This window comes from Lepidochelys olivacea (genome assembly GCF_965140295.1).
Source record: "Lepidochelys olivacea isolate rLepOli2 genome assembly, chromosome: 1".
Classification (NCBI taxonomy): domain Eukaryota; kingdom Metazoa; phylum Chordata; order Testudines; family Cheloniidae; genus Lepidochelys; species Lepidochelys olivacea.
In genome coordinates, this window is record NC_140411.1 from 39903503 (window position 1) to 40191281 (window position 287779).

The 287779-nt window shown below is 44.2% G+C and overlaps 4 protein-coding genes across 5 annotated transcripts; 3 read left to right on the forward strand and 1 right to left on the reverse strand.

The window, feature by feature from the left end:
• Nucleotides 1-28258: 28258 nt before the first annotated feature.
• On the reverse strand, nt 28259-160518 carry RDX (radixin). Of its 2 annotated transcripts, none has more exons than XM_084630921.1 (14): nt 160402-160518; nt 102726-102801; nt 81650-81733; nt 74840-74935; nt 61959-62233; nt 55802-55885; nt 55201-55347; nt 53546-53642; nt 52217-52380; nt 40409-40539; nt 34371-34531; nt 32352-32444; nt 31689-31940; nt 28259-30636 (listed from the first exon to the last, which is right to left on the reverse strand). In XM_084630921.1, exons 2-14 carry the CDS (start codon nt 102735-102737, stop codon nt 30472-30474), a joined length of 1761 nt encoding a protein of 586 aa, XP_084487047.1. In that variant the 5' UTR covers nt 102738-102801; nt 160402-160518; the 3' UTR covers nt 28259-30471. The 2 variants fall into 2 exon arrangements, with proteins under 2 accessions (XP_084487047.1, XP_084487046.1); XM_084630920.1 differs by lacking the exon at nt 160402-160518 and adding an exon at nt 125906-126132.
• Nucleotides 135973-137286, forward strand: LOC311514797 (uncharacterized protein). The gene is made up of 2 exons (XM_084617484.1): nt 135973-136599; nt 136737-137286. The coding sequence occupies exons 1-2, from the start codon at nt 136303-136305 to the stop codon at nt 137028-137030; spliced, it is 591 nt and encodes a 196-aa protein (XP_084473610.1). The 5' UTR covers nt 135973-136302; the 3' UTR covers nt 137031-137286.
• On the forward strand, nt 138559-147524 carry LOC311516279 (uncharacterized protein; the record flags this gene model as incomplete). The annotated part of the gene is made up of 4 exons (XM_084620176.1): nt 138559-138614; nt 139189-139293; nt 140678-141248; nt 147507-147524. Exons 2-4 carry the CDS (start codon nt 139280-139282, stop codon nt 147522-147524), a joined length of 603 nt encoding a protein of 200 aa, XP_084476302.1. The 5' UTR covers nt 138559-138614; nt 139189-139279.
• Nucleotides 160519-160527: 9 nt separating the features above from the next.
• Nucleotides 160528-213812, forward strand: FDX1 (ferredoxin 1; the record flags this gene model as incomplete). Its single annotated transcript, XM_084630944.1, has 4 exons — nt 160528-160706; nt 189767-189891; nt 201725-201854; nt 213101-213812. The coding sequence occupies 4 exons, from the start codon at nt 160528-160530 to the stop codon at nt 213213-213215; spliced, it is 549 nt and encodes a 182-aa protein (XP_084487070.1). The 3' UTR covers nt 213216-213812.
• Between the last annotated feature and the right edge of the window lie 73967 nt (nt 213813-287779).

Below are 287779 nucleotides of genomic sequence, written 5' to 3' on the forward strand. Positions count from 1 at the left end.
TTAACTCCATTTAAACAGCAGTCTAAACCTGAATCCTAGTCCTGGCTATTTCAGGTAATACGTTTTTTGGGGGTCTGAGCGTTAGCTGTCTGGCACAGACTAAAGTGTTACAAAATAGTGATTTTAAAATCAATTTGCGGGCTTGTTGTAAAATGCTGTGATCTCTTAATACAGGCCAGGCAAATGATACTTGAGATTAGCCTGGGAAAGATTGTGCTAAAACTCTTTTCTCAAAGTTAGTTGAAAGTGCAGTGTGGGCTGGACCATCCATAATAACCAGAGCTGACACACGTTGAGTGAAGAAGGGTTTTAGCAGAACATGCAATCACAGCCAGTGCTCTTTCAGATTGCAAATGTCATTTCTTTTTAGGCTAGCATCTTTAAGTGCTATATACAGAAAAAGCCGTGGTTCTTCTTTGAGTGCTTGCTCATGTCCATTCCACATTAGGGGTGTGTGCTCCCATATGCACTGGTGCCGGACATTTTTCCCTCAGCAGTATCCGTAGGGGACCGGCTCTCTGGAGTGGCACCCGCGTGGCACGGTATAAGGGGCCGCCAACTCCCCCCACCCTCAGTTCCTCCTTGCTACCAGTGATGGTGCTGGAACGTCTGCTGTTTCGGCTGGCGTTGATTCCTTCTCTGTTCTTACAAACTTTGAAAACCTGTAATATAGTTGTATTTAGTTAGTAGTTTCTCAGTTACCCTTAGTCGTAGTTCTCAAACTCTTCATTAGTCCTGAATGGGACTCAGGCTTTAAGCCCTGCGACTGCTGTAAACAGCCTATGCCCTTCAGTGATCCACATACCAGCTGCCTAAGGCTTTAGGCGAAGGGCACATAAAGTGACAAGTGCCGTATCTGCAAGTCCTTCAAACCTAGGAGCACGATAGCCATGTAGGAGCGCTCCTAATGGAGTCGGCGCTCACTCCAACACTGGAGCAGCGGTCCGACAGCACACTGAGCACCGCGGCCTCTGTGCGCAGTGCTCCCCCAGCACCGTGCACGACCCGGCACCAGTCTCCCTCCATGGCTCCTGTCAAGAAGCCGAAAGAGACTGAGGGGAAGATCTCCTACCTCCCATACAGGAAAGGAGAGGGCTGGAGGAGAGCCATGACCTGCGTCGGGCAGCTCAACATGACCCTCAGGAAGTTGGGCCCCAGCTCAAGTCGAGTGGTGCAGCCCAGCCCATACTTCACCTGTGACTCTGGATAGCAGTGCAGGCCCCAGCCAGCTTCAGGTGCTGTTGATGCCCGAAGCCCTTCAAGCAGCTCAGGAAATCCTGATGTTCCCAGTGCCACCCACACCAGCTCCAGCGGTACCCTGATCTCGGGAAAAACCTGCGTTGGGACTTAGACGCGTGTCCCCACCTCAGCAGCACCGTTCCCCATCAAGAGGGACGTCCCACCATCGCTCGCCCGCCTGAAGCCATCATGCCTCGGGGACTGGAGAGGCAGGCTCAGCGGAGCCTATTCGCACAGGTGATACTGCTCGAGGGACTCGAGGAGTACCTCGCTGGTAGATTGGCACAGACCCTAAACCCCAGTACCTGTGGTGCTGCCTACATCATCAGCACCAAAACCTGTCCCATGGCCCCAGGTGCAGTGGCCGGTGCCATGGTATCTGTGGAACCCTTGGGGGTTCACTCAGCCTTCCCAGGCTGCCCAGTGGGCATTGGGAGCCTTGAAAAAGGAATCACTGATCAGATTGATTTTCATTAAAATGATGCCCCTCCCATTCAATGAATGTAGATCTAGTTCTTTTTTATATTATTTACAATAATTTAAAATTCTCAAATTGTAGGCTTGTTTTATTTACTTGCTCAGTTAAAGTGTGTAAGGTATATAAACGTCTCACATCAAATTTCACTCTCAGGTCACGTCAGCACTGACTTGCCATGCCAGCAAATTGCCTATCAAAACTTCCAGAACTAGAGCGGAGAAAAAAAAATGTTCCCAGTTTTTACTTAACATGATTGTAACCCTTCTGCCCGTCAGAGTTGGCAGCAACAAGGGCCGGGTTCAATATCTAGGGGTTCCATTCCAATAACACAATGCAAACCGGCTCGAGCCCCCACCCAGTGACCTGGGAAAAATATATACCACCCCCGCTGGGCGCCTCCAAGAGGCAATACTTCCCCTCTCGCAAGCACATAGTCTGAGTGTAGCAAAAGTCTTTTAATAACAGAGAGAAACAATGTGGCATTATGTTGGGGAAACACCACCAACAGGATTCATAACACAACCCATGAGCAAAAACAACCCCACCCCAGGCAAATTGGGGCATGCCCTTTTCCCTTTGGTTCTTGAGTCCAGCAACCCCAAATCACCCAAAGTCCCAAAAGTCCAATGCCCCAAAAGTCTCTGTCCCTGGTCAGGGCAGCCCCAGAGTTCGAAAGTTTATCGGCGGAGCTTTACCTCCCAACCTGGGTGGAAATGGGACGGGGGTAAGAGGCACCTTACGTGATCTGAAGCTGACCGCCCCATAGCTCCATAGCGGCGCTCCGCCAGCCGCCCCACGAACTCCTTCGCTCAGCTGCGCTCCGCTCCGCCAGCCGCCCCACGAACTCCTTCGCTCAGCTGCGCTCCGCTCCGCCAGCCGCCCCACAAACTCCTTCGCTCAGCTGCGCTCCGCTCCGCCAGCCGCCCCACAAACTCCTTCGCTCAGCTGCGCTCCGCTCCGCCAGCCGCCCCACAAACTCCTTCGCTCAGCTGCGCTCCGCTCCGCCAGCTGCCCCACGAACTCCTTCGCTCAGCTGCCCCACGAACTCAGCTCCACGGCCCACAAGCAGCTCCTGCCATCCACACACTGCTCCGCGTCAAACTGCTTCACCAGCCGTCCCGCAAACTGCTCCACAATATATCTTCAGGCTCCCCCACTACTTAACACAACACTCAGTGATTTCAGCTCTTAGGTGAATTCAGCTTATAGTAGGGGAGCCCCAGTGCTGGTGCATTGTCAGCCCAAAGTGAGCTCAGCAGCCTATAACTAGACTTCTAATGAAATCAAAATTAGCTCTGATATTCCACAGTGGAGAGAGGAGGAAGTGCAATCAGCATGTAAGGCCCTCACCAAGGGGCCCATGCCACCAAGTACTACTACTTGTCCCCAGCCTCTCTCCATTGACACAGTTTTGGAACCCATGACCCTTGCCTAGCGAGTGCTACTTAGTTGATGGTGAATCCCTCCATCATAACAAAAGGCCACGTACAGTTCCAAGCACAGTTCCCATAATCAGGGTAATAACAATTTATTCTTCCTGCCCCAATAACAGAGACACTGGGGATCCCACAGCAGCCAAAGTGACCATTTGGGCAGCTATGGTCTCATTCTAGGCGTGGTGGATGTGCCTATGCAAATGAGATCGGCCCCTGAAGTTCTTTTCCACAACTTGCCACACCTCACCACCAGATGTCAGGGTGGAGCTCATCCTGACACTGCTTACATCCTCCCCCCAGCCGAGACTTTGTCGTCCCGACAAATCACACTCCCTTTATACCAACTCATTGGTTTCCTCCAAAGGGCCTCAGGAAGCCCACTTTAGCTTCCACAAGCCTGTGTGCTAAATGTATTGGCTCCTCACTAGTCACCCCAGGTGCATCATAAGTTAACCGTTTCACTGGTCTTATCACCCTGTCTCGTCTATTGAGAATCTCTGTTGCCGAGGTAGGGGGAACATCCTCTTGAGTGACGGATGGAGAGGCTTCCCTGGAGGGTCCCTCGGCTACTGGCGTAGGCCCCTGCACTCCTAGTTCTAACGCTGGAGGGTCCAAGGTGCCCAGGACATCCTCTACCTGTCTGTCCCCATTGTCCAATAACCTGTGTGTGTCATCACAGGGGGGTCTCATCAGCAGCACCGGGGTATCAGAAATGGGCCTAAATAGTTCCGCCATTGGGTTTAGGGCGGAAGAGGGAAAACTCTCGTTTGGTTCAGCTGATCGAGACTGAAATCTTGTCTCCATCCCAGGATACACCAGGGTTGTGTCTTCCTCCTCAGACTCACTCTCAGATGTGCAGAATAGGGGTAAGTTAGCTGCAGGGGGCCCACTGTCTGTGTTGGATGGCGGCTTTGGTCTAGCACCTCTGTTCTGCCCGGCGGCCCTGCCGTGGCCCATCTCACAAGGGGTGCTTACCAATTCCCCCACAGGGAGCAAAAGGTTTCTATGCACCGTCTTTATTTGCCCTGGACCGTCTTCAGGTTTGATCTTGTAGACTGGCAGATCTCCCAGCTTTTCCATCACCAGGTAAGGTATTGCCTTCCATCTGTCAGCTATCTTGTGTTTGCCAGCAATACCCAAATTTCGCAGCAGGACTCTGTCCCCCGGCTGGAGCTCCTGCGAACGCACTCTAGCATCATATCGATGTTTGTTGCGGTCTGCGTTCTTCCGAGCCGCAGCGGTAGCTAAGCGATAAGCATCCCGCAGCTTTTCTCTTAGTCGGGATACATACTGCTGATGAGTTTCATAGCTATCTCCATCCTCTGATACACCAAAGCACAAGTCTATGGGTAATCTTGGTTCTCGCCCAAACATCAAGAGATATGGGGTGACTCCCGTAGCATCGTTCTTTGTGGCATTGTAGGCATGCACCAGAAATGCGACATGCTGGCTCCAGGTTGCCTTCTGCTCTGGTCGCAAAGTTCCCAACATATCTAATAGGGTTCGATTGAACCTCTCGGGCTGAGGATCACCTTGGGGGTGATAAGGCGTTGTCCTAGACTTTTTAATTCCTGCTATCTTCAGCACCTCCTTCAGAAGGTGACTCTCAAAATCCCGCCCCTGATCAGAGTGTATCCGAGCCGGGAATCCATAGACTGAGAAATATTTGTCCCACAATACTCGAGCAATGGTGGTGGCCCTCTGATCACGTGTGGGATATGCTTGTGCATACCGTGTAAAATGGTCAGTCACTACTAGAATGTTTCCAACATTCCTCTTGTCTACCTCCACAGACAAGAAATCAATGCATACCAACTCCAAAGGTTTGTTGCTGGTGATGTTCTTGAGATATGCAGCCCTCGTGGGCAGAGTTTTCCTTTGAACACATCGAGCGCAAGTCTCACATTTCCTGCGAACATCTTCAGCCATTCGGGGCCAATAGAACCTACTACGAATAAGTTCCAGGGTCCTCTCCATCCCTAAATGCCCAAAGTCATCATGCAGGGCCCTCATGGCCAGGGCTCTGTACTTTTTTGGCAGTACTAGTTGTGCTCGTTGTTTTTGTAAAGGGTCAGTGGTCATTCGGTGTAGCACTCCCTGAATCAGTTTTAGTTTGGTCCATTCTCTCAATAGTAGTTTACCCTCCGGGTTAGGTGGGACAACCGCAGCTGGGCTTCGCCCCTCCCTTTTGGCAAGTAGTGTATCACGAATGTCAATATCTTGCCGCTGGGCTTCTTGCCAGTCAGCCGCATTGAGCATGGGCAAAGGAGATTGGTCTAATGCAATATAGTTCACCGAAGCAGAAGGCATGCATTCAGGGGGCAGGCCCAAAGCTTCTGCAACACATCCCTGAAAGTCTTCACGGGCCTCTGGCTCTCGGCGACTCACACTGCAAATAGCTCTCACTCCATCTGTGGGTATCACAGCAACTTCTGGAGCCTGCGGACGCCTGGACAATGCATCTGCATCTACATTGCTTCTCCCTGATCGGTACTGAATGCTGAACTCATAGCTAGCCAAGGCGGCCACCCATCTCTGCCCTGTAGCATCCAGCTTAGCACTTGTTAACACATAAGTCAGTGGATTGTTGTCTGTCCACACCTGGAACTGAGCACCATACAAGTAGTCTCGAAATTTCTCAGTGATGGCCCATTTCAAGGCCAAAAACTCCAGCTTGTGGGTGGGATAGCGAGTTTCACTATCAGACAATCCTCGGCTGGCAAAGGCTACCGGTTTACATTTGCCTTCCACTTCCTGGTACAGGACTGCTCCCAGACCCTCCAAACTGGCATCAGTATGCAGGATAAATGGTTTGCTTGGGTCAGCAAAAACTAGGACTGGAGCATGAGTTAGGCAAGTAATGATTTCTCGAAAAGCCCTTTCACATCTCTCATCCCACCGTGGCCCAAATGGTGCAAAGGGGCCATTGTGTCTCTGCACAGGAGGCTTTGGGGACCTCCCCTTATTCTTGGACTTAGATTTGTTCTTGCTGGACTGATGTCCCCTGGTAAGATCATTCAGAGGCTTTACAATCGTAGCATAGTTTTTCACAAATCTGCGGTAGTAGCCACTAAATCCAAGGAAGGTCTTGAGTTCTCTGTAGTTACTTGGACGTGGCCATGTAGTGAGTGCTTCTATTTTATCAGGATCGGTACTCACACCTTCTTGGGACACAATGTGACCCACATACTTCACTGAGGTTCTGCAGAACTGGCATTTGTCAATTGAAAGCTTCAGACCATAATCCTCCAACCTATCAAGCACTTTAAGAAGTCTTTCTTCATGCTCCTCTAAGGTTCTTCCAAACACAATCAGGTCATCCAAATAAACTAACACTTGCAGTAAATTCATGTCTCCCACAACTTTCTCCATGAGACGTTGAAAGGTGGCAGGTGCTCCAGAAATCCCTTGGGGCATGCGTTCGAACTGATAAAACCCTAATGGGCAGATGAAGGCTGTCTTCTCCTTATCTTCTTCTCCCAGAGGGATCTGGTAGTATCCACTTCGAAGATCCAACACAGAGAACCACTGGCTTCCCAGCAAACAGTCTAAGGCGTCTTGCACTCGAGGCATAGTGTACTGGTCGACCACAGTACGGCTGTTTAGGGTGCGGTAGTCAATACACATCCGGATTTTCCCATTCTTTTTGCGGACTACCACAATGGGTGAGGCGTATGGGCTGCGGGACTCTGTAATGATGCCATTCGCAGCCAGCTCCTGAAGATGATGTCGCACATCTTCCATCTCAGAGAGAGCAATCTTCCTAGATCTCTCCCTGAAAGGTCGAGAGTCATGTAGTCTGATATTGTGCTCTACTCCTTTTGCACATCCCACATCCCACTCATGCAGTGAGAACACCTTGGATCTTTCACAAAGTTTCTTCCTCAGGCGATCTTTCCAGTCCTCGGACACTGGTGAATCTCCAAAGTCAAACTTTGCTGGGTCTATTGCCGAAACTGGAGTTTCATACTGGGGTTTTACAATCGACTCAGGCTCAAAGAGGTCTGCTATCTTTTGTCCTTGCTTCACAAAAATATCACGACTCGTTTCATTAGCAATCAGTATAGTCACCCTTTCCTGGGCTTCAGCAGGTAGGGTTATGACTCCACTGGGGACCAGCACTCCTTCAGGGAGCTCTCCTCCCATCGGCTGCTCTATCATTGCTAACGTCCCTTTACTGCCTTTCAGACAGGTACTCATGACAAGCACTTCTTGCTCCGTCCTTGCAGGCACTACTAAGGGGGTTGTGCCCGCGTACTTCAGTGCCCCAAGCGGTAGCTCAGATGTGTCCCTTTTAGCGCTCTCAATTTTCCTATAGGCTTCAGCACAAAGCGTATGGATCATCAGGGTATTCAGGTACTGGTCCCCAGCCCGCCTTCTGCAGTAATCCGCGAGTACCTTGAAGAGACTGGAGTTGGTCCCTATCAGCACAGACACATCGGAAGTCCCTTTAGGGTCAGGGCATATTAAGGCAGCTGTGTCTACCTCTTCTCTTACCCCAGCAACCTCCTCTGGGAATTCCAGGTGCACTATGACATACCCTTGATAGGGGTATTCATCCATGCTGAGGCCACATAGGCCAAGGCCAGTCAGTGACTGTATAGGCAGGTGCCTAAGCATCTGTTGGTAGAATGACTGAAATATAATAGTCACTTGAGATCCAGTGTCAAGCACTGCTTTACACTCCACCCCTTCGATCCTCACCATGACCTCTGCTCGAGGCCCTATCAGTCCTGCAGGGATCCCAGCTGGACAGTCTTTTCTGGGGGAATCTTCAAATCCTGCAGACCTGGGGGGTCCCCGTCCCCAGACCCTCTGGCAGCTACCGGATCTCTCCCAACTGATCCTCAGCTTTCCATACACTAAGGAGGGGTTTTCTTCATTACGGCACTTGGCAGCACTGTGTCCATCCTGACCACATCGGTAGCAGAAGAATTGACCTTTCCCCCTTCGCCTGGGGGGGATGGTGGCTCTAAGTGCGGGCTTCTCAATCGCCACAGTTTGAGGCTTCTTATTCCTAGAAGTCTTAACTCGGTCAACGGTACTTTGCAGCTCAGCTATCCGTTCCGTCAGGACCTGCATTTGTTGGGCAAGTTCCTCTCTGGTGCTCACCATCAGTACACTGGCCATTTGCAGTGGTGTTGTGCTGGCTGGCTCCGATGTTTGGGCTTCCCAAAACTCACTGGCAGCCTGCCTTTCTTCCTCCTCTCGGACCTCTTTTATCAGCTGGGAGTAACTTGGGGGATGTTCCCGTCGTTCTCTTAGCCGGAGATGAAGTAGAATCGGGTTCTGATACTGAGTTCCTCTTACAATTTGAGCCAGTCTGGTCTGATCCATCTGCTCAGCAGTCACTGCTCCCCTCATGACAGCTCTCTGAAGCAGTCTCTCCAGTCTCTGTATGTAGGCTGAAGCCTTCTCGCCCTTTTGTTGTCGGGAATTAAGGAACTTACAGTAGCTGTCTTCAGGGCCCTCTACGCTCCCAAAGTTGTGTTCAAGGGCCTCTAGGCAGTCCTTCACACTGACCCCAGGGTCAATGAGCTTCAGGGTGCGAATCACATCTAATGCTGGGCCGCCAAGGCTCTCTATAAGGCATCTTCGCTTTTCTGCATCTGGTACGGCCCACTCTTGCAGCATTTCAGTGGTATGCTCTAACCAGGGTTCAAACTCCTCCTCCCCAGCAAATAATCTTAACTTACGACAAGAGTCTGACTCAGCATGGGGCAGCACAACCTTTTCCAATATTTGCCCCAGAGCTTTTGTCCAATCATCAGCCGAGGCTGCAGCCTCCGAGCTAGAAGCTGCTGAGCCAGGGCCCAACAAACCTGACATATTAGCCATTATACAAACAGTAATTTCCTCAAAATATAAGCACAAACAAAAAAATATAAATTGTTTCCCAATGTAGTGGATCACTCAACAGGTGCTTGCGAGGGGTACTGACCCAGGCGATCCCGGACGAGCCCCCAAAAATGTAACCCTTCTGCCCGTCAGAGTTGGCAGCAACAAGGGCCGGGTTCAATATCTAGGGGTTCCATTCCAATAACACAATGCAAACCGGCTCGAGCCCCCACCCAGTGACCTGGGAAAAATATATACCACCCCCGCTGGGCGCCTCCAAGAGGCAATACTTCCCCTCTCGCAAGCACATAGTCTGAGTGTAGCAAAAGTCTTTTAATAACAGAGAGAAACAATGTGGCATTATGTTGGGGAAACACCACCAACAGGATTCATAACACAACCCATGAGCAAAAACAACCCCACCCCAGGCAAATTGGGGCATGCCCTTTTCCCTTTGGTTCTTGAGTCCAGCAACCCCAAATCACCCAAAGTCCCAAAAGTCCAATGCCCCAAAAGTCTCTGTCCCTGGTCAGGGCAGCCCCAGAGTTCGAAAGTTTATCGGCGGAGCTTTACCTCCCAACCTGGGTGGAAATGGGACGGGGGTAAGAGGCACCTTACGTGATCTGAAGCTGACCGCCCCATAGCTCCATAGCGGCGCTCCGCCAGCCGCCCCACGAACTCCTTCGCTCAGCTGCGCTCCGCTCCGCCAGCCGCCCCACAAACTCCTTCGCTCAGCTGCGCTCCGCTCCGCCAGCCGCCCCACAAACTCCTTCGCTCAGCTGCGCTCCGCTCCGCCAGCCGCCCCACAAACTCCTTCGCTCAGCTGCGCTCCGCTCCGCCAGCTGCCCCACGAACTCCTTCGCTCAGCTGCCCCACGAACTCAGCTCCACGGCCCACAAGCAGCTCCTGCCATCCACACACTGCTCCGCGTCAAACTGCTTCACCAGCCGTCCCGCAAACTGCTCCACAATATATCTTCAGGCTCCCCCACTACTTAACACAACACTCAGTGATTTCAGCTCTTAGGTGAATTCAGCTTATAGTAGGGGAGCCCCAGTGCTGGTGCATTGTCAGCCCAAAGTGAGCTCAGCAGCCTATAACTAGACTTCTAATGAAATCAAAATTAGCTCTGATATTCCACAGTGGAGAGAGGAGGAAGTGCAATCAGCATGTAAGGCCCTCACCAAGGGGCCCATGCCACCAAGTACTACTACTTGTCCCCAGCCTCTCTCCATTGACACAGTTTTGGAACCCATGACCCTTGCCTAGCGAGTGCTACTTAGTTGATGGTGAATCCCTCCATCATAACAAAAGGCCACGTACAGTTCCAAGCACAGTTCCCATAATCAGGGTAATAACAATTTATTCTTCCTGCCCCAATAACAGAGACACTGGGGATCCCACAGCAGCCAAAGTGACCATTTGGGCAGCTATGGTCTCATTCTAGGCGTGGTGGATGTGCCTATGCAAATGAGATCGGCCCCTGAAGTTCTTTTCCACAACTTGCCACACCTCACCACCAGATGTCAGGGTGGAGCTCATCCTGACACTGCTTACATGATATTATAGGTCCCAGCCTTGTTTAATTTAATACCAAATGAAGGATGTAACACAGAGAGAGAGCAGGTTTGGTAAAGAATGAAAGATCATCAAAAAACGGAAAAGTTTCATGAAAATGTTTGAAGATTTTTCTCTCTTTCTCTTGCCAACTCTGTAAACAGAAATCGGAAGTAGATGGAAGTTTTTATATGATCAGGACCTGGAAGCATTAAAAATATTGGACTGATTTAAAAATAAGACAATTTCTAAAGTAAAACTTGTTCAGCACCACTGACATTGACCCTTTGGATTTAAGTAAATGAAATTCTAAAAGATTATGGCTCCAATCCTCCACTGCATTTAGTTAGCTCCCCACTGTAGCCAATGAAACACTGTTTGGACATAGGGGTCTGCGCTACCATGGTGTTTGTAGGAGGATCATGTCAAGAAATCCTGGCAAAGAGAGGGCTTTGCTTTCAGGGACTGTTAACCGCACTCTCTTTATATGCATTACAGGTTTTTTTAAAGCCACAGCAAAAAATTATTCCTAATTTAAATTCCTAAACAGCCTAGTTTCTAATTTGTGTGACAATGAAAGTTTTTCAAGGCCAAAAGTTATATGAAACGTGTATCGATATATTTTACTGTTTCATTTCATACATCTATTCTGGGATCTAGCTGTCATTTATCATATTAGAAACCTTCTGTTTAAACCATGCTCCTATTTAAAAATGTCTATGATCAGGCTCAATTTAAATGCAAAGAAAATTACAGTACATTCCCTAGCAAATAACTTTTCTTCTACCCATTAATCTCCAGAATGCAAGCTGATTTTCAGTAGCAAAATATAATTTTACAAAACAATTGGGAAGGGGGTGGGTGGATGGGGAAGAGAGCTCCAATTTAACCTGCTAACTGATTGCCTAAAACCATAAACAGGACTGATGGGGGGAAGTGGAAATTGCTAAAAGGGAAAATTGTGCTACCCTTTCTCTCCAAACCTTTATATAAAATCCGACAAATCAAAGAAATGAATTTTAACAAACACTTCGCTACCCACAGGTTTTTGAGAAAATAATTTATCTCCCACATATATTTACTTCATTTAATGTTACCAGTCACTATTTTATGTTAAATATATGTAGTGACTATGAAATATTTCTTTAGATTGATCTTAATGATTAAACCTTTTTGCATATTTCCTTTAAAATTAGCTGCTTATAATTTCACAAACCCTTCCCGCCATTTTAATTTGTCTTTTCCCATACTGAAATATAGATTGTTTAATTGCATTAGAGCTAGTGATGATCTTAATTTAAGTCTGTACTTCAGCTGTTAGAAATTAAATGATGTAACTGGCAAAAAAAAAACCAAACAGACAGTGGCATTTGGCTGAGGAATTGGGACCTCGTTAGAGACTGGGATAAACAAATGTGAAAAGGCTTCTACATTTATTAAGTCTATAAAAGACAAGGTTACATACCTGTAACTCGAGGTTCTTCGAGATGTGGGGTCCCTGTTTGTATTCCAAATGCAGGTGTGCATGCGGACCATGTGCCAGCACCGGAAGATTTCTGTAGCAGTGTCCATTGACCCACATGTGCGTCATACATATGAGACTGTGAGGAATGACATCCACTCAGTCACCCTCTTACTGCTGAGCAGTGCAGTCTGCAGCAGAGGGGACGGAGGATGGATATTGGAATACAAATAGGGACCACACATCTCAAAGAACTGCCATTTACAGGTAAATAACCTCCTCTTCTCCTTCGAGTGCTGGTTCCTAGATGTATCCAAACGCTAGTAAGTAGCAAGCAGCAAGCAGCACTGAGAGGGGTGCAAGGATGCAAGAAGTATCAAAGTCTGCAGGACCGCTCTTCTGCTGCCCCCCGGGTTATGGCATAATGGATGCTGAAGGTATGCCCGGAATATGCCATTATGCCACCCAGCAGATGTTGTGCAAGGATACAACCACCAGGGAGGCAGAGGTGGCTGGCTGCGCCTGCATTGAGTGTGCCGTAATCTGACCAGGCGGTGTGTTGTTGGGACAACTCGTACCATGCACAGATGCAGGCAGAGACCCACTTCGAGATACAATGGGAGGAGAGGGCCTGACCTCAAGATCCATCTGTAATGGACATGAATAGGGATGGAGAGGCATGAAAGACACAGGTTCCATCAAGGTAAAACACAAACGTGTGTGGTGGATGTCGAGAGAGTGCAGGGCCCTGTCTGCAGGAGTGGCGTGCAGCTTAGGATGAGAGATCGGGAGGTGAATTGACTGGTTGAAGTAGAACTCTGAGACTACTTTCAGGAGGAATTTGGCATGAAAGTATGTTTGGGGTGGAGGTGGGGGATCATCATGACTGTCAGTTTGTTGATCTGCCAAGCAGAAGTGATAGCTACGAGCAAGATGACCTTCATGGAGGGGTGGGGGAGACAGAGCAATTGGTCAGAGGCTTGAAGGGGAGTCTGATGAGGGTGGAGAGGAGATTGAGATTCTGAGGAGGGTGGGGGTTGACCAACGTTGGGAAGTTGTTCGGCAGCCCCTTCGGGAAGCGGACAGTGGTGGGGTGAGTAAATACCAAGCAGCTGTCCACAGTGGGGAGGAAGGAACTGAGCACTGACAGGTGGCCCAAGACAGAGCTGAGGGTAAGGCCTGAAGTCTTAAGCTCCAGGAAGTAGTCCAGGAGGGTAGGGATGGAGATGGTGTTAAGGAGGGGGTGATGGTGCTGAGACCAGGAGGTGAAATGTTTCCATTTCTCCACTCAGCATGTTCTTGTGGAGGCCTATCTACTGTGCATAAGGATGTGGTGCATTGGTGTCGAACAGGCGTTGTTTACATGTGATCCCCGTCCAAAAACCAGGATGTGAGGCAAAGAGGGCCAGGAATGGTGGACTCTGTTCTGGTTGAGGAGGTCCAGGAGCACTCAGAGGCAGAGTGGGCAGAGAGTCTGAGGAGATCTGCAACCCAAACTGATGGGGCCAGAACAGAGCTACCAGGATGACCATGGCCCAGTCCCAGCAGATCTTCCAGAGGACCTGGAGAATTGGGGGGAAGGTGTAATGGAGTTTGCCCCACCAAGTCATGCCCCTTGATCCTCCGGGAACAGTAGAGTGGGAACTTGCCGTTGTTGTGTGTGACAAAAAGGTCCCAGTGCGGGGTGCCCCAGGTACTGCAGATGGAGCGGAGAGCGGGATTATGGAACTCTCACTTATGATTAAGGTACCAGGTCAGGCTAAGCACAGTGGCCAGGGAGTTTTGTGTGCCCAGGAAGTATGCTGTGTTGAGTGTGACATGGTGGTGGATACACCCGTTCCAGAGGCAGAGGGACTGTGCATAGAGTAATAGGGATTTGGTGCCCCCTGCCTGTTGATGTAGGCCACGACTGTCATATGGTCGGAGAGGAGCTGAACACGACGGGCGTGGAAGAGCAGTAGGAATGTGGGGCGGGCCAAGCGAACCACCTACAGCTCCAAGACATTGACGTGCATGTGGGCCTGGAGCTGAGTCCAAACCCCCTAGGTGTGTGCTTGTTCAGGTGATCACCCCAACTGGCAAGGGAGAGGTCCGTGGGCCAAGTGGCGTCAGGACAGAAATGGCAAAGGGGGTGCCAATCAGCACCTTGGAAGGGTTGATCCACCAGACAAGGGAGGCCAGAACCAAGTGGAGAACAAGCAACGTGGAGTCCAGGTGAGCATTATGGGGTCTGAATACCAACAGGAGCCATACCTGGAGGCAGCGCAGGTGCAAGCAGGCATGCAGCATCACATAGGTGAAGGCCACCATGTGCTCGAGGAGGCAGAAACAACAACGCACCATGGGACTTATGAGTGGGTTGCAGCGTAAGTCCATCACCATAGCTGTCAGGGCAGCGAAAAGGTCTGCCAGGAGAAAGGCAAGAGCTGCCATGTAATCCAGGGACACGCTGATGAAGTTGATTGTCTGCGCTGGGACAAGTATTATTTCTCCTCAGTGATACAGAAATCAAGAGTGGTGAGGAGAGAGTGGAGTGCTCAAATGGCAGACATAATCTCAGCATGGGAGGGCTCAACCTTAAGCCAGTATCCAAACAAGGGAACACTGAGTACCCCAGATGCCTCAACTGTGCTGCCTCGACCATGAATACTTCTATGAAAGCCCATGGGGCCGTTGTGATGCCGAAGGGGAGAACTCTGAACTGGTAGTGGTTGTCGCTCATGTGAAAATGAAGAAACTTTTGGTGGTCTGGGTGGAAAGTTTTCATATCAAGAGCTGCACACCAGGCTCCCTGGGGAAGGGAGGGAATTATCGATGCAAGTGTCACCATAAGGAACGTGGCCTTTCTGATGAAGGTGTTGAGGAGGTGGAGATCAAGTATAGGGTTCCTCTTCCCTTTTTCGAGATGAGAAGTACGGACAGTAGAGCCCCCTGCCAACTAAGAAGTCGAGCAGCGGTTCTACTGTGCCCTCTGCAAGGAGGGCATTCACCTCATGTTGTAGGAGTTTGCGATGGGAGAGTCCCCCAATAAGCAGAGGGTGGGGTCCCTCGTGTGGAGGGAAGGTGAGAAATTGACAGAGTAACCATGCTGTATGATCTCAAGGACCCAACGGTCCATGGTGATCTTGCCCTAGTTGTGGGCAAATGGGGCAAGATGGTCCTCAAAGGTGACAGGGTGGCCAGGGATGATGACGTCTTCGGAGGCTTGCAGCTTTTGACTTGCGCATCAGAACTGGGCCTTGGGTTACTGCCAGGCCAAGGAGGAAGAGGTGGCTGTGGCAGGTGCCAAAGGGGGCCCACTGAGACTAATAACGCTTCTGCAGGGGTTCCTGGTATTGGTGATAGGCGACCTGACATGGTGCATATGACCAGGGATGGAAGGATTGCTGCTGTTTCCAATGGGGCGTCGGGGTGTATGTCCCGAGAGACTGAAGCATCACCCTCAAGTCCTTCAGGGAGTGAAGGGACTCAATTAGTCTTCACTGAGAAGAGCTTGTCCTCGACAAAGGGGAGGTCCTGGATAGGGTGTGGACCTCCCGCGGTAAGCCGAAGGACTGCAGCCACTAACACCTGGCACATGACGACACCTTGTGGCAAGGGAGCCGGAAGTCGTGTCAGCGACATCAACAGCAGCTTGGAGGCTCAACTTGGCCGTCAGTTGGCCTTCCTCCACAAGGGCTTGGAAACATAGCCGTTTGTCCTGCGGCAGGTTGCCCAGTAACTCTGCTAGCTTGGCATAGTTGTTGAAGTCATATTTTGCCAGCAGAACCTTGTAGTTGGCAATCTGAAACTGCAGCGCTGCGGAGGAGTAGACCTTATGGCCCAGGAGGTCTAGGCGTTTGGGCGCCCGATCCAGAGGGGTAGAGCTGTGCAAGTGGTGTCGTGCCTGCCGGGTAGCCAAGAAAGTGAGGGGAGGAGGGAGCAGGTGGGAGAAGAGAAAATCTACCCTCTTTGAGGGGACACAATACCGGCATTCCGCCCTTTTGGGCATGGGGGCACAGGAGGCCAGCGTGTGGCAGACTGCTTGCACAGGCTGCAGAATAGCATTGTTAATGGGTAGCGTAAGGTGAGATGGCCCAAGGGGTTAGAGGATATTCAACAACTGGTGGTGTTGGTCCTGTACCACCTCCAGGGTTACGCCTAAGTCAATACCAACCCTCTGTAGCAGCTCCTGGTATTGCTTCTGATTATCCGGAGGCAAGAGGGCAGGCAGGACTCAGGTGTCACCCAGAGAAGAGGCGGCGGCCATAGGCACTGGTAGAATCATCAGTACCAGCTCTGCTTCAGGGTCGGAGCTTGACAATTCTGGTGCAGGGGCCAGGACAGAAGGGTGCAAGGCCTAAGAAGCCAGGTATGACTGGAGGTAAAGGTCCCAGGTCAGTCAGTGCAGCCAGGGGCTCAGGGCTCTGGGGTCTGCTGGGCCTGAAGGGTACTGGTTTACCCTCAGAATAGGGAATACCCTCAGAATAGGGAAGTTTAGGCAGCAGCGCAGCAGGGTCGGCACGTGATGTCTCGCCTGACCTGGTGCGGCTCAGGAATGGAACGCTGCACTTGGCGGCAGTTGCGGCTATGCTCATGAAAATGTTTGTGGCTCCCATGTTTGGGCTTGTCCTGCACTGGGGGTACCACCGGATCTGGGGCATGGGATGTGCTAAGCGGGGTACTCACCGCCTGTGGAGGGTGATGGTCCTGGGTTGGACTGTACATGCAGCCAGAAAGCCCACTCCATGAGGAATTTACGGAGATGGAGTGGACAAACCTTGCGGGTCTGCGGTGGGAAGGATCTACAAATCTCGCAGCGAGATATACTTCCCTGAGGGAGTAAAAGGAACATTGGTGCTCGTTGCTCACTGATAATGAGCGAGGGCACAACACACAGTTTTTGAAGCCCAGAAAGTGTGGCATAGTCCCCTGGGAACTGGGGGGGGGGGGGGGGGCGGGCCCCGAGCAGGGTGAGCAGAGACTAACTACAAGAAAACAAGAACAATGAACTATGTAGAATAGACAAGAATGCTCTCGCAGCCAAGCTACAAGCATGGAGGAATGAGGGTTCTGACACCCACCACGTGATGGCAAGAGGGAACTGTGTAGTCCTGCACAGCCTCATATAACCTCACCTGGAAAACAAGGCAACGAACGATGCACGTGCAGGTCAACAGACACGGCTACAGAAATCTTCTGGCTCTAGTGCATGGCGTGCTGTTAAGAGAAGATTCCTCACAGTTGTAGGTTCACTGTACAGGTTTCAAAATGAACTGGAATAAGATAGCTAGAAGGACTCTTTTCCCCACACCAGACACCACGTTTTAAAATAGAGAATGGCCTGGTGGGGCTACTTGATGATCCCTCAAAGTTATCTGCACTGATTCAAGATTGGACCTCCTTTCTCTGTCTGGGTGTGTATTGACACTTCATAGTCCTACCCAAGTGAGGGGAATTGTGACTCTCAAAAGGTGCAATTCTCTCTCTGATCCCACGTTGCTCCATGGGTGAAAGTGAGCTACTCCAGCTCTCAGGGCCATCTCTAGACATTGTGGTACCCTATGCAGCCCTCCCGTGGCAGGGGGGCGGGGGAGGCGGCTGGCCCCAGGCCTCCGCAGGGGCAGGGGGGCTGCGCCCAAGGTCTGGGGAAGGGGCGCTCCTCCCCTGGGCCAGGCCTCCTCCCCCAGGCGTGCCGCATTCCCCCCCCCCCGATTGCTTCCTGCGGCTCCCCCGTAACCCTCCCCCGCCCTAGCTCATCTCCGCTCCATCTGCTCCCCTGAACACGCCGCTGCTCTGCTTCGCCCCCCTCCCTCTCAGGCGAGGGAGAGGCAGTGCATTCAGGGGAGCAGGCAGAGTGTAGGGGAGCGAGGGAGGGGAGCACAGGAAGTAACGGCGGTGACGGGTAGAGGAACGGCTCCTCGCCTCCGCTCAACCACCGCCACCTCCCCGGAGCGCGCCGCCGCTCAGCTTCTCCTCCCTCCCTGGCTTGCCGCGCCAAACAGCTGTTTGGCCCACATGGCAAGCCTGGGAGGAGAGAGGGGGGAGAAGGGGGGCAGGTGGAGGGGAAGCGAGCTGGGGTGGTAGGGGCACATTTCTAGGGGTGGCCTGGCCAGCGGAATGCTGTCCCTAGAAATGTGCCGCCCCAAGTACCTGCTTGTTTTGTTGGTGCCTAGAGCCGGCCCTGGTCAGTTTGCCCATCCCTGTAGTAGGGGAAAGTCAGCTTCAACCCAGACTCATCTAAAACTTTTTCTGGAATCACTGTCATCATGTTGTTGGAGATCAATTATTAATTACAAATGTCATTTAAATGCATCTTTTTAAAAACTAAGTTTAGCACCTAGGGTGCAGTTTAAACAGATCATTTTTCCCTGGATGTTTTGCACTAAGCATCACAACTTGCATTGCTAGACAGAATCTTTTCACTAGCTTTGCCTCTGATGGATCCATAAGTCCCTTGGAATATTTCCCTCAATACTACTGACATGTTGTCACCATGCCTCGGTGGGTCACAGCTGAGGATTACATATCCTGAATATGCTGAGACCGCTGAAAAATAGGGCAGACTCACCCCATACTGGTGGTTATTCTACCAAAGATTATACCAAGCCAGTAACAAAACTGAACTTCTCTCTCACCACACTGGTTAACAAGAAGTCAAAATGCAGTCTCCTTAGGCATTCCAGCCCTTGGCTCACCACGCAGACACTAGACTTCATGATGAATGGTTACTGAAAAACAATTTCATCAAATATAGGGTCCTTCTAATCCCAAGGGATAAGACAGCTAGGTTCCGTAACTGGTGTTCTTTGAGATGTGTTGCTCATGTCAATTCCATTGTAGGTGTGTGTGCTCACCATACGCACCGATGCCGGAAGTTTTTCCCTAAGTGCTATCTGTAGGGGACTGGGTCTGGCACCCTCCAAAGTGGCGCACGTATGCACCAGTATAAGGGGCGCTGCTGGCTCCTCCCTCCCTCAGTTTCTTCTTGCCACAAACTCTGACAGTGGGGAAGGAGGGCGGGTCATATTACATAACAGTTACGTAAGGTAATTGTCTTTTCTTCTTTGAGTGCTTGTTTATGTCCATTCCATTGTAGGTGACTTCCAAGCGGTACTGGAGGCAGGTAGGAGTTCATGGACGTATTGATTGCAACACAGCTCTTCCAAACCCAGCGTCATCTCTGGCCTGCTGAGTCATGGCAGAATGAGACATGAACGTGTGCACCGAGGACCACGTTGCAGCCCTGCATATGTCCTGGACAGGGACTTGTGCCAGGAAAGCAGCTGAAGACGCCTGCGCCCTTGTCAAATAAGCCTTCACTATCGGAGGAGGCAGAGTCTGCACTATCTTGTAACAAGTACGGATGCAGGCAGTGATCCAGGTTGAAATCCTCTGTGAGGACCACCGGCAAGGCCCTTCCTCCTGTCAGCTATCACAACAAAGAGCTGAGTCAACCTGCAGAAGGGCTTGGTGTGCTCTAAGTAGAAAGCCAGTGCATGTCTGACATCTAGCATATGCAAACACCTCTCCTTGCTGATTGCATGAGGCTTTGGACAGAACACCGGAAGGAAAATTCCTGGCTGATATGGAAGTGCAGTACCACCTTTGGCAGAAAGGTTAGGTGGGGCTGCAGCTGCCCTTTGTCCTTACAGAACATGGTGTATGGGGGCTCCAAAGTAAGAGCTCTAATCTCGGAGACTCATCTCGCTGAGGTAATAGCTACAAGGAATGCAACCTTCCATGACAGGTTGGGGTTGGAATAGATGACCTCCTGGCTAATACTAACACTAATACCAACACTAATCTTCTATGATTCTGTGATAGATAGGAAAGGGAACAAGAAGCCAAAGGCTCAAAGGGCAGACCTGTGAGCCTGGAGAGCACTAGGTTGAGGTCCCACTGGGGGACCGGGTCCCAGGCTGGTGGAAAGAGTCTTTCAAGGCCTTTCAGGAACTTAATCGTCATGTCATGTGAGAATACTGATCTACCCCGATGCGAGGATGGAAGGCTGATATAACCGCCCGGTGAATCTTGATCAAAGAGAAGGTGAGACCCTGGTGCTTTAAGTGAAGCAGTAACCCAGAACGGATTGCAGAGATGACTGGGTCGGGGAGATATTCCGCTCCACTGCCCAGCAGGAGAAATGCTTCCACTTTGCCAGTTAAGTTGCTCAGGTGGAGGACTTCCTGCTCTCCAAGAGAGCCTGCTGCACCTGACTACAGCAGGCTTGTTCCTCTGGATTAAACCATGCAGCATCCAAGATGTGAGATGGAGTGAGGTGAAGTTCAGGTGCAGCAGCCAACTGTGATCCTGCAAGAGCAGGTCTGGGCAGCTGGGAAGTGCCCATGGGTCTACTATAGCCAGGTCCATGAGCATGCTGAACCAATGCTGGCGAGGCCATGTTGGGGCAATCATAATGATCTGTGCCTTGTTCCTCTTGATTTTTAAGAAGACTTTGCTGATGAGTGGGATGCCGTATGTCAGGTCTCCTGACCAAGGCAGGAGAAAGGCATCAGAAAATGAGCCTCTGTTGAGCCTTGCAGGGAGCAGAACTGATGACACTATCTGTTCTGTCTGGTGGTGAACAGGTCCACTTGGGAAGTTCCCCACTTCTGGAACAGCATCCTGACAACCTCTGAGTGAAGGGACCACTTGTGGTGAGTGAATAAGGACCTGCTGAGGCAATCTTCTAGTGTGTTCTGGATGCCAGGAAGGTGTGAGGCTTCCAGGTGGATCGCTTGTCGGATGCAGAAGTCCCACAAGCGAAGGGCTTCCTGGCACAGAGCTGACGAACGAGCTCCCCCAACCTGTTGACACAGAATATGGAGGCCATGTTGTCTGTCAACACCTGCACTACCCTACCGGATAGGTGGGGAAAGAATACCGCGCAAGGTAGATGGATGGCTCTGAGCTCCCTGACATTTATATGAAGTGTGAGCTCCTCTCTCGACCATAGCCCTTGTGTTCGCAGTGTACCGAGAAGTGCTCCCCATCCAAGGTTGGACGTATCCAATATCAGGGAGACTACGGGTCGCAGGCTCACAAATGGCACTCCTTCCAACACCAACCTTGGGTCGGTCCACCATTGTAGGGAAGTAAGTACCCATGGCGGGATCATGAGGAGCTTGTCCAGGTGATGTCTGGCCATGGAGTAGACCGATGCCAGCCACATCTGGAGGGGATGTAGTTTTAGTCTCGTGTGCCGAACAACGTATGTGCTTGCGGCCACGTGCCCCAACAGGCTGAGGCATACCCAGGCAGTGGGGAGCAGGTGGCAGTGACGCTGACAATCAGATCTGACATTGCCCTGAACCTGAGCTCTGGCAGGAAGGCTCTGGCCCGGGTAGAGTTGAGGACCGCCCTGATAAACTTAATCCTTTGAACAGGAACCAATGTTGATTTTTGTTTGTTTAGCAACAGGCCCAGAGCTTGACTGTTTGCACTGTCGCGATGCTGCGCTGGACCTGTACTCTGGAGCAGCCCTTTATGAGCCAGTCGTTGAGGTATGGGTTGATCTGGATTTGCCAACATCTAAGGTAGGCTGCCACTATTGACATGCACTTTGTAAACACCCTTGGTGCCATCGCTGTTTAGCTGGTACTGGGGATGGGGATCAGCGCCAGTTGGAGGTTGGTGCCAGAGGCACACTCCACATGGAGGTTGCGGCGCTTGGAACAGAGTCTGATCTCGTCGGCTCCAAGGCCGGTGTGAGGGCCAACTCCACAAGGAACGCTCAAAGACAAATGTCCTGTTCCTTTTTGGTCTGCAGCCTGAAGTTCTTGCAAATGTGACACTTGTCACTCACGTGGGTTTCCCCTAAACACTTCAGGCAGCTTTTATGGGGTTCACTGACTAACAGGTTTTTTGCAGCAGTCACAAGGCTTGAAGCCCCAGGACCGGGGCATACCCCACCCCTAGGCTGTATGGGACTAACTAACTACTTCTAGCAACACTAAGGGAACTATTAACTATACAACTTTGAACAACTATATACAATGAATTTGCTATTAGGCACAGTTGAGATAGGAAAGCTTGCCGAGTCAAGGAGATGTTCCAGCACCGTCGCTGGTGGTAAAAAGGAACCGAGGGTGGAGCCGGCAGTGCCCTTATACTGGTGCATACATGCACCAGAGGGCACCAAAGCTCATCCCCTCGGACACCACTGAGGGAAAAACTTCCAGCACTGGTGCATGTGGCGATTGCACACACCTACAATGGAATGGACATGAGCAAGCATTTGAACAACCACCATCACTTAGCCAGGTCCATATATAACTCTCATCTTACCCAACAATCACACTGATGCCAATCCTTTAGTAACTAAAAACTAAAGGTTTAATAATAAAAGGAGAGAGGAAGAGAGTTATAAATGGTTAATAGATCATACACATACAAGTGACTGCAAAGTCCTTATATCACGTTTGAAGCAGTGATGGAATAAACTGCTAGCTTGCAAAAGCTTCTCTGGAATTACACAAACAGGTTGGGTGGGGGTCATCAGTTCTTGTTTAGAGCTTCCTTGTAAGAAATCCAGTCTAGAGAAATGAAGCAGGAAATGAAGACAAAATGGAGATATCTCACGTGCCTTTTTATATCCTCCTCCACGTGCATAGAATTTTACTGTTCCAAACAAAGCTCACAGCCTCAGTGCCTGGAAAACTCCTGGCCCAAGATGGAGTCCAGGGTCACATGACCATATCACATGTCCTTACATAGTTTACTGAACCACAGGGGGTGGCCACTGACCCCTTGGAGCCTGAGGCATCTGTAGGAAGAGCTATCTGGGTGGAATGAATTTCTTCTATAGCCCATTGTGAGAGCTAAGTGTCCTTGATGGGCCATCGATACATAGCTGTCTGTCCTTAATGTAAATACCAACTGGTGGGTATTACCCAGGAATACAGCATATGTGTAGGATGCCAGCACATAGCCAATATTCATAACTTCAGATACACAAAGATATACATACATATAAACAGGATAATCACACTTAGCAAATCGGAACTTTTCCATTCTCTTCCCATGCCACTATGATATAACCCGTGCCTCACCATCAAGGCCAACTCCATGCTTAAAATAATTTGGATAGAAAAAGGATTAACAAAAATTAAAGCTATAATACAAGATGATAGAATTGCCTCCTTCAGTTACACGTGTAACAAATATCCACTGTTTCACAGTTTCCTTTCTTTTAGCGGCTACGCTCAAGGATTCATGCAAGGATAAGGATAAGGGACAATTGGTCTGTTTCAACTCCTTCATCTCAATATGGAAAGAAAGGCACTTTAAAAATGATTTATAAGTGGCTTAATGCTGTGCATTATCCTCTCAATCTCAGTGAAAAATGAGGGGGAAAACCCCCCTCAGCCTTACTATCACAACAGAAACCTGGGAGGCTATCTGGCTTAATGTGAATGATACTTTAAGTTCTTTATCCTTGCAATTCTTCCAGAACAAGATATTAAAAAGGTACTACTGGATTCCAGAACGTTTAAGGGTAGACTGACAACAGAGTTAATGGCGGAAATGCAAACAGCCACATGCCAACTTTTCACATATCCTCTATGTCTGTCCAAAAAAACCAAACCCAAAAACCAAACCGAACCCAACCCCCCCGCCCAACCATGCGTTCTGGAACACCGTATTCTGTGCTCTCTCAAACACTTTAAGTGTTGCTATCTTTCCTTCTGAAGCTTGTGTATTTTAAGAGTGCTGGATTAGTTGGTATTACCAGTTAACATTAAGAAATAGATTGCAGTAACTATTTCAGTGGCTATAAGATTTAATTTTGAGAAAATGGATATCTGCATTTCCTCCCTCATACACAAAGAGCTCTCTGCTACTGAATATTGCATTTTGTCCAGATTTCGCAAATTAATGTTGAATTTTGTAAAATCATGACTAGTATGGAAAAAGTGAAGAAGTGTTGTTTACCCTTTCACACAATACAAAAACCAGGGGTCACCCGATGAAATTAATGGTCAGCAGGTTTAATACAAACAAGAGGAAGTACTTTTTCACACAATGCACAGCTAACCTATTGAACTTATTGCCATGGGATGTTGTGATGGCCATAAGTATAACTGGGTTCAAAAAAGAACTGCATAAGTTCGTAGAGGATAGGTCCATCAATGGCTATTATTCAAGTAAGCAAGGGACACAAGCCCATGCTCAGGGCAACTCTAAACCTCTGACTACCAGAAGCTGGGAGTGGAAAAGAGGGATGAATCACTCCATAATTGACCTGTTGCACTGCCCCTGAAGCGCTGTTATGGGCAAAATGGATGATGGTCTGATCCAATACGGACGCTCTTCTGTTCTTAACAAGAAGGAAGAAATGAAGCAATGGAAGGAAGCATAAAGGTCAAGAACACAGGAGGTAGCAGACTTGGTCTCAGATCTTGCAAAGAGTTCTGCATGCATGCATCGCTGTACCTGCTTGAGTCACATCTATGTCAGTGGTGCTGCATGTAGGTGCAAGGCTCTGCCTGGCTAGAGCTCATGAAGGATTAGGACCCTGGGTAGCTCAGAGCACAATCTGAAATAGAACAGGCTGGAACAGTTTGAAAAGCACCCTAAGCTTCAGCATATCAGGAGCTCAATATTTCAGAAGAGAGGACCATGTATTTGGATGCACTTTATGGAGGGAATACTAAAGTGTTAGTTGAATTTTAACGTCATTTCACCTTTGCAACAGAGAAGGAAATCTTTCATAAATGAAAACAAATGTGTTCATTATATCCAAAATGTATTATGAAGGATCCTAGTATCTGTTGAAAAGTGGGCTGTAGGCTTTCATAGAGCCTAGCGTCTGAAAGCTCAGATCCCAGTGAGAGCTGAGGTATAACTGGAAAAGCATGTTTAAAAGAAAAGGCAAAATGGTTATCCTACCTGTAAATTTCAAGTCTGCACATCTGAGCCACCCATTCAGAAAACAGGGATTGTTCCAAACTCTTTGCTGGCTCTCACACACAACGACCAGTCTGTGCTAGGCGCTTTTGCACTAACCAGGTCTCCTCTGTTGATGTACATTTCCATCTCCACTTGTTTCTTCTCTAGTATCTAAACACTATTCCTATGCACAAAAACACTCAGTGACATGTTATTTAATAAAGCTAATATAAACTCCACAAGGGATTCTCTGGATTAGTGGATAAAATTCCCTGTTAACTATTCCCGTTTTTCCTAATTTCTGTCTGTCGGTCTTTAGAATGTGAGCAACTTGAGTATAAACTATATCTTCCTGTCTGGAAAGTGCCTAGCACATTGTAGGTGCTACATAAACAAATAAGACTAATTATTGGATCGGACTCTCAATACCAATAAACTACACATTTCTTTCTTCACTACTACCTACATAACACCTGGGTTTGGGCTTTAATACTAAAAAAGAAAGGGGAGTGAAGAAGCTGAAAAGAAGTCCTAAACATAGCTCTTTTGAATTACTCCACCTATAGGGTGACCAGATGTTCCGATTTTATAGGGACAGTCCCGATTTTTGGGTCATCTTCTTATATAGGCTCCTATTATCTCCCACCCCCGTCCCGATTTTTCACATTTGCCATCTGGTCACCCTATCCACCTATGATGTATTCCTTAAACATAGCCAGATCAAGAGGCAAATCAGTCAATAGAGATCACCAATTATCTGACAAATTTCTTCAGCTGAAACAAAGTCAGCTGAGCCACAATTCCTCTCACAAAGAAGTCCAGCCTAAATATATCATTGGAAAAATTAAACTGGGCAAATTGTTTTGTTGGTTCCTCTGGAAAGTCAAATTAACAGTGGAAATTAAACTATGAACTGTAAATCAGTGTTTTATTATTCAGTATTAATCATGATTCATGTTATAAGCTGATCCACAACTGGTGTCAGGAAGAAATATTTCTCTCCCCTTCCCTATAGATTATATGCATTATGGGGGTTTTACTTCCCTGAGGCATCAGTCATTGATTACTGTTGAATATAAGATACTCGCCTTAGATACCATGATTAGAGATGCCACAAAAGCACTTAGACTATAGGTCTCATTCATCATGAAAAGTCCCATGTTTCTAAAAGATGTTTGTCAAGATATTCAACTATATGGATTGGGCTATTTCGATTTACTTCAAGGAGCCTTTGATCAGGCCTCTTGTAAGGAAGTTTTAATTTTTCTATCACATTTTAAAGAGATACTATCCCAAGGATAGATTACTTCTTTCTGAAGGCTAGAAACAGCTTTAGGGGCTAAGGCTCAGTTATGTCTTTTGGTGAAGTCCTCCATAAATGAAATATGAACAAAACTGCTTTAGCATTCAGAAGAGACCAGGAATTTAGCTTCTCCAAATTTGAATAGATGTGGAAAAATGTTCCTCATGTTTTTCCTTTAGCAAACAGGTTTTGCTGATGATCTTGTTGATTTTAAGTCCAATACTTTAAATATGATTTTTAGAAAATAGAGTTTCTCCTCCTTAGAAGCTTTCAATTACTTTGAAACAAGACATTCAGAATCAGGAAACAGTTTTCTTTCTTTCATGGATGGGTTTGAGCAAATTATTTTAAATGACTCTGGAGACCATACTTTGAGAATGAGGAGAAACCAGCTTTTAAGCTGCTGTTTCAGGGTACTATCCCTATTCAGGAAAGCACCTAAGCACTTTCCTGAAACGGGAACTTACTTCAGCACAATGCTTAAGTACTTTTCCGAACTGGGGTCTAAATATGCAGACACATGAGTTATAGAATGATATGGTCTTGGATTTCCACCGTAATTCCATTTTGGATAAAATGAACAAAAATGCATGAATGTGTATCCGGAGAACCTGTCAACAAAAGAAAATTTATGTTTTGGAAATATAACTATGAAGGGGAGAATACTTCTGAATAAGCTGAATTTCCCTCTCCACCCAACTGGGAATCTATTAAGTCCCTATTAAGTAAATTAACTCGGTGCACTGCACAGGTGCCAACACAGGGGCTGGAGCACCACAGGGGAAAAAAAAAAAAAGAAGATTGGTAGACAGCACCCACCAGCAGCCCTCCTCTCAGCACCTCCCCCTCCCCACAGTGCCTTCTGCCAGCCCTGCTGATCAGCGCCTCCCACCCACCGTGGATCAGCTGTTCCGTGGCATTCAGGAGGCACTGGGGGGGAGAGGGGAGGAGCGAGGGCAAGGCACTCAGGGGGAGGGAGCAGAGCAGCAGTGGGAAGAGGCAGGGCAGAGGAGGGGAGGGGCCTTGGGGGGACTGGGGCGGACCTGGAGGAGAGCATACCCCGGCACATTATAAAGTCGGCGCATATAGTGAACAGGGAGTATGGGAATGTTTCTAGCCTCCTTTTCTCTCTTCCCCATGAAAGAAAAATACCTTCAAAGCATTTGCCTCCCAATGCAACCAAAATATTCTCTGAGGTTGGCATACCTATGCGGGAGCACTCTAACAATGGGGCATTTGGAATCCAACATTTCATCAGAAAGGGCTCTAGTTAGGGGAAAGGACAAAATCAATCTACATGTATGGTAGAAAAACAAAAGCATATATTGTGTATTATATGGCCTTTCATTTATTTTAACAACTCTGACATATCTAACAGAATGGAGGGCTCTGTGTTCGAACCCATGCAAGGCCAAAGAGAAATGTGAGTCTGAACAATATGTCAACTGAGAGGAAGCCCGATTCATGTGCAAATTCTTTAGCAGATTACTTTGTCTAGCCGTTTTTGTGGAAGAAGCCAGAAGCAGTGCATGTGCTCCACATTAGTGAAGAGGATGGTAGAAAAGGCAAGCTTGCTTATAAATAAAAAGCATCTTTAAGCATCTCTGTATTTGAAAGAACTATCCAGATAATATATGCCATGTTAATAAATAACATTAAAAATAATAAAAATGTTAAAGACAAGCCAGTGACCAATTAAACTAAACTTTACTTTGCCTGAGGCTAAGTATAGTTCAGGCAGTGATTGAAAGTTCTTACATTACCCTGCAGCTCTTATGTGGCCAAATTTGATCTTCTTGTCTCAAAAGAGCCAATTTACTCTGATGATTCATATCCTCTTGAATCAGCAATCACCAGTTTTTCCTCCCAGTTGTAGGCGGTAATTTCTGAAGCAGACTATTATTCTTTGGGGATTTAATTTAAAACCATTTTTATTTTACTTTGACCACAATGTGAAATTTTAAGACTGATGATCTAGAAGTTATTCACTGCTATGAAAAAAGCTATTGCAATGAGTTTAACAGATTTGCCTGGGTAAAGTACATCAAATAACAACAGTGGACCTCAAAGAAATTAACTGTATCTTTTTATTGTTAACCAATTCATGTTATCCAAAATAGTAGATGTAATTGTAGCTTAATTGTACAACACAAAACATGATGCTAAGGGGAAAACATGTTGAAATTTACTTCACCAAGTACTCATTAAATGCATTCATAATAGCTCTGTATCAATAAGTGTTCCCAACTATTGGTAATAACCACTCTGGATCATTGTGAAAATCTACATTTCAAATAGTTGTTCCTGGTTATTTAGAAAAATTCACACAGCTTTATAAACGGATTAGATCCATTTTAATTCTAATCTATATATTGTAGATTTATGAACAACAAATTTAACTGGTATTTTTCAACATTGATAAACTGATGTACTAATGTTAGTGCGCACACTTCAGAAAAAACCATAAAAACCCACTGATAGCACAGTATTTCACCTGCTATGGCAAATGGTTCTAACACTTTGGAAATTCAAATGCTCATGCAGGAAGCCTGAGATACACAAACTGTTCTTTCAATGCACTGCAAGTAGAAACACTAGACTTCCACCAACCCGTGTTTTGAAGTATGGGCACAACATTTGCACACCAGTCTTTTCAAGGTTAACCAGCTATTTTTAGCCCCACAACTCAAAATATATTAAATCAACTTTATACCCTTTTCCATGATATCATCCCATAGCGTGTCTTTAACTCAGCAAAATCAAAAAAAGCTCAGTTGAACTGTTCATAAATAACTTGAACCTATTGTGTCTGAAAAAATGTTTAATAAAATGGCATATTTTAATAGATAAGTGTAAAATTTATGAGTGCATAATACCAAATGGAAGATTGCTGAACCATCCTCAGAGAAAGCAGGGCTTTTTCCAGCTAGACACTAACCAGGGTACTATAAAGTGAAGAATAATTGCAGTCCATGTTAGTTGTAAAATAATTTCTTAATTTATAAATTTCTTAAAGGAAAGACTCACTTTCTATGAACTATTTGACCCTCTAAAATTAAGAAAATTCTCTTGTTTAAATCTCCTTTTCCAGAGTTTGAGACAACTGAGCAACAATGATCAGACATCAGATACATTAACAATTACACACTGGCATCATTGAGAAATAAAGCTACAAGCCTCTTTTTTTCCCCCAGTTATGGGTATTTTCATTTGGTACAGAGAAACCCATAAACACAAGCACATTCCACACCCCTCCTGTAAGATAGTATACCAGTGACAGGTTACAGTTTTAATGTATATCATATCATTTTATAATTTAAGTCAACAAAAAGGCAGTTAAGCAGTATTTAGCACTATAAATCCTTCTTGAAGTAAAACAAAATCTTTCTATAGTATCATAAGATGAAAGTCAATTTGCACACTCAAGTTTACATAGTGTTTGAAGGACCAGTCATCATATATATAGTAGTGAGGTAGGATACTGTCCCCTCCTTGGGACTGATGTTTTCATATGCTCCCTTGCCAGAAAGGTCCAGGTTTTTCTGATTGCAATTAAAATAATAATAAAAAACCAGGATACAAGATTCTTGTATCTTGTTTTTCTTTTCTTTGCTTTATTAGAACATTTCTACACATCTAAAGTGAAAAAGTAATACTTATTTAGGCCAATCGCAGACAACTGCTGCCTACAGGTAGTGTTCCATTTTAAAATCTCTGCTGGAACCTACTACCTGCCATCTAGACCTTTGTGAACAGGTAGGCAAAGAAAACCATCAATGATGACAGGACATGAAACACCTGGAGAATTCAGCTCTGTGAAAAAATGATAAAGTCAGCAATATCAAACTCCTAAGGAGATGTGGCTACATGGGAAAATGTAATTTCAAACTGCATCACACTGAAATAGTATCCATCAGTTTTAGGTTCAGATCTAATCTCCTTTCTGACTTTGTGGTTTGGTAATACATACACACTTGACAGTCATGATAATAGTAAGTGCCAGTCTTCAAGAGAACAAGCGGCACAAACTATGAAAATGGAAAATAAAATGTAAGACAATGGAAACCTTCTGCCCCCATTCCTTTCTCCCTCCCCAAAAAAGCCAAAGATGACAGACTGCCTTATTGTTGAATGGGTTCCCCTAAATTTGTCTTTTTACCACCACAGTCAAACTGGTATAAGTGCTTTGGCAAAGTGGGGTACAATCTTCAAATCTGCAAAGGCCTGCTTTTTTCTCTGTTGGTGGTTCAGCTTTACGAAGAACATATATGCAAAATAACAGCTCTCACATTGCCTCAAACTCATCAATACGCTGCTTTGTATTCCCTTGTCGGATTTGTCGAAGAGTCTTGTACTTGTCACGACCTGCTTTAACATTCTCAGCATGGAGGACATCATTTTGTGTTTTCTTGGTTTCATCTCTGGCTTGGGCCAACTCAGAACTTAGTGTCTGTGGGAATAAAATATTTGAGTTTCAGCATTTTCGCTCCTCAGCACCAAGACTTAGGATTTCCTGACAACATATGATCGACAGTCTTGGACAGGGATTTGCTAAATGCCAACTATAGGAATGCTTCCTGCTATGCTCAAGAAAGAAGTGAAAATACCTGACTGTGCTGAAGCTGTTAGATACATCATGCAGACTGAGAGGTTAACAAACCTGGAGGCAAAGGGTCTTCACATTCTAATATCCAGGAAGAAAATTCTAGTAAGAGCAAGGGAACATAGTCTGGTAGGAGAAGCTAGGGCTTTACTCTAGTTTCTACTTAACTGAAAGGTAGCAGCTATTTACTTCTCTGCTTGAGTACCATGACCATCACTGCAGGAGGATATTTACACAATTCAGAAAATATTGTTTGTTGGTAAAATACTGATACTGAGAAAAAGTAGGAGCTCACGTTCGTTTTAGTATCTTCATAGAAAAATGGTACCTTTATGTTGTATTAATAAATTGTCCAATGACAGATTACTTTTTTAAAAAAGGACAGAAAAAAATGAAACATTATCTTCTAGAGTCTAACTGTTTGAATGGAGATAAAATTCTCTCCTAACAGGTTTATGTTTTTACTTTGCTTTTTATATTTCTAGATACTGTGAGTTGCTGCTGAGAAACACAAATAATACTCACTGAACAAAACACCAGTTAGTATGGTAAAACAATTTTTGGTTCAGAAATTAAAGGATTAAGTTTTAAAGATTATAGTGTACTACAGGGAATTTACATTTTTAATATTTGATTGTAAATATCTGTGGTAGTGCAGCATCACATTTATATGTACACTTTTTAAACTATACACAGAGTATGTTATTCTACTCCAAGTCTTATTTACTCAGTTTTGTGCAGTTTAGTTACAAATCTAGTAAGTGATAAAATATGCGAAGGAAACTACACATTACAGTTTCACTTAAATGTGCTGCTTAAATACACAAGATTTTCAGCAATTAAGGAATAAAAAACTGAAGGCTTAATTATACCATTAATGCAACCACAACCTTCATTACCTGGAGCTGTTTCTTAACACGTTCATTTTTCTGTGTCTCTGTTACCCGTTCTTCCTCACTTCTGTGGTTCATGACACCATCAGAAGACAGTTCTGCACTAGCTTCAGCATTGTTCTCATCATGTTCATCATGCTCATTCTCTGTTGGAGGAATAACTGGTGGTGGAGGAGGTGGTGGTGGTGGTGGAGGAGCAGACATTACAGTCTTCAGTTCTTCTTTGGTCTTTTCCAAATCCTCTTGGGCTGCAAAAGCCTAAATAATAATACTAGTACTTAGCATTTATATAGTTTCACCTTCAAAGTGATCTAAAAATAATCCAAGAATTAAAAAGAAAATAGTTTAAATGTCTACATATATGGTAACCACTCCTTCTGTACACTAGCAGAGTCATTTATAGATTGAAACCTGTGAGGATATAAGCCAGAGTGGAAAGGAGTTCTGATGACAGTATTTTTCTCCACATTGATTTATCGCTCAGTATTCTGAAATTAAATAGATATTTTGTATGGTTTGAAGAAGTTGGAGGACTAGGTCTTTTGGGGTGGGATTTTCAAAGGAGCCAAAGGCAGACATGTACCCAACCTCACTAAATTTCAATGGGAATTGTGCACCTAACTCCCTCCTTTGAAAATCCCAACTTAATACACAATGAGAGTTTGTTACTTTGTGCTGCCATTCTGAGGCTTCCTCTTCCTTCTTCTTCTTGGCCTCCTCTAGAAGTGCGATCTTGGCAGTGAATTCAGCAAGTTCTGCTGCCTAAAAACAAGAAAATTAAACAAGCAGAAAGATTAATTTGCTACTCATTTTTGGCTATGCGTAGAAGGGGCAAAGCTTTTGCTATGCTTTAGGCTAGAAGAATTAACTAACTAGGAGCTCAATCACTAAAAGTACTATTTTAAAAGGTACAAAAAATATGAATGAGCTGGGAGAAATTCTATGCTGCACCTCACAGGAAGCATTGCCTAGTGAGGAGGGCTTTAAGTCACCTTTGTACATCCCAGATTCTGAGCTGGCTGAGGGCTGATACAGCCCCAGGTGTGAATTAGAACAGCCCCAGGAGCTCCTAACATTTACAGAAGCCTTACTTGGGCCACCTACAAGCTGGCACCACAGCCCAAAATCTCGGGCTTGTCTTCACTACTGAGGTAAGATGACCTAAATTACGCTACTCCAGCTACATGAATAACGTAGCTGAAGTTGACGTAGCTTAGATCGACTTACCGCAGTGTCTTCACTGTGTTGCATTGACGGGAGACACTCTCCCGTTGATTTACCTTAATCCTCTCAGGGAGTTGGAGTACCGGGGTTGACCGGAGAGCGCTCTGCCATTGATTTAGCAGGTCTTCACTAGACCAACTAAATTGACCCCTGCTGCATCAATTGCAGCAGCGCTGATCTCATAGAATCATAGAAGATTAGAGCTGAAGGGACCTCAGGAGGTCATCTAGTCCAATCCCCTGCTCAAAGCAGGACCAACCCCAACTAAATCAAATCAAAATCTCCCAACAGTGAAGACCAGCCCTCAGTGCTATGGTAACTCTCCTTCTCACTCTCAGGCCTATCTGTTACAGATGGGGAATGCAGGGGGTCAGGGTAGGGCTGCTCCTACACTGGAGGAAATTTTCCCTGGATAACTATGGTGCCTTTATAATATAGTGTGTACAGGCCAGGGCCTGGAATCAACCTACTATATTTTCTTACTTTCTACCCTCAGTGATGGAAAAGGGAAAAAACTTACATAGTTGTAGTCAAACATAATATTTTCTTAAGCTTAATTTTTTCCCATTTAACAGAAAGATCAGCCTCTCAATGGGATGAAAATGACTGGCTATCTTACAGTGAAAGAAACTAAGGGAAGCCATTCTGGTTCTCAACCAGATGAACCTGAAATATTAGGCGGGGGTTTGTTTCAGAGTGGCTATATAGGACGTATCTGTGAGGGAAGCATACTATGGCTTCCCTGTGTCCGCTCCCAAATCTTATTTTCTGCTGTGGGTAGCAATACAGTGGGAGATAGCCATATTCTGGCAACTTCTCAACAGTGATCTCTATGATAGCAGAGGATGCTGATGTATGCCACCTATACAGGTAATTTTAGTTATTATGAAAAAATACTTCTACATTCTGGGTGGGATTTTCAAAAGCGCTCAGCACTGGCCAACTCTCCTCCCAAAAGAAGTCAGCAGGAATTTTATGATTGATTTCACTGGAAGCAGAATTAGGCAACACTGAATTTTCCTGAAAACTCACCCTGAAATTTTAATGTACAATTTCTTTAAATAATACAAGTATATTAGTGTAATATGGTCCCATAATGAGCAATCGAGCACAGCATGTTACCAGACACTAAAGGACTGCAATGGCTCCTGGAGGTGACTGTGGGAAAACCTACAAAGGATGTCACTACATGCTATGAGTAAGATATTTCAGTATAAATTCCATTTGGCATTTTAAATTTATTATAATAATGAACAGGTCAAACTATTGTGATTGCCACTTATGTAAAAGGTATCAATCTGCTTATCAAAGCTGGAATCTAATGGTCAAGATAACTTACAGGTACCTATGTTCCATCAAGGAAGAGTATCTGTTTCTTTCAACAAAAAGGTAATTAATGTCAAACCACAAAATGCTGTATTTTCAACTTATTGAAATAACTGTAACTTGATTTCAACTACTTACTAGCTGCTCCTGATTCTTCATCTGATCAGCAGCCTGTTTGGCTAGAGCAGCTTTAGCCTCTTCTGCTGCTCGACGGTCTTTTTCCAGGCGCTCTGCTTCCTCTTTTGCTCGCTTTCGTTCTTGATCCAGTTCTAGAGCTTTTCTTGTCTGTTCTTCCAGCTCTGTCCAAAGGAAGGTTCACAAAATACACTGTTGGTTGATTTTTGTACTGATAAATATAAATGTATCAAATTTTATATTCTCTATTAAGTCAATAAATTACCAAACTGTAAGTTATTTAAAAAGTTAGCCAAGATTTTAGGGTGACTAAGGTTAGGCTCCTAAAGTCCATATTTAAGCACCTAAATAAGTGGTCTGATTAAAGCCAACGGGAGTTGCTGAGCATTCAGCACTTTTGACATTCAGGACACATTTTTAAGATGCCTAAAGCTAGGCTCCTTTTGTTTTTAAATCTTGGCCATTATCTTTAACTGTTCATCACATAGGACTTGATTTTCAGAAGCCCTGGCAGTTTACAACACAATTTGCAGAGAATAAGAGGTGGGGTGGCTCAGCACCTCTGAAAATTCTTTATCTCCTTATTAATAAAATAAGGCTTAAAGATACTTTCATCTCTTTGGAAAGGAAAGGTGTATATGTTAAATATTTTGCCATGGCATTTCACATAACCATTTTAATACAAAAGATAAGCGAAAAGCCATTATATCCCACTAAAATGGGTAGCAACCATTCCTTATCCACAACAGAGGAATCTGCTGGCCATTTTAAGTAAGCATCTCTACTACTAGAAGATAAGAGCAGTAAGGTTCAGAGAGCTAGTCCCTGGAAAACAGTGTTTTAACAGAATTTATGCCACAAAGTGCGTATTTAGGTAATTATACTCTTTCATTACCATGGTATAAGTGTCTGGGTTTAATTTGGGCATCTGCAATTAGTTTTGCCTTTTCCTTTAGGTTACATTTGTGAATTTCTTTTTTCTATTACATTGAACTTTCAAGAAAAGTTATACAATCTTACATTTTCAGTATGACTAAATGAAGTCAAATTGTATAGTCTGTCTAAATGTGACTAGTGTCAGTTTTCCTAACAATGTAAAAAGATATTTTATGAACCTTAGATCCAAAAAACTTTGATATTGCTTCTCTGCAAGAAATTAATTTACTATCCAGAGAAGCCAAATAACTTCAATTTCAAAAGGGAGTGGATAGGAGAATTTTAATAAAAAAAACGATATTGTTTTAAAAGTCATTTAACAGCCAGTTTATCAAAATATTGTGAGCGGGAGGGCAGAATTGTGATAGATGTGAAATACAAAGGAATTGATAACTGAATCTGCCAATCCCATTAATTCAGCAGAATATTTTAAACAGTCATCTACGAAAGAACATCATGTCATGCCATGTCTTGTAGTAAAAGTTTAAAATATTTTATACTTTATCCATTTTTGGGTAAGTCAGTCCCCATTTGCCTTCAGCTCTCTCAGGATAGACAGGCAGTTATGAAACCAACAAACCACTATTTTGTGTGGAGGGCAGTGAACATACTGAGAGAAATCTCAAGAAATCCTGGATCTCCAATATTGAAAAGGGCAGGAATTTATACAAACAGAAAGCGTGCCTAATCTTTTTACTTAAAGGGAACTGAAAATGCATGTGTAAATACTAGCTCATTGTACTGAGGGAATAATTCCAAATGTGGCAATGCTCTCTCAGGAGGGTGTGTGTCCACTTTTCTAAATTTATTATTAAATTGATAGAGATCTCAATGTCCACTTTAATATTAGACAATAGAACAGATTTAGATTTTGAGAAAAATGACAAGAAGCAAAACTTAAAGTTACACATTTTAAAATTCCATAACATTTATTGGACACCTTCTTGTCTTAGTTGGCAAAGTGCAAAACTGACAATTATTTGAAGTGCGGTGGAGCTAGCGGTAATGTCTTTTGTGATTTGGCAGACAAGCAATAAGAGGACTAGGGATTTACATAACTTAAGAATACGGAGCAGCAAGTTACTAAGAAACTCCAAAATAGTTACGTATTTTCACCAATTTCAAAAATAAGACATTTAAAAATGTATTCTATCAAACACAAAGAGGCTTCCTTTGTGAAAATGGACAAAAATTACAGTTCCAGCTATAAAAGATTGATATATAGCATATATACATATATGGCAGAAATCGCTGTATATATGTGATTACTTAAAACAAAATGAAAGAAACATGCAGAACTTAGTAATATGTGAACATTTTATTTCATATTAAAAATTTCAAAAATAAAAACTGAATGTATTGTTTCAGAAGGTTGTTGGAACTTGTAATGACTTGCTGGCAGTAGGGAAGTTTGAAGTGAGGACATACTTCTATTTGTATAGTTTCTCTTTCACTTTTCTTTTGCTAATTTCTTAATCAGTTTCTCCTTTCTATTTTCTTTCCTTTATGGTAGATTTCTATAGATAAATATTTATTACTATTTTTATTATTTGGCCTACCTGAATGAAATTTTTAGTTCCAAATAATTTAAGGATTATGAAGAATCAATGCTTTAAAAGAAAACTGGCAATAACAGCCACTGGGAATAATATTAGAATAGAAGCAAGACACAGTTTGGCGCAATGGTTCCAGGGTAAAAACTTATTTCTAGCAGATTATATAATTTTTAAAAATCTACTACAGTACAAAGCTAAGTGCTTTTATACTATTTAATTCCAATTAAAATTATATTTTAATTTTACAGTGTTTCAACAGTTCTTTTCAGTCACATAACTCACCTCTAAAACTTAATGTTCTTATGCCCTAATACACACTCTTGTGTACACTCCTTGTAGTAAGATCATTCAGTAAATGATCACAAAATTAGAAGGTGGGGATACCAGCACTGCCTATTATTAAGGTGCCTGATGCTTCCCATTATAAGATCCTGTTGTCAAAGTTATATGCAACTGACAAATTTTAACTGTTCTAGCAAAAATTTTCCACGCCTAGTATCTGCCTTAAGGCTGAAGTCTTTGGAGAGTTAGAGCCAAAATGGTTCAGCCATTTCTGAGAACGATGTTAGCGGCCATATTAAAAAATTGCAGTGAACTTCTATAAGAGACATTCTACAGTTCCCATGATTTGGAGAGGGGATTTGAAGTTTGCCAGGGGGCTAGCTGTTTTGTCAGGGATGTGTTTTTTGCCATCCTGGTGAAGTTTCACCCAAATTTGGCCAACGTTTCAGTCTTTGAAAAACTGCAGTTTGCACATGCTCAGTAGACAATTATTACAGCTTCACAACTAAATTCTCCAAATATTCCAACCACACTGTTCATGTTCCAGTCTAGGGATGCAAGGGCAAAGCGGGACTCTCCCTGAAACTGCTGCTTGTGGCTGCTTGGGGCCAGTTTGGGACTGAAAGCAGGGAGATTGTATTCCCTGAACTCTCAGTGCTCCCTTAGCTGGGCTCAGGCACCATGATGAAGGAGGCTGTGCAAACTGAATCCAGAAAGGACAAGAATCAGACCTAGTATAGGGAAAGAAGAGAGAAAATGAGACTGGGACTTTGGAGATTGGGTGGGGAGAGACTTGGACTGGCTAGGCTAAAAGACTGGCAGCCAGAGTCGGGGAGCTGGGACTAGTTGGGCAAAAGGGTTGGAACTGGGGGCAAGGAGGAAGGGGGCACAGAGGACACTAGGGGCCAGATCTGCCAAGGAGACAGAATACGGGGGAGAACTGGGACGAGGTGGGCAAAGGGACACGGAGCTGAGGACGAGGAGGCTGAGATTGTTGAGAAAACTCAGACAGCGAGACTGGGGTCTAGCACAGGGAGAAATAAACCAAGGAGGGATGACTGGATGCAGGAAAGAGGGGAAGATTACACATAGATCAGATTAAGAGAGATTGGGAGTGGCGAGCCCAGTGGGGTAGACTAGAACTGACTGGGCAAAGAGATTGGGATAAGGAAGAGGGGTGGGGAATAAACAGTACTGGGACAAGGACAAGTTGTAAGGGACAAGGTGGAAGAGGCAGGCTTTGAGGGAACTGGGGCAGAAGAATCTGTGACACTGGAGCACTGTCTCCCGAAACGCAAGATTTCTGAATCTCACCATTCCTCTGCTGTCAGCAATACCTATGAAACCCACTGGCAGTGTCTCATCCATCTTGAACACTGGTTATGTAGAGGATGATAGCCTACTACTATCAATTACCGCTTTAGCTCAAGTGGCTGAGCTCTGTGTGGTGGTTCTAAAGATCAACCAGCTGGGTGTAGATGATGCATTTGTTTTTTCAATTTGCTTTTTTAAAAACCTAGGTATAATCACACACAAAATCCTACATTAAAGGAACATTAAGGTTTAAATTTGAGCACTCAAAAATGAAGACATGCCAGAATTAAGGTCGTCTGTGTAACTGTAATTCAGATCCCTGGTATGCAATGCACTATGATACAGTCTTTAATTATATGATCACAGGACCTTGTCTCATTCAGTGCAGAGGATGGATGAGTAAATCAGGGTAGTGTAATGAAGGAGACTTGTCTAGGCCTCAGATGGTGCAGAATTTGAAGGGTATGTAGTGAATCAGGCAGGGGATTGCAGGAAGAGAAAAGATGGTGTCACAGTTAAGGTAGTTGAATGCTATCCTGGAAAACTGGATTCTATCTTTGCTTCTGCCACAGAGTCCCAGTGTGGTACTGGACAAGTCACTTAAACTAAATATGTCACACGTGGTGGTAATTGTGTTCCTCATTATCTGGGTGCCCCAACTGAGATGCGAGGGGTATGATTTGCAAAAGTACTGAGTACTCTCAGCTGAAACAGAAATCAATAGGTGCTGTGCTTTCATCATATAAAGGTAATGGTAAGTACTCTGAAAAATCAGGTCCTAGGCACCTGAAATTGGACACCCCAATTTAGTACATACGTTTGACCTTAACTTTCTCTCTGCCTCAGTTCCCCACCTGTAAAATTGAGATAATACCACCCCTTAACAGGTCTTGTGGAGATTAATGTTTGTGAAGCGCACACATACAATAGTAGTGAGCATCACAGAAAAGCCTATGAAAAAATTAATAAATCTGTCTTCAGAACAGAGTTTGAATCATGTGCAGAAAATACGGCTAAGGGCCACACTCTTTTATCCATGAGAACAAAACAAAATATTGAAAAATGGCTCATTCAGCGAGATAAGGCTTCATCCAGGCTGGTAGGGTTTATTCTTCTCAGACTTGAGACTAGGTCAGGATAAAACCTTAAAGATGCTGGCCTAGGAAAGACTGTGGCTGAGCAACTTGTCAGCTGCAGCCCAGAGAAGACAGTGACAGAGACACTAAGAGAGAGAGACAAACTGCAGCAAGCAGGCTGCCTCTCCCAGCTTAGAGATGGAGTAGTTGGGCAGAATAGAGCTTATTAAAGTTTTCAAGGAAAGGTTAGTATTTAGGTAAGGCGAAACTTGTGTACAGAACTTTGTTCTATCCCTTTGCTCTGCATGTTAGGTACCTTTGGGTGCATAAATAATGCTTTGTTTCATTAGGCTGTTTTTGAGTCATTTTAATCAGCTGCTGTCATAGGCTCTCAGAGAAAAAGAGCTTACGTGGTTAGTAAACAGGGGACTGCAGCCCAGAGAACCAGACTAAAAGTGGTAGGACTGCATGGTTGCACCTAGATGGGGTGAAGGTAGCGAAACCTATCTGCAAAGGGGTGTCCTTGAGAGGAACTAAAAGGGTTCTGAAGTGCATGACACAAAGCTTCTACAAATTTGCAGCTAAGAACACAGAGAATTATACGTCTTTTTAAACGAAATTATACATTGTTTTAAACAATTCAGTGGTACACAATTAAAGTAGCATATAATTCAACTTCTAAAAAATGCTGCAGTGTTTGAACTACAAGTGTCAGTGAATGTTAAAATCAAAATTGTATACAAAAGTGTCCATTAGTAAAAAAGTCATATTAAGTTTTGTAATTTTTTATTAACAATCCTAAATTGTGGAACTAAAACTATTCAACACTTCTGCAAGGATTGAAATAAAAGGGATTACATGATGAATGAGAGTTTACCTTTTTGGGCCTTCATTGTCTGTTCTTCAATTTGTCTTAAGCGCTCCATTAATTCTTCTTTTTCACGTTCTATTCTTTCCTTTTCCTTTTCCGCTATTTCCCTTTTTTTCTTCTCATTTTCTAATTGTGCTCTAAAACCAAAAAAGAAATATATTACACAGCTGTGCATGAGTGCAAAAGGACTAAATTCTGCTTTCATTTACACCAGTTAAACTCAATTGAAGTCAAGGAACTTATTCTCAGTTCACGAAGATGTGTAAGCAAGAGCAGAATTCAGTACTAAGTGTTTCAGATTCAGTTTATCCTACAGATAAGTGTCAATAACTCAGTTATAACATTATTGCAATCTGGAATGTAGAAAGACTCTTAACACAATAGAGCTACAGAACCTGGGTCAAGGCTTGGCCAAGTTACATCCAAGGGTTTAGTGCTATTATGGCCAAGGTTCTGGTTTAATCTTTGCTGAAAATCACAACTGTGATTTTTAAAAGGTCAGAGAAAAGCCACGTTGTAACTGGGTTGAACTTGTATTGTCAAGGGCCCTTAGAGAGTCAAGTTTTAAAGAATTAAGCAAAGGAGAACAAAGATATTTAGCAACAGGAATAGCTTTGAGAAATTATTGAGCTTTCCACAAAGACAACGTTTGCATGTTGAAAAGAGAAGCTTACTCACCCTGTGCAGTAACTGTGGTTCTTCGAGATGTGTGCCCCTCTGGGAGTGCCACCCTAGATGTGCTTGTGCCCATGCACCTCAGATTGGCGATTTTAGGGTAGCAGTGTCTGCTTGGCCCACACACGCATCCCCCACAGCCTCGTGCCCTGCACCCTCATGCCATGCACCGATGCTATATAGAGCTGTACACGCAAACCACCCTCAGTTCCTTCTCTACCACAGAACTCGCTGAAAAGAACTCTGAAGCAGATGGGAGCAGGGTGGGTAATGGTGCACCCACAGGGACATACATCTCGAAGAACCACAGTTACAGCATAGGGTGAGTAGCCTTCTCTTCTTCTTCAGGTAGTGTCCCTATGGGTGCTCAACTCTAGAGGGCTATCAAGCAGTACCCTCTACGAAGGGGTGGGGTTCACAGTTGAGTCTAGGATTGAAGACGGAACAGAAGGGCCAAATACGGCATCAGAAACTGAGGCATGAGTGATTACATAGTGTTCAACAAATGTATGAATAGCTCTCCATGTCATGGCTCTACATATTTCTGCAATGGGAATGTTCTTGTTAAATGAGTTCATACCCTAGAGGGAGATTGAAAATCATGAGATTGATAGCAGTAGGTAATGCAGACAGATATCCAATCTACAAAGCCTTTGCTTGGAAATTGGAAATCCCCTACTTCTGCCTGCAATGGAGAGAAATAATCTGGGAGATTTCCTAAAGGCTTAGCTCTGTCCAAGTAAAAGGTTAATGTCCTCCTGACATTGAGCGTACGTACTGTCACATCTCCTTTATCCTGGTGTGGCTTAGAGAAGAAAACTGGAAGGTGGATAGGGTTGATTTATATGGAAGTCTGAAGATAACATTGGCAGAAACTTGGGATGAGGTTGCAGCGTGACCTTATTTTTAAAGAAGGCTGTGTAAATAGCATCAGAGCCCCTATCTCACCCACTCTTTGATTAGAAGAAACGGCTACTAGAAATTCAGTTTTCAGAGACAGGTATAGAAGGGAGCAGGTGGCCATAGGTTCAAAGGGAGGCCTTATAAGACATTTGAGTATCAAATTGAGGTCCCATGCTGATGTAGGGCACCTGATTTGAGGGAAGAGGTTGTCTAGTCCCTTGAAAAACCTCCTTGTTAGAGGATGAGCGAAGACAAAAAAAAACCCTGGAAAGCTGTTACAGCTTACTGCTCAGGGAATTCTGCACCATTGTGTGTGTGCAGAATTTATGTTCCCCACAGATTTCTTTGCTTCCCCACAGAAAAAAAGACTTTCTGACAGGGAAGCAAAGGGAAGCTGCAAGAGCAGTCATGCACTATTCCCTAGCAGTGCAGGTACATCATTTTAGGCACCTGGAGCAGCCAGTGGAGAGGTAAATCACTGCGGGGCTGGGGACATCCCAGCCAGTGGCTCCTACCCTGAGCCAGGATCAGCTGATAGTCCTGGCTGGGCTGGAAGCAGGAGAGGACGGTACTTCCTCTTCCCCTGCAAGGAGTGGCTGGGGTTGTGTCAGACCCACTCCCAGAGACTCCCCCCAGCTGCAGGAAGCTCAGCATCCTCCCCTGCTTCCTGCCCTCATTGCTCCTCAACTGTGGGGGGAGGGGTCGCTGTACAGTGAGCTGCTCCCCCAGCCAGTCAACCCCCGTGCATCGGGACCTCCCATACCTAAACACCCCTGCCAAGCTTCACCCGGTACATCCAGAAGCCCCCTAGCCCTCCATACCCAAACCCCACCCCACTGAACTTCAAACCTTGCATCTGGAGCCCCCCTGCTTCCGGACCCCTATCCCTGCACCCCCACTGAGATCCCTGCACTCAACCCCCGACTCTGATGCCCTAACCTCTGCAATAGCCTGAGCCCGGACATCCAGACCCCCATACCACTGACCCCCAAATAGCTTTATCGAGGCCGCCACCCCACTAAGCCCCACTTCCCCAGCACCCTGCCCCCACCACTGAGACACCCACATCCCTCCCCTGAGCCCCAACCAGATTTCACCTGGAAGCCCCTGCAGACTCCCATTGCCCCTGCACCTGGAACTGCCCCCCGCATGAGCCTCTGTGCATCTAGATCCACCCATACCTAGACCCCCGCACTGAGCTGCCTGCACCCAGATTGTCCCACACAGAATCCTCTCACCTCACACCTGGATCCCCCCACACTGAGCCCCTCCACACTTGTATCCTACCTGGTTGAACCAGCCTGCCCCACACCTGGTGCGCCTGGCACAGAGGAGAAGGGTCCCAGGGTGTTTCTGTGGCAGGCCCAGGCCTTGTGCTGTGTCAGGGTTGGGTGCAGCCTCACCGCTGAGTCCGTGTTCCAGGCATGGGGGATTGGGGGGCTGCAAGACGATCTCCCACCTTCGTGCAGCCAATGGCCTGTGCTCCCCACTGCCATGCTAGAGCCTCTGCATTTATTTATTGACAAATAAAACTTGCAGAATTTTAAAATAGTGTGTGCAGAATTTTAAATTTTTTGGTACAGAATGCCCTCATGAGTAACAGCTGCCAAATGTACTTTTACAGAGCTTAAAGATAAACCTGTAATTTTTAGCTTTAAAACGTAATCTAGTTCAAATGATAAAGGAGAGTATGTAGATGAAAGATGTTTTAGGTCACACCAGTGTTTGAATCTCATCCACTTTTTGGTGTATGTGTAATAAGTAGATTGTTTCCTGCTATGAAACAACACTTTCTTCATGGCTCAGAACGAGTTGTTTCTAACCACACAAACCATCTAATTAGCTATACCTTCAGCTGGAGAACTCCGAGGTTGGGGTGAATGATTTGACCATCCAAGAGAGGAGATAGGGGATGGTCTGGAAACAGCAAGCTGAGTGAGGTAAGGAAACCATGTTTGTCACAGCCATGTTGAAACTATGAGAATAACCTTGGCTTTCTTGATCTTGAACAGCACTTTGGATATCAGTGGAACTGGAGGAAATGCATACAGAATGCCTGGACTTCAACGACGTGACCCAGATCACTTCTTGAGCAGAACTGGGACCACTTCTTGGCAAAAAGGGGTATCTGTGGGATGCCACAACATTGAAATATGTGGAGTATAGTGGGATCTATCTCCCATTCGTGATCTTGTGAGAAATGTCTGCTGAGGGCATCCACTGTGGTGTTTTGAATGCCCAAAAGGTAAGCTGCTAAGATGCTGATCTGGTTTTGTATGCACCAATTCCGAAGTCCCACTGCTTTGGGGCAGAGGGAAGGTTATCTCACTCCTTCTTGGCGGTTTATATAAAACATGCATAACATGTTCTCCATCGGGATATTTATGTATTTGCCCCTAATCAGTGGGAGAAAATGGATACAGGCATTTCTGACTGCTCTGAATTCCAACAAGTTGATGTAAGGTGTGGAGGGTGGACTCGGGAGACCGCCATCTGTCTTGAACAGTGTTAGTGTCTAGATGAGTTCCCCATCCCAGTAAGGATGCCTCTCATTACTGGTGTTGGAGATGGCTGAGCGAAGAGGACCCTTGTGAAAACATTGTGAGGGTTCTTCCACCAGTCAAGGCGTTTTTTGACTACCAAAAGGCATGGAGAGTAGTTTGCTTGGTGAGTAAAAACAGTTCTGAGCTACCCCTGGATGCAGCACATGTGAAGTCTCCCATGATTTATTAAAAAGGTGTCAGCTGCCATATGTCCCAATAGCCAAAGACAATTCTGGCCAACGTTTGAGGGTTGACTTGAACTGTAGTGACTAAAGTGGCTAGGGCTATGAACCTGTAAGAAGGGAGAAATGCTTTGGCTGTTACTGCATCGAGGTAAGCTCCTACGAACTCCAGTTGTTGTACTAGGGTTAAGGTGTACTTTTGTATGTTTAATTGTAGTCCCAGTCTGAGAAATAGGTCTACAGCCCTCTGAGTGGCCATCGAAGCTTCGTTGAAGGACTGCCCTTTGAGCAAGCAATCACTGAAATATGGGAAAATCAGAGTTCCTTGTTTGCGAAGATGAGCCATTACCAGAGAAAGAACTTTTGAGAACACTCTGGTCACAGACTAGAGACCAAACGGGAGCACCATGTATTGAAAATGTTCTTGACCCAGAGTGACGCATAGCAACCTTCTGTGGGAGTGCTGGATTGCTATATGAAAGTAAAATCTTGAAGACTGAGGACCAGTCCCCTTAGTCCAATGATTGAATTATTGCTACAAGAGTTACCATTTTGAACCTCTGAATCTTTACAAATCTGTTGAGTAATTTTAGCTCTAGAATAGGTCTCCAACTGCCATTCTTTTTTGGAATCAGGAACTACCTGGAGTACAATCTCCTCCCTCTGTGTTGTGTGGGAAAATAGAGTTACCTTTTCATAACTGTTGTTCTTTGAAACGTGTTGCTCATGTCCATTCCATTGTAGGTGTGTGTACTTGCCACATTCACTGGTGCTGGAAGTTTGTCCTTGAGTGCTATCCGTAGGGGAGTAGCACGTATATGCACCAGTATAAAAGGTGCTACCAGCTCACCCCACTCTCAGTTCCTTCTTGCCAGAAACTACAACAGCGGGGAAGGAGGGAGGGTCATGGAATGGACATGAGCAACACATCTCGAAGAACAGTTATGAAAAGGTAATTATCTTTTCTTCAAGTGCTTGCTCATGTCAATTCCATTGTAGGTGACTCCCAAGCAGTACCACCGGAGGGAGGGAGGAGTTAATGGACATGTCGATTGCAACACAGCTCTGTCAAAGCCATCATCATCTCTGGCCTGCTGAGCGATGGCATGATGCGTCGTGAATGTGTGTACTGAAGACCATGTCACGGCCCTGCATATATCCTGTATAGGGACATGTGCCAGGAAGGCACCCGAAGACGCCTGTGCCCTTGTCAAATGGGCCTTCGCTACCGGTGGAGGCACAGCCTGCGCAAACTTGTAACAAGTACTAATGCAGGTGGTGATCGAACTTGAAATTCTCTGAGAGGACACTGAAAGGCCCTTCATCCTGTCAGCTATTGGGATAAAGAGCTGGGCTGATCTGCGGAAGAGCTTGGTGCACTCCAGGTAGAACACCAGGGTGCGCCTGACATCTAGAGTGTGCAGCCGCCTCTCTGCACTGGTCATGTGAGGCTTTGGACAGAACACCGAGAGCAAGATATCTTGGGTTGACATGGAAGTGCGACAACACCTTAGGCAGGAAGGCCGGGTGAGGCTACAGCTGGACCTTGTCTTTGTAGAATACCATGTATGGGGGCTCTGAAGTGAGGGCTTTAATCTTGGAGACTCATCTCATCAAGGTAATCACTACCAGGAATGCAACCTTCGATGACAGGTGGGAAAGGGAACAAGAAGCCATGGGCTTGAAGGGCGGACCCGTGAGCATGGAGAGGACTAGGTTGAGATCCCATTGGGGAACCAGATCCCGGATCAGAGGAAAGAGCCTTTCAAGGGGGGATAGGAGGTTGGAAAATAATAGGGGAGCAGGAGCCAGGACACAGGCTAGAAGGTCGCCCTCAAGCACACCCTCAAAATGCCTGCTTACCACCCGGCTGACTACAGGTGGAGCTTGAGTGAGCAGAGGATGCCGGCTGATGACTTTGCCGGCGCTTATAGCCCTTGTCATTCTTACAGAAGGGCTCCAGCTGAGGTTGGTTCCCAAACCTTTGGATCTGTTGTGGCTTAAACCGATTCTTTGCCAGCCCCGGCGTGTACAGCCCTAGGATATGCAAGGTATCCCTCGATTCTTTTAGGCCATACAATTTACTGTCTGTTTGTTCGGAAAACAGTGGCAGGCCACTGAACGGGAGGTCCTGGATGGATTGTTGAACCTCCGTCAAAAGGCCTGATGACTGCACCCAGGACACCTGCCTCATGAAATGGCCGAGGCCATGGTCCAGGCCACGGTCCAGGCCACAGAGACTGCTGCTTTTGATGCCACTTGGAGGACTGCCCTGGCCACTGCCCTATCCTCATTGAGGATAGTCAGGAATTTCTTCCTAGGCTCCTCTGGCAGTGAGTCCATGAACTTGGCCATAGACTGCCAAATATTAAAATTGTAATTGCCAAGCAAGGCCTGATGGTTGGTTACTTTCAGCTGGATGTAGAATAAATGTTTCTACCAAAGAGATCAAGCATCTTTGCCTCCTTGTTCTTAGGCATCAATCTCGGTTGGCCCTGCCTATTGTGCTCATTGGCTGCCAACACAACCAGTGAGCTTGGGGCAGGGTGGGTATAAAGATACTCATACCCCTTAGCGGGGACAAAGTATTTTCGTTCTGCCTTCTTGGAGATGGGGGGCAGTGAGGAGAGTGGCTGCCACAGGGCCTTAGTAATTTTTACCACTCCCTCGTGCACTGGCAATGCCACCCTGGAGGGGGCTACTGCACTCCATACATTAAACAGGGAATCCGAGGGCTCCGCCAGCTCCTCAGCTTCCAGACCCAGGTTTGAGGCAACCCTCTTCAAGAGCGCCTGGTGAGCCTTGGCATCGTCCTGGAGAACCAGGTGAGAGGGCCCCACTATCACCTCATGAGGTGAAGAGGACAAGGACGCAGGTACAGATGGGTCTGCCAACTCCACCACTTCTGCCAGGGGAGCCTCAGCCAAGGCTGGCTCGCCCTGGGAAGCCCATTCTCATTCCACGTCTAAGTCAGGGGGCGGGCGGGAGACTGTCGCTGATCATCTGTCGGATGCCCGTGAGGCCGACCTATGCCCCTGTGACAGTTGGGGAAATCTCCAGGGGTTCCAGAGTTGCCAGGGGGCAGGCCACAGACTATGGGGCCATGCTGCCACTGGTGGTCCAGCAGGGAATGTCACTGCCCCCGACAGATGACCCTGGCCTGCAGGCAGGATCTCCTCCTTGCTATTGGAGCCCAAGGAGGGCGATACTTATCTGGGAGACCAGGATGATGACGAGGCAGCCTGTCTACCCTGATCCCGTTGGCTCTGGCCCTGGACCTCACTGATGGCTTTCTGTGCCACGATCCCATTAACCAGCAGCAGCGTTCGGTGGATCATGGATGGTACCCTTGCAATAGATGCCTTACACTTAGCGAGTGACGCGCTCCATTGAGTGGTAGCGAGTAGACCGACGTGTCTGAGACCGTAGATGCGCCCGTGGTGAACCATGCTGGCATTCTGGCGATGGTGACTGGCGTGTCAACCTTCCGGAGTGGTGCATGAGATGGGAGAGCAGCTTGGGCGTTTCTAGCACCAGGGCTCTGTGGACCAGTGCCACGCCTCTGCGGGTCTGCACCAACCCACTGGCAATCGATGCCTCAAGCCCGAGGAATGCTGCCTCGGAGTCCGGGGACCAACGCTGGGAACTCTGGCAGACAAGCCAACCCCTCAGCTGGGGACTGGTGGCAATGTTCAGGCGTGTGCTGAGGGGGCACCCCCTGTGGCGGGAAGCAGTGCCGCATTGATGGGGACCGCTGAAAGGGTCCCAACGCAGGTTTACCCCATGAACAGGGCACCTCACTGGCTGCTGTGGGTGGCACTGGGAGGGACAGAATGTCCTTAGTGGCCTGAAAGGCCTCAGGTATGGATGGCACCGCCAAGTGCCAAATGCCTCTGCTGCTCCCCGAGATGGCAGGCGGGTCTTGGAGTGTGCTCAACCACTCAGCGGGAGTCGGGGCCCGACCTCCATCTGGAGGGGAAGAGCTGCCCCGCAGCGGTCTTTGCTCTCCTCCGGCTCTCTCCTTCCCTTTACAGGACATAGGAGAATGCCCCCTCCCGGCCTTTCTTTGCTTTTTAGCTGGTAACGGGAATCGCGATCGGCACCAGTCTGAGACTGGTGTCGGCAGCATGCTCTGCACCAAGGCCACGGTGCTAGGAGCAGAGTCCAATCTGGTTGGCTCTGAGGCTGGTGCAAGAGTCGACTCCATAAGGAGTGCTCGGAGACAAATGTCCTGCTCCTTTTTGGTCCATGGTCTGAAGTTCTTGCAAATAAGACACTTGTTGCTAATGTGGGTTTCCCCTAAGCACTTCAGACAGCTTCTGTGGGGGGGGATCACTGACTGGCATGGGTTTCTTGCAACAGTCACAAGATTTGAAATCCGGGGCATGCCCCATCCCTAGGCTAAGTCCCGTTCGCGACTAACACACTATCACTAAGTCCACACTAAGGGAACTATAAAACTAACAAATCTTTAACTAAATACAAAAATTTCACAACTAGACACAGTTGAGAGGAGTAAGCTTGCTGAAGTAAGGAGACATTCCAGCACCGTCACTGGTGGTAAGTGGTGCCCCTTATACCGGTGCAAACGTGCACCACTCCAGAGGGCACCAGAGCTGATCCCCTACGGATACCACTGAGGGAAAAACTTCCAGCGCCAGTGCATGTGACGAGCTCACACTCCTACAACAGAATGGTCATGAGCAAGAAAAATAACTGGTTCTAGAGCACCCAGATTCAGAAGAGAGTCGATTTCCTGTCACAAAAGGTGCTCATGAGAGGGGTCCTGAACAGGGACAGCAAGGGGGATGGGTTGCGGAGAGGGAAGTAAGGTGGATGGAGTATTTTGTTGAAATAATCTCCAACACTCACTAGTCCGTAGCAATATGTTCCCAATTCTGACAGAAATGAGAAAGGCAGTCACCGAAGTGAGGGAGACTTGCAGATTCTTGCAGCAGATAAGAATGGGGATGGCAACTCAGCACCTTGACCAATCCATGCAAAACCATGCTCTGAAGTGTTCCTAACCTCTGTTTGCCAGAAGCAGGGAATGGGTGCTGGGGGATGGATCACTTGATGATTACCTGTTCTGTTCATTCCCTCTGAAGCACCTGGCATCGGCCACTGTCAGAAGACAGGACACTGGGCTATATGGACCATTGGTCTGGCCCAGTATGGCCGTACTTATGTTTTAATCAGTCAAATCTGAAGTTTCAAAATTGTGGGTTGTGAGGTCAATGCCTGAAAAGTAGTTGGTCTCCTTCTGAACCGCTGTCCCTTACATTGAGGTTCGTAACGATTCTGGGAGGAATCAGATCTCTGTGCCATTTGGGACCTACTGAACTTTCTTTTTTGTGCAGGGGTGTAAATTCCCAGAGTGCGCAAGGTGGCTCTAGAGCGTAGTCAGCCTGCTGTGATGATCACCTGGAATTGCTCCTTCTGGTCTGTTGGAAGATGCTCAAAAAAGGCATTTAACTTTGAATGGTTAGTATGGCTGTATTTCACCATGATGGCTTGATAACAGGCAATCCTAAATCGTAAGGTAGCCAGTGTGTATGACTTACAGCCAAATAAATCAAGATGTGTTAAATCTGTATCATATCAATTTAGCATGGTGCTGTCAACCATGTTCATTCACAGCACCAACTACAAGAGAGTTGGGGGATGGGTGCGAAAAATAAAAATTCAGAGTCCTTGGAGGGAACGTAATTGTTTGTCTGCCCTCTTATGGGTGGATGGTACTGTGGTTGGAGTATGCCAAATTATTTTTGCAGGGTCTAAGAAGGCCTCACTAACAGGTAGTGCAATGCCAGCAGATGATGAAGTGTGCAGAGTATCAAGTAATTTATGTGCAATTCCTTAACCTCCACCAGTGGAATTTGCAAGGGGTCCACTATCCTTTTAATGAGGACATGGAACAGTATAAAATCAGCCAAGGACAATGGAGAAGGCATTTCAGCTTCATCTGAGGAGGAGAAAGGGCAATCTGTCCAATCTGGCTTCCTGCCCCTCAAAGATCTCCACTTGTGGATCAGGAACCTTAGAAAGAGAGGCTGGTGGAAACTGTCTGCTCTTCTCCTGGTAAGAAAAAACTAGGGCCCTGGAGAATTGCTGTAAGGGTTCAACGGTCCCAGTATGGCTACTGAGGTGGTACATAAGGTATGGGTGCAGGCACCCAAGTGTGTCCATACCAGCATGGTGGAGCACATCTCTCACAAGGATAGTCCGACACCTTAGAGGTCTTGGGATAGAAAGTTCCTTGATAATGGAAGGGAAAGCCTCAGACAGAAATGTGAGAAAATGATGAAAAGTCCCCATCCTCCTCCTCCTCACTTGGTAGAGATAGGCATAGACTCCGTCGGTACTGGGCAATCTCTGTGAACGAGAAGTGGTTGGTACCAAGAATGGGTCGGTGCCAAATAGGGGAGATTCAGGTGTTTGTTACTGCCAAGTCCCAAGAAAATCAACACTCTTGCAGTACTGAACAGTGTACGGTATCAAAGAGGCAAGTTGGGCAGGGGTAACTGTGGCAGAAGGCACAGACAGTACCAAAGGTCTCATGCTCTCCGATGAATGACCAGCAGGTGTCGGTCTGGTCTTTTGTGGAGCTGACGTGCTGGATACTGAGGACCTAGTAGACTCTGTCAGTACCAATTTAGAAGAGCAGGTCATCTACTCTCTGCCACTCCTATCACCTGATGGTACTGATCTTCCCGAGCTGCAATCCTTAGAGTCCTTAGGCTTGCTGGTGGTCACAGTACCTGAGGAACCTGCCGCCTCGTCAGAAATCATAGAATATCAGGGTTGGAAGGGACCTCAGGAGGTCATCTAGTCCAAGCACCTGCTCAATCAGTAGGTGCCAAAGTGAGTGTCTGAATCTGATACCATCTCTTTGAGGTGGATTCTCTATCCAGAAGACCACTTTCTAGAGTCTTTTTGAGAGGATCTCATAGATTTCCTCTTCAGTACTCTAGAGGCGTGCTGTGCCGAGGTTTAAGTGATAGACCTGTTCGAAGACCGTTGTACAGTGGGGTGGCCCCTGGCTGGAGCAAACCCTCCATCATAAGGAGACATAGTTTAAGTTCCTGGTTCTTTCTGGCCCTCAACTTCAATTTCAGACAGAAACTACACTTTTGGGGAACATGCGACTCCCCAAGGCAACGGACACACCGGGAGCGTCTGTCACTGACTGGGACAGCCTCTCGGCACAAAAGGGAACTTTTAAACCCAGGAGAATCAGGCATACCCTCAACACACCGTAAAAGCTCCTATCTGAGGCGCAAGCACACGTAGAACAGAGCACCCATAAGAAACACTACTTGACAAAGACAAGGTTTTTTAGTAAAGCCAGATGACCCTTATCAATCCATGATCTAATTTACATATTCAGAAGTGGACAGGTAGAGTTTTACCTTCTGGGACCCCAGGTACTTTGTGATTCCATGGCCTGTTCTCACAAAATGCTTTAGATGTATTTTATTCTGGTTCACAAAAGATTTTTAATGTCATACCTTTCCAACTGTTTCTGATGTTTCTCCTCTCTAGCTTGGGCCTTCATCTGTTGCACTTCAATTGTATCAGGCTTTCTCCTCCTCATGTACAGTTCATGATTTCCCATACACAATGCCAAAATCCGCTTATTAATTCTCAGACGAGGTGCATAAAAAACAAAATCCTAGCAACAAAATATTTTAAGTTTAATTTAAGTGCAGCTCTTACAGTCTAAAAATCTAGAATTTAAGCTAAAATCAATGCATTATATGTTTGGATTTGTAAGATTAAATATAATTTTACAGCAATCTTGACATTTTATCTCTTGCCAGTCCAATGGCAGAAATCTATAGCAGTGTTCCCCAAATGATGGGTCCTGATCTCCACAATGAGTTCAAGAAAGATTGTAAAATAGGCCATGAGCCTGGCATGGAAAGGAGGCCCAGGGAATGAGGGGGAAGTGAGCCAACACTGCACTCACCCTATAGTGGAAGCTCTTGTCCTACATGGCTGGGCCAAGCTCCCCACTCCGGGCATTGCAACCTGGTCTACAGGGTCACAGAGCCACTCAGTTTGGTCCAGTCACCCCTCCACTGTGAAGTGAATGCAGGTTGGGCCTACTTTCCAACTCAAACCCCATGGGCCTCCCCTCTGCACTGAGCTGGGATTAGGGTTGTGGTGCCCCTTCAGAGGGACAAGGAGAAGGATGCTGGCCTATGATTTTGGAACCCCAACCCCCAAATTTGAACGGTAGGTGAATCTCTCACACACAAAAAAGATTAAAAAAGCAGTTCATGGGTCACCTTAGTAAAAAGTTTGGGAACCACTGATCTACAGGACTACCAGCTGAAAGAACTATCAATGTTCTGAAAACAGTGGGAGAATATTCACTGTTTACTTTAATATTTTGGCTAATTCATGAAGTTTAATTTTGTGCCCCAACCTATACTTCAGAAGGAAGATGCTGCAGTGGTGGACAGCAGCAAAAAGTTGTAAGAAAACTGGGAAAAAGCAGAAGTGTAACTTTAAGGGATACTGTACAGCAGCTGTCCAACCTGCACTAATAATGTATTAGTGGAAAAATATCCAAAAATCATCCAAACAATATCCAAAATGTGGATAAGACAAGAACAAGATAAAAATAGCATATTCTCTCTATACTTTAAAATGAACATTTCCTTTTGATTATGCGTTATTCCACAACTGAGAAGTCTAAGTAATTGAGAGGGGCTCTTGGTGCCATTTACACAGCAGAGAAGAGCTAGTGCGTATGCAAAAGTGTCAGAGCATGTTAGATCATAGTTAAAATCCTCATACATAAAGAAAAATATCCCACAGACTTTACTTACAGGGGCCTTTTTGTCAATCGGCTTTATGACAAACTTTTTGTCATTAAATGAGATGTTTCTGATTTCACTCCAAGGGAAACCAATCTTGGGTGTCAACCTTCAAAAAACAAAACAAAACCAAAAAACTATTTTTAAATCAAAGGCACAAAAATATGCATTCCCACCAAATATTTAAATCCATCTTTATTAACTTTGTATTGTTTTTTCAGTCACACTTTATATGCTATGGTTACATTACCAAACAGTTAATGAAGCAATGATAAATAGTTGACAGATATTTAATTAATGTTTAATTGTTACAGATAGTTATACAGTGTACGGAATCAAAAGTTTCCTTATAACTAACTATAGCACCTTCTACTGATGTGCTCATATCCTTTAATCTTTAACACATACTATTCATGTTATAAGACTGGTACAAAAATCAATAATTTATTGCCCCTTTATAAACAATTAGAAGTATACCTGTTATAAAATGAGTGACTGTTTTCACAAAAGAAACACTCAAAAGTCTGTAACTATAACAAAGACAGAAGTTAAATCATCTTCCTTAAGTAATTTTGCATTTTGATTGAAGTTAGTTGTGCAATTTGAGTTGCTACACTGATTCCCATAATTCAACTTAAACTTCATCCCCTGCATTGTTTTCAGTTAAACATTCGGATATAATTTTTATCAGAAATAGTTGGAACATGTTGTGCATTGCATTATATTACATCAATGATGAATATTTTTCTCAATTGGACTAGAAGTCTTTTCCATTTACATTACAGTATCACAATTACAAACACGAGCAGCAGTTAGCAACTGAAGATGTATTTCAGATCAGAAAAAGGTATTTCTTTCTATTTCATCGCCCTAAATGAATATTTCCTCCAACTCTTAGAAGCTACAGTGCCATCTAATGGCAATTTAGGTTTGCCAGGAATACTCTCAGGGACCTCATTTATTAGTTTGAAGGCAGATATTTTGAATGTAGATGGTATTGGCTATGTGATGTTGAGCTCACAATGTTTAATTCAGAAAATTCATGATGACTTTGTTTGCTAGTATCGTGATTCTAAAGAGTTGCTTTATTATATATTCTTTCTATATCTGAAATGATGGGGAAAGAGAACAAAGGAGGAATGGGTGGACAGAAAGCTTCTCTGACCTCCTAAACAGAACAAGATGTTTCAATCTATTAAGAGTTTTCTTTGAATAAAAAAATTACACTTTATACGAGTGCAGCTTTGTTCTACAAGCTCTCCTTTTAATTGTAGCTATTACAAATAAAATGCTTCCTATTTTAAAAGAGTACTTCCACTTCCGCCATACTAACAAGATATCGTCCTTGTTGTTACTCTCACTGAAGAGAGTGGGAAGCACAGAGAGCATCCATACAAAAAAACACTTTGTAAGCCACTCAATCTTCAAAATGTGGAAGTCCAAATTGAAACCCACAAAGTGGGAGTAAATTCCCCTTTAATTTGAGAGGAATTCAAAAACCTCCACTAGTGAACTTTTCTTCCACTTTCTCTCTCTTGTTATTTAGTCTGTAACATATTTGGGACAAAATTGTCTCTTATTACATGTATGTATAGTGCCTAACACAATGGGGTCCTAATTTCTGTTGGGACACTTTTATAATAATACACATAATACAAACAACTTACTTGTCATCATGCTCATAAATATTCAGGCCCAAAGCATCAACACCTAGCCACAATTCAGTACCCTTTTTATTCTTTATTTCGAAGTAGTTGACTCCATACATTTCCAGATCTTGTGCAATCTTGAGGTATTCCATCATAGAATCTTCCCTGATGAGAGAAGATAGGGTAACTAAGACAAACGAAAATAAATGATGTATATGAGTGGAGAAACTAAAGAATGCCTAAATTTGACACTTCAAGTTAATAATTTTATTTAATTCCTCTTGAGGAATTCACCTGGAATTCTATCTGGGTACTTATACAGCTGTCATCACCATAGTATTGAGTTCCTCACAATCATTAAATTTTATCCTCAAACACCACTGTGAGCTAGGGAAGTATTACATCCATTTTACAGATGGGGAATGGAGGCACATGATAGATAACTAACTTGCTCAACATCACAACCCAAGTCTAGTGCCCTATCAACTAGGTCATCCTTCCTGTCTGACCTGGATTGGGGGGGGGAGAAAGGAGGGAGTGTTAAACAAAACCAAAGTAATTTGAAATACCTCCCCACCCCCAAAACTTAAGCTACATGGGACAATTTCTGCATAATTACCTTAACATCCCTCTGTGTTCTTCATGCCAGTTCTGTATTCTTTCTTCCCACTGTTCTTTTGTCAGTTTGTGCTGTTCTAGAACACTGTCAATAAAAGAGGCTGCTATGAAATGAAAAGGACAAATGATCTGATCCATAAAATACACAGATAGTTATAAGCTCTATACCTGAACTTAATACATAATATTTATGCCAAATAAAAAAGGTTAACAGATTCAGGGTAAAATATTTAACTGGCATTTTCATTAATACACACTTTATAAAATTTGATTTTCAAAGTACTCCAAGATGTCTAAAAGAGTGAAATAAATCTGAGGGGAAAAAAAACACCCCAGTTTCAGTTTTAACAATTGTTTAAACTTTCACTGTGACACAAGCATATCCATGCATAATTTTAATTCATAGCTTCAGCAATTTAAATCTGTGGGATACAGATACTGGGTCTGAATATGAACTAGACAAAATACAGAACAGAAAACTTTCCAACTCTTATAGCATGAATTAAAGAACTCCTATACACCCACAAATACACCCAAACTTTTCAGTTTATTCCTAGAACTAAACCACCAGTTCTGCTGTTAGCTGGAAGAGAACATGGGAGTACTTGCAAAAGAAACAAGACTAGGTTTCAGGACTTAAGTTTAAAAACTGCTTGTGACGTTATTAGTTTAAGGATTGTTCATGTTAGCTACAGTCATGGACATGTGTTTCAACCTCTTAGAACATATAAGCATAATACAGCAACATGGCCTGGCACAGCAACAGCAGAAACCAAGTGCACAATATAAGGAACTGTTGTTTATTTATGTTAGTTAGTTACTAAGATTAAAAGTCTTTGTATGTCTTCTTAAAAGTTAAACCACAGAAAGTTCTCTCTCACTTTTAGTATACATAGCTAACTTTTTTAACATTCCTGTAGAAACTGTTTTAAAGGGTGACTGGTCAGAAGAGAGAGTGCAGAAGTAATCTTACTGAAGAGATCAGCTCAATTGAGTTCCACCTCTTCCTTGTTATTGACAAAAGTAACATTTACTACTTTTTTTCTCAAAAAGAAAAGGAGTACTTGTGGCACCTTAGAGACTAATCTAACTAAGACTAACTCTAAGGTGCAACAAGTACTCCTTTTCTTTTTGCGAATACAGACTAACATGGCTGTTACTCTGAAACCTACTTTTTTTCCTCTTTCTAGCACCATTCAACGATGGGTCAGTGAACTGGATTCTGTTTTGCCTCATACACCAATAATTCAATTCATACAATACAATTCAAATACTGACCGTTACTGGTGACAAATACAGATGTTAGAATAAAACAGAACTTGACCATCATACCCAGGGCAGAGTTTCCAGTGCTGGCTGTTAAAAAGTACATCTGAACTGAAGACAAACAGGATGTCTGAATTTTAAATTAAGCATATTTCAGCTGGAGCTCACCTACAGAGAAAACTGACCGAACAATCCAATTATCACAGTTACTTTTCAAAAAAAGACCACACTTTGGAGTCTGAGCAGTAAGCTTGTCCAAGCTTTAATCTTGTACAAAATAAACTTCAACGTACTTAAACTTGCTTTTCTTTTTGAGAAAGGCTTTCAATATTAGAATATTTAAAACTGTTAAATAAGTATGTGGCTGGGACTCAGATAGTACTGCAATACATACACTCCAGGCCTCTACTGTGCAAGGCACCACACACACACACGCACGCAAAAAAGATTATCTCTGCCCCAAAGAGCTTTCAATTTAAGTAACAGATCTTACTATAGTGAGCACCAGTCATGGCCATTCTTATTAAGCCTGCAAGACACTTTCTGTTAAGTTTCTGGTTTTCACGTGCTGACATCAACACTAGAATTTCATGTTTAGTTCACAAGTTTTCCATCACAGTGATCTCTTCCCCAAAATAAATTTGTTCATAAAAATTAAAGCAAAATCCAGCCACCTGATTTTGAATTATGGGAAACTGAAAGCAACTTTAGTTACTTAAAAACTATCCTTTTACTTGTCTGAGTTGGGGCGTGGGGGGGACTTGATTTGGAAAATAGTTCGGAGCATTTGAAAACTGAATTCTGAGCAGGTACAATATATTTTTATTAGGTCAAGAGATGAACAATTGGATGCATTGTACACAACTATTTAAAATGTACACTTTTCAAATCTACTTAAGATGGCAGCAGTCTGATATTTCTACTTACTATCTCTCAACCTACAGCTCTCCAACAACCTTCGTATCCCTACAGTTTCAAAATGTAAGTGAGGCCCACAGAGGTGGTGGGTTTGTTTTTTGTTTTTTTGTCCTTTAAAATGATCTGAAGCCATAAATGGTTTATATATCTTAAGAGTCTAAAAAGTACAGGGAGATGAGCAGTCCCTTGTCATTGTCCTTAAGTCTGGCCCTGAACTTAACACAAAAACTAGAGAAACACATTATAGTACATACATACAGAGAAGCAGCATGAAATGCCTTGACTGTGCCAATCTGGCCAAAAATATCCTGGGTAATCATTGAAATCTTATACGTGAGCAGTCCTAGTAGCTCCATATTTTCTAGGTTGAAACTACAATTTATTAAGAGTAGAAAGCCTAAAATTAGACAGACATGCTTGGTTTTGTTTCACAGGCCCATTTTGCACTGCCCTCTCATACCATACTTCTGTTGCTTGCTCTACCAGAGTTTAAAGTTTCCACAAATTTTAATCATAGAATTCATGTAAATACCATTTGAAACTGGCTGCTCAAGAGAACAAAGCGGGCAGAGTAGAGGGATACTGAGAAATACATGTATCAGTGATAACGTCACACAAACATGTAACTGAAAATAAACCCTGGGTTGTTTGTTGATTAGCCAACTGAACTCAGATTTTTATTCACCTTACAGCTTGTAGCACTCTCCTGTCCTCCAATTTGGTGGCATGAACAGGAACATTACCTCCAAGTATACACTTGTTTACTGCATTGTTTTAAGTAGCAGTAGTAAGAATCTTCCTGTGCTACCCACACAAAGAGCACTAGCATAACTATATATTATGGTTATGGGCATTAGTGTTCTAATACTTTTTGATTGCTAATATGTACAGGAAAACACAATGCTATAGACATGCTCAGAAACCATATTATAATCTCAATCTCAACAGGCTGTAAGTTTTTAGGTAGGATGCCAGGAGAAGCTCTCTCTTTTTTTAGATTGTTAAACTTTGTTTAGCCTTGTGTTTTTATTAGAAAGCATTTAGATTTCTTTGGAAAAATATGTTTTTATAAAAATGTTAAGTAACTTAACGTAAATTACAAAAAAGGGGAAGAAGTACCAGAAAAAATCCAAAATTTCAAGAGATGAAAAATAAATGTGAAATAAGGAAAAGAATCAGGCAAATAACTGATTTTTCAGTTCACTGGTAGTTCTGAAAAATGAGAACAAGTATTCTGTTCAGCTCAAACAATCAAACACACACTGGAAAATTTTGATGAATCAAAAACATCTGTTCTGGGGAGAATGAAACATTGTCATTCTGAATAACTATGAGTTGCCACTATGAATTACTCCTGAGGGCATTCGGCGCCAAAAAATTAAAAATTTTGCACAGAATTATTTTAAAATTCTGCAAATCTTATTTGTCAAATAAATGTGGAGGCTCCACCATGGCACTGGGGAGCACAGGCCACGCAGAGGTAGGAGATCACTATGCAGCTCGCCTCCAGGACACAGACTCAGTGGAGAGGCTGCCTGCCCACACCAGATGCACCAGGTGTAGACAGGCAGGCTCAGCAATGTAGGATCCAAGTGTGGAGGGGCTTAGCGTGAGGGGGGATCCAAGTGTGGGTTAAAAGGGTTCTGTGCGGGGAAATCTGGGTGCAGGTGGCTTAGTGGGGGATCCAGGTGTGGGAGGGGGGGATCTGGATGCACAGGTACTAGTTGGGAGGTTCTGGGTGCAACAGTAATGGGACTCTGCAGGGGAGTACAGGTGAAGGTGGTTGGGGCTCAGTGGGAGGCGGGGTCCAGATACTGGGGAAGTGGGCTGGGGATCCGGGTGGCTTGTTAGGGTGCTCCAGGTGCAGGGAGAGCAGGGCTTATCGGAAGGAGGTTCTGAATGCGGGGGGTGAGGCTCGGCAGGACGGTCTGGGTATGAAGGGGGAGCAGCTCCCTGTATAGGGATCCCTCTCCCTGCAGCTGAGGAGCGATGGGTGCAGGAAGCAGGGAAGAGTTTGCAGAGCATCCTGTAGCTGGGGGAGAAATCTGGGGGTGGGTCTGACCTGGCCCTGGATGCTGTGCAGAGAAAGGAAGTTCCGTCCTCACCAGCCCAGCCCAGTGCAAGGGTAGGAGCCACCAGTCCCTGCCCCACAGTGATTGCCTCTGCCAGCTGCCCTGGGCACCTGAAACATATTGCTGGGGAGGGTCACATGACTGCTCTTGTGGCTTCCCTTTGCTTTCCTGTGAGAAAGTCATTTTTCTGTGGGGAAGCAAAGAAATCTGTGGGAGACACAAATTCTGCGCATGCGCAGAGGCGCAAAATTCCTCCAGGAGTATATGAACAACAATACAGTCACTGGGCTAGGGAAAGGGTCAGAATATCTGTAAGCTGATGGTTAAGGCACTCACCAAGGATGTGAGAGAGAAGTTCACATCGCTGCTTCAAGAACTACTTAATTATTTTTAGAAAGTGAAGAAACTTGATCAGGAGAGGCAAAGAGACCAACGCTAGCATATTCCATAGCTCAGTGGCTAGAGCATACTCCTACAATGTAGATACCCAAGTTCATATCCCTTCTCCACATCAGGCAAAGGGGGTGTTACCCAGGGTTCTTTCAACCCAAAGTTCTTGGTAACTTTTACTCTGTGTGAGGTGGTGTCAGGAAACAAATCAGGGAAGCCACAGCCATCCGACCAATAGATGGCCGGCACAAACAGGACAACACGACTGCTTTCTCTTAAAGCTAAACTTTACTTAGTCTCAAGCACTTACACACATCCACAACAGGTTAGTAAAACACCCCCAAACCGAGATAATTACCGAAGCTGAGTGTGGCTCTCAAGTGGCACAGTGGCAGGTGGGGAAAACAAGATGCATCCAGAGGGAAAGTCCAGTCCTGAAGAGTCACACTACCTCAAACTTTTCCCCCTTATTTATACATTAGTGATAGAATGACATATCCCTTAAAGAAAACTTGTTAAGCAAGCAGTTCCAATGGGCGAGCAAGAGGCTCCTTCTGATTACTGATTAACCAGGTGTGGGTTTTTCCAGAGTTTGCAACCTTGAGGCCCCAACAGACATTCCTGGGGCACATCCTGCTCTTCTAAAATGCATGTATCAGCAACTTCAACACAATTCTTATCAGGAAGGACATGGGGTCAAGCTGCCCTTTCTGTGGCACTCGAAACCCCCTCCCCTCTTGCCTTGGTCAAGCTGAGTTTTCTACATGGCCACTTTATGGCCTGCTGACTTGGCTGCTTTTAGCAATAAACGATAGTGGTTTCAGGCACTTACTGGTTTGCTGACATCCCCCCGTACAGTTGGAGCTGAACACAGGTCTCCTACATCCCAGGTTAGTGCCTTAACAATTGGGCTAATAGTTATAAGGAGGGCATCACCACCACTAGTGCCCCATCAACATTTTTTGGCACATTCATGTCAAATTCACTAGTAGTTTCAGGTCTACCAAAACTGAATATTTTGGCAAATAAACTATTCAAAATATTTTGCCCAGCTCTATTAAAAAATCCCTATTGATTTGCAAACTGGATGTTTCCAATATTTATTCACATAAGGCATTGATTCCAGAGAAAAGGTAGGAAAGCGAATTATATATCACTTTAATATAAACTCATTGGAACACAGAGGAAGTTGCTCGACTAAATACGTGCAGTTACCTCAAGACATAGCTGAAGAGTTACAAAAAATTCAGTTCTCACAAGAACTGTACGGTTCTGATGCCTACTCTTCACTACTCAAAGCCAAAACGATCTCCTCCTTTACTCCTAAATTTTACCAATAAAACAAACAACTCACTTCAGAGAACTACCACCACCATATGGCCTAACGTTAAAGAGAAGATGAATTATATTATTGAAGAAACTGATACTCAGATTTTAAAAGCTAAAAAAATGTTTCATTAGCAAGTTTACAATTCTGCAGCATCCATAAAGCAGCTGCAGTTTCCCACTTACCGCTGAGGGAGAAGTCTGTCATTGGCCAAGTAGCCTAGTTTATGAATCTCCTTATTGTAATCTCCATACTTAGCTTGGACAGCATAGGAAGCCAGTAGAACTGCAGTTTCTGGTGGACAATAGATTTCATCATTTAAAATGGCTTCTTTGACTTGCAGGAAGAACAGTCTCTGAGTTATTTCCTGAATTAACTCCTCAGATACATCCTCAGGAAAAAACTTAGCCCTGAACTTAAACTGCAGAGGATTTTCTTTCCTTACATCTTGCTGTGTTACCTGAAAATATAAATTAAAGACTTTAAAGAAACTCTATATTATGTTTAGTGTATTTACTTTAGTAACAATCAATTAACTGGCAATAACACAGATTAATCCAACTCTTCCTGGCAAGCCAGTTATTAGCAATGACTAAGGCTCCGTGTTTGTCCAGGAGGTCACAGATTCTGTGACCTTCCATGACCTCCATGAATTCTGCAGCAACCCATGTGGCTGACCCGGGAACCACCTGAGCAGCTAGGGCTCTCCCGCCGCCCAGCAACAGGAGTTTGGGGGTGGGAGGGCTCAGGCCTGTGGGTGCAGGGCGGTGCTTACTTGGGGGGGCTCCCCGGAAGGGCAACAGGAACTCCCCTCCCTCAGCTCCTAGCTCCACATGCTGCCTCCGCCCACAGGCACCACCCCCGCAGCTCCCATTGGCCGTGGCTCCCAGCCAATGGGAGCTGCAGAACCAGGGCTTGGGATGAGCACAGGCAGCACATGGACCTAGGAGCTGGAGCTCGCCACTTCCAAGGAGCTGGTTAGGGAACCAGCACCAGTCCCAGCAACCCATCCTCCAAGCACCCGCATTCCTCACCTGAATACCCACGGCACCCCCCGGGCCAACTCACCCCTCTCCCCCAGTTTGAGTCAGGGATATATAGTAAAAGTCATGGACAGGTCACGGGCCGTGAATTTTTGTTTACTGCCCATGACCTGTCCATGACTTTTACTAAAAATACCTGTGACTAAACATAGCCGTAGCAATGACTTGAGAGTCACACAGCACTATGAATAATTTCAATTTAATTAGGCACATGACAACTTTCAAAGACTACTTAAGGCCTCATTAAATTTACTGAAGGCTTATGGTAATTTTAGTTTCTCACTGTGATAATCTGAAAAAAATCATGTTAGCTCTAGTAGTGCATTCAATCTTGAGCTCTGGGTGATTGCATAGTGTTTAGAGCGTTTGGTAGTGGAGACAAACATCCTTGGGGATTTTCTGAAAGGCTCAATTCTATTGAGGTAGAACGCTAGTGCAAGTCTAATGCCCTGGGTATGTAGTCCTATGTGTTCTCATGAGGCCTGGGAAAGAATACAGGAAGGTGGATTGGTTGATTTATGTGGAAGGATGAAGATATTTTAGGTATAAATAAGATGTGGTCTTAGGGTGACCTTGTCCTTGGGGAAAAAAACGGTAGAAGGTAGGTAAGCCATGAGAGCCCCTAAGTCACCCACATGGCAGGCTGATGTAATGGCTACTAAAAATGCTACCTTCATTGACAGATGTATCAGATAGCATGCCTCAAGGGTTCGAATGGGTCTCCAGTGAGGCAGCATTATACCAGGTTCAAGGCCCATGGCACTGTGGGTGCGCGTACTTCAGAGTAAATGTTCTGTATGCCCATAAGAAAGTGTTTGGTAATCAGGTGCTCAAACAATGACATCCCATCAATCTTGTGATGGAAGGCGTTAATAGCCTTCCATCACAAGATGGACTTTGATCAAACTAGTGGATAGTCCCAAGTTTTTTAACTCCAAGATGTAGTCCAATATCACGGGCAGAGTTATGGAAACTGTCTTGCTTGGCTTGGCACCATATAGCAAACCTCTTCCATTTCTGAAGGTAAGTCTGGTGTGTGGTTGACCTCCTTCTGTTTGGAACAGGTTAAAAAAGTATTGCTAAACAGGTTAGTTTGTCATGATGGAACCATGTAGGAGCCATGCCTTCAGGTGAAGTATTTCCGGGTTCAGATGGTGGACCTGCCAATCATTCTTTGATAGAAGGTCCGGCTGGAGCGGGAGAGTGCGTGGTGCATGTAGTGCCATCCGCAACAGGTGGGAGCACCAAGTCTGTCTGCACCATGTTGGGGCTATCAGTATGACTTTGGCTTTGTCCACTCATATCTTGTTTATTACCCTCAATAATATGGTATTGGTGGGAACGCGTATAGAAGTGGCACCTCCCATTTGAGGAGGAAGACATCCCCCAGTGACTGGGATCCCAAACTGTTCTCGAGCAGAACCGTGGGCACTTGTAGATCTGCAATGTTGCAAAGAAGTCGATAGATGGGGGTCCCCTCTGTTGAAATAGGTTCAGCAGGACCACATCGTTTAGTTCCCATTTGTGATTGTGAGAAAATTTCCTGCTTAATGTATCCACTCTAATGTTCTGATAGCCTGGCAGGTAGGAAGCTGAGAAATTGATATTGTGTCAGATACACCAATTCCACAGTGACATGCCTTCAATGCATAGGGAGTGGGATCAGGCTGCTCCCTGTCGATTTATATAAAAAACATGCAAGCAATGTTGTCGGTCTTTACCTGTATAGTCTCGTTATCAATGGCAGGAAGGGGAGGCACGCATTGCAAACTGCACAGTGTTTTAACAGATTTATGTGTAAGTATGTTTTGGAGGGAGACCACCTGTCTTGAATTGTATGGTGTTGCAGATGAACTCCCCCAGCCTATCAAGGAGTGAGTATCATAGAGAGTGGATCCCGAGAAAAAGGAATCCCCATGCACAAGTTGTTGGGTTACGTCCACCAGTGTAAAGAATCTTTGACTTTGGTTGGCATCGTAAGATGTCTGTTTAGGCCATGTTTGTGTGCCATGTAGATGGTTCTGAGCCAGCCTTGAAGATCGCGCATGTGGAGATGCACGTCGTACCACAAATGTGGTTGCAGCCATGTGGTTTAAGAGTTGAAGGCAGGTGTGTGCTGATATGTGTGGACTGTTCATTACTGAAGAGATGAGGTTGGTCATAATAATAAACCTGTTGGTTGGTAATGACGCTTTGGCTTTCAGGGTGTCGAGATGGGCCCTGACGAAGTCTAGCTGGTGAACGGGTTTTCAAGTCAATTTTTTGTGTGTTTATCTGTAACGCCAGATTCTGGAAAAGGGCAATCGCCCTGTAAGTAATGTTGACAGCATCTGCTGGGTTGGGTACTTTTAGTAAACAGTCGTCCAGGTAGGGGGAATATTAATACTCCTTGCTTGCGCAAGTGTGCCACTACTACTGTAAGAATTTTAAAGAAAACTTGAGGCACTGTGGAAAGGCCGAAAGGTAGGACCTCGTATTAATAATGGTCTGTTCACAGGATAAACCTGACGAACCTCCTGTGAACGGAGTTCCGGTGTTGGTATAATCCTCGTCCAGGGAAGAGGAGGAATTGTTAGTAGGTGGCATGGTGTCTTGCTCTATGCTCTCCTCCCACTGACAACTGCCTCGTTGAACTCTGCCCCCCACCACCCTAGATGCCTGCAACGTCAATCTAATCCCCTTCCTATAGAAAATGGGGAGCCTGCTGTACTGCCTTCCATAGGTGGCCTAGGGGTCCCAGTAAGGCCATTATGTGAGCAATGGCATGGGTGAGGCCATCCAAAAGTGCCCGTACCATGGCTGTATGTCATGCCTATAATGAGGCCTCAATCACAGAGGTCAAGGGGTTGGGTCCGGTTCTATAGGTGAGGAGTGGTGTGAGGAAAAAAAATCCTCTTCCTCCATGCTGGAAAATGGAGGGACTATTGGACAGATGGGTTGTTTCAGTACTGTGTGCACCACAGAGCCGTTGGTGCCGAAAAACGGTGAGTCCAGCATCACCAATACTAATAGGTCTTTCTGATGAAGGAAGTGGGGTGGTGCCATGGCTTCAGCACTGAAGATCTTGGTGCCGACAATTTTGGTATCACAGTCGACTGTGCTGATGGTTTTGGTGGTAGAGTTGCTGGTACCAATGGCATCACTGTCGATGCACTCATCAGTCCTGAGGAAGCTGGTGGAGCAGGCATAGCCTGTGTTGGAGGTCTTGGTGCCATCTTCAGCGGTGTCGATGGTGGAGGAGGTAGGCTTGCTCTTGCCTCTTGACTCTGCACAGGATCGCTGGGGATTGGCAAAGGCCACTGTGCAGGCACTGCTGGAGGATCCCAGTGCTTCATAGGTACTCAGCCGTGGTGCAGTCGGTATCAAGGAGAGAGACCGAGCTGGAGATCACTTCTTTTTGGTCCGGTCTCTCTGAGGAGAAGTTGCTGCTTGTTTGCTCATTGATTTTTTAGAAGAATGAGCCTTCCTCTGAGAAGAGGGTGAAGTCTCTGGAAATATTTTTCCAGAGGTAGACTGCTGGCTGACGTCTGAAGCTGGGTGCAGAGACTTCTCCATTAAGATGAGCTTGAGGCACAGATCCCTGTCCCTCCAAGCTTGAGCCTTTAGGATGCTGCAGTGAGCGCATTTCTGAGGGATGTGCAACTCACCCAAGCAGCGGACACACCGCGAGTGTCCGTCTGGTACCGGCATGGCGTCTTGACATGACAGGCAGCACTTAAAGCCTGGTGAACCAGGCATAACTGAAAAGATGGTGGTTCACCCCATGGATGAACTTAGCCAGTCTAGGAAAAACTTTTTTTTTTAAACTAGGAAGAAAAATGGGGAAAAAAGTAAGTAACTGAACTGCTAAGCTTAAAAACTATGCTAAGTAAACTATTTTAACGTGAAACGAGCTAACTTTGTGACACTACTGGGAGCTCTATTTCAGGCAGAGCACAGCTGAAAAAGAACTGAGGGGGTTGGGTTGTGCATGCGCTAGGTGAGGTGCCAACAGTGCCACGAGACAGGGACTGCACATGCATGACCTGGACGGGCACTGCTGCTGAAATTCTCCAATCAAAGGCACAGGAATGCACCAACACCTGAAGTGGAGCACTACAGGGCCATCACTCAAAGAAGAATTGTGGCACACTCACTCCTGAATCTACTTTTTTTTATGGCATAGAGAATCAGGTTCTTTTTAAAACCTTTAGTCTACTGCTATACATGTGCCAAAAATGCTTGTTCCTGATGTCCGAGGGTATAATCCGATTCCAACAATCACTTCATTTTGCTACAAGTCATTAACATACTATATATAATACCACCTTTCATTTCTACACAGATTTACTTTATAAACTCAATTAATAGATGCCTACTTAGCATTTTGGCAAAAGCTGTATTTCTGTGCAGAGATTTCTGCTCCACTTGGCTCTACTTGGTGCAAACATCAGGAATCCCCAAAGGATTCAATACATCACCATCATAATCAAAATCTGTACACTTAATGGCTGGAACCTCCTTCCCAGTATAATCTATCATGCCTTCTGGCCTGGGAGGTCTCACTACCCAGCTCCATACATAGATCAATGTTTTGTCTTTGTTCTATCATCATAGTTCTTGTGGGAGAAAGTAGGTTTCCCTCCAGTTTATGGCTGCTTTGGTTAAATCTATAGATTTAACTCTTCCACTTTCTGATGATGTTTCCTCCAGTGCTGCTCCCACTACCCACCTCCAGTGCTCATCCATCCGAAGCCATTGGACTTCCTAAGGTTTGCCAAGTTACCTGAATGTCACTTAACACCTGTCACCAGCCAATCAAAGGTGGCACTGTCTACTGTCATGGTGGCAAGCATCAATGCAGCCTGACCTTCGTGGTCAAGCACTGTACTTCCTTTGGGATGTATAGTGCCTGATATTTACACTAAGGAAAAGAATGACCTGAACCTTCATAGATAAATCATCAGAATGATGGAATGGAACATGGAATGTGAGGAGTATGCATGAAGGCAATCTCACCACTTTGGCCAAATCACTGGAAAAATGTAAGATAGATATATGTGGAATCTCAGAGCTCTCATGGAATGGTAGGGGTAATTTCATGACTATGGATAGATACACAGTGTACTACAGTCAGGATCTGAGAAAAAGAGAGAATATGGAGAGGCACTTAACTTATCTAAGGAGACAAAGTTTGTGCTTGGATACAACCCAATCAGCGACAGAATCATCACTATTCACCTTCAAGCAAAGGCAGTCAGTATGTTGATTGTACAGGTTTAAGTTCCTATCACAGCTGCTGCTGCAGATTGCTGAATTCTACGAACGGCTGGAAGAGACACTTATTAATAGACCAAGCAAAGATATCACCCTTGTAATCGGGGACCTGAATGTGAAAGTTGGAAGTGTAGGGTCTCAAAGAAGTAATAGGAAACAATGTTTTGGTGGTCTATAAAATGAGAGGAGGACATCTAGTTGAATTGTGCTGCTCTAATTGCCTGGTCATTACAAACTCTATTTTCACCCAACATCCTAGAAGTTGATATACATGGAAGTCATCAGAAGGCACGACAAAGAACCAAACTGACTATATAATGATACAGCAATGCTGGAGAGTGAGTAATGGACAAAGACTTTCCCAAGTGCAGACTGAGGGTCAGATCATCAACATTAGCCTCAAACATTACATTAACATTTAAGACATTCAGCCGCTCTGATACATCTGGACTTGTCTAAAATCAACTAAAATACATGACTTCTGTCCAGAATGGGTTTGAGGCATGTCACAGGTGAAAGAACAACCCAAATGAACTTTGGAATAAAATGAAAATTATCATGCTCAAAGCATCCACAGCACACATTCTGAAAAATCTATGTCAGACTACACCATAGTTAACCGAGAAGGCATTTGAGCTGATGAAAAAATGATGCCGAGTGAAAGAGAATGGCTTGGAGACAGAAGAACATCAGAGAGGGCATAAGGAACTAAGCAGACAGATCCAAAAGCAGACTAGATGAGACAAGAGCAAATACATAAGGGCAAAATGCATGGAACATGAAAGTTACAAAGAGTAACAATATAAAAGGTATATTTACATTGGTCAGACTTATTAACAAAAAGTTTCCCCTACAATTGAACACAACAAATGAGCATGAAGGCAGAGTCCTCAGTGAAGATGATGTCAAATGCTAATGGAGATTACTGTGTCCATCTGTATGCCTCTTACAATACAGAGCAACAGAAAGGAGAGTACAGAGCTAGTGCCATCAATCCTACAAGAGGAAATGCTGTACACTATTATGAAAATGAAGGTTGGGAAAGAACCAGGGTTAGATAACATACCAGCAGAGCTGTTAAATCTGCAGTGATGTATGGATGACTAGAAATTGGTTGGATGTCTGAATGAAGGGAATCCTTTGGCCCTACCAAAAAAGGTGACGTAACAGTGTAGTAACAATCATATTATCTCCCTGATATTGCATGTAAGCTAAGCTCTGCTCTACGTAATCCAGAATCGCATGAAATGAAGGATAGGAGCAGAACTACAACCACGACAAGTTGGTTTCAGAGAAGGATGAGGCATGCATGATCAAATCGCAAACATCTGTCACGTCACTGAAAAATACAGGGAGTACAGTCACTCACTGATCATGTGTTTCACTGACTACTCAAAAGCAATTGATTCCATCCAACATGACCATCTTTGGAGGATACTGGCAGACATGGGGATTCCAAAGCACCTTACTGAACTCCTGGCAAGTCTGTACCATCAACAATAGACCATGGTGAAAGCAGCAGCAGGGAACAACTAGTTGTTTTCCACTGGGCCGTGTCAGGAATCAGAGGCTGCAGCAGAGCCAGTATCCAGGCAACCTAATGAGACCAACTAGCCTGCAGTAAGCTGCCTAAGTGGCTACACCACCCGATTGGTTTGAGGCGGCAGCAGACCAGCTCTTAAGCCCAGCAGCTGCAGTAGTTAGGTGGCTCCTGAAAGATTCATTGGTGGTTATGACAGCCCCTTTGCCCACTTGTTCCCAGCCTAGCTCCCACCTTGGGCTCAACCCCAGCCTTCCCCCTGCCTTGCCTCACTCCAAGTAACTGAATTCTGATCCTCAGCTCAAATTCCTCATGTCTGACATCTGGAATCCCACTCCCAGTTCTGACCCCTTGGCTCCAGCTCCTGCTCTAACCATGGGCTCCAATTCCTGGCTGCCGACTCCTGATCTAACCACCAGATGTGACTCCTGTTCTGATCATTAGGCCTGACTCCTGCTCCAACCACTAGGCATTACTGTCCACATCCTGGTCATGTGACAGGGAGGGTATGAGCCAAGAGTGTATTCCATCCCTAAGCCTCTTCAACATGTATGCAGAATTTATTCTGAGACAAGCCCTGGAAGATTTTGACAAAGTGGATGGAGCTGGGATTTCCATTGATCAACACCTCTTAACTAACCTCAGATACACTGATGACAGGACGCTCTTCGCCACAACTATCAATGCAATGCAACAAAAGTTGGGAGTCTGTAAAAATAGTGAGAATCATGGACTATCCCTGAATGAGGTGAAATGTAAATCCATCCACTTTGACATTATTAACAAAAAAGGATGCCAGTGGATATCACAATTAACAATCAAGTGACAGAGGCAACAGATTAATTCAGTTATCTGGGATCATACATATCCCACCAAAGAGGCTGTCCAAAGAAATTTGAAAATGACTAAGAATGGTTTGCTCAGCCATCACCTCCCTTACAAAAGTTTGGAAATAATGTGGCACCTCAAAATGTATGAAAGTTGATTGGTGAAAAGCTTAACTTTTTCCACAGTGTCTTATGGATGGGAATCATTGAAAATTAAGGCAACCGACAAAAAAAAAACCCTGAAGCTTTTGAGATATGGTGCTGGCAAAGACTCTTGTGTATCTCCTGGATGGAAAAGATGATGAATGCTTATGTTAAAAGTATTGTTGGAGAGAAGCAGAATTTGCTCTCAGAAATCAACAGGCGCAAGCTTACGTACTTTGGTCACATAGAATCATAGAGTCATAGAATATCAGGGTTGGAAGGGACCCCAGAAGGTCATCTAGTCCAACCCCCTGCTCGAAGCAGGACCAATTCCCAGTTAAATCAGGCATAGAGATGAAAATAACCCAAGAAAGTTATCATGGAAGAATGGTGGTAGGTCAGCATAGCAGGGGATGACCAGAGAGAAGATGGATAGATAGTATGCAGCAGATCACTGAGAGGTCAGCGGCTGAGTGCTTGAAGCTAGCAATGGATTGAGAAGGCATAAGAAAATTTTGCTTTTATCACCAATATGACATGAATAAACTGATTTTTACTTATTTTCCTTGGTCCTATTTACATTTCAATACTAACCATTGCTGAGACAAACAGGTTAAAATTAATGTAAAGTAAAATTTGCAGATGTAGCAAATGGTAATAGAAATGTTCAGAAAAAACACTGTCAAAGGCCCCAATCCTTCACGTGTAAGCACATGCTTAACTTTATGCATTGTGAGTAGTCCTACTGAGCTCTATGGAACTACTCTTACTGCATAAAAGTTAAATGTGCTTAACTGCTTGCAGGACATGAGACAAATCTGTAGATTTTCCCCTTCTCATCTCAATAAAATTCATCCCAAATTTTAAAAATATTTGGGTTTATGTTTTACAGTCCTTTTCTGAGGAATGTAAATAAGGAAATACCTAAATTGAGAACTATGGATCCAAAAGATGACTGCATTATGTATGCCTAAGACCAGATGCTTGTTATGTCTGCGATTTCTGTGACAAGAACCATGCTTGAGACATTTTTTGTCCACAGAAGTTATGGATTGTAATCTGTAGAACTTTTGCTATTGACTGAAATAGAGCCAGGATTTCACTCATGGTCTTTTTCATCCTGGCCTGCCTGCTCTCGAGCAAGACTTCCATTACTATCTATATTTGGCTCTGATTTGGTGTTTTACTAGATGTTAACATTTTTAATTAAAAAATGCACATAATTAAAATAGTAGGTCATGGTGAAAACTTATTTTAAGCTAAAATTATGATTTTTGCATTTTTATTTTATTATTGTTCTTATTAATTATTATTATTTACACCTACATCCAATCAACCCCATCCACATTTAACTCAAATATATATGTAGTAATTTAAAAATATTTACAATAAAATACCCTAGATTTCATTTGTAAAGACCAATTGTCACCCTACAAGTTCTTAGCTAAAGTTCAGTAAACTGGAGGTTGCCCAAAAGTGTGTGCAAACTGGCTTAAAAGTAAAGAGTACCTAATGGTTAAGGAAATACGTAGTCCCACCTCTTTTTTCCCCCCCTGAAGAATCTGTATGGACACTTTTATAAAAGAAAAAAAGTTCTAGTTCTACTACTTTGCAGTAGAATCTGCCTAATTAATATATGACAAACAAATTTAAATTTCCAACATAATAATATTATGTCCATTCAAAGATATAGACAATTTTCAAATATTTTTATATTTTACTGATGAACCAGAGCCAGCTGGGGCTGGGGAACACAATGATCAAGGAGAGTCACAACATTATTTATTATTTGTAGTATGATAGTGCCTAAATGGCTCAATAGGTCTTGCTTTCTAAAGTGCTCTCAGAATCAAGGGAGATAGCAGGACCGTATAAAGGCAATTATTTCATCACTGTATCAGAAATGCATCCTTCAGCTGCAGTTCTCTTCTTCAACTTTTAAGACAAAGCAAAAGACACTGAATACGTGCTTCTAATGAAGACAGACCTGAAAAGTACTCCATTCTTAAAATGTTATGTCCACTACAAACTGAAAGTTCAGAAAGAACTACCATGACATGGGTTATCTAGAGTATTTACTTCTCATCAAGTGAGCTGACAAGAGAAAATTCTAGTAAATTGCCTATTCCAAAAGGTAAGTTGCCTCCCAAGACTATATTTTGCTTAATTCCTACCTAGAGACAAAAATAGAACGTTGCTGCCAAGTTATCCATTAAGTCCTAGATTCCTCAAGCATTGGAAGAAAGCTACCAGAACGAACCAAAAAGAACTGTAGGCTTTAAAACAATTATTTATATGAAACTGAGCTTCTGGGAGTTTGAAATCTCCTAGATAACCTTCCAGGTGAACAGATTCAGTTCATCATGCCTACCAGAATGTGGGACAAAGGCTGAATAAATGGCAACCTCCGAGTACAGCTAGTTGGAAAAATTTTTCAACTTAATTCTGTGTTGGAAAATGCACACTTGTCAAACCCATGACTTTTCACAGGAACATGCCAGATTTGACTAAAGGTTTCTCAAGGTTTCTCACGGAACATCTACATGAAATAAAAGATCATGGCTGCCCTGGGTCAGCTAACTCAGGGTTGTAGGGCTCAGGCTGCAGGGCTAAAAATTGCAGTGTATACATTCAGTCTCAGGCTGGATCCCCGACTCAAACTCCACAAGGAGAATGAGTCTCAGAACCCAAGTCCCTAGCACGTGCACTATGAGCTTGAGTCAATTGACCCAGGCTCTGAGACATGGAGCCATGGGTGTTTCATTGCAGTATAGATATGCCCTCAAGGTTCAGGAGGGAATTACTGGACAAAACCACAAAGAGAAAGCCATTCCAGAATAGCCAGAGCAGGGACTTGAACTTGAGTCTCCCACATAGCAGGTGAGTGCCCCAATGGAATCAATTTTGGCTCAATGAATATTTATTTATATGACAGGAGATATGAAGAGAAAGTCACGCAGAATAGCCAATAGGCTAGTGGTTAGGACACTCACTGTAAGGATGTGAGCACTAGAACCCAGGTCAGTAGAGCCTAGCACAGCTGACATTCCCACAATGCCATGCAGAAACACAGCCAGGGAGCACCATGGAGAGTAAGTGCCACAAGTCGTACTGCCCAAGGGAGCCAGAGTGACATTACCCTGCGTCCTCTGATTGGCCAACCACCCTATTTAACCTTGAAGGGTGCCTCAGGAAGCTGTCTAGGCAACACCACAGACTTCAGGCCTGCTGTGACTACAGAGCTTACCTCTGATCCCAGCCTGATTCTGACCCTGACTCTTTCCTCCTGACACTAGCCTGATCCTACCTCTGATCTCCAGTCTCCAACCCAGGCCTGACTTTGACCCTAACTCTTGTTTATTCAGCCTGATTCTAGCGACTCCTCCAACCCCTGCTCACCTACCACCACACATTAGGGATTATCCAGCCCAGCCAGACCTCCTGCACTCCAGTCCCTTACAGCTGAATCTCCCACATCCCAAGTGAGTGTAAGTCTTTGGCCGGCAACTAATCACCAGGTTACTGGTTATTCTGGGGTGGATATCTGTCTTTCCCACTCCACCCCCAGAAAAGAAACTGGAAAGGTCTTTTTAATTCTGATGTGAACTAGGAAAATTTTTGAAATCTCAAAAAAGTTTTCATGAGATGAGCAAATCATTTCCCACCCAGCTCTACATCTGAGGATTGCTCCTAAAAAAACCAGAATCACTGCGCCGTGCAGGGCTGGCAGTTTCTCTAAAACATGAAATGAAAGGCATTCTAGGCTAAAATTAATACCAAAAGGCATTTGCCTCCGTTTGAAATAGCACCTCTGATGGCACCCATTTTTGAAAATCCTGGCCTAACATAGGTAGCAATATAAATGGGAAATTCCATAGCCATATTCATACTACATTGCTTTTTAAAACTTATTCCTAACTTTTCTTCCCCAAAAATAAATTCTGCTGTATGAAAGGGACAGAGGAAGAAAGCTCGTTTGTGATCAAGGATAATGAAATATGAGAGTTTTTTTTAATGTACAAATCACCACAGTAACTGAAGTACAGGAAAACACATCTTCATCTGAGTCAAATAAAATGCTGATACAATTGTACAGTAAGATTCCACTGGTTTATAAAAAGTTGAGCTGAACTAATCTTTAAAGAAATCTGACCATTAATTATATTACAATTTGTAATATAATATATACAAATAGCAAGCCTGCATATAAACTATTTCAAATTGAAAGTTCATCCGAACAATCAAGAATATTTTACCTTTTTATTCAGCTTCAACCAAGTTGAATAGCCTTTGCTGTCCACATACTGCAGCCCAAAAAACCAGACTTCACGCAGACCAACTGTTTTCACCACCTGAAAGTAAAAGAATCATTAAATCAATAACCTGAAGGGCACCTGGATTTGGGTGTAATGGTTCAAACACAAGTTCAGATTCGGATACAATATACAGCAAGATTTTGTGAGCAACCAGCTTAGGCAAATAAACCCATAAAAGATTTGTATACAAGACAGGGCAAGAAGGAATAGCTTACTCTTAATTATAATAATATCTTCCTCCATACACAACCAGTCAGCATGAAGTGATATGTCTCTCACTCAAGTTAAGAACATGTAGGCCAAATAACTGCTTTCTTTTAGTGAAAGACAATCCAAACAACAAGAGAAGAAGACAATGGGATTAGGATGGGGAGGAAAGATGACAACAGACATGATTATTGGTAAGTAATTCATTGTTTAATGTCTCCTCTTCCTGCATCCTATAACCAATGGATATGGCTAGCAGTACTAGTGTTGGAGGAGAGCGCTCCAAGTGATGTCAGTGGCATTGTCTTACTGGCCACTTCCCAGATCTCTGCTGATGCCCTAGCCAAAAATGCAAGAAGTAGAATGTCTTAATTTTAACTAAACCAGAAGACTAATACCAGCCTTTTAGAAGCTACACAATGGAATCATCCATTTATCTAGAGACAAATACAACTGATTGCTTTCTGAAAAATTTTAGATGTCAGAAGCTTTGCTTGGAGGGTAGGGATAGGGTCCAGAGTGACCTAGACAAACTGAAGGATTGGGCCAAAAGACATCTGATGAGGTTCAACAAGGACAAGTGCAGAGTCCTGCACTTAGGACAGAAGAATTCCATGCATTGCTACAGGCTGGGGACCGACTGGCTAAGCAGCAGTTCTGCAGAAAAGGACCTGGCGATTACAGTGGATGAGAAGCTGGATATGAGTCAGCAGTGTGCCCTTGTTGCCAAGAAGGCTAATGGCATATTGGGCTGCATTCATAGGAGCACTGTCAGCAGACTGACGGAAGTGATTATTCCCCTCTATTTGGCACTGGTGAGGCCACATCCAGTTTTGGGCCCCCCACTACAGAAAGGATGTGAACAAATTGGAGAGAGTCCACCAGAGGGCAACGAAAATGATTAGGGGGCTGGGGCACATGACTTACAAAGAGAGGCTGAGGGAACTGGGCTTGTTTAGTCTGCAGAAGAGGAGAGTGAGGGAGGATTTGATAGCAGCCATCGACTACCTGAAGGGGGGTTCCCAAAGAGGATGGAGCTCAGCTATTCTCAGTGGTGGCAGATGACAGAACAAGGAACAATGGTCTCAAGTTGCAGTGGGGGAGGTCTAGGTTGGATATTAGGAAACACTATTTCACTAGGAGGGTGGTGAAGCACTGGAATGGGTTACCTAGGGAGGTGGTGGAAAGTCCTTTTAAGGCCCGGCTTGTCAAAGGGGAGGGGTTGGTCCTGTTTTGAGCAGGAGGTTGGATTAGATGGCCTCCTGAGGTCTCTTCCAACCCTAATTGTTTATGATTCTATGATTGGCCTAAAGCAGTAAGTTACCTTGATCCAAGTTCATCCTCTGAGTGTAAGGATAACCCCATAGGTTCATTAACCTCAATTGGGAAATAGTTTAGAACAAACTTACTATGGGACAGCTTTTCAAATCAGTGCAACAGGGGAACCACAATCAACTTCCTATAAGCTAATTTAAAGGCTGGCCCACATAGATGTAAGGACTTGTAAGGACAACAGTAATCTCCAGCATTCTTGATTAGGTGGTTTACTGAAATGCAGAGACAGTAAAGATTCAAGTTTTGGCAGTGGTAAAGTGAAACCTATTTCACCAAGATATGAGATATTATTCATTTTGCATTCATGTCACAACTCCCCGATCATATCTCATTACTGAAGATTCACAAATTCGAGATACATGCTAGTTGCAGATCCTTGCACACACTATTGGGCTGTCATATACTGATGCTGCTAGAAGTCTGAACTTTTCCCTCTCTAGGCAAAGAAAAGATCCAGTCTCACTTGTAGCTGTGAGATATCTAAGCCAGAGCTCTGAAGCTTGAAAAATCAACTAGTGATTTTGGACATTCTCCCCATAAAGTCTTCTGCTCTGTTCTATTTGGTTCCTCATGTACTAGGGAGAGGAGTAAAATGTTTAACACAACTCTCCTTCCTCAACATCTGGAGATATTTTTGACTCTATTGCCAAAGGATCAAATCAGTAAGCTCAAATAAAAAATACCCAAATGGGACTCTGGTAGCAGCCAATCTACTGCAGGAGCTTATGTTTTAAGGAAGTGTTCAGATCCGTCTGAGGTAAATAGAATTACATACATATACACAAAAAGCCCACATTCAAAGAATGTTGTTTACTTTGCAAAATAAAACACTTGACAGTGAGATAATTCCATAATTAAGGATGCCCGTACAACCTTACTTCTGCTCCCCTCTGCACATGCACTCTGATAAGTCTAATTATCACCATATCATTTTTTTCTATCTGACCCTGGTCAGCACACAGGATGGCCACTGCTCAGGGAACAGAATCAGAGTTCTGTAGTGATCAAAGCTGGTGTCTGTTGGACCCTTGTCTCATTTGCTTTAGAAACTGGGAGGTGTGTAAAGAATGAAGCAGGGTATGCAAGAAAAAAGAAGCATGGTCTTGTAAGGGTTGAATGCCACAAGTGATAACTCAGTTCTATCCCTTCCTCTGCTATAGACTTCCAATATGCTGCTGAGCAAGTAACTTAAATTAAAGTTTTGGTAGATGGCCCCTATTTGTGTGTTCTTCACTTTCTGGGTGCCAAACCTGAACCCTTTTGTCCTGATTTTAAGAAGTGCTGATAAGCACTCACAACTGCAGCTGAAGTCAATGGAAATTATACTCAGCACCTGTGCTAGTAAAGCACTGTGGTCTGGACGAATGAATAGAGTTGGGATGCAGGAGGTTGAGTTCTAATCCTGGCTCTGCTACTGATTCAAAGGTTTGGCCTCAGGCAAGTCGCTCAGTTTCCCCATCTGTAAAATGGGGTTAATAATACTTCTCTCAGTAGATTACCTATGCATAAGTATCCCTATATTCCAGACCACACAGCCAAGAATAAAGGTTTGGCAGGCTTTTTCTGAAAGGAACTGTGGCTAAGTGGATGAGCTACAGGTCTGCAATGTTAGAGATCTGCACTTTAGTCCCAGCTAGTGTAATCTCTCAGTTGATTATCAGACATGGTTAATAATAAGCATTATGCATAATACAGACTTATTAACATCAGTCAGCAGAAGATTTAAGTCTAGAACTCAGGCTGTCCTGATTTCCAGGAATTTGTACTCACCTCTACCCCAGGAGTTGCTGACCTGCTCCAGAATGTCAGGGGCTCCTGCTATATGTGATGCCCCCAAAGGGACTGATGGATTGTTGGGGCTGTGCTGGGCCATGGACGCTGCCAGGGTAGCCCAGCCTGGCACTCTACACCTTGAGAGATCGGCTCCTACCCCAGATGATGGCTTCACAAGAGTGATGGGTAACTGGGTCCATGCACTGAGTCGGGGGAAACCTGGCCCAATTCTCACCTATGCCCCACCACCAGGACAGCTGCTCTGGCAGCAGTCAGACTAAGTCTCTGTTCCCAGGGGTTCCAATTGCAGTGCATGCTGTCACTGTTGTGGGGGCCTAGTCTGAGAATGTTCAGGGTTTTAGCCCTCTGAATCCTTCCTGCTCCATCGGATGTCTCTAAGGGCACAAACAAGGCTCTGCCATCCCCCTCTATTCTGGGACACCCTTTACGTGTCCTCTATTTTGTTAAGTACCATAAGTTTTCCCTCACTGAGTAGTATTCAACGAGAGATTATTTCAGACAGCCCAGTGCATGTGTTCTTCCAGCTGCCCAAAGCTTTATACATTCTGTTAAAATTAAGCAGTAACAACACATGCCATAGCAAAGAAATGGTGATTTTCATCAGCTAGTAACTCAGATAAATCTCAGTGGAATTTCATGGGATGAAGCTGGATGCACCTCCCTGGCCCCATGGCTTTCCCTTGCAGAAGAACAAAGCCCTGCTGCAAAAATTGGATGCTAGACCTTCTCAAAAAGTAGAAAATATCATAAGAATCTTTTAATAATGGGAAGCATTTAGGAATCTAAGGCCTGGTCTACACTGCGGGGTGCATGGGTGGAATCTAAGTTATGCAAATTCAGCTACATGAATAAAGTGGCTGAAGTTGACGTACTTAGATGTACTTACCGCAGTGAAGTCACCACGGTAAGTCGACAGCTGATGCTCTCCCGTCAATTCTGCCTGTGCCTCTCGCCTGGTGGAGTATTGGAGTCGACGGAAGAGCGCTTGGCGGTTGATTTATTGCATCTACACTAGATGCGATAAATCGACCATTGCTGATCCAGCGGGTAATGTAGACAAGCCCTAAATACAGAGATCGATGCCAGATCCCCCTATAACATAGGGCTTTTACAATTATTACTGTGGTTTCAGCTAATTTTTATTTCAGGCTGTAGGGACACTATTACATATTTTGACTTTTATAATGCATATTTAACAAGTGTTTAAAAAAAGCTGCTCAGAGCTATGGATTCGTACTTCAACAAATCAATACACAAAGTTTCAGAACAAGAATTCTCTATTAGGCAACCAAATAAATAGATTTCACTGGGTCTTCCCTGGGAAACTTAGTAGAGGACTTTTGAGATATCTGGCAAGGAGGATGAGGCTATAACTTGAGGAGATGGGGGTGAGTAAAACCCCAAATTTTTCCTGAATTGGGAATACACTATTTTGTCCAGGAGCTTCAGCGGTAAATTCTGAGAACTTGACAAAAATCAGTTTGTGGCTAACAAACATACTTCATGCTGTTCGGTGTCGCCTATGAAGTAAGAAGTGGGGGAAAAGCAGGTTAGTTAAGGCCCACAAAATTAGCCTTTCACCTCCAGTCTGGCCTCCAAATGGATGAGACAAAAAATTTGTGGTGATGGAGAGATGCCTGTTAAAACAGAATCATGTAGGTGGGATAAGGGAGGACTTCACTGAGCTTCGTGACAGCAGGGAGAAAGCCATAGATGCTGAGTTCTTGGACTTCCCATTTACCAGCAGATAGGGAGAGTGAAGGGAAATGCCCTAGTCTGGAAACAAAGAGCAGCTTGGAGAAAGTATCATACTGAAGTGGGAAACAAAGCCTTCCACATTAAATCTTCCCAACATTGACTAAGAAAGGGGTTTGCTGACATTCAAACACCCTCAGGATCATCGGACAAGAGATAATGCTGTGACAAGGTAACTTGCTTTGAGCAATAACTATAAAGGACAAAATTTACTGCAGTGTACACCACATGGAGATAACCATGATGACTAATCAAGCTACTGTTAGTTTAGAATGTGTCACTTCGCTTTGTTGGCAGTAATATTCACAGAGAAATATTACACCTTTTCTCTGAAAACTTCATATTTGTTTCACAGCACAATTCAGCGATTGATTTGGGTCTATGAAGCCATGTGTGGGTTTTGGATCTGTCCAAATGATTTCTCCCCTCATGTACAGGCATGGCAAATGAACCAAGGGACTCAAGCTAACAATTTCTCAATTTAAACATCTACAGGCTAATTGTAAGAACTGCCGAGGCCACCTGAAAGCCATGCAAGGAACTGAGGCAACTCGAAGGAGAGAATCTAGTAGGTATTGAGAGAATTTGTATCTATATATTTTATCCCTTGTTCAGAGAAGCTTCAGAATGGGTGAAACTGATTATCTGGGCACGAGACTTTATGCAGCAGCAGATCACCTCCACCCAATACCACATGTCAAGAGGTAGCAGAGATTGGCAGAAGAGAAGTCGCAGCTGCCTTCGCATACCAGAAGATGGCACAATTTTTACTTGTTGAGTTCTTGTTGGCAACTCACCCATACATCTTGGGGAGGAGGCCAGATGACTGCCCTGTCCCCAAAACTTTTCTGCCCCGAAACACTTGTGAACTATTGAAGAGACCGTTTTAAATCACTTTTTAATTCCATTTTTTCTTTTTTCTAGAAGTCTTGTTTCCCTGATTCTCTATTCGTGAACTGGAAGAAAAAGAGAGCATGAAGGTTGAAGTATGACTCCACAAATTCCAGTACAAGTAGGCAAAAACATAAGTAAAAAAACCCAATAGATTAGGAGGGAAAGGAAGGTGCTTGCTTATACACCTACCATAAATGACAGTCTTTAACCTACTTGCTGCTTTGTGAATAAAGACATACCACTTTTTGAGCTGTCTTGGTTGTCGGAGGAGGGAAAAGAAAAGAAAGCATGCAATCATTTTTATTTAAAAGTGGCTAATTAGATTCCATTCCTCAAAAGAATTGTGTCATACTCCTGCTTCCTTACTTCGATAGAAAGGAAGGCAGTCTAGTTATTTTTCAATGTTACATTTTCTATCTTAGATTTATTATTAAAGGATATTTAAAGTTATATAAACATACAATGAATACACTTAGTAATTCCTGTATTCTTTGAGTATATGATTGAGAATATCTATAAAACATAGTATTAATTTCAAGATGGTTTGATATACGTAATTCAACTGAAGCCTGGCTGCTTATCCACTCTTGGAAAGTTGTCCTTGTATTTAATGCTTTCCTTCTAAATTGAGGAGAGGTGGCTCAAGCGGATTATTAGTATGGCTTAGATCAATATAAGATATTAATTGGAAAGCATGAACAGAAATCTATAACACTATAATGTTATCCATTTTAGCCATGATTATTACATATCATAAAGGGTTACCTGGTCAAAGAGCTGTTTGCCAGTTGTGTTGGGTTGGATGGCAAACTCCAACTCTGCATCCATTGTGGTAACTCTTACATTGATCTATGGAGAAGAAAACAAAATTCTTAGACAGTATGTGTTGTACAATGCTTTCATACAACTAATGACAAGTTTATAAGAAAAAATGTTACTATATTGGAGTCATTTACCATATTGCAAATATCACTTTCATCTTACTTGTACATAAGACATAGCAGATATACAAATGGCCAAAAGTGAACCTACAGTATAAAAAAAGATTTACATTCATTCAGTGTTAAACTATGTATGGTGTAATATTTAAGTCAGGATTTGAAAATCAAAGGGTATAACAAAGTTTAAAAATTATGCAACTGCACAGCTAAAGTAACTAGAAAGAGAATATGGAGCCAGTCAGCTACTGGTCACCATTTCAGTTTGTTCGGGATGTTAGCAGTCAAATAGCACCATTTGATGGATGTTTGGTGGCCTACATTAGGTGAGTTGGCAGCCTGTATTAAATATATCTTGTACTGATACACCCGCAGTTGGGATGAGAGAGGCCAAGGACTGAATGGGTACAGAGACAGTACTGCCGTCTCACTCCAAGAACTGGTCCTGTTCCTAGAATTAGCACAGCAGTGTGCAGAACCTGGCACCACCACTATTCATATTATACTTGCCTAGAGACTAACACCACTCATTTATTTATCTGACATCTTCTAGAAGCACTTACACGCACTATGAAAAAACCCTATATTTCTTCTAGTATTAAAAACTATATCTAAAAGAAGTAGCAGTTCTGAATTACAGGTGTTAAATGATGTAACTTGTAAGAAATAAAACCAAGTATGGGTTTGGAAAAATAGTGGATATTAAAAGAAAAAGAAATAAAATTAAAACCTGAAAAAGCTTAAACAGTTTGAGAGATCAACTATATTTTGCTATAAATAGCAGACGAAGCAGAATTATTTCTGATTGTGTGTTTTACCATACTTAAGGCATAAAAGTTTCCCTGTCCTTCACAAAATTTACAATTTTTTCGATGAGCTCCTGGAATAGAAATCCTACCACTCCACTAATTCCTATATAAACCCACTTCCATGACACATTACTCTAGTTTTGCCACTAGATGGAGTACTCTGAGAAGGAAATAAGTCATGTCCTGGTAACCTAATATATCATTGTTTAACATCTGTACTGCAGTAGTGCCCATAGGCCGCAACCAGGATAGGGGTTCCATTGTGCTAGGTGCTGTACAAAATCATACAAAGACAAGGATCCTACCCTGAGTAAAATTTAAGACAATATATGAATGGTGAGGAAAGAGGAGCAGGTAAAACAATGCGCTAGCTGTCCCTCTTGGCCCTCTATCTCACCAGACACCATCATTAATTGGCTAAATTTCCTAAACACATACTAAAGTATAGTTGGGTCTACAGGAAGAATCTGAAGGAGACAGTAGTCTTATGGAGCTCAGGAATATAGTTCTATGCATGAAGTATAGTATGGAAGAACACACCTACACATTTGTTTTATAAACACTGACAGATGGGCAGCAGTCAAGGCATTGTTGGTAGACTGGAAGAGTCAGGGGGGGTGGGTGAAATGCAGTAAGAGAAAGCTGGACAAGTAGTAAGGGGTAGGAGTCGTGAAGAGACATGAAGCTGAAGACAAGTCGTTTGAGCTTGACTAAGGGAAAGTGCTGGAACCAATAAAAGGATTCCAAGGGGGGCTGACATGATTACAGTGATGAACAAGGGAAAGTTATCTTAGCAGCTGCGTTTTGATTTATTTGGAAGAGAGATGTGGGTGCCATGAAGGAGGTTACCATAATCAGGAGAGCAAATAATGGACAAAAAACTCTCATCCAGGCCATTTCTTTCTTTTCTGTACAGACAAATCTTAAATGACATGCAGGAAGAAAATCTGGACACAGCCTGGATGTGTGAGGCAAGAGAGAAAGGGAGGAAGCACAGATGACCTCTAGGTTATAGGCTTGGGTGAAAAGGTGGGGAGGGAGCGCATATCTCAGTGGTTTGAGCACTGGCCTGCTAAACCCAGGGTTGTGTGCTCAATCCTTGAGGGGGCCATTTAGGGATCTGGGGCAAAAATTGGGGATTGGTCCTGCTTTGAGCAGGGGGTTGGACTAAATGACCTCCTGAGGTCCCGTCCAACCCTGATATTCTATGATTCTATGGTGTTTTTTTGTCAACAGTGATAGATTAGAGGGAGTGAAGAGGATTTTGGAGAAAAGAGTTTTTATTGTAAATTCAGAACCAGTGGAGTGGATTTTTGATTGGCTTAAAAAAATTTCCTTCTTCTGGATGGAGGTTAAAAGTAAAAGTGAACAAATCCGTTAAAAAAAAAAAAAAAAAGGCTGCTGAACTCTCAGCAGGACACATTCATCAATTTTAAGTTAAAATTTAAATCTTTCCTAAACTGCTTTATTTTTCAAATTAAATACTAAGAAGTCTACCTAACAATTTAAGTTAATAGACCTTTTATCAGTTGGACTCAGAAGGAATAAAGCTGGATCAGATTTTAGCACATAACAAATACACTGACATTTAATATGAAACACCACCATTATTACCAAACAAAAAGTGTCACAAAAACATCATAAAATGCAGTACGTTATACTGTTAAGTGATCAGTTTTCTAAAATGATTCTAGAAGCTCTCTGGAGTAACAGTACTGATCTGTATACAGAAATCCTCTGTTGTGACAACCACCTGACACAAATCAAGAAGTCATTAGTCAACAGCGTGCATCATCTACAAGATATAAACAATCAAAGGGACATTAAAAAAAGGGGAAAATGTACAAACTGAACATCTAACTTGCATCTTCTATTTGTACAAGAGCAAGTTTTCCAATTCAGATAAAGTTTCTGATTGATAGAGGTCCAGATACGGGAGGTGTGTTGAAACAGTATCTGACACGTACAACTGGGAGAGATACAAACACACATATTAGCAGTACTAGGTCAATTAGGGTATATCTACACTGCAATTAGACACCTGTAGCTGGCCTGTGGTAGCTGAGTTGGGCTCATGGGGCTTGGGCTAAGGAGCTGTTTAACTGTGGTGTAGATGTTTGGGCTTGGGCAGGTGCCCAGGCACTAGAATCCTGCGAGATGGGAGGGTCACAGAACTCAGACTGCAGCCTGAGCCCGAACATCTACACCACAATTCAACATCATCTTAGCCTGAGCCCTGTCAATCCAAGTCAGCTAACATGGGCCAGTCACAGGTGTCTAACTGCAGTGTAGACATACCCTTAGACACATTACACTAACCAACATAGTCTTCAGCTATTTTGTTATAGCAACAGTCAAAGAAAAAGAATCAGCCAGCTACATTTAACATTTATGTGCTTGCCTCTGTTAACAGGAGATTCATGTCTTCCCACTCAACATGTTCCCTTTCTTAAAATAATTTTTTTTTTTTTTTTTTTTTAGTAAAAGAAGAGGACTAAGAAAAGGAGTTCATTGTTAAAATGTTTTCTATTTTAAACCTGCTGGCAGCTGGGTTGCTTTGAATGCCTTCCAAATAATTCTATTGCTAAAAAAAAAAAAAACATAACAGCTTTTACAGGTGTATACCTACAAAATGCAATTCTTTAGGTTTGTAGAATCATAGAATCGTAGGACTGGAAGGGACCTCGAGAGATCATCTAGGCCAGTCCCCTGCACTCATGGAAGGACTAAGTATTATCTAGACTATCCCTGACAGGTGTTTGTCTAACCTGCTCTTAAAAATACCCAATAATGGAGATTCCACAACCTTCCTAGGCAACTTATTCCAGTACTTAATTACCCTGATAGTTAGGAAGTTTTTCTTAATGTCCAACCTAAACCACGCTTGCTACAATTTAAGCCCATTGCTTCTTATCCTATTCTCCAAGGTTAAGAACAACAAGTTTTCTCCCTCTTCCCTGTAACAACTTTTTACGTTCTTGAAAACTTATGTTCCCCCTCAGTCTTCTGTTCTCCAGAATAAACGAACCAAAAATTTTCAATCTTCCCCCATAGGTCTTGTTTTCTAGACCTTTAATCATTTTTGATGCTCTTCTCTGGACTTTCTCCAATTTCTCCACATCTTCCCCGAAATGTGGCACCCAGAACTGGACACTGTACTCCAGTTGAGGCCTAATCAGCACATAGTAGAATGTCTTGCTTACAATACCCCTGCTAATACATCCCAGGATGATGTTTGCTTTTTTTTTTTTTTTTGCGCAACAGTGTTACAATGTTGACTCACATTTCACTTGTGATCCACTATGGCCCCCAGATCCCTTTCCGCAGTACTCCTTCCTAGGCAGTCATTTCCTATTTTGTATGTGTGCAGAGCTGGATTACCCAATAGGCAGACTAAGCACGTGCTTAGGGCACCAGCAAAGCAGGGGGCACCCAAAAAACCAAGATTTTTTTTGGAAAAAATTTGATAATTTAAAAAAAAAAAAAAGCATCAAAGTAGTCATCATGTGAAAAATCAGAACTTTGTTAGACTTCCTTACACTCCACTACACACTTTCCCCATTTTTCTGTTCTCTTTTTATTACTTATCCCCACCTAAACCAGGGGGGCATCCTACTAATGTAGATCAAAATAATGCAAGGACATCAGATCCTGTCATGTATTGCAATAAACTTATGTTTTATTATTGATATATTCTTCTGAGTTATACGTACTTGATTCGTTTTTTTTTCTTCTTTCTTATGACAACGCTGCCAACATGTCAGGGCGTTATCAAGGAATGCAGAAGAAGCTTTTAGAACAGAACAAATATGCCATATTCATACCATGTGCTGCACACTCTCTCAATCTGTATTTTCCACTGAATGCATCCAATGAAGTGAGCTGTAGCTCACGAAAGCTTATGCTCAAATAAACTTGTTAGTCTCTAAGGTGCCACAAGTACTCCTTTTCTTTTTGCGAATACAGACTAACACAGCTGCTACTCTGAAATCTCTCGATCTTGTTGGCTGCAGTGCTGTTGATTGTTGTCTGGTGGCAGTAAGTTTTTTCTCAACAGTCCAGTTACTTTATACATTTTTCTCTGCCTCAACACACCGATGGGCAGTTCTTAAAACATATTTGGGCAACGATCGTGTGTTGAAATCTCTTTCTAATACTCGCTTGCAGGCACGTGCAGTGGCAACAAGTGCAATTCTGGAGTCCTACTCAAAGATTGTGGATGCATTAGAAAGTATAGCTGAAGACCAATCACAAAAGGAAAAAACTATACGAGAGGCAGAAAACATTGCAAACAAGATGCAAGAACTAGAGTTTGTATTCATGTTGACCATATGGAATGAAATTTTACAACACTTTTACCACACAAGTCAAGCTCTCCAAGAAAAAGAATTGGATTTGAAAACATGTGCAGACCACTTACACACTTTGAGGAATGATTTGAAGACATATCAAAAGATATCTTGCTTGATACTAACCACAAAGAAGCCCAATCCTGCAAGCGAATCAGGAAAAAAACAAGCAAATGACAGCAGTGCAACAGAAACAGCACTGAATCCTAGAGACAAATTTCACGTATGTACTTACTATGCTATAATTGATACACTTGAAGCTCATATGAAGAGAGGTGAAGTGTACAAAGAAGTATCGAGTAGATTTTCTTTTCTAAACGATATGGACTTATCTGACTAACAATATTCACAAGGTTCCCAAAAGCTAGTTGACTCATACCCTGTTGACTTGAACATGAATCTCTGTGGAGAAGTACAGCAGTTCCACTGTTATATGCGCGCAAAGTTTAATGAAACAGGAAAAATGAAATTCAGTCACATTGATCTTCATGACACAATACTGAAAGACGAAATACAATGTGTATTTCCAAATGTAGAGATCTCACTACGTATTTTTTTAACATTGATAATTACTAACTCCTCCGCAGAATGCTCTTTCTCTCAGCTGAAAAGAATAAAAAAACCCTCAGAGAACATCAGTGTGTCAGGACAGACTTGATTCACTTTCCCTATTGTGTATGAAAGCGGGCATGCTTCGTTGAGTTAGCTTCAATGAACTTATCCAGAATTTTGCAATCAGAAAATCTAGAAAGAAGCTATTTTAATTTCAGCATACATGCAAGTTGTGTCCTTTCGAAAAATAAAATTTTATTTTACAGTGTAGTATTGTTTTTATTTTGAATTACATATGTGGGGGCACCATAACCTTTTCAGTGCTTAGGGCCTATAAAAGTCTTAATCCAGCCCTGTATGTGTGCAACTGATTGTCCTTCCTAAATGGAGTACTTTGCATTTGTCCTTATTGAATTTCATCCTATTTACTTCAGACCATTTCTCCAATTTGTCCAGATCATTTTGAATTTTCATCCTATCCTCCAAAGCACTTGCAATCCCTCCCAGCTTGGTATTGTCCACAAACTTTGTAAGTGTACTCTCTATGCCATTATCTAAATCACTGACGAAGATATTGAACAGAACTGACCCCTATGGGACCGCACTTGATATGCTCTTTCAGCTTGATTGTGAATCACTTATACTACTCTCTGGGAACTGTTTTCCAACCAGTTATGCACCCTCCTTATAGTAGCTTCATCTAGGCTGTATTCCTCCATTCTGTTTATGAGAAGATCATGTGAGACAATATCAAAAGCCTTACTGAAGTCAAGATATACCACATCTTCTGCTTCCCTCCTATCAACAAGACTTATTACCCTGTCAAAGAAAGCTATTAGGTTGGTTTGACACAATTTGTTCTTGACAAATCCATGCTGACTGTTACTTATCACCTTATTACCTTCTAGGTGTTTGCAAATTCATTGCTTCATTATTTGGTAATGAAGTTAAGCTGACTGGGTATTGAAGTTAAGATGACTGGTCTGTAACTCCCTGGATTTTTCACACCCCCTGAGAGATATTGTACTGATATAAATTCTTAGTGTAAACCAGTCCTGAGAGAGAAAAGGGGGTATTTACCAATTCCGGGACTTGATAGACGCTAAGGTGGAGAGGCAGCCAGGGAAGGAAATTAAGTTTAAAAAAATAAATCAGGGCTCTGACAAGGAGAGGTCCCTCAGCACTGTATCTTCTCTCTTACCCAGCACCTATCAGTTTTCTTTTTTATTTCTAAAAAATGCTTTTTGTCAATGTATTGCAACAATGAATGGACAAATAAATTTAGAACACCTGATAAACGTTAGACAATAATTACCCATCAACGACAGGTTTCAGAGTAACAGCCGTGTTAGTCTGTATTCGCAAAAAGAAAAGGAGTACTTGTGGCACCTTAGAGACTAACCAATTTATTTGAGCATGAGCTTTCGTGAGCCACAGCTCACTTCATCGGAGTATACCGGTATGCATCCGATGAAGTGAGCTGTGGCTCACGAAAGCTCATGCTCAAATAAATTGGTTAGTCTCTAAGGTGCCACACGTACTCCTTTTCTTTTTTCCATCAACAATGAAACTTCTATGCACACCGAAGTTTCCCATAGCATAAAATCTTGTGTATATCTTAAAATAGCAAAAAATAATTGCAATACAATTATTTTCAAGTTAAGTCATGGTTCTTTTGTCACTTATCACTTAGCCTTTAAAATAATAGCCTAACAGGCTTGGCTTACCTGTCTGCCCTAAATTGCAGTATCTCACTGCTCTGCTCATATAAACTAAGCACAAAATAACGTTTTTTCCCCTAAATGCTAACACAGTAATCTAGCATAATCAGGATTTACTTATAAGTACAGCTAGTTTGCAAAAGCCATAAAACACAGGAAGTGTGGGGAATAGATAATGGACCTGCTGATATACAGTAAATACCACTGGGCTCATCTCACCTGTTAATTTTAATATAACTAGAGAAAGCAGTAAACTTAGGGCTTTCTACACCTACAGCATGGCAGCGACACAGCTGTGCCACTTCAGCACTTAGTGAAGACACTACTTAGGCCAAATAGGAGAACTTCTCCCATTGGTGCAGATACTCCATCTTGCCAAGAGATGTCAACAGGAGACATAGTGCTGCTTCCACTGGGGGTTAGGTCAGTATAACTACATCACTCAGTGGTGTGGATTTTCCCTTGAGTGATGTCAAAATAGCAATATAGGTTCCGTGTGTAGACCAAATCCCACTGTGTGCCACACCTAATTTTGAAACATGTTTTGGACCATTTTCTATTTGCCTTCTTTGAAAAAAAACATGAAAAAATGAAATCTTTTGAACAGCTTTACTTTGCATTTATTAGTATCTTCATTTAATAATGTCTTTCTTCATGCACTTGTTTGTTTTGGAAGTCAGGTACATTAGTCCGAAAACAGGACTGATTACATTCAACTGAAAAAGAAGATGGAGAGGGAGGAGAGACAAGAAATGAGGGCACACAGGTGGGACAGTATATTCTCATCTCTATTAACATTTGAAATTCCGAACATGCATTCTTTAAAATTTATTTTACTGAAGTCTCCAAGGACTCAAAGTTTGGCATATAATACTACAAAGCAAAATTAAATATTGAAAATGCAATCATAACTGTATAAACCAGATAACAAATCATGATTAAGCTAGACATATTAAAAGTTATAGTTTCTTCCAGTCATTCCATCATTCTAGGTCAAATGCCAACTGCCTATAAACTGTATTGTGCATTTTAAATTATCTGAATTACAGTAGTACCCGGGGCAGTCTCTGTACCAATATAACTAAAGACAACACATAAGTGGATGTAACAAAAGCTGACAGAATAAGGTAAGGAAAGCATGACACAGTAAACAACAATAGCAACACTATGGTTATACAAAGTCACTGCATGCACATTTTAAAAAATAAATCAGTCCTCTCTGGGTATGTCTACTCTGCATGTAAACCCATGCTCAGATTCAAGCCCCAAACCCCTTTCCATCTACACACAATTCTAACTCAGGCCCAGCCCCTGACCTCACACACATGGAGTGTTTGAGGGCTCAAGTCTCACGGAGCTCCAACCCAAACTCCCATCATTTTGTAGTATGGATGCAACTTGAGCCTGTGACACCGAGACTTAACATAAGAGCAGCCATACTGAGTTGGACAAAAGGTCCATCTTGTCCAGTATCTTGTCTTCTGACAGTGGCCAATGCAGGTGTCCCAGAGGGAATGAACAGAACAGGTAATCATCAAGTGATTCATTCCCAGCTTCTGGCAAGCAGAGGCTAGGGACACCATCTCTGCCCATCCTGGCTAACAGCCATTGATGGACCTATCCTCCATGAATTTATCTAGTTCTTTTTAGAAACTGGTTATAGTCTTGACCTTCACAACATCCTCTGGTAAAGAGTTCCACAGGTTGACTGTGCGTTGTGTGAAGAAATACTTCCTTTGTTTGTTTTAAACCTACTGCTTATTAATTTAATTTGGTGACCTCTAGTTCTTCTGTTACAAGAAGGAGTAAATAACACTTCCTTATTTACTTTCTCCACACCAGTCATGATTTTATAGACCTCTATCATATCCCCCCTCAGTCATTTCTTTTCCAAGATGAAAAGTCCCAGTCTTATTAATCTCTCCTCATATGGAAGCTGTTCCAGACCCCTCATGATTTTTGTTGACCTTTTCTGTACCTTTTCCAATTCTAATATATCTTTTTTGTGATGGGGCACCACATCTGCACACAGTATTCAAGATGTGAGTGTACCCTGGATTTATAGAGGCAATAGGATATTTTCTGTCTTATTACTTAGCTCTTTCTTAATTATTCCTAACATTGTTAGCTGTTTTGATTGCCACTACACATTGAGTGGATGTTTTCAGAGAACTATCCACAATGACTTCAAGATCTCTTTCTTGAGTGGTTAACAGCTAATTTAGACCCCATAATTTTATATGGATAGTTGGGATTATGTTTTCCAATGTGCATTTCTTTGTATTTATCAACATTGAATTTGATCTACCATTTTGTTGCGCAGTCACCCAGTGTTGTGAGATCCGTTTGTAACTCTTCAAAGTCTACTTTGGACTTAACTATCTTGAATAGTTTTGTATCATCTGCAAATTTTGCCACCTCACTGTTTACCCCTTTTTCCAGATCATTTATGAATATGTTGAACAGCACTGGTCCCCGTACAGACCCCTGGGGAATACCACTGTCTCTCCATTCTGAAAACTGACCATTTATTCCTACCCTCTTTCCTATTTTTAACCAGTTACCAATTCATGAGAGGACCTTCCTCTTATCCCATGATAGTTTACTTTGCTTAAGAGCCTTTGGTGAGGGACTTTGTCAAAGGCTTTCTGAAAATCTAAGTACACTATATTTACTGAACCCTCCTTGTCCACATGCTTGTTGACCCCCTCAAAGAATTCTAAAAGATTGGTGAGACATGATTTCCCTTTACAAAAACCATGTTCACTCTTTCCCAACAAATTATGTTCACCTATGTGTCTAACAATTCTGTTCTTGTGAACACTAACACAGCATTCTGTTGATTCCCCCATGAATTTTGACCCAATCCCGGGCATCGACAGCTGCAAACATAATAGTTTGAAATAAGCAGCTTGAAATAAAATTTCCCTTTGCCATTCTGGAACCTCTGGGATTGTAATGTCCTCAAGAAAGTACAATGTCTGAAAGTACAGAGAAGGTTTCTGTAGTAAGCTCCCCCCATGCCTCTCAAGGAGCTCAGCAATTAAAAAAAACTGTAAGCTAACTTGCCATTGACTGTGCAGTATTTTCACTGTGATTAACTGAGCTGAGGCATTCCTCTCAGAATATACTGAAGCTCAATTTTACAAAGTATCATGTTTTGGCCTTGAGATTCCACAAGGCACATTTGCCTGTGGATGGCACTGAACCTATTGTGAAGCACTGAAACAATAATGTACTGTTTGATTTCTGCTTTTAGTCCCTTTGAGCTCTGCTGGTCCTTCAACCTTGGTAGAGTGGGCCCACTCCAGCAGGACCCTGGAATGCAGAACAGTCATGGACAGGTCCAAGCAGAAGTGTTTCCATGATGGTGGAAATTCTGGACAGGGCCAACAAGCAGGTATAGTACCAGAGGAAGAAAAACTCAGCGCAAGTGGAAGGCAAGACACTGGCTGCAGAGCAAGAGGACAGAGTTTCAGCATTTGAGGAGAGGCTTCTAGCACAGTTTCTGGAGCAGGAACATCAGCTCAGGGAGGAACCCAGGAGAAAGACCTGTTCAAGATGCTGATAATGCCTATAGCCCCCAGAGTACTACAGGCTCCTGCTGAACCTGTCCTGAGTCCCCTCCATGGTTCGATATCCTGCAGATCAATTATATGATTGGGCTGCCTGTGCAATTGGGACTTAGCAGCAGCTGGACATGGCAAATCTGTCCCATGCAGTCCTCCCTTCCCCTGCAAGCTTCCACTCCTGTGCAGACAAAGCTCCACCTCGTGAACAACTCCAAACCCTGGAAGCGGCACCAAATAGGAAGGAACACAAACAGGTGGCCAGGAGACACACAACAGTAAGGGAGTTTATTGTATGAAACTGTTTGGCCTCTTCATGCACTTTGTTAAGGGTTTTGGTGTTGGTTTATTACTATTGTTTTCATGTGCTAATGGCACCTGACCTACCTGGCAATGACTTAATATTGTACTTTTCTAAAATATGTTCAAAAAGAAGGTTTTTATTTTGCTAAGAAATTTTATTGCCATCAATGCATCACATTACGTAATGTATGCTTCAAATAATTAAGGTAAACACATGATGAGAGACAACTGGGAAGTTATATGCAAACACTATTTCTCAATATATTTCTCTACATCCTCCCGTAAATCCAGTCCCTGCCAGTTTAGAAGCACTCATGTCATTCATAATTACAACGCATAGCAATCTACCCCTCCCCCAACATTTCATTGCATGATGTGATAGCACCTCATTTACTGTAAGGACTGTACAATCACACTCAAATGTACTATTCTCCCTATTTCACTGGCCCATGAAAATCCATAATATAGGAGTAAAGAGCATTCCTGACTTATATTGCCCCGATGCATCCTGCCCTAGCTGTGGCAGGTGCACTTTCTGTCTGAGTGTACAAGTTCAGCAATCCATTACTGTCATAGCTCTCTATTCAGGAGCAAATGGTTCACCTTTGGCTTCACAGATTATGAAGAGCACAGCAAACCACAATAATGGCATTGATGACACAGGCATCCAAACGGGTCTGTAAACAGCACCACAGACTCAGACTTTAAGGTCAGAAAGAAGGGACCATTGTGATAACTGAGTCTGACTTTCTGTGCACATCACAGGCCACAGAATCTCATTGACTCACTCCTGTGATAGACCCATAACCTCTGGCTGAGTTCAGAAGTCCTCAAATCATGATTTACAGACTTCAAGGCCATCCACCATTTACTCTAGTTTAAACCAGCTTAGTGACCTGTGCCCCATGCTGCAGAAGGAGGGAAAAAACCCAGGGTCTCTGCCTCTCTGACCTGGGGGAAAACTCCTTTCTGATCCCAAATATGATGCTCGGTTAGATCCTGAGCGTGTCGGCAAAACCCACCAGTCAGACACCTGCAAAAGAATTAACTGTAGTAGCTCAGAGACTTTCCCATCTCTGGCTATTGTGGATATTTGCTACTACCAGCTGCAGATGGGCCATATGTCATTGTAGGCAATCTCAACCCATCCCCTCCAGCAGGACATTCAATCACCATTATGCACCTGCTGAAAGCCTAATTGAACCTTCTTTTGCCAGGCCTTCTGAGATCAGTATGTGTGTCAGTAGCCAAGGCAAAAGGGAGCATGCAGGGTCCCCCATGTTAACAGTGTGAACAGTATCTCCATTTATAACAATATCATTTAGTGGAAATAGTGTCCCAGCCTGTCCATGAATGTAGACTCCCAATCATCAGAAAACCTTGGCATCATGGACTTTTCCAGTGCAGCCCATGTTGGTGTCCATAAATCTGCCTGTGTGGTCCACAAGGGTCTACACAGTAAAGGAGTAGTACCCTTTGCAGTTTATGTACTCTTGGGCAAGAAGTGGGCAAACTATGAGCATGAATCCTATCAATGGCCCCAGTATCATTTGGAAACCCCATTCCTCAAAACCAGCAGTTACTTCAGGAATATTGTTTATGCCCACCACTTTTGTGGAAATCACATGCCTGACTGCCTTAGAAACCTCCACAACCATTTTACCCTTGATTGACTTTCCAGCGCCAAACGAGTTTGCAACGGACCTGTAGATGTTTGAGGTAGCCAGTTTACACACGGTTACAGCAACTTGCTTCTGGCCATTTGGGATGCCCTCATGAATGTCATAATGCCGGAGGGTTGGGGCATGCTGCTCACAAAGCTCCAGAAATGTAGCTTTCTTCATGGGAAAGTCTGGGATTCACTGCTGGCCATCCCAGGTCCACTATGTGTTTGTGGCCCTGCACCAGAAGTGCTGGTCTATGTAGGTGGCATCAGAGGCTACACAAAAAGAGTCATGAGCAGCATCAGTCAGCTCCATTTTTCTGTATCCTGTATCTCCCTCCTCCTCCAACAGGTGCATTCAGTAGGTCAGAAACTGCCGCAAGAATGTCCGCTTCATCTCATGGCTGCTCTGCTCATTTGCTGGAGTAAAAGTGCAAGCAAAAGAAGCTCTTCAAATGGTGACTCCTCCCTGCTGCTTGCTCCAATTGCTGGGAGTGTGCAGACCCAAAATACAGCTCGGCAGGATCTGCTGAGAACCTACCAGGCTCTGATAACCTCCTGTAACATGCAGGGTGGACAGTCAAATTTTCCCCACACTGCACCACGAACCAGGGACTAGAGCAACCACAGCTGTGGAAGGCACTAGGAAGCCTGACATAAATTGCTTTGATTCAGTCTGTGTACTGCAATGTGGATGCCGAAGCCTTGGGCTAAAGGCCCTGGGCCAGAAATTCCAAACCTATGGTCAATATGCAGTGTGGAAGCTTAAAGCACTGGGCTTGCAAACCCAGGGTTTGTGGACTCAAATCTCACTAACCCCTGGCTTACACTGCAGTGTACACCATACCCTCTGTTGGCCACCTATATATCCATTTATACTGTGAAAATAAATGCCAAATAAATCTATTTGAATTGTAATTTAGCTACGCATAACAGGGTAGCTGGCCAGTTAAATGGAACTGGTCTCAATTCTCCTTTTCCAGTCCAGGTGCTCCCAGCTGAACCAATTAGTCAGACAGGGCAGCACCTGGGGGCTAGTAACGGTCAGTCAGGAGTCAGAGCAAACGGAGTCAGTCAGAAGAAGGGCCCTAGGAGATAAGAACTACCAGAGACAAAGTGGTTCCTGCGAGAAGGCTGAAGGCAGGAGAGCAGAAAAAGGGATTTTACTGGCTGATGTCCCCCAAGCCAGAGAGCAGAGGGAGATGCCTGCTGGCTCTATGCTGGAGCACCAGAGCCCAGGGACAGAGAAGGCAAAAGGAAGGAGCAGCAGTGGAGGGGCTTATCCACTGACATCTCCTTGCTTGAGAATTGGACCCCAAGGAACAGTGAGAAGGGCCAAGGGGTGTATGAGGAATGCTTTCCTCGTAAGAATCGTCCTGGCAGAGAGGCAGTGGGAGTTCCCACCGGGAACAGCTGGGTTGCAACCCCAGGCGGAAGGACTGTGGATGGCTGTCCTGGAAGATGGATGGAAGAGGACAGATAAGGAACCTTGCTGTGATGGAAGACACTGGGGTATGGTGACAGCAAGGAGTGTATGTTCGGAGGGGATATGGATGATGTGTTGGGACTTGTTAGAGATTATTGCACAATATTTTGTAATAAATTGGACCCCGGGAGGGGTGATATTTAAGTAAGAGCCTAAAGTGGAGTCCTTTAGGTTACTCACAAAGGAAACCTGAGGTGAGGGGCCACTTGCAGGGCGGTCCTGAGGTCACAAGGCCTACCACATAACAGGAAAGTAAATGTGAAAGGTTTTCCTATGAAAGTGATATAACTAAACCTTATATAGCCAAAAAAAGTAAACTTACAGTATATTCAATTCAAGCGTCAAATTTAAATACTAATTATTAAAATTCACTATAATCTTTCAAAATTTAAGATAATTAAGAAAATGTTAGGATGTCAACATTGTTCTACAATCTGAAGTCTACTGCTTTTCAGGTATTCTATACCTGAAAAGATCTAAAAAAGATATGCTAAATTACACTCCCTTCCAGCGTAGATTTTTATTTTGTTGCATCTACACTATTTACCATCATTAGGTGTCCTATGTAGTGTCATCCTCTCTCTTCTAGGGCTTTGCACATACTCCAAAGTCTGACCAAAAATAGCTGGTGGGGAAAAAAATTGTAGAAGCCCTCTTACTCTCTGTAAATGCTACGGTCAATTAAACCTAATCTTCTTAGGTTATGAAATGATTAACAGTTATGTAACTATATCTAATTTTAGTCTCAATGCTTCTAGTTTAGGTGAAGATCTGGGAAAATGGCATACAGTTAAAAATGATGTTGATTCAGTTTTTTGGGAAGAACATGCTGGAAAAAACATTAAACAAATATTCTACTCTTTCAGGCTGTTGGGGTAACTAAACCTTTCAATGGTCATACATCCATTGATAATAATTATCTTTTGTGATCAGAGTTAAGGGCCTGATGCAACTCCCATTGAAATCACTAGAAGATTACAATGGAAACTGGATCTGGAGCTAAATTCCATGATGCCCAATAGAGTTGAGAGTGTAGAAGAGTACAGGCAATGCTAAATAAATAGCCTATGAGAAATAGCCTAAATGGATCCCAAATATAGCCTCAGTGGAAAAAGTATGCTACATTAATTATCAATCCTAGATATTTCTAGAGTACTCATCATCTTAATATCTTTAAAAGTCCTAACTCCAATTTTTCATTCCAACTATTTGGCCTAATAATGTATAAGTGATCAAACACTCCCACCTTTTAAATAATGGCTTTCTATTACCACTCAAAAGATCTCATTCACAGTCGCATGAACATGATCCCAGAAGGAGACTTAGTATTGAGAAAGTCTTAAGAATTATGAAGCTAGGTTTTGTTATTAAATTCATCTGTGATACAAAACTGCCAGCTGGATTCTGTGTTCAACATTTCAGCCAACTTGATCTATTTTCCATCTAAACACAAATAGTGAAACTGAGATCCTCTCTCGATTTCACTGTGATCTGCAGCTGTGTTAGAGGTAGCAGTGAAATATAAAATACTTCTTTATAGCAGGCTAATACACTGAAGCCAAACACAGTTTGGCAGAGGTCTTTGCTACTAAGTCTTTCAAAGTTGAAACAATGTATATGAGCTTCATGATGATTCCAAGATCAAAAGGTAAAATTTATTCTACACTGGTATGAAGGTTCACCTAAAAAAAGGAAATCAATGAATGTGTTATATTGCCCAGGCTCACACTTTACAAGAATTTGTTAGATCATCTGAATTCTACATATTAGACCACTAACATTCCAACCAAGACATTATAAAAAAGACAACAGCTAGAACAGTCATAGTAATACAGGTAAAAAGAGAGCTATAGCATTGTATTATCAAAGTGCTCTCTCATTATAACATTAAGTGCCAACCCATGAGATGCGCTACAGCAGGGGTCTCAAACATGCTGCCCGCATGCTATTTCCTGTGGCCCGCCACAGGCACTGACTTCCCCCCCGCCCCTCACCCCCCGCCTGACCACACCACATCCCCGCTTCTCCGCCTACCTCCCAGCACTTCCCACCACCAAACAGCTGTTTGGCAGTGCTTAGGACTTTCCAGGAGGGAGGGGGGAGGAGCGGGGCCTTGGCATGCTCAGGGGAGGAGGCGGAGCCAGGACAGGGATTTGGGGAAGGGGTTGGAATAGGGGCAGGGAGGGGGCAGAGACTTTCAGGAAGGGGTTGGAATGGGGGTGGGGAAGAGGTGGGGCCTCATGGAAGGGGTGGAGTGGGAGTGGGGCCGGGGGCAGAGGGGGACTTTTGTAACTTTGTATTAAAAGGGGTCAGTGATGCAGCCCTAGGGCCAATGTACTAGTCCTCATGTGGCCCTCATGGTGATTTGATTTTGAGATCCCTGCTCTACAGTAATTAAGGCACCAGTCACAGCTTAGAGTTAAGTCTAAAATACATTACAACTAAAAATCAACAAATACAGAACAGATAAAAAGTTAGAGTAGCCATTACATGAAAAAAAGAGGTCCATACAAGGATTTAATTCACAATGAACTTGGGGAAAAAAAGAGTTATTTGGCTGTTAGTTGGCTGTTTTTAAATTGAGAGATGAGATGAGGCAGATGCCCAGAGAGAGAGAGAGAGAGTCCTTCCACTGCTTAGGACTGGCCACAGGGAAACACACAAATCACATTCTAACCCCAGGCACAACAGTAGGACTCCTAGAAGGAAGCAGATGTCACAGTATATATTTTCATAAAGACAAGTCTTGAACATAACCACTGTTTAGGACAATCAGGCCGTTTAAAAAAAAAAAAAAAAGGACCAACTAAAAAGAAGTCCATCCACCACTTCAAAAGCAGCCAGTGAAAAGCCTGAGGGAAGATAGTATAAGTCTCATAATGCTGCTCAATGCTGTGTGAAAGTGTGGTCCTGCATTCTGCATTACTTATTAACAGTAGGTGCAGTTGATGGCATTTATAGAAGGTAATGCCAGTGGATTTCTCCAAAATACAGTCATGTACAGTAACTCCTCACTTAAAGTCATCCCAGTTAATGTTGTTTCATTGTTACGTTGCTGATCAATTGGAGAACATGCTCGTTTAAAGTTGTGCAATGCTCCCTTATAATGTTGTTTGGCAGCCGCCTGTTATGTCCACTGCTTACAGGAAGAGCAACCCATTGGAGCGAGCTGGTGGGGGCTTGGAACCAGGGTGGACCTGCAGCCCCCCTAAGTTCCCTGTTCAGCAGCCACCCAGCAGGCCATCAACTGCCGGGCAGTTCAGTTGTCCTTCCCCTCACGGCCATATACTGCTCCTGCCCTCTGCCTTGGAGCTGATCCTGGGAGCCTCCTGCTTGCCGTGCAAGGGGGTGGGGGAAGAGGGGTGCTAATATCAGGGCGTTCCCCTCTCCCCATTCCTTTACCCCATCTCTACAGAGTGGGGGGGAGGGGGGGAACACGACAGGGCTCACAAAGGAGGGAGCTTGCTGGCAGCAGCTGCTGTCTCAACTTGCTGGTCTACTTAAAAAGGCAGTGTACTTAGAGTGGGGTCAGCGTACTTTAAGGGGCAATGCGCGTCTCTCTCCCACATACTCGGTGTGTCTGTCTCTCTCTGCCATGCTGTCTCCCCTCCCCCCATCCGTGCTGCCTTGTAGAGCATGAGGCTACATTAACAACGTGTTAATCCTTGAGGGCTCAGCCGAGGGCTAGTTCATCATCTAGCAGTAAGCCATTCCCTGGAAGATATCCCACCCTCTTCCACCCTGACTTGACCATCTTAACCAAGCTTCCCAATCATCATTGCTTATATATATAGTCTTTTGTCTTGCAAAAAAAATTTCCATGGAGCCTAACCCTCCCCAATTTACATTAATTCTTATGGGGAAACTGGATTCACTTAACATCATTTCACCTAAAGTAGCATTTTTCAGGAACATAACTACAACGTTAAGCGAGGAGTTACTGTAACTCCCTTCCCTAATGTGTTTATTTCACTTGGTATTCCTCCATGGATTTCACATTCTCCCCAGAGGTCAGCTGGCAAAGGCCAAGACAATAAATTGAGAAGTTTTGTATAAAAGTTCCCATAAAACAATTGCACCCCTCCCTAACAGGAGTCCAGATTCTTCTCTGAGATCTGGTATTCAAATTTTCCTGGTCTCCGAGAGAGAGTGCCAGCACTTCTAACTCCCTCCAGTCTCAGCTATGAGGGAAGAAAGCAGTTTCTAGCCTACTTCCTCCCTTCTTCCCAGCAGCCCTGGGACTATACTGCCCAGGATTCTCTCTGGCTAGCCAAGGTAAAAGGGAGCCTTGCCCACCCAAACTTCAAGGTTCTGGTCTCAGGCCCCAGACAGAGGTAGCAGCCTGTGTTCTCCTCAAGCCACTTTCCTCCCAGTTGCTTTAGTTGTTCCATGGATCTGGGTTTAAATAAAAATCCCTGTAATGCAGTAGGATGGCCCCAGAGACTTCCCTCCTCAGTCTTAAAGGACCAGTAAAACCCCCACCACCCAGTTGGGAAGCTCTACTGAAAGCCCTATTAAGAGAATCAAGCCTCACTGGGTCACAAGTCCGTGTGTTGTGGCATTTTCCTACATTTAACACACAGCTTCCAATGGAAAGGGTGTAGCCATAAAAGAAAACAATCTCCTTATACTGACAAGTCTGAACCAACAGCAAAATTTCTTATAGAGCTACTGAACAACAGAGATACATAAGGGCTAGGTATTACCAAAATTATTTATTCCAGTGGCTGAGTACAAGGCAGAAATAGCATTCAAGCTCCCATTAAATACAGAGAATAAGCAAACAGGCCATTCCATGTCAATGAAACTTGGAGGATGAAGGGACAACTAGAAGCCATTTTATGGATGGTAGAGGAGAGTCTTACGGTCCTACTAAAGCTCTGGCAGAGTGATTCAGTGGCTTAGTAATATTCTCCCAATAATATTCTCTTCAAATAATATTGGAACCTTTCTGGAAGCAGAAGTTTAAGGGTTAACCAGTTTGTGTCCCTCATCTCAGCAGGAACATGGATGAGACCTGGCCTCAATGCAAATGAGGCGCTAATCAGACTATGAAAAGTGTGTGCTTTGTCTTCCTCTCGCATTTACAGTCCCAAACCACAAATAAGATCCAAGTTATTTCCACCAAGGAATCAAGCCAAAAGACATCCAGGCCAGTCTCATGGTGCAGTGGAGGCCATGGCATTCTAAATTGACACATAAGTTTCATTACATTGTTACTCATCACTCCCCCCACCCCCGACCATAGGGACTGTTATCACTGCTCAGCTAAGCAAGTCTTTCCCTGCAAGCCCCCACACAGGGTCAATCCAATACACATTAAGACAGTGGAAGTACTTCCACTGACTTAAACAGGCAATGAATCAGATGCATGAAGTGCATCTCTGCAGCCACTTTTCACCATTATGTTTCACCTGAAATATAGAAACTCCAGAAGCACAATTCCCCCTAACACAGTGCTGCAATGTTAGTTCAGTATTGTCAGAGAGTAGGGCCTCCCAAAATTAAATGCTAATCACCACTTTTTGAAGTACCTAGATTTTCTATCTTGGACGCTTGCCCATATACAAGTATTAAATAGACCCAACCTTGATTATTAGCTTATGAGATCTGACAAGATCACAGTCCAGGGAGCAGGTTTTAGAGTGGTAGCTGTGTTAGTCTGTATCAGCAAAAAGAACAAGGAGGACTTGTGGCACCTTAGAGACTAACCAATTTATTTGGGCTAACAAATTTCATAGGCTAAAACCCACTTCATTGAATGCATGCGGTGGAAAATACAGTAGAAAGATATATATATACACACACACACACACAGAGAACATGAAAAAAATGGGTGTTGCCATACACACTATAATGAGAGTGATCAATTAAGGTGAGCTATTAGCAGCAGGAGAAAAATAACTTTTATATGGATAATCAGGATGGCCCATTTCGAACAGTTGACAAGAAGGTGTGAGTAACAGTAGGGGAAAAAATTAGCATGGGGAAATAGTTTTTACTTTGTGTAATGACCCATCCACTCCCAGTCTCTAATCAAGCCTAAGTTAATTGTATCCAGTTTGCAAATTAATTCCAATTCAGCAGTCTCTGGTTGGAGTCTGTTTTTGAAGTTTTTTTGTTGAAGAATTGCAACTTTTAGGTCTGTAATTGAGTGACCAGGGAGGTTGAAGTGTTCTCAGACTGGTTTTTGAATGTTATAATTCTTGACATATGATTTGTGTCCATTTATTCTTTTGCGTAGAGACCGTCCGGTTTGGCCAAGGTTCTCTGTGTATGTATCTTCCTACTGTATTTTCCACCACAAGCATCCAATGAAGTGGGTTTTAGCCCACGAAATCTTATGCCCAGATAAATTTGTTAGTCTCTAAGGTGCCACAAGTACTCCTAGTCCAGGAAGCGTTATGGCTATTATGTCAAATTTTAGAAGAGCAAGGAGGCATCCACTTACTGGTTTTGGCATTTTTCTCTCCTTCCTTGAATATCTTGTTCAGTCAAAAATCTTCTGCAAATTATATTGTCCCCTTCTGTTAAAGACAAAGACAAATATAGTACAGTTGTTTTGCAATTAATCATAGTAGAGTTCATGTACATCATAGCAAATAGTACAAATTCCAAACGAGGTAAACAAATAAGTAGCCTACCTGCCCAAAACACACTTCACTCCATGGTTGCATAAAAGCAATTGGGACATCTGGTAAAAGCAGCAATGTCCCTTTACCAGAACTAAAAGAGCAGAGTGCAAGCAAATTAGATTCATTTTATTAGTTTTCTGCAGCTGCACTTTAAATGAATAAAGAGACAACTGTGATCTAAAATGCTTTAGCACTCCTTTAACAACTTTGATATCACAGACTTTTTAATACTAAGGATTTTAAAGATTAGCCACTATTTAAAAATTTCTTTAAAGTTGAAGAGTGCTGCATAAGAGTTAAGTATACCTGGGCCACCAAAATTTGCACACTGAATTCCTACGCTATAATTTAATTTGTTCATCCTAATCAAGCTTTAGCAGTACGCAAACATGAAGAGAGCCAAACAGGATCTTTAAAATTAAGATATCCTTTTAAAATTTATTTAAGGAGGAGTACCCTGTTAATTTTTTAACCAATCAGGTGCACTAATTCAGGGACTCCCTTTTTCCAAACAAAACGAAATGTACATAAGTTGAGGTAAAGAGTGAAATAATGCAGAGCAAGCAAAATCTGCTCTCTGAATTTTACTTCAAAGCATCAAAGTAATGAATAGTGCCACTTGCTTAAAAAAAACAAAACAAAAAAGCTTTTCACTCTCATATAGACATAACTGCAAAAACATTTACTTTTACTGTGTTCTAGAATTTAAATGTAATTCTTCTGTACCACAAGAAACTTGCCTGCATTATAGCATTAGATCAGATAGCATTATTATCTAGTCACCTTCTCCCCTTTGGATATAGCATCATTTGTTAAAGTTAGTCGTTGCTATGACCGTTTTGTACAGGTTGCCAGGGAGTAAGGCATCATCCACAAAAACAACATTCATTTTCAGTGCAGTCGTACTCTGAAAAGTGACTAAGAATGTGCTCACCAGAACTGAATACAGTGACTTGCCTGGGCAGCAGGAGGAAAAAAAAAAAAAAAAAAAAAAAAAAAAGAGGACAAGGTTCCTTTAAAGGTCCCTACTACTTCTGGGGTACAAGGGAGACAGAAATGCGATGGACTTACCAGAGTGGAGTGGAACAGGACATGGCTGGACCAGGGAGGGACACTGACCCACCATGTGCACCAAAAGGAACTCTCTCTCAAACACTGATCAGCAGCTCTCCCTCCCACACATGGGAGCAGAGTAGAACCAGGTTTTATGATCTGCTGTGGGTTTGCGCTAGTCACCTTGGGGGGGGGGGGAGGCTGGGAAAGAATATTTCCCTCACTCCCAAACTGGTTGAGGAGGGTTGCGGTTTTTGCCTTCTCTACAGCAGGTCATGGACCCAGTGAAGTAGGTAAGGAGGTTAGATTAAGATGTTGCAATTCAGAAGGTAGCAGGCTTGTCACATGTCCAATGCAGATACTCATTACAGAAAAGATAGAGCTCCCTGATAAACAGGAATTGTAAGTGAATTTAGGTGGAGGCATGCCCTCAGGAATCCAGAAGGTGACTTGGGGGTCCTAACATCTGCTACATAGGGAGACAACCCCCTTTATTTCCAGTCCCCCTTAACTCTAGTATAGGGAGGTGCAGGGTTCCAGCAACAGGATGGTTGGGAAGGAGGAGGGACAAACTCAAAATGAAAGTTTTTCCAGATTTCATAAAACCCCAAGAAAATTAATAAAAACAATTTTTTCATACAAGTTTTCGTTTTCAAAGGAAAAAGACCCATTTTTCATTTGAATAATTTTAGATAGTTCTGGTAATGATAAAACAAAGTTATTTCATTTTAAGCTAAGGAACGCTTCTAACGTGGTACTGCTGGAATATCAACCGCACATTACTGAAAATCACAGAGAAGAGTTCATAGACTTTAAGGCTACCAGGGACCATCATGATCATCTAGTCCAGCGGTTCTCAACCTATTTACCACTGTGGGCCACATATGCAGTTGTGTGTGTCCTGTGGGCCACATCCACACAGTATATATACTATTTGTATGGCCCTGAGGATGTCATATGGGCCGCACGTGTGTTGACCAGGCTGCTGGTTGAGAACCATTGACTAGTCTGACCTCCTGAACATTGCAGACCACAGAACCTGACCTACACACTCCTGTATCACAGAACATCAGGGTTGGAAGGGACCTCAGGAGGTCATCTAGTCCAACACCCTGCTCAAAACAAGACCAATCCCCAACTGTAGCATGCCCATAACCTCTGGTTGAGCTACTGAAGTCCTCAAATCTTGATTTAAAGACTTCACGTTAAAAAGAATCCTCCATTTATTCTACTTCAAACCAGAAAGTGACCTGTGCCCCATGCTCCAGAGGAAGACAAAAAACCCAGGATCTCCGCCAGTCTGACCTGAAGGAAAATTACTTCCTCACCCCACGCTGACCGAGTGGAGTTGCAAACACCATGAAGAAATAATTTATGGAGGTCCTAGACAGATCAGAAACGGGAGCAAGAAAACAAAGGGCAGAAGACGGGGGCAAAAAATAATTGCTTGTGGATTGTATTCATTTCTCAGATTCACATGATCGAAGGTCATGGCTACACCTGTGAGTTAGAGCAATTAAAGCAGCCCCGTGCGCCCAAACTCACAATGCGTCTACACTGGCAAGGCACGTAGAGCACCCTGACTCCACGGCTGGAGCGCTCCTGGTAATCCACCTCCGTGAGAGGCATAAAGCTTGGTGCGCACTGGCGGGAGTGCCGCAGCACCACTGTGGATGCCCTGGTCTGCTAATGCGCTCTGATCAGCCTCCAGAAGTGTCCCACAATGCCTGTTCTAGCCACTCTGGTCATCACTTTGAACTCTACTGCCCTCCCCTCAGGTGACCAACTGTCAGACCCACCCTTTAAATTCTCTGGGAATTTTGAAAATCCCCTTCCTGTTTGCTCATCAAGGGGTGGAGTGCTCTCAGCGGATCTTTCCAGGTGACAATGCCTCCACGCGCCAGGCAATCCCCAGCATCGAGCAATGGCAAGGTGCTGGACCTCATCAGTGTTTGGGGGAAGGAAGCTAGTCCCAGCTGTGCTCCAGCCGTAGGAATTATGATACCTTTGGGCAGATATGAAGGGACATGATGGAAAGGGGCCACGACCGGGACACACTGCAGTGCAGGGTTAAAGTGAAGGAGCTGTGGAATGCCTACCGCAAAGCCCTAGAGGCAAACTGCCACTCCGGTGCTGTCCCTGCAACCTGCCGTTTCCCCAAAGAGCTGGACGCAATACTGGGGGGCGACCCCACCTCCACTCCAAGGACCACCATGGACACTTCAGAGTCCAGTTCAACAAGGCAGGAGAAGGAGGAGGAGGAGGAGGAGGAAAGTGGGAGCGAGGGTGCTGACAAGGAAGAGGACGCCCTGGCATCCCTAGATGCATGCAGCCAGGAGCTGTTCTCAAGCCAGGAGGAAGGTAGCCGGTAGCCAGTCGCAGTGGCCGGTGCTTGGGGAAGGACAAACACCAGAGGAGGTGCCCGGTAAGTGGCTTTTATTTTGGGAAGGAAGTTATTCAGTTCGGGTTCTTGGGGCAACGAGGGTTAGGGCTCCATGCATGCCTAGATGTGGAATAGGACGTTGATGTGCTCTCTCACATCGCAGTAATTGGCCTCAGTGATCTCTTCAAAGGTCTCATGCAGAAGCTGTGCAGTGCGCATGTGCAGGTTCCTTGGGAGCGCTACTGTACTCCTTGTCCCAGTCAGGCTAACATGTCCGCGCCACTGTGCGGTGAGGGGTGGGGGAACCATTGCTGCACACAGGCAAGCTGCATATGGGCCAGGGCGGAAGCCACATTATAGTAAAATCATAGAATATCAGGGTTGGAAGGGACTTCAGGAGGTCATCTAGTCCAACCCCCTGCTCAAAGCAGGACCAATCCCCAATTTTTGCCCCAGATCTCCAAATGGCCCCCTCAAGGACTGAACTCACAACCCTGGGTTTAGCAGGCCAGTGATCAAACCACTGAGCTATCCCTCCCCCCAGAAGACCTTCCCTTGCTTCCCAGGTCACCCTCAGTAGTGAGATATCTTCCGGACGAACTCCTGTAGAAAATGTGGAGACAGCGTTCAATATCGGGGCCCCTGCAGCTCTTGGCTCTCCCCAAGGCACAGAACCCCAAAAGACAGTACGACAGTGAAACAATCAGTCCCCCTCGACCCTGTGCTTATTCACCATTTTGGGGCTCCTCTGGGTTGTGTGTGCTCGCTTTGGGAGAGGCAAATTCTGCTATTGTTTAGACTGTGCTTGTTTTAAGTATGGGCGAATCATTGCTCTGTCTGGTGTGAACAATGCTGCCTCTGTTAAGTGCTGCATTTTGCCTTTACAGCTGCAACCTTGAATCTCAGCGGTCTGTGTTATCACCGGCCGAAAGACTCCAAAGAATTAGGAAGAGGCCATGTAGAAGCAAAGAAGACATGCTGCACAAAGTAATGCAGCAGTCCCTTGACGAAAATCAAGAAGTGCAGGAGTGGAGGGGGAGTGAAAGGAGGTCTGGCCAGCAGAATGCAGAGCGCCGGCACCAAAGCGCGGAGCGGCTGATAAGCATTATGGAGCGTCAAGCGGACTCAATCCAGGCGCTCGTAGCCATGCAGGCGGAGCACTACCACGCCTTCCCTCCCCAGCCCTTGTCCCAAAACTCTTTCCCTTGTGCCCCCATGTCACCTCCAACCCACTTTCCCCAACATCCGGGTTCCTATTGCCACCAGCTGCCTCCAACATCTATAGATTAACCACAACCCTTATCCACTGCACTCAACCCCCATCACCATGCATTTTAGCCAGCCTGAAGTGCAGCACTCATTGCATAGCACTCCACACAGGAAGGCTGAGTATGAGAACAGGACATACACAAATCTTGAACCGTTCCCCATCCCACCCCATTTATTTATTTTCAATAAATTAATTTTCTTTTAATAAATCACTTTTTTGGCTTTGCAAACAATCTTTATTATTGCATTAAGTAAAAGATACCTTAGCCCAGGAAAGTCACAGGCACTGCAAGCCAGTGTAGCAAGCACCGACCGATTCCTAATAACATCGGAACCACTGTACTTCACTCCTATGTAGGGCACCAAACATTACTGGTGGCTTTCAGCCTCATATTGTTCCCTCAAGGCATCCCTAATCCTTGCAGCCTCGCACTGGGCCCCTCTAATAGCCCTGCTCTCTGGATGTTCAAATTCAGCCTCCAGGTGTTGAACCTCCGAGTTCCATGCCTGAGTGAATCATTCACCCTTCCCTTCACAAATGTTATAGAGGGTACAGCACGCGGATATAACCATGGGGATGCTGTCATAGGCCAGGTCCAGCTTCCCATACGAACAGCACCAGTGGCTCTTTAAACGGCCAAAAGCACACCCCATAGTCATTCTGCACCGACTCAGCCTGTTGTTGAACCACTCCTTGCTGCTGTCAAGGCTCCCTGTGTAGGGTTTCATGAGCCACGGCATTAAAGGGTAAGCAGGATCTCCAAAGATCACAGTGGGCATGTCAACTTGCCCTACGGTGATCTTCTGGTCTGGGAAAAAAAAGTCCTGGCTTTCAGTTTCCTGAACAGGCCAGTGTTCTGAAAGACGTGTGAGTTATGCAGCTTTCCAGGCCAGCCTGCATTAATGTCAATCAAATGCCCACTGTGATCCACAAGCACCTAGAGAACCACAGAGAAATACCCCTTCCAATTAACGTACTCAGAGGCTAGGTGGGCTGGTGCCAGATTTGGAATATGCGCCCCATCTATCACCCCTCAGCAGTTAGGGAAACCCATTTGTGCAAAGCCAGCCACGATGTCATGCACGTTACCCAGAGTCACGGTTCTTCTGAGGAGGATGTGATTAATGGCTTGGCAAACTTGCATCAACACGATTCCAACGGTCGACTTTCCCACTCCAAACTGGTTAGCGACCAATCGGTAGCTGTCTGGAGTTGCAAGCTTCCAGATTGCAATAACCACCCACTTCTCCCCTGGCAGGGCAGCTCTCAATCTTGTGTCTTTGCACTGGAGGGTGGGGGCGAGCTCATCACACCTTCCCATGAAAGTGGATTTTCTCATCCGAAAGTTCTGCAGCCACTGCTCATCATCCCAGACTTGCATGACGATGTGATCCCACCACTCAGTGCTTGTTTCCCGAGCCCAAAAGCGGCGTTCCCTGGTGTTGAGCATGTCTGTGAATGCCACAAGCAATCTCGTATCATATGCGTTACGCAAGGCGATATCATCAGACTCCTCACTGTCACTTTGTAGCTTAAGGAGTAACTCTACTGCCAAACGTGACATGCTGGCGAGACCCATCAGCATATTCCTCAGCACTTCAGGATCCATTCCCGCAGAACGAAAGGAAAGACAGAGCGTGCAGTACAAAAAACGTTGAAAGATGGCACCAAATGTGGACCGAATCACAGGGATTGCTGGGATGCGAAGCAACGCATCACAGGGCGTTGGGACAGGACCCAGAATGCCTTGTACCCTTCCCACAAGGCACAGCACCAGAATGGGAAGAGGTGCTCTGTGGGATAGCTGCCCATAATGCACTGCTCCCAATGCCACTGCACGTGCTGCAAATGTGGCCACACCTGTGCACTTGCAGCTGACAATGTGGACAGACTGCAGTGCTTTCCCTACTGAGCTCTCTGAGGGCTGGTTTAACTCACAGTGCTCTACATCCGCAAGTGCTCTGCCCTAAGAGGTTGACAAAATTGAGGGAGTTCAGATAAGAGCAACAAAAGAATTAAGAGGCTGAAAGGACTGATTTACCAGTAAATAACCTTACTCTTTACATTTAGCTAAAACAACAGCTAAGTCCTTGATACAGAAAAGCAGTTACGCGCACTTGCGTTAACTCCCATTGATTTCAATGAGACTTTAAAATGTGCTTAAATGGTTTGCTGAATTGGGATCTAAAAGGAGAAGACACAGTAACACCAAGTAGGGAGATGAATTCAGTATGATACATGGTGAAAAAAGAGAAAAAGAAAACTAAAAGTTAAGATTACTGATATTAGTTTAACCTGGTCTCCAAGGAAGACATGCATGATAATGCCTGCCAATGAAGGTTTGTTCCTTACACCATGTTTCCTAGTCATCTAATCCAATTTTTAAAGTCCCAAATTATGAGATTTCCACTACCTCCCTAAAAATACTATGCCACAGCAGAAACATTTCACTATTGGCAAGTTTTTTCTCATAAACAGCCTAAATTTTTGCTCTTGTTTTTTGTCTGTACATCTTTTTAGGCTCCTTTGTATCATACTAATAATCTAAAAGATTATTGAAAGTTTTGAACAGGAGATCTGCCAATAGAATCTCTTGCACTGGAATTGGTCATCTCATCCAATCACAATTAAGGCTGCAAGTCTGTCATGGAAGTCACGGATTCCGTGACTTTCCAGGACCTCCGTGACATCTGTAGCGGCTGGCCTAGGAGCCACCTGAGCAGCTCAGGCAGCCCTTGGGCGAGCCGCATCAGCCGCTGCTGGGGCAGTCTCAGGCCACCTCACCCCCCGACCTAGAAGCAGCAGGAATTTGGATGTGGGAGAGGGCTCTGGGCTGGGGCATGAGAGTAGGTGAGGGCTCCGGGCGGCACTTACCTCAGGGGGCTCCCCAGAAGCGGCGACACGTCCCTCGGCTCCTAGGCAGAGGCATGGCCAGGCACCTTTGCGCACTGCCCGCCCATAGATGTTGCGAAGCCAGCACTCGGGGCAGGGGTAGCACATGGAGAAACCCTGGCTGTACCTCCACCTAGGAGCCAAGGAACATGTTGCTGCTTCCGGGGAGCCACGTGGAGTGAGGTAGGGAGCCTGCCAGCCCCCAAACCATCCTCCCCCAACAGCAGCGGGGGTCCCAGGCCACATGCTGCTGCCTGGCGCTCTCCTGCCCCCACCCCCATCAGCAGCTGTGGTGCCACCGGGCCACACACACACACTCCCCCATCCAGAGCACCCATGGTGCCGCTGAGCCGCTCCCTGTCCCAGAGCACCCAAGATTTAGTCAGGAGTATATAGTACAAAGCCATGGACAGATCATGGGTCATGAATTTTTATTTACTGCCCATGACCTGTACCAAAAATACCCATAACTAAAAGGTAGCCTTAATCATAACTAAGCAGTACATAATTTAACAAAGGGATTATTTATCAATCGTTTCTATTGCAGTAGGACACAGAGGCTTCAGTCAGGTCAGGGTCCCACTGTGCTAGCTGGAAACTGTAGGTTAATGACAGTCCCTGCCCCACAGAGCTTTTGAACCTGGTTAACTGTGCAGAGTACACAAGTGACAAAGGCAAACAGTGTTAAACTCTTTTACGCATTTCTTCTTTAAATAGTATACTGCAAACATCTAAAGTCACAAAACTAGTCATTGCAGTTTTTCTTTAAATTTGATACCTTCAACAGAGATTGAAATCAACTTTGTCAACAATATGCTTAAGAGAACTTTGATTAAATATTTCTAAAATCTTTTTTATCTGCTTCAATATCTTCATAAAACTGTGGAGGGCTGCAATGACTCTTTGTATTACATTGTAAATTTCTCTTTCAAATTTCATTAGAGACTGAGACCAGGTCTACAATACAAACTTTTGATAGCATAACTATGTTAATCAGGGGTGTGAAGAAATGTGATCTCTAACCACCATTAAGCCCCTAGTGTAGATGCAATTATACCAGAAAACTGTGCTTTTGTCCATACAGCTTATTTCATTTGGAGGAGAGGGGCAGGCTGCAACAAGCTATACTGAAAAAGTATAGTTTTGCCAGTACAAATTAATCCACAACACTATCAGCAGATTGCCAGTATTGCTGTAATCGCATAGCTCTACCAGTAAAAATGCTTCTAGCGTAGATCTTGCCTCAAGGTAACATTTTCAAAAATGCCTAAATGACTTAGGAGTTCATTTTCCAAAGTGAGTTAAGCACTTCCCTAATGGTTCCTGTACTTTGTAAGTCATAGTAATATTTTCCTGGAAATGTTTGGCTGACCGCACCACATGTAAGTAATCTTTGTATTAATTCCTTCTCTTAAAACAAAGAAGACAGATCTGGATTAATGTTTACACATTTAATGACGGTCATACCTTTGTAAAGATTTTGAATCCAACACAAGCCACGAGAAAACCCACTGATTTATTACCACATTTTAATAGAATGCTATAATAAATTAGATGTGGTTCTGTAACTGTGTAATATAACCACGATATTATAATGCTATGTAAAACTCAGATACTATGGCAAGGGCCATGTACCTAGACATTCATTTTTATAAGATCTGATATCAGACCATTTCTTCCTTTAACATGTTCATAAAATGTTTCAATTAACCTTTGCTAATTACCATCATAATAATGGAAGAAAGAAGGCACATACACACACTACATGATGATGTAGTTAGCTGGTATTTTATTTTACATTTAAAAACAAAACAACTTGGGATCAGATCATCACTTCTCATGGAAGTTATTCAGGGGTGAAAGTAACATTTAAAACTTACCAGTTCCGGGGGCCAGCTCCCTTCCCTGCTCTCCCACCCCCAGGAAGGGGCGGGGCTGGGGGGTTAGCGTCCCCCAGCCAACCCTTCCACGCTGCTTGGCCCATGCCGCCCAGGGCTCCTGTGGTGATTTAAAGGGCTTGGGGCTCTGGCTGCTGCTGTGGCAGCAGTGGCCGCAGCCCTAGGCCCTTTTAAATCACCGGCCCCAGGGCAGCTGCTCCTTTTTCTCCCCTCCCCACTTACGTGGGAAGGGGAGGAGCAAAAGGGGCAGCGACAAAGTGCTGCCCCTTTTGCGTTCCCCTGTCGGCGGCCCTGCCACTAGGGACCCAGCAGGGCCGCCGACAGGGCATGCAAAAGTGACAGCGACATTGAAGCGCTGCTGCAGCAGCACTTTTAAGTAAGGCGGTAGGGGCTGGTACTGGTGGCTACCTTTTACCAGTATGCCCTATCGGCCTGTACCTCCTTACTTTCACCCCGACGTTATTACAGGAATGGGCCAGAAGGAAAAGACTATAACGTTACATTTGCAGAGTTGCTGACATGTTATTCCTTCAGAAACCGGGTAGGGGACTTAATCTTTGAAATGCAATGAGCTCCCCAGGAACATCTCAAAGGATCCACTGAGAACAAGAGCAGCAGGGGACTTCAGCGCTTGCTCAGAGACATGCAGCCTTTTTGCCCATGTGTGTCTGCTCAAGCTCCAGGAAGCACCAGGCTCCTTCTCCTGGAGCCTGGCAACACAGCCCTAAGAGAATCATCCCCTTTCCCCCAATCACCCAAAGTGGAGGGGTTTTCCACACTCAGGCTAAGTGTTTCCACACCAGATTCCCCAAGGAATTGGCCAAGGGCTCTAAACACTGCTCTATCTCCAAGTCTCCCCATCCCACATGTAGACACCCAAACTCCATGATCTCATAACTGATTAGAATATTAAGAAATATGTATGCTTTAAAATTGTGTTAGAGTGATCAAATAAGCAGTCGTTCAATAAAGTGCATCCTGTCCAATTACTGACATTAATTATTGTTACAATAAAGCAAATACCATGCAAATATTTGGACAAAGAAAATTTAGCATCAGTGCCATACAGCAGATTAGATGGCAAAAGGGGATTTCTACTCCAACTGTTTCCAAAAATATCACATTTAGTGTAAATAAACATTTCAGTTTTATCAAATAAAATACTTAGGCTTTGGAACAATTCATTAATTCCATGTACTTGCTTATAAGTTCTCTAAACATCCATGTCACACTGAATTGCAAAATCCTTGAGAAGGGTCAGAAGAGGCCAAATTATTATCTATTTGGATTTCCTGCACTTCGCAAACTATTCATTACCTTAATCCAAAAAAGGCTCATCATCTACGTTTCTCAATCTTGACTTGAAAGAGGCACCTTTAAGATGAAGGGATAGTTCATGCTCCGTGACTAATCCTTCAGTCCTTCAAAACCATACTCTACACCAGTCATTTGGACCTTCTGCAAAACTGTCAAAATTGTCAGCTGTGTCTACATCACAAAATCAACCATCTGAGAATTCTCCAAGAATGCAGGCTCTTGATTAAGAAAGGACGTCTAATTACAACTCAGTCAGATTTTAAGTTATTAGCATGTATCAAAGTTCCTACTGTAGCCAACAAAAAATGTATTTATCAAAAGCTGACGAATAAAGGTTTCTTTGTAAAATGGCAGCATATAAAATGCTTGATGCCAAATTCTGTCACCACATACTTTATGCAGCAGCTAGTTTCCAAAGGAAACTTTTATATACACAGCTAAAAGCCTGGGGAAAGAAGAAGTGGGAGACTTGAATAGGATGCCTGCTTGGAAGATTAGATAACATCCCTTATTGTGAGGGACTCATTGAGCTTTACCTATTTAGTTTAACAAAGAGAAGGTTACGGGGAGACTTGATTACCATCTCTAGGTATCTACATGGGGAACAAATATTTAATAATGGGCTCTTCAATGTATCAGAGAAAGGTATAACAGGATTAAATAGTTGAAACTTGAAGCTAGACAAATTTAGACTGGAAATAAAGTGTAAATTTTTAACAATAAGGGTAATTAACCATTGGAATGGTTTACCAAGGGTCATGGTAAATTCTCTATCACTGGAAATTTTGAAATCAAGATTGGATGTTATTCTAAAAGACATGCTCTAGAATTATTTTGGGGAAGTTCTATGGCTTGTGTTATACAGAAGGTCAGACTAGATCACAATGGTCTCTTCTGGCCTTGGAATTTATGGGTATGTCTACACTGCAATTAAACACCCATGGCTGGCATGTGCCAGTTGACTCGGGCTAAAGAGCTCATGCTAAGGGGCTATTTAATTGTGGTGTAGAAGTTTGGGCTCAGGTGGCAGCCTGAGCTCTGGGACCCTGCAAGGGGGGGGATGGTCCCAGGACTGAGGCTCCAGCCTGAACCCAAATGTCTACACCGCAATTAAACAACCCCTTAGCCTGAGCAAGTCAGCGTGGGCCAGCCACAGATTTTTAATTACAGTATAGACATACCCTAGAAAGGCTGAAGAACAGTTGGATGCCTGCCTAAGTGGCCTTAACTTTCTGCAGGAGAAGATTCACTGCTCCAATGAAGCTTATTAGTCCAGCAGGGCAATCATCTTCCCCAGTAATGCACCTTCTAAAATGCAAAGGCCAAGGGCTCCCTAATGGCACGCTTCCTGAATCCCAGCAGAGGAGTTCCTCTATTGCAGATTTTAGGTGGTCTGTAGATATTCACAATTCATGTCTGTTCCAGAGATGTGGAGAAAAGTGGGCCATGCAACAGCTCATGGTATCAGAGAACCAAAGAGGAGACTTATGTAAGGGAACTCACAAGAAGTGCCTGGATGTCCAAGCTGCAGCCAGGTAATAATTAACACATACACCTAGTTGGTGACAAGGGACTGTATGCAACTGAACCAAAAACTTTTGATTTCATTTAAAACAATTAAGAGTAGCTTTCCTGGCTTTAACACGTGGATGAAGACAGATTAAGCTTTATGTAGTGACCCATTTGTCACTCTTAAGTTTCTAATTTTTTTTTTTTAAATAGAAATTCCCAAACAAAAACTCTTTTTGGAGTAAGGTTGCTGACTTTTATGCAAGATACATAATTACAACAGTACCATTAAGATTCTTATGCGTTAAAAGATTAAGTGTTGTATGTAGTTAAGTATATACATTGAAAGAATTTGAAAATGTGTGTCTTCTGACCTACAGCTAATGTTACTGGAAGGTATAACATAAATTTCCACTTACCAATAAAGTAGTCCATACTAATTAACTATAATGGTAGCTGAACATTAATGCAATTTAGCTTTATGTGTAATTTTCTGGGGGTTTTTTGTTTGGTTGTTTTTTTTTTTTAAACAGCCGTGTTATGTATTTTGCATAAAGTTTATTTTAGTAAGGTTAACCAGTTACCCCGGTGTTAATTTGGGGTTTTTTTGTTTAGAGTAGCTACAACTTTTGAAAATTTCACAGCAGAACAAAAAGCAACATAACCTCACAATATATTTGTCTTATATAAGAGCCAATATTTAAAATAAATGTAGAAATTGATAAAGATGACTGATCTAAATGTTCACATTTCAATATGAAGTGATATAATGTTCATTGCCAACACTGTTTTTAAAGGGATAACAACAAAAGTTGTAAAATTGGATACATTTCATTTCAGACCTGATTATTTTCCTTTCCAAATAGCAGTTTAGTCTTTTAGAAATACTTTATTTTATGCTTGGATTGAAGTCATGGTAAGTATCTGAATATTAATCTGCATTATAACAATTCTATCCATCTCTATATATTATGGGTTAGGTTTCTTAAATCATAATATGTTAGTATAGAACACTCATTACCCTTTAGTCCTAGCACTTTAGACTAAGGCCAATGCATGGTTTGTTTTCCCCCTGTACTATAGGATATCGTGACAGAAATGAAAAAACAAACAACTTGGACTCACTTCATTAAATGATCAATTAGTTTCTAAGGCTACGTCTTCACTACCCACCGGATCGGCGGGTAGTGATCGATCTATCAGGGATCGATTTATCGCATCTTGTCCAGACACGATAAATCGATCCCCGAATTGGCACCCGTATGCCACCTTGACAAGCGGAGTAAACGGAGTCGACGGGGGAGCTCCCGCAGTCAACTCGCCACCATGACGACAGCCAGGTAAGTCGAACTAAGATACTTCGACTTCAGCTACGCGAATAGCGTAGCTGAAGTTGTGTATCTTAGTTCGAACCCCTCCCCCCCAGTGTAGCCCAGGCCTCTGTAAAGGAGAACAGTAGTTTTGGATCATGAAACAAAATTCATACTCCTGAGCTTACTGACGATAAAATTAACCAGCAGTACAATACTGATAAGGAATAAGATGCTTGGAGAGAAACTTATATATAAAGTCAGGTTTCAGAGTAGCAGCTGTGTTAGTCTGTATTCGCAAAAAGAAAAAAAGAGTACTAGTGGCACCTTAGAGACTAACCAATTTATTTGAGCATAAGCTTTCGTGAGCTACAGCTCACTTCATCGGATGCATTCAGTGTAGCTCACGAAAGCTTATGCTCAAATAAATTGGTTAGTCTCTAAGGTGCCACTAGTACTCCTTTTCTTTTTGTATATAAAGTATACTCATTCAGCCTGCAAGAGAGACTATATTAAGATACATATGCATCCTTCCAATAATCAGAAGTTTTTCCAAAAATCTTGTGGCAATCAGACAATATTTTAGTTTATACAAACAGTCTTGAAACACCTCCCCTTCATGCACCCACACACTTTCAACCCAAGATGATAGCAAGACAATTTTTCTGTGCTTAAAATGTACAATACAAAAAAGTAATGCCTTGAACAACTTCCACCATGATATGTCAGCAATCGGGGCCTACAGCAGAGCTAATATCCAGACATCCTCATCAGTACAGGGCCAGCAGACCAGCTCTTAAGCCAGTAGCTCTTAAGCATTGCTGGCTGCTCAATGCTTATGCCCACCACTGCGCCTGCTCTTGCACTATCTAGTTCTTGCTTCCCCTGTCTTGAACTCAGGCTTGCCTCTGTCCTGCCGCTGCTTTGAAACCCACCATTCCTGCAACGACCCTCCAGTTCGACCTTTAGTTTCTGACTCTGGCTTAACCCTCGGCTCTGGTTTGACTCTCAGCTCCTGCTTCCAACTACCAACTCCAGTTCTGACCCTAGTCCTTGGTTCCTGATACCTGCTCCAATCACTAGTCTAGATTGCTCTTGTACCAGTTATCTGACAGATTGAGCAACCCCTAAAATTATAGCCAGGTGTCCTTAAGCATGGACCCTGCTAAGGTCCCAATGGAACTGGCAGATACCGTCCAGAAACCTGCAGGTGCAAGTACCCATCCTTCAATCACAGAATGTGGTCCTGCAGGTACAGGTTTCTCTGTTGGCTCCTCCTACCCAGCTCTTCCTGGAGCCAAAGATTCCTTCGCCTAACAAATTTGACAGAAATCATAACAAGTGTTGGGGGGTTCTGAACCAGTATCAGTTCCTGTTCCTACTACACCCTCGCTCATTCCCCACAGGCCATAGTGAGCACACCAGGACCCCCAAGTCAGTTTGCAATGCAACTCTAAACACCTGTATTGATTTGACTACTGGTAAGCGCCAAGATCCATCTAGGAGCTTTAGTCAACCCGGGGGCCTCAAGTAACTTTATGGACTTGAACTTTCCTAAGATCCATGTGTTTCCAATGACATGCAAGGACTCACCAGATCTGGTCAAGACTATTTATGGGCCTCTTCTTTCCTTAGGACCAGTAACCCACCAGACCTGCGGAAACAGTTATCCTCCAGGGGCACCAGAAAAACCTTCAGTTTGGATTAATCCAGGCCCTCAGGCTCCCATCATCCTAGGTATGCCCTGGCTTACAAACCATGACCCCCACATTCGCTGGTATTGTCAACTATCCAGTGTCTCAGGCATCAAGAATTGCTCTGCAATTCACGTCAGCCACTGGAAGACCCCCGACCCTCAGTGTCCTCACAGCTTCTCCTGCTGTGGCCAAGATCACTCACAAATACCGAGACTTTGCAGATGTTTTTGACATGGAGAGGTGCCCTCTCCGAACCCACATTTCAGGTTCTCCACCTGTACATGCAGGAGGATCTTCAGAAGAGTTTCATTTACCCATCCACATCCCCAACATTTGCACCAATCTTTTTTGTCAAGAAGCAGGATGGCTCTCTGCAGCCGTGTATTGTCTATCTGACCTTGAACAAGGTGACCGTATGAAACCGCTACCTGCTCCCTATTATCAACGAGCTTAGACTGGCTAGGCACAGTCTGTATTTTCACAAAGTTAAATCTGTGTGGGGCTTATAACCTGGTGCGCATATATGAAGGAGATGAGTGGATGACCACTTTTCATACTTGACACAGCCACCATGAATATCTAGTCATGCTGATTGGCCTATGCAACGCTTCATAAAGTGTTGAAAGAGTGCTGAACGATATATTTTGAGATATGCTGGACCACTTTGTCATTATCAACCTTGTTGATATTCTGATTTTCCGCAAAGACCCAGCTTTTCATGACCAGCAGGTGTGTAGCGTTATTGAAAGACTACTTCTGAATCATCTATATGCCAAGCTGGAGAAATGCAAGTTTGACCTTAAATTTCTTGGGTGAGATGATATATCCAAGGGACTGGCAGTGGACCCCTGCAAAGTGATGACCATCACAGATCAGGTGGCACCGAAGGATGTCTGCGGAATCCAATGCTTCTTGGGTTTTGCTGATTTTTATAGATGATTTATCCCAGGATTTTCTGTGCTCACCAGTCCTCTCACAGCAAAGCTGTGAAAGGGATTTGGTTCTCATGGTCCTCAGAGGCACAAGTTGCCTTTGATAATTTGAAACAGAAATTTGCAGACACTCCAAACTTTGCACTAGGGACAGTTCTTGCCCAACCTACTGCTCCCGATGATTGAATTCATCAATGTGCTTTTTACTTATGAAAACTCACTCCTGCTGAGATGAATTATGACAACCTGGACAAAGAATTGTTGGATATCAAAGCAGCCTACGCAGAATGGCACGATCTTCTGGAAGGTCCTAGGCTCCACTTCAAGTTCTGACATCATAAAAACTTGTAATACCTAAAACCGGCCAGGAACCTGAATCAGCAGAAGACATGCTGATCCCTCTTCTTGTGCAATTCAAGTTTGGGGTCACCTACCAGCCAGGAACAAGGAAAGCAGAAGCATAGTCCCAAAAGAATGAGTACTACAAACCTGGTGAGGAGACTATGTCCATGATTCTCAAGCCCTCAAACCTCATTTCTGGCATCACAGCCCACGACCCGTTATCCTCCATCCACTCTCAGTTATCTAGAGATCTCTTTGCCATCCAAACTCATCACGCCTGAGATCCCAAAAAGGACCAGACGGCTGCAGGCTTCATGTTGCAGGACAGAAGTCTATACCATGAGGAATGCACGTGTGCCCCCAAAGGGGCCACCTGGCTTCACGTCCGACAACCCTGCCACAATGCTCCCCTAGCAAGCCACATCCGCCATTCTAAGACCCAAGACCTAGTTTCCAGGGACTTTTGGTGGCCTGCCATACACACCTCTGTTGCGTCCTGCACATATCCTTCCTAAACTATCATCAGGATGATTGGCTTTCCTTGATCTGTCATGCTGAGTTTTCTTAAAACAAATGCCACACATGCATCCACCAAGAAAACACCTTTCTTTACTATCTATGGTTTCCATCTTCATGCTCATTGATTGTTTGGAGGCAATCTCTGGATGCCTGTTGTTACCAAACTCACAGCCCACATATAGCAGGTACACCAAGAACTCTAGAGGCAGTTAGAAGGCACCAAAGCAACCTACATACAAGTATGCCCAGTGGTCCCACCAGCAAAATCTGGCTTCACGACAGGGAATAAGGTGTGGCAGTTCACCCAGAATCTGTGATCAACTTGCCCCCCCATGAATCTGGAAAATAAGTATCTAGTACCTTTCCAGATTACAAAACAGATTAACCAGGTTACATTCAAGTTACAGCTAACAGATTCCCTCAAGATTCACCCAGCCTTCCATGTCTCTCTTCTAAAGCCATTAATCAAGAATCCCTTCCCACTCCATACTACTCCCCCTCCTCCACAGATAAATATTCAGGGCCAAGAAGAATATGTGGTTCGGCAGATTCTAGTCAGGTCTGAGAGAAACTACAATATCTAAATGACTGGGATGGGTACAGCCTGAATCTCCTGTGAATCTTTCACCATACTTACCCTGAGAAACCAGGCCCCAAGGTCTCTAGATGGCACTCTCAAGGGACAGTACTGTCAGGAACTAAACCCTGTAGCAGAACTAATCTCCAGGCAGCGTCATCAGTACAGCTGGTCTGCAGCAGACTGCCTGATTGGCCACACCACCTGATGGGCTGTACGAGGCAGCAAGCCAGCTCTTAAGCCACCAGCAGTAGCAGTAATTCATTGTCTGCTGTATGCTCATGCACACCACTGTGCCTGTACTTGTGTTACCCTGTTCCTGCTGCCCTTGCCTTGCACCCAGTCTTGCTTCTGTCCTAACACTGCCTTGAATCCCTCCTTGTCTGCTCTCCTGCTCGCTCAAGTTTGAACACTGGCTTTGGCTTCTGATTACTGACTCTGGGCTTGACCCTTGACTCTAGCATCCAGTTCCTGCCCTTGGCTTTGATCTCTGACTATTGACCCTACTGCTTGGTTGCCAATGCCTGATCAGACCACTCGGCCTGACACCCACTCTGATCACTAGGCTAGACTCTCCTCATCCCAATCAGCAGATGCCATCCCCGCACACAAACAAAAAAATCTTGGGGAACAGTAAAAGATCATGTCATTAAAAATGTCTAGGTGTCAGACTGTATATCTAAAGAAACCTCATTTACTTCATTCCCAAAGAAATACTGCTTACTGTCACAGTTACCGGGTGGACTGCACCTCTGGCCCCCTCCTGGTCTCTCTGAGTGTAACCTCTCGAGGTCTGTCTCATGCCTCTAGCTGTCACCTCTGTCTCAGGGTGGAATCAAACAGTTCTCCCACTCTCAAACAGAGCACTGCAGCCAAGGCCCAGTCTATCAGCCATGATTATCTCAGCAGGTCTAACTTATGTCCAGACCCGGCAATTCTCAATTCTCAGCTCCACACTGATCATGCTTACACTGCATATTTTCTATTTCATATTTCTATAGCACCAATTGTACGATTTAAGGACTGATGGTTACATTTGGCATTTAGGGCTAAATCCCCGAAAGGGATTTAGGTGTCCAAGTCCAAAATTTAGATCCCCAAAGCCCCTGCTCAGCTGCTGCTTTATCCTGTAAATACTTAAGTATCAACCGATAAAATCCTATAGACCCCTAAAAATCTGCCACTGGGCATACACACCACCACCGCAGTCCAGGCAACCAGGCATCTAACTCACACCTAAACTCCAGCAGAATCCTCAAACTATGCAATGCCCTGCCTATCTCACCTGTGTGGCCTGATCTGATAGACATGCTCAGTGGCTTCCTAACAGACCATGCCCTGTACAAAATGCCAGAAGTGGAGGTGGTGCCCCCTTTGTATGTTTTAGCCTATTGGTTAGAGCACTCACTCAGGATGTGGGAATCCCAGATTCAATTCCTCCCTCTATCAGATGTGGAGCAGGAATTTAAACCCTTGTCTCCACCTTTCAGGAGATTTAGCTCAGAAGTTAGGGCTAAAGATATTCTGGGGCTGTTCCCTCTCAACCTCTTCTGTTTAAATTGTTCCACTTCTTATAAACAAACACTCTCTGGAAAGAGTGAGAAGAACAACTATAAACCAGTGGTTTTGGGACTCACCTAAAACATGGGAGTTCCAAGTTCAAGCCCATGCCAATCACTACCGAAGGTGAGTGCTCTATCAGTCAGGCTAAAAATTTAAGGGGGGGGGAGCACCTCCACCTTGTTTTTTGTAAGAAAGGTCTTAGGGCTTGTCTACACTTAAAATGCTATGCTACCTATGCTGTCGGCGTAGGTAACCCACCTCCCCAAGAGATGGCAGCTAGGTAAGTTGACAGAAGACGACACAGCTACAGACTAGGGACCGAATGGCTAGGCAGCAGTTCTGCGGAAAAGGACCTAGGGGTGACAGTGGACGAGAAGCTGGATATGAGCCAGCAGTGTGCCCTTGTTGCCAAGAAGGCCAATGGCATTTTGGGATGTATAAGTAGGGGCATAGCGAGCAGATCGAGGGACGTGATCGTCCCCCTCTATTCGACATTGGTGAGGCCTCATCTGGAGTACTGTGTCCAGTTTTGGGCCCCACACTACAAGAAGGATGTGGATAAACTGGAGAGAGTCCAGCGAAGGGCAACAAAAATGATTAGGGGTCTGGAACACATGACTTATGAGGAGAGGCTGAGGGAACTGGGATTGTTTAGTCTGCAGAAGAGAAGAATGAGGGAGGATTTGATAGCTGCTTTTAACTACCTGAGAGGTAGTTCCAGAGAGGATGGTTCTAGACTGTTCTCAGTGGTGGAAGAGGACAGGACAAGGAGTAATGGTCTCAAGTTGCAGTGGGGGAGGTTCAGGTTGGATATTAGGAAAAACTTTTTCACTAGGAGGGTGGTGAAACACTGGAATGCGTTGCCTAGGGAGGTGGTGGAATCCCCTTCCTTAGAAGTTTTTAAGGCCAGGCTTGACAAAGCCCTGGCTGGGATGATTTAATTGGGTATGGGTCCTGCTTTTGAGCAGGGGGTTGGACTAGATGACCTCCTGAGGTCCCTTCCAATCCTGATATTCTATGACTTCCCTCGACCTAGCACTGTCTACTGGCTAGCTTAGGTGGCTCGCTGCTCAGCTTGCACCTTTTTTTGGATCCCATTCTTAGACACCTCTCCCCAGGCATTGTATAGGGGAGTCTGTATACCTAATGTAGGGCTATGAATTCCATTAGGCAATAGGGCACCTGAATGTTGGACATTACAAGACTGAGTCTAAGCCCCTTTGTGGATCTGCCTTTATGTAGCACTTTGAATACATATACTGCATTCCTGTGACACAGGTAGGGAGGCAAATACCTGCAACTGATCAATACAGAAAATGAGGCATAGCAAGGTGAACTGGACTTGCCTAAAGCTACACAGCATTACACCTCAGGACTTTGTCTCCCATCCCTGCACTTGTTGATTCACACTAATAAACGGCTGTCAACAAACATGTACTGTAAGTAGTAATATCAAATCCTCCATCAGTACGATATAGTCTGACAAATGCAACTTCACACTTTGTTAAATAAAATTAGTGTAATCAGTTACATCAGCACTAAGACAAAGTGGTATTTTAAACATCCAGGCTGATAAAACCAACAAGGGCAAGGGAATTATCTAGCTAAGAAATATATTTTCATGCTTTAAATTTCCTTGACTTAGCTAGTTTTTAATGGAAAGTTTGAAAACAAAGATTTGCATTATCTGTATCAGACATTTATCCAACTTAACATAATGTACAATGGCTCAGGCTGTTGCAACCATTATGTAGATCAGTATTTAGAGATTATAAAATGTACATTTGTTGTAAACAATAGCAACAGATGCTTCATTGCACTTGCTTATGAAGTAATTCCTTATTATTCTTCCATATCTGTACATTCATTGATCCAAGCTGATGTTTTACAAGAACATCAAGAGTTAAAAAGCCTTAGGATATTGTTAGTGAAGAGCGGGCTCCCCCCGACTGCTTTACGGACTAAGAAAAGGAGTACTTGTGGCACCTTAGAGACTAACCAATTTATTTGAGCATGAGCTTTCGTGAGCTACAGCTCACTTCATCGGATGCATTGTGGAAACTGCAGCAGACTTTATATACACACAGAGAACATGAAACAATACCTCCTCCCACCCCACTGTCCTGCTGGTAATAGCTTATCTAAAGTGATCATCAAGTTGGGCCATTTCCAGCACAAATCCAGGTTCTCTCACCCTCCACCCCCCCACACACACAAACTCACTCTTCATAGTGAGTTTGTGTGTGTGTTTTTTGGAGGGGGGTGAGGGAACCTGGATTTGTGCAGGAAATGGCCCAACTTGATTATCATGCACATTGTATAGAGAGTTGTCACTTTGGATGGGCTATTACCAGCAGGAGAGTGAATTTGTGTGTGGGGGGGTGGAGGGTGAGAAAACCTGGATTTGTGCTGGAAATGGCCCAACTTGATGATCACTTTAGATAAGCTATTACCAGCAGGACAGTGGGGTGGGAGCAGGTATTGTTTCATGTTCTCTGTGTGTATATAAAGTCTGCTGCAGTTTCCAGGGTATGCATCCGATGAAGTGAGCTGTAGCTCAGGAAAGCTCATGCTCAAATAAATTGGTTAGTCTCTAAGGTGCCACAAGTACTCCTTTTCTTTTTGCGAATACAGACTAACACGGCTGTTACTCTGAAACCTGTCTTTACGGACTAAGTCACTTTCAACTTTTATTTTCAAACTGAGGAGTGAGCTCTACTTTCAAGCTGGAGCGATTTACAAATTCAAAGCTCCCCCCAACTCTCAAAAAGCCCTGGAGGCGGCGCGGGAATGTAGCTGAACCTGACGCCCCGCAAACCTCTCAGCAATCCTCGTCGGGCTGGTACCGCGGCCGCCTCCTGCTCCTGGGCTGCAGAGGGCAGAGGGGTGGGTGGGTGTTTTGTTTCTGACCTGAGGAATGTGTTACAAAGTATCGTCCTCGTTGCAACAAGTAGCCGAGGGGCCTTACCGAGTTGCACTTTCGCTCAACCCCCTCCCCGCAAAGTAGGGCTTTGAGCAAGTCGGGTTTATGCGTCGGCTCCGGGAACCGAGAACCAAGATTAGACGGCAGCGGACGAGACGGAGTTAGTAGAAGAAAAGCATCAACTCCCATCCCGCCTCGCAGCGGCTTGAGCCCCGTCGCAGACCCGCAAGCCCCTTCTCCCCATAACCGGCCGGCCCCTTCCCGCAGTCTCCGAAGGGAGCGGGCAGAGAGGAGGCTGGGGGCGGACCGCCCAGTGTAGAAGGGGGCCGAGAGGAGCACAGGGTGAAGCGACAGCAGCGGCGGGAGAGGGGGGCGAGCAGCGTGGCGGTGGCGGGGAGGGACACAGCCCGGGGGGAGAGAGACACAGCGCTGGAGGGACACAGGGCTCTAGAGGAATTGCGCGGGGGAGGACACAGCCCTGGGGGCGGGGCCGCGGGGGGACACACGCGGCCCTGAGGGGCCACGGGGGGGGAGACACAGAGCAGCCGGGGGGGGAGGGGGCACAGACACATAGGCCCGAGGGGAACACGAGCCAGACAACCCCGGGGAAGGGGGGAGGAAGGACCAGGCAGGCAGGCAGCCCCCGGTCATCTGATAACGGGCTCTGACAGCGACTCGCTCCCGCGACCCCGGCCCCAGGCTGGCTGGAAGCAGCGGAGATGGGGCGGGCCGAATGCGGCCTGGTAAGCGGCGGGTCCGGCACGGCGCAGACACCAACCCCCTCCCCAGTTCTTCCCCACGTCCCCCTCACCTGCGGCTCCGCTCCCCGGCGCGGGGCTCTGCCGGGGGACTCGCTCCCACCGGGCCTCCGATGCGCGCTCGGTGGTCCGCTGTGGCCGGGCCCCCGCGCAAGCCCCTCCGCGGCCGGGCAACAGTCGCTGGGGGCCGCCCTGGGCTGTTCACTGGTGGGTCAAAGCAGGAGACGCGCAGAGCGCCGCTGACAGCTACGCAATATGGCGGCGGCTGCCGCCGTTTAGATTTTCCTCCTTGTTGTTAGGGAGCATGCGCGACAGGTGGGAGCATGCGCACTAGCCACGGCGAAGCCGCTGCCCTGAGCTCCCCGCCGCGGGGGGCTAAGAGCGCGCGACTGTGAGGAGCCTCGGTGTGAAAGAGGGTCCGCGGGAGGGTTGTCGGCAAGAGGGACTGGGGGCTGCGTAAGGGGAGAGATGAGGAGCACGGAGGGACCGGCGTGCAAATACACAGCGGCGGAGGGGGTCTCGCTCCTGAGAAGTAGTGTTGGGGGGAGGGCAGGAGGTGGCATGTTATGCCCTTGCTGGGACCAGACCCAGTGTGACCCCTCATTCCTCTCCTCCTGTCTATCCAGATGGCTCTTGGCACGTGTGGACGCTGCTCACATAGGTGATGTAAGGCTAATTTTTCACGTCTAATACACGTGTCCAGAGGTGCTGGGGCACTTGCCAGTGCCACACCCCCTGGTTTGAAGTGGTTTCCGTCATATACAGGGTTTATGGTTTGGTTGAATGGCCCTGAGCACCCCCACTGTACAAATTTTTCCTGCACTCCTGCAACTGTCATACATACACTGGCTGCATGGGTGGTTCCTGAGAGCTGTGTTTGGCCCTGGATATTAGAGAGACAATGTGGGGGAGGTAATTTATCTGATTGGACCAACTTCTGTTGGTTCGAGAGACAAAAGCTTACAACCCATTGGGCCCTGAAGAAGAACTTGGTGTAGTTTGAAAGCTTGTGTCTTTCACCAACAGATTAGTCCGGTAAAAGATCTTATCTTGCCCACCTTTCCTCTCTAATAGGTGCACCTTGACAAACCTGCTTCATTAGTGAAATCTTTTTTGAGTGCTCCATTTGGCAGCACTCTGTCACACTAAAGCTTATTACAAGTGTCCCTTTATTTTTTGTTGGTTTCAGAGTAGCAGCCGTGTTAGTCTGTATTCGCAAAAAGAAAAGGAGTACTTGTGGCACCTTAGAGACTAACCAATTTATTTGAGCATAAGCTTTCGTGAGCTACAGCTTTGTATTACTCCTTAGGAGCCCATGCCTGTCCTGCACTGTGCAAACAGACACCCCTCCCCACACACACAGTTTGAAAGGAATGGGGCTCTGCAGAGTTTCAGCTGGAGTTACTTGGGGAAGCTGATTCAGTCACATAAGCTGTTGCCTCTAAGGCTGGGACTTCAAGAAGAGGGTGGCATAGGTGCCAACTCCATGGGTGCTCTGGGACTGGAACACCCAGGGAAAAAAATAGTGGGTGTTCAGCACCCACTGGCGGGCCCTGCCAATCAGCTCCTCCTCCTCCCCTCCTCCCCCCAGCACCTCCTGCTTGCCAGCAGGCCCTGCCAATCAGTTCCTTCCTCTCCCTCCCAGCGCCTCCCACCTATCATGGATCAGCTGTTCAGCGGTGGGCAGGAGGTGCTGGGGGAGGGGGTGGAGCAAGGGCAGGGCACACTTGAGGGTGGGGGCAGAATGGAGTGGGAAGAAGCAGAGTGGGGGCAGGAAGGGGTGGAGTGGGGGTCAAGCAACCCTGGGGAAATGAGAAATACAGCACCTGTGGAGGGTGGTATGAAGCCAAAGATCCCTATGGGTTGTACAGGAGGGGCATTGCTAACACTCTTAGACCCTGCTCTTAAAAGACTCAGGTCTTTAAGCACGGTGGGTGGAATCCACAAAGAGTCTTAGGTGTTGCAAAGCTGAGTGTTATAGGGCCTAACTTTTAGGTACCTAGAAAATCACAGGAACAACACTGCAACCCACAAAACCCTAGGCTCCTATACAATGAACGGGAGAGATAGGTGACTAAGAAAGCGATCCACAAAATCTAGCTCACTATTAGGGAACCACCTATGCTAAGTATGCTCACCCATGGGAGATACCAAACAGGGGTTTGGTCTGAGCATCCCCTCTCTGAGATAGGGGCAAAAGTCCAGGCTCTTGGGAGACACATACTTTGGCTTAGTGATCCATGAACAGGCACTTACCACCCGGAGACAGACATCTTAGGTGCCTACAGCATTTCTTGTCCACTAGTTCCCTAGACACCTTTAAGGAGTAGTGGGTGCTCTCCAAGGTTCTCTGCTCAGTGTCCCCTTCCAGATCCCTGATTTTGTTCCTGTGACCCTCATTCCTGACCCTGTTATTTTTTCATTATCCCCTGTAATTATTTGAATCCCAGGTTCAGTAGTTCCTCCCCTTAGGCTGGGGGAGGGTCATTCAGACACCTGCCTGCCTCCCAGACTTCAATAGGTATAACATTTCTTGTGGGAATGGGTTAGGTACCTGCCTTACTCCACACAAAACAGCCGGAGGTGATGCCCATTTTATAACTTTAGTCCAGTGGTTAGAGCAGTCTCCTGGCATATGAGAGACTCACATTCAATTCCCCCTCTCTTATCAACAGTTATGATTGTGAAAATGATTGATTAAGGTATAGCTAAGCAGGAGTCAAGTTTAACTATATAAACTGGGGTCCAAAAGGAAGCTTTGGAACCTAACTCCAGGACACAACCCAATATCAGAGCTGCCAGACCTCAATGCTCTGCCAACTATGTCATGCAGAAGCTGGAGCCCCAGATGACCTGATCCTGACTGGCCACAAGTAAAAATTCGTCTGCTTTATTGGGAGTGGTGAGCATTGTATGCTTAGTGTGTGTATTCTGTTTTGGTAACTGTTAATAGATAACGGTTAAGGATATTACTGTGTAAGGCTTTTTCACTGATAAAAGGACCTGTGGTGCAAAGCCGCAAAAGATTACACTCTGAGCCCTAGGAAATGGGTACATGTGGGTACTTAATTTAACCAGGTTACAGTCTGAGCCCTAGGAACTGAGAATGGCTGGCCCTGAGCCCTAAGAACTGGGTATAGGTAGGTGCCTTCACCCAGAGCCCTAGGAACTGGGAAAGGGTGGGAGTGAGTAAATTAACTGGGTTATGCCTTGAACTCATGGAAGGGTAAAGGTGGAGTGCCCTAGAGTGTGCAGGTAACAGAAGAAGTTCCACATTAAACTAGCCCATAACTCTGTGGTTAGAACATCCTCGTGAGAGGTGGAAGACCCTTATTCAAATCTTTTCTTCCCCCTCTGGCAGAGAGGGGATTTGAACATGAGTCTCCCACATGCCAGGAGATGAGACTAAACATTATAAGGTGAGCACTACTTCCTCTCCTCCAGCTGGAGATTTTGAATGGCAGTCGATCCTGTAGGTGCACTCTGAGCACACCTATCAGATTGGGCTCTGCACACAAGTTAGGCAGCGGAATGCTTGTCTTCCCCTGGTTTGTGGATCGCTCTGGACAGGGCCGGCTCTACCGTTTTTGCCGCCCCAAGCAGGACGTCTGAAGACAGAAGCTGCCGCCGAATTGCCGCCGTGGCGCAGCCTGCAGACTAAAGCTGCCACCGAATTGCCACTGCAGCAGCCTGAGGAAAGAAGCTGCCGCCGAATTGCTGCTGCCGCGTAAAGACGAGACACCGCTCTGACGGCACACAGACTGCCGCCCCTTTCACAGTGCCACCCCAAGCACCTGCTTGGAATGCTGGTGCCTGGAGCTGGTCCTGGCTCTGGGGCTTAGGCAGGAGATAGGCAGTAGTGTGCATGCTCAGAGGCAGAAATGCAGGCTTAGAGGGAACTTTTTCTCTGAAAAATTAGGCCATTAGTGAGTTTAGGGGCTTACAGGGTTCATCAGGAGTTTTGAGGATCAAAACTGACATTAGCAGATACTAAATCTGGCATCTAGGTGTTCAAGTACCTTTGTGGTTCACACTTCGTGAGTAAAAACAATGAGGAGTCCTTGTGGCACCTTAGAGACTAACAAATTTATTTGGGCATAAGCTTTCGTGGGTTAAAACCCACTTCATCAGATGCATGGAGTGGAAAATACAGTAGCAGGTATATATATACCCATTGATTTCAGTATGAAGTTAGGCCTGAGAGTCTTCGTAGGGCACAGCTATTCTGTTGATCACATGCAAACACATGAATGCAAATTCTTTTGGCGTCTAGAAAAAATGTAAAATTGTGGTCTCAACAGAATACATTTCATATCCTTGTTTTAGTATTTTTCTCTTTCCACCATATTTTATGCATTGTTAACAATCATGCCTGATTAGTTTCTCATAGGAAGCTCTAGCTTCACTTCACACCATCATCTATTTGAAGTCACTGCCTTAAAAAAGGCATAGGCCCAATGGTACTTTATTCACCTGGGTAGTATCATCAAAGTCATGCACGTGCATAAGTATTTGCTGAATTAGGGCCATGATATGTGCCTCTGTAAATCATGTGACTCTGTTCAACATGAAATATGTTTTGAAACAGAAAATAATTTCTTCCTAGTCACTAAACTGAAACTCATGCTAGTAACCATACCTGAAAAGAGTAATTACAATGAAAATACTATATAAATAAGGCAAGGTTACTATCCTGAGTAAGCATTGTGCAAGACAATGGAAGATTAGAAAGGAAAGTGAGATTTAAGGGCACAGGGGAAGAATAGAATGTTAAACACCTCCTAAACCAGGGGACAATTGGCAGGCCAATAATTTCTGTTAGAAAACATATTACACAGACAGCATAGACAGATGAGAGAAGAATTATAAATAAGGCTATGATTTACTCAGTTATTTTTCGTAAAAGTCATGGACAGGTTACAGGCAATAAACAAAAATTCATTGCCCGTGACCTGTCCATGACTTATACTAAAAATAACAGAGAAAATCTTGGGGGGGAAGGAGGGGTACCTAGGGCCAGCAGCACCAGCTGCAGGGGTCTGCCCAAGCAGTGGCTCGTGTGGCTGTCCCTGTGCCCACCTGAGCAGCTGACCCCGGGGTCAGCTACACTGGCCGCTGCAGAAATCATGGAGATTGCATGATAGACACAGAGCCCTAATTATAAATAACTTACTTCGGGTGCGGGGAGGGAAGGCAGTCATTTGACACAGATTTCTCCTGTTAAAAATTGCTTCACTGGACCAAGGCAGAGGAAGTTACATATTTTGATGACTAAATGACGAGTGTGAGGATTCTGACACTATACTCCAGCCATCTCCTTACCTCCAAAGTGCACTAGCCTCAGCCAGCACCCACAGGCCCAATAAGGACTTTAACCCCATGGTCTGGTTAGTGTTGCCCACCGTAAAAGGAGGTGGTTGCTCTAGGACATCATCCCTCTTGGAGAAAGGGAAGGTTCAGAAAGCAAGCACGGAGGTTAAGAACACTACAGTTCCAAGGTCACACTGGCTCTGTCCTCCTATCCCCTCCCTTGCCACATGTGAACACACACATGCAAAAGGGGCTAAGATGCTGCTTCACACATTCTGGGATTTTTGTGGTGTGGGGGAAGAAAAGGAATGCTCGGGCTCTGACTACTTTTCTGTCACTCATGAGGTATGGAGGAGAGACTCAGACTGTCCTCAAGTAGGGATGTGTATTGTTGAATATTATTCTTCATATAAAATTCCTCCTTCCATGGTGGGTGGAGGGAGTAGCAACAAAAAGAGAATTCTGGAGGAAAAATGGGAATAAAAATACTGAGGGAGACCCAGCTGCTTCTCTGTTTTGCTGTTTTATTTTGGTTGTTTGATAGGAAAGGTGCTCTCTCCTAGACCGACAGTATAGCCAGGGACACCAACCAGCAGATCTCACTATGAAGGGATCCACTTGAGTTAACAACTCTGAGGCATGCAGCAGCTATTAATATACCTTGACCTCTGGCTGTCTGATAAAGAGAGAAAGGTTGGAGGAAGAACAGAGAGGAATTTCTAATTAAAGCTGCTGCTTCAAAGAGTAGTAAGAAAAAAAATAAGCTTTCAAAAAAACCCAAACAAACAAAAAAGGAGCAGCACCAAGCTGCTTCCTGACAGTGAGATCATGTGGAATAATCTCCCTGAGGGAAATTATGGAAGCCGCATCATTTAAGTCATTTAAAGTTAGTCTGGACAAAACAGCTATTATGTAAAGAATATTCCTGTATGCTGAGAGGGATATGCATTAGATCAGTGGCTCTCAACCATTCCAGACTACTTTTCCCCTTTCAGGAGTTTGATTTGTCTTGTGTACCCCCAAGTTACAACTCACTTTAAAACTACTTGCTTACAAAATCAGACATAAAAATACAAGAATGTCACAGCACTCTATCACTGGAAAATTGCTTACTCTCTCATTTTTACCATATAATTGTAAAACAAATCAGTTGGAATATAAATATTGTACTTACATTTCAGTGTATAGTTTATAGAGCAATATAAACAAGTCATTGTGTACATGAAATTTTAGTTTGTACTGACTTCGCTAGAGCTTTTTACATAGCCTGTTGTAAAACTAGCCAAATATCTAGATGAATTGATGTACCTCCTAGAAGACCTCTGTGTATCCCCAGGTGTACATGGACCTCTGATTGAGAACCACTGTATTAGATCAGTGGTTCTCAACCTTTTCCTTTCTGAGGTCCCCCAAACATGCTATGAAAACTTCATGGCCCACCTGTGCCACAATACCTCGTTTTCTGCATACAAAAGCCAGGGCTGGCATTAAGGGGTGGGTAGAAAGCAGGGCAATTGCCCAAGGCCCCATGCCACAGGGAGCACCGTGAAGCTAAGTTGCTCAGGCTTCTGCTTCAGCCCTAAGTGGCAGGGCTCAGGGCCCCACACTTCATCCCTATGCAGTGGGACTTCAGCTTTCTACCCTGCACCCCAGCAAGTCCAATGCTGGTCCTGCTTGGTGGAGCCCCTGAAACCTGTTCGCAGCCCCCAAGGGACCATGGTTGAGAACCACAGTATTAGATGATTCAGTAGGTCTCTTCCATCCAGTTTCTGTGAGAGAATAATGTTGTAGAGTCCAGGTGGTAAAAGGGTTGAGCCCACACAGTTTTTAATAGGCATTTTAGATTACATATTTTGTATAGATATTTCTCTGGCACTCAATGCCATAGAATGTGAGCCCCTCACACTATAAAAAGTACATTAAATTACCTCTAGAAGGCTGAAGTCTCTTTCCTGTCGCCCCCCCCAACGCCCCTTTTTTTTTTGGAGCCAATTCATTACAGTGAAAGAATAAGGGTGGTCAGTTTCTCCAGTATCTGATGTCATTACTGCACTAATATTTAGAGTAATGCTGGGCTTCTGCAGAACCATGGTCCAAAATCATCGGCCTTTCACGAATCTTCCTTATCTTTAGTCACCACAATACAAGATCTGCTCCCCATTCCCCCATCCACTGAAGTGTCCTTGCTGAGTACAGCAGGTATGATGGGGAGCATAAAGAGATGGAATCTTACCTATCCAGACCCTAGCGTATTCAGGGTTTTGGGGGCAAGAAGCTTGAACTGGACCAAAATTTGACTGTCACCCAATACAGACAACAGCACACAGGTGTAGTGTGTTCATTCGGGTTGGCTGTTGTAGAGACAGGACACTGCATCAAATGCTGCTTCGAGGTAGCCCATTGAGCCAGCCCCAAGTATTGAATTAGTTGCAGTTGGTCATTACAAGCATTAATAGAGAGTGGTGGTGGTAGGTTCCTCTAAAAACAGATACATTCGTTTATAATTTTTTTATTTTACATTATACTTTACATCCTGTCTGATTACATAATGTATGTTTATAGCTGTATTACCCCTCAATAAAAGATAAACAAGGTATATGAAGTAGTTTTATCTACCTTGTAAACATGATAGTGACTTCCCCCACCCTCCAGGGCTGTAAAATTGCATTTGTATCTCTATCAAAACAGTTTACAGTCAATAATGCATTAGAAGTGTAGTCAGATTGCATTCATCCTAGAGGTAGAAGTGAAACTACTAGAAGGGCTGTGGTTACTGCATGTTATTTTTTTTTTACAGAAAGCTTTCAGAGATATATGTCTAATTACACAATTCTTAAGAGGTAGGTTATAAAGATAACGTTACAACTACTAACAGAAGCTACTGTACTATAATTGAACAATAAAGATAATAGGAAACACACTTGGTTTTTAACTGTGGAAAGACTGTATAAAATGGATTTGGAGGATTCTTGCCCAATCAGAGCTGCTAGTATAGACCCCCTGTATCCATGCAGAGACCCAGTGATTTCAAGGAGGTTCTGCTCAAGCATAACAGTTGGTCCATGCAGATTATTGCAGAATTGGGACCTAATATGGCTAAAACTAAATATATTCATCTGACATTTTACTGTATGATCTGAGGCTCAATGAGGGAAATTGGATAAAGCATTTTGGAGATGACTGCTTTTGTGAAGGGTTAAACTTTTTGTAGAGTTTCCTAGATTTGTCATATTCAAAAATGGTTGTGTACAATTTCAAGTTTATTTTATCCTGTTATCCAAGATTTATGCCTTTGGCTAGTATGGGAATGTTTACTGTGTTACTAGTTTAGGCCTTGACCCTGCCACTCTGTGAATAAAGTCTCAGATATGCTTGAATATTTGCAAGATGGCGTCCTAGCTGTTCATCCTGGGAATATTTATCCACATGACTAAATTTGTATACAGAGATCTATTAATGTGCTTAATATTTGCAGGAATCGACCCACAGTCGTGTAAAACTATTGCAATACCAGTGTTAGAATACCATTAGCAATGCCATGCTTTAAAACTAAAGTGTTTTATTCAAATGTTAAAAGAATCATAAAATGTTTAAATTAATAGGCCCTTGGCCTGGTTTATATTTTCTACAAGGAAAAAAAGATTACTTTTAAAAAAATTCCAGAAGACAACAGAAATACAGGGATGGTGATTGTCAGATGGCTGTTAAGAAGGTTCTCCTGTTCTAATAGTATCCACCATCACCAGATAAAGAAACAGATCTTTAAAGAAAACTTTGTTTCATAGCATTCTGTCTGGCAAGGAATCACTTACCAACAATTGTGATTGTGAAATCTATACCGCTATTGTTTTGTCTTTATTGTCCCCACTTCTCTATTATTTATCTGAATAGTCTCTATTTCTTTAATTGTTATGCAACAGGCAAAAACTAATTTTGCAAGATTTAAATCAACTAAGGTGGTGGGGTTGATGAAAAATACTGGTTTTTAGTACTTTAATTTAAAATGATCAGTTAAGGTATACATCAGCAGGATTAAAGTTTTACTATATAAACTGGGGTCCAAAAGGAAGTTCTTTGGAACCTAACTCCAGGACACAGCCCAAGATCAGAGCTGCCAGACCTCAACGTCCTGCCAGCTATATCTTGCAGAAGCTTGAATCCCCAGACGATCTAATCTTGACTGACCACCAGTCAAAATTCATCTGCCTTATTTGGAGTTTCTGTGCTTAGTGTGTGTATTCTGTTTTACTAACTGTTAATAGATAAAAGTAGTATAAGGACCCTACCGTCAATCAAACCCTACCCCCGCCCCTTAACCCCTTGACCACACCCCTTGACGCTTTAGCCCCGCCCCAGCTCAAGGGGGCCCTACCATCAATCAAACCCTAACACCACCCTTTGACCCCTTGACCCTGCCCCTTGACCCCCACCCCCTTGCCCGGAAGTCCCGCCCCCATCTGGGGTTTTACTTCCGGGGTCAAGGCTGCCACATGACCGGAAGCAAGGTGTGTTATGTGACCCCCCCCAACCCCGCCCCTTAGCCCCACCCTTGACCCCTGCCCCCCTTCACCGGAAGTCCCATCCCATGGGGGTATTACTTCCGGGGTCAAGGCTGCCACATGCCCGGAAGCAAGGTGTGTCATGTGACCCCTCTAACAACTCCTCCCACTGCCCTCTACCAATCAGATGGGTTTCGCCCCTGTAGGACCACCCAGAGAGGAGATTTGACCAATGAGGGAGAGTTCCGGGGCGGGGGTGACCCGTCCGGAAGTGGGTCTTGTGACCCCTCTAACGACTCCACCCCCAACCCTCTACCAATCAGGAGGGGTTTTGTCCCTATAGGACCGGCCCCAAGAGGAGATTTGACCAATCAGGATGAGTTCTGGGGCGGGGTGACCCGTCCGGAAATGATTTGTGTGACCCCTCTAACAACTCCTCCCACCAACCTCTACCAATCAGGCCGCCCCGAGAGCAGATTTGACCAAAATAGGGCAGGTTCTGGGATGGGGTGAACCGCCCAGAAGAGGGGCATGTGGCCCCTCTGCCAATCAGAGCTCAGCACCATCACCCCATAAGTCCCAGCATCGGGCAGAAGAGGCTGTCTTTTACCAAGAGCGCGTGTTTTACAAATCGTGGAAACATGGACTCCTTCACCACCCCCATGAGAACTTCAGACTTTGTTTTAGCCCCGAGGGCCTTCAACAAACCGCAGAGAAAGCGCTACATCAGCAACAGTTCCGAGGTGGAGGAGGGGGCGATTGAGGGGAGCCCTTTGGCCCAGCCATTGATGGATACCCCGGACCCTGAAACGCAGCCACTTGTGGCGCCCCGCGATGAGCGTGATGGCTTCTTGTTGTCCACCCCCCTGGAGGAGGAAGGCGATCACACCTCGGGGAAGTCACTAGTGGACAAGATGAATGGAAGAGACAACGCTCAGGTAAATGAATGCTTAAGAGGTGACGGTCGAGGTTGGGGGTGTAACGGGGCTAGGAACCAGGGATTGGGTAAATCAAAAACCAAGTAGTGGGGTGCTTACGCTCTTTCTTTTCTTAAAAAAAAAAAATCTCTCGACAGTTCGACGATGCCTTTCTAGAGGACCCGGAGACCCTGGACAGCATTGCACCAAGCAGCGAAGATGAACTGGGCCCACCTTGGTTTTGCTCAACGCTGATACAAAATGTTGAAGAGGACTCCGAGGATGACAGCTATGAGGAGTTTAGGAGAAGGCTTGGCATGGAACTGACTGAGCCAGTGCCACGTCGTGAGCGTAAAAAAGTCATGCGGACTATTATACGCGTTGCTGTTTATTCTGTTCTTAATCACTTCTTAGGGAAAAGCTTTTTGAAGATTGCGAGGGCTGTGTCATAGATGCACCAGGCCAGCGGCACCATGACTGTGCGACTTGGACTTCAGTGGATATAAACTGCAAGCTCCGGGGCCTGTGTGCTGAGCTGTGTTTGGAAAGCTTATTAAACACTGTTATTCCCATAGGTTATGCTATGCAATGTCTGTGCCTAACCCAAGAACATTTAGCACAAGGGGTGACCTTGATAAATGCTGTGCAATTCAGTGGAGACCCTGACCATGTTTTAAAGAAAAAGACCAAACCGGAAGATGCCTGCTTAGAGCGTTACATTGACCGTCTGGTCCGCACAAAAAGTTACAGAACCCTGCTTAAGAAAAAGGCTATTTGTAAGAAATCTAAAAGGATTAAGTTAGAAAATAGTGAGGGGCCAAACATGCGATATAAAACTTGGTAGCTGTAAATTTAAAAAAAAAAATCTATTGAAAAGGGCTTTGTGACTATCTGTATTTCTGTTAAAAGGTCTCTGGCCCTTAAGGGAGCTTAGTTTTTTTTTTTTTTCCTTTCTTTTTTTAATGGAGCATCTTGGTTTGTTTTCAAGGAGCTGTATATCTTTTAAATAAAAAAAAATTGTTTGTGAGAACCTAGCTCTTGTGTCTTTTGTGTAAGAGAGACCCATTTACAGCAAAAAAAACAAAACAAAAAAAAACTGAAATGTATGTTGTGGGAGGGGGAAAAATATCCTAAAAATGTGTTTACAATAAAACAAACAGGGATGGTTCAGACATGTGGTTGAGTACAATAGAGCTGACTTATTCTGTTCAACTGAATGGGTTTAACCACCCCCCTCACTAAATAGCCAGGGTGCCTGTGATTACTCACCCTTGCTGCCATAGGGTTAATTTTGATGGGGGTGCACCCATAGTAAGGGAGGTAGGTGGGTGAGGATGGTGAGTTCTGATTAATATGAAATGAAATAAAACCTCAGGAGTTCGCAGATGCTATTGGACAGTTTGAATATAACCCCTGGAGTTGGTGGAACGCTATAGGCCAGTTTAAATATGGCCCAGGAGTTGGTTGAAGGCCACGGGGCACTTTTTCTAGAAAGCACCCCCGCCCCACCAAACTTTAAGCATGAAAGAAACATGTTTTTAAAAACAAAAACAAGCCCCATGACATTCATTGATATCTGCAAAGGGCCCCTCACTTGAAATGGTTACTATAAGAAGGCCCTACAGGGGGGAAAAAAAACAAAAAGTATTTGAACTTAAAAAAGAAAAAAAAGAAAAGCAGCCCAATTGTGCAGAAAACTTATTCCCCACACCCGATCACAAAAGGGAATGCTAGGGAGGGGTGATCCAATCAACCTGCTAACTATTTTGAAACAAAAGAGTTAGGATGGTATAAAAAAAAAAACCTCAGGTAGCTTGGAGACTGTCTCTTTCAACAGAAACTCTCTTGAATTGCTGCTGGACTGCAAGTGGAGGTATGTTCCCTGTTTTTTTAACTCTGAATATATATATATATATTATATAATGCCATTGTTTGGCCATGCTGTCTTAGTAAATAATGGTGCATATCTTTATTGCAGTGTGATCTGTTTAGCATAGAGCCAGTAACTTTAAGTTGCAGTTCATCACCAGGCCAAGGTAAAAACCATTTTTAACTGGAGTTGTGCTTAATAACTTCAGGTATTACATAGGTTGAATAGGGATTTGGGAGCTAATACTAACTAACATTTTGGCTTGTTTTTTACCCCAAAGACCCCAAGCACACATGGCTGGGGCGGGGGACAGAACAACCAGGGGTCTTTTTAAAAGCATGTGGATTTATTGAAAAGTATTTTGTTGCAAACAGTGTTTTAAACTCTGTGTGTGTGTGTGTGTGTGTGTGTGTGTGTGTGTAAAACATAGGTGGTTTTTAAAAAGTATATGTCTACAAACTGATGGTGATGGTGTGGTGATGGTGTGTTTCCAATTAACAGGGTTTTTACTTTGCAAAATGAGATGTATTTTTTAAAAAAAAATATTTGTGGGGGTTGTTTTCAAAGTGGTAGAAATAAACTCAAAACCTGTGTTTGTTGTACAGCCTGAAATGGATTATTTTGTTTTAAAGCTATGACTTTTTTAAATAGAAAAAACACCCTAATGGATATTTATTATTTTATTTTAAAGTTTACTAGACAGTTTCATGTGTTTTATTAGAATGTTGTTTGCTTTACAGCACGGTCAAAACATGAGCGGGTAAAAATGCTCAAAAGAAAAAGGAAAGAGACAACTGAAAAGAAAAATTCACAAGTATCAGTGACAGATGGATGGATGAAGCCAGGTAAATATATTTTGCTTATTAGTCTGGTTAATTTTGCAATGTTGACATACCCTAGATGTCAGAAGCCAGTGTCTCATCAGGGAGGGGGTTCCTCCTCAGCTGATGGAATTCTGGGGAAACTGAATGAGCTATAAGGCCCTGAAAAGAGCTATCAACAAGGATCATTGGGCTAGTGCATCACCCTCCCCTTGGCATCAGCTTGTGATGGATCTGAAGGGCAAAAATCACCACATCCCAGTAACCCCTTGGGAGGCTGATGGCTGGGGTTCTGTATTCAACACTCTCTCCTTCCCCACACCCAACCTGCAACTGGGGCTGGTGGAGGAAGATGAGTCATAGGACTTGAGTAACCTCCCCAACCCCAGCAGAGGCGAGTGAGTAAGGCCCCACATATGTCCTTTGTGCTCTTTAAGATAAGCTCCTTGCTTCCTTGTGAAGATGTATGGCTGCTGACCAAGGAGAAGAAGCAAATCTGATCACTTCCCTCATTCTCTTTTGCACCAGGCTTGGTGGGGATACCAGCAGGATGAAATCTCAGCAACTCATGCTTGAATAAAGTCACCTTTTTAGTATTACCAGTAAAGGGAAGAAAAAACTGACTTACATAAATTATCAATAGCCAGATCATATCCTCCATGGGTCAAACCTCCACAAGAGACACTTGCACAATTTGATATAATAAGCATCACAGAAACCTGGTGGAGTGAGGATAATCAATGGGACACAATCATTCCAGGGTACAAAATATATCAGAAGGACAGAACAGGTCATGAGGGGGCCGGAGGAGGGGGGGGAAGTAGCACTATCTGTGAAAGAAAATGTAGAATCAAATGAAATAAAAATCTTAATTGAATCCATATGTTCCATAGAATCTCTATGGATAGTAATTCCATGCTCTAATAAGAATATAACCATAGGAATCTATTATTGACCACCAGACCAGGACAGTGATAGTGATGATGAAATGCTAAGGGAGATTAGAGAGGCTAAGAAAATCACATAATTCAATATTCGTGGGGAATTTCAATTATCCCCATATTGACTGGGTACATGTCACCTCAGGATGAAATGCAGAGACAGAATTTCTCTATACTTTAAATGACTGTTTCTTGGAGCAGCTGGTACAGGAACCCACAAGGGGAGAGGCAACTCTCGATCTAGTCCTGAGTGGAGTGCAGGATCTGGTCCAAGAGGTAACTATAACAGGACCGCTTGGAAATAGTGACCATAATATAATAACATTTAACATTCCTGTGGTGGGAAGAACACCTCAACAGCCCAACACTGTGGCATTTAATTTCAGAAAGGGGAACTATGGAAAAATGAGGAGGTTAGTTAAACAGAAATTAAAAGGTACAGTGACGAGAGTGTCCCCATGTTTCAGAAAAGCCGACTCAGCAGGATTGTCTGGCTATGTGGGCTCCCTCCTTAGGCCCTACGCTCCCAGCGCTCCCAGCTACCTTCGAGACACCACTGACTTCCTGAGGAAACTACAGTCCATCGGTGATCTTCCTGATAACACCATCCTGGCCACTATGGATGTAGAAGCCCTCTACACCAACATTCCACACGAAGATGGACTACAAGCCGTCAAGAGCACTATCCCCGATAACGTCACGGCTAACCTGGTGGCTGAACTTTGTGACTTTATCCTTACCCATAACTATTTTACATTTGGGGACAATGTGTACCTTCAAATCAGCGGCACTGCTATGGGTACCCGCATGGCCCCACAGTATGCCAACATTTTTATGGCTGACTTAGAACAACGCTCCCTCAGCTCTCGTCCCCTAACGCCCCTACTCTACTTGCGCTATATTGATGACATCTTCATCATCTGGACCCATGGAAAAGAAGCCCTTGAGGAATTCCACCATGATTTCAACAATTTCCATCCCACCATCAACCTCAGCCTGGTCAAGTCCACACAAGAGATCCACTTCCTGGATACTACAGTGCTAATAAACGATGATCACATAAACACCACCCTATACCGGAAACCTACTGACCGCTATTCCTACCTACATGCCTCCAGCTTTCACCCTGACTACACCACACGATCCATCGTCTACAGCCAAGCTCTGCGATTCAACCGCATTTGCTCCAACCCCTCAGACAGAGACAAACACCTATAAGATCTCTATCAAGCATTCTTACAACTACAATACCCACCTGCGGAAGTGAAGAAACAGATTGATAGAGCCAGAAGAGTTCCCAGAAGTCACCTACTACAGGACAGGACTAACAAAGAAAATAACAGAACTCCACTAGCCATCACCTTCAGCCCCCAACTAAAACCCCTCCAATGCATTATTAAGGATCTACAACCTATCCTGAAGGATGACCCAACACTCTCACAAATCTTGGGAGACAGGCCAGCCCTTGCCTACAGACAGCCCCCCAACCTGAAGCGAATACTCACCAGCAACCACATACCACACAACAGAACCACTAACCCAGGAACTTATCCTTGCAACAAAGCCCGTTGCCAACTGTGCCCACATAGCTATTCAGGGGACACCATCACAGGGCCTAATAACATCAGCCACACTATCAGAGGCTCGTTCACCTGCACATCCACCAATGTGATATATGCCATCATGTGCCAGCGATGCCCCTCTGCCATGTACATTGGTCAAACTGGACAGTCTCTACGTAAAAGAATAAATGGACACAAATCAGATGTCAAGAATTATAACATTCATAAACCAGTCGGAGAACACTTCAATCTCTCTGGTCATGCGATTACAGACATGAAAGTTGCGATATTACAACAAAAAAACTTCAAAACCAGACTCCAGCGAGAGATGTTGAATTGGAATTCATTTGCAAATTGGATACAATTAACTTAGGTTTGAATAGAGACTGGGAGTGGCTAAGTCATTATGCAAGGTAACCTATTTCCCCTTGTTTTTTCCTAACCCCCGCCCCTCCCCCGACGTTCTTGCTAAACCCTGGATTTGTGCTGGAAATGGCCCAACTTGATTATCATACACATTGTAAGGAGAGTGATCACTTTAGATAAGCTATTACCAGCAGGAGAGTGGGGTGGGGGGAGAGAAAACCTTTTGTAGTGGTAAACACCCATTTTTTCATGCTTTGTGTGTATAAAAAGATCTTATATACTTTCCACAGTATGCATCCAATGAAGTGAGCTGTAGCTCACAAAAGCTTATGCTCAAATATGTTGGTTAGTCTCTAAGGTGCCACAAGTACTCCTTTTCTTTTTAATTCAGGAAGTATACTCTTTGGAGGAGGCTACTTTCTTAGATGAGGAAAGGAATAATCATGTGAATGAGTTGCTAGTGTATCCTTTTCAAGCTCCAATACAAAATCCTTGTAGGAAATGCACAGTTTGCCTGTCCAGGCACACATGATAGCATTATAAATGGGACAAAAGCTTTGTGAGTAAGGAAAGGCATCTTTAAAAAAGAAAACATCACTTCACTCCTTTACAGTGAGTCAGTCAAGATATGAGCATAGGACTGAAGTGATTAAAGATCTTGACTCCTGTAAATATTCTGGGAGGCAGAATCACATATATAGAGTCCAAAAAACAAAGGGAAAGTGCAAGAAAGCCCACCTATAAATAATTTCTGGTTTTCAGCCAGGGCATATTGCGCAAGGCTTTGTCTGGATCTCTTTATTTCTCTGAGAAAATATGTGTCAGAACCCACCAGGATTCCCAAAATGAGAGAATCAGCCACCTTTGCCTTCCCCACTCTTCCTGAGTCGAGTAGTCAAAAAATCCATGTGCATGCACTCACACCTCTACACCTTGTTTATTTGAAAAGCCATTTTTAGTTCATAAAAATCCCCCCAGAAGTATTTGACAATTTCCCTTCACTAGTTTTAGTCCTGAGCTGCACCAAGCGCAGCACAGGATCTGCCCCATGAACACACAGAGCTGCTCTGAAGAATACAGCTGCAGTCTGCAGAACAAAAAAGATCCTAGCATGAACACTTGCTTTATATTAAGAAACAAATAAGTAAACTTAGGGTACCCAACTGTTCCGATGTAGTATGGCTTTTTACACCTGTGTAACTCCATTGATCTCAGTGGAGTTACTTCTGATTACTGCTGGGGAAATTGTGTGCCACTGCACGTGTGCAGAATTTATGTCCCCTGGAGATTTCTTTCTGCAGGTGACTTTCTGACAGGGAAGCAAAGGGAAGCTGCAAGAGCAGTCACGCACCACTCCCTAGCAGCACAGGTACATCATTTCAGGCACCCAGAGCAGCCGGCAGAGAGATGAATCACAGTGGGGCTAGGAACACCTGAGCCAGGATCAGCTGCTAGTCCTGCCTAGGCTTGAGCCAGGAGAGGACGGGACTTCCTCTTCCTCTGCAAGGAGTGACTGCGGCTGTGTTAGACCCACCTCCAGAAACCTTCCCCAGCTGCAGGAAGCTCAATATCCTCCCCTGCTTCCTGCCCCCATCACTCCTCAGCTGTGTAGGTAGGGGTCACTGTATGGGGAGCTGCTCCCCCCATCCACCCAACCCCCGTACATCTGAACATCCCATACCCAGACAGCCCTGCCAAGCCTCACCCCATACACCCAGAATCCCCCTAGCCCTCTGTGACGTTATGAGTGTAATATCATACCTCATTGAAAGATGATGGGGCCAGAAAGAGTTAATTAACTCACAGACTGACCTAACCCATGGCTGAACTTTAAAGACTGGTTAGGAAGATATGTAATTGAATAGAGCTTTGAAACGCAAGTCTGCATTGTCAGAGGTAGAAGGGTAGATGTTTGCTCAGGTCTTGTGATGTAAGCAAATAAGTCTTGTCTATTGCTAAAGCTTTGATTCAAAGATCAAAAAAGGAATATTAACATTTAGGAAGACACTTGAGAGAAATAGTATTATTGTCTATGTCTCTTTGAAGGTTGTGATAACCTGTATCTGAACTGTTTAATGGATAAATTATCCTGTGCTAATTGCCATGATGTTTGGAAGAAGGAAAGTTAAGCCTATCATCTTCTCAGGAAACCATAAGCCATAAGGATTGAAATCCTCAGTCACTGACTGGAGTCACCCAGAATATGGACCTTGGACTATAACCTATGGACTATTTCTAAAAGGACTTTTGGCAACTACAAGCTGAGCTCTGCTATGTATCTGAACCTCAAGAATTGAATTCATCTGTATGTGTATTGATCTTTTAACCAACACTCTCTCTTTTTTCTTTTTTAATAAATTTTAGTTTAGTTAATAAGAATTGACTTTCAGTGTATATTTTGGGTAAGATCTGAGTTATCAATTGACCTGGGTCTGGGGCTTGGTCCTTTGGGATCAGGAGAACCTTTTCTTTTATATGATGAAATAAGATTCTCAAAATTTATCATCATATGTTTGACATGTGTGTCTGGATGGAGGCCTGAGGCTGGGTACTTTAAGGGAACTGCATTATTTGGACTTTTCAGTAACCAGTGAGGTACTATAGAAGCTGTTTTGTGCTGGTTTGGTAAATCTAAGTATCGGAATATCCAACAGCATTTGGGGTTTGTCTGCCCTGTCCTGTTTGCAGTTCACCCTGATTGAGTGACCTTAGCTGGCTCCCACAGGCAGCCCCGTCACACCCTCCATACCCAAACCCCACCCCACTGAAACTCAACCCCTGCATCTGGAGCTCCCCTGCACCCAGACCCCCTGCCTCCAGACCCCGACCCCTACACCCAGACTACTCCCTTCTGAGCTCCCTGCACTCAAACCCCCAACCTGATGCCCCACCCCCTGCACCACCCTGAGCCCCCACATCTAGACCCCAATCCCACCAAGCCCCACTCCCCCAGCACCCAGACCCCCCACACTGAGGCCTCCCACACCCAGACCCCTCCGCTGAGCCCCAATCACCTTCACCTGGAAGCCCCTACAGAATCCCATTGCCCCTGCACCTGGAACCCACCCCCACAATGAGCCTCTGTGCATCCAGATCCCCCCACACCTAGAACTCCCACTGAGTTGCCTGCACCCAGATCGTCCCGCACAGAATCCTCTCACCCCACACCTGGATCCCCCCACACTGAGCCCCTCCACACTTGGATTCTGCCTGGTTGAGGCTGTCTGCCCCATACCTGGTGCACCTGTCCCAGAGGGGCATGGCCCCAGGGTGTGTCTGGGGCATGCCCAGGCTTTGTGCTGTGTCAGGGTCAGGTGCAGCCTCACTGCTGAGTCCATGTCCAAGGGGTCGGGGGGCTGCAGGGTGATCTCCCACCTTCTTGCAGCCAATGGCCTGTACTCCCCACCGCAATGCTGGAGCCTCTGCATTTATTTATTGACACTTGCAGAATTTTAAAATATTGTGTGTAGAAATTTTAATTTTTTGGCGTAGAATACCCTCAGGAGTATCTGTTGTATACTAGTGAAGATTAAAAACCTTAAAAGATTAAGTCATTAAGCCTGGGTGGTATTCCTCCAAGAGTTCTGAAGGAATTTATCAATGAAGTGGCTGAGTTGCTACCAAAGTATGTGTTCTCACATTAAAATCAGCTATTATGCTATTACTGAAGTGAATGCCCACATCCTTTTTGCTTTCATGAGCACAGTAGGAGAGAGGTGTACCCAGAGATTTCTTTTAGAGGGGCTTGATTAATCCTACAAATTTGTCTTATGCTGTGTGATCTTTTACATATCTGTATGCATCCAGTTTCAGGACTGGAGCTTGAGAAAATAATTTAGCTTTACATAAGGCATGTGTTCACGTGTCAGTTGTCAATGTGTTGCAATTTTACATTATCAGAGTGGATCATCCTTGATCAAAGTTCAGTGGAAGAGAGAAAACGGCAGTGGGAGAAATGGTAATACAGTTTGCTGTAAGAGAGTCAAAAAAAAAAAAAAAAGCAGCCTTTCCCCCCTTCATGTTGTATAAAGAAGGCCTGAAAGCTCATCTTTCTACTTTTTTTAAAAAATCAGATTTTTTTTAAAAGTTAAAAGTTCAGATCTTTCCTATCCTGCAAGAGTGTAGATGGCTGAAGAAAAGGAGGATTAGGATATAAAATTACCAAAGTAGTGAAACCAGACTAACTTGATAGGGAAGTTTTTATTTAGACTGTTTAAAACTCTGGGATGTTAACAAAAAACCCTCCCCGTTAAGGTTCGATTATATATATCAGAGGCCCTCAAAGATTTCTGCAGCAAGGGCATGGAAGGCCAGACTTGCCATTCCTGATAGTTCTGAGATGTAACTTTTTGTTGTGTTTTTAAGAGTCTGAAAAAAATTTTAAAGTAGTCCCTTTTTAAATCATAAAGCAGCAATAGAAGTATATCGAAGATACAGCCTTTCCTATCCATCCACACAGCTAGAACACTCATCATATTGTGTCTCAGTGACTGCAACATCTTTCTCTCCGGCCTTGACAAATGCAATCTTTCCCTGCTTATACCCATTCAGAATGCTGCTGCAAAGATCATCCTCCCAACATGTTCCTTTGACCACATCACACCTCTCTTTGCATCTCTCCAATGGCTCCCCTTCTCTATCCTATCAAACATAAAATGCTTGTCTTCATTTTCAAGGCCCTTCATGACCTATCCCCATCCCACCTGTGATCTCTCATTCACTATCAAGATATCTACTCCCACCTCCAGCCAGTGATTTCAGCCTTCATGCCACATTTCAGGAAATCTTGTTATTACAGAAAGCCACACCTTCTAATCCATTTATGCTTCAGCAGTTAGTTTATATAATAAACAATTTCAAGTGTTATTATACAACTGACAGAGCTTGGACCCATGTTTCAGAAAACCTTGTTAGATATGCCAAAATACTGCAAACTTGGAAAAATTTATTTGAATCCAAACTTGCAACTTTACTTCATAATTAATTGTGTCACAAAGTTCGAAGCTTTACCAGCTCTTAACAAGCTCCTCAAAGAGCTCTTGCCATTCTTTATGGAAGGGCCCTATCAGAACTCTAGCTAGGGTTGTTTAAAGTTAACCATATTTGAGAGGATAGTTTTCATTCTCCCAGCCAGAGATATCAGAAGAGTTAAAAGCCTACATTCAGCCTCAAGAAGCAGTTATAAATACATCAGAGACTGAAAGAAAGTCACAGATAGATACTGATTTACAAAATAACCCATATAACTGGTAGTTGAGGTCCATGTTGTGCCTTCTTACATCCTGTTTAGGGTGTTTTGCTGGAAAAATATAAATGGCACAATAGGCCATGAATAATATTTTTGTAATTTGTCTGTTTGTTTCTGTAGCAGTACAGAAAGCAGTAAGGAATATTAAATATAAATTAACTTACTATACACATCAAATGATCAAATTCCTTAGACACACATGCTAGGCCTTTAGATTGTAAGCTCTTTGGTCCAGATACTATCATTTCTCTATATGCAGCATCTAATGGAGTCTTTACCTGGTTGACTCTAGCAACTACTGCAATATGTGTTAATACTACACCTTTGCACAATAACCATCAGCTTTCACTCATTTTTGTTCTGACATCAAATAGGAAAACAACTTTCACAAAAATATTGCGTGCGCACACACACACGATAGGCTCTTTTAGGAATGCCTCAGCCAGTGAATTTTTGTAAGGCATGCAACAACTCACTTGCATGCCTTAGGCAGTCCAAAATGGTATCCTCCATGCAGCATGACCATGCACATTCTACAAAATGGCATCCTCCATGGGGGACAGAAAGAATTATCTCATGGGCCAGATCTGGCCCACGGGGCCACCAGTTGGACAACACACAACTGGTCAAGAACGCAATGCATGCCTTGTATATACACAGACGGCATGCGACTGACTAAGGCCCAATACTCGTATCATATATGTTGGCATAACTATTGGCTCAGATGCCATTATTCCAGATATATATCTGTGCAAATAAGAGGAGAATAAAGCATTTTAAGGTAGTAGGTTGTTTTTTCAGCAGTCGTGTAGTTATATTAGTGCTATTAACGGTGAAAAACTAGACACTGGCATTTTTCCACAATGTCTTATTAGTATTGTGATAACCCCAGTTATGGATCAGGGCCATACTGTGCTAGACATGATACAAACACATAACAAAACAAAACAAAAAACAGAGGCTGTCCCAAACTTGGATTGTAGCTTCTTCCCAAAGCGGCTATAATCCAAGTCATTTCACGTGCTCTATTCAGAGCAGGTTTAAAAGTAATAAAAATCCTCACTTTCAGTCTGGATTAGAGCTCCCATTATTGATTGTGTGATACAGCTGTACTGTTGAGAAGAACTGCCAGTAAGAAAATTCCTCATCTAGACAAGACCCCAGGAAGTCACCCTAAACAAAGAGGACCAGCCTCTGTTCCAGGTGTTATGATGTCCCAGGCAATTTGTCAGAGCCCCTAAATAAGACTTTAATTTTGATAACATTTTACTCTATATTTCTGTTAACAAGATCGTCCGGGACCTGCAAACTTGGATCTAAACTTATCCAGCACAGTCACAAAACTACTAGCTAGCCAGAAGCCATTTGTACAGCACCTAGCACAAGCTAATCTTGATGGGCTTCTAGGCACTAACGCAATACAAATACAATACTGTGAGAGTTCAATCCTGCATACCCTTAAACCACACAAGTAGTCCCATTAGTTTCAATCAGATTTACTCATTGACTAAATATTGCTGAAGTGAATTATGATTGTAGGACTGGCAGCCTAGTTCTTAGAGGTTTAGTTTGAATTCAAGATATTTAACCGGTATTCAAGCTATTTTTTAAATTCCTGTATGTAGTTACACACTGAAACTTTGTATATACTGTATAGATGACGCAGAGAACCTGCTGGGCAAAGCAATTATAACAAATCTTAGTTTATTTTTCTTATCCCTATCTAAAGAAAAGGTTCTCTTTGTGCAAATAAAATTAACATAATACAATATTAAGAGTACACTTAATCTATGGTAAACAATATGTCATTAAAATAACATCTCTAATAAAATTTAAGCACTCAGAGTTCCACTGAGCCAATGGAAGATCGGGAACAGAACCCAGGATTCCCAACCATTAGACCTACAAAGCTCTGCTTCCTACAAAGCAGAAAGTCTGATTTTAGGCCCTGAGCCCACGAACAATGATGCATGTGAGTAACTTTACTAATGAGTAGTCCCATCTTCTGTTGCACCGTCTAATTAAAACATAAAATCCTGAAAATTAAAGCAAGCCTTGTTTTAATATTTGCATCAACCACTGTATGATAATATCTCACAATCAAAGTGATTGTCCTGGTCATCTGGCTTTTCACACAATGGAACTGGTCATGTGAGTAAAGTTGTTCACATGCTTAAGCGTTTGCAGCATCAAAGACTTTGGCCTTTTCTACACACAAGGGTTTGTACCAATTTAACTACATTGGACCAATTTATGAAAGGATGTGATGAAAGGATGATGTTGACCTTGTCACAAGCATAGTTTTATTGGCTTCAGAAGAAAGAGAAGATAATCTGGGTAGTGACATGCCTACTATTTTATCCCTCACCAAGATCTGTCCTTTATGACACGGGGCAGAAGATTATCCTCTACTTTAGTTCCCAAGAAGAGGAGTTCTTAATGCTTGATCCTCAGCTGATGTAAGTCAGCACAGCTCCATTGATTTCATGAGGATTGTGCTGAATCTTGTGCCCGCTCAGGAACTAGCGCACACTGAAGTATTATGTCCTGAGAACCTGAGGGCAATTTCTAGTAAGCAGACATTTTGGGGGGACAAGCAATGGCTAGGATTCCTGTAGAAAACACACAGCAAGATAATCCAGCGTGCAGTCTCTAATTATGCATCACTTGCTATCACACCCTGAAGTTAGTTTTACTGTTGCCTTTAGACACGTAGGAAGAGAGACTGACAATATGTTCTTATGTTGGTTTGAAGTAGTGTTCGCTGTCCACATTTACTGCCCATAGCATTCCAATCTATCAAATACTGGTATTGTTTATCTGGAACATATGGACATTATGTTTCTTCATCTGTCTTTATGATTTAGCAATTGGAGACAAGGGAAGAGATCTAGCAGCAGGTGAACTAGCCAGCTCTCTACAGACCACAGGCAAGTGCTCTACAGCAGCGGTTCTCAACCAGGGATCTGCGACGCCCTGGGGTTCTGCGAGCCCTTTCAGGGAGGCCACGGAGCCCCGCGGCTGAAACCCGGTGCCCCAAGCCCCAGCACCCCCCACGCTGAAGCTGGAAGCCGCACTGGGAGCTGCCCCTGCCCATACACAGCCCCTAGCTACCCCCTGCCTGCACCCTGAGTGACTCCCCTGCCTGCACACAGCCCCTAGCTACCCCCTCCCTGCACCCTGAGCGACTCCCCTCACTTCACACAGCCCCTAGCTACCCCCTCCCTGCACCCTAAGCAGTTTTCAAACTTTTTGAACTGAGTCCCCCACTTTGAGTTATATTTTTTGGTTGCATCCCTCCACAGCCCAGACAGATTGGGTGGCCTCCTGAGTGAGTCAGGGGGTGAAAGTGGCGCTCCCTCCTTGGACTCTGCTGTGCGGAGCTGGCTCGAGCCCCGTCAGGCCTTGCCCCCCAAATAGAAGTAAAACTATGCCTATGCCCAAGGATCCCTCCCACCCAGAGCTCCCCACCTCTGCTGGGCCCTGGCATTTTTATAGCATGTTGAGGGGGCCTTAGAAAGAAAAAGGTTGAGAACCCCTGCTCTACAGGCTACAACAGATCGCTGGTGCCTCCCCGTACTTGGAGAGGGGATGGGAGCACAAACTATAGGGGAGGACATGTGACCACCCCACATATCTCCCCTGCCCAGCAACCCCTCCCGCCCTGCACCCAGGGCCGCAGCGCTCTCCCCACCCCATGTTACCTGCAGGGAGGGAGAGGGGCTCTGTCCGTCTCTCCCTGCACCTCCCCCCGAGCATGTTTGGCTGCTCTCCCTGGCAGCCGGATGGGGAGCGGGATGAAGCCACTTCTGCCTGAGAGAGCCTGGCTGGGAGGGAGAGCTCTCTGAGACAGAAGTGGCGCCATCCCGCTTTCCCTCCCATCCCCGTCCTGGCTGCCAGCTGAGCAGCACAGCATGCCAGGGGAGAGGCGCAGGGAGAGAAGGACAGAGCCCCTCTCTCTTCCCACCCCCAGCAGGCCAATCTGGGGGGGGTCACTTGACCCCCCCCCCCGATGCCCTCCTCTACGCATCACCTCTGTTTGAAAATCCACTGCTTTAATCTAGTTATGATCAAGCCTTTGGCCTGGTGCAAATACTCCTGTTGATTTCTACAGAGACAAGTCAGACAGCCATCTGTGGAAGATCTTCACAGACATGTTGCAAATGTCCTGGAGAGTAACTGAACAAAATGAAGATTTTGCCAGCCCAGTAACCCAGCACAAAGATATGGAAGGAAACTAATCCACTATTAATGCCATACTTAACTTTTCGCAATATTAGGTTTCCACTGCAATTTTGACAGTGGGAGCCCCGGATGCCCTGGGGCTGAGAGCAGGAGCCCCTACTGTCAGCTCCATGCAGCCGCTGTCAGCCTGGGTGGCCAACAGTGGGAGCTGTTGCGTTCCCACTGTCAGCCCTGGGCCCCTGCTCTCAGCCCTGAGCGGCTGATAGCAGGGGCTCCCACTCTCAGCCCCAGTTGGACAGTGTCAGCCTCGGGCGGCCGACAGCATGAGCCCTGCTCTCAGCCCTGTGTTCCCGCTGTCAGCCCCAAGTCCCTGCTCTGAGCCCTGGGCAGCTGACAGCAGAAAAGTAATAATAGACTTTATTACTGCAAATAATAAGGTTCAATATTACTTTTCTGCAATTTTCCATAGTTTGTTTGCAACTCGGCTGCAATTTTTTGATAATCATCCTGCAATTCAAGTAGGACCTTATCCACTATTCAAAATCCACACAGCCAAACAGATACGTTTAGCGGTCTACACCCTAATAAATCATAAAGAGGTACTCAAGGTGAAATGAGATGAGAAACATATAGAAATGCTAGCTGACAACAAAAATAGCTGTGATCTGATTTCTGGAAATACCTTTAACTTCTTCATTGCATAACTGAAAAGTTAAGGATTCTTTCCACCCTAATAAGATACCGCTCTACTCATAAGAGCTCTTAAGTACCATAGTTTCTCACAAAACTGGGTGATTGGGCAACAAAGTGGCAGATGAAATTCAATGTTGATAAATGCAAAGTAATGCAGATTAGTTGGGATTATGTTTCCATATACATAAAACGATGGGGTCTAAATTAGCTGTTACCACTAAAGAAAAAGATCTTGCAGTCACTGTGGATAGTTCTCTGAAAATATCCACTCAATGTGCAGCGGCCGTCAAAAAAGTGAACAGAATGTTGAGGATCATTAAGAAAGGGACAGATAATAAGACAGAAAATATAGTATTGTCTCTATATAAATCCATGTTTCACCCATATCTTGAATACTGCGTGCAGATGTGATCGCCCCATCTCAGAAAAGAGATATTGGAATTGAAAAAGGTTCAGAAAAGGGCAACAAAAATGATTAGGAGTATGGAACAGCTTCCATATGAGGAGAGATTAATAAGACTCGGATTTTTCAGGTTGGAAAAGAGATGACTAAGGGGGGATATGATAGAGGTCTATAAAATCATGACTGGTGTGGAGAAAGTAAGGAAGTGTTATTTAATCCTTCTCATAACATAATAACTAGGGGTCACCAAATTAAATTAATAGGCAGCAGGTTTAAAACAAACAAAAGGAAGTATTTCTTCACACAACGCACAGTCAACCTGTGGAACTCCTTGCCAGAGGATGTTGTGAAGGCCAAGACTACAACAGGGTTCAAAAAAGAACTAGATAAATTCATGGAAGATAGGTCCATAAATGGCTATTAGCCAGGATAGGAAGGGATGGTTTCCCTAGTCTCTGTTTGCCAGAAGCTGAGACTAGGCAACAGGGGATGGATCACTTGGAGATTACCTGTTCTGTTCATTCCCTTTGGGGTACCTGGTATTGGCCACTGTTGGAAGACAGAATGCTGGGTTCGATGGACCTTTGGTCTGACTCAGTATGACTGTTCTTACATTCACAGACACCCTATGTAAAATCCTGGCCCCAGGAAGTCAATGGGAGTATTACTGGGTTTCACTGCAAGTCCCTATACAGTAATACAGTTTTTTGACCACACAAGCCACTAAACAATACACTGCACTCAAATATATAGGAATTTGAAGTAAGTACTAGAAGTTCAGTTGTTTCTTTTATGTATATAGAGTGTAGAGATATTAGACCAAGTTTTCTGTTAGTAACGGGGCATGGCTCCATTGACTTCAGTAGAGCTATACAAGTTTGAAATAGAATTTGGCTAGTTTTCAGACTAGAATACTGCATGATTTTGTTACGACTGCTTCTCTGTATGGAAGAACAAAGTCAGAAGAATAAAGTAATAAAACAGATTGCTGCCTCAGCCGTTTTGAGATTGCAGTAATAGTTCTGTGGCTTTCTAAATTCAAAATGGTGCCAACATATTGGCAGAGAGCCCTAAAATGGTGCAAAGAATACCCAGGGTGTCACAGATATTTACAAATGCATTTCTCTACCTCTACAGGAGAACTGCGACAAAGCAAATGCAATAAATTTACAGCATTGTTTTACCACTGTCTGGGGGATTGCCAAATAGTTGAGAAATATTAGAAGCAGCTACTGTAATGCTCCAGCAGGATGAGATGTGCTGCAGAGGTTGGGCCCACACAGTGTCAGCTTGGCATAGATCAATCGACATCACACGTAAATGCTAGAGAGAAATAAAAAATGTGACAAAGTCAGACCAGACAGCTATAAGAGTTGCGGAAGTCAAGCATATCAGTCCTAGAATGGTGCAGGCCCTTTTCCTATTAACGGAAAATAGGTTACCTTAGGTCAGCGAGCCGCAACTGAGTCCAATTAAGGGCTGCCTGTGACCTTTAAACCCCCCTCACCCCCTGGCAACAGGGATGAGAGATGAGACACAAGTGGCAGTAGGGAAAAAAGGCTCCTCTTCTCCGTATATGGGAAGCTACTAAGCTCACTGACTGGGGAAGGACTGGCATCCAGAAGCTAGCATAACAAAGCAACACCGTACAGAGGGGGCAGGGAGAAGACTATTTTCCTTTCTGTGTTATGAATTTGTTTCTTTTGTTTGGTTGAAGAGTACTGCTTGAACCTACCCTGAGGCCCACCTTGTAAATATTGAAAAATAAATACAAGGGAGAAATAGAAAAAAAATTTCTGAAGTGGGACTGATTGACTCCAGGCCCTCCCGCTGCTAGAGGAAGAAATGCTGGACCCAGTGAGGTAAAGGAAGTGCAGTGCCACAAGAACAAATTTGCTTCAAATGCCAAGATGCAGTTCTCAGTCTGAGTTTCCAATAGAGGGCTCAGACAGGCATCAGACAGCCTGTCTTGTATTGCAAGGGGCATACCTCTCAGCTGTTCTTAATCTTGCCCTAAACGGAGGGGGTTTGGGTAAAGCCAAGAGCCAAATACAGTACTGCCAACTCCAAGCGTTCAAAAATCATGAGTCAGGCCCCAGAAAGTCATGCTTTAAAAAATCATTACATTTTAAAAACAGACTTTAAGTTCTCTTTACTTGGCTTCTGGTTTGAGCCTGTAGGGTTCACATTTTCAAGCTTCTTTACCCACATCCATTAGAGCTGAAAGCTACTTTTCTTTAAACGGTTAAAGTTCTCACATGATCCCAGACTCCACGAGCTGGAGCGTTAAGAAAACATACACCAGATGTTGCAAGAATTGGCAGCACAGCAAGAACCAACATTTAATATGCTGATACCGTTTGCGTGATCCCAAGATGGTAGAGGGAAGGAGCCAATCCCAAGTTACCTCCTGTTCCAATTACATCATTGATGGGACAGCCACGCCCTGTAAACTGCAGGACTGTACAGTGTCCCAAGTGTCTGTGTACTTAGTGCTGACCCTTCAGTTGGTTTTCTGAATTTTTATTAGAGTATCCACAATTAGGTAGTTATGGGTGTATTGTTTTGAATGGATCTTCAGACACTCGAGTGCTTCATAAATGAGCTCTATTGCTGAAAATATACATATATTGGGTTATGTAATGATAGCATTTTTGTTTCCAACATAGCTTTTGTGACTTTATTCACTAATAAATAACCATAAAAGTGCTGGGTTTTTTTAATTCACAAGTAGTCGCTTCTGACCAGCTATATTAATGGCAATGGGTTGGAATATCCCAGAGTGACATTTCCACTAGATGCAGGCTGTATTCCTTGAAGGAGATTTTCTTGCCAGTTCTCTCCACCCATAGTTCTCTTATGAAAAAATATACTATTTAACGATTATAAGTCTTTCATTTTCTATTGCTTGAAATTTTTTACTCCATACACTACCTCGGAAATGTAAAATACTGTTTAGGGGTGTTATGAGCAAGGCATATCCCTTTCTTAGCTGCTATGATGACCCCTGGCAGAGATGCAAACCTCTTGCATGGTAGAAAACGTCACTCATGCACAGCACCTTTTCTAAACATCTTCTGCACATATTTAATGAGCATCAGCTCAGTTAGACTAATACTGACTTGCTGCTTCCAAGATCACTATTTCTCAATAACCAGTCCGTGGACCAGCACCAGTCCCTGAGATCTCCCTGACACAATTTAGGAAGGCAACAAGCTGGTCTCAGATTTTAAAAGGTTGAGAAACACTGCCCTAGAGGACCCTACAAGGAACTACTTTTCAGAGTTCAGTACAGCCAGGCAGACGGAGCCTGATTATTCACTTTCCTACTAAGTGAATGGAATTAAAACTGGTGTTATGGTGCAGACAACCAGATACACAGTAACTACAGTCTCCAACATCAAAGGACATTCACTTATTCTTTTTGTATTGTTTGTGTGTTTCAGTGGAGGGTTGTAAGGATTCATTTTTGTCGTGTACCACCATCACAATGGTCCCTTCTGGCCTCGGAATCTATGAACTATATCTATTACAGATAATAAGGTTTAACCAGCAAGAGAGAAATAACAGAGGAAGCATTGACAAGAGGAGTGAGCATTAGGCTGAAAGTCATGGGTTTGTAGTTCATGGCTGCCCTGCACCCTGTGCAGTCATAAACAGGCCTTTATTGTTATTTCCACTGGGACCTCTAGGTGCTACCATAATCAGGAGTTCAGACCACATTGTGCCATTATTACATACATTTCTAATAAAAAAAAAGATGATACCAGCCCCCCAGGAGTTTACAGAGTGTGGTAGAGGTAGGACCACTGCTGGCTTCCTGTTTTCCACTTTTGCCCCCCCCGGCCCCTACCAATTACATTGTGCCCCCACATAATAAAATACATGTAACCCTTCTGCCCGTCAGAGTTGGCAGCGACAAGGGCTGGGTTCAGTATCTAGGGGTTCCGTTTCAATAACACAATGCAAAACTGGCTGGAGTCACCACCCAGTAACCTGGGACAATTACATACCACCCCCCTGGGCGCCTCCAAGAAGCAATACTTCCCCTCTCGCAAGCACAGAGTCTGAGTGTAGCAAAAGCCTTTTAATAAAGGAGGGAAACATTGCAGTATTATGTGGGGGAAACACCACAAACATGATTCATAACACCAACCATGAGCAAAAGACCCACCACAAGTAAGTTTGGCAATGTCCTTTTCCCCTCAGGGTCTTAAGTCCAGCAACGCAACATTCATCCCCCCTCCCCCTCCAGTTTCTGTCCTTGATCAGTTCAGCCCCCCCAGAGTTCAGAAGTTCATCTGCAGAGTTTACCTCCCAGCCTGGGTGGAAGTGGAAGGCGGTATGGGGGAAGCATCTTATATGCTCCGCTGCTTGACAGCCAAGTGCCATGCCTCTCCAGGGGTTCTGCTGCAGTCTTCACCACCAGCCACACCTCTCGATCAGCTGCCCTGCTATCCACTCCATTCGGCTAGATGTCCTGCTGTCTGCTCACAAACTTGTCTTCAGGCCCCACTGCCCTGCTTAACACAGCTCTCAGCAACTTCAGCTCTCAGTGATTTTTAGCTGGTCGTAGGAGGGAGCCTCAGTGCTGGTACACCAGTAGCCCAAAGTAGGTCTAATGCTTAGACCTAGCTGTCACTGATTTCAGCTCTGCAGCAGGTAACAAGACTCCGAATGGAGCCAAAATTAGCTCTGTTATTACACCATAGAGAAAGGAGGGGTCAAAGTAGCGTTTCAGGCCCTCAGAAGGGGCCCACATAGATATCCCCAACCTCTCTTAATTCACTGGGTTTTGGAACCCATGTCCCTTGCCTAGCAAGTGCTACTTAGTTGAGGGCGAGTCCCTCCATCATAAAATGCCAAGTACAGTTCTACTGTCCTTGATTCACATAAGCAGGATAACAACCCTTTATTACTCCTGCCCCAACAACAGAGAGACTGGGGATCCCACAGCAGCCAAAGTGACCATTTGGACAAGCAGCCCATCAAGTTAGGCAGGCTGGTTGTGCCCATGCAAATAAGAGTGCTCACGGAAACGAGATCAGCCCCTGAAGTCCTTTTCCACGGCTTACCATCAGATGTCAGGGTAGAACTCATTCTGACTCTGCTTACATCCACACAAGATGGACTTTTAGAGGGGAAAAAAAAACTACTTAGACTTACCCAAGTTGAAATTTAGAGCTCTCCTTAATGTCTAGGTAATTCAAATACTTTTTTAAATCACAGACTCAGGGTAAGCCAAAACTGGGAAGAAGATTCTCTTGATTTGTACAAAGCATGGAGATCTTTGGAAGGAAAGGAAAATGAGGAGGATCAACTTCAGAAGGGATAATAGGACACAGCCACCACTTCACTTACTCTTCTGAGTGCCAACTATTACGGGCACTGTGAAAGCTATGTTGACATAAACAATGACGGAAGAGGTCCAAATGAAGTTTGACAGAGAAACTTTAGCACCAGATTCAGACTCTATTTGAGGTTATTGTCCCTATTTGAACTGTATAAAAGGATTCTGCCCAAAAGAAATGTAACAAGGCTTGCCCCCACTCTCCATTACCTCTAACTCCACATCTGAAAGCAGCAAAGGCACAGACCTGAATTCATAAGGCAGCCAGGGCCAAACGCTCACCAAATCAAACTTCTGGAAAATCCAAATTCAGGGATTCCTGACTGTTACCCATTCCTCTTCACTTTTGTTTAAATAAGGTATTTTGAAATAAATATTGCACTCTTTCCTCATTCTGTGTCCAACCTGCATGCTGAAGGATGTAGGGAATCTGCAGATACAGTATTGTAGTGCGTGATCATGTAACTAAAGACTGTGTACTAATGCATACGCACAAGGGGTCTGAGTTAAGATTGCATAGGCAATCTCAGCTTTGACTTTTTCTGACTTTTGAGTGCTTCATTGTGCACTTTCAACATTCTGTTATTATCATTGTTCATATGGCATGTATTGTTTCAGAGTAGCAGCCATGTTAGTCTGTATTCGCAAAAAGAAAAGGAGTACTTGTCCCACCTTAGAGACTAACCAATTTATTTGAGCATAAGCTTTCGTGAGCTACAGCTCACTTCATCGGATGCATAAAAGTGGAAAATGCAGTGAGGATGTTTTTATACACACAGACTATGAAAAAATGGGTGTTTATCACTTCAAAAGGTTTTCTTCCCCCACCCCACTCTCCTGCTGGTAATAGCTTATCTGAAGTGATCACTCTCCTTACAATGCGTATGATAATCAAGGTAGGCCATTTCCAGCACAAATCCAGGGTTTAACAAGAACGTCTGAGGAACAGGGTGGCAGAAGGGGGTAGGAAAAAACAAGAGGAAATAGGTTACCTTGCAATAATGACTTAGCCACTCCCAGTCTCTATTCAAACCTAAGTTAATTGTATCCAATTTGCAAATGAATTCCGATTCAACAGTTTCTCGCTGGAGTCTGGATTTGAAGCTCTTTTGTTGTAATATCGCAACTTTCATGTCTGTAATCGCGTGACCAGAGAGATTGAAGTGTTCTCCGACTGGTTTATGAATGTTATAATTCTTGACATCTGATTTGTGTCCATTTATTCTTTTACGTAGAGACTGTCCAGTTTGACCAATGTACATGGCAGAGGGGCATTGCTTGCACATAATGGCATATATCACATTGGTAGATGTGCAGGTGAACGAGCATGTATTGTCATTCCTTTGCTGAGTGGAATCAGATATCGGGAGGTTTGCTGGTTCCCACCTGGGAGGAGAAAGAGTCTGAGAATATTCTTAGTGTAACTTGTTTTATTCACAAATATATGCCAATCCTGAAATAGAAGTGGTCACAAATGGCATACCGGCAATCCCCTCTTCCAGGTATTCAATTCCAACACCAAAGCCCATGGTGCAACTCTGCCTCAATAATTGACTCTAGCTGGAGATATTAAGGCAGACAGCAAGTTCCCTTGATGCTTGCCACAGATCTCCTATAGAAACTGCAAGAGATAAACAGCACCACAGTATTTTCTTCCAAGACTAAAGGTTTCCTCACAAGCAAAAATAAAGAACTAGGTTTAACTGTGCTGACCCTTGCCATAATAAGATTACATGACAGTGTGAAAAGTTTTATCAGACTGGGTACAGGAGTCTGGCTTCCTGCGGCTGGGGCTTGCCTGGTGCCCTTCCTAAAAAAGACGGGGAACAGAGCTGAGGTCAGTTTGCTAGGATCCAGCCCCACTAGGGAAAGGGCGATAATGATCCTTCTGACCTGTTAGATCCAGGGGGAGGTGAGGGCCCTGCTGCATACTAGAAATGGGGCGATGGGTGAACCGGTCACCCCTGGAAGAATGGAGAGTAAAGAGGACTGTCAGTCTCCGCAAACCCTGTGACAGGGGAGCTGGGGCCAAGCGACTGAGACGCCAGCTCCTGAGAGCTGGGGCTCATGGCGGCACTGTGCAGTGGCCAGAGACAAGCAGTGGGGGCTGCAACAGCAGGTAGGGGCATTGGAGGGGCTGCATGTGGGGGCACCCAGAGGGGTAACTGGAGGGCAGGGGGCTGGAGCATGAGACAGGGGGCGAGGTTGGGGAGGGCGCCCGGGATACGGCCTAACCCCTTCCACAGCTTCAAACAAGGAGCACGCTACGCAATTTACTTGCCCGCAGCTGTAGACTAGAGGACGGTTCTACGTACGTTGCGTAACTCCTGCACAGAAGGAGGAGCTTGCTCTGCGCCTTTTGCGTACCAACTATCACCACTCACTTGCAAGTGGAGCGAGGGCTACGCCCCGTAGAAGACGTAAGTGCCTTGGGGAATAGCCGTAGCTTGTGCCGGTTGTATAAGCGGGTGGACTTTACTCGTTGTGCTTTCTTCTTGTCTACCTCTGCTATGGCTGCTCCGGGCACCGCCAGCCTCCTGCGGGCCTCCGCGGCCTCCTCCTGCCGCTGGCTCCTGGCCGCGTTCCGGGGAGCCGCGGGGAGGCCGGGCGGGGGCGGGGTCGGGGTCGTCAGCGTCGCTGTCCGGACACCGGGCCGCTTCTTCGGCGTCTCTGCCCGGGCGCGGCTCAGGTAAGGGGGGGACCCGGTGGATCCCAGCCCCCCGCCGCCCGCCCTGTGGGGCTTCCCTCCCGCGCTCCCTTCCTTGTTGCCCCGCCCCCCCGGCGCCCTGCCCCTGTTACCAGAGCCGTGTTCAATCTTCCCAAGGTGAAAGTGTGATATTCAGTGTCCCAACCTGTATGAGCAGGTCAAGCCACACCTGTTTTTATGCTCCACTTTCTAGTTAAATTTTTATAGGTAAATAAAAATTATAATCTCCTCTGGGTCTCATTAAGGCAACCTGATATTAGTTTTAGAAGTTCAACTCTTGAAGTCATGCAAACATGCTGGAGATCTGTCCTAAACAGGGCAGGCTTGATACTTAGCCAGCCAAGTAAAGCTCTAGTTAGGGGGTCGGCAACCTTTCAGAAGTGGTGTGCTGAATCTTCATGTATTCACTTTAAGGTTTCGTGTGCCAATAATACATTTTAAAGTTTTTTAGACGGTCTCTCTCTATAAGTCTATATATTCTATAACTAAACTATTGTCGTATGTAAACAAGGTTTTCAAAATGTTTAAGAAGCTTCATTTGAAATTAAATTAAAATGCTGGTCTTACACCACTGGCCCGCTCAGCCTGCTGCCGGCCTGGGGTTCTGTTCACCTAGGCCAGCAGCAGGCTGAGCGGGGCCTGTGACCAGGACCCCGGCTGGCAAGGGGCAGCAGCTAGAATCCCAGACCGGCAGTGGGCTGAGCAGGGCTTGCGGCCGGGACCCCACACCAGCAGTGGGCTGAGCAGCTCAGCCCGCTGCCAGTCTGAGGTTCCGTCCACCAGCTCCTGCCAGTCAAGGTCCTAGCTGCCAGCCCCGCTCAGCCTGCTGCTGGTCTGGGGTCCAGACCCTGTCTACATACCTACCTTCTCCCTGGCTCTAGCCATTCTCTTCCTCTCTCTGCACTGAGATGGGGGTGGGAGTGCGCTGAGAACAGGACTGGGGGTGAAGGAGCAGGTTGGGGTCCAGGGTCTGGCCAGGAGCTAGAATGAGGGAGGGGGCTCAGGGTTGGGGCAGGAGGTTTGGGTGTGGAGCGCTTACCTGGGCAGCTTCCATTTGGTGCATGGGGTGCAGGTGGGAATGTGGGGTGTGTGTGTGTGCAGGAGCTCCGTTTGGTGCTCAGGATGGGAATGTGGGGGGTGCAAGAGTCTGGGTGTGGGGGATGCAGGGGTCAGGGCAGGGGTCTGGGGGTGTGGGCGGCTCACAGCAGGGACCTGGAGGGGATATGCCAATTCCACCCCCCTTCCCCAAGGTCCCCGGATCAGAGACCGTGCTGCTGCTCTGTTTTTCCGCAGGGAGGGAGGAGGAGGGGCAGGAATCCAGCATGCTGGGGGAAGAGGCGCGGTGAGGGGGAAGCTTGCCTGCCCTGCAAGGAGAGAGCAGTGGGTGGGGCTGGGCAGGATTTTTAATGGCACGCTGCTGTCTGCCAGGGTCCCAGACAGCAGCGTGCCATTAAAAATTGGCTCGCATGCCATCTTTGGCACACGTGCCATAGGTTGCCGACCCCTGCTCTAGTTCTTGCCAAGTCTAGAAATATAATAGCTGTACCATGGGGTGATCTTCTTGAGGTTTCATCTAAAAGTGCAAACAATGGCACTGAAATAAATACAATATTTGTTGCAATTTACCAAATGACAAGAAATTGTATTTCCACTGTTTAGATCAAAAAATCCTGTATTGACAGGACAAATATTCCTAATTGCTTTGCGTTTTAAAGTAGTACATTAAATCCACAACTTTCTTTGGAAGTAGATTTTGGAATCTTACTCTAATTAGCCGCAGGCCACAACATAATACAGCCTTGTTGTCCAAAGAAACACTCTTTTGAAGCCTCCCGATGCATGGGAGAAATTGGCTTTCTCAACTTACTGTCTGTCTAGGCACAGTGCTGCAAACACTTATGCATGTCCTTAATGCCAAGCAATAGTCCCTTTGATTTAAAGGCATGTGTAAATGTTTGCAGGATTGGTGCCAAAGATTATAGTAAAAAGAAAAGGAGGACTTGTGGCACCTTAGAGACTAACCAATTTATTTGAGCATGAGCTTTCGTGAGCTACAGCTCACTGCATCCGATGAAGTGAGCTGTAGCTCACGAAAGTTCATGCTGAAATAAATTGGTTAGTCTCTAAGGTGCCACAAGTACTCCTTTTCTTTTTGCAAAGACAGACTAACACGGCTGTTACTCTGAAACCAAAGATTATAGTCTGATTAGAGTTTCCTGGCACTACCATTATACAGATCTCTCTTCTTTTTTCTGATTTAAAAACAAAACTTTTAAGTAGAAGAGCATTCTGAACACTTGATTTCACAAGACATGCAATTATAGCACCATCTACTGTTTGGTCAGCTTTGTTACATCTAAATATTGTTAATTCCTAACTTCAAGTTGCAGAGTAGCAGCCGTGTTAGTCTGTATCCGCAAAAAGAACAGGAGTTGTCAAGGTTCCTCCCCCACTCTGAACTCTAGGGTACAGATGTGGGGACCTGCATGAAAAACCTCCTAAGCTTATCTTTACCAGCTTAGGTCAAAACTTCCCCAAGGTACAAAATATTACCCCCGTTATCCTTGGAATGGCCGCTACCACCACCAAACTAATACTGGTTACTGGGGAAGAGCTGTTTGGACGCGTCCTTCCCCCCAAAATACTTCCCAAAACCTTGCACCCCACTTCCTGGACAAGGTTTGGTAAAAAGCCTCACCAATTTGTCTAGGTGACTACAGACCCAGACCCTTGGATCTTAAGAACAATGAACAATCCTCCCAACACTTGCACCCCCCCTTTCCTGGGAAATGTTGGATAAAAAGCCTCACCAATTTGCATAGGTGACCACAAACCCAAACCCTTGGATCTGAGAACAATGAAAAAGCATTCAGTGTTTTACAAGAAGACTTTTAATAAAAAATAGAAGTAAATAGAAATAAAGAAATTCCCCCTGTAAAATCAGGATGGTATATATCTTACAGGGTAATTAGATTCAAAAACATAGAGAACCCCTCTAGGCAAAACCTTAAGTTACAAAAAAGATACACAGACAGAAATAGTTATTCTATTCAGCACAATTCTTTTCTCAGCCATTTAAAGAAATCATAATCTAACACATACCTAGCTAGATTACTTACTAAAAGTTCTAAGACTCCATTCCTGTTCTGTCCCCGGCCAAGACGACTACAGACAGACACACAAACCCTTTGTTTCTCTCCCTCCTCCCAGCTTTTGAAAGTATCTTGTCTCCTCATTGGTCATTTTGGTCAGGTGCCAGCGAGGTTACCTTTAGCTTCTTAACCCTTTACAGGTGAGAGGAGCTTTCCCCTGGCCAGGAGGGATTTCAAAGGGTTTTACCCTTCCCTTTATATTTATGACAGGAGTACTTGTGGCACCTCAGAGACTAACAAATTTATTTGAGCATAAGCTTTTGTGGGCTAAAACCCACTTCATCGAATGCATGCAGTGGAAAATACAGTAGCAAGATAGATATATATACATACCCCCCCCACACACAACATGAAACAATGGGTGTTATACACAGTATAATGAGAAAAAAGAAAAGGAGTACTTGTGGCACCTTAGAGACTAACAGTTTATTTGAGCATGAGCTTTTGTGAGCTTTTTTTTTTTTCATCATCGGATGAAGTGAGCTGTAGCTCACGAAAGCTCATGCTCAAATAAATTGTTAGTCTCTAAGGTGCCACAAGTACTCCTTTTCTTTTTGCAAAGACAGACTAACACGGCTGTTACTCTGAAACCAGTATAATGAGAGTGATCAGTTAAGGTGAACTATTGTGAAGAGAGTGGTCACTTTGGATGGGCTATTACCAGCAGGAGAGTGAGTTTGTGTGGGGGGGGGCGGAGGGTGAGAGAACCTGGATTTGTGCTGGAAATGGCCCAACTTGATGATCACTTTAGATAAGCTATTACCAGCAGGACAGTGGGGTGGGAGGAGGTATTGTTTCATGGTCTCTGTGTGTATATAAAGTCTGCTGCAGTTTCCACGGTATGCATCCGATGAAGTGAGCTGTAGCTCACGAAAGCTCATGCTCAAATAAATTGGTTAGTCTCTAAGGTGCCACAAGTACTTCTTTTCTTATTACCAGCAGGAGAGGAAAAAAACCTTTTGTAGTGATAATCAAGATGGGCCATTTCCAGCAGTTGACAAGAACGTGTGAGGAACAGTAGGGGGGAAAAATAAACATGGGGAAATAGTTTTATTTTGTGTAATGACACATCCACTCCTGAGTCTTTATTCAAGCCTAATTTAATGGTGTCCAGTTTGCAAATTAATTCCAATTCAGTAGTCTCTCGTTGGAGTCGTCTTGAAGTTTTTTTTGTTGTAATATTGTGACTTTTAGGTCTGTAATGCATCTGAGGAAGTGAGCTGTAGCTCACGAAAGCTTATGCTCTAATAAATTGGTTAGTCTCTAAGGGCTGCAGTTTCCACGATATGCATCTGAGGAAGTGAGCTGTAGCTCACGAAAGCTTATGCTCTAATAAATTGGTTAGTCTCTAAGGTGCCACAAGTCCTCCTTTTCTTTTTAAGGGAGATTGAAGTGTTCTCTGACTGGTTTTTGACTGTTATAATTCCTGACATCTGGTTTGTGTCCATTTATTCTTTTATGCAGAGACTGTCCGGTTTGGCCAATGTACATGGCAGAGGGGAATTGCTGGCACATGATGGTATATATCAGATTGGTAGATGTGCAGGTGAATGAGCCTCTGATAGTGTGGCTGATGTGATTAGGTCCTATGATGGTGTCCCCTGAATAGATATGTGGACACAGTTGGCAACAGGCTTTGTGGCAAGGTTAGGTTCCTGGGTTAGTGTTTTTGTTGTGTGGAGTGTGGTTGCTGGTGAGTATTTGCTTCAAGTTAGGGGGCTGTTTGTAAGCAAGGACTGGCCTTCAGGTTGTTTGCCTTCCTTTGATTAGATCTGTGCTCAAGTTTAAAAGTTAGGTTATGGCATAATCCCGAAGTGCACTTATGCACTTAATTTATTTTATGCATATAAATAGTCCCATTGAACTTCAACATGTGGAAAGTTTGTGTATGTAAGTGTCTGCAGGATCAGACTTTAGGATAAAAATCTGCTTTAATTGTCAGTCACTGACATGCACATTCACATTACAAATACATGTTTACGTTTTAAAGTATTTGAAATTCAGTTTTGGCCTTACTTAACCAATGTACGTTATGGAATTCATGACATTCTGATTAGAGAGCTTAGTTTTACTATCCGAGCTTTTGCCTTAGTATTCTAGGCTTCCTTTTCCCCATCTGGGGGAAGTCCTGAATTTTCTCCTAGGAAGTTTTATTAAAACTTAGAAAGCTTGTTATCTAGTAAAATTTACGTAGAATCACACAATACCTACCTCTTACATAGTACTTAACATCAGTAGATTTCAAAGCACTTCATGATTTTTTTTTTTTTAAATGCATAGTTCAAATTTAGCCTTAATCCTGCAAATCCTTGCAGGTTCTTTAAGTGCAAAAGTATTTCTGTTGCCGATGGGACACTTTGCATAGTTAAAGTTTGCAAGATTTGGGGCCTAAGATAAACTTGTGCCCATTAAGAGGGTCTGTGGTCACCTCACCTAGATTTGTCTAGCTTTAGAGTTGGACATCAGTCACTTCTGTGGCATTCAAGAACAAGATTGTCTAGTTCAGAATTTCTCAACCAGGAGCAGAGGCAGATTAAGATTTCCTGGGGCCCTGGGCCAGAGCAAGTGGGGGGGCCCTCCCCCACCCTTCTGCTCCTTCCTCGGGGTCCACCCCAGTTCCACCCAGGGTCCCCTCCATTCTGTCCCCCCCCCCCCCCATTGCAACCCGGCAACCCCTTTGCTCCTTTCTGCACCCGCCCCCCAGACCGGAGAAGCTCTGTCCCCACAGCCCTGGCGCCACAGTGGGAAGTGAGAGCTCCTCCAGTCCCAGGGCTGCAGCGCAGGTCTGGCTGCTGGGGCAGACTTCGCTAGTGCTTTTTATGTAGCCTGTAGTAAAACTAGGCAAATATCTAGATGAGTTGATGTACCCCCGGAAGACCTCTGAGTACCAGGACCACTGCTTTAACAAACAAGTGATGTAACTGACAGTTACTGAGTTGAGCTAAAAACCAACTTGAGACAATTCACCTTATTTCCAGTCTTAATCCAGATAAGATTTATAGCCTCTGTTCTTTCCAAGGCCTTTCCTTTCCTTTTCTTCTCTTGTCCCCCACCTGGCTTGCTTACCAGCAGAACAGTGGGAAGGTTTGGGTTTGTTTCTTTTAAGACACTTTTTCTTTGTCTTTTTACTGTAATTCTTTATTTTATTGATTGAAACCGTAACATCCTTCCAACACTACAATAATACTACTTATTCTCATGGCCTTCTTTTACTTGCTGATTAGGACCTCCTTTACTGCCTATATATCTTCTATTTTATACTTATTCTACATTTCCCACCTTAAAACCCTACATGCTATGTTGGTTTTATTACATTAAGCATGTCAAATATACTTGTACAACTAATAAACTTGTACTGTCAAAATTAAAATTACAATTACCACAATCACATTTTGTCATTTAGAGCTTTGGTTGTTATCCCTCTTCATCATGGATATAATCTCCATGTGTATACTTGTTCCCACCACAAGGGGCTAGTTAACTCTTCAATTCCCTGTTCATGGCTATTGAGCTTTTAAGATCTAGGTTCAAGGGAGGAATAGGATGCCCAAACTTGGGTACTGCTTTTAAAGTGCACTTCTGTAATCTCAATTCAGCCTGTAATTCAGTTACATTATGAAAAATGGGTATGGGATGCAAAGTTGTTCCATTTATCACTGCAGTGAATTTTGGTGTGAAACAAAACATTGGTTAATTGGATCCACATCAACAGTGGTTAATTCCAGCTACCATTTAAAATTTACCATTCATAGCCTAGTGGTTTTCACCAGTTCCCCAGCATCTCAACTGTATTGTGCAGTTTTCCCCAGTTGAACTGACATGCCAGCAACTCCATCTGTAAGATAGTACATCTGCACATGTAGGTGTCTCCCAGGTGCAAGCAACAGGAGACCCAGGACTTTCCAGACCTTTGCATTGTCTTGCAACAGTATTTGAGGAGGAGAAACAAACTCTTTTAAAACCTTATGGGTGCAGTGTCTTCCAGTACTATTCCTGGTAGTAGCTGTAACAATGGTTTGAATGGCCTGGTGTTCTGCAGTTACTGGGATGGATAGTGTGAGTGGTTTAAGGAGTCCTGTATGGTGGTAGAATGCGTCTTTGGACGTTTAAAAGCTCACTGGCGCTGTTTGCTGACTAGGTCAGACCTCAGCGCAACCAACATTCCCATTGTTATTGCTGCTTGCTGTGTGCTCCATAATATCTGTGAGAGTAAGGGGGAGATGTTTATGGCAGGGTGGGAGGTTGAGGTAAATCACCTGGCATCCAATTTTGAGCAACCCGACTCCAGGGCAATTAGAAGAGTACAGCTAAGCACTCTGCGCATCAAAGAGGCTTTGAAAACCAGTTTCATGACCGGTCAGGCTACAGTGTGACCGCTGTGTGTGCTTCTACTTGATGCAAACCCGCCCCCCGCGGTTGATTTTAATTCTGTGTAACCAAACCACCCTCCCTCTCCCCTTTGAAATAAAGTAACTACTGTTTTGAAACCATGCATTCTTAATTTAAAAAAAAAAAAAAAAGTGAGATAACTGACAAGGTAGTCCAGGTGGGGTGCGGGAGGAGGGAAGGACAAGGCCACATGGCTTTTGTAGCCACACTACAAATCAAACTGTTTGAATGACAGCCTTCTGTTGCTTGGGCCATCCTCTGGAGTGGAATGGCTGGGTGCCTGGAGCCTCCCCCGACGCGTTCTTGGGCATCTGGGTGAGGAGGTCAGGTGGCTATACAATGGATGCAGCGGGGGTCTGTGCTGCTGTTGGCTTTTCTGCAGCTACACCAGATGCTTCATCATGTCAGTTTGCTCCCCCATTAGCCTCAGCTTCGCACTCCTGCCTCTGCTCTTCACGCTCACTTAATGCTTTCCTGGCCTCGAACACTGAATGCCTCCATACATTAAGCTGTGCCCTATCAGTGCGGGAGGACTGCATGAGCTCGGGAAAACATGTCATCGCAAGTGCATTTTTTTTTTTTCCGCTTTCTAATCTGTGATAACGTCAGGGACGGAGATGATGGGGGAGCATAGAAACATTTGCACCTGGGGGGATAAAAAGGGAGTGTAAAATTTAAGATGATACATTTCTGAGAGCAAAAGGGATACTCTTTCACAGTGAATCAAGCAACTCACAGCAGACAGCACATGTGCGTTAGGTACAAGGTTGCATTTTGCCTTTTATATTGAGCGCCTGCTGGTATGGTGATACATCACACATGGCTGGGCAACAGAATTCAGTTTCTAGGCAACCATGGTAAGGCACAGGGTACGCAGGGTTGGCTTCTTACGCATAAGATGTGGGAATGGTTTCAAACTGCAGTGCCATCCTTTCCCATAGCAAGCAATGGGTTGGGTTTCACATTCAAAAGGAGGGGCTGCGGTTTTCGGGTGGATGTGCAGCACACACCTCCCACCACCCCCCCCACGTGGTGGGAGGTGTGTCTGGGATGATCCCTTTTACCCAAGCGCAAACAGCCCAGCATGAATGGGGTCCTTTTACTCTTCCCTTACAAAAATTCTCCTATTTCAACCAAGTGACCATGAATGATATCGCTCTCCTGAGGCTAACACAGAAAGATAGAGACCGAATGTTGCTTGAATGCGACCAAAACCCAGGACCTTTCGCTGCCATGATTCCAGAATACTTGCTACTGGTTTGCTGTGGTAAAGTGTCCTACCGTGGAGGACAAAATAAGGCAGCACTTCCCAGAAACCTTCTGCAAAGGCTTTCAGAGTACCTCCAGGAGAGCTTCATGGAGATGTCTGGGGATGGAGCGGGAATCCTCCAGGGACATGTGAACAGACTTTTCCAGTAGCTATACTGGCCGTGAATGCATCCCAATTCTTCAGGACAAGTTAAACATTATTGCTTTTAAACCCTGTACTGTAGTTACAAATGTGCACTCACCAGAGCTGCCTTCTCCAGCTTCAGGGTTGGGGATTCTGCCTTTGGAGGGTATTGGGTCCAGGGTGATGAAAAGGTTCTGGCTGCCGGGGAGAATGGATTCACCGCTTGCCTGCCGCGCATTCTCTTCCTCCTCCACCACAAAATCCTCCTCCCTGTTGCGTGAGACCTCCTCCCCCCCCGCCCCCTTGCAGGTGTCCACGGACAGTGGTGGGGTAGTGGTAGGGTCCCCCCCACCGCCCCTAGAATGCCATGCAGCTGATCATAGAAGCGGCATGTATGAAGGTCTGACCCAGAGTGTTTGTTTGCCTCGTGTGTCTTTTGATAAGCTTGCCTGGGCTCCTTAACTTTCACATGGCACTGCTGAGTGTCCCTGTTGTAGCCTCAGTCCATCATGCCCTGTGAGATTTTGGCAAATATATTCGCATTTCTTCTTTTTGCTCGGAGTTCTGCATGCACAGATGCTTCTCCCCATACAGCAATCAGATCCAGTATCTCCCTTTCGGTCCATGCTAGAGCTCATTTGTAATTCTGGGGGGGACTGCATGGTCACCTGTGCTGCTGAGCTCACCACGCTGACCAAACAGGAAATAAAATTCAAAATTTCCTGGGGCTTTTCCTGTGTACCTGGCTAGTGCATCGGAGTTGGAAGTGCTGTCCGGAGCGGTCATATTGGAGAACTCTGGGATAGCTCTTGGAGGCCAATAATGTTGATTTGCATCCGTACTACCCCAAATTTGACCCAGCAAGGTCGATTTTTATCACTACTCCCCTTGCCGGGGAGGAGTACAGAAGTCGATTTTAAGTTGATGGAACGGGGTTGGTTGTGTGGATGCATCCATTTTAAAATCGACCGAACGCGGCTAAATTCAACCTCACCCTGTAGTGTAGACCAGGGCTCAGAGCTGGGTGGAACCTCAAGAGACCAACTCACAGAGGTCACAGTGGCAGCAGACAATGATGGCATAGGGCCATTGGCAACAGAGCGATGGAGTGAACGGTGGCACAATGAAGAACAGTGGCCAGAGCAAACAGTGAGTAGCTGGAGGAACGAGCAAGGTGCTTTCTTGCCCACCACCTGGGAGGTGAACTCATGTGAAAGCACCTCTGAACTCTGAGTCTCCACTGACCCAGGACAACACCAGGGAGTGTTAATGAGGCTGTTAAGAATGCTAGAGACACAACACAGTTCATGCGAACGAACATGGCATCATACTTTCTATTTAAGCAAGAGATACCACACACTACAAACTGGAGGCCAATGTTAAGTGCATTGTCACTTGTTCATCCTGAAGTTGAACACTGGCTCCGAACAAGACCAGCAAATGCTCACTAGCTTTCTGCAAGAAGCTCAACTGACTGGCTAGATGCATGTGGTGCAACAGTGAAAGACTCAACAGTTGAAAAAGTGAAGAACTCTCTCATCACGTTCAAAAAATTTGCATACAGGGCTGATGAATGCACCGATGCAAATGGGCATCAAGTATTGAGTCATTGTGTACATTATCTTGATGTCAGTGGTAGGCCAGTAGATGCATTTCTATATCTTCAAGTTTATAGAAGACACATCGGCTGCATCTGTGACAACCCACATCTTAGAATTAAATGCTTGTCAGTTGGACCCCAAACATATGGCTGCTTGTGCATTTGATGGAGCTGCACATTTCTCTGGAAGACATAGTGAAGTACAAGCTTTGCTCAGAGAAAAGTGTAACCCTAATCTCTCCTATACACATTGCAGAGGCCATCTACTCCAATTAGCGCTAGTACAAGCTGTAGACCTTTAAAAAGCTATACATTTAATGTCGTCTTTGTATTCTTCTTTCAGAAAAGTCCAAAAAGACTGAATATCTTGGAAAATATAGAAGATACACTGGGACTGAAGTTCAAACTAGTCCAACCTGGGAAAACCCTCTGGCTTTCTCATGAGCAATCCTTAGCTGTTGTCTTAAAATTACTCCAGCCATTATTACTGACTTAAGTATCTACCAAGATGGGATGGATCTAAGTAGTGAGGCTGGTGAATTACTTTTGCTACTACATTCAGAGAAGACTATTGCCATTCTCTCTCTTGTAAGTGTCCTGTTGAAACCACTTGGGTCATTAAACAATGCTATCCAGGCATCTGCTACAACAGTAGTAGATCTTTGTCTAGCAATAGAAGCTACATTTGGATGAATCAGAGAGCTATCCATTGAAAAAGTACTAGAAGCAGCAAAAACTTCAGTCCAGAAACTGACTAATGAAGGCATTTATATTGATTCCTTAAGTGAAGAAGACAAGAAGTGTTTTTGTTAAGACAACTGAAAGTACACAGACTTGATTCTTAAAATCTACAACAGCGACTTCTAGATTCTACTCAACCTCTACGTAGCTTTTACAGATCCCTGTCCAATAAAACACTGACAGTTGAGTGGAGTGAGTCACTACCAGCAATGGGGCTTCCATGTGCTCAGGATAGAATAGAGAATTTGAACACAGTGGAATTTCATACGACGAATGAATGAAGATTTGACTGCAACTTCTTTTTTATCATCACTAGTGGCTCGACCAAATCTTTATGCTATGTGACTGGGAGTAGCAAGAGATGAATTCCTACTTCTTTCATCCCAGGAACAACAGTTACAGTTGAGTGTTCTTTTTCATCGTTGAATAGAATTTTGTGTTCTGAAAGAAGTTGCCTTTTGCCTGATCATGTGAATGAACTAATGAGCATATCAACTGAAGGAATGGAAGTACCGGACACACAAGAAGCCACCAAAGATGAATGCATTGCATTCAAGAAGTTCATTAACAGAGTTGTGCAAAATTTTATAACAAGAAACCAAGAAGGATGTAGTGCTTCACAGAAGGCTTGAGTAGCCAACTTTAATTTGTGCGTTTTTTAAAACGGTCATGAAACATTTTTCAGATTTTACTATGGTGCTATATAGCACACCACCCCCACACCCCCGTAAATTCAACCCCCACCCCCAATTTCAATTCCTGGGGAAAGCACTGTGTGTGACAGCCCTTCTCTGGAGTCGCTCTCTCTAGGGGGTTAGCCCTAGCATCCACTGCCTTCTGCAGCTGCACCTCTGAGCCTTCAACAGGCCTGTCTGTCTCCGTGAGCCCTCCTTGGAGAGTCCACTTGCTTTGGACCCCCTGAGAGGGCCTCCATACCCAGAGGGAGCACTGCAACCCTGATTTCTAGACTAGAATGACTTTCTGTCAGCTTAAACAAGAAGGGTTTATTGCACATCTGGAATACAGCACAGAAAGTTCTCAGGGGCCTTGAGCGTAGTCCAAAATAGGACTTTCCAGCATCCAGGTGGGCTCAGGCTGCTCTTTGTCCCAGTGTAGAAGTGACCACTTCTTCCAGTGGCCCATGCTGTACCACTTCCAGGGCCCCTGCTCGGTTTGTCGTCTTTTTCTGGGCAAACAGATCACCTGGGATGTCTCCAGCCCTTAGTTCTCCTGCTGGTCGAAACTGGCTGGCTCCCAAGATGGAGTAGGCCTTCGGGCCATCAGTTGCTAAGTTACAAAGTGTGCAGGCTGTCTGGGTCCAGGCTACTATGTGGGACCACACTTGGTCCTCTGCAACAATAAACACCCTTTCCTACCACCTCGTTAAACATGCACATAGAGGAAACTAAGGCGCGCGCACACAGCATTCATACAAATAAATTCCCCACTTCGTGACACAGTTCTTTATTTTGTTACTTTTGAAACCATACTTCCTTCCCACACTACATTAATACTACTTGTTAAGGCTGTTGATTAATCACAGTTAACTCTTTAACTAACTAACCTTGGATTTAATTGCACTGTTAAACAATAGAATACCAATTGAAATTTATTAAATATTTTGGATGTTTTTCTACATTTTCAAATATATTTATTTCAGTTACAATACAGAATACAAAGCGTACAGTACTCACTTTATATTTTTATTATAAATATTTGCACTGTGAAAATTATTTAAATTTTTTTTCACCTCATACAAGTACTGTAGTGCAATCTCTTTATTGTGAAAGTGCAACATACAAAGGTAGGATTTTTTGTTGTTGTTACATAACTTCACTCAAAAACAAAACAATGTAAAACTTTAGAACCTACAAGTCTACTCAGTCCTACTTCTTGTGCAGCCAATTGCTAAGAGAAACAAATTTGTTTACATTTACGGGAGATACTGCTGCCCGCGTCTTATTTACAGTGTCGCCTGACAGTGGGAACAGACGTTCGCATGGCACTTTTGTAGCCAGCATTGTAAGGTATTTACATGCCAGGCATACTAAACATTCGTATGCTCCTTCATGTTTTGGCCAGCATTCCAGAGGATATGCATCTGTGACGCTCTTTTTTAAAAAAAAAATGTGTTAATTAAATTTGTGACTGAACTCCTTGGGGGAGAATTGTGTGTCTCCTGCTGTGTTTTATATTTCATGTTATAGCAGTCTTGGATGATGACCCAGCATGTTGTTCTTTTTAAGAACGCTTTTTCACTGCCGTTTTGACAAAACACAAAGAAGGTACCAATGTGAGATTTCTAAAGATAGCTACAGCACTCAACCCAAGACTTTAAGAATCTGAAGTGCCTTCCAAAATCTGATTGGGATGGGGTGTTGTGGAGCATGCTTTCAGAAGTCTTAAAAGAGCAACACTCCAATGCAGAAACTACAGAACCCAAGCTACCAAACAAGAAAATCAAGCTTCTGCTGGTGGCATCTGACACGGATGATGAAAATGAATACTGCTTTGGATTGTTATCAAGCAGAATCCATCATCAGCGTGAATGCATGTCCTCCGGAATAGTGGTTGAAGCACAAAGGGGCATATGAATCTTTAGCACATCTTGCAACACCAGCTACAACAGTGCCATGCAAATGCCTTTTCTCAATTTTAGGTGACACTGTAAACAAGAAGTGGGCAGCATTATCTCCTGCAAATATAAACAAACTTGTTTGTCTGGGTGATTGGCTGAACAAGAAGTAAGATTGAGTGGACTTGTAGGCTCTAAAGTTTTACATTTTTGTTTTTGAATGCAGGTTGTTGGGTTTTTTTGGGGGGGTGTTTTTATATAATTCTTTATCATGAAAGTTGAACTTACAAATGAGATTGTACTACAGTACTTGTATTAAGTGAATTAAAAATACGCTTTACAGTGCAAATATTTATAATAAATATAAACTGAGCACTGTACGCTTTATATTCTGTTGCAATTCAAATCAATATACTTGAAAATGTGGAAAACATCCAAACATTTATATCAATTGATTTTTTTTTTAAATTGCTTGACAGGCCTACTACTTATTATTCTCACTGCCTTATTTTACTTGCAGATTGGTGCCTTCATTTCTGTCTCTTTCTTTCTATAACTATTTCTCCTTAAGCTAACTTCAATTCTTTAATTTTATACTTATAATAGAAGGTGCTCATCAAAAAGCCTAAAGTCCCCTAAAGAAAATGCATCAAGTCCCAAAACTGGGTGCTCCCATTACATGGATCTTCACTAAGTCTGTTTAAATCTCCCATGTAGTCTTTACTCAGACCTCTATCATGGTACAAGCTGTACTGAGAGTTTTGCCTAGGAAAGGAGTACAGGGTCTGGCTCTAAAGCAATATCCAAGATACATGCATAGGATTATACAGAATTTATTTATTCTAGAGGTATTCACCCTTTGACTAAAAAGGATTACAAGTACACTAACTGTTACATCATGATATTAAGATTTCCAGTAAGACTTCTATGTTATGCATTATTCACTATTCTAGGCCTATGTTTGACCTGTAAGTAAGAAATCACTGCTAATGACAGTGTTTCTCCTACTGTATGTAATTTAATCAAAAAACTAAACAATTAGAACTCTTAAATTCAAACTGTGATATGTACCTTTTTGTAGTAAAATATTTTGTATACATCTGAATACCAGCACACCAGAAAATTAAATATTAGATAGATAATAAAGACTGCACTAGCAATACTCAACTTTAATTCTAGGTCTTTAGTGTTTTCCTTTATCAAAATACTTATCTCGATTAGCATTCTGGATTTTTTCCCCATGTACACTGGACCCCAATGAAATCTCAAAATATATAGGATTTCCCACCATGGGTAGATTTTAATTTTGCTGGACATAGATAAAGGCTTCTGTTCCTTTAGTCAAATTTGTTGTTTATTATTTTATTGTAGCAAGGTCTCTTCTCCTAGTCTTAGTGTTAAAGCAGAGATCTGGAAAGAAAAGCAATTTTACAACTTTAATCTCTGTCATTAAAATAATGCTGCTCACACTACTAAAACTTTTTACCGGAAAGATAAAATAGTGTTCCATAGATCTGAGTCATCTTTATTACTTTCTTCATAGGGATGTTGGTAGGTCTTTTCATGAGTAGCATCATGCAGTGGGGGAATTTGGACCAGATGAGTGGTCCCTAAGCCTCTTCATAGGCCCTTTTTGTCACAACCCCTCATGTACTGCTTTCCTATGTTGATAGAAGGTCCTTGGGCTTTCCTGCTCTGAGCCATGAGCCACTATATACCTGTTCCTTCCCAGTCTGCTTTGCTGTAGCCTACATTTCCTAGAGTTATTCTGGGAACCATATCTCCCAAAATTTGCTTGCTTTAAAGGGCCAAGATAATGGGCAGGCTTGAAGCTCCTTTCCTTAAAAGGCACTCTCCTGTTACACAGCCCGTATTCTCTGTTATGCCATCTACATTCAAACCAACCAGTTTTTATCTTATTCTACCATGATCCCTAAATTTTCTAAAACTGTTCTTTTTTCCTTTTGCAATACCATCAGCTGCACCAGTTTCCAACTCTACAATGTCAGCAAACAAATTGTTAAAATTTATTGAAGCTAATGTTAATACACAGTCTGAAAAAAGTGTCTGTACATCTGGGTATAGTGCTTAGATTATCCACAAATACAAAGTTTTGTTTTTAAAGTGATAAGATACTGCATAATCAGCAGTAACCCAAATTTAGGTGAGTAAATTTAAGAATACAGTTTAGATATTAGCATCCAAGTATTCAGGTTCATCACTCATGGAAAGTTAGACAGAGTGTTGGTTGTGGAAAGCACATATATCAATGAGTGAAGATTGTCTCACAGTAATTGAGGATTTAGGGTAGATTATCCATTTAGAAAATACAAACCATGAGGTTATAAAATTACTATCCTGACCCAGTCTGATGTATGCACTCAGTTGCAGATCTGTTAGTGGATCAAACAGCAAGCACAGTGACCGATCTATCTATCAGCCTTCTTGAGTGTTTCCTTAGTGGTTTTGCAGTTGCCTTTCTGCAGTCTTTCATTCTGTCTATTAATATAGATTGATCAAACAAACATTCAGACCACTTTTGACTTGAAAACTACAGAACAGTTCATTTCTAAAATTCAAATGTCTAGCAGCTGTGTAAGCTGTTAAACAAAATGGCATTTTATTTCTTTCCTTATGCTGTATTTTATGGATCAAAGTGACACATTTCTATTTCTGTGTGTTTCACACGAGCAGCTTGCCTATGTATGTATGGTGAATAAGAAGTCTAATACTTATAGGAGGACAGCACTTTATCAGAAAGCTTCTCCTGCTTTTTGCAAACCCACAGGTACTTATCCTTCTATGAATTCTGGAATTGTTTATATATTTAATACCCCTTATTGTTTTCTGAGCCACGTACTTCATTTGTCCCAGGGCCTTTCCTCTACTGATTTAGGAGGAGGGTTTTTCACCCAAAAGGTTCCCAGACATTTTTCAAATTCTTTTAAATCCACCTAAACTATATGTAATTGTTTATAAAGATGTGTTTTTAAATGTTGGGCTGCAGTCCTGTGACTGTTTACACATGTGCTTCACTTGAACATGTGAGTAGTCCCATAGACTTCAAAGTTAAGCATATACATACATCTTTTTAGGATTGAGGATTTTTTTTACATAATATACATACATTTTTTTAGGATTTTAGGTCTTAGTGTGTAAGTCTGACTAATTTGGAAATGAAATGGCCTGGCTCTGATCATAGTCGTAGTTAAAATTGTGATTGTAATAGTCTCTAATACTTATCTTCCTACTAAAATCAAGTTAAACTATTTTACTGCTGCAGCAAGTAGTAGAATCATAATTTTTATACAGTGTCCTCCAGTTTGTTGGCAAATTGAGCTCGTGTGCATTGTTGAAAAAAATGATTAACTTCATATCTGTAGCTAAAAATCCCAGATGCAGCCTCTCCCTGCCTCATTTACTACTAACAGGTGACACATTCAAACTGAGATGGCTTCAGACGTGTTCAGTTCAGCAGAGGGCTTTTTCCTTAGCCTCACTCCCTTCTCACAAGACATTACTTATGTGGCTGACATCAGCTGAGCTCACCACCTTCCCTGCTGACTAGCGACATACCTACAGTTGTTGTCTTTAAAGCCTTTTTTGTTGTTGTTGTCCTCTCCTCTCCCCTCCAGGTGGCAAGCAGGGGCCTGGGGTTCCTTCAGCCCTGGGGCTGTGCGGGGAGAGCTGACAGTGTTTCTGGCCCTGGTGCCACACAGGGGCACAGAATGTGCCCCCACAAGAGCCGTCAAATTTTTATTCCTGCACACGCCCCTGTTCCCCTCTAATTGGTTGCCCAATTTTCTTTGCTCTGCTCCCATTCAGCCCTTCTAGCAATTCTACTTGCTGACTGGAAGCTTAATGCTGTATGCAGCCCACTCCCAAGTTCCCTATTGTCCTAGTCTAGTAGACAGGAAGACTGACACTTACCTAGGTATCCCTTCTGGGCAGCAGAAATGCTAAGCCAAGCAGGAATTTTACCAGCCTGACATCATCAGGAAGAATGTTCTTCAGAGGCTTAATGCCTTATAGCCATGTGGCCTGAACGGAAGAACGTCTCCCAGACGCAGGGCCAGATCGGTAGGAGCCAGAAACTGCTCTGAGCACTGCTGGAGCTGCTGAAAAACTGGTGTAGGCATCCAAAGGCCTTTTTGTCCTTCCTTTTGATGTTGGGGGCATGGAACAGAAGATGGTTGGATAGTGACCATGGAAGGGTGAATGAGAGTTTTGTTTAAGGGAGCACTTTTCCTTGAAAGACTTGGCATATTTTGGAGAAAGAAGCCTACATAACTAAGTAAGCCTAAATTTTTATTTTTGTAACCTCTGTCCCGCCAACCTATGACGTGCCCAACTATTGTTTCTCTCCCACACTTGTTGCATCATGTCTGCTACTGGATTTTGAGCACATCAGGGCACAGAACATATCCATTCTAGATGGCCTGGTATGCGCTTGGCACTCTGAATAAATAATATTTTACATTTAGCACACTTACAAAGTAGTTCCATAAAAGCAGTCAGATCTGTATCTCCTTCACCTGCTGGGATAAAAAAGTATTCCAAATAGACTGAAACATGCTTTGTCTGTCAGAATGTATGCACTTCTGTGTTCTTAACGCTAAACAACTTTATGTCCAGAAATTCAGAAACCCCACTAAAGTTAATGTAGTACATGCTTCACTTGAATTTTGCAGATTAACAAGGTCAGTCTTTCATCACTGATCATATTTTTTGGATTAATTCATTGTTGAAAGTAGCTTGTAGCTATCTTCTAGAAAATGGACTGAGGGAATATTTGAGAAGAATTGAACATGGCATCATAATGAATCATGCCACATATTGCTGCCAAAGTTTTTTGCAGTTATGGCAAATATAACAACTCTTTTTCTCAAGAAACATACAATTTTATTTAAAAAAAAAATAAGTATAAGGATACTTCTAAATATATCATTGTATGACCTGTTTGAAAATCTTTGATTTAATGTAGTCGTTATTAAGGCACTTAAGGTTTTAGTCTAATTGTATAGTAAATGATATGTTTTGTGAGGAATATTAAAATACATTTTGGGGGAAAAAATGTAAATTTCAGTATGAAAACTTTCATAATTTTGTTTAGCATTGGCTGTGCAGCTTAGACTTCTTATGGATTGGCTTCATTTACAGGATTGGTAATTATTATACATAGCAGGTCATCCAGAGCCTGTATGCATTAGAGGTAATACTTGGATTTAATTTCTTGAAGCTAGATGTAATTTTAAAGCAAGCATTGTATTGGTCTGCCTTTTTGCTGGTGGGAGCAGTCCTGTTGCCAGTCCAAGGATAATTCTATTTACTAGTTGACACACGTGCGCATGCTCTCATGTATACAAAATAAAATAGCAGGACCTCCAGTGAAGAATCTGATCCTCTTGGTTTGATTGATAATCCTTAAAGTATGGTTCTGCTCTTTAGAAGTGACTTTAAAATAGTATTCTTGAATGCCTAGTTGTCTTTATTTTTTATTGAAAGTACTAATCTCACAAATAAGGATTTTTTTTCCCTCTCAACCATGCAAACCCAAAGTTAAATGGTGTTCTTTCATGCACATCATTAGTGGTTTTAAAAAAAAGTTATTGCAGACACCTGTGCAGCCATATTGCGGTCACTGGTGTTGCCGGCACCCAGTGTCGAGAGGCAAAACAACAGCAGGGGTTGCTTCGCTACCCGGTGTGCTTCACCCAATAATCACAACGGAGTGGAGAAGCAGAAAAGTTTATTTGAAGCTTCAAAAAGGTACAGGGAGAATAGAATCTCAAATTCTGCACACAGAGCAGGAAGTTACACAGGCTTTTATACATCCTTTCTTCAGCATACTTATCCAATAGCAAGCTGCCCTAATTATCCATATAGCCAGTCAATCCAGTTACCAGCTAGTTCCCTTGTTTTTTGTATCATTTGTTAAACTATACATAAAGCTGCTTTTTTCAGCATTTTTCTTCCATATCTGCCCTGTTTGCCCTTGTTTAGTTTCAGGCAGTCTGACTCTGCAACATATTGTTGCAGATCCTCAGCATACCTGCTATGAGTGCCTCCAGGCGCGGGGGCTAAGGACACTTGGGCCTAGTACGCAGAGCTGCCGCGAGTGCCCCCAGGCGGGAGATGGGGGCCAAGGACATCTGGGCCTAGTGCAAGGGGGCTTCATCGACACTCGTGGTCTTCCATCCCCTCGAGTTACCTAGTGGCCATGCTCCACTGTCCCCAACAACTCCCTCCTTTGAGAACACTCAACAGCCTTGGCTCTTAGTTTTCTCACTTGGGCTATTTATTTCTTTACAATAGGACTTTGCATAAGCACTTTGTGATAGCCCCGAAGAGAATGACTTATTAACTTTTGCAAAAGGGCCCTGACACATGATACTGCACAGCATAATACCATTAATACAAGCAATACAGGAAAGATTTAGAAAAGCTGGACGTGCACAAGTCCATGGGGCCGGACGAGTTGCATCCGAGAGTGCTGAAGGAATTAGCGGCTGTGATTGCAGAGCCATTGGCCATTATCTTTGAAAACTCGTGGTGAACCGGGGAAGTCCCGGATGACTGGAAAAAGGCTAATGTAGTGCCCATCTTTAAAAAAGGGAAGAAGGAGGATCCTGGGAACTACAGGCCAGTCAGCCTCACCTCAGTCCCTGGAAAAATCATGGAGCAGGTCCTCAAAGAATCAATCCTGAAGCACTTGCATGAGAGGAAAGTGATCAGGAACAGCCAGCATGGATTCACCAAGGGAAGGTCATGCCTGACTAATCTAATCGCCTTTTATGATGAGATTACTGGTTCTGTGGATGAAGGGAAAGCAGTGGATGTATTGTTTCTTGACTTTAGCAAAGCTTTTGACACGGTCTCCCACAGTATTCTTGCCAGCAAGTTAAGGAAGTATGGGCTGGATGAATGCACTGTAAGGTGGGTAGAAAGCTGGCTAGATTGTCGGGCTCAACAGGTAGTGATCAATGGCTCCATGTCTAGTTGGCAGCCGGTATCAAGTGGAGTGCCCCAAGGGTCGGTCCTGGGGCCGGTTTTATTCAATATCTTCATAAATGATCTGGAGGATGGTGTGGATTGCACTCTCAGCAAATTTGCAGATGATACTAAACTGGGAGGAGTGGTAGATACGCTGGAGGGCAGGGATAGGATACAGAAGGACCTAGACAAATTGGAGGATTGTGCCAAAAGGAATCTGATGAGGTTCAATAAGGATAAGTGCAGGGTCCTGCACTTAGGACGGAAGAACCCAATGCACAGCTACAGACTAGGGACCGAATGGCTAGGCAGCAGTTCTGCGGAAAAGGACCTAGGGGTGACAGTGGACGAGAAGCTGGATATGAGTCAGCAGTGTGCCCTTGTTGCCAAGAAGGCCAATGGCATTTTGGGATGTATAAGTAGGGGCATAGCGAGCAGATCGAGGGACGGGATCGTTCCCCTCTATTCGACATTGGTGAGGCCTCATCTGGAGTACTGTGTCCAGTTTTTGGGCCCCACACTTCAAGAAGGATGTGGATAAATTGGAGAGAGTCCAGCGAAGGGCAACAAAAATGATTAGGGGACTGGAACACATGAGTTATGAGGAGAGGCTGAGGGAGCTGGGATTGTTTAGCCTGCAGAAGAGAAGAATGAGGGGGGATTTGATAGCTGCTTTCAACTACCTGAAAGGGGGTTCCAAAGAGGATGGCTCTAGATTGTTCTCAATGGTAGCAGATGACAGAACGAGGAGTAATGGTCTCAAGTTGCAGTGGGGGAGGTTTAGATTGGATATTAGGAAAAACTTTTTCACTAAGAGGGTGGTGAAACACTGGAATGCGTTACCTAGGGAGGTGGTAGAATCTCCTTCCTTAGAGGTTTTTAAGGTCAGGCTTGACAAAGCCCTGGCTGGGATGATTTAACTGGGAATTGGTCCTGCTTTGAGCAGGGGGTTGGACTAGATGACCTTCTGGGGTCCCTTCCAACCCTGATATTCTATGATTCTAAAGAGAAATTTCAATAACAGGCTAAATAAACCACCAAGCCAACCACCAGCCTGAAAACAAGGTTTGCAAGCAATCGCTCTCTGGGACAGTATAGGCAACCTGTGCTCCGGCTCGGGCATGGGCCTCAGCCTGTACCACCTTTTCATAGATCTCATAACTGCTATCATTTACATATACACAACATCGGGGTCCAACGAGGGCACAAACCCCTCCTTGGGATGCCAAGAGATAGTCCAAAGCCAGCCTGTTTTGGAGGGAAAACGTCCTGAGCTGCTGTACCTCTTTATTTAATGTTTTTACTTCTGACCCTAAATCACTAACCGAGTCCTCTAACTCTAAGGCAACTTTCTCAAGTACCATTTGCAGCCTTACAGTATAGCAGCCTATGCATGTGTCAAGGTTCCTCCCCCACTCTGAACTCTAGGGTACAGATGTGAGGACCTGCATGAAAAACCTCCTAAGCTTATCTTTACCAGCTTAGGTCAAAACTTCCCCAAGGTACAAAATATTCCACCCTTTGTCCTTGGATTGGCCGCTACCACCACCAAACTAATACTGGTTACTGGGGAAGAGCTGTTTGGACACGTCTTTCCCCCCAAAATACTTCCCAAAACCTTGCACCCCACTTCCTCACCAATTTGCCTAGGTGACTACAGACCCAGACCCTTGGATCTTAAGAACAATGAACAATCCTCCCAACACTTGCACCCCCCCTTTCCTGGGAAATGTTGGATTAAAAAGCCTCACCAATTTGCATAGGTGACCACAGACCCAAACCCTTGGATCTGAGAATAATGAAAAAGCATTCAGTTTTCTTACAAGAAGACTTTTAATAAAAATAGAAGTAAACAGAAATAAAGAAATCCCCCCTGTAAAATCAGGATGGTAGACACCTTACAAGGTAATTGGATTCAAAACATAGAGAACCCCTCTAGGCAAAACCTGAAGTTACAAAAAAGATACACAGACAGAAATAGTTATTCTATTCAGCACAGTTCTTTTCTCAGCCATTTAAAGAAATCATAATCTAACACGTACCTAGCTAGATTACTTACTAAAAGTTCTAAGACTCCATTCCTGGTCTATCACTGGCCAAGATAGACTATAGACAGACCCACAGACCCTTTGTTTCTCTCCCTCCTCCCAGCTTTTGAAAGTATCTTGTCTCCTCATTGGTCATTTTGGTCAGGTGCCAGCGAGGTTACCTTTAGCTTCTTAACCCTTTACAAGTGAGAGGAGCTTTCCCCTGGCCAGGAGGGATTTCAAAGGGGTTTACCCTTCCCTTTATATTTATGACAGCATGCCATGGCTGGCCTGGAAAACAGTGGCGCTATTTCCAGTACAGAGCACTCTACAAGCTTCTCGGTTGTGAAGGAATTTTTCATATTGCCCTCCACTGCCGTAGTCAGTCGCCGCAGGGTCTTTTCTCGTGACTCAACAGAGGTGTCTCGGGCATTTCTAATCTTTCCTTTGGGCATTGTGGCAGTTATTGACAGATGAGGAACTCCATGAGCTATATAACAGTTACCTGTCCAGTTGGCTGGCAGTACCTTATAAGCCTTTCGGCCACATACAAAATAGTGACCCTGTAGGACCCAGTAAGGACTGTTTCTTAAGGGGATTCCTAGGATATTTAAGGCTGTTTTTCCAAACAGTTCATATGCCCCTAAGGGAGCATCCCATCCTCCTGATTGGGTACAAGTGGGGGCGTTTCTAATTGTGCCGTTCAAATTACACTCGCCATAGGGACCACTACAAACCCACCGTTGGCTTGCTACATTGGAGATACTAACTGGACGGCAAGTTATATTTCCAAACCCCTCTTTTGTGGTAAGATTATTTGTAAGAGTTTCCCTAAAAGGGGAGGAACCATTACACCCACACTGCTAGCCTCCCCTTGTGGTCTTTATCCAATACTCATCAGCCCACTGTGTAATAACACAGGAGCTTTTTCCCACAGGACGCCCATAGTAATCAGATTGGTTTCGGGTAAAACTTAACACTCCCTCAGTGAGTACTGCAGCTGAATACTCCTGGTCCTGATAGGTGGCTTGCTGTAAAGAGGTCTTATTTCAGAACGGCGAGTCCGTTCTTTCCTGCTCTTTGGTGGCGGCTAATTCTGCTAGGGTCAGGGGCAGCATGTCAAGGGGCATTGCCGTTTTGGGGGACAGTGGAGTTGGAGCACATACTCGTCAATCAGTCTGGTTTGTTAAAGTAGCAACATGGTGCGCAAGCGAAACAAAGGAGTTATGCTCCTGATATGCACAGTTTGGAAATACCAATACAGAGAATAATGATGTTACCCAATTAATTATCACCAGAGTCTTCCCAACCCAGGGTCTCCAGTACCTGGGTGGCCCCATTTTAGCATTAAGGTGCCCGCTATTTGTGTCTTTTAAACAGTCGCTTTAGCCCGAGATCGTCACTAGATGAGGAGTCAGCAGGTTGGACGGTCCACTGTTCTGCTGACGAGGGGGCGGGTACTGCCTTCAGACAAGAGTGATGGATCCAGTTCTTGTGTCCCTCGATCTTTGCCGCTGTATGGGAGACCAGCAGGACGGTATAGGGTCCTTTCCATTTTTCCTGGAGAGGCTCGTCTTTAGGGTCACCAGGCTATAAGGAGCAGACGGGAGAGTCCAAGGGGAGAGGCTGGGAATTCCTGGTATAACTGTGAAGAGACAAGAGAACAGCAGACAGGGAACACATATACTGTGACAAAAAAACATTACCCAGCTACTATTCCCCTGACAGAACCAGGGTGCCATTCATAGGCCATGCCTTCCAAACATAATTTCAAAGGGACTAAGCCCTAATCTACCCTTAGGGAGAACGCAGATATGAAGTAGGATGAGGGGCAAAGCATCAGGCCATCGCAGTGAGGCTTCTTGGCACACTTTTGAGAGATACCGTTTAATGGTCTGATGGGTACGCTCCACTACACCACTGGCTTGCAGTCTCCAGGGCGTATGGAGTTTCCAGGAAATCTGTAAGGCATGTGAGATGCTTTGAATGATTTTTGACGTGAAATGTGTCCCGTTGTCAGATTCCATCCACAGGGGGAGTCCAAAGCGAGGAATGATCTCCTTAACAAACTTGAGGACCGCTGTTCTGGCAGTGCAATTACAGCAGGGGAAGGCTTTTGGCCATCCGCTGAACCGATTCACTTTGACAAGGAGATATTTGAACGCTTGGGTCCGGGGAAACTCAGTAAAGTCTATTTGCCACACTTGTCCGGGGCCCGGAGTGGGTTCTAGGGCAGCTGGTGGCACAGGATGTCCCGGTTGGGGGTTATTCTTTTGGTAGACTAAGCAGTCCGCTTGTACCTGGTCAGCCAGAGATCGGAGTATGGAAGTGATAAAGTATTTTCCCATTAGATGGATAAGTGCTTCCCTGCCAGCATGAATGGTTTGATATAGTTTCTGCAGCACTGGCCGGATCAGGCCCTTTGGTAAGAGGACCTTCCCTGCCGGGGAATGGAGCCATCCCTCCTTTTCCCGGAGACCGAGTTTGTCAGTTAGCTGTCTCTCCTCCCCAGAGTACTGAGGGGTTGGAAACTCCCCTACTGATGGGATAAGGGCATGCATATAGGCGTTCTCAGTCTGAGGGGATGGCAGGGTGGCAGCATGCTTAGCCTCTCTGTCTGCCCGGGCATTACCTCTTGCCACATCTTGCTCTTCCCTTTGACGGGCTTTACAGTGTACCACTGCCACTTCTGAGGGAAGTTGTATGGCATCTAGGAGCCGGAGGATTTGGGGCCCGTACTTGACTGGGGAGCCTTGGGCTATCAGCATTCCCCTTTGCTTCCATAGGCCAGCATGAGCATGCCGCACACCAAAAGCATATTTTGAATCAGTAAAAATGTTGACGCGCTTTCCTTTTGACAGTTCAAGTGCACGGGTCAGGGCTATTAGTTCGGCAAGCTGGGCAGAGGTCCCAGCAGGCAAACCTTCAGCTTCCACAGTGTCATGGAGGGTCACAACAGCATAACCCGCCCTCCTTTGCCCATCTATTACAGTACTGCTACCATCAGTGTACCACTCATAATCTGCATTTGGGAGGGGTACATCCTTTAACTCCGGACGGCTGGAGTACTGGGCATCTATGATCTCTAAACAGTCTTGTTTCTGTTCCTCTGTTTCTGGCAAGAGGGTGGCTGCATTAAGGGAGGGGCAAGGCTGTAAAGTGACTTCAGAGTTCTCCAACAGCTTAGCTTGATACCAAGCAATCCGAGCCTGGGTGAGCCAAAGCCCTCCCTTTGCATCCAATAAGGCTCGGACTATATGGGGAGTATAGATTTGCATAATCCCTCCCAATGTTAGCTTCTTGGCTTCCTCAAGCACTAGGGCAATAGCTACAACCACCCGTAAACATGCCGGCCAACCCTTTGTAACCTGATCCAGTTGCTTAGAAAAATAAGCCACGGGACGTCTCCATGCTCCTAACAGCTGTGTGAGCACTCCTAGGGCCACCCCCTTTCGTTCATGTACATACAACTGAAACGGCTTAGAGAGATCCGGCGGGCCCAGTGCCGGGGCTTCCATCAATTTCCTTTCCAGGATTTTAAATGCCCTGTCAGCCTCTGGGGTCCAATAGAAGGGGTCATGATCTGCTCCTTGTACACAGTCGTACAGGAGTTTAGCCCACAGTCCAAACTCTGAGATCCATATCCTGCAAAAGCCTGCCATACCCAGAAATGCCCTGAGCCGCTTACAATTACTTGGGGTAGAAACTTGACAGATAGCTTCCTTTCTTTTTTTTTTTTTTTTCGCTTGAAAGCTGACGCTCCCCTTGCCTTAGCTGTAACCTGATCCCTCTCCACCTCAGACAACAGGGCTCTCAGGAGGACATTTCAGTCGTCTCAGTCCGGCTTGTGACTACTGAGACACCCCTCAAAGACTGAAATAAACCGGCCTGGGTTCATGGAGAATTCCCCATCCTGTGCTTTAAAAGCTGCTAGGTCTATTGGATTGAATGGCACATGGGTGTAAACTTGCATAGTGGTAGCCTGACGTCCGTGTGCCCCTGGGCAAGCCACAACAGTCTCAGTAATCAAAGGATAGAGTCCCACCGAGGGGGCAATCTCTGTAACCCAAGGCATCCTACCCTTATAAGGTGGGGGGTGTGGGGGGCCGAAGGGGACACCAGCTCTGCCATTACAGTGGGGGTGGGGGCCTGGGGACTAACATTAGCTACTACCGAACCAGTCGGAGTCAAATTACAGCTCTGCAGAATTACAGCTCTGTTCTATTTCTTAAAGCCATAAACGCTTGTGCATACAAATGTTCCTTCCATTTACCCATTCACTGACAAAACAAAACTAATTGGAGGATCGTGTTGTAATTAATTGACCCTCCTGGTGGCCACCACTCCTGGTCCCCTAGTTGATATTGAGGCCAGTCAACTGTACAGAATCGTTTTAATTGGCTTTTAGTCATCGGATCCGCACCAAATACCTTCCAGTTTGCTAGAATGCACTCTAGGGGCATACACCGTGCCCTAACCCCGGAGCTCTGTCCCTGTCCCATACCTACAGGGTAACTCTGGGCATCCCCAGGTTCCAACAGAGCATACAATCCGGATTTCAAAAGGTTCCTACCTTATCCAAGGGACCGGTTCCTCACCGTCGTCCGCAGCTGCTTCTCCACTATGAGTGCGTTGCACCATTGTGCCCTCCGGGGTCGATCAAATCATGTCTCCTCTGAGGCCCCCAATGAACTCACCGGTGTGCGCTGGGCGTCGGTTCTCGCCGCAATCCTCGACCTCCAGGAGGGGTCCGGGCAAGGCTAAATAGCGGCCTCGTCGCCCACCCAGGGACGCCAAAAGCTGTTGCCAGCACCCAGTGCCGAGAGGCAAAACAACAGCAGGGGTTGCTTCGCTACCCGGTGTGCTTCACCCAATAATCACAACAGGGTGGAGAAGCAGAAAAGTTTATTTGAAGCTTCAAAAAGGTACAGGGAGAATAGAATCTCAAATTCTGCACACAGAGCAGGAAGTTACACAGGCTTTTATACATCCTTTCTTCAGCATACTTATCCAATAGCAAGCTGCCCTAATTATCCATATAGCCAGCCAATCCAGTTACCAGCTAGTTCCCTTGTTTTTTGTATCATTTGTTAAACTATACATAAAGCTGCTTTATTTAGCATTTTTTTCCATATCTGCCCTGTTTGCCCTTGTTTAGTTTCAGGCAGTCTGACTCTGCAACATATTGTTGCAGATCCTCAGCATAACTGCTGTGAGTGCCTCCAGGTGGGGGGGCCAAGGACACTTGGGCCTAGTACGCAGAGCTGCCACGAGCGCCTCCAGGCGGGAGATGGGGGCCAAGGACACCTGGGCCTAGTGCAAGGGGGGCTTCATCGACACTCGTGGTCTTCCATCCCCTCGAGTTATCTAGTGGCCATGCCCCAGTGTCCTCAACACTGGGGTTGCACAGATATAACTGTTTGGAATTGAGTAAACAATTCAGTTGATGCGGCAAAGATTCCTGTGGCACCTTATAGACTAACAGACGTATTGGAGCGTAAGCTTTCGTGGATGAATACCCACTTCATCGGATGCATGTAGTGGATGCATCCGACGAAGTGAGTATTCACCCACGAAAGTTTACACTCCAATACGTCTGTTAGTCTATAAGGTGCCACAGGACTCTTTGCCGCTTTTAGAGATCCAGACTAACATGGCTACCCCTCTAATTCAGTTGATGTACTTCTGAAGCCTTTCCAGACCATCGGATGTCATGTAGGCAGTGAATGAGGTTCCACCATTCCTGTCTGTCCTGGGCCACTCTTTGCATATCCTCTGTTGGAAGTGGCGTTCAGTGAAGGGATTTTGTCAGTTAGCCTGTGTCTGAAATAAAATAACTCTAACTTTTATGGAAAAAAGGGAAATTCAGGATGTAATACTCTTCCCTCTCTCTATCATTCGTGATGATAAAACACAAAACTTAGCTGTTATTCCTTATTTCTTCTGTTGGTGCGGTCAGCACTGTACAAGATGTAGCAGGAAATACTTTCTTTGTCATGAAGAGTTACAAACTTATTTCCTGGGATTTTTGTGCTAAAAACTTTTGGTAGTGTTTAGTGTTTTATTGGTGCTTCTTTAAAATTGGTAGACTACCATAAAGCTCTAAAATTCTTCTGCCAATCACATTATATGCTTTAGTAATAGTTAACAAGGATGTGCTTTTATTTTTCAGCTCAGAAGATAAAGTAACTGTCCACTTCATAAACCGTGATGGTGACAAACTAACAGCTGAAGGGAAAGTTGGGGACTCGCTGCTAGATGTTGTTGTTGATAAGAATCTAGACATAGATGGATTTGGTAAGTAAAATCACTTGAATACTGTACTTAATTTTTTAAAGTATAAATGACCAATTTTCTCATTTGCATGGGATGTGTCTAAAAACATAATCATCTTCTTTGGAACTTCAGAATTTGTCTAACTTTTCTTTTTCTGTCTGGGGCTGCATAGAATAGTTAGCATTTATTTAATATACAACATAACTTTTTGGAAAACAGAAACATTTGCTTTGAAGTTATTTAAAAATTTACACGAGATCTCTGCAGACAGGTCTCAAAATGGAATTTTAAACATTAGCTATAGAGCTTTCTCTGAAGGTGATGCACTCAATCTGACTGCTCTCTTCTAATAACAAGTAGTTTTTGCCGTGAAAATTTTCACTCCTATGTCTTTCAAGCAATCTGTCTGGAGCCCGAGTCTTTCTCTGTTTTGCCCACTGTAGAGATGCTACACAGATAGTTGATCTCGTAATGGCAGTAGCTATTCCTACAGGTGCAAAATCTGTAGAACTCGCATATTCCCATCAATGGCAAGTTTCTTCTGCCTCTACTGTCACTATAACTCCTCTTCATCTGTTGTAGGACTATCTGTAACACCCATCACTGTTGAATGTAAGTGCTGAGAGGAGGAACCAGCTAAGGCCATCTGCAGATATGGGCACACAGTTTAGCTTCTGTGCACAAGGGTAGAGGGAAACCCTTTTACTTATCCCAGTTCAATTATTTCAACTTCATCCTATTAAACTCTGCCTTCCAGGAAACCATATCTATTTTTTAGAGGGGTTGGGGCGGAGGGGATAAAAAAACCTCCTTTCCCTTCCTCCCAAGGGAAGTGTGGTCAGGAGTATTTCCCCTTTTCCACAAAGTTTCATTAAGGGAACCAGAGTCCCTATTCCCCTCTGTCTCTCCGAGTCTGTTTCACAAATGCTCTGAGTAGTCTTCTAGGTACATGTTTTTGCGGGGAGAGAACTCTCACACTTTTCTTCTGTTGGCTTCTCCCTCTCCTTGTCTTTCCCAGTTTGTTTGTTTGTTCAGGACATGGAATAAGCAGTCTCCACCTGTTAGACTGGGGTGCCAAATGGTTCCTCCAGATGAGTGCTTCCACAGAATGAAACTTATCTCCTTTGCCCCCCTTCCCCCCACCCCACTGGAAAAAGCCAGATTGCTCACCATGTAGGATTTAGAAGTTGCCTCTTCCATTTGTTATTTGTTTGGGGCAGAGTCTAAGGATCAGATAATCCCTTGAAAGGGGCTGTTGAAGTTTAGGGAGAATTTTTCACAAGACCAAGAAGATCAGTAATATGGAGTTGGGGCAGGGGGCAACACACAATGTCAGATATTTGCTCCTGAAAAAGTGTCAGTGAATCTTGAGCCATTCTGGCATGACTTAGCACAGAGGTGACTTCAGTAGAAAAAGTTTATTCCACTCTTGGAAAAGGTGTGTATCCCAAAAGAATCTTGCAACAGAGAAATCTTGCAAGAGACTCTAAAGCAGAGATTCTCAAATTGTGTTCTGTGGACCACAGTGGTCCGCAAGCTCCATTCAGGTGGTCTGCAGATAGTTCCCTCTAAGATGAGTGTCTGAGCGGCTGCACAGAAGAGAATGAAGGGCCACGCACCTAATTAGTGGAGCCATGCCTGCGCGGCTCCACCGATTAGGTGCCTGGACCCTGGAGAAGATGCACATGTAAGGTGAGGTAGTGGCCTTGGGGGGAACAAGGGGTAGGTGGGAGGTGGAAGTGGGTGAGAAAAGTGGGTGGGAGGAATTTGGGATGTGCAGGGCTGCGGTGGCCAGAGAAAGAGGTAACTTTCCTCAGCTCCAGGGCTGCAGCTGCCAGGGAGAGACAGCCCTCCTTCCCAGCCTCAGCTCTGTGGCTGCTGTGGCTGGGGAGAGAGGGCACATCCATCACATTAGAAAGGTAAGATTATTGATATTGAAATATGAGTTGTGTGCTTTTATTTGTAGAACCAAAAAAGCTTATTAGGGTTTTTTTTATATAGCGCTTTTATCTAAAGCGCTTTACAATAGTTAGACCATCGTGGTCATCTGTTCTGACCTCTGGCACATTGTAGGCCACAAATTCACCCACCTGCTCCTGTTATAGACCCATAAACTTTGGAAGAATTACTGAAATCCTCAAATCTTGATTTAAAGATTTCAAGTTATGGAGAATCCACCATTTACTCTAGTTCAAGCCAGTCGGTGATGCGTGCCCCTTGCTGCAGAGGAAGGGGCAAAAAACAATACCTCTGGATTTCTGCCAATCTGACCTGGGGAGAATTTCTTCCCAATCCCAAATATGGTGATCAGTTGGACCTAGACCATGTGGATAAGACCCACCAGCCAGACACTTGGGAAAGAATTCTCTGTAGAAACTCAGAGCTCTCCCCATTTAGCGTCCCATCTCTGGCTGTTGGAGATATTTGCTAATAGCAGTCGCAGATGGGCCATATGCCATTGTAGGCAACTTCATCATACCGTCCTTTCCATAAAGTTATTGATCTCAGTCTTGAAACAAGTTAGGGTTTTTTTGCCCCAATGCTCTTCTTGGACGGCTGTTCCAGAACTTCACAGAAACCTTAATCTAATTTAAAGCCTAAACTTGTTGATGGACAGTTTAAATCAATTTGTTCTTGTGCCAACATTGTCCCTTAACTTAAATAACTCCCCTCCCTCCCTAGCGTTTGTTCCTCTGATGTATTTATATACAGCAATCTTATCTTCCACCGTTCTTCATTTGGTTAGGCTAAACAACCAAAGCTCCTTAAGCTTCCTTTTGTAAGGCAGGTTCTCCATTCTTCTGATCATTCTATTAGTCCTTCTCTGCACCTGTTTCAGTTTGAATTCATCTTTCTTAAACATTGGAGACCAGAATTGTGGTCAATATTCCAGATAAGGTCTCATCAATGCCTTGTACAATGGTAATAACACTTTCCCAACTCCTGGAGGAGTTGGAGTATTTCAGAATTCAGGATTTGATTTGACTTCATAATTTTGGCCTCTGCTTGATCCAGAGGCAGTCTTGGAATTGTTCTTTATGAATAGTAAAGCACCAAGCTCCTTTATGATGCTGTGGAAGTATTACTAATCCGTTACATTAGCCACCAGCCAGTATTGCTTTTTGAGTCACAGAAGTAGGAATAAGTATCAACAATAATGGAGGCAGTGTCAATAAATCTGCTCTGTTAATGTACTAAAGTAGCAGTTTAGGTTTCATTTTAGAGATGCAGTACTTAACTATGGTGGGGGTGAGTTTGATGGCAGATGTAAGGGGAAACTAAGTTGTCACACATTTTTTCCTTCTCCCTCAGCCAATTGTACTGGAGAATTTCACCTGTGTGTCTCTAGTCTACAATCACATTTTATTTTTTGTACAAAAGTATCCAAGCCGTTGAAGTAACATGTCTTAGCTTTTCCATATTTTTCAGGAAATGCTATATATTTTCATTTAATTTACTGAATTAAAACTTCTCTTTCATAAAATATCCATTTTACAATATTCAGAATGTAATATTCTGTAATTCCTAGATAAGAACCTTATCTATTGTTTTCCTGTTGTCTAATCATCTTGCAAAGTTTAGGTACATATTGCTTAGTCTGCATATGCAATAGTACATCAAGTCACTGGCCAAAAGCGAGTAATTTAGGACCTCATCTAGTGCTCACTGAAGTCTGTGGGAAGATTCTCCTTGATTTCAGTGGAACTGGATTGGGTCTTTGGCAAATAAATCGTAATTTTAATAAGCGTCATATGCAGATCCAAATTAATGGTTTCCAGTTTTTATAATAGCATCCAAAAGCCCGTATCAGATTGGGGCCTTGTTATACTGGGCACTGTATAAACTAAATAAGAGCTGGTCCTTGCACTGAAGGCCTCACAATCTGACCCCAAACTGCAAGGTTGTCTACGTACGCAAACCACTGAGCTCCACTGAAGGCAAAAGAGCTCTGCATGACCAGGGATCTGCCCAGACAAATCAACTTTCCGGATTGGGTCTTGAGACTAGAGCTAGAATAAACAAAGGAGGGAGTGGGAGAAGATGGATATGAGTGACTGAGTTAGGAATACAGTAATTAGAGAGGAACAAAATAGAGTTAAATAGACTAGTGAGGTGCACAATTTGCAGGATTCAGTCTTGTTTAAAAAGCATGTAAATAAACATATTGGTGATGTCAGTAATCCGAAAACTCCTTGGTACACTTGTAGAACCTCTGTTCACTTCAATAGAAACTGCATACATATTGGAGAAGAATAGACTCCTAACATGATCATTTAAAACTAAAATGGTTGGCTTCGTTAAATTTGTAACACATTCCAAAATATTATAGTTATTCTATTAAGAATTATAAATACCATCTAATACCTTAAATACCACAGCATATAGGTCTGTGGCTACTCTGCTTGTATTCTATATAAAAATATCCCTTGTTAATCTTGAAGCAAAAAGTGGTGGTCTGTAGGTTAAGAAGCCAAAATAAATATGTGAGCAAATTAAACTGGGGTGGGGCGGGGAGGAGAATCACAATCTGGCTGTGTGAGGCTACCCTACATAATATTTAAAGAAATTCTGTTTTATTAAAACAGTCCTATGTATCGAAGTACTTGGTCTTGTAAAACCTTTGCTAGGAGTGCAGTTTTGTCACTAGGGGGCAATCCAGATGCAGCAATCGTGGTATAGGGATACTTAACTATAACCACCTCACTTAATACTACTTGTTTAACAAAATTAATTATTTAAATGGAATGGTCAGTGTAATGAGATCACATAATCTCAACTGAAAATTTATTTCCTCTATTCTTGTGGCTAATTTAAATAACTTGTTTGGCTGGCCAGCCAAACAATTTTTAGTATTTCCTAACTGTGAAGTCAAATAGTATCTAGAGGCATAATGCTTCTTTTTACAGAATGGAAAATCTGTTCTATTTAATGATCATTCTTCCCAACAGCATTTTAGTTTTGATGGGTAATTGCTCTGTGGTGCCTTCTAGACCCTGGGTGATTCTTCAAGTATGTGTCAGTGTGGATCCCACTCTGGCGCACATGAGGTGCATTCACAGCTAGATTGGAATATTTCGTACTGCAGTGTCACTGCAGTCATATGTGGCTTGTGCCATCTATGCTCCAATGCGAGGACAAAGGTAAGAGCAGCCACTATCCTCTTAGTTTCCTCTTACTGCCAATAGCAGCAAGATGGAATGTAGCAAGTGTCTGACCAGGTATTCTTTTGAGAGCTTCAATACTTGCATTTTTCACAAATTTGAGAAGTACTTTTTCTACCCTTCTTTTAATTGGACATTGTCCCCTGTACAAGTTGGGATACCTGGTATCAACTGCAACACGTCATGACAGACTCTAAACTGTTGGGTTCAAACCCTGCTCATCCCCCTTACTAACAAATGTAGCGGATGCTTGTTCTGCTTGGGAGAAAGCCACATCCCAAACAGGTGTTCTCTGTGCTTGTCTTTCTCTGCAAGGACTTGCTAGTCCAGAAACTCTTGGCTCAAGCTACATCTTTTAGAGCAGATTGTGTGAGTCACTTCTGACCCAGAGGAAATGTTAACCACCAGATAGAGCCAAACATCTAATCAGCCAGCACTCCTTTAAGTGGACACCATACTCCCGGATCTAGAGAGAAAAAGGCATCAGAGAAAGTACTGGCAGCCTCTGAGCCAACAGTGGCAGTTCTGGCACCTGTGCCCCTGACACCAGAGGGCAGCTTTGAGAGATGAGGCCAGATGGAGTATAAGCTTGGCTCCAGGTACCATGCAGGACGGTCCTGCAAGGAGGACTCTAAGCATTACTCATTCAGAGACACATCCTCCCTGGCTTGCAGTCTGAACATGCACCGTGCAAGGAAGAAGATCGTGTGCCAACCTGGGTACTGATATTGGTGACTGTACCCATCAAGGGCCTGAGATGCATCTGTTACAGGTCTGGGCAAGTGCCTCAGTTTGGCCCCTCATCAGAGTACTGTGAGGGGATCCAACAACTGAATCCTTGGGTATTTTAAGCCTTTGGAGTCTGAACAGGAACCAAGCATTGTCCCCATCTTGAGGCATCTAGGCATGCTTTCAGGGTGCAGATTGTTTGGCACTTTTCCCTCCTGAGAGTTGCAACCACTTGCTACAGCTTCCCAGCCCCTAGAGCAGGGGTGGGCAAACTTTTGGCCCAAGGGCCACATCGGGACGCAAACCTGTATGGAGGGTCGGGTAGAGAAGGCTGTGCCTCCCCAAACAGGCTGGCCGCTGCCCCCGTGACTGCCCCATCCAACCCTCCCCTCCCCCAACCTGCTCCTTGTCCCCTGACTGCCACCTCCAAGGACCCCCCCCACCCCTAATGGAACCTCACTCCCTGTCTCCTGCCCGCCCCCAGAACCTCTGCCCTATCCAACCGCCCTCTGTTCCCCGTCCCCTGACCGCCCCTGTGCCCTATCCAACTGCCCCCTTCCCCTTATCCCAACCACCTGGCCGCCTTACCATGCCACTCAGAGCGGCATGTCTGGCAGCCACGCTGCCCAGCCAGAGATAGACACGCTACCGCTCTGCCCGGCAGGAGCACGCAGCCCAGAGCACTGCCCACATGGCTGCGGGAGAGGGGCAACAGCGGGGGAGGAGCCGGCGACTAGCCTCCCCGGCCAGGAGCTCAGGGGCCGGGCAGGACAGTCCCGCGGGTCAGATGTGGCCCACCTCTGCCCTAGAGTCAGTGCTGACTCCCAGACTCTTCCCATAGCTTAAACACATCCTTCCACAGAACTCCAGCATATGGTGGTAGAAGTCCACAGTTTACTACTTTAAGGGGCATATGAATAGTGTAACACATGAAACATGCTAACACTTTGCACAGGATTCTACAACGCTATTCTTTCTTTAATAGCATGAGAAATAAAGAGATCTGTACAAAAATAATAAATCCAATACACATTTCCCTGGACCCTACCTCAGTATTGTCATAGCTTCAGAGTACTTTTTGGGCGGGGTCAGAGTCATCTGGGGCTGTCCAGTGTCCTAACCGGGCAATGCCTGACATGGGTTCTGAAACATGGAGCCTCTCTCCAACATATTCTTTTCTTTCCTTGGCTGGTCTGTTCCCTTATGGGTCCCAGTCTTCCCTCCTAAGTTTGTTTATAACCTCCTGCTTTGTCACCCCCATCTCTTTGTCCTTCTTGGGGAATTTCCATTCTTTCCGCTATCTCCTCCCTGCTGATAAGTTGGAGAGAAGTGTTTGCCCCAGATACTGATAGGTCTTTAACAATTGGCTATTATCCCAGGCCTGGGAGTTGTGCTAAAATATTTTTCCACAGTGATGGATACACAAAGACAGAGGTCATATATGACACAGCAGTTTTCATGGTAACAACTGCATAATTTCATCTGATCAAACACAATTCATAAGTTGTAGATCGGTTTATCAAATCATAACGTTGCTGTAAAGGAGCCAGATGCATCATCTACACCAGAATCTGCAGCTGGCACTGAGGCTGTATCACTCTCCAACCCCCCTGTTTGAGGAAGGATACGTCTCACCAATTTTACCACAGTGGATAGGGATCCCTTTTCTCTACCTTTGGGAGAGCATCCCCAGGGAGGGTTCCAGGGACCCTCAAGTGAGACTTGAGCAGCACTGGATCAGCCATCTGCAACCTGACCCAGTACCCTTACAGCACACCTTCTTGGCCATTTTGGCCTGATTGCAAACTATCATCATGTAAGTTCTGGAGCAGATCTTGCTTTCCAGCAGCATAGTTAGCCAGCCCATCCACACCAAAGCTTGACGTCAGCCTCCAGGAGCAGGCAACAGAGGGACAGCAGAAACCTCCATCAACATTGTCACTATATGAAATGGAGGCAGTGCTATTGGCTCCAGTACCAACAGCTGATCACTTCCAGGCATACCAGGATCTCCAGTTCTAAATCTGAGGCCCTTGGCCACCTCCTTCCTTTGGTAATGTTTGCCCCAATGTTGGCTGTCCCACTATGGCCATCTTCTCCATCTCCCACAACTGTCCCTGCCACCATCTCCTCTCCCTCATGCCACCATTCCTAACCGCACATCTCTCTCCCCTCCCTCACCATCCACGCCGCTGTCTCTGGAACACCGATTTCATCTCTTTTAAACCAGCCATCCACGGCTTCTTCATGTCTCTCACAAATAATAATAAACACTGAAACAATGGTGATACAAGTTAAGTCCCACAAGCTATTTGGCATACTGAGTTCTATGAACCCTGGCATGATTGCCCTGCTGATCAACAAGGGATCCTGTCACCTGCCTTTGTCCCTGTGTACTGCATACTTGAGCCAGCGAAGGGACTGAGTCAGGCCCCGGCCACTCTGTTTGGCACATGTAAACAAATGGAAAAAGTTACCAGCTCCTTCCAGAGGGTTTTAAACACTTCTGTGCTGGCTTAAATCTAGAGTCTCTGGTGTTGGCAGTACAAGGTGCTCCACGAAGGGCACCCTAAAATAAAAAAAGATTAAAAAACTGGATATCTTCAGGCGCAAGGCACATTCCTCCACTTTGTTGCAGATCTGCATTGCAACCTATCAGGCCCTGTTTGCAACATACAGCTACTTCATCTAGGAAAGAGTCACTCCCTTTCAGTTCCTCCCTGTTCTCCTGTGGAATTGTGGATAGAAAGATTACAAAGAAGGGTCAGATGGTGGCCAGAGCAGTGTTACAAACAGCCAAGGATGCATATGATGCTGCCTCATGGGCCATGGTTACAGCCATCAAAATTAGAAGATCCTCATTGCTGCTAGCATCAGGCATCTCAAAAGAGGTCAAGCCACCATAGAGGACTTGCCCTTTAAAGGGATGGAGCTCTTTAGAAGCAGAACAGATGAAGTGCTCCATTCACTAAAAGCCTCTCAGTCCATTCTACATTCCTTGGGAATCTACACACATGTAAAAGCCAAATAAAACCCAATTTCAGCAGAGGACACAGTCCTACTCCCAGTGTTTACAGCCCATGTACCTGAGAGGAAAAGGCCCCAGTATTCCAGGAGACCCCATTTCTTTTGTGCTCCTTTGGTCACAAAGGAGGTGACAGGTTTGGTAGGAATGTTGAGAGCCATTTTAGCACTTACCACCACCTTGCCCCCTTCCACCAGACTTGGACTACTATCACAGCTGACAAGCAGCTGGTGGATATCCTCATCCAGGGCTACCCCATTCATTTCCATCCTCTTCTCACAAGCTCATCACAAAAAGAAGTGGCCTCCTCATTGCTTCCTCTAGGTGCCACAGAGGAAGTACCTCAGGAATATAGGGGAAGAGGCTGCTACTCCTGGTATTTCCTTATCCCAAAGAAGAAAGTGTCTTTGTCCTATATCTAAGACATGGGTAGGACTGAACAAATACATATGCTACCTCTGATTCAGGAGGGTACTTCTCTCTTCAGGCTCAAGATTGAGTCATTCCTGTTGACTTACAGGATGCATATTTCCACATATCTCTCCACCAGAGAGAGGTACACAAGGAAGTACCTCATATTCACAGCGGGGCCAGAGGAAGTACCTCATATTTACAGTGCGGCCAAATCATATCTGTACAAGGTACTGCCATGTAGACTCTCCATGGCTCTGAGTCTTCACAGAATTCTTAGCAATAGTGCTGGCCCACATGAGCAGTAGGGGCATTCTTACGTATCCTTTTCTAGATGGTTGGGTGATCAGAGGCAGATTCCAGCAGGAGACAGTGGCAAGTCTAGAATATGCGCTCGTGCACACACGCTCTGTTAGCCCAACTAGCCCTGCTGGTGAACTATCAAAATATCTTCTCATATCCCATCACAGACGATCGCGCTCATAGGAGCTATGATTGAGTCTTCAGGTCTGAAAGCGTGTATCTGCCTGAGGACAGATTCCTGCTAGTGCAATTACTATTACTTGAGATAAAATCAAACCAGACCATGATGGTACGGACTTCCTTAGGGTGTTAGGCTATACGTCGGTATTTATGTATGAAACGTCCCTTACCAGACTCCACCTCCTGCTCCTTCAACTCTGGCTCAGGTCAGTCTACTCCCTGGAGAAAGATGAATAAGAAGGTCTTAGTGCCACCTCATGTGATTGAAGAGCTGAGATGGTAGCTAGAACCCAAAAATATACGAGGAGGTGTACCGTTCTCTGCCCCTTCCTTTATAAGGACATTAATTGTGGATGTATCACACAGGCTGGGGAGCCCACCTGATCCAATGCAAGGGACCTGGTCCCCCAGAAGACATTGGACTTCACAAAAATGTCCTGGAACTCAAAGCATCAGGGTAGTGTGTATGGCATTCCCAAGTGTCCTTTGAAATTCCCTGGTGTAGATCCTGACAGACAACACATCTGTGATGCACTACATAAAAAAGCACAGAGGAGCCTGCTCATCATCCCTCTGACTGGAAGTCATCAAGCTGTGAAACATGGTGCCACTGAAATGGGATTACTCCAAGGGTCGTCTCTTGGAAGTCAACAACAATTTGGTGGACTTCTTGAGCAGAAAATCTGTTACCAATCATAAAGGGTCACTTGTGAACCATCACAGAGCTGATTAATTCCATTGTTGGGGGGAAGGAGGGAATTCCTGTGAAAGACCAGTTTAGCACTGAAGAGAATATCAAGAATCTGAACCTTTCTTCCAGAGGGGATAGGAGGAGCCCAGAAGATTATCATTGAAAACCTTCCTTCTGTAATGGAGTCAAGACCTCCTATATGCCTTTCTAACAATCTTCCCAGGGCACTATTCATAGTTTAAACCATACAGAGCCACAATCCTCCTCATAGCTCCCCTACTCATTCCCAGCAGTTTTGGCTGACAGACCTGCTCCAGATATTCATTCAGCTCCTAGACTGCCTGGACTTGATTTCACAGCACCATAGTCAGATAATCCATCCAGACCTGAAACTGTAGCATCTGGCTGCATGGATTTTTGTCTGGAGTACCATGGATGGGGACTGTTCTTGGCAAGTCCAGGAGATACTGATTCAATGTGGAAAGACATTACCAGAGGGACTTAATTATCAAAATGGGTTTTGCTTTGAGGGCCTCGACAATATTGGTGTTGGAAGCATTCTGGTTACTAGGCTTATTCTTTGGGCTGGTGGGCCCTGAGTGAATTTTTCAAGCCCTTTATATATTTGAAATAAGATCTAAATATCACACATTTTTAAGTCGTTTAAGTAACATTCACATTCCTGTGATAGGGTACTTCTTATTCTTTAGCCCTGCCTTATAGTTCAGTTTCTTCTTTTCACACTGGATACATAAATTCAACAAAACTACAGTAAATATATTTGTACATGTGGCTTGTGATGTCTGAGGAAAAAATGGATGGATCAAGTAATGCTCTCTATGCTGCCTAATAAGACTTCTGATTAACACAAGAATTTGTTGGAAATAAATAGCATGTCATATCTTGGCACTTTAACGTTTCTTATTACTCAGTGGTTGACTTTTATTAACAAGTAGTTCATTGTTTAGTAAGGGATTCTACTGAAATTGTGCTATAATGCAGTGGCAGATGTAGTCTTCCAATTCAGTGGGTGAATGAAAGCAAGAGAGGCCCCGCTCTGCATCCAGACCTGGCTGCTCAGAGGAGGGAGAGGCAGTGAGTGCAGATGAACCCATGAACCTCTGCTAGAATATAAAACTCAGGTTTCAGAGTAGCAGCTGTGTTAGTCTGTATTCGGAAAAAGAAAAGGAGTACTTGTGGCACCTTAGAGACTAACCAATTTATTTGAGCATGAGCTGTAGCTCAAGAAAGCTTATGCTCAAATAAATTTGTTAGTCTCTAAAGTGGCACAAGTACTCCTTTTCTTTTTATATAAAACTCAGTATTTCTATTAAACTTTTGTCTGTCTTCCAGGTGCATGTGAAGGAACATTGGCCTGCTCCACTTGCCACTTAATCTTTGAAGATCACATATTTGAGAAATTAGATGCAATTACTGATGAGGAGATGGACATGCTGGACCTAGCCTATGGACTGACAGAAACGTAAGGCACAGACTTTTCAAGTATGCCAGCGGGCTGAAAGAAAGGGATGGAGAAAGGGGCAGGAATGATTTAAATGTTGCTAGAATAACTTAATCAAATGAGAATAAATAGTTGGGATCTATTACATAGAAAGGAATAGTAGGTTAGATTTTCTTTGTTAGCTGAAGTTTACTACATAGGTGGCACCTGTGCCAAACTAAAGACTGTTTGCCAGTCCTCAGTAGTATCCTTTCAGCGTACAGATGATCTTGCACAGAGCTGTCATGTAGCTCAGTATAAACAAAGCATCCTACTAGTAGTTCTGCTACTGCTCTCCTGTTTATATTCTTTCTTCTGCTTTTCTGGACCATATTAACTTTGTCTGTAGAGGTTCTGAACAACACCATGTTGCCATTTTGGAACAGGTAATTAGCAGCCATCTATAAAAGCAAAAGCAAAAAATATTTGATTGTTGTTTAGTTTTAAGCAAGTTTCTTTGTCTGCCGAAAACCTTTTCCTGTTAACCTTTTCTAGTGTTAGTCTGTTATAGCATTCAGGTGAACACAGACAAGCACTCTTTAATACAGTGCTTCAAAAAGCCCAAGGGAGTTTTAAAAAAAAGTTTTGTGCTCAACATATGGGGTTCAGTCACTCACCCACACCGAGGAATTGTGTACTACCCATTGAGGGAGACAACTACCCCTTAAAGAGCTATTCTAGAGAAGCTGCAAATCAACTCCTCTCCCCCTACCTCCATATATGTGGAGCCCTGCACGCATACAAATTTAAATCTGCGGATATAAATCGGTATCGGCGGAGCTGCAGGGCTCTCCCAGGATCCGCACCAATGAAAGGAGCAGAACAGGGGGCCATGACCAGTGCCCCATGCCAGCAGCTGTAGCACCCCAGTCCCGCCCACTGGGACGGGCACCAGGCTCGCTGGCAGCTGTCCCTGATGGCACTCTTGTGTTCAAGTGGCACTCATGCCCCCAGACAGGAGACGCAGACAACTGCGTGGAAGGGACAGGGTCAGGGCTGCAGGCAGGGGTGTGCTGGCTCCTGAGAGCAGTGGCCCCACATTCTCCTTTCACCACTGCAGTTCTCAGGAGAGCCCTCCGATTCTTGCAGATATAAATTTATATCTGCACAGGGCTCTACACATATGAATACATTTTCCCAACTGTCAAAGGCTGTTATATGATCAGCTTTTCCTTGTGAAGACTCAAAGACAGGAGAACAAGGTAGACAAGCACTTCATTTAATGGTTTTAAAGGCCTAATTCTATCTGAGGTGGGCCTCACAAAAGGCCTGATCCAGAGCCCATTGATGTCTTTGGGAATCTTTCCATTGATTTTTTTTTTGTTGTTTTTGTTTTCTCCTCCCGCTCCCTCCCAGTGGGCTTTGGATGTATCCCAAAACAGTTTTTTGACGCTGCAGAGAGGTGGGTCTAATTCAAGCATCCTTCCTCCCTGCAATCAATGGGACTTCTGAATTAGTCAGAGACATTTCCTCACCCTCTGCCTGGCTTTTGGTCAGCCAAATATTTTTTTTAATTGCTATTTGTTTCTAGGATTTGTCTCCTAACTAAGACATTAAGCTATGAGAGAGTTGTTTTTGCTTCCTTTCCTTCATCCTCCTCCCCATCCCCTTCCCTAAACAGAAAATTAAAAAGAAAGGATGAAGAAAATGTAAGACTGTTAAACATAGTTACTTCACCCTTACCATCTCTGTTTACTTCCTCCATTGAGAAAGAGGTACTTTAGACTCTGGGCCAGAGCTATCCGGGGAACAGACTCCGGAAAGAATGTTCCAAGACCATATGTTTTTGATTTAACCACCTTTTATTTAAGGCTTTAGAGCAATGTTCTTTTAATGACTAAGGAGCAGAATGCCAAACAGATAGCTCAGGCAGTTTAAATAAAAAAAAAAAATCTGAATGAGAGGAAGCAAGATGGTGAAGTTTCAGAGTTTCTAAAGCAAGCTATACTTCATCAGTTTACCTGTCTTAGCTATTGCTTCTCTGGCCAAGGATGCTATGGTCTGCTCAAGAGGGTGGCTTTTTATGGCTAACCAGACCAACAATAGGAAAGAACTTTTATGTCTCTATTGCATTTGCTATAGGTTGTCTGGCCTGTTACGGCGATACAATTGTTAGGTAAAGAGAAAAGCCTGCTAACTTTGCTAGGATAATATTATGCATGGGTTTTCTTCGCAGGTGAATCTCTAGACTGGGAAAGTTTCAGCAAGGGAAATATATTTGGTTAAAGATAATTGTTTGAACCATTCACAAAGACACTAAAAGAATTGATAGAGGAACTTAATGAGAAAACTGTTAAATATTTTCATTACAGTGTACCCATCAGATTGGGGCTCTGTTATGCTGTGCACCGTACAGACAAACCGTCCCTGTCCCAAAGAACTTGCAACCAACCTGAGATCAATTTATATCTTAAATTATATCCCTGTTTAAAGCAGACACCTATGATGTTCTCAGAGTTAAAGAAAAGGAGTACTTGTGGCACCTTAGAGACTAACCAATTTATTTGAGCATAAGCTTTCGTGAGCTACAGCTCACTTCATCGGATGCATTTTTGCGGATATAGACTAACACGGCTGCTACTCTGAAACCTGTCAGAGTTAAAGGTGATTCTCTAGGCCAGGAGCCACATGAGACCACTACAATTCTTCATCTAAAGCATTAGACCAGTAATCAGAGCTTCATCTGGTTTCTTCTTGGCTTCTCTGACCCCCTACCCCAGGGGTGGGCAAACTTTTTGGCCTGAGGGCTGCATCAGGTTTCAGAAATTGTATGGAGGGCTGGTTAGGGAAGGCGCTGCCTCCCCAAACACCTAGGTATGACCCAGCCCCTCTGGGACTCCTGCCCCATCCAACCCCCACCCTTCCTGGCTGCCCCTGGCACTCCTTCTTCTGCCCCCATTCAACCCCCCTGTTTCCCGCCCTCTGACCACCCTGACCCCTATCCACACCCCCAGCCCCTGACCTCTATCCACACCCCCCTCCCTGCCTCCTTACTATGCTGCCTGGAGCACCGGTGGCTGGCGGCACGCACTGCGCAGCACCGAGCACCGGGTCAGGCCGGGCTCTGCAGCTGCGCTGCCCCAGGAGCTGGTGCCAGCGGCGCAGTGAGCTGAGGCTGCGGGGGAGAGGAGGCAGCGGGGGGGGCAGGGGGCTAGCCTTCCGGGCCAGGAGCTCAGGGGCCGGGCAGAACGATCCCACAGGCCGCAGTTTGCCCACCTCTGCCCTACCCCCACAACTGTGTATCTTGTGTATTTTTTCACTGCTCGCTACTGCCCTCTAGTGAAGATTGTCAAATAAGTAACATTAGACTGAGAAGGACATTTAGCCTGGTTGTTTTTATTTACTATAAAGAACATTGCTGATTTAACCCACCATGTGGATTTTTGAGGATGAATCTTCCTAAAGTTGTTATAGTCTCTCAAATTCAAAATAAAGTTACTAGTTGGTGTTAATCTTTAACCTTGAGTATTATAATATATTCATCTAGTTGGAAGTGAAGAACAAGTGTCTTCGTATTGCCCCCCTTGTTTGCTCTAGCTACCTCAGTAAAGCATGGGAAAGGATGCCATCCTCTTCTGATTGTCATTATGAGCCCATTTCTCTGAAGTGCAATTCACCTCCAGGGATATACTGATATTCCATTGATATGAGGGTTAAATTTCACCTGTGTTGTCTTTCAAAATTAAATTAATAGAACTCATTAATTTACCTGTTCTGTCTCTTCACGAAACCAGTCCATAAAATCATCCTTAAATGGGAGTCTTTTTCCTAAACAAAAGTTTTTTTCATTTAAAAAAAAAATCTTTCTTTTGTTCCAGCAAACCAAAAGGGAGAGAATAATTTGCAGGATATTTTTATTAAGATAGCAGAATGATTTGTTGTGCTAATGAATGTCTGGCTCCTTTGAATATCTTTGCTGGTTCTGTATCATTGCTCTAGTAATTGGAGCTGGATTTCCCATGTAATGAGTAAATGAACTGAGTTAGTGAATCTTAGCATCAGAGTTACTGTAATTGGTGGCAAGGACTGTTTTGGTGGAGTTAGTTACTTTTGGTCCAGTGAAACTAAGCTAAAGTCAGAGACTGTCTATAGCTTGGCGCTGCAAAAATCAGTATATCTGAAATAGATGCAGTGTGAATAAAGTTAATGTTGGTCTGTCATAAATATAAAGGGAAGGGTAAACCCCTTTGAAATCCCTCCTGGCCAGGGGAAAGCTCCTCTCACCTGTAAAGGGTTAAGAAGCTAAAGGTAACCTCGCTGGCACCTGACCAAAATGACCAATGAGGAGACAAGATACTTTCAAAAGCTGGGAGGAGGGAGAGAAACAAAGGGTCTGTGTCTGTCTGTAGTCGTCTTGGCCAGGGACAGAACAGGAATGGAGTCTTAGAACTTTTAGTAAGTAATCTAGCTAGGTACGTGTTAGATTATGATTTCTTTAAATGGCTGAGAAAAGAATTGTGCTGAATAGAATAACTATTTCTGTCTGTGTATCTTTTTTGTTACTTAAGGTTTTGCCTAGAGGGGTTCTCTATGTTTTTGAATCTAATTACCCTGTAAGATATCTACCATCCTGATTTTACAGGGGGGATTTCTTTATTTCTATTTACTTCTATTTTTTATTAAAAGTCTTCTTGTAAAACACTGAATGCTTTTTCATTGTTCTCAGATCCAAGGGTTTGGGTCTGTGGTCACCTATGCAAATTGGTGAGGCTTTTTATCCAACATTTCCCAGGAAAAGGGGGGTGCAAGTGTTGGGAGGATTGTTCATTGTTCTTAAGATCCAAGGGTCTGGATCTGTAGTCACCTAAGCAAATTGGTGAGGCTTTTTACCAAACCTTGTCCAGGAAGTGGGGTGCAAGGTTTTGGGAAGTATTTTGGGGGGAAGGACGCGTCCAAACAGCTCTTCCCCAGTAACCAGTATTAGTTTGGTGGTGGTAGCGGCCAGTCCAAGGTGTAATATTTTGTACCTTGGGGAAGTTTTGACCTAAGCTGGTAAAGATAAGCTTAGGAGGTTTTTCATGCAGGTCCCCACATCTGTACCCTAGAGTTCAGAGTGGGGGAGGAACCGTGACATGGTCCTACGTGGAAGGTTGCACAGGTAAAATTGATGTTTTTATTGGTCTAAAATGATGCTGGAGGTAACTTTTTTGACATGTCAGGTGTCACTTAGTCTCTCTAAAAAAAAAAAAAAGTGGTGTCTTAATAAATGCCTTTAATTGTGAATGAACTTGAAAATTATCTTGCTAATGGTATTGCTAAATTACAGGAAGAACATAATGAAATGCTTAAATAAGAATATTAAATGCTATTTTTATAGGTGTGTGTTTCCCCTCAGTCCTTAAGTGAAACTGATATGAGTTCTGTTGCAGTACAGTAACTCCTCACTTAAAGTCGTCCTGGTTAACGTTGTTTCGTTGTTACATTGCTGATCAATTAGAGAACATGCTCGTTTAAAGTTGGGCATATAACGTTGTTTGGCAGCTGCCTGCTTTGTCCACTGCTTGCAGAAAGAGCAGCCCATTGGAGCTAGTTGGTGGAGGCTTGGAACTAGGATGGACCGGCAGCCCCCTATTAGCTCCCCTAAGTTCCCTGTGCGGCAGCTGCCCAGCAGGCTATGAATTGCCGGGCAGTTCGGCTGTCCCTCCCCCCACTGCCCTGTGCTGTCCTGCCCCTCTGCCTTGGAACTGCTCCTGGGAGCCTCCTGCTTGCTGTGCAGAGTGGGGGGGAAGAGGGGTGCTGATGTCAGGATGTCCCCCTTCCCTCCCCCCACTTCTGTACCTTATCCCCACAGAGCAGGGGGCAGACAAGACAAGTCTCAGGATGGAGGGAGCTTGCTGGCAGCAGCTGCTGTCTCAACTTGCTGATCTGCTTAAAAAGGCAGTGTACTTAGAGTGGGGTCAGCATACCGAAAGGGGCAATGCGCGTCTCTCTCTCACTCACTCACTCACTCACACACACACACACACACACACACACACACACACACACACACACACACACACACACACACACACACACACACACACACACAGCGTGTGTCACTGTCTCCCCTCCTTCCATTCATGCTGCCTTGTAGAGTGTGAGGCTACCTTAACAACGATGTGTTAACCCTTGAGGGCTCAGCTGAGAGCTAGTTCATCATTTAGCAGTAAGGCATTCCCTGGGAAATATCCCACCCTCTGACTTCACCACCTCAACCAAGCTTCACAATCATTTGCTGTGTACAGTATTAAGTTGTTTGTTTAAAACTTATACTCTGTGTGTGTTAAGGTATAGTCTTTTGTCTGGGAAAAAAAATTTCCCTGGAACCTAAACCCTCCCCTCCTCCCCCTCCCCCCCAATTTACATTAATTCTTATGGGGAAATTGGATTCGCTTAACATAGTTTCGCTTAAAGTAGCATTTTTCAGGAACATAACTACAACGTTAAGTGAGGAGTTACGGCATTGCCCACAAACCCCAATCAGGATCACTGTGCTTGGTACTGTGCAAACACATAGGGTGATATGGCCCATGCCATGAAAAGCTTATAGTCTGAGGCCTTGAGCTTGCAATGTGCAATGCATGGGCATTGCTGTGCCTGTGTATTGTACACTGATTGAGAGAGAATAGAAGGGCAACAGTCAAGCAAAATGTTTTGAGGTAATGTTAGATGCACATCTTAATTTTTTTTTTCTTTTTAATCCCTTGCCTGTTTACTCTTCAGTTTCTTAAATCATGTATTTTTTTTAAAATTTCCTTGCCTGTCTACTGTTTTTGTCTTAATCCTTCCCTATATTTTTAATGTCATTATTAACCCTACATAATTGTATCAATTATTTTCCAGATCAAATTCACTCCATCACCTTTCCTTTCCTTTTTCCAACCTTAGGATCTGAGCTATTCAACCCACTGCCTTCCTTCACTGTCACATATAACCCAGAATTCCTTGCTTTCTATGCTTTCTTTCTCCGTTATACTGCTGAGGTGTAAAGAGAAAATATGTATTAATAGCACAACTGACCCTGGAAATCATTACAGGTAATCACAGATGGATGGGAGAGGTTTGCATCATCAAACTCCTTTGTATGCAGAGGAAAACTGCTCTATAGCTCTACCAAACACCACTGAATACATAACTTCATGTCCTCTTTATCTGAAGTTCTGCTTCTATGCATATATTTTTAAATTATTTTCAATTATTTATAACCATTGTTACGTAAAGAAATGCACCTTTTTGCTCTTGCAATTTTGGCACTAGAACTTCTAGCTATAATTACAAGCCAAACTCTTACATTTGGGGTACCTTGCTAATTATTGGGGGGGGGTGTTACTTTTAAAAGGTTTTAGGAATTTTCTTGATGCTCTGCTTCTCCCCCCATCTCAGGTTTCAAAATTAAAACTACTAGCCAACTAGGCTTTCAGTAGTGCTTATCAGCAGCTGAAATGGTGTTTTACTTTCATATTTTATTATTAGAGATGAACTACCTGTTTTGTTTTCCAAACTTAGCTTTTTAAATAAAGAGTAAAAGCCAACCTAATTGAGTAAAAGCACAACTGAAAGTCTAAATACTGAAGCCAGTTTTTGAGGCTATCTGTAGTTCTTCAGATGATTGTTTATATGTATTTTTCCTCAGTTGCATACATACTCCATGCACTTCAGATTGCAATCTTTTGGCTAGCAGTGTCCATGGAGGGGGTCATGTGTGTGCCCTGAGTACCCTTGCACCCTCCCATTCAAGAGCATAAAGGGCAGGGGAGGGCCAAACTTCCCTCAATACCTTGCTACAGGTCATGGCTGCGAGATGGAACTGTGAGCAGTTTTTCTATTTATTGCATACTTGGCTACCTTCAGTTATCCCTTAGTTACATTATATTTAGATCAGTGTGTAGATAGTTAGCATAGGGTTTTTGTTTTTGTTTTTCTTATATCCAATACTGGTCTTCAGTCCTTATGGCTAAGTCTTAAATATTGCCCCTTTTATGAGGCAGCTATGCCCCTTAGTGATAGATCTCAGATGTCTCTGTTTTGTCTGGGAAAGGGCATATCCCTGAAAAATATCCAATCTGCAGATTGTTTTCTAAATGAATACAGAGGCAAAAGAAGCTCTCCTAAATAGCTCTTCTCATGGGCTTGTCTAGTAAGACCTTTTTTGATCTGGATAAACAAGACTCTTGTGGAAGAGAGCAGGTTTCCTCTGAACGTGTTTTGGTAAGCTCTTGTTCCATTGGTAGCACCCAGGCTCCTGCTCCTGAAAAGACTATCCAGTGTTCCTGCCTTCAGGTCTTTGTTGTCGGCTGCTGAGGAGGATATGAGAAAGCACTGCTCTGGGAAAGCATAGGAAAAGGTCACCTTCTAAGGGAGCTGCTAAGAAAAAGAGGCTCAAATCACCTTATTTTACTGCCTCTAAGGGTATGTCTACATAGCAGTTAAACCCCCGCAGCTAGCCCGGGTCAGGTGACTCCAGCTGTGGAGCTGTAAAATTGCTATATAGATGTTTAGCCTTGGGCTGGAGCCTGAGCTCTGGGCTCCTGTGAGGGAGGGAGGAGGGTCTCAGAGCTTGGGCTCCAGCCTAAACCTGAATATCTACATAGCAGTTTTTAGCCTTGCAGCCTGAGCCCTACAAGCCCAAGTCAGCTGACCTGGGCTAAACACAGCTGTGCCACTAGTCTTTTATTTCACCCCAAGAATACCATGTGTCCCAAAATATGTCTGTCTGGTATCCTCAGGCTCCAGTGACTGAGTTGTGGTACTGTCTAAGGAACAGTTTCAGCCTGTCTGTACTGAAACTGTGATACCATAATTGGTGCTCTTGGTACTGGAACCAGTCTTTTCAGTGTCCGCATCTTCAGCGTCTGCCACCCTGGTGCCATTAATATCTAGTGTCCTATTCGGGATACCAACCTTTTTGCCTCTGAGTTCACAGTATTGAGTGATCTCATGGTACGATGCTTCCTGAGTCAGTACTGTTATGCGAGGACATGCTCTTTTGCACTGGCCACTACCTCAACTCAGGCACCGAGTATTTCCACAGTACAGTTGAGGGAGTTCCCTATGCCTCACCCTGGGACTCTGGTAAAATCAGCACCTCCACTCGAGGAGTTCAGTTGTCCACCCTTTGCCAAGAAGTGATTCAGCTGTCAAATTGGTGCAGTGGGCATCAAATCACTTCAGTAGCTCTGAACCTTCTGGAATTACAAAACACCCTAGCAGATTACCTGAGCAGGCTATTGTCCATATGCAATTACATGGCAATCAAGGACTCAAGTCATTCACATTTTCTGCAAATAGGGTCATGGATTTATTTGCAACAGAAATAAACATTGTCCAAATTTCTGTTCAGGGGAGAGAGTGTGTATGCATGCTCATGTGAGCCCTGGCTCTCACTTAGATGTTTTCCTCACCAATCCCTCTAATATTGAAAAGCTCAGGCAAGATAGTTAATGATCCTAATAGCACTCGACGTTCCTAAGCAATCTTAGTATCCAGATCTTCTGAGCTATATATCTGACCATCCGTAACGTTACCTCAGATCCTGCACACAATTTCCCAGAACAATGGACAGATCTTTCATCCCAAACCAGCTTCACTGCATCTCTCAGCATGCATGCTGTCTGGTTGATTGTAGTGAAAAGGAGCTGTTTTGCTGGTATCAACATTTGATCCAAAGCAGAAAAGGCACAACAAATTTGATACATGAAGCTAAATCGAAAAGATTGTCCATTTGGGCAGAACAGAATCGCATTTCTCCCTTGGAAACTCAGGTTCCTTTTTTTTCTGGATTATTTACTACTATTGTAGAGCTCTGGACTGTTCATTAGTTCTATTTAGAGTACATCTGATAACCGCTTCAGCATGTCATCCCCCCATCCAAAGGCACATGGACCTTTCACTTTTTCTGCCTGCTCACTAATCCTTTCTTTGCTTGCTGCCACGTGACCATAGAAAAGAGGCACTGTGTCACAGTCAGTAGGATTCAATATGGCATCTGGTGATCCAGCACTCCGACAGAGAGATTGAGAAGAAGAGAAGAGTCTTAGGAAATAGTCATTAGTGAGGGCACCTCTTCTAATGAGGTGGAGAGCAGAAACTAGGCTGGCAGGATGAGGAGAGTGGATGTCAAAACATTGGGAAAATACAGTCTTCCTTGGTTAATCTTGAGCAGGCTAAACAAAGTTTTATTTAGGATATATGCAGAGGGGAAAAGAGGCACGGGAAATGAGGAGGCTGAGACGGGGAAAAAAAAGAAAGGTGCATTGAGAGAGAGCTTCCGAGTATGACAAAGGATAAAAAGGACAAAAGCAAAGCCTAATAACCCGTGGAAAATATTTACTCCTTTCAGTCTACTTGGGTGCCAGATCTATTCACTCCACTATTTCTATTGGTTTTTTTTTTAAATAAAGTTTCTGAACTGACAACAATGAAGAGTGAGGTCCTAGCTAAAGAATAGGTAGAAGTACAAATAGAGGCTGATTTTTTCTCTCTCCACGCCCCCATGCATAGTTCTGTGACTATTCACTAGTTGTGATCTGCCTGAACCATCAGAAAATGTAGCCTTTTTTTATACCAGTTGCTATATAATGTGATTTAGACTTTCCACTAGAAACTGGACTTGAGAATAGCAACTTGTCACATAAACCACCTGAGAAAATCTCAAATTACTAGTGATTTAAAACCAGTTACATAAGCTTAGAAGAAGTTCTGTGGTGCAGATTCTGAGATGGTGTAAATTGTCATAGCTCATTGAAGACTTCATTAGAGCTATGACAATTTAAGCTAGCTGAGAATCTGCTCCATAGGTTTTAACTACCCCATGCTGCTGATTTTCAAACTTAGATCCCTCTCCTTAAAGCTATCATGTGCATACACCCAGGCAGAACCCCATTGATTTCAGTAAACATAATGGTTTACTCATGTGGAGCAGCTTGCAGGATCAGAATTTTACATATAAATTAAAAACCAATTTCCCTCCCTCTAAGGTAACACAATCTACCAGTTCACATTAAGGACTACATTAAATGTGTTTTAGCTGTATTATTTTGCATCTTTATGCTACAGTATTTACAGCCTGCCAGCTTTTTACAAATGCGCTTTTTGGAGGGGGAGAGAAGGGTAAACGGTACTAAGTCTCATGTGAATAGGTTCTGAAAGATCAGATTTTAAACCCCATGCTTTGTGACTGCAGTGTTATAACACCATCAGCATAAGTATATGGCTAGAACTAAACATAGTGTTGTTCTTCGTTACAGATCACGTTTGGGCTGCCAGATCTGCTTGAAGAAATTTATGAACAATATGACTGTTCGAGTACCTGAAGCTGTTGCTGACGCTAGACAATCCATAGATATGAGCAAGAATTCCTAAAATAAAACTTATTCGGAGCGTCTCATGAAATTTTTAACTATTTTTATAACTTATTTCTAAATGTTTAAATGTGAACTCACATAATCATGGGAGTTATTTTTTGACTATCAATGTTAATTCTGTTCTAATTTTCTTTATGAAACCACTTATTTTGATTCTTAAAAAGAGGTAATACTTTTTAACAAGTTAAAGCTGAACTATAAAATGTTGGCCAAATTATACTCGGAGAAGTCATTAATGGATTTATTTGTGTAAAGAAGTCTTTTCTTTTTCAGCTGTATTTGAAAAGCAGACTTTTTCACTAAAATAGTATGGGTTTTTTTTTTTATATAGATTCAAAACAATTTGTTTTTTAGGGTTTCAGGCCTAGAAATATTAGGGTGCTGGACAGATGACAAATGTAGCACAGACTGTGTTTCTGTTTAATTCCTTGTGTACTTCATGTGGTGGAGTAGAAACAAGTGTATCCAAAGAGAGCTAATGTGCTGGTTGATGGTATGGTGCCTTCACAACAACTGGAAGTGTAATTAGGAAGATGAGTGGAGCTGGCCTATCCTAAATCTGGAAATCTTGATAAAATATGATAAATACTGTTGAGATGATGTTTCCGTCCGGTCCAGTCCTGCTGATGATGATGTTTAATACCTGATAAAAGCAATTTTCTTATCTTCCCATTGCCCATTATGGGAATTTTACAGTTACTGTGTGCATAGGATTAAGTCCTCACTAAATATTGGACCCTTTCTAGATTTTTTTTTTTTTTTTTCAGTCTGGTTTAAAAAAAAACCTAACTCCATGCTTTTACCATCACTGTTTACCTTTTCAGTTTTCATTGCATACGTTATTAGGTGAGTCAACTACCATGAAATACAATGGTCATACCATTAGCTTATAAAGTCATTTTAAGATTTGGATGAAATCTTTATTTTGTATATAGCCTAACATTAATTTACATTTGAGTACTTAAGTATAGTCATCAGGTGCAGTATCTGAGCTGTCAACACTGACACCTAGATTTTTTTTTTTATGTAAAAGGTTCTTTCATGTTTCATTTATATGTGAAAAAGAATTACTTTTCTTACTATGCAGTACCTGTAACTCATAAACTTAATTTGCCATGTTTGTTACCCAGGATTGACTAAATCCTTCTACAGCTTCTTACAGTGAATCAACATCTTTTTACATAACCAAGGAATTCCTTCTCTTCTAAATATTTCAAAAACACTCATTCTACTTCTGATTTTAGGGATCCTCCTCTACACTAACCTTTTTTTTATTATAGGGATTCTTATTATCTAATCCATTTTTAATCTATGTAGGACTTTATCCCTTACCCTATATGTTCTGATGAGAGAGTTCATTTACTTCGATTTTCAAAATAATACTTGGTTGAGTGGTCTGACAAAAAACAGCAGGAGTATATTCATTCTGAAGCCTCATTGGGACATAAGCAGAACAAAAAGAAGGGTAAATTAGGGAAATATATTTAAGATAAAATATAAATAGATATTGAGCTCTGTCTTTTCCTCTGTTACTGCTCTGTGAATAACATTGTAGGATGGTGGGAGTGTAGTATCAAAGGGAGTCACACTGTCCTCCTCCTCCCTGAATGCTTTTATGTACTGCAGTACTATCACTTAAAATACTTTTTTATTGAATAGCAGCTCTTTACATTTGACTAAGGACACACTTGCAATTCAGGTCACAAGAATGGATGTCGTTTGTTATACTGTCTACGTGTGCTGTAGAAAACTGAACTTTTTAGTAAGTTTTATTTAAGGTACAAGGCACTTTTCATTGTGGTTACCTCAAAGCACTTAAACACTGTGAGCTAGATTCACAAAGGGATTTAGGTGCCTGACACTTTATGTGCCTAACTCTGAAATGTAGGTTCCACAGGTAGTCATAAAATTCTGCTCACCTGACACTCAACTCTGTAGGTGCCTAAACTCACTTGACACCTACATTTCTGCAGAAAAGCTCACTAGGTGTCTGTCTGTGCCTCTGTGCATATACACTGCAGATTTCCTGTAGGCATCAAGACACCTCTCTCCCAACCAAGCTCCAGTGTGATGTGCAAACCAGGGGAAGATCGTCATTCCTCTGCCAAATTGGCATGTAGCGCCTGATCCAGTAGTTTTACTGGATCATGCCTTGCAGGTGAGCTCACCTCGTTCCACACAAAAGAGGTGGCAGAGAAGGAGGGCTTCCCTCAAAACTTTTAGCCCAGTGGTGAGGGTACTCACCTGGGAGGCAGGTGAAAGGTGTGAACATAAGCCCATCACTGTCCAACATTAAACAATGTTAAACAAGGTCTATGGTTTGGTATACAGAGACCTCAGCCTGCTTAGTACCATGGCAAACACACCATTAAACATTCTTTGTATCTTAAGGAAAAACTGTTAAAGCATTTGAAATATAAAGTATTAAGTAAGGCTTTCATTTTAATGTTTCTTGTTCCTTTTCCCTGGAGAACATTTCAGACCTTAAAAAGGAATGGTGCTAGTACTGATCTCTGTGGGAAGCCATTGTGCAGACTCTACTTTTTGCTAACGTGAATTGCGAGATTATGGAACGGTCTGTCCAAAAGCATTGACCTAATGAGTAGAAATGCCCGGTCACACTGAATTAGGTTGGATAGCGTCAGCTCTGAGTCCTTGTGCAAGAGTGTCAGGCTGATGACAAGTTGATAAAAGCTGTGTGCCTTTTAAGCTTCTGCTGGAAGCCAGCCTCAATATGTGTAGTCAGTGCAAGCACTGGCTCTGAGCTTTGTCCTGCCCAGCAGCGTTTCCTTTCAGGGGGTCTTACAGGCTCTAGGATTGGGGTCATCCTTACCAGTATCGTCCACTCCAGTAACTGGTATTACATGCTGCAAGATCATTTATGCCAATGACCTGGTGCCACTGACACAGGCTAGAACATTCAAGGATGTGAAAGGACGTCCTTTTTGCTGATCTGAAGAGGATGAAAAATTTACATTTCACTACTGGCGGATCAAACCCAATCCATCAAAAATGGTGTCAGCTTTCCATCTCAGCAGTTCTGAAGTTAAGAAGATGCTGAATGTAAACTTCTGTGGCAAAGTAATTGCCCATGATCCTACCCCCACTACCTCAGAGTCCTTCTCAGTCACAGCCTTACCTATCAACATTTGAAATAGGTAAGCCATAAAATGAGGAGTTGCACCAATATCATGCAAAAGCTAGAAGGTTCTAGCGGGGTTCATAAATTCATAGATACTAAGGTCAGAAGGGACTATTATTATCATCTAGTCTGACCTCCTGCACAACGCAGGACACACAATCTCACCCACCCACTCCTGCGAAAAACCTCACTTATGCCTGAAGTATTGAAGTCCTCAAATCGTGGTTTAAAGACTTCAAGGAGCAGAGAATCTTCCAGCAAGTGACCCGTGCCCCATGCTACAGAGGAAGGCGAAAAACCTCCAGGGCCTCTTCCAATCTGCCCTGGAGGAAAATTCCTTCCCGACCCCAAATATGGCAAGCAGCTAAACCCTGAGCATATGGGCAAGATTCACCAGCCAGATACTACAGAAAATTCTTTCCTGGGTAACTCAGATCCCACCCCATCTAACATCCCATCACAGGCCATTAGGCCTATTTACCATGAATATTTAAAGATCAATTAATTACCAAAATCATGTTATCCCTCATACCATCTCCTCCATAAACTTAATTGAGTTTAATCTTAAAGCCAGATAGATCTTTTGCCCCCACTTCTTCCCTTGGAAGGCTATTCCAAAACTTCACTCCTCTGATGGTTAGAAACCTTCGTCTAATTTCAAGTCTAAACTTCCCGGTGGCCAGTATATATCCATTTGTTCTTGTGTCCACATTGGTACTGAGCTTAAATAATTCCTCTCCCTTTCCAGTATTTATCCTTCTGATATATTTATAGAGAGCAATCATATCTCCCCTCAACCTTCTTTTGGTTAGGCTAAACAAGCCAAGCTCCTTGAGTCTCCTTTCATAAGACAGGTTTTCCATTCCTCAGATCATTCTAGTAACCCTTCTCTGTACCTGTTCCAGTTTGAATTCATCCTTCTTAAACATGGGAGACCAGAACTGCACACAGTATTCCAGGTGAGGTCTCGCCAGTGCCTTGTATAACCATACTAAAACCTCCTTATCCCTACTGGAAATACCTCTCCTGATGCATCCCAAGACCGCATTAGCTTTTTTCACAGCCATATCACATTGGCAGCTCCATAGTCATCCTATGATCAACCAATAATCCAAGGTCCTTCTCCTCCTCCGTTACTTCTAATTGATGCGTTCCCAGCTTATAACTGAAATTCTTATTAATCCCTAAATGCATAACCTTACACTTCTCACTATTAAATTTCATTCTATTACTATTACTCCAGTTTACAAGGTCATCTAGATTCTCCTGTATGATATCCCTGGTCCTTCTCTAAATTGGCAGTACTTCCCAGCTTTGTATCATCCACAAACTTCATTAGCACACTCCCACTTTTTGTGCCAAGGTCAGTAATAAAAAGATTAAATAAGATTGGTCCCAAAACTGATCCTTGAGGAACTCCCACTGGTAACCTCCCTCCAGCCTGACAGTTCACCTTTCAATAGGACCCGTTGTAGTCTCCCCTTTAACCAATTCCGTATCCACCTTTCAATGTTCATATTGATCCCCATCTTTTCCAATTTAACTATTAATTCCTCATGTGGCATGGTATCAAACGCCTTACTGAAATCTAGGTAAATTAGATCCACTGCGTTTCCTTTGTCTAAAAAATCTGTTACTTTCTCAAAGAAGGAGATCAGGTTGGTTTGGCATGATCTACCTTTTGTAAAACCATGTTGTATTTTGTCCCATTTACCATTGACCTCAATGTCCTTAACTACTTTCTCCTTCAAAATTTTTTCCAAGACCTTGCATACTACAGATGTCAAACTAACAGGCCTGTAGTTACCCAGATCACTTTTTTTTCCCTTGCTAACATAGTTCCTATTTTCAAGAAATTCTCCAATCATACAGTACAACTCCTGAGTTTACAGATTCATTAAGAATTCTTGCTAATGGGCTTGCAATTTCGGATGCCAATTCCTTTAATATTCTTGGATGAAGATTATCTGGGCCCCCCTGATTTAGTCCCGATTAAGCTGTTTGAGTTTCGCTTCTACCTCAGATATGATAATATCTACCTCCATATCCTCATTCCCATTGGTCATACTACCATTATCGCTAAGATCCTCTTTAGCCTTATTAAAGACTGAGGCAAAGTATTTGTTTAGATATTGGGCCATGCCTAGATTATCCTTAACCTCCACTCCATCCTCAGTGTTTAGCGGTCCCACTTCTTCTTTCTTTTTCTTCTTATTTATATGGCTATAGAACCATTTACTATTTAATTCCCTTTGCAAGGTCGAACTCTACTTGACTTTTAGCCTGTCTCGCTTTATCCCTACATGTTCTGACCTCAATAAGGTAGCTTTCCTTGCTGATCCCTCCCATCTTCCACTCCCTGTATGATTTCTGCTTTTTCTTAATCACCTCTCTGAGATGCTTGGTCTACAACTCCTGCCTATGAATTTTTCCCCTTTCTTGGGATGCAGGCTTCCGATAGCTTCTGCAGCTTTGATTTAAAGTAATCCCAGGCCTCCTCTACCTTTAGGTCCACATGTTCTTCAGTCCAATCCACTTCCCTAACTAATTTCCTTAATTTTTGAAAGTCAGCCCTTTTGAAATCAAAAACCCTAGTTGCAGATTTATTTTTGTTAATCCTTCCGTTCAGTTTGAACTGAATTAGCTCATGATCACTTGAGCCAAGATTATCCCCTACAACCATTTCCTCTATGAGGTCCTCACTACTCACCAAAACCAAATCTAAAATGGCATCCCCTCTACTCAGTTCAGCAACTACTTGATGAAGGAATCCATCAGCTATCACATCTAGGAAAATCTGAACCCTATTATTATTACTAGCACTCGTCCTCCAGTCTATATCTGGGAAGTTAGTCTCCCATGATCACACTGTTTCCATTAGTATTTACTTCATTAAAAACATTTAAAAAGGGCTCTATCCATATCCAGATTAGATCCCGGCGGCCTATAGCACACCCCAAGCACTATCCCAGGGGAGGTTCTAATAGTTTTCTTCCCCAATGTAATTTTTGCCCAGATGGACTCTGTCTTATCCATTCCATCGCTTCTAATTTCTTTACATTCTACCTCATCATTGATATACAATGCTACTCCACCGCCTTTACCTTTATTTCAGTCTTTTCTAAACAGCACATACCCTTCAATACCTGTAGTCCAGTCATGACTACTATTCCACCATGTTTCTGTTATCCCTACAATATCTGGTTTCACTTCCTTCACCAGTAGCTCTAGTTCCTCCATTTTATTACCAAGGCTCCTCGCATTGGTGTACAAACATCTTAATTTTTGCTGTTTGGCCTCGCTCACATTCCGTACCCTATTAGGCTCGGTCATTCTACAGCCAGTATAACCTATTAGACTGGTATCCACACTGCCCTTTCTCCTACCCACGGCTGTATCCTTTCTTACTTTGTTTTCTTCCCTCCCAATGCTAAAATCTGAGGTGGAGATTACCTGGACATCTCCCAACCATCTCCCCCAAATTCCTAGTTTAAAGCTCTCTTAATCAGTTGTGCCAGCCTCCATCCTAGAAGTCTATTTCCTTTCCTACTCAGATGAAGTCCATCCCGAGAGAACTGTCCTCTGTCCATGAATGCCTCCCAATGGTCATACATCCCAAAGACCTCCTTATAGCACCACTGCCTAAGCCATCTGTTAATAGTCATACTCTTGTCACACCTTTGTTGCCCTTCTCTAGGAACAGGCAGAATCCCACTAAAGATTACCTGAGCCTCTATTTCCTTAAGCGTCTTCCCCAGCCTAGCACAGTCTCCCTTAATACTTTCCAGCGAGAATCTAGCCATATCATTTGTTCCCACATGAAGGATAATTAGGGGATTCTTTCCTGCTCCCTTTAGGATCCTTTTCAACCTCAGGTCTGCATCCCGTATCTTAGCACCTGGAAGACAGCACACCCTTCTATTCTCTGGATCAGCTCTGGTTACAGGCCTGTCTATTCTTCTCAGTAAAGAGTCCCCGATCACATAGACCTGCCTTTTCCTGGTGATGGTGCTATTCTCCAGTCTATCCCCTGTTTCCTCTGGCTGCAAGTTCTTTCCATTCCTATTCTCCCTTGTAATCCTCTTCAACCCATCCTGTATCCTCCTGGGGCTCATATTTGGTGTAGTCTCCATTGACTCTTCCCCTTTTCCTATAGGACTAGCAGCTCTTCTCTTCTTCCTTGCCCTTCCACCTTCAGCGACTACCTGCTGAGCCCCTTCATTTTCCAACTCTGCAAACCTGTTCTTGAGCTCTATTTCTCCTTCACTAGCCCGTCTTTTCCTCTGCCTGGTTCCTTTAGTCACATGCTTCCACTGACCACTTTCCTTACCCAGTCTCTCCTCAGAATTCCCCAGCCCTGCTTCCATCTGCAAGTCTGAGCTTTTCCCTTCAGATACCTCATGTCTTTGCTCCATAATCTGCTCAAACCCCTTCCTAAACTCAACCAGACTTTCCATCTGCATCTCCAACCCTTGGATCTTTTCCTCCATCAGCTCTATCAGACGGCATTTCATGCAGACAGAACTCTTATCAGGTACCCCCTCCAGGATCATGTACATACCACAGCTTCCACATCCAGTCACCCTCATTGCATCTTCCACTACATGGGTCACTCCCACTGCTGCCTCTGTATCTGTCATAGCCTTCCCACCTAAATCCTGTTAATCTGGGAAACACAAACCACACCAAAACACCACCACCCACAGCAAAACCAAATGCCAAACAAGTACCACAATACAAACTCCCCTCACAAACTCCCCTGTTTACAGCTCTGTTTGCTGGCTCCTGTGCTGCTGCAGCTGTCTGAGTTCGTGGTGCTCGAATGCTATGAACAGCAACACTGTTTATTCCATGTCCAAGTATTGCACACCTATTTGGGGAGGACATTCGGATACAGACCTTGATATCAAGCTAAATGGGGCTGGCACCCTGAAGTCCATTCTGCTGCCTTGGTTTCAGTCCTCACAGACATCTTCGAACCGTCTGGTGACAGCTGGCTATGTTGCATGAGTACAAGAAAGCTCTCACTAATCAAAAGCTGCTGCTCCATGACAACCTTGTTCACTTGCCTTACGCTTGATTTAATGCCACCAACCATTCAGGGCAACTGAAGAAACTTTTTTTTTTTTCATCCAGCTTCAACTCAGAAGACACCTGGTGCCTGCAACGGGCAGGGAGTGATGTAAACAACAAGCACCTCGTAGATGATTCCGCTGTTGAACTGCCTGGTTTCTTGTTCCACCAAAGACCGTGAACGACCATCAACTGTATTAGGATGTTCCATGGAAGATGTGTGCATCCCATGCACAAATGGAGAATCGAGGATTTGCCACAGTGTGAATGTGGAGACCTCCAAACCATCAAACAACTGCTTCATCTTTTCATTTCCAATAGCTATAGAAAAGATGTACTCTGCATCTCCTGAAGCCCTTGAATTGGTTGCTGGCCTTTCTGTGAACTTGTAAATGTTTCTATGAAAGAAGTTTTGAAAGGAACCCCCCCCCCTCTTGTTTGACAGTCAGTCAGTGTCCAAGATGGTAACTGTCTTTTTGTGTAAAAGAGAAGAAGTTAATGAGCTGGAGCTGATAGTCTGCTTCTATTTTACTCCATGTGTTGTTTGGGATTCAGCTGGAGGTGGTGGTGGTGGTGGTGATATTCTCTCAGTCCCTCTCTCTGGCCTGACCTAGTAAAGACATTTCCTCAGGATTAGGATGCAGAAGGTCTGGGGTCCGAAAAGACAGTGTGGGGGTGGCATCCAGCTCCAGGAGACTCTGCTCTTCTATATTCCCCCCTCATCCCACCCTCTGAAGTCTTTCTTTACGGACCCAAAACGGGAGTGATGGGAGCAATAGCCCATCCCGTCATTATTTTGTCTACCAGTAAGGTCTTAATATCTGACACACCAATTTTGGTTAGTCAATTGCCAGTTCCACATCTTATCTTTTTACCAAGCATGATTTCAGCTGACTCCTTTAATCATATCAACCTGCCCCTTATTTGATTGAATTAATTTAGTCTCTCGGCTTTTCTTCCACTTGTTTATAACATTCATTAGTGAAAGCAACTTAACCTGTTTTCCATCATCATTTGTTGTTATAGGTTTCATCTTGTTAATCCACAATTTGGACCTTAGGCACTCCCGTAGTGATTTGCCTACAGTTATGCAATTTATTCCATCCAAATGGGTAATAAGGTGTTGGCCCGCCCTAGAGTTATTACCAGGGGTTTGCCTCTAGCCCTCAGAGGCAAGGCATGGAGCAGGCTAATCCTGCTAATCCCTTGGAAGGACACTGATACAGCCCTCTGCTCAAAGGATTGACATGCAAACAGTAAGTCTTTGAAAACAAAGTATAATTTATTTAAAGGAAATAAGCAATTATAATATATTTAATAAAGCAAGAAAAGATACACTCTATGGGATATTCTGGTGTGGGGCTCCCTCACTCTCTCCTGTTGAAGCTGTTCTGCTTTGGATAAATGGGAGATGGGGAACTGGTTCCTAGGTCTCCTACATCCTAGGTGAATGCTCTATGCAGGCTATAAAGTCATTATCATGCTCACATATGTCCACTTGTGCTCTCTGGCCCAGTGATTCTAATTATTTATCCAAAGTGGACCAGCTTTAACAGCAGTGATTGGGGTAGCACAGGATATTCTGGTCCAGGAACCCAGTGATAGGATACTTACCTAAGAAGTGGCAGGTACTTCTCTGCATTGTGGGTGGGGTCCTTCCATAGCTAAGATGAATATTCTAACCACGGCTAAAAGTTGAGAGCTTTTCTACCCCGCCCTCCTCCCCAACAAGAGAGTGTGCACATCTGATAATCCCAGCAGCTGTAGGTGCCGCTGTCCAGCCTGAATTTAGGTGTTGAATCCCCCTTAGGCCACACTCCCCTCACATTGGCTAGTTTAGACAGGGAGCTGCTTAGTGTGCTGGCTTCTGTGAATCCCATTCTTAGGTGCCTATGTCCCTCCCTTCACTGCACAGGAAATCTGTGTGCATAACTCAGGCACTGTAAATCCCAATGATTTTCTAGGCATCTAAAATATAGGAACAATGATGTTCAATCTTGCAGTGTCTGAGTCCCTTTGTGAATCTAGCTTTGTATCACCACACAAATGTGAAACCACCAATGTGCAACTGTCTTTGGTATAGCTAGAGCAGAGCTGTTCTCATGTGTTAGCACTTCACAAGAAGGCCTCCTGCAGCGTGAGGGGTTTTTTCTTTTGGATTTTGTAAAATATGATTATTGGAGGAATTCATTCAGCAGAGAGAGGCAAACAGAGACCGCAAAGTCCATTTTGGCTTCTGTGCGTGTCCTATGTTGTATAGGAATGTGGATCTGAGGAAGGGTGAAGGAATTGCCACGTACTTCAGAAAATACATAACTCAGTGTATGGTAGGATATTTGGTACCATATATCGATCTACTGTAACCTTGTTGACTTCAGTAGGAGTACAGTAGGGACAACTTTGGCACATGGTATTTTTTAATTTCCCTATTAAATGACTTCATTATTGTGGATGACTATTTAAATAGCAAAATATATTACTAATCTAACTGTATCGTGGAAATAAAGACTAAGGAAAGGATTTACAATTGCATTTATCTTCTGACAGAAATTTAAGGGGTGAGAGGGGTCACAGCTTAATCCTTAGGTAACTAAGGCAGAGTATACTACACTCATCCTTAGTTTTCCTATGTAAGGGAAGGAGCTGACTTAACCTGATTCCCTCTACTTTCATCCTTTCTTCATTATGCTAAGGACTGCAGCTCCCATTATGGTGTGCATGTGCAGGTAGGGGGCAGAACCATACCTGGCAGCAGTGGAATGCCTCACCTCTAATCTAACTTTCAGGATTGTATTTGCCTTTTGTGGAGTTTGTCCCCTCACCTCTGCTTTCTGAAGGGTTTGGTGCTATAGGTGCCCTTGCAGACTTCAGGGAGAGAGCTAAGCTAAGAAATTCCAAAGGCAAAAGGAGAGGATTTTGTCTCCTGTTTCACTTCTTTGAGTGTCTAGTCAGGGAGCTCGGCCAGCTTTCAGGTCGTGTGATGATCAGCCATCCAGCCCACTCTCAACTGAGTTGCCTCAGCCTCCTTGCCAGGGAAGGAAAGGAGCCATCCAGGACTGCAATAATTGGATTCAGGAGCATGAAATTCCTCCATCTCCATGCAGCAAGCAATCCTAGAAGGACTGTGTGCCAGGTGGAAAATGAATACAGCATCCCTAGAGCTCCCACCAGCAGCCATAGTTCTGATTGGAAGTTTGCTGCTCCTCCTGTTCCACCTCCCTGCAAATTGTGGATGGAAGCCACTGGATACAGCCTGGACCCTACTAATGTTTCAAAGTCTAATAAGGGACCTTCAGGCCCAGCCCTGCCTCTAGTCTGCCACCTCTATAAGAGGACTGCTAGCCTAGGCCCCAGGAGAAATACAGAACAATCTATACTTCATACAACAGAAAGGGGTAGAGCTGCTTACCAGTCCATTCGTAATTCACAGTACCATCCCTAAGAACACAGGCCACAGAGGTGGAGGGGATAACTGGGCCATGGCCTGACCAATTTTTGGCCTGCCACAGTCTAGCTCAGAGCAAGCGATCCAGCAGTACTCTGGCCAGGAAGAGGGCAGAGTGCAGTGTTGCAGGGAGCGAGCCTTACCTGCATGCTGTGGCAAGAGCCAATGGGCAAGCATGGGGAGCTGGTACCAGCCTGGAAGGACAGGAGCTGCTGTGGGATGAGTGGTGAGGATGGGCTCACTCTCCAACCCCAGCCAGGGCAGGACCCAAATATGCATTCCACTACATCACAACCCCTGGTGGTGGGATGCAACACCCCCCTCCTCCATGCCCCATCTGGCCTCCCCCTGCTTTAAATGGTGCTCCTGCCTGATGGGGCCCCTATTGGGGAGACAAGGTCAGCCCCTTTGTGGGGGGCAGTGAGGTTGAGCCACTTGAACTATATTTGGTGCAATGTCTGAGCCCCCTCAGGCAGGATTATAGGGACAAACTCCCAAAGCTACTATAAATAACTCAGCACTGGTTCCCCGCTCACTTTACAGAGTGGAGCATGGTAGATAAGCCTCAGCACCCAATTCCCCAGTTTACCTTCATAGTATGCAGCATGGCAGATTAATGCAGAACAGACCAACCCAAAAAGCCATGCAGATTCCTCTATGGTGCACACTTAATTTTTTTTTATGAAGAAGATGTTCGTCCTTCTTATGTGAGGAAGGCCAGCTGGCCAAATCAGAGTTAGGGCTCAAATCATAAAACAGGATCAGCAGAGCACTAAATACTGTGAAACAATACTTAGGAGGGCTAGAGCTGCTCTAAACAAGCTGTAACTGTCCCTCCTCAAGTGTTCTGGAACGATATAATAAAGGACTGGGGATTTCCTGCCACTCCTAAAATACTAGGAAATGGGCTGTCATCCTCTTTAGGTCACCACACCCTAAAGATTGGGCTGCTGTCCCCTGGTTGCAGTGGTGGGCAACCAGGCCAGATTAGCTGCTGCTGCATGCTGCCAAGCTTCACCTCTAACTCTGCCTTGAAACTGTTCTCCATAGAGTCATAAGGAGAGTAGCCCGGATGTGGAAGAACAAGCAGGCACTGAGGAGTCTCTTGGCTCACCATTTCCTTGTTTCTAATGGTGCCTGGCCTCCATTTTATAAGGTCATACATTTTTTTGGGGTGCACTAGTCCAAATTCAATATGGTGTCACTTCCAAAGGTAAATGTGATTATCTTCTCTGGTGGCCAGGGACTCAGCATTTTTAACTGGGGGAGACTCTTGTACCTGAAACAGTGGCCTCTTTACTATGGAGGCCCTTTGCAGGCAGCCAAGTCTGGGCAGGTATCACTTTAGCTCCCTCCCTTGGGCATGAAAGGTCTGTAGGCCACTGCCTACCAACAGAAATAAATGCGCAAAATGACATTCAACAGCCTCCACGTGCTCGCACAAGCAATGCTTACATGGGTGGTCAGTGTTGCCATATCAACTCTCTGATCCTACAATAGCTCATAATCTAATGGCTGCACCCTGAAAAGAAACAGTGGGGCACAAAGCTGTTTCATGCTGGTTTGAGGGGGCCTTTGCCATTGAGATCAGCTGCTCAGGCAAAACAGTTTCCAGTTCTTCATGTTGCAGTGGGGATCGTTACAGAAAGCCGGAGCTGTTCATAGACATCAGAAAAGAAGTTTTACAATCCTAGCTCCTGTCAGAGACTACAGAGCATGTGGCAAGTTGACGAAGTTGCTGTAGTATGACAGAGAATACCACTTTGGTGAGAGAAGGTCAGAGCATAACTTCTGACCAGCCCTACTAGGAGTTAAACCTGAAATTAGTTCCAGGTTCTTTCAGTTTGGTAGAAAATTATCTACAGCTTTGGTCAAAATGAGGTCCCTGGATATCCAGAGGGAGCACTCTATGGTACTGTGCAAGAATTAGAAGCACAGTTTTGTCCGATTCCCAATTTCACGCACCCCCCTGGAAATGCCAAGACATCCATCAGCTACTTTGATCAGAGTGCTATAGCAAGCACCCTGTGGACTTCTCAAATGCAAAATAACACAAAACAAAAGGAAGTAAAAAATGACAAAGTGAAAAACCTCACCTTGCAGCAGTGGCTCCCCACTCCCCAGAGCAGGCCCGGGCTGGGCTCCCCACTCTGGGAGTTGTGACCTAGGGTACACAGTAATAAGTGTGGGACAGCCAGGCCAAATTTGAGAGAGTGGCATTGTGACCTGGCACATGTGGGTCACAGCACCACTCACTCAAATTTGGCCTGGCTGCCTCGCCAACATCATGAGAAAGGGATGGTCAGGCCAAATATGACCAGTGCTGCGCCAGGTCACAAAGTTTGGCATTGGGCCAGCTCCACAGACAGGAACCACTACTGCAGGGTGGGCTTGCTCTGCAACCCACCTTTCCCCCTCCCTCCCCGCCCCCCCCCCCCAGCCAAGGACCTCCACCACCCTGGAAGCAGGACCTGACACCCTCTTCTCCTGGGGGAGCAGGGCTGGAGGGGTGGGGTTAGGGGTTCAGTGAGGCAGAGGGAATATATAAAGGGGTATAGAGGAGGGGATCCCTGGAACTCAATGCAGGATGGGAAATATTAAAAGGGGGAGGGGTTAATGGGGTGGGTAAGGTTCAATGGCAGAGAGGGAATATAGAAAGGAAGATGAGGGTGCCCAGGGAGCGGTCCCTGACTAAATAGAGTGGGAGCAGGTGGGAGGGGGGTGCTGGAAAAGGAACCAGTAGGGTTTGGGAGGATCTGCAGTGTCCCATGGGGTTTGTGGCACCAAGTGGGGAATGCAGTATTGGGTAAATTTTGAGGAGGAAAACCCTAAAGAGATGTCCAGGGTATTTTGGGGTGGTTAACTATGGTGTGTGGGAGGGAGGGGTGGTTGGTGAATGTCTCAAGGCATGGAATAATGATTAATGCTTAATAAAATGATGTAGTATAAATAAGTGGCATTTTTACACTGTTTTTGTCTATACACGGTCATTTGAGGTACAGTATTTTATTAATGCAAATGTAATAAAAAGAAAAAAACATTTTTGACAGCTAAAACAAGACATGATTTCTGGAAACATAAAATGGAAAAGTACAAAAACTAAAAAGAATTTAATGGGGCTCTAGAAATAACCCATTCCCTATCGAGGGCTGGTCCTTATTCTACTTCTAGCTGCAGGGACTCAGGAATAAATGGAGCAGGACTCAGTCTGAAACATCTGAATAAGTTCCTAAAAGAGGCCTGTTTTCAAATTTCCATTTTTCCATCCCACAGACAGTTCTCCCACTTTGCATATGGTTGATGGGAATAATTACCATTTGATCTGACAAGTAGGCCCAGGGTCTCTTCTCAGCGGAATGTTAAAAGATGAAGATGAAGCCATGATGAAGATGGCTATAAACAAAAACAAGTGGTGTCACAGAAATGAAAATCCAATTCTTAGTGAAACCTATTGGGAATGCTAACCTCATGCACAGACCTGCTTCAGGGAACCAGGGTTCACATGAGGCCTACCCAGTAAATCCTGTTAGCTCCTCCACATCGCACCCTATCACATCCATTGGCAGAGGTCAAGATCCAATTATCTATTCTTGGCTCCCTCAATCCATGAATGCAGAACTTCAGATTTTTTGAAAGGATCCACACATTAGTGAACCAGACAGAGAAATCCTTATGTCAAATGCTAGCTGGGGCTAATGGGAAGGGCTTTTTCTGTCTGGTACCCATGAGCTCTATTTCATTTTCTCAGCCAACCATTTAGGGCTCTAATGCAGGTATATGAAAGTGTTCAGGCTAAAGCTAGAACTTGCTGTCAGTACTGATGTCCTCAGTAGTTCCTAAAATTATCCTTTAAACTGGTTTAAAAAAAAATCAACCCTTCTCAAACCCTTTCCAAACAATGGTTTTGCTATGTGGGGGACCCTATTGCTTTGTCTAGTTATAATTTCAGGAAGACTTGCCATTTCAAGGGAAGGCTAGTTCATTAACACTGGTAGCCAGCTGATTAATTGAAAGTAGAGCTGGGTGTAGAAAAGTAATGCTGTTTTGTAGAGGACTTCGATATTATGACGTTTGGTTTCATTTTGGTTTGGAAAAAAACCCAAACATTTAAAAATTCTTTGTGAAAAGGAATGGAATCCAGGTTCAATGGCAGTCTGCCTGAGGGACTGCCATGGACTCAAGAAGCCCTGGGGTGCCGAACTCAGGGACAGAGTGCCTGGCAGACTGCCCCAGAACAGGAGATTGGAAGCCCTGGGCTGCCAAAGATCTGCGTATCGGTCCACCAGGTGGGCTGATGACGAGCATGGAGCCTGAACTACCCAGGAGCTGGGCAGGCGAGTTGGCAGGAAACTCATTGGGTTTTTAATGGAACCTTGCCTGAGTTCTTTTGGAACTTCACTGGAATCAAACTATTTCCATAAAATGTTTGGATTTTGAAGAAACAAAATCCAAAGAAAAAATGTTTAGTTGGAATTTTTTGTACCAGCTGTAAATGAAAATCTATGTCAGTGTCACTAGCTTTCTTTCCTCTAGTGACTAAACCATGATCACAGCATGAATGAGCATACAGCTACAGCTAGGAGACACCCATGGTCTTTGAGCTTATGCTTTTTTCATTTTAAAGAAACCTCAATTCTTTTTAAACTTTCACTTTAAATAGATTCTTTTGCTTATGTAGATTAAAGAAAAAGTTATTTCTCACAATATTGTGCTATATATGATTGTTTTAATTTCTCTGTTTGACCTGGGGATTTCAGATATTCAGTTTCATGTGCGGATAAGGGGGTTCGCTGGAAAGAGTGAGATAGTGCACGTCTCTTGTATGGGTTACAACAATCAACAGCTAGGAACATTATTCATATTTATACCTCATGCAGGAATTTCTGAAAACTGAAGTTATGAGATAAAAAATAAGCCATAACTGAAAGCTATTTATGATTCTTAAGATATGAAACCATTGTTGCTAATTGACATTTGCTGCTTGTTCGGTGTTGTATTACTCAACAGGAAAATTTACCTGTGCTTACCCAAATCATAGCCTGGAGTTCCTCCAGGAGGGCACTATTGCTGGTATATGAAAGTGTTCAAGCAAAAGGTCTAGGTTTTGAATGATAATTTTCTCAGTATGTTCAAGAAAAAGATGCTTTGTACAAACACTATTGTTAAATACTTCCTTAGGACATCTACTCTGATTCCAGTCACACATGGTTATAGACCACAACCTTGGAATCTCATTCTGGTCCTGACCCCACTACACCAATTGAACCCCTGTGGGAGATGTCATTATCCTTCTTATCCATTAATGTAGCCCTACTGATAACTACTATCTCCAATCAGATAAGTTTATGAAGTTGGGAGCTTTCTCGGATGAGACCAAGTAGTGTACTTTTAATTCAGACAAATAGTTCTTACAGCTGCCATAGCATTAATTCCCAAAGCAGATTCAAGAAATATTCTTCCTTCTGTCAGTCATAAAGTCCAATCTGAAAGAGCAGTGACACATCTCAGGATAGAGAAGTAATTTCTCCTGTAATGAGATTTGCTAGGCTGCCATATGACATCAGTACATACATTCACACTATTCTGCATATTCATCCAATATTTAAACAATACCATTTTTCAGTAGCAGTCTTCTCCAAACCTAAGTGAGGTTGAAAGATGGAGGATATATAATTCACCTTATTATAATCCTGCTTTCCCACATAGTTGAGAAAAACCTCATTGTGATAGCTCTGTGTACTTAAGCATGATGAAGAATAGGAAAATTTATCTTTGCTTACCTGAAAATTTCTTTTCTCTGAGTAATAAGATTGACAGATCTAGTACAACCTGGAGAACAGAAATGAAAATTGACATTCAAAGGTTCAGGTTTATTTCATTAGGGGAAATTATCGCCAGGGTCTTCTGCAATAGGAGATGTTTTTATGGTTTTTCTTCAAACTATACTTAACAAAATTGGTAATTTAGGAAAGTTGAATGGAATTATCCTGGTTGTGGAAGTTATCAGCTACAGGGAACTTAATGGGCTGGGGCATTCCCCTGTTGCCAGTGACTGACTTGTCTGGTTCTGCCCCCTAAGTACAAGCAGGCTGAAGTACCCATTTTAATGGATCTGTGGACCTTTTATTTGAAGAAGGGGCTTTTAAGATACTAACACCTTTAATTTCTTTTGCAGGCTTGCTTTGTCTAGTAGGCTGCTGAGCTTTCCTGCAACAGGAAATTACTGTATCTGCTTGAAATATGGGACCTGATTCTCTACTGCCTTGCCCCTTGTTTACAGGGTGGATTGATTTAAATTAAAGCAATTTAAATCACTGATTTTAATCATGATTAAAGTAGGAAACCTTGATTTAAATAATCAATTTTAATTGTGTTTTGCATATATACTGTTTAGTTATTTTCCTCAAGAACGGTTGATTCTCATTCGCTGGTAACCATGAAAACATGTTGTTTAGCAATAATTGCCAGGCAGGCGACACTGGCAGTAGAATCACTGTACCCAATTGGGTGAGGAATGTGGGCAAAGCCAAGGAGCAACAAGTAAGATGTTTGTACACCAATTCAAGAGCCTGGATAACAAAATGGAGGAATTAGAACTACTGGGAAGTGAAACCAGATATTATAGGGATAACAGAAACATGTGGAATAATAGTACAGGTATTGAAGGCTATGTGCTGTTCATGAAAGACAGAAATAAAGGCAATGGTGGTGGAGTAGCAGTGTATATTAATGATGAGGTAGGCTGTAAAGAAATTAGAAGTGATGGAATGGATAAGACAGAGTCTGTTTGGGCCAAAATTACTTTGGTGACGAAAACGACTGAGGTTCCCCTGGCCTAAGTGCTGGGGTGTGCTACAGACCTCCAGGATCTGATTTGGATATGGATGAAATAAATACTACTGGGAATTATGTGATTATGGGTGACCTTGACTTCCCCGATATCGATTGGAAGACAAGTAATAGTAGGGTCCTAATAATAGTAGGGCCCAGCTATTCCTGGATGTGATAGCTGACAGATTTCTTCACCAAATAGCTGCTGAACCAACAAAAGGTGATGCCATTTTAGATTTGATATTGGTGAGTAGTGAGGACCTCATGGAAAAACTGGTTGTAGAGGACAACCTTGGTGTGATGGATTGGGTCACAGAGACCCCCTTGGGACTGTCACCTGATGTTCTGAGACTGCCTCTGAGCCCGTTTTCTTTGCCAGCTTGGGATTTTAGAACCCTGCCTTGTTGAGCCAGACACGCTAGCTGGCTTGAACACAGATTCAGGATCTGAAACACGCCCCCAAAGCTGCAGACTAAACTGAAAACAGCTCAGCAAGTGCTCCTGTCTCCAGCACCCAGACACCCAGCTCCCAATGGGATCCAAACCCAAAATAAATCAGTTTTACTCTGTATAAAGTTTATACAGGGTAAAGTCATAAATTGTCCACCCGCTATAACACTGATAGAGAGAGATGCACAGCTCTTTGCTCCCCCAGGTATTAATCACTTACTCTGGGTCAATTAATAAAAGTGATTTTATTAAGTATAAAAAGTAGGATTTAAGTGGTTCTAAGTAATAACAGACAGAACAAAGTAAGTTACCAAGCAAAATAAAATAAAACACGCAAGTCTAAGCCTAATACATCAAGGGTATGTCTACACTATGAAATTAGGTCAAATTTATAGAAGGCGATTTTTTAGAAAGCGATTTTATACAGTCGATTGTGTCTGTCCCCACACTAATGCACTAAGCACATTAAGTCGGCGGAGTGCATCTACAGTACAGAGGGTAGCGTCGACTTTCGGAGCGTTGCACTGTGGGTAGCTATCCCACAGTTCCCACAGTCTCCACCACCCATTGGAATTCGGGGTTAAGCTCCCAATGCCTGATGGGGCAAAAACATTGTCATGGATGGTTTTGGGTACATGTTGTCAGTCACCTCTCCCGCCGTGAAAGCAACAGCAGACAATCATTTTGCACCTTTTTTCCATGCGGGCACCATACTGCTTTCAGCAGATGGTGCAGTAGGACTACTAATCATAATCGTCATCCACCATTTCCACTGCCACTCTGCTCTCCTGATGCTATGAAGCCACCTTGCAGGTCCTCTGTATGACCATCGTCATCCACTGCTTCCGCTGGCACTCTGCTCTCCTGGTGGTCTCGCAGGGCCGCTTCCTCTGCAACTCTGCTTGGCTGCTCTTGTCTCGCCATACCACGGCAAGTGTGCAGCCCGCTCAACTGTTGTGTCCTGGCAGCAGACGGTGCAGTAGGTCTGCAACACTGGTCATCCAATCACCGCTTCCCCTGCAACTCTGCTCTCCTGCAGACGCCATACCACAGCAAGCATAGAGCCCGCTCAGATCACCGCGGCAATTATTAGCATTGTAAACACATCACGCATTATCATGCAGTATATGCAGAACCAGAACCTGCAAAAGCAGGTGAGGAGGCAATGGCAGCATGGTGATGAGAGTGAGGAGTACATGGACACAGACTTCTCCCAAAGCATGGGCCCTGGCAGTTTGGCTATCCTGGTGGCAATGGGGCAGGATCATGCCATGGAATGCTGATTCTGGGCCCAGGAAACAAGCAGAGGCTGCTGGGACCGCATAGTGTTGCAGGTCTGGGATGATTCCCAGTGGCTGTGAAACTTTCACATGCATAAGGGCACTTTCATAGAACTTTGTGACTTGCTTTCTGTTGCCCTAAGGTGCAAGAATACCAAGATGAGAGCAGCCCTCACAGTTCACAAGTGAGTGGCAATAGCCCTCTGGAAGCTTGCAACGCCAGACAGCTACCGGTCAGTCAGGAATCAATTTGGAGTGGGCAAATCTTCGGTGGGGGCTGCTGTGATGCAAGTAGCCAATGCAATCACTGAGCTGCTGCTATCAAGGGTAGTGACTCTGGGAAAAGTGCAGGTCATAGTGGATGGCTTTGCTGCAATGGGATTCCCTAACTGTGGTGGGGCGATAGACGGAATACATATCCCTATCTTGGGACCGGACCACCAAGGCAGCCAGTATATAAACCGAAAGGGGTACTTTTCAATGGTGCTGCAAGCACTGGTGGATCACAAGGGATGTTTCACCAATATCAACGTGGGATGGCCAGGAAAGAAACATGACCTTTCGCATCTTCAGGAACTCTGGTCTGTATGAACAGCTGTTTTTTCAGACCAGAAAATAACTGTTGGGGATGTTGAATTGCCTATAGTTATCCTTGGGGACCCAGCCTACCCCTTAATCCCATGGCTTATGAAGCCATACACAGGCACCCTGGACAGTAGTCAGGAGCTGTTCAACTATAGGCTGAGCAAGTGCAGCATGGTGGTAGAATGTGCATTTGGACGTTTAAAAGTGCGCTGGTGCAGTTTACCGACTCGGTTAGACCTCAGTGAAACCAATATTCCCATTGTTATTACTGCTTGCTGTGTGCTCCACAATATCTGTGAGAGTATGGGAGAGATGTTTATGGCGGGGTGGGAAGTTGAGGCAAATCGCCTGGCCACTTATTATGTGCAGCCAGACACCAGGGCAGTTAGAAGAGCACAGCAGGGCATGCTGCACGTCAGAGAGGCTTTGAAAACCAGTTTCATGGCTGACCAGGCTACAGTGTGACTGTTCTCTTTGTTTCTCCTTGATGAAAACCCGCCCCCTTGGTTCACTCTACTTCCCTGAAAGCCAACCGCCCTCCCCTCCCCCCTTCGATCACCACTTGCAGAGGCAATAAAGTCATTGTTGTTTCAACTTCATGCATTCTTTATTAATTTGTCACACAAATAGGGGGATAACTGCCAAGGTAGCCAGGGAGGGGTGAGGGAGGAAAGAAGCACCGGATGGGGTGGTGGATGAGGGGAGGAGGGAAGGACAAGGCCACACTGCACTTCAAAACTTATTGAATGCCAGCCTTCTGTTGCTTGGGCAGTCCTCTGTGGTGGAGTGGTTGGGTGCCCGGAAGGCTTCCACCCACCACGTTCTTGGGCATCTGGGTGGAACTTGGGGAGGAGGGAGGTTGGTTACATAGGGGCTGCAGTGGCAGTCTGTGCCTTTCCTGCACCTCAACCATACGCCGGAGCATATCAGTTTGATCCTCCAGTAGCCTCAGCATTGCATCCTGCCACCTTTCCTCTTGATCCCGCCACCTCTCCTATTGCTCCAACCATCTATCCTCTTGCGCGTCGCTCCTGTCCTTACGTTCATTTTGTGCTTTCCTGTACTCTGCCATTGTCTGCCTCCATGCATTCTGCTGGGCTTTTTCAGTTTGGGAGGACTGCATGAGCTCAGAGAACATTTCATCACAAGTGCGTTTTTTTCACCTTCTTATCTGCACTAGCCTCTGGCATGGAGATGATAGTCACAGCATTGAAACATTTGCAGCTGCAGGTGGAAAAAAAGGGAGATTAAAATTGAAAAAGACACATTGGCCATTTAAAAGGAGAGGCTGATGCTTTCGGATTAACATGCAGCACAAACTCAACTAACCCTCCTCCCACACCCAATTCTCTGGGATGAAAGCTTCACCCCTCCCCCCACCACATGGCTAACAGCGGGGATGATTTCTTTTCAGTCACAGGCAAAAAGCCCAGCAGGAACAGCCACCTCTGATGTCCCCTTAATAAATTCCCCTATTTCAACCAGGTGACCATGAATGATATCACTCTCCTGAGGATAACACAGAGAGATAAAGAATGGATGTTGCTTGAATGCCAGCAAATACTGGGACCACACGCTGCCATGCTTTCTTATGCAATGATTCCAGACTACGTGCTACTGGCCTGCCGTGGTAAAGCGTCCTACCATGGAGGACACAATCAGGCTGCCCTCCCCAGAAACCTTTTGCAAAGGCTTTGGGAGTACCTCCAGGACAGATTCATTGAGATGTCCCTGGAGGATTTCCGCCCCATCCCCAGACACATTAGCAGACTTTTCCAGTAGCTGTATTGGCTGCAAATGCATCCCAAGCCTTCAGGGCAAATTAATCATTAAACACACTTGCTTTTAAATGGGGTATTATATTTACAAAGGTACACTCACCACAGGTGCCTTCTTGCCTTCAAGGTCTGGGAGCCCGGATTGGGAGGGTATTGGCTCCAGGGTGATAAACAGTTCCTGGCTGTTGGGGAGAATAGTTTCTCCACTTTCCTGGTGTGTGCTATCTTCAACCTCCCCCTTCTCATCATCTTCCTCATCCCCAAAATTCTCATTCATGTTGCTTGAGAGTCCCTTGCAGGAGTCCACATACAGGTGTGGGACAGTTGTAGGGGCACCCCCAAGAATTGCATGCAGATCATCATAGAAGCGGCATGTCTGGGGCTCTGATCCCGATTGGGCATTTGCCTCTTGGGTTTTTTGGTAGGCTTGTCTGAACTCCTTAAGTTTCATGCAGCACTGCTGCGGGTCCCTGTGATAGCCTCTGTCCTTCATGCCCTTGGAGATTTTTTCAAATATTTTGGCATTTCATCTTTTGGAACGGAGTTCTGATAGCACGGATTCATCTCCTCATACAGCGATAAGGTCCAGTACCTCCTGTTCAGTCCATGCTGGAGCTCTTTTGCGATTCTGGGACTCCATGGTCATCTCTGCTGATGAGCTCTGCGTGGTCACACCATGGTGGCCAAACAGGAAATGAAATTCAAAAGTTTACAGGGCTTTTCCTGTGTACCTGGTCAATGCATCTGAGTTGAGAGTGCTGTCCAGAGCGGTCACAATGGAGCACTGTGGGATTGCTTCCAGAGGCCAATACCGTCAAATTGCGTCCACACTAACCCAAATTCGACCTGGCAATGTCAATTTCAGCGCTAATCCCCTCAGTGGGGAGAAGTACAGAAATCGATTTTAAGAGCCCATTAAGTCAACAAAAATGGCTTCGTAGTGTGGACAGGTGCAGGGTTAAATCGATTTAACGCTGATAAATTTGACCAAAACTCGTAGTGTAGACCAGGGCTAAGAAACTGAATACAGGTAAATCTCACCCTCAGAGATGTTCCAATAAACTTCTTTCACAGACTAGACTCCTCCCTAATCTGGGCCCAATCCTTTCCCCTGGTACAGCCCTTGTTAGTTCCAGCTCAGGTGGTAATTCAGGGATTTCTCATGACTGGCAGCACCCTTTGTTCTGTTCCACCCCCTTTTATATCTTTGGCACAAGACAGGAATCCTTTGTCTCTCTCTGGGTTCCCATCCCTCCTTCTGAATGCAAAAGGATCAGGTTAAAGCTGGATTCAAATTCAGGTGATATGATCACATGTTACTGTAAGACCCCCCTTCTTCATTACCTAGCAGCTGGAAGACACGAAATAGGAAGGCTTGCTGGTAAACAAACCCATTCACAGTTCATTGATTCTGAAGCACCCTTAATGGCTTCCACTTAACATGCAAATAAATAGAATTAATACACTCAGTAGATCATAAGCTTTGTGATGATACCTTATAAGAGACCTTTTGCATGAAGCATAGTCATTCCAGTTACATCATATTCACGCTTATAAACATATTTCCATAAAACATATGGAGTGCAACGTCACACTTGGTTTGAGTGATCATGAGCTAATTCAGTTTAAATTAAATGGAAGGATTAAAAAAATAGATTTGCAACTAGGGTCCTTTATTTCAAAAGAGCTAACTTGAAAAAATTAAGGGAATTTAAAGAAAGTGAACTGGACCAAAGAACTCAAGGATCTGAATGTGGAGTTGGCTTGGAATTACTTTAAGTCAAAGTTGCAGAAACTATCTGAAGCCTGCATCCCAAACAAGGGGGGAAATTCAGGGAAGGGTTGCAGACCAAGCATCTCAATCAGGTGATTAAGAGAAAGCAGAAAGCCTAGAAGGAATGGAAGATGGGCTGTATCATCAAGGAAGGTACTTCTTGGAGGTCAGAAAGTGTAGGGTTAAGGTGAGGACTGCCAAAAGCCAAGCAGAGTTGGACCTTGCAAAGGGAATTAAAACTAATAGTAAACTAATAGTAAAAGGTTCTATAGCTGCATAAATAAAAAGAAAACAAGGAAAGAAGAAGTGGGACAGCTAAGCAATGAGGATGGGGTGGAGATTAAAGATAAGCTACAGAATGGAGGGAAAAAAATACCAAGCAAAAGGAGTAAATCAGTGTAGAGTCCCAATACAAAGTGACTTTAGGAGATTTGTTATGGTAATTCATTGAGACACCCTCAGCTAATCAATACTGCCAGTTCCCTCGACTTGTACAACTCTCAATTTGCCATAACTGCTCTGTTGAATATAAAGAAATCAATAGATTTGTTACAGTTGTGGCTCCGATCAACAACACAGAAACAGAAGTTACTTTATAATGGCTCTAGAACCATAATAATGGAATCTCATAATAATAGCTTTCCTTCAGGCACTTCTTGGCTTTTTTTCAGTTTAAGGAAATTTCTGACAATCTCAAAGTCCTTTGCTAGCATGTGAGAGGCTCATTGGTGGATTATTCACTGGGCCCATGGGGCCTGTGCCCAGGGGCCCTGGAAAATTGGGGGCCCCAGGAAAAATGGGCACCCTGCCCCCAGTAAACAAGTGCCAGGGTGGGGTGGGGTAAGTCTCCACACCCCTAGACCCTGGTCCCCGGCAGCAGTGCTGGGCGGTGAGAGGAAGGGGCAGGGCCAGAGCTTCTGCAGCCACACTGGGATGCTGCCTGCAGCTGCTGCCTGGAAGAAAGCCTGGCTGCGGAGGAGTGGCAGCCCATTCCCTGCCCAGGATCAGCTTCTGGGGACATTGGGAGCCCCTTCCCCTCCACTCCCCTGCCCTCCGGCATGTTCAGCCCCTGTCCCCAGGAGCCAAGCCTGGGCAGGGAGTGGGCTGCTGCCCCTCCCGAGCCAGGCTCTCCCCCAGGCAACTGGCTATGCTGCATGGAGCAGAGCCTGGGAGTGGTTCCGTTCCCATTCCCCACCCGGGCCTGGCCGCCAGGGATGGCGAGGGGCAGCCAAATGTGCTGGGTGGGCGGGGAGTAGCCAGAGCAGCAGGAGGACAAAGCCCCTTCCCTGCACAGGTAACATGGGGCGGGGAAGAGTCCAGGCCCTGGCTGGGGGCAGGGCAGGGAGGAGACACCTGGGGAGGTCACATGTCCTTCACTTTAGTTAGTGCCCCCACAGTATGGGGAGGCACTAGTAGGCCTGGTGCTGGGCACGCCGGGTGTGAGAAGCCCCAGCGCCCTGATCCCCATCCCACACAGAAGTACGGGGTGGCAGGGAAAGCCCCAGTGCCCGGACCCCTGCTGTGGTCCCGGCACTGGAGGAGCTTTGGCTCCCTGCCGCGGCCTCAGGGCTGCAAGAGTTCTAACTCCCCGCTGAGGCCCCAGGATCTTGGTGTGGGCTGGGGGAAGAGCTTCTCTGGTCTTGGGGCCATGCGGGAGGGGGGGCAGAAAGGAGCAAATGGAGGGGCCACAGTGGGGGTGTGTGTGGAATGGGGCAGGACAGTGGGAGAAAAAAGGGTGGGGATGCAGAGGGAAGGGGCAGAACAGTGTGGGGTTGTGGGCGGGGCCATAGGTGGAAGGAGTGGAAAGGGGGCGGGGCCACAGGCAGAAGAGAGTGGGGAGAGAGCCTCCCATTTGTTCTGGCCCAAAGCCCCACGAAACCTTAATCTGCCTCTGGAGAGGTTCATCACACCCATGATCACACCTAATATAAATCTGCATCAGACTTTATGATTTCTGAGTACCCCATTGTGGATCTCACTGCTAATTTAATTCACTGGTACCTGAATTATCACTTGGAAAAGATGCAGTTAGTGGACTATGGAAATCAATACAAACAAATGTTTTTCATCCTCCTCAAAAATATAAAAATAAATTACCGTCAAGAAGACACAATAAGGTCAGAATCCTGCAACCATGAAGTCTGTGAGTATCTTTACTCCAGTAAGTAGGCCTATGTAATTTAATGGGACTACTCAGGAGAGTAAAGTTACCTGTATGTTTCTTCAACATCGAGCTCGAAATCTCTGTGTGTTAACCCTGTTGTTTCGGTAGGTCTTTGGGAAGGAGAACCACCGCAGCTTTACTCTACCTTGCTTCCCCTGCTCTCCAAACAAACAGGCCAATGTTTCTGCAAACTTTAACAAGAATCGTGAAGGAAATTACACTGGATAAAATTCACAACAACGTTTGAGAGCTAAGTGGCAACGCAGTGATATTCCTTTCAGAGAATCGAGAATATGTATGTATAAAAAAAATACAGTAAAGCCCCAATTCTGCAAACAGTTTGTTTTCTGTTTGTTCTCTTTTGCTTCCTAAGCTTCTTTCAGTGAAGTGCTGAAGTGTAAACTTCTACTGTCTTTCCTGTTTTGTCATCTGCAACTCCTTGCTCCCATTTCAACACCTTTCAGCTATAGCATTTACCTATTTTTGTTCATTTAGCTGCTTTTTTATATATACCATTTTTAATTGTGTCAAAAGACACACAGAGATAGACAACTTGCAAACATTTCCTTCTAATCACACTAGTCAATATTTGTGTGTTAAATGTAAACATTGGGAGGGTTTCATTGTATTCTTAGTCTTATAAATGCATATATTGCTGATAAAAGGACCAAAATACTAAGTTCCAGTACACGGCTAAGCCAGCAAAGATCAGGTTTTTGCTGGAGAAAAGAGAGAGAGGGAATGTTACAGAGCTTTAGTCTTATATCATTCCTGTGTTATTGCTTTTGACCCTTCCTAACTTTGCTAATAGCGAGGCAACCTTTAAAAAGAGGATTTGAGAATATAGCTATTGTGTAATGCTTAGAGGCAGCTCAATATATCTGGCTTTAATAGCTCAGCTAAAATGAGTTCCTGTGTTTTGGCAGGGCTTTTCATTTCTTGTATCAAACATGGGTCTCAAAAAAACAATTTCACTACTAGAGTCAAACATCCTAAGTAAAAATATGTGTATGGAACATTTTCCATAGTCGTTAGTTTTACCATTATTAGGTGGGAAGTCAGAAACAAAAATCTAACCACTCGGCCTCCTGTATGAAGCACATACAGTTTAGAATCTGTATTGCCACCTCATCCTTCCAATTTTCTTCTCTGTGACTTTTGCCAAAGCCCATTGTACAAACTGCTGGAAAAAAAACCCTTGGATGGTTGATCTGTAAGGTGGATAGACAGCTGGCTAGACTGGCAGGCTCAACGGGTAGTGATCAACGGCTTGATGTCTAGTTGGCAGTCGATATCAAGCGGCGTGGTCCAGGGGTCGGTCCTGGGGCCAGTTTTGTTCAACATTTTCCGGAATGATCTGGACGATGGGATTGCAGCCTCAGCAAATTCGTGGATGACACTAAGCTCGGGGAGAGGTAAATACACTGGAGGGTAGGGATAGGGTCCAGAGGGACCTAGACAAATTGGAGGATTGGGCCAAAAGAAATCTGATGAGGTTCAACAAGGACAAGTGCAGAGTCCTGCACTTAGGACGGAAGAATCCCATGCACCGCTACAGACTAGGGACCAAATGGCTAGGCAGCAGTTCTGCAGAAAAGGACCTGGGGATTACAGTGGATGAGAAGCTGGATATAAGTCAACAGTGTGGCCTTGTTGGAAGGCTAATGGCATATTGGGCTGCATTAGGAGGAGCGTTGCCAACAGATCAGGGGAAGTGATTATTCCCCTCTATTCGGCACTGGTGAGACCACATCTGGAGTACTGTGTTCAGTTTTGGGCCCCCCACTACAGAAAGAATGTGGACAAATTGGAGCGAGTCCAGTGGAGGGCAACCAGAATGATTAGGGGGCTGGAACACATGACTTATGAGAAGAGGCTGTGGGAACTGGGCTTCTTTAGTCTGCAGAAGAGAAGAGTGGGGGGAGAAGGGGGTGGGATTTGATAGCAGACTTCAACTACCTGAAGGGAGCTTGCAAAGAGGATGGAGCTAGGCTGTTCTCAGTGGTGGCAGATGACAGAACAAGGAGCAATGGTCTCAAGTTGAAGTGGGGGAGTCTAGGTTGGATATTAGGAAACACTATTTCACTAAGAGGGTGGTGAAGCACTTGAATGGATTACCAAGCAGTTTTTAAGGCCCGGTTTGACAAAGCCCTGTCTGGGATGATTTAGTTGGTGTTGGTCCTGCTTTGAGCAAGGGGTTGGACTAGATGACCTCCTGAGGTCTCTTCCAACCCTAATCTTCTATGATTCTATGATCTTAAAACAAGAGGCAATTTCTCTAGAAAATGGCTGCTCTAAAATCCAATCTGAAAATAGTTTACTGTGTCTGTGGTACAGTGCACGTACTCTGCTCTGTTTTCTGTTAAATTACTATTAACTCTGAAAGCAAAAACATTCTTTCTGCACAACTAATGTGGAAAGCAGCAGAAACCCTTAGCCCTTTTCCTACTGCTGCTTCTTGCTTATCAGCATCTGAGAATCTCCCTGCTGGTGGTATGCATCCTCTCTACTTGTTTCATCCGGCTACTTTGTATATTAATGCTTCTTTGGAATTCCCTATTGCAGAACCTATAGAAATAGGTTCTGGCTATGAGCTTTCAAACCTCAGACCCACCATTTGTGGAGTTTCAGGCTGTTATTTTCACAGACCTCACATTATATATCACAGAAATGTGAAATTAACTGTTTCCTGCTAACCACCTAAACTCTGGAAAAAACATAAAATGCAAACATCGCTGAAAATCGCTCATTTAGAAGGTACATGCAAGAAATCAGTTCTGTCAGGCCGAATGAAAAACATCATCATTCAGCTCTGGCAGATTTCACAGAATGTTTTCCAGATTTGACAAATATTGCAGTTGTCTTTGAGTCCGTTCCCAGTGCAAGAGCTGAAAGATCTTTTTCACGTTATGCTGCACTGCTAAAGGATAAATATAGACACACAAAACCAGGGTGTTTGTCTATACAGCATGCTGTAACATAAACTCAGTCAAACAAACAACACCACCATTTCGAAAGTTATTCTTTCCTGTTTAGAGTCTCATTTAAGTTGATTTTATTGAAATTTGTTGTGGTTTTGAACACATCAGACATAAATATACCCCTTGAGTTCTGGAATGTTTCAAACCAAAGCTCCAACAAACTAAAAAGTACCTGGACATTATTTTTATTTTGTTAGCTGGATGGTGAACCATTTCTGTCACATTATAAAGCATTGGTTGGTTGATACTAACCATTAAAGTACATTTATGAACTTTAATGTTGGCCTATGAGATTTTGCTACTTTGGTCCATGGTTGCTGTAGTTAAAAAACCAAAACATTAAAAAAATAAAACCAGCCTTCTTTAGTGCAGGTGAGAGAGATCAATCACCTGAGGCTGTACCAGGCACCTGGTTTCCTGTGTGGTAGCTATAACCCTTATGATTAAAGTTGCCACAGAAGTCCATTGGCCAGCTTTTTAAGTCACCTATTGGTGGTACAGGGAAGGAAGCAACCATGATTATCCTGCTATTGCTGCATATCATTCTTCCTCATGTCATGTATGTTTAACTGGGGAATCCATCTTATCTGGAATAGAGCACCTGGGGCTGTCCTTAGACTGGATTTAATGCAATTAAAAGATCTGACAATACTGGATGCCTTATCACCAAGCCTAGTGAGTGTGACAGCCATCAAAGAAACTTGTCAAGAGATCTTACAAATGGTACCTGGTATACTGAAGATAGAAAATAGGGGCTAAGTGATAATACTGCTAAAGCTGAAGACTTACAGGCTGTGGGGTTGAAGGCAGGAGCTAAAAGTCTGGACCTTACTAGGTTTGGTCACACCTTGGGACTACTATTGAAGCAAAACTCTAATCACCTTCTCAGGCTGAGTGTGAGCCAGGCGCCTGCTTTTGCACAACATATGTTCATGGGAAGGCAGAGACCATGCCAAAGCTAAAATTAGCCCCAAAATATGTCCAATACCTTTGCTCCCAATTGTGTATTGGTGACTTGGGGGGGGGGGGGTTAATTATAATGAAATCTTTTAACCCATTTTCTTCCAGGGAGCATGTTTCCCTCCAAATTCGGCACCAAACCCATAAGGTTGTTATTCTTAGTGCGGAATTTTTGGCAACTGGAGCACAAACTACTGTGCTCTACCCTGCACAGTCTGAGTTCTGCTATGTGGTGCTCAAATAAATATTTCTGTGGGCAGCATGTTGTTTTAAGATGCAAAACGTCTATCATGGCTAGAGCAAGAGGCTGAAGAGGATCTTGGCAGAGACATATTTGATAATCTCACTAAAAAATTTTGCACCAGATTTTTAGCTGGTGTAAAATCCACATAGCTCTAGTGAAGACAATAGAATTATGTCAATTTACAACTCCCAAGCATCTGTCTCTTTATCTTTAAGATTCTCAGGTTTGGGTTGTTGGGTGATCAACTTTGTTTTAGTAATTTACAGTTAGAGACTCAGACACTGTATGTGTCTATGTTGTGACATCCTTGTTTTCATACCTACTCTATATGACACTTGAATTTCACTTTATAAAAGTCTCTTGTTTGGGGCTGCTTAGACAGATGTTGCATAACGAACTGATTGTGAGATTTATTGTAAGTCTCATTATCTTCTCTCTCTCTCTCTCCCCCCCACCAGAAAGTGAAATCGCAATAGTAATGAAGAGTGAGGACTTCTGAGATGCATTCTCCTATGTTTAGGTTTTCCCCTTTTCTGTGAGCTGAGCCTAGGGAGACTTTTTTTAACCTAAGGAAATGGTGTGACAATGTTTGGAGCAGGACTGGTGTACGAGGGGGTCCTGCTTTCTAATATTGACCTTACCTCTTGTCATGTGTCCTCACTGACCCACTTATCCTTCCTGTGCATCAGTTTCCCTATCTGTAAAATAGAGGTATTTACTCACTAGGTAAGGCACTTGGACATTTGCATGAAAGGAGCTATATAAGTGCCAACTGCTACTATTATTACATTTTCGATCTATAAATGAAAGGACAGTATAATGGACAAATATTATCCAGATGGAATGTAGGACAACTGAAAATTTCACTGTAGCTGCCTGTGACCCAAATATCCTGACAGTGTCTTCTGGGAACTCTCAGGTGTGGATTTAGAGAGGGAGAGACAGGGCTGGATTAAGTCAATGCAGGGACCTAAACACAACATGCACCCCCACCCATACACTTGGAGTGGTGATGACAGTGGTCCCCACCCCCAGAGAGTCGCAGGCAATGGCATGGTGCCCCTTTCCTCCCCGGCCCCCAGGAGTAGGAGCAGATGCCACCTTCTCCCTCTCTAAGATTGGCACCAGGGACACCTCAGTACTTACACCTCAAAGGCTGGAATATCTGCTTGGGTGGATGGGATGGGATTGATGCGCTCGTCTCTTCCTGCCAGACACACAGTCCTCTGTTGGAGAGGTGTTGGTAGGGCCAACTAAGAGCAGTGAGTATTGGTGTTAACATCCTATTGAGATGCCTGGGGCAATTCATACTGCTCAGAGCTTTTGTCTCAGACTCTCTGCAGGCCCAGGTAAGTTACAGTGAAACTTTTCTTCACAACCATTGGGCTAGAGACTTGCTTTTTAAAAAAAAAAGAAAATTGATTCTGATGTAATTACATGACTTCAGGAGTTGTGGTCCCAGACATGAGCCTACAGTTTGTAATGCTCAATCCAGACCCGGAGAGAGAGATTATTTTTATGGTGAAATGAGTTTTATTCTGCCTCCTGTTCTGTGCACAGGAGTTCACAACTACAAAGACAACAATGGAAAGAAAACAATGACTGTGATATCCAGAAAAAAGAGATCACTCAGAAAATAGGCTTCTAGCTTTCCACTGGCATTATCTCCTTTTGCTTGGGCTTCCAGTATGGAACTTGTTCTTCCTGGTTCTGCAACCCCAGGCTAAGCGAAGGAAAGACTTGCCTTTTTTCTCATTACTGCCTGTGGACTGGCAGGCAGGAAACTTAGAAGCTGCTATGCTATACCATCCAACTATATACCTCCAGGAGCCAACGTGCTTCTAATTCCCAAAACTTGTCAGTAGCACGGGGTTATATATGAAACTGAAAAGCAGGCTTATTGGAATGATCACGTTTAGGGCTTAAGCAGTGGCACATGGTGTTTGCAGCCATGCCCTATTGGCGATTCATCCCTGGTAGGAGAGGGCAGGGGGTGGTAGCTCCATTTCTCTTCAACAAGGAAGGACAGCTTTGATATTTGGCCACGGAGCTGTAGGAACCTTGCTGATGGAAGCGTCTCATAAACCCTGAATCAGCACCACATCTCCCAGGCTGAACGCTTCATGACTGGTCACTTCTATGGACTTTTGTGGCTTTTTGTTCCTTGGGTTGGTTTATGGTGATTGATGCCCTCATTTCCTGGACCTCTTAATTTAAAAGATTTTTTTAAAAAACCAACTTCGTCACAGACTGTGTTCCCAGATGTCTTGATATAAAGCTTTGCCCATCAGATGTAATCTGAACATCAACCCAAGTTTACTCCCAAATACTACGAGGATTCTGGTGGCATCTTAAAGACTAACGTGATTTATTTGGGCATAAGCTACCCACAAAAGCGTATGCCCAAATAAATCTGTTAGTCTTTAAGGTGCCACTGGACTCCTCGTTGTTTTTGTGGATACAGACTAACACGGCTACCCCTCTGATACCTGACCCCCAATATTAATCTCTTAGCTTGTCTTGTACTAAGCTAATACTTTCACTATGCTGTGAGGTGTCTTTCTTTTAATGCTATCTTGTCATCCAGATAATAGGTCAGAACAGCACACTCTACAACAGGCTAGTTCTGTCTTGGGAAATGTACGTCACAGGGGTGCTCTGAAGGGCTACACCTTTAAATATGAAGGAGCTGGACAGAATACAATTGTAACATTTATTAACCAGGCCAGACATCAAACAACTGCAAACCATGCAATAAAAATGGGATTATAGGGCAATTATGTTATTAAAACCTATCTAGTGGGTAATGTTGCTGCTATTGGAAAGCTTTTGTTACAGGGAAAGATAAAAATAGAATTAATAGCTCTTACAAGCACTTGAAAATCATGGCTTGTTTTCTGGCTTAGGAGCTCACTGAGAACTTGGAGGTGTGCGTGTGTGTGACTAGAATGGTTGAGCGAGAATAAATGACCCTTTGTTCTCATCCTGTGTTTCTTTCCTCAACACCTGCTACCTCAGCCTTTTCTAGCAGGGGAGGCCCAGCCAAAAGGTTTATCTAGTCTACTTAAGGTATTTATAAAGCATCAGTTACTTTAGGATCTAGTCACACTGCAGCCATCCTGATTAGTTCATTAACCAACTCCTCTCCCCTTTTAACAAGCATAGGGTTTATATAATCATCAGTAACTGACTCCACGATGTGTGGTGGTATATGTGACCGGCAAACTGACCCCCATACTCATAGGTAGTCAGACTTCTCAATCATTGGCCAGGACACTTATGTCTAGAAAAGCTATTTCAGGTCATTTTTAGAGGGTTTACGGCTTGCTTTTTCTGAGCCTTGCACAGTTGGACTGGAAATAACTAAGACACCTGGCTTTGCAAAGGGCAGGATACAGAAATAGTCCCATACAAAAATTTAAAAACTCTCCAAAACGTTCCGATAATTGTTTTGCTGTAATGTATGTGGAATGTACCAAACACATGACAGAGTGGTATACCATAAAGGTTCCATTCGCTCTCATTTGGGCTTGCCTGAGTAATCTGCTCCTGGACACGTGAGTAATGTGCCATTCCATTCGCATTAGTAAATAATAGCCTGGAATTGTGCATTGTGTGTCACACTGTTTACCATCCCGTCAGTGTTGATATGCAGAGCAACCTTTGCTCATTTGTATTTTAGTCGCCTCCTTTGTATTATTAAATGGAGAATTTTCAAACGGAAGCCTGGACTATCTTAGGGGTTGTCCCTTTTCTAGCCTGTAGCATTTTGTTATCCTGCACCCAAACTTCTTCACTGATTTCTTTTACCTTTTATAAAATGTACAATCATCATGTATTTCCCTTGTCTGCTAATGAGTCATATTACGAAAGGATTTGGTAGGTCAACAACACCTCTCTTGTATACATGACAGTCAGCTAGCTGTAGGCCAGTTCTGCACTGACAAGGGTTAATATAGTTTGATACTGAAGCAATCAACTGACTGATATTGAAGCTGGCTATCCTCAGCTGTTAAACAGGAACTGTCTAGCTTTTCCCTCTGACCCTTGACCTCCTGAACTGCTTCCCTGAATGTTAATGAGCACAGATAACAATTCAGACTGCACAGAGTCCTGAAGCCACCCCTGAGAAAGTAAAATGTGCTGCTAGCCTAATGAGGAGACAGATTGAAAGAATCACAGTTCAATTTTCTCATTAGCCTAGGGCAGAGAGAGATGCAGCCAAAGATTCACTTGGCTAATTTTCCAGCCAGCTGCCAGTGCAGTATTCCTGCTGAGAGAAGGACAGGGGCTGAGAATTATGTAATAAATTGGATTGACATGGTGAGGTAAGGGCATGTTACAGGACAATTGATGCTACCCTAGAATTATCTTCATTTAGCAGTTCAAAACTTTCAGCCATTGCAATGGCTGGCAGGCAAAGGGGTAAGGAGCTGTTTCTGAAATCAGTGATTGTTTTCTCTGGCACAGCAAGACCTCCTGTCAGGTGACGTGCAAATTTCTTCCCAGTTTTGTTTTTTCGCTTTTGTGCAAAGAAGAGTAAACACTCCCGCCGAGGACGCACTTGAGTGACTGACTGTGACAAAAAACTCCTTTCCGCCCTCCCTCCCTCAGCCCTTTTCTGCTATTTATAAAAAAATTAACTCTGAACTAGGGACAATAAATGTGATTCATATCAAGGGGGGAAGTGGAAAGGAAACTTCCCATTTTCTACTGAAGATTAGTATTGGTTCCTCTTAGCCCAAAGTTTGCACAAGCTGTAACCTTCACAACATTGTGCAGTGTTACTTATACCAATAGGGTGATTATGGCATCAGAAGGTATGTGGGCTTGGATCCTGTAGACTATTCCAAAAAAGCCTGCTTCTGATCACTGCTGTAACGCCATTGCCTTCAAAGTTGTTTAGCCTGGTTCATACCAGGCTAGGTGAGATCAGGTTGAGGCCCATAAATTTCAGCAGCACTGTAGAACTTGTGTGATGCCTGTCAGTCCTGTTCCCACCCTCGAGCATTGGGGGAATTAGCAGCTTGGCTGGCGTGCACTGCACTATGACTGCTCTCTGCTTCTCAGTGCTCAGGGGCCAGGGGATTATTCTAACTTACAGCAGGGTTGTGTAGGTCCCTACATAGCTTCAAAATTCAGGGAATGCAAAGGTGACTTAGAGATAGCAGTGTCCATCCCCCAAGCACAGGGAGGAACAACTGAAAATCAGGCCCATACACGTTGTGTGTGTAAGCAGGGTCTGTATGAGATCTCCCCTGAGAGCTAGCTGGGAGGGGGAGAGACTTCAGGAGCAAACTGTATTTATATGAACATACCTACTCTGCCAAGATAGGCAGTAGAAAGAGCGGTGTTGCTCAAAGTGATCCACTTTGGCTGGTGTTGGGTTACAAATCACTTTAGTACTGAATGCAGGAGTAGTGAAATGTTATCACTGTTGTTGTCTTTATTGTATGAATAAAGGGAAGCAGAACTGTGCTTAACCTGTCCCAAATGAGAGGGGTTATCCTCAGCTGAAAGGACCTTGTTATGCCAGGGGCTCGAATGCCAGACCCCCGTGAAAGTAAGAGGGGTAGGGTCAGGCATTCCCACCAGGAGGTGTGGATGCTCCCTAAGGGTCCCCCGGTCTGGTTCAACATATTGCAATCAAAGATAAAGTTAAATAAGCTTCAATAGGAGCCTTTTGTTATTTTAGTACTCAAAAAGAGCTGAAATCACTTGGGGTGGGGAAGTGTTTCTGTCCAGCCTGCTGAGAGCTAAAAATCACTAAGAGACTGACCTACAGAGGTCACAGCAGCAGGAAAGTGGGTTTGTGTGTGTGTTTGTGTGTGTGTGGGGGGGACCTGGATTTGTGCTGGAAATGGCCCAACTTGATTATCATACACATTGTAAGGAGAGTGATCACTTTAAATAAGCTATTACCAGCAGGAGAGTGGGGTAGGGGGAGGTATTTTTTCATGCTTCGTGTGTATAAAAAGATCTTCTACACTTTCCACAGTATGCATCCGATGAAGTGAGCTGTAGCTCATGAAAGTTTATGCTCAAATAAATTGGTTAGTCTCTAAAGGTGCCACAAGTACTCCTTTTCTTTTCACAAAAGCAATGACATTTTTACTTCTCTCAGCTTTTTGCCGCCAGAAAAATTTGTGTCCTTTCTAGTTGCTTAACCCTATAAAACAGAAGTTTAAAATGTGCAACTCTATAAAATCTTCCTCTTTTTCCTCATTAGCATGGGGTCGGGGGGGTCTGGATACTTTACCATTTTCATAATCATGTAAGTCACAATACAAGACCATGTAAAGAGAAAACTCTGGACAGAAGCCTTCCAGTGTGGGGAGGGATTTGGTATTTTTAGGAGAACCTCTCCCCTAGTCATAATGATTAGACTATCTGCATTGAAGCACAGAGACAGTATTGACAAAAATGACGTAATGAGCCAAGTTGAGCCTGGGGCTAGTGTGTGTTTTGAGAGAAAAATAGCGAGTGAAAAATGAAGGGAAATTATAATGGCCCTGAGCTCACACAGTCCTTTAACTGTTTCTCAGAAAATGAAGCAAATGGCTGCTGCTTTGTTTGGAATTTAATTAATGATAGTAAATAATATTTCTTTGTGCTAGGAGTACATAGCGCTCTTCATCAGAGGACCTCAAAGTGCTTACCAAACCAATTAATTAAATCTCACAGCTAAAACTGAATTATTCATTGCAAATAAATTATCTGAAGAATACAGCCCTTTTTGCTGTTTGCGAACCAAACCCGATATCTGTGAATCTATCTGATAAGGCTCATCTTCATGGGGAAGCAATTGCAAAGTAAGCTGGGCTATAAATTAAAGCCAGCAGCTATTCCATGTTAGCCTTGGAGTAGAATAAGAGTGTCCACACAGGGACCTATGTCTACACGACGAGTTGGGGTGTGATTTCCCTCCTTGTGGAAACATACTGGCTCTAGCTCTCAGTGAGATCGCGTGAGTACAAATAACAGCATAGCCATAGTAGCAGTGGGAGCAGCAGCGGAAGCTGAGCTGGACCGAGTACAAACGCACCTGAAACTGGTGGGGAAGTAGTTGGTCCAGCTCAGACATGCCTCTGCTGCCTTTACCCACACTACCCTGGATACACTGCTATGCGGACCTGCTGCTGCACACTAAAAGTTCCCTAATGCGCTTTGATCTGTTCCCATTTCAATATGGAAGTAGATCAAAGCAACTAGTGAACTTTTCGTGTGGGGCAGCAGGGTCTACATGGACAGTTAGTGCACAGCCAGGCTAGTGCAGGGTAGATTTATTTCCAAGCCTGCTGTGCACTAGCTGCTCATATAGACAAGCCCAAAGTTTCATGGTACTGTTTCTTGTTTTCTGATTGGATGAGTGAACCGTTTAAAGCAAAATAACGAATGGAGAACAACAAATACTCATCATGCACAAATACATTTATTCACGCATGCATATGGGTGTTCAAGTGGTTGCAGTGAACTCAACCAAGGCCTACGCACCACTTAAGTCCTTGAAACAGGGCTCATGGGGGATTTAAGTGAGGCATATCCCTTACACTGGTCCTTTGTACAGGGGTCAGTTTCACCCACAAACATCAGCCATTCTCCAAGTATTCAGCTGAAGAAAAACCTGTTTGCATGAATAAAAAGGCACACAAATATAACAATGTTCCTGCCTGGGGCATCGAACACAGGACCTCTGTATTTAAAAGCTATGGAATCACACTTGCTCAAGCTAAATGACTCATTCCACTCCCTTAACACTATTAACAGACTCTTCATATGGTTCAGCCACTTGAGATAGACAAAGCCCTGCACTGAGTCAGTCTGGGTAACAAATGCATGATCGAACCAAACGGCTGTTCACAAGTCAAACATCTGTTGACTCTGTATGTACATCTTCCAGCCAGGTCTTTGCCATCATGACACAAATGTTAGGGTACTAAAATGAGTTGGCCAAGACCCCACAGGGAGGCGGTGGCAGAGCCGGGACTAGAAACCAGTGCTGTGCTCTAAGCACACTGTCTCACCACTCTCTCCCGCAGGTCTATGCACACTCAAGGCCAAGCTGGGAAAAAAATATTTGCTCTGAAATTCCATGAGACATACACTTGTCAGACCATTCATCTACCTTACATGCACACTGAGCGTTCTTAGGCAGCATCTGTGCTCGTGTTTTTCAGCATTGGTCCAACTGCTCCCTGGATACCGATAATGCAAGTGCTAGCTTTGACAGCACTCAGGCGGAAAATGTTGGAGTCCCATCTACACTAGCACTTGCCCCACTGGTAACAAGGTGCAGCTGGACAGAGGCGGAAAAATGGGCCTACATTTGCACTGGCAAGGCACCCTTAAATGAGTTAAACCACCTTCTTTGTGGCTATAACCAGTGTGTGAGAGTGTTCAACACCCCAGTGCTTTCGCTTCATACAAATTACCCTGCCCACAGGAAAACCCGGGGACAAACAAACCTTCAGGTGGGCTTTAAAAATCTCTCTCTGGGGGGAGTTGTTCAAGATGTGACAGGAGTCCAGGCAGTACATGAAACCCTGTCAGTGCAGTACCACTGCGAATTTCTTTTCACAGAGGAAAGTCCAAATCAGTGTTACTTCCACATGCTTTTCTCAGCCGCGTGGCGCTTCAATGCTACCTAATGAGCACTGTAAAGTCACAGTAAATGTGTCGCAGAAGGTTTGGAAACACCCACCTCTCTGCACTATAGCAGCTAATGTCATCCACTCTAGCCTTCCTTCTCCCCATCTGCCACTGCAAGCAAAGTATCAGGAACAAAAATAATGGTAGCACCTAATTCCCTCCCCATCTTCCATTTCTTCCACAAACTTCAGGGAGCTTTTGCAGTGAACTTTCTATTTAATTTGATTTTGTTGGAGTTGATTGATTAATTTCTTCAGTCTTAATTTCCTGCTGCAAAAGATACAATTATTGCCTGTATTCATCAGCTGCTTCCCTTGTCCAGCAGAGCGTTACAAATCACTATGGGTTACATTCTGGGCAAGGCTGGATGAGACGTACCAGGAATTCATGCTCTCTGAAAACCCACATTATCTCCTGAGGGCAAATCATCCTGTCCCATGATAAAAACCCACGTGAGGGGTCTTCAAGGAGGAAATATCTGAATGTCTCTTTATGAGGATCCTGCCTGATTATTTCTGTGAGGGAGTGTAGGGATTACTCCCCTGTGGAACAGGCCACTGGACCCACCCAGAAATCCTGGAGATCCTGGGGGATCCACGGAAGGCCAGGGCCATCCACACAGAGTCTATGTTGCCACACCAGTTATAGCTCTGCATTTGCCCCCACTCTACGGCTGCCGTGAAGCCACATTAGCAAGTACTCTTTTGGTTGCAACTGGCCTTCAGACACTGCAAGAGTAGGTTCCCTGGTAACGATTATCTGTAGGGGTGGGATGGGGGTGTGTGAATGATGTTCACTTCCTCCCTCAGCATACAGCCTGACCCACAGAGGAGCCTCTGAGAGTGCTGTAGGTGAAGGGGGAGAAGGATGGCTCCTTGCTCTGCCTGGATCTGTGGATGATCCCACTCCTTGTAAATTGACAGTATTTTCACATCCTCTCTTTGAACTTTGTCACTTGTTTGGTGCCAACTGTAGGCTTAGCCCCCTGCACACAGACAGAAAGGAAGACATTGTCCCCAAGGACTTTACAATTCAAGGGCCCAATTCTGCAAGGTGCCACACTCCCTTAGTTCCCATAAGGTCAATAGGACCACAGACCTGATTGAGTACTACTGCTTAATCCATTCAAAGTCATCTCAGATAGATATCCCAACAAACTGAGTAACATTTGGATTCCATTTTCACCCTAGACCTTAACGGTTACTGTGGAGTTGCTACGGTATATTGTCCTTAATGAGAAAACACTGTAGTATATTATGTTCCATAGTGTTATGTGCCTTTAGGACATTATATGGGTAGACGTAAAACATCTTCAAGCAGTCCATGAGACCTATTATGAAACAGTTATATATTGCAGAATGAATCTCATGGTATATAAAGATATGTTCTGTTATGAATTTCATGACGCTATATGGGTTGACTATTGACCAGGGCATGGCAAGAAAGCAGCAATGACAATAATTATATACATACAAATAGCATCTTCATCCTGAGGGATTACGAAGTGCTTTACAAACCTACCTCTGAAATGCAGCACTCTCTGGTCTGGAATGTGGCAGCCATCTTGTGACATTACCATAACACAAAGTAGTTTATATGTATATAACTTTTGTTCTTTCTCTATTACTTTTACTGAGAAAATATTTCAAGGGGGTGGAGGGCGGGAGAATGGATCTATGTGGAAATCGAGCACTTGGCTAACAGTCCTATTATTAGGGAAAGGACCATGGGATTTTTAATGACAACAGTTGGCCAGAACCTCTGTTTTATGTCCTGTTGCAGGGCAAGTACACCCCGGCACCCTTTGGAGCAGGAGGAAGGGCGTTATAGCCCCATAGCTGAGTCCAAATGACCACCCTTAGCTTCAGGGTAATAGGGCCCTAATGGCCTGAGTCAATTAGGTATTCCATCTCCTTGTGACCTAGTGGCCACAGTGAATGTGGCTGTCCTCCCTGGCAGGGCCAGGTGACCAGTGGGGAAGTGGCACATGTGGGTGATGGCCAGGGTAGGGGGACCCGGACCCTCCCTACTCCACCAGCTGCCAACCCAGGGCCCTGTCAGCAGCAAATAGGTCCACCGCTAGGTCAGTGTGGATCTGTCTGAAACACGTTGCCTTTGTCCTGGTTCCACAACCGGACCAATGTCTCCTTCCCCTGGGTTACTTACTACATTGTCTTCCAATGTGGGTGTCCACAGGTTTCCTGGCCCTCAGGTTGTCAGCTTGCAAAGCTCCCGGCAACTCTGTATTCTCTTGGGCTTCTGCGGGCAGGCAAGTGTCCACTTAGGTCTCGGTGCACTTCAGCTCTGCAATTCGAGGCTCCAGGAGCTCCTGGAAGGGAGCCAGCAATATATATCCTCTCTCCTAGGTGGTCATACCCAACTGAGCTGGGCTGCTCCCATTTACACTTAGGCTGCAGTTGGAGCATGCCCAGCAGTGGTGAGGGGGTGTGGCTTCCTCCACCCACAATGTAGGATTAACCCTTTCTTCTCCAGTGTGGGGCAAGTACACCCCGTCTAAGTCCCTTCACAAATAAATGCCTAATGAAAAATCATCAGTTAGTCAAACTTTTAAGATAGAAGGGGTTTTGTGTGCTTGGTTTATTTATTTATTTATTTTGAAGAATAAGGTCACTTTTTAAGTAATGTTTATTTTTCAGTTCAAAAGTATCCTTCTAAGACAGGTTTTCCCTTAGATAGAGCTAGACTCTTGCAAAAGAAATCTTAAGATACATGCTTTTGTCAACTCCTTTACGAATAACACCTACCTTTTAAAAAAAAGGGAAAATCAAGCATCACCAATGGAACATGATGAATCTATAACATTTGGGCCGACCCAGTTGATAATCATATTTTCTGAAAGAAAAATAAGCCTGAGTAAACCAATATCTTGTCTCAAACTTGATTTCACCTTGTGTTCATCAGGCGAGCTCTTGAATGCCTCCACAGACCTCAGTTCAGCAAAGAACTGAAGCACATTAGCCCCACTGACATCATGGATCAGGACATCAAATGGACAGGGCAGTGTTCCACTATTCAGTAGTGAATCTTCTAATTTAAACCTACTCAACAAGTCCTTTTTCACTATGCCAGCGTGCAATGTGAGACGTTTTCATCTTGACTTGCAAACACATGGAAATTAATGACAAACTTAACTGTGTTTTCTTTCCATGTATCTCCCTACTAAACTTGGGGGAAGAGGGGATAGCTAAATTTGGAAATTCCACACATCTTATGGATTTGAGTCCCATAGTATTCACCTTGGTAGAAGGTCAATGCATTAAAGATTAATGGAAACTACAAATTGCAGGACACTTAATAAAGAGAGATTTGCAAATACTTTCTATGAAGCATTTTTGTTAAGCATCTGAAGACAGCATCTGAGCCTCCGTGTTACTGTCACTGCAAGTAAAAGAATATTGCAAACTTCTTTTTTTCCTGGACCGCCTTATTTGCTGTTGTTAATGATTTACACAGCAGTTATTACTGTTGTTATAGTGGCATCAGCTGTGCTTGGTACCCCATTGTGCTAGTCACTGTACATATGCATGGCAAGAGCCAGTGCCTCTCTCAAAGAGTGTTCAGTTTAAACAGACAAGACAGAGGGTAGAAGGGGAAACAGCGGCACAGAAAAAAGAAGGAAAGTGATTCATCCAAGGTCATCGAGCAGGCCAGTGTTGTGAACAGAACCCAGGTCTGACTCCCAGTCCACTGTTCTAGCCACTAGACCACTCTGCCTCCCACAAGGCAACTTCTCTTAAAAATAAGTTTTGAAATAAAATAGCTCTAGAAAAATTGTTTATCATTTAAAAATGAATTGGGAGCTATTGGGATGCAGGACTCTGGACGTGTATCAATGAGTGCTTCTTGTGGAGCCATATTTCTTATGGTCCTGGTCACTTCTGTCTCCTCCTGGCCTGGTCTGTGTGTCTGTGCATATTTATAAATGTGTGTGACTGTCTGCTCTTCTGTTCTACCCCCTCCCCATCCCTAGGAGCTGAACATTGCCAGTGCCGACTGCCATGGTACTTTGGGCATATTCTATAAATGCAGATCTTAAATAGAAGTGGATTTCCAAAGCCAATCCAGGTAAAACATTAGAGCCTTTCAAATGCAATGAAGAGAGACACTCTGAGGAATCAAAAAACAGACAACAAAGCGCTGAAACATTTTTCACTGGTTTCACTGCAGAAAGGTAAAGCAGCAGCTCTGCTGAGTATCATTATTTCTCTGCCTATGACTAGTGCTATACTACTGCCATTGTGATCAGTTCTAGTTTTCCACTTTGCCTCCTATAGGCTTAACTCCGATTGGAAGGGACCAATATTAAAAGGCGTAAAAGGAAGCTAAATTTCTCAGCCAATTCAGTCTCTATTCAGCCTCATTCTTAAGCATGATTAATTTGTCCTGCACATTCTGGTCTAAGCTGGAATCTCCCACCTTTTATTTTAAGACAGCATGACACAGTTTGAAAGGTCCTAGATGAAAGAGTTAGAGCTCTGGGAAATGAACCACCAATCCTCCACAGACAAATATTTCAACACACGCAGAACAATTTAATGCAAATAGACTCATGGGATGGGGAATCAGGGTTGAAGATCTAGGCCAGGCCTACTCTAGAAACCTTTGCAGGTATAATAGGGTCACTTAAGGGGTGTGATTTAAAATTTTCAAGAAACAATCCGGGTGTGGATAAAAATGTAGTTGTAGGTGTCAATATGCCCTGCTAAAATAGTGCTGCAGAGAGAGGAACTTGGAATAGATCTCAGATGGGACAAACCAGAATAGTCATATGTAGAAAAAACCACAAAATAGACAAGGGAGACAGCGCCTCAGGTGGTATAAAGCCCCATAGCCTCACTGAAGTCAATGGAACTAGGATACTTTACCCCAGCACCTCTCTGGCCTCACCCCTGGCCAGGGCCTGCAGCTGGGCTGGGAGTGGAGCGGGGGCTAAGAGTGGGGATCAGAGGCGGGGGCTGAGACTGGGGGCTGGGAGCCGAGCCACTGTGGCCGGAGGCAGGGAGCGGAGCCAGGGCCTCAGCTGCGACCAGAGGCTGGGGCCACAGGTGAGGCGAGAGAGGTGCTGGGTAGTGCTCCCTCCTTGCCCTCCCCAGCTGGGCCCTGTTGCATCCCCCCTCACCCCCGCAGCATGTTCCTCCTTGGGGGGGCATACCCTACAGTTTGGGGACCACTGCTTTACACCATTTGAGGATCTGGTCCTCCAGACTGTTCAAGGGAGGATGATGCTAAAGGCAGCCTGTCCTAATGCAAGATGAAGGATGTGGCATTCTATATAAAAAAGACCTAAGAATGTAAAAACTTCCAAAGAACACTGGTCCTTCCTGTACATTTTTCAACATGAACGTTGTCAGAATGAGGGGAAAATGTATCACAGACTTGTTTTACCCATATTGTATTAGGCTTTATCAGAGCTATGTGAAATTACTACAAATATGAAAAATATGTTCTATTTAAGAAAAGATGACTTAGAAGTCCATTGATAGCTATATAACTTACAATTTACAGTTCCACTGTATCATTTGGATGAAATGTGAAATATACCATTGAACCTGTGAAACTGTGATAGATTAAAAGGGAAGGTGGAATATTTATAACCTGCAAGCTATGATGAAACAGACGGAACTGGGCCAAGTACTTTTGGAAGAAAATTAATTCATAATATAAAATGGCAATGGAGCAGCTTAGCAGCTTAGATTTCCATTCATCTGGTAATATTAACAGAGATTTCTGGCTGCAGCAAAATTACATAAATCCAGGAAACTAATCAAGCAGATTAAGAGAATTAGCATTACAAATATTAAAATATGTAGTCAATGGGAAGTAATACCATGCATGTAACATATGAATAGAGAAAAGTTAAAATCACCTGGTGCTCAATTCTGCCACCATTACTCATGGTGAGCAATACTTTCTCATGTGAGTAGTTGCAATGTGAGCAAGGGTTGCAAAATCAGGTGGGTAATAACATGGTGTTACTGTAAGTAATAGTGGCTCATTTCTGCTCCAGAAATGCAAAGCATTAACAGGTGGAACGGTCTACAGACTCGGGGTGCTAGAGGGCCCCCCCCAACAAAACTTGCTGCTCTTGGATATGTCATCCCATCAAAAAAAGCACAGGACCCACATATAACAGACCTGTGCTAAAAGGTCCAGATTCTGACACCACTGCAGGAAGCAGTCACTTTTACTGCATGAGCAATCCTATTGATTTCGATGGGACTACTCATGGAGTAACACTGGCAGAAGCTGGGCCATGGATAAGGCACGTTTTGACTGGAGGTGGGATGTTTTAACCCTAAGCTCCGATTGTTCACACACTGACATTAATATCAGGGCACATTTTATTACAGTATATTACACACACACACTTTTGCACGGAGACTATACTGCACCTTGTGCACTGTAGGCCCAGGGATTTGTCCACACAGATCCATTTGCGGGGCTGACTGCTTTGTGTGCTCTGTAAAAGTGAAACCAAATGAGGATTGCCAAGTAGTTTTATGAGGTACAAAGCTGAAACCTGCAGTTTCTGTCCAATAAGTTAATTATTATGACACTGCCTTTCAGCATATTACATTTACACTCCTCAGAGAAGTATACTGTAAGCTTATATCTGCAGGTAAAGAATGAAAGCAATGCAGACTTTGACATTGCCAAGGCCTGGAAAAGGCCTGGGTAGAGACCGTCAAATCGTGGAAGTCAACGAATGGCTACGCAGGTGGTGTCAGAGAGAAGGCTTTGGATTCTTTGACCATGGGATGGTGTTCCAAGAAGGAGGAATGCTAGGCAGAGACGGGCTCCACCTAACGAAGAGAGGGAAGAGCATCTTCGCAAGCAGGCTGGCTAACCTAGTGAGGAGGGCTTTAAACTAGTTGCACCGGGGGAAGGAGACCAAAGTCCTGAGGTAAGTGGGGAAGTGGGATACCAGGAGGAAGCAGGAGCAGGAGCGCACGAGAGGGCAGGGCTCCTGCCTCATACTGAGAAAGAAGGACAATCAGCGAGTTATCTCAAGTGCACAAATGCAAGAAGCCTGGGAAACAAGCAGGGAGAACTGGAAGTCCTGGCACAGTCAAGGAATTATGATGTGATTGGAATAACAGAGACTTGGTGGGATAACTCACATGACTGGAGTACTGTCATGGATGGATATAAACTGTTTAGGAAGGACAGGCAGGGCAGAAAAGGTGGGGGAGTTGCACTGTATGTAAGGGATCAGTATGACTGCTCAGAGCTCAAGTATGAAACTGCAGAAAAACCTGAGTGTCTCTGGATTAAGTTTAGAAGTGTGAGCAACAAGGGTGATGTTGTGGTGGGAGTCTGCTATAGATCACCGAACCAGGGGGATGAGGTGTACGAGGCTTTCTTCCGGCAACTCACAGAAGTTACTAGATCGCAGGCCCTGGTTCTCATGGGAGACTTCAATCACCCTGATATCTGCTGGGAGAGCAATACAGCGGTGCACAGACAATCCAGGAAGTTTTTGGAAAGGGTAGGGGACAATTTCCTGGTGCAAGTGCTGGAGGAACCAACTAGGAGCAGAGCTCTTCTTGACCTGCTGCTCACAAACCGGGAAGAATTAGTAGGGGAAGCTAAAGTGGATGGGAACCTGGGAAGCAGTGACCATGAGATGGTCGAGTTCAGGATCCTGACACAGGGAAGAAAGGAGAGCAGCAGAATACAGACCCTGGACTTCAGAAAAGCAGACTTTGACTCCCTCAGGGAACTGATGGGCACGATCCCTGGGAGAATAACAGGGGGAAAGGAGTCCAGGAGAGCTGGCTGTATTTTAAAGAATCCTTATTGAGGTTGCAGGGACAAACCATCCCGATGTGTAGAAAGAACAGTAAATATGGCAGGCGATCAGCTTGGCTTAACAGTGAAATCCTTGCTGATCTTAAAACACAAAAAAAGAAGCTTACAAGAAGTGGAAGATTGGACAAATGACCAGGGAAGAGTATAAAAATATTGCTCAGGCATGCAGGAGTGAAATCAGGAAGGCCAAATCACACCTGGAGTTGCAGCTAGCAAGAGATGTTAAGAGTAATGAGAAGGGTTTCTTCAGGTATGTTAGTGACAAGAAGAAAGTCAAAGAAAGTGTGGGCCCCTTACTGAATGTGGGAGGCCACCAGTGACAGAGGATGTGGAAAAAGCTAATGTACTCAATGCTTTTTTGCCTCTGTCTTTAACGAACAAGGTCAGCTCCCAGACTACTGCACTGGGCAGCACAGCATGGGGAGGAGGTGACCAGCCCTCTTTGGAGAAAGAAGTGATTCGGGACTATTTAGAAAAGCTGGATGAGCACAAGTCCATGGGGCTGGATGCGCTGCATCCGAGAGTGCTAAAGGAGTTGGTGGATGTGATTGCAGAGCCATTGGCCATTATCTTTGAAAACTCATGGCGACCGGGGGAAGTCCCGGACGACTGGAAAAAGGCTAATGTAGTGCCCATCTTTAAAAAAGGGAAGAAGGAGGATCCTGGGAACTACAGGCCAGTCAGCCTCACCTCAGTCCCTGGAAAAATCATGGAGCAGGTCCTCAAGGAATCAATTCTGAAGCACTTAGAGGAGAGGAAAGTGATGAGGAACAGTCAGCATGGATTCACCAAGGGCAAGTCATGCCTGACTAATCTAATTGCCTTCTATGACGAGATAACTGGCTCTGTGGATGAGGGGAAAGTGGTGGACGTGTTGTTCCTTGACTTTAGCAAAGCTTTTGACACAGTCTCCCACAGTATTCTTGCCAGCAAGTTAAAGAAGTATGGATTGGATGAATGGACTATAAGGTTGACAGAAAGCTGGCTAGATTGTTGTGCTCAATGGGTAGTGATCAACGGCTCAATGTCTAGTTGGCAGCTGGTATCAAGTGGAGTGGCCCAGGGGTCGGTCCTAGGGCTGGTTTTATTCAAAATTTTTATTAATGATCTGCATGATGGGATGAATTGCACCCTCAGCAAGTTTGCAAATGACACTAAGCTGGAGGGAGAGGTAGATACACTGGAGGATAGGGATAGGGTCCAGAGGGACCTAGACAAATTGGAGGATTGGGCCAAAAGAAATCTGATGAAGTTCAACAAAGGACAAGTGCAGAGTCCTGCACCTAGGACGGAAGAATCCCATGCACCGCTACAGACTAGGGACCGAATGGCTCAGGACCAGTTCTGCAGAAAAGGACCTAGGGGTTACAGTGGATGAGAAGGTGGATATGAGTCAACAGTGTGCCCTTGTTGCCAAGAAGGCCAATGGCATTTTGGGATGTATATGTAGGGGCATTGCCAGCAGATCGAGGGACGTGATCATTCCCCTCTATTCAACGTTGGTGAGGCCTCATTTTGAGTACTGTGTCCAGTTTTGGGCCCCACACTACAAGAAGGATATGGAAAAATAGGAAAGAATCCAGCGGAGGGCAACAAAGATGATTAGGGGACTGGAACACATGAGTTATGAGGAGAGGCTTAGGGAACTGGGATTGTTTAGTCTGCGGAAGAGAAGAATGAGGGGTGATTTGATAGCTGCTTTCAACTACCTGAAAGGGGTTTCCAAAGAGGATGGATCTAGACTGTTCTCAGTGGTAGCTGATGACAGAACAAGGAGTAATGGTCTCAAGTTGCAGTGGGGGAGGTTTAGGTTGGATATTAGGAAAAACTTTTTCACTAGGAGGGTGGTGAAACACTGGAATGCGTTACCTAGGGAGGTGGTGGAATCTCCTTCCTTAGATATTTTTAAGGTCAGGCTTGACAAAGCCCTGGCTGGGATGATTTAGTTGGGGATTGGTCCTGCTTTGAGCAGGGAGTTGGACAAGATGACCTCCTGAGGTCCCTTTCCAACCCTGATATTCTATGATTCTAAGTATGTTATGGTGCAAATTCCACATTTTTTCACCCATACAGAACACACAAGCATTGACTGCATTTGCTTAGTTTTCACCATTCGCTGGAAAAAACAAATGAAACATATCTATTCTATAGATAGAGTTAAAATTTAATCAAGTCATTTGATATGAAGCAATTTATTAGCAAATCTAGTATGCAAAGTAAATCTAATATTGTACATACAAAACAGGAGCACGGACTCCAATCCAGCAAAGCAATTAAGCACATTGATTTTCAATGAGACTACTTATATAATTAGAGCTAAGCACATGCCCAAGTGCTTTGCTGGACCAGGTCTATGCTATGAACTGATTAGTCAGAATAGAGAAAAAGTGCTTTCACTACAGCAGTGGACATTTAAAGAACACAGAAAATATTTTACCCTTCCAAGATGTCTGATTACATCTCTACCAGGAAAGTATAATGCACGGTTCAGCTGTTAAATATTGGAATATTTCTTAGGCTTGTGGCAATTTATCCTCTTCTACGATACTTAGCGCTGGAGTCAATAATTCATAGCAAATGATGTATAGAATAAGTGTAGGGTAAAATTTTCAAGAGCACCTAAGCAAGTTAGGGCCAGATTTTTAAAGATATGCAGGTATCTAAATATGCAGATAAGTGGTCTTGAAAATCTCATTAGCCATCTAGGGCCTAGTTCCCTTTCCTTGGAGGTTCAGTGCCTAGGTGCTTTTGAAAACCCCAGTAAGCACATATCTGCAGCTTTAGCTGCCCGAATACGTTTAGAACTCTGGACTTTAAGATCCAACATTTCATTTTAAAAAGTGAGTTAGGCGCTTGGGTGCCCTACTTTCTATTCAACTTAGGCTCCTAAGAACCTAAGTTACTCTGGAAATGGGATTTAGGTACTTTTGAAAATTTTACTCTTTTTTCTTTGCCCATGAATTGACCACAAGCATCTTATAATTTTTTCTTATTTATTCCTCATTCAAAACTATCTGCTGACTAATTTCTACAAATAATTCTTGCTTTGGAGATGGCTCAAATAATTTCTACAAATAATTCTTGCTTTGGAGATGGCTTGTGGTGGGGATTCCTTATTCAAAATTTCAGCTGCATCGGTTAGGTTTGATTGGGTACACATGATATTATTTCTGTTCCCTGATTGGCTGAATCAACATTTTAGAGTCTAGTTCCTGATGCAAATACTCATTCACAAGTTCAAAATTTGCTTGCTGGGAACACTGAAAAATGTTTGCTTAAAATGCATTTGTGAGTATACTGCCAGTAAATTGGTTGACTAGAATCGTGTAAAGGCCTGGGCCACCCCCATGCATCCTTTATGGCCTGGTGGGGTGCCAAGGGTTTGTCCCATTTTAATTTCCCCTGAGTGGGGCAACAATAGATTCACTGTAACATCCTGGAGCAAAGAAAGAGCAACACACACTCATATCATGTCCCTTTTTAATAAGGTTTAGGGACAGGAGTAATTACAACGAACAGCTCACCAGCACCCTCGTTCAGATCTCCCAAACCTAAATGCCTTAAAACCATGCTTTAGATTAGAATCAGGTTAGGCTGGCCTTCGAGAGCCTCAGAGAGAAACCACACTGCTACAGCCTACATAGCCTCTACTCCCCCATCCCTGGTTCAACTTCCTGTTCCTATTTAAATAGCTCAGTCCCAGGGTGAAGCAGGGCTTCCTTGAGTATCCCCAGGCTGCAGACTCTAGCCTGTCCCTTAAAGGGGTAGTACACCCTTCAAATAATCACAGAAAGCAAACATGAAAGAGGTGCAAACACAGCTGAAGTGAATTACATGTTTTTGTAAGCAAATATTCGCAGAACATCTTCTGAAGTACCTGCCCAGCTGTACTTAGCACTTTTCATCTTCAAACTGTTTTAACTTTAACTAGCTAATCTCCACAATATCCTACTGAGGTACATTTTATACATGAGTGTCACAGAGTCTGTTCACCACTATGCACGCCTCCTCATGGTCAGGTGCAGCGTCACAGCTCTCTCACAGGATAGTGTCTCCCCCCCCCCACCCCTTTGACAGTTGCTGTGGTGGTTTCTGTCAGGTAACATATCCAGTGACTCAGTCCTCTGGCTAGGACACACTCTTTAGTTCATCCTTTCTGGGATCCCAACTGTTCAAACTAAAAGTCCAAATTGTCATTAACTGAAACAAAATCTTTCTGACCTCTCTGGCGCTATTCCTCAGCCTCTTTCCTGTTTGAAAGTCTCTCCAGCAGGGAGGCCTGGGAGAGACCCTGATCAATTTGTGACACAGAGGCCTATGGGTAGTTCACTACTCTGTGTCAGCAACTCTTGTCAGGCCTGACATACTCACTACACCTCAAACTCTGATGGCATGATATATACCCCAAAGGTGGCAGGTAATAGATAATTAGAAAACTAATACCACACTGATCAGTAATAATATTGCATGCTGGGTGTTGTGATAAGTGAAGCAGGGAGTAGCTCCCTTTATGGACACCCAGCCAGCCAGTTAGCTGTAAAATTGCTCTTTGTAGCTTTCTCTACTTGCTTTACCTGCAAAGGGTTAACAAGCCCTCAGGTAAAAGAAAAGGAGTGGGCACCTAACCAAAAGAGCCAATGGGAGGGCTAGAACTTTTTAAAATTGGGAAAAAAAACTTCCCTTTATCTGTTGTTGTTGTTCTCCGGAGAGCAGAGACACAGAGCAGCAATGTTGTAAGCAGCTTAAGCCAGGTATGATCATAAATCGTCAGATCAGACCTAGAACTACTTATCTGGAACTCCCAAATGTGTAAGTAGATCAGGAATGTTTAGAAAGACGCAATTAGGGTTATTTCTGTTTATTTGTTATGGCTAATGGACTCCTCTGTGATAATCCCAGATGCTTTTGCTTTGCTTGTGTCAAGGTTCCTCCCCCACTTTGAACTCTAGGGTACAGATGTGGGGACCTGCATGAAAAACCTCCTAAGCTTATCTTTACCAGCTTAGGTCAAAACTTCCCCAAGGTACAAAATATTCCACCCGTTGTCCTTGGACTGGCCGCTACCACCACCAAACTAATACTGGTTACTGGGGAAGAGCTGTTTGGACGCGTCCTTCCCCCCAAAATACTTCCCAAAACCTTGCACCCCACTTCCTGGACAAGGTTTGGTAAAAAGCCTCACCAATTTGCATAGGTGACCACAGACCCAAACCCTTGGATCTGAGAACAATGAAAAAGCATTCAGTTTTTTACAAGAAGACTTTTAATAAAAAATAGAAGTAAATAGAAATAAAGAAATCCCCCCTGTAAAATCAGGATGGTAGATATCTTACAGGGTAATTAGATTCAAAAACATAGAGAACCCTCTAGGCAAAACCTTAAGTTACAAAAAAGATACACAGACAGAAATAGTTATTCTATTCAGCACAATTCTTTTCTCAGCCATTTAAAGAAATCATAATCGAACACATACCTAGCTAGATTACTTACTAAAAGTTCTAAGACTCCATTCCTGTTCTGTCCCTGGCAAGAGCAGCATATAGACAGACACAGACCCTTTGTTTCTCTCCCTCCTCCCAGCTTTTGAAAGTATCTTGTCTCCTCATTGGTCATTTTGGTCAGGTGCCAGCGAGGTTACCTTTAGCTTCTTAACCCTTTACAGGTGAGAGGAGCTTTCCCCTGGCCAGGAGGGATTTCAAAGGGGTTTACCCTTCCCTTTATTTTTATGACAGCTTGTAACCTTTAAGCTGAACCTCGAGAGCTATCTTGATGCTTAATTTTTGTAATTGTTTTTTTAAGAGCTAGCAAAAAGCCTAAGTTCCAGATGTATTTTCTTCCTTTTAGTTTTTAATAACATTTACCTTTTTTAAGAACAGAATTGGATTTTTGGTGTCCTAAGAGGTTTGTGCATATGTTGCTTAATTAGCTGGTGGCAACAGCTAATTTCCTTTGTTGTCTTTCTCAGCTCTTCCCCAGAAGGGGAGTGAAAGGGCTTGAGGATACCTCACAGGGAGCAATTCCCAAGTGTGCCTTCCTAGGTCTAAGGGGGCGTTTTTGCATTTGGGTGGTGGCGTCATTTGCCAAGCCAAGGTCAGAGAAAAGCTGTAACCTTGGGAGTGTAATACAAGCCTGGAGTGGCCAGTATTAATTTTTAAAATGCTTGCGGGCCCCCACCTTCTGCACTCAAAGTGCCAGAGTGGGGATTCAGCCTTGACATGTGTATACAAAGAGCCATGGATATGCACTAGAATTCTGACCCTGCCAAATGAATGAGGTCATCAAGCAGAAACAATGAAGGCACATCTATATGAAAGGTAAACAAAGCCATCAACCTAGTGAGTGGGGGAAGATAGTCTCTTAACTAAAAAGACAGGAGGTCTGAACCTCGAATAATAAGTAATTGACTCAAATTGTATACAATATTGCTGTACTATAAAAGTATATCAGGTAAGGTCAATGAAAGCTAATGACATACTGGTGATGAATATAATTGTAAAATGTGTGCATTAATACTATATGAAGAATTATGAAGCCTCATTAATATTATGCTTTAAAGTCTGTAACCAAACAAAGGGAGAAACAGCTTTTCCCCCAGACTTGAAGGAAGGCAATTATCTACCTGTCTCTGGTGAAATTAAGCAAGATGTGACCAAAAACAATAGAAGCCCTATTTACATATAAATCATCAGGAGGATGCGAAGTCCACATGAAGGGAAGAACAGCATAAGGTCAACCTGAGTCTGGGAAAAGTTAAGGAGAGATGAAACCATCTAGGTATCACTCACTGGATAGACATGGGGCCAGGGCTCTTGTGAGCCAAGAAGGCTGGGTCCTTCAACCAAAGGTGTTGAAGTCTCTGGGAACTGAATATATGAGAGAAACTTGCATAGGCAAACATCTTTCACCTAGGAAGACAAGGGAAACCAGCACCTTGTATTTCTGTGGAAAGTCCTGACTGAGACAAAGTCAGTCATGGCTGGAAAGAAGATTTGAAAGAAATCTACCTTGAACCAAGGCTGTAGCTTCTTAAGTATTAGCCACTAGAAAGTGGATTTTACTTTTATGTACTTGTAACCACTTGTGTCTTTATCTCTTGGGCTTGAACACACTTAAAATCACTCTTCTTTTGTTAATTTGTTTTACTTTTAATCCAAACCAACCTAGTGCTGCATTTGAATTGAAGTAATTGCTAACTTCAGTTAAAGTAACATGCTGTTCTTTTGTCTCTTAAAGGAGCAATGAACCATATTTACTTCTGAGTGGTCTAGGAGAGGGCTGGACACTTCCTGGCAGACTGTTTTGGGGAAATTCCAGACTGGGACGGTGTTGGGGTCACCCTGCAAGTAGTAACCCAGGCTGGTGGATACCAGGGTGTGGCTGCGGTGTCATAGGCAGACTGCTGGGGTCAGAGCACTAAACCAGGGCTGCATAGCACAGACACTTGGGGAACTGCATGCTTGTCTGCTGGCTGTGGGGCTATGAGCCACAGCAGCAGAACATTTAAGGCTCCCAGGATTACAGGGCAGGTGGAGATACTAACCTCTCACTGGTTATATTACACCCTAAAATGTCACCCAGTCCCTTCCCAGCTTTTAGTGAGGGTCTCTCCCAGGCCTCCCTGCCTGGAGAGCTTTTCCCTGGTCTCTCCGGGGCGTTTTTGCCCTCTGCAGTCTGTGCAGATATCATGACAGTTTCCTGGGCTTCCCCACCCCCTTTCATGGCTTCTTCCTGCCTTCACAGGAACCTCCCTCCAACTCTTTCCCCGGCTGGGCTTTATTACTACTTAAAACTGGTTCCTTCTACACAGGAATCACTTGATTCTTCTCAGGTGACGCCCATCCTATGATCAGGGTTAGCTGAGCCCAGGCTCTCCCGTCCATGGGGCAAGCATCGCTGTTACAGTGAGGAAACATCAGCAAAGAGGTTAAGTAACTTGCCCATTGCCACAAAGAGATTCATTGAGAGAGGTGGGATTAGTTCCTTTCTCCTAGCCCTACTCTCAGACCTCTCCCTGGTAAGTTCTCTTGCCCTCTGAACAGAAAGATGTTGAGATTTCCCACAAAAAAGAGGTGATTTAGAGTGACGATAGCCCTCCACTTACATGTTAAGCCAGCACTAGAGCCATGTTTGAAAGAGTGACTTTACAACACAGACTTTGATTGAAATCATATGTGACAGCAGGATCAAGTGAAGAGCAACAATTTCTGTATTGAAAACACCCCTCTTATACACGGTCATTGAATGGCTACATTCTGAACTAATTTACTTAGCTACTGCCAGTTGTGCCTCTAGACTACTTGTCCTCTAGGAATGGTTGAAACGTGCAGTCAAGCTGCTGAAGAACCTGGACAAAAATAAAGCCTAGAGCAGTCCTTGTATTAAGAAAAGAATCAGTGAATCTTGTGCAGTACACGTTTATAAATACAAGTGAAGCACCAAACCTTTTAGGGCTTACATGGCAAACACACCCTAGAAGAAATCTTCAGCACCTTAACACATTTAGTATTCTAGATTTCTATGGATCAATTAATGTCTATTTCCCTCATGGCATCAATACAGCAACAGTATTAGCTACTCCGTGGAATAAGTGAAATCATGCGCATGCTTCTCTGGATTAAAGAGGGTTGTTCTATATTTATTTAGGGCTCCATTTAGCCTTCAGTTGCTGCACAGTCCTTGCCCTTTCACACTGCAGTGGTGAAGGCAGCTTCCCATTCCAGGGCGGGAAGTGGGTCTGCATGAATGCCTATATAAGGCTTTATGCAGCTGCTCATGTAAATTCTCTTGGCCAAGGGCAAAGATACTCCACCCCACTCAGTGCTTGGCAATGATGTGAGGGGGAAGCACTGAGCATGCTCAGATCCTCACGGGAGAAAGTAGGTTCTTGGGTTCTTCCCAAGATGATTATCAGAAGCTTCTGTCTACAGCCACAAGGAGATTACCCAGCAGTGTCACCAAAGTCACCCCAGTGCCATGGACTATGCTGGATATTCAGTGTAGGTGGTGGGAGAGGTTAAGAGTTGCTGGAAATGGTCATCTCTTTTTCCAGTTACTTTTCCAATAAAGGGAGGCCAAAGATTAGTATCCACATTGGTTTCTTGAGAGTTGTCTGGATTATTGCAAACTTTAGGGAGGTTGCCATCTCTAGAGGAGGCATTCCTGATTTTGGTCCTCAGACATCCTTTGCTGGATTTCACGACCCATGGTGTCTGACTCCTTCTGTGCTGCTAGCTGGGAATGAATTCTGGGGTTGTCTTCTTGCCTACAAACACCACAGTCATAGACCTGCAGGTACATGTTAGCTACAGCAGCTCAAGAAAATGAACAAAGGGACATGGCCCACACAGAGGAAGGGAAGCAATAGGCACAGGACTGACCTTCCATCTTAATCCAGAAAAGGAAGTAAGCAGAAAGGCCCAGTTGCAGCCTCTCAGCAAAATGATGATTGGAAAATCTCAGAGAAGCCATGGGCAGGTAGTAAAACAGCTGGAATCCTCCACAGCCAGCCAATCAACCAAACTCTGCAGGTTTCATAATCCAGTGGAGTGAGCAGTAACTCCCAGCAAAGCAGAGTCAGAGAGAGGGAAAACACATTTACAGGCTTGGAAAGCGACAAAAAAAAAAAAAAAACCCCAATATATAACCCAGCTAAGCAGAATCTGACTCATTCTGCCATACGCCCCCACTCTAACCATCCACCAACTGAGCAGAGAAACGCCTCTAAACTTGTGGCTTGCCCTTCACGCATCATGTCCCAATGTTCCCCCTCCTCCCAATGCTTTCTTCAGGTTTATTAATTTGCACAGCTGGAAACCAGATGTAATGTGGGTCTAAGTGGCTCTGACCTTGGTTTAGTCAAGGCTCCATGTGTAACAGATGAGCTGTGACACTTCACTGTGGGTATGCGGGTGAAACTGTAAACATAGCACAATGGCTACAAGAAAGTATTTGCTATTTCAATCCAGCAAGATCTATCTGGGTCAAGGAGCTTCAGATACTTCCACCCTACCCTCTGCTGCTCTGCTGTACAGAGAATCATAGAATATCAAGGTTGGAAGGGACCTCAGGAGGTCATCTAGTCCAACGTCCTGCTCAAAGCAGGACCAATCCCCAACTAAATCATCCCAGCCAGGGCTTTGTCAAGCCTGACCTTAAAAACTTCTAAGGAAGGAGATTCCACCACCTCCCTAGGTAACGCATTCCAGTGTTTCACCACGCTCCTAGTGAAAAAGTTTTTCCTAAGAGAAGGGGCTTTCCCAGCTGAAAGAACACAGTCAGTGGGGCCCATCAATCAAAGGTTTACTGCCTTCTGCTCCATGTGACTCAAATGTTACAACAAACAGTTGGGCAATCCCTTGTAGTCTAAGAAATCTTTTGCATGCATGATGTGACGTACAACGTCACATTGCACTGAGAACATTCTGCTGGGTAATTACATATGACTCAGTGTCCCTGTCATGGCCTAGCAGTGTAGAAACAAGGAAACATTCTTGGAAAAATTTTAAAATGAAGAAAATGTCTTTCTCCAACACATGGCTAGAGATCTTAGGGTTTTTTTACAATAAGCTGTTGAGGAAAGATCGGAAAGTTTCCAACACCTGGTTCGGGAATTATTCATAAGAGTTTCCCAGGTGATGAGTGGTACTACCTACAGGTCTGTATTTTCTTTGTTCCCAAAAAGGAGTGGATATTTCAGATCTGCCACTTTTCTGATCTACCCAGATCAGATACACATTTCCATGACTATGCTTTTATATCATATTTGCGCTATTTATTAGCTGAAGCAGTTTGTGGCCCTCAGGGCTAGGGCTTTTGACAATTTTGCATCCTCTTTGGTTTCATGCATCAGTCATCAGCAGTGAGAGCTCTGGGTTATGAGCATGTTTCTGCATCAGGCAGAAGGCTGACAAGTTGATTCCTTATTAGCTCTTGCAAGTTGACCCTGCAGGGCTGAGTGTGGACACATTTGTTTTCATTAGTAAACTGAACAAACATGACATGGAAGTTAAAAAAAATAGTAAAAGGGACATGCACACAATATAATTCAGTTTAAACATGACATCTGCCAAATATGAAATAATTGTTCCCTACCTGTGATTCTCCCATGCGTGATGCACATCACTTACAAGAAGAAAAGGAGTACTTGTGCCACCTTAGAAACTAACCAATTTATTTGAGCATAAGCTTTCGTGAGCTACAGCTCACTTCATCAGATGCATACTGTGGAAAGTGTAGAAGATCTTATTATATACACACAAAGCATGAAAAAATACCTCCTCCCACCCCACTCTCCTGCTGGTAATAGCTTATCTAAAGTGATCACTCTCCTTACAATCTGTATGATAAGCAAGTTGGGCCATTTCCAGCACAAATCCAGGTTTTCTCCCCCCCACACACACAAACTCACTCTCCTGCTGGTAATAGCTTATCTAAAGTGACCACTCTCCTTACAATGTGTATGATAATCAAGGTGGGCCATTTCCAACACAAATCCAGGTTTTCTCACCCCCGCCCCCCCCCCAAAAACCACACACACACACACACATACATATAATCTCACTCTCCTGCTGGTAATAGCTTATCCAAAGTGACCACTCTCCTTACATTGTGTATGATAATCAAGGTGGGCCATTTCCAGCACAAATCCAGGGTTTAACAAGAACGTTGTGGGGCGGGGGGGGGGGTAGGAAAAAACAAGGGGAAATAGGCTACCTTGCATAATGACTAAGCCACTCCCAGTCTCTATTCAAGCCTAAATTAATAGTATCCAATTTGCAAATGAATTCCAATTCAGCAGTTTCTCGCTGGAGTCTGGATTTGAAGTTTTTTTGTTGTATAATAGCGACTTTCATGTCTGTAATCGCGCGACCAGAGAGATTGAAGTGTTCTCCGACTGGTTTATGAATGTTATAATTCTTGACATCTGATTTATGTCCATTTACTCTTTTACGTAGAGACTGTCCAGTTTGACCAATGTACATGGCAGAGGGGCATTGCTGGCACATGATGGCATATATCACATTGGTGGATGTGCTGGTGAACGAGCCTCTGACAGTGTGGCTGATGTTATTAGGCCCTGTGATGTTGTCCCCTGAATAGATATGTGGGCACAGTTGGCAACGGGCTTTGTTGCAAGGATAGGTTCCTGGGTTAGTGGTTCTGTTGTGTGGTATGTGGTTGCTGGTGAGTATTTGCTTCAGGTTGGGGGGCTGTCTGTAGGCAAGGGCTGGCCTGTCTCCCAAGATTTGTGAGAGTGTTGGGTCATCCTTCAGGATAGGTTGTAGATCCTTAATAATGCGTTGGAGGGGTTTTAGTTGGGGGCTGAAGTATGCATCCGATGAAGTGAGCTGTGACTCACGAAAGCTTATGCTCAAATAAATTGGTTAGTCTCTAAGGTGCCACAAGTACTCCTTTTCTTTTTGCAAATACAGACTAACATGGCTGTTACTCTGAAACCTATCACTTACAAGATCCACTGAGATTATTACTGTATCACCCCAGATCTCAGAAATTACAGTTGCAAAGACCATTTAATCCATCTCACCCTGCAACTACAGGACTATTTCTGTTAACCCTTCTGCCAGGTGAAGCCAGCAGCAACCAGGGCCAGGTTCAATATCTAGGGGTTCCTTTTCAACAGTACAACACAGCACCGGCTCGAGCCCCCACCCAGTAAGCTGGGAAAATTACACACCACCCCTGGGTGCCTCTGAGAGGCAATACTTCCCCACTTGCAAGCACAAAGCCTGAGTGTAGAAAAACTTTTAATGAAAGGAGGGAAGTCACTCGACATTAATTAGGGAAAATGCCTCAAGTAGGATTCATAATCATAAAGCTGTGAGCAGGATGCCCACCCCAGAGTGTGTGGGGCAGAGTCTTCTGTCTCATGTTCTTGAGTCCTACAATCAAAAGTTCCTTTACTGTGCCCCTCTCTCCTCACTCATCATACCCCATTCTCAGTGGTTGTCCTCGGTCAGAGAGGACCCAAGGTTCAAAGGCACATCTGTGTGAGTTCACCTCTACCCCAGGAAAGAAGGCACCTTGCTTGCTCTGCCATCTGAGCACTTGCTTTGGCTGGCCACCCCAGCAGTCACTGCTCCTTGCCACCTGGCCTCCCCGCCAGCCGCTGCTCCTCTCTGTTGGCCGCCCCTGCAGCCGCTGCTCCTTACCACCTGGCCACTGCACCAGCCGCTGCTCCTCACCACCTGGCCACCGCGCCAGACACTGCTCCTTGCCACCTGGCCACCCTGCCAGCCGTGATTCCTCACTAGCAGCTTGTTCTGCTCACCACCTCACCAGCTACTTGTTCACCAGCTGACTTTCAACCACCTTCTGCTGCCACCTGCCTCTCTGCTGTGACCTCCGCACATGAGTCTCTTAGTAATTTTCAGCTCTTTGCAGGCTGGGCAGAAACACAGTCCCTCCACAACTGATTTGACCTCTGATTGAGCATTTATTATAACAAAGAGGCTCCTGATGAAGCCTATTTAGTTCTGTCTTTGAACAGTGGGGAGGAACAGGTTAAGCCAGTCCAGGGACCCCTAAGGAGAGTCCCCACCCCTCTTTCATGGGGCTCTGGCACTCAAGCCCCTGGCTTAATGAGGTCCTTTCAGCTGAGGGTGACCCCCTCATTTGGGACAGGTTAAGCAGAGTCCTACTTCCCTGTATTCATACAATAATGACAAAAACGTTGGTAACAGCATTTCACTACCCCTGCATTCAATACTAAAGTGATTTGTAACCCAGCACCAGCCAACATTGATTATTTTGAGCAACACCACTCTATCTGCTGGATATCTAAGCAGAGTAGGTGTGTTCATATAAATAGTTTGCTCCAGAAGTGTCTCCCCTTCCCAGCTAGCTGCCAGGGGAGAATTCATTCAGTTCATTTAGACCCTTATATTTCCTACAGTACAGCTTAGAGTGCTTCATCCAGTTAAATTTAAGATGTATCAAGTGATTCTACAGGATTCTACAGTCTAAGGGAGGAGAGGAAGGATAATCTTGTAGTTAAGGCTTTGGATTACGACTTGGTTGATCTGGAGTCTATTGCGGACTCTGCCACAAGATTCTGGAGTGACCTTGGTCAATTCACTTAATCCCCATGCCTCTATGAGAGGCAGACACTCATGTTCTTAGCAACACAGAGTGCTGTGAGAATGACACTGGTGCTTTGTAACCAGGGGAGATAAGAATGAGCTCTAAGCTCAGCATGTTTAGAAAAAAAAATGCAAAACTCACCCTTATAGCTTTCGCTTGCTAAATTCTTCATGGATTAACACCACACAAGGTAGACACTATACTAATTAAGCCATTTCTCCTGCATGTTGAGATGGTAGAGAGAGAGAGAGAGAGTTAGTTCTACAATATTTTTAAACTCGTGGGAGGTGTGTTCATATGTTATGGTGACAGACAAGGCTGGATAAAGGAAATCTAAAGTCAGAGGTGCACCTTGATGGGGATTTCTCATGTCTCTGCTCCACCCTCCAACATATGGCGTGGCACTAGCAGAGGCGACTACACTTCTGTCCCAGAGAGGAATAGGCGGCAACTTGGCCTCCCTGATACAGAGAATAGCCATAGCAAAGCAGTTTGTTCTGGACACTCCCAGTCCCTAACAGGTGTCCAAAACTGGGAGCAGGGCCTGCACAGAGCCATTAGATCAGGTCTCCACAGATAAGGGAAGGCCCCTGCAGAGGGAATGTTTACAGGGGGCCATAGAAGATGACAGAACAAGGAGTAATGGTCTCAAGTTGCAGTGGGGGCAGATTTAGGTTGGACATTAGGAAAAACTTTTTCACTAGGAGGGTGGTGAAACACTGGAATGCGTTACCTAGGGAGGTGGTGGAATCTCCTTTCTTAGAAGTTTTTAAGGTTAGGCTTGAGAAAGCCCTGGCTGGGATGATTTAATTGGGGATTAGTCCTGCTTTGAGCAGGGGGTTGGACTAGATGACCTCCTGAGGTCCCTGCCAACCCTGATATTCTATGATTTCCACCTCTACTTCTTTATGCTAGAGCAGCACAGGGCGGCCTTAGTGCCCCAGAGAATCAAGCCCACAGAGTGCATTGGTTCTTGGGGGCTGCTCTTGGAAGGCAGATTGAGCTGGTGAAGACTAGGGTTATTACATTTCTCCCAGAGGCTCAGATACCACCAGCCCCTCCCACACTGCAATCGGCGCTCGAAGCATCTCTCTCTTGCTGCCCACATGTCTCTCATTCCCCCAAAGGGGTGAAAAGATCCCCCATCCCATTGCCCTCTAACCTTTATACTTCCACCAAGGGGGCTGTGTCTCCAGCTCACTCTGGAAAAGGATGTTTGACATGGGAACAAAATATGACCTGAGCCATCTTTTAGCAGAGTGAGTAGCTAAAGCTCCTACTAATCTGACCCGCTCTCTCTCACATACATGCCCTTGAAGCAACTGGTTTTTGGCTCTCAGTGCAGCTTGCCTCACCCCATCCCATTGCCTCTTTGAAAGCATTTCTGCAGGAAGAAATGTGAGTGTTAAAGGCCTTAAAAGTCACCTCCAGGGCCAAGCAGAGGTTACTACTGGAGAGATGGCCAGTTGGTCCAGTACCTGGCAATCACTGCCCCATGGATGTCCCCTTTCTCTGCCAACCTCCCTCAGCACTAAGAGACAGGCTGTCCTTCCTAGTGCTAGCTTTGAAACCAGACAACATCCCGAAATAAAACAAAACTGACTCATAGTGGATGCAATTGCCAAAGTATCTGCTGAACTGGGAGCAATAGAGCTGCTGTTGCCCACTTCTGGCCTGAGAAGTAAAAACCACAGGACTTCCACCTACTTCTTTGAAACTGAGCTCAGATTCACACTTGCTAGAGCAGCACTGGGCAGTAGGAGCCAATAATAGCTAGATCTCTATGTCCATAGGCTGGTTTCTGGGGAAGGAAGAGGTTTCTTAAAAGAGTCTACTCCCTTTTATTAAATGATGGCATTTCCAGCCACAACAGTGGCAGTTTGCATCTTCTGACCCAAAATGTAACAGCTATTTTCAGCTCTTCATAAGCCTCACACTTAAAGAGGAAAAGATTCAGTTGGGAGCATGGGCAATCTGGGTGGTTCAGGTGTTAAGTCACAGCCACTGTCAGAGGCAGCTCAGGGACATGCTCCCAGGTGGGAGCTAATTAAGTGCAGTCAAGTGTATTTAAAAAGAAGGCAGTTATGGCCAATGAAGCTAGAACCAAATCAGACGTCAGGGAGCTCTGGGGAAGCACAGCTGCTCTTTTGTAATATGGTTTATATTTTACTGTTCGTAAAGCTACATGGAAGGAAATGCAGCTGGAGCCTTCTGCTAAATTGGTATCAATTTGGTTAGCCTCAACCCCCCAGCTCTAAAACCTACAAGAAAATGATTTTTGCATTCAGACCTGAGCCTCCAGGTAACTATTTGTTCTTGTTGTTCCACCTCTGGTCCCATGACAGGGAGATGAACTGTTTCTGAGTTTAAAATGTTCTCTCTGCAACTAGCCAAACCTTCACTCCAGACCTGGGCCTTGCACCTGAACAAGCTGCACCCTGGGTTTCCTATTCTGTGCAAGCAACTCTGCTACCTTCAGAAACACTGTGGTGGGAGCTATGTGGCACCAGCATGCTCCCAGCTTTAATCATGTTTGACAGATGAAGATTCATTTATACACAATTACCATAAGCATGGGGTTTGTTGAGAACAGTAAATAATTTAAATCTTATTTGCCATATTAATCTTGAATAAGATGGCATCAGTAATCTACTCAGGAACCTATCAAAGGACAAAATATCAGTGCAGTCATATTTCTTTCAAACTAGTTTTTTTAATATCTTGTTGTATGGGGTGACGTGTGTGTAAAACACATAGGTCCAGAGAGAAACACAGACAGCTTGAAGGAACATCTGAAAGCCTGGGGTCTGACTGTGGACCAAACCTGGGGAGAAGTTTTTTGGGTCAGCAGGAAGTAGGTAGGAAGGGGAGGATGCATTTCCTGCTATTTGATTTGTGTCTCTGAACTCAGAAGGACTGTAAATGCATCAAAGAAATACTTAAGACCAATTTCTCCTCCAAACTGGAGCAATCCAGGGCCCTGAACTTTGACTGCTCCCTTCAAAAAGGGGCAACCATACAATTGTGAATTGTTACAGTTAAGAGTCTGAGAAAATCATCTACTGGGCCACCAAACTTTATTTCCCTTATTGCTCCAGGTATAAAGGGATGACATGGTAGAATGCTATGTAACAACAATTTCACTAGCTAATTGGTTAGAATACAGAAAGGTCATTACATTTTAATAGTACAGAAGGGGTTAATAGCTTATAATTGTTCTATTATTTGTAGACCCGTAGCACCTAGAGGCCCCTTGTGCTTGGAGCTCTACAGACGTATTAAGACAGTCCAAAGGGTTTATCCTCTGCAACAGGCAGCAGGTCTATGGCAAAACTGGGAGTAGAATCATAGAAGATTAGGGTTGGAAGAGACCTCAGGAGGTCATCTTGTCCAACCCCCTCCTAAAAGAAGGACCAACCCCAACTAAATCATCTTAGCCAGGGCTTTGTGAAGTCAGGCCTTAAAAACCTCTAAGGATGGAGATGCCACCACCCCTCTAGGTAACCCATTCCAGTGCTTCACCACCCTCCTAGTGAAATATTTTTTCCTAATATCCAACCTAGACTTCCCCCACTGCAATTTGAGACCATTGCTCCTTGTTCTGTAGTACCTAGTCACTGGAGTTCCAGTCCAATCCCCTGGCGGTTCGGTCACATTGCCTCCCTCAGCTGTGAACAGACCAAGGACAGTAACTATTAATTAAGAAAGGCTGTGTAATTTTGAGACCAGATAAAGGGATGCCATCAATTAAAGAATCACTTTAGTTAGAATCTTATCTCTTGTTGCAAGTGGTGTGTAAAATTGCTGTAGCAGAGATTGGAGGGAAAACATCTGTACCCCTCCCCTTTTGGTTACTTTGTGCATTTGACACCAGTTTTTGTGTAATTACTTTCACTGTTTCTCCTGTGACGTCCTTTATTTTGGGGGCCTTTCACACAGCAACAGGAAAAAGGTAAACATCTTGTGGCCGACTTAGATTTCAAGTCGGCCATGTCCTTTGGTGGTTATTAAAATCATTTAAAAATTTTGTTCACTCAAACGAGTGAATTTATAGACCACAGTAGCAAGCAACTTAACACTTGAGTCAGATAACACTCTTATCTCAGCCAATGCACCTCAGTACAGGCCTTCCACATCTTCTGTTATTCCATCTGCCAGCCCTACTGCTTTGCCATTGTGTCATAGGCCTCAGCTGCATCCTTCCCTTCCACTCCAGTTGTAGGCTGACCAGCGTGTCAAATGGGCAGTGTAGAGTGGACTCACTGACAAGCACCCCCTTCAGCTGAACATGGCATAGCTGTTCTTTCTTGTGTAGCACCCCTGCTGACAGTTGCTGTGGTCCCATGGTGGTCTGCCCTTTCTTGTGCCTCAACACTGCAACCGGGTCATGCTTTACTCCCCACCCCTTCTGGTCTAGCAAACCTGCCCCTATCCCTGCCCCCGCCCCCACACGATCTCCATTCCTTCTGTCCAGTCTGACACCCTGAATTCTAGGCCAAGTGGTCTGTGAGCTACGGTAAGCCTGGAGCAGGGATGTATACCTCCTTCTCAGGGGCTTCATGCCACCTTACCAGGGGAACCCAGGGCCATCCTCACCCCAGGGTTCCAGTCCAGGGACCCAAGCAAGGTTCACTTCACCTGACTCCTTGCTGCCACCTCCCTGGACTTAGAAGTGTGGAGTGTGTTCATCCTATTTGTATGAATGTACCATTCTTGTATCTAAAACTAGAAATATGAAGTATTACTCTGATGTCCTATTGTAATTATGGAAAGTGTGGGCCATTAATGGTGGCTTGGAATCTTGATGGCTTCCATTAACTAGCACAACTGGTTGTAAATGGCTCTGTTTACTTGTAAACCTTCCTGTATACATGGGTACCAGCCAGTGAGTAATGAAGTCTCACAGGACATGTGAACGTAACACCTGAACTGGAATCCATCTTTAACCTGGTGCTTTTCCATTTAGAAGGAGGGGTGGGAACCTAGAGAGAGACAAAGGATTCCTGCCTTCTGCCAAAGATATAAAAGGGGGTGGAACAGAACAAAGGGGGCCGCCAGTCATGAGAAATCCCTGAGTTACCACCTGAGCTGGAACTAATGAGGGCTGTACCAGGGGAAAGGATTGGGCCCAGATTAGGAAGGAGTCTAGTCTGTGAAAGAAGCTTATTGGAACATCTCTGAGGGTGAGATTTACCTGTATTCAGTTTCTTCATGTAGTAGGCTTAGACATACATGTTTTGTTTTATTTTACTTGGTAACTTACTTTGTTCTATCTGTTATTACTTGAAACCACTTAAATCCTACTATTTATTCTTAATAAAACCACTTTTGTATATTATTAAACCCAGAGTAAGTGATTAATACCTGGGGGAGCAAACAGCTGTGCATCTCTCTCAGTGTTACAGAGGGCAGACAATTTATGAGTTTACCCTGTACAAGCTTTATACACAGTAAAACTGATTTATTTGGGATTTGGATCCTATTGGGAGCTGGGTGTCTGGGTGCTGAAGATAGAAAACCTGCTGAGCAGTTTTGGTTAAAGTCTGCAGCTTTGGGGTCGTGGTTCAGACCCTGGGTCTGTATTGCAGGGGAGTAGCGTGTCTGGCTCAACAAGGCAGGGTTCTGGAGTCCCAAGCTGACAGGGAAAACGGGCTCACAGATAATCTCAGCACATCAGGTGACAGTCCCAAGGGGGTCTCTGTGACCAAACCCATCACACTACTGTTATACAAATGATAAAGAAATGAGTGATGACATCTGCTGTCACCTACAGTTTCAAGGTGTTCTATAGATTTTAGTCACTCAACTCCCAGGAGATTCCACAGGAGTTGTGAGGCTAAGTACCTGCATACAACCATTGGGAAATGTAAGGATAAATCTTTTCACTGGACAGCTGAGCAGTTCAGTGAAGAAAAGTAAAGTCATAAGAACATAAGAATGGTCATACTGGGTCAGACCAATGGTCCATCTAGCCCAGTATCCTGTCTTCCGACAGTGGCCAGTGCCAGGTGCCCCAGAGGGAATGAACAGAACAGGTAATCATCAAGTGATCCAAGCCCTATCACCCATTCCCAGCTTCTGGCAAAAGAAGATGCTGTAGCTTTCAAATAGCCAAGTGTAAAACAGGTTTTAGAAGTCATGAACGTTAGGAAACATACTCCTCTCTCACCTCATAGGCCTGGAAAGTAGTTCTTCCCACCTGGAAAATGTTCTTAGGAGTTTCTCCAGCATGAGCTGTCTTCTCTTCTCTCTTTTTATGTTTCCCCCATGTCTATTTTTCTTTGTGCCCTCAGATCTTCATGTCCCTTCCCATCTTACATACTTTAAAAGTTCTTTTCCTTTTCTATTGTTAGCCAAAAAGAGCAAGGATTCCTCACTATGGCATGACTACGCTACGGATCCTATAGCTGTACATCTATGGCAGCATAGCCCCTAGTGTGGATGCAGCCTACAGAGACAGGCGTAGTTCTTCTGTTGGTGTAGGAACAGCATCTGCCCTAAAGGTCATTACCTATGTCCACAGAAGCCCTCTTCCACCACCACAGCTGTGGACGTGCTGGGAATTTAGTCAGTATAGCTCGGTCGGTCAGGGTTGTGTTTTTTTAAGTTTATACCTAGCCTAAGGTGAGATGCTACTTGTAGCCATATTAGTTCTGTAAAGAATGGAGGCGAAAGTAAGTTGGCAGATAACCTGGATTTTCCCTTGACTTGTAGTGGGGTAGGGAGCTCTGGTACACTATTAGCCTCCAACCATGTTGTAGCATAGAAGTAAATACTATGACTATTCTATAAAGTTCTCTAGGGTTGCATCTGACACTCTCAGATACAGTATCATTCATTTTGCTCCCTAGCACCACATAACTCATTCAGTAAAAGGCTGTTTATAGAAAAGGAATCCTGAGCAAATGTAATTGGACTGCAATGAGCTTGAAGTCCACAAGCAACTCCGCTCTAGCTCATGCATATGATAGAGGTAGGCAAAAAATCTTCACATCGCGAGTTGTTTCCATACATTAAATGTTACAAAAACAAATTTGATAGTTTTGTAATATAAACGTTGAGTCCATTGCGTGGTTCACGCAGCTGATCTAAGTCATTGCTTGATGCACTCAGTTGATCTAAGTATAGTCAGCTGTTGTCTTATGTTACCTGATTTTTTCCCCCTACAAAGACAGCACATCTAGGAGAATTAGCCTGACCCTTGGAACCAGTCACTTACCCAGGGCAGAGTGTGTCGTATTTATGCCAGAGCCCTGTATAGAAGGGACTCCTCTCGGAAGAGCATCAAAGGGAATGTGCCTCAAGCAGGTACAGTTTCTCTTGATGCTTTGTACTTCCTGCTACCCCCATCAGGTGCACAATCTGCTCTACCCATTACGACTCCACCCACTTTTCAGTTTACGTCTCAGGGGGCAAACAGAAGCAAGCAAGCTCTCCATGCCGGAGACTGCAATTACGGGAGACATTTGTGAAGCTACAACTTTTTTTGTACCTTCTTTACGCACAAGTGTCACTCACATGTGGGCCCTGAACGTGCTCTTCGATGTGACTGTAAAAATGGCATAATGGAATTCCGTGTTGTGCATCAGTGACCTCCAGACAAGATTGTCTTTTTTTACAAGTAAAACTACGGTGGTTTTTTGTTGTTGTTGTTAACTACAGCCCATCCTGAAGACTCAGCCTGGGATTGGGGCAGCTGGAATGGCCCAGGAGAACAGATGGTACAACTTGCCATGCAGACCCTTGTGATGATGTGTAAAAAGGGAAGAACCCAGCTTGATTCTCAGATCCCATGTTGAGTTTGCAGAGCTAAGTTAGAAATTTTTTTTTGTAATTGTACACTGAGCAAATCTGATATAGAATCAGTGAGCCACAAACATGCAACCCCACAATGCCATTTTTGGAGCCACGTTTAAAAGCAGAGCTCTCCTGTAAGCTCTGTATGGGGATAATTAGTTGCTCACCTCTCAGGGGTTAGTTATTGCTCGAACAGCACTTTGAAGATGTAAAGTGCTATATAAAGTCCTAAGCATTATTATTTTTAGCACCAACTCAGGAAAGCACATGCTTAAGTGCATTCCAGAACAGGGATAGACTTAAGCATTTGTGTAAGTGCTTCTCTAAATCAGGGCCTTTGCAACTGATCAGGACAATGTCTGTGAGTTTGGACAGACAGAGGGATGGATTTTAAATGGCAGGCTATAACTTTATTAGAATTTAACATGGGAGAGAGGCACTGTCTGCCCCATCTCCCCATGCTACACATTTAGGGGAATCTAGTGCATGATAACAAGGCACCTGCCACAGAGCCATAACTCAGGGCATCAACCATGGACTCTTCACTGCCTACTCCAAGGATTCAGCTTGTTCTGCTGAATCCTCTCAATGTCCCCCTGCAAAGGGGGCAGAAGGTACTAGGAAAGGATCCCTGTCCGCAAGGACTTCAGTCTTCCTTTTTCCATAGATCTGGCATCCACCAACAAAATCCCATGTTTCTTACTGTCTGGTCACTGGCTGTTTGGCTTTTTAATCTGCACTGGACACAAGTTGTGATGAACTAACATTCACATGATTCCGCACATTCAACTCTGACACCATTTCACCTCGCGGTGTCTCCATGAGGGTTTGAGGAAGGCAAAAAAACCCACTAGGCCACAGCCCGATTGGCCCCTGAGAAAAAAATCCTTCCTAACCTCTTACACAGGTGATCAGCACTGCACCCTGTACCATATAACCCTGAGGACGGAGGCTGGGTTCAACATAAAATGGGACAAGAGGCTGATAACACCCAGGCCAGGATTTAAAGAAATGATTGTGGGAAGTAAGAAACAATCAGCTCACATCTCTCTAGCTGGCCAATGGTCAGCGGAGCACCCAGAGGGAGGCGGAGCTTATCCCACTGTGCACTCCCCCTTTATCCTAAAGCTGTCCAGCTTGTGGATCCAACCAAGTTTCTCAGTGGTTATGTTGGAGGTGGCAGTGTCAGAGTATATGACTTTTACAGTCCACTCTACATTTTAAATAGTACTGATCCAACATCCATCTTGTTCACTGTATTTGTAATATTGAAAGCACTATGCCGGGACACACAGCTCAAGAGCAAACTCTCAATCTGTTTCACATCTAGGCAGCACTGAATGTACTTTTACTTTAGACTAGGAGGGAAAAATCACTGTGGTAAGATATGACTGGTAATACAAAATGCTTACGTTGCAAAGACTGTTTTTATTAACACTTATTATTGGTGCAATGAATCAATGTTTGCTACTTGATTGAAAATTGCCTGGCAATGCAATTTTGACCAGTTTGAAAAGGAATGCAGAGTGGCTCCTTCTGTCATTTAAAACTAGCATCAGGGCTTTCTCTTTTCTTTTAAAAAGGGAGACGAGTTGTAGTGCTGTTAAATACGAGGACCCAGAACACACACACATGAATTTATCCTTGTGAACGAGAAGGTTTTAAGGTCAAATTTTGTGTATTACACTTCTAATCAAATAACTGTAGCTACATATGAGACTATGAGGGAGAACAGATGGTGGTTACGAGCCTGATCCCACAAACAGTTATACCTGCAAGTATAGTTTTACTTGCCTGAAGTCTTGGTGTCTTCAGTGGGTCTCCGTAGATGTAGCTACGATCGTGGGTATAAACTATTCGCAAGATCAGGTCCCAAAATGGTAAGCCTTGGAATAGATATTTTCAATACAAGAGACATTCCTAAACATATTTAGTCGTTCCAGCTGACAGATATGCAGACAGATTGCTTGCTCTGCCCGGTGAAATGATGCAGAGCTTCCACAGACTGCTCTTTGCAGCTGTTTGTAGCATTAGACAGCAGGTAACATTTTCAAAAACACCTCAGAGTCTTAGGCGCCTAAGTCCCATTGGTTTCAGAGTAACAGCCGTGTTAGTCTGTATTCGCAAAAAGAAAAGGAGTACTTGTGGCACCTTAGAGACTAACCAATTTATTAGAGCATAAGCTTTCGTGAGCTACAGCTCACTTCATCAGATGCATATCGTGGAAACTGCAGCAGACTTTATATATACAGAGAGAATATGAACCAATACCTCCTCCCACCCCACTGTCCTGCTGGTAATAGCTTATCTAAAGTGATCATCAGGTGGGCCATTTCCAGCACAAATCCAGGTTTTCTCACCCTCCACCCCCCCACACAAATTCACTCTCCTGCTGGTGATAGCCCATCCAAAGTGACAACTCTTTACACAATGTGCATGACAATCAAGTTGGGCTATTTCCTGCACAAATCCAGGTTTTCTCACATCCCCCCCACCCCCATACACACACAAACTCACTCTCCTGCTGGTAATAGCTCATCCAAACTGACCACTCTTCAAGTTTAAATCCAAGTTAAACCAGAACATCGGGGGGGGGGGTAGGAAAAAACAAGAGGAAACAGGCTACCCTGCATAATGACTTAGCCACTCCCATGGACTTCTACATAGAGTGCTTCCGCCGACGTGCACGGGCTGAAATTGTGGAAAAGCAGCATCACTTGCCCCATAACCTCAGCCATGCGGAACGCAATGCCATCCACAGCCTCAGAAACAACTCTGACATCATAATCAAAAAGGCTGACAAAGGAGGTGCTGTTGTCATCATGAATAGGTCGGAATATGAACAAGAGGCTGCTCGGCAGCTCTCCAACATGAGTTTCTACAAGCCATTACCCTCTGATCCCACTGAGAGTTACCAAAAGCAACTACAGCATTTGCTCAAGAAACTTCCTGAAAAAGCACAAGATCAAATCCGCACAGACACACCCCTGGAACCCCGACCTGGGATATTCTATCTACTACCCAAGATCCATAAACCTGGAAATCCTGGGCGCCCCATCATCTCAGGCATTGGCACCCTGACAGCAGGATTGTCTGGCTATGTAGACTCCCTCCTCAGGCCCTACGCTACCAGCACTCCCAGCTACCTTCGAGACACCACTGACTTCCTGAGGAAACTTCAATCCATCGGTGATCTTCCTGATAACACCATCCTGGCCACTATGGATGTAGAAGCCCTCTACACCAACATTCCACACAAAGATGGACTACAAGCCGTCAAGAACACTATCCCTGATAATGTCACGGCTAACCTGGTGGCTGAACTTTGTGACTTTGTCCTTACCCATAACTACTTCACATTTGGGGACAATGTATACCTTCAGATCAGCGGCACTGCTATGGGTACCCGCATGGCCCCACAGTATGCCAACATTTTTATGGCTGATTTAGAACAACGCTTCCTCAGTTCTCGTCCCCTAAAGCCCCTACTCTACTTGCGCTATATTGATAACATCATCATCATCTGGACCCATGGAAAAGAAGCCCTTGAGGAATTCCACCATGATTTCAACAATTTCCATCCCACCACCAACCTCAGCCTGGTCCAGTCCACACAAGAGATCCACTTCCTGGACACTACAGTGCTAATAAACGATGGTCACATAAACACCACCCTATACTGGAAACCTACTGACCGCTATTCCTACCTGCATGCCTCCAGCTTTCACCCTGACCACACCACACGATCCATCGTCTACAGCCAAGCTCTGCGATACAACCGCATTTGCTCCAACCCCTCAGACAGAGACAAACACCTACAAGATCTCTGTCAAGCTTTCTTACAACTACAATACCCACCTGCAGAAGTAAAGAAACAGATTGATAGAGCCAGAGGAGTTCACAGAAGTTACCTACTACAGGACAGGCCTAACAAAGAAAATAACAGAACGCCACAAGCCGTCACCTTCAGCCCCCAACTAAAACCCCTCCAACGCATTATTAAGGATCTACAACCTATCCTAAAGGATGACCCAACACTCTCACAAATCTTGGGAGACAGGCCAGTCCTTGCCTACAGACAGCCCCGCAACCTGAAGCAAATACTCACCAACAACCACATACCACACAACAGAACCACTAACCCAGGAACTTATCCTTGCAACAAAGCCCGTTGCCAATTGTGCCCACATATCTATTCAGGGGACACCATCACAGGGCCTAATAACATCAGCCACACTATCAGAGGCTCGTTCACCTGCACATCCACCAATGTGATATATGCCATCATGTGCCAGCAATGCCCCTCTGCCATGTACATTGGTCAAACTGGACAGTCTCTACGTAAAAGAATAAATGGACACAAATCAGATGTCAAGAATTATAACATTCATAAACCAGTCGGAGAACACTTCAATCTCTCTGGTCACGCAATCACAGACATGAAGGTCGCTATCTTAAAACAAAAAAACTTCAAATCCAGACTCCAGCGAGAAACTGCTGAATTGGAATTCATTTGCAAATTGGATACTATTAATTTAGGCTTAAATAGAGACTGGGAGTGGCTAAGTCATTATGCAGGGTAGCCTGTTTCCTCTTGTTTTTTCCTACCCCCCCCCCGATGTTCTGGTTTAACTTGGATTTAAACTTGAAGAGTGGTCAGTTTGGATGAGCTATTACCAGCAGGAGAGTGAGTTTGTGTGTGTATGGGGGTGGGGGGGATGTGAGAAAACCTGGATTTGTGCAGGAAATAGCCCAACTTGATTGTCATGCACATTGTGTAAAGAGTTGTCACTTTGGATGGGCTATCACCAGCAGGAGAGTGAATTTGTGTGGGGGGGTGGAGGGTGAGAAAACCTGGATTTGTGCTGGAAATGGCCCACCTGATGATCACTTTAGATAAGCTATTACCAGCAGGACAGTGGGGTGGGAGGAGGTATTGGTTCATATTCTCTCTGTATATATAAAGTCTGCTGCAGTTTCCACGATATGCATCTGATGAAGTGAGCTGTAGCTCACGAAAGCTTATGCTCTAATAAATTGGTTAGTCTCTAAGGTGCCACAAGTACTCCTTTTCTTTTTAAGTCCCATTGGTGCTTTTGGAATCTTGCCCCAGTGTGACCGAATACAACACAGTGTTGAAATTATTACACTGATCAATACTATCTGAAGTGGGCGAAAGCCATTTTTAAACAGGGAATGTTACTAACTGAATCAATACTATTCCAGAAGCACTGGTCTTCCCTCTAGCCTTCTGTAAAATTGAGCCAATATTCATACAGGATCCATTACCCAGCCAAACGTCCATTATCTGAAATAGCCTGGGACCAATCTGGCTACAACACTGCGAACAACGTTATCTGAAAAGGCCCTTTTGCTTCTCCCTATCCTTGACTCTTCACCTCATTTTAGAGCTCACCTGAAAATGCCTGATTCTCCCTTGAATATGACAGGTTGCAGAGTAGCAGCCGTGTTAGTC

What these genes read in the sequence shown, in the direction of transcription:
- RDX (XM_084630921.1), bottom strand. An exon ending in ATTTATGAGCATGATGACAA is followed by an intron (nt 53,643 to 55,200) that starts GTAAGTTGTTTG and finishes TGTTTTTTGAAG; the next exon opens with GTTGACACCCAAGATTGGTT. An exon ending in CATCAGAAACAGTTGGAAAG is followed by an intron (nt 40,540 to 52,216) that starts GTATGACATTAA and finishes TTTTGGTTTTAG; the next exon opens with AGCACAATTAGAAAATGAGA.
- LOC311514797 (XM_084617484.1), top strand. Translation starts at nt 136,303, where the DNA reads ATGGACTCCTTCACCACCCCCATGAGAACTTCAGACTTTGTTTTAGCC. An exon ending in ATGGAAGAGACAACGCTCAG is followed by an intron (nt 136,600 to 136,736) that starts GTAAATGAATGC and finishes ATCTCTCGACAG; the next exon opens with TTCGACGATGCCTTTCTAGA.